This window comes from Liolophura sinensis, chromosome 7, assembly GCF_032854445.1.
Source record: "Liolophura sinensis isolate JHLJ2023 chromosome 7, CUHK_Ljap_v2, whole genome shotgun sequence".
Taxonomy (NCBI): domain Eukaryota; kingdom Metazoa; phylum Mollusca; class Polyplacophora; order Chitonida; family Chitonidae; genus Liolophura; species Liolophura sinensis.
The window spans coordinates 13,463,856-13,692,398 of NC_088301.1; the positions used below are offsets into that span (position 1 = coordinate 13,463,856).

At 40.3% G+C, this 228,543-nt stretch overlaps 5 protein-coding genes across 7 annotated transcripts; 1 reads left to right on the top strand and 4 right to left on the bottom strand.

The window, feature by feature from the left end:
- Positions 1–14,866: 14,866 nt before the first annotated feature.
- Positions 14,867–24,847, bottom strand: LOC135470425 (uncharacterized). 3 transcript variants are annotated; one of them, XM_064749361.1, is made up of 6 exons: positions 24,696–24,836; positions 24,047–24,164; positions 20,124–20,228; positions 18,764–18,826; positions 17,664–17,735; positions 14,867–15,200 (listed from the first exon to the last, which is right to left on the bottom strand). In XM_064749361.1, the coding sequence occupies exons 2-6, from the start codon at positions 24,065–24,067 to the stop codon at positions 15,144–15,146; spliced, it is 318 nt and encodes a 105-aa protein (XP_064605431.1). In that variant the 5' UTR covers positions 24,068–24,164; positions 24,696–24,836; the 3' UTR covers positions 14,867–15,143. The 3 variants fall into 3 exon arrangements, with proteins under 3 accessions (XP_064605431.1, XP_064605430.1, XP_064605428.1); XM_064749360.1 differs by lacking the exon at positions 24,047–24,164 and having other exon boundaries at positions 24,696–24,847; XM_064749358.1 differs by lacking the exons at positions 24,047–24,164; positions 24,696–24,836 and adding an exon at positions 23,215–23,363.
- Positions 24,848–30,199: 5,352 nt separating this feature from the next.
- Positions 30,200–43,683, bottom strand: LOC135470080 (transmembrane protein 8B-like). Its single transcript, XM_064748822.1, has 9 exons — positions 43,482–43,683; positions 42,084–42,211; positions 40,189–40,475; positions 38,844–39,097; positions 37,764–37,996; positions 36,863–37,005; positions 35,093–35,271; positions 33,544–33,807; positions 30,200–32,705 (listed from the first exon to the last, which is right to left on the bottom strand). The coding sequence occupies exons 1-9, from the start codon at positions 43,557–43,559 to the stop codon at positions 32,349–32,351; spliced, it is 1,923 nt and encodes a 640-aa protein (XP_064604892.1). The 5' UTR covers positions 43,560–43,683; the 3' UTR covers positions 30,200–32,348.
- A 9,730-nt stretch (positions 43,684–53,413) lies between these two features.
- LOC135471212 (inositol monophosphatase 3-like) lies at positions 53,414–62,997 on the bottom strand. The gene is made up of 5 exons (XM_064750334.1): positions 62,674–62,997; positions 59,671–59,836; positions 57,935–58,030; positions 57,227–57,403; positions 53,414–55,499 (listed from the first exon to the last, which is right to left on the bottom strand). The coding sequence occupies exons 1-5, from the start codon at positions 62,995–62,997 to the stop codon at positions 55,213–55,215; spliced, it is 1,050 nt and encodes a 349-aa protein (XP_064606404.1). The 3' UTR covers positions 53,414–55,212.
- A 226-nt stretch (positions 62,998–63,223) lies between these two features.
- On the top strand, positions 63,224–74,322 carry LOC135470244 (ubiquitin-conjugating enzyme E2 W-like). The gene is made up of 6 exons (XM_064749063.1): positions 63,224–63,239; positions 64,205–64,296; positions 64,842–64,944; positions 65,906–66,061; positions 68,467–68,542; positions 71,570–74,322. The coding sequence occupies exons 1-6, from the start codon at positions 63,225–63,227 to the stop codon at positions 71,581–71,583; spliced, it is 456 nt and encodes a 151-aa protein (XP_064605133.1). The 5' UTR covers position 63,224; the 3' UTR covers positions 71,584–74,322.
- Positions 74,323–81,875: 7,553 nt separating this feature from the next.
- Positions 81,876–208,537, bottom strand: LOC135469782 (uncharacterized). The gene is made up of 7 exons (XM_064748377.1): positions 208,164–208,537; positions 152,952–152,996; positions 136,466–137,342; positions 108,394–109,482; positions 106,292–107,075; positions 97,773–98,637; positions 81,876–87,056 (listed from the first exon to the last, which is right to left on the bottom strand). The coding sequence occupies exons 1-6, from the start codon at positions 208,274–208,276 to the stop codon at positions 97,802–97,804; spliced, it is 3,744 nt and encodes a 1,247-aa protein (XP_064604447.1). The 5' UTR covers positions 208,277–208,537; the 3' UTR covers positions 81,876–87,056; positions 97,773–97,801.
- Between the last annotated feature and the right edge of the window lie 20,006 nt (positions 208,538–228,543).

Sequence of the window (228,543 nt, forward strand, 5' to 3'; positions counted from 1 at the left end):
CTCTTGTATATGGCAATGTAGTAGAAACCAATGACACTTTTACAAGACTAAAGTCCGTCAAGTTTTTCAATAATGAGGTTAGATATCGTATGAAGTAAAATCGTCTATCAAGAGTGAGAAAACGCACACACAAGTTTAAACAAGTTTATTGTTTGCTAATTAGCACCTGCTCTAATGCAGCGTGCACTCAGTATCGTCTGCATATGTGTGGGAGGGTAGACTGATCGGACCATAACTTCATCAAAATGCTCTAGTGGGTAGACTGATCGGAGCGTACCTTCACGAACATAGTCTAGTGGGAAGACTGACCGGAACGTACCTTCACGAACATGGTCTAGTGGGTAGACTGACCGGAGCGTACTTTCACGAACATGGTCCAGTGGGTAGACTGATCACAACGTACCCTCCTCATCATGTTCTAGTGGGTTTGACTGATCGGACCGTGCCCTCCTCATCATGTTCTAGTGGGTTTGACTGATCGGATCGTACCTTCATCATCATGCTCTGAAATATTCTTGAGTACGGCGTAAAACACCAATCAAATAAATAAATAACATCATGCTCTAGTGGGTAGACAAACCCGACCGTACCCTCCTCATCATGTTCTACTGGGTAGACTGATCGTAACGTACCTTCAGAATCATGCTTTGGTCGGTAGACAGATGGGAACGTACCTTCATGATCATGCTATGGTCGGTAGAGAGATGGGAACGTACCTTCATGATCATGCTCTGGTCGGTAGACAGATCGGAACGTATACCTTCGTGATCATGCTTTAGTCGGTAGACAGATGGGAACGTACCCTCCTCATCATGCTCTAGTGGGTTTGATTGATCGGACCGTGCCCTCCTCATCATGTTCTGCTGGGTAGACTGATCGGAACGTACCCTCCTCATCATGCTCTAGTGGGTTTGACTGATCGGACCGTACCTTTCTGATCATGCTCTGGTCGGTAGATAGATCGTAACGTACCTTCATAATCATGCTCTGATCGGTAGACAGATGGGAACGTATCTTCATGATCATGCTCTGGTCGGTAGACAGAACGGAACGTACCTTCATGATCACGCGCTGGTCGGTAGACAGATCGGAACGTACCTTCATGATCATGCTCTTGTCGGTAGACAGATCGAAACGTACCTTTATCAACAAAGGTATACCGAAAGGTATACTGTGATTCTTTGTGGAGTAATCACAAGTAAACGGATTTCCCTAATGTGTGATGGGAAAGTTTTCTGACAATGGCGTGTAGGGTGTCCCCTGTTGCACATAAGCGGCAGGGTTCTAACAACTGACATGTTTACTCCATTATACTCTAAATGCCATGCTTAATGCGCTACCACGGTAATCCCTATGAAGACTACTTTTTAACGCGATATTATTTGTTTAGAACTATCACATTCTGCTTCATGCAATTATCACAAAAATCTATTCATTGCATCGGTCAGTCTCATTAGGCTACCGCTATGTTCTGTAAATGCCAATGTGAATAAAATACACAATTCATCAGTCGATATACGTTGTCCCAAATATTGTCATTTGAAGCCTAATTTTTTCTCTGGCTTTCACGAGGGTAGAAGGAATATTGTCGGGTGAAAATTATATTCAAGGTGGAAACAATATTCCTAGCTGAATGGGTGGAAACAGTATTCCTAGCTGGGTTGACACAGTATTTCTAGCTGAGTGGACACAGTATTTCTAACTGGGTGGAAACAATATTCATATCCGGTGGAAACAGTGTTCCTAACTGAATGGACACAGTATTTCTAGCTGGGAGTACACTGGCCCCGATGACTCAGTTGGTAGAACGTCCGCTTCGGGAGCAGTAGATTAAGGGTCAATCCTGGGTCGGTTCAGTATTGAGGGGATAGTGCAACTGGTTGACCCGTATCAGTATAATGGCGTGGGTGGGGCGGCTTAATTGTCTTCGATAAGTCGTCTCAGTGGAGCAGTACTAGATGAAAAAAGGTGCGGAAATCCGTCCTGCAATAAGGAGACACATTACACGTACCTACACTCTAAAGACTCCTTCGACGTCAAATGACTGAAAAACTGTTAAGTACGACGTAAAATTCTAATTGCTCACTTACTCACTCTGTCTGGTCGCACACAGTATTCCTACGAACAATATCCTTAGCTGTATGGGTGGAAACAGTATTAATAGCTGGGTGGAAACAGTATTAATAGCCGAGAGGACATAGTATCCCTACCTGGGTGGAAACAGTATTAATAGTCGAGAGGACATAGTATTCCTAGCTGGGTGGAAACAGTATTAATAGCCGACAGGACATAGTATCCCTAACTGGGTGGAAACAGTATTAATAGCCGAGAGGACATAGTATTCCTGGCTGGTTTGAAACAGTATTAATAGCGGAGAGGACATAGTATCCCTAGTTGGATGGAAACAGTATTAATAGCCGAGAGGACATAGTATCCCTAGCTGGGTAGAAAAAGTATTAATAGCCGAGAGGACATAGTATCCCTATCTGGGTGGAAACAGTATTAATAGCCAACAGGACATAGTATCCCTAGCTGTGTGGAAACAGTATTAATAGCCGACAGGACATAGTATCCCTACCTGGGTGGAAACAGTATTAATAGCCGAGAGGACATAGTATTCCTAGCTGGGTGGAAACAGTATTAATAGCCGAGAGGACATAGTATCCCTAGCTGTGTGGAAACAGTATTAATAGCCGACAGGACATAGTATCCCTAGCTGTGTGGAAACAGTATTAATAGCCGAGAGGACATAGTATTCCTAGCTGTGTGGAAACAGTATTAATAGCCGAGAGGACATAGTATTCCTAGCTGGGTGGAAACAGTATTAATAGCCGAGAGGACATAGTATTCCTACCTGGGTGGAAACAGTATTAATAGCCGACAGGACATAGTATTCCTAGCTGGGTGGAAACAGTATTAATAGCCGAGAGGACATAGTATCCCTAGCTGGGTGGAAACAGTATTAATAGTCGAGAGGACATAGTATTCCTAGCTGGGTGGAAACAGTATTAATAGCCGAGAGGACATAGTATCCCTAACTGGGTGGAAACAGTATTAATAGCCGACAGGACATAGTATCCCTAGCTGTGTGGAAACAGTATTAATAGCCGACAGGACATAGTATCCCTAGCTGTGTGTAAACAGTATTAATAGCCGAGAGGACATAGTATCCCTAGCTGGGTGGAAACAGTATGAATAGGAAACAGTATTAATAGCCGACAGGACATAGTATTCCTAGCTGGGTGGAAACAGTATTAATAGCCGAGAGGACATAGTATCCCTACCTGGGTGGAAACACTATTAATAGCCGAGAGGACATAGTATCCCTAGCTGTGTGTAAACAGTATTAATAGCCGAGAGGACATAGTATCCCTAGCTGTGTGGAAACAGTATTAATAGCCGAGAGGACATAGTATCCCTACCTGGGTGGAAACAGTATTAATAGCCGAGAGGACATAGTATCCCTAGCTGGGTGGAAACAGTATTAATAGCCGAGAGGACATAGTATCCCTAGCTGGGTGGAAACAGTATTAATATCTCCGTATTAATAGCCGAGAGGGCATAGTATCCCTGGCTGGGTGGAAACAGAGAGGACATAGTATTCCTAGCTGGTTTGAAACAGTATTAATAGCCGACAGGACATAGTATTCCTAGCTGTGTGTAAACAGTATTAATAGCCGAGAGGACATAGTATTCCTAGCTGGGTGGAAACAGTATGAATAGGAAACAGTATTAATAGCCGACAGGACATAGTATTCCTAGCTGGGTGGAAACAGTATTAATAGCCAACAGGACATAGTATCCCTACCTGGGTGGAAACAGTATTAATAGCCGAGAGGACATAGTATTCCTAGCTGGGTGGAAACAGTATTAATAGCGGAGAGGGCATAGTATCCCTGGCTGGGTGGAAACAGTATTAATAGCCGAGAGGACATAGTATTCCTAGCTGTGTGTAAACAGTATTAACAGCCGAGAGGGCATAGTATTCCTAGCTGGGTGGAAACAGTATTAATAGCCGAGAGGACATAGTATTCCTAGCTGGGTGGAAACAGTATTAATAGCCGAGAGGGCATAGTATTCCTAGCTGGTTTGAAACAGTATTAATAGTCGAGAGGACATAGTATCCCTAGTTGGATGGAAACAGTATTAATAGCCGAGAGGGCATAGTATCCCTAGCTGGGTAGAAAAAGTATTAATAGCGGAGAGGGCATAGTATCCCTAGCTGTGTGGAAGCAGTATTAATAGCCGAGAGGACATAGTATTCCTGGCTGGTTTGAAACAGTATTAATAGCGGAGAGGACAAAGTATCCCTAACTGGGTGGAAACCGTATTTCTTGCAGGGAAAACACAATGTTCCTGGGTTTGGAACAATATTCCTAGCTGCATGGGCGGAAAATGTATTTATAGCTTGGTGGGCACAGTATAACTGGGTGGAAACAATATTATTTTAAGTGGGTGAACATATAATATTTTAATATTTCAAGTGGATGAAAATATTTCCAGTCAGGTGGAAACTCCTGTGATACAAGAAGCCTTGTTCTTATATGTGAACCTACTGACTGAAGATGACAGAAACCGGCATTGTGAGCAAAATTATTATTATATTACGAGCGTTCCACGGCCCGAGTATGAAAATATGTATGTTGTAACAACATTTACCCGATCAGCTTTTTTCTATCCTCTTTGGACCCTTTCAGACCAGAACATGACAGCTGGCATCACGTGAGTACTCACCTGGGTGATAATCATTCCAGCCATGAGTAAATCTTTTTCAACAAGGTGAGAACTGTTTCCAGCCAGGTGAGGAATATATCAGCCCATGTGGAAACAAAGGAAAAGTTACAAAACATAAATAGCTAAATCTCGCTTGTAAGAATTTTACAATAGGTTTTCACAAAGACCCGCGTGGAAAGCCCTTTAATCAGGGTACGCTCCACCCTTGCTTCATGCACGAGCTAGTCACTAATCACGGATTTGACGCTTTAAATAGGTCCTCTTGTTGTACACGTGACGTCACGTGATAATTGTTTTCTACTAGGTGACAACTGTTTTCTCTGAGGTGACAATTGTTTGTTCACATGCAGGCGATCCCAAGTATTCCCACTCATGCAGGTGAAAATGTTTTCTTCTAGGGTGAGAACTCCCAACCAGGAAACAAAAACCTTACGTGCCTCATGACAGTTAACGACAAATGAAACGTCCTGAGTACAAAAAACAATCTCATCTGAACAACGCAGGGACTACGTGCATTTCATCATTGCAGGGCAAACCGTGCAAAAGCTAGGCTGCCGTTGCCATGGATATGCAATATTGGGAATGCAAAGAGGGACATTTATCAGATCCTGTATTGCATCTGTAAGAAATATATGTACTGCTGTGATTTGGCGTAAACCATAATCTTTCATCCATGTACGACTTTCTTAATAAATAACAAGGTCAACTGTAACTATAGAGATACCTGTATGTGTATAATAGCGGTTTCATATTTGGTCTTGAGGCTTCATAAAATGTAACCCTATATATTCGCTGGTACAGGGATCTGGCATTACACAGAAAGCTCGATGGAAACCTGTAACCCTCATCGTACATATTTACCGTTATAGAAGGATCTAGCATTACACAGAGAGCAGGATGGAAACTTGTAACCACCGTCGTATCTATTTACCGGTAGAGGGATCTGGCACTACACAGAGAGCAGGATGGAAACTTGTAACCACCGTCGTATCTATTTACGGGTAGAAGGATCTAGCATTACACAGAAAGCCAAATGGAAACCTGTAAACACCACTGTTTATATTCAATGGAAGAGGGATCCAGCATTACACAGAAAGCCCGATGGAAACTTGTAACCACTGTCGTACATATTCACCGGTAGAGGGATCTAGCATTACACAGCAAACCCGATGGAAACCTGTAATCACCACCGTATATATTCACTGTTGGAGGAATCTAGGATTATACATGTACAGAAAGCCCAGTCAAAACCTATAACCACACCTCCCCCTCCTTTCATCTCCCTCCTCTCAACCCCTTGACGATACTTCGCCACTGATGAATATCTACCTTTAACGGACATCAATCGTTAGAGGTAAATGTATACGTAGATACCCACGTTACATATGTAGGCCTGCGTGCATAAGATCAATAGTCGTGTGGTAACACTGATATCCCTCAATATAGCTACACATATACACTGAATATAATCTCAAACTAATATAAGGTGGATCAGCTTGTGCTTTTCATGGAAAGTCTGTCATGTTTGCCATTAATGTTGCCGACATTCCTTTAATATACCGGCGAATTCCATTCATACGATTCTCTGTACGAAATTCGATACAGAATACACAGACAAGCGCTGTATACACTTTCTATATTTTGAAAACTCGCAGGCCTATATGTATTTCAAGGAGAAACCTGACTGCAATAAAGCAGAGAGTATGACCAGGAAGGAATTGTGTACAATTTTATTGAAGTATCCCTTTGGCCTTCACCAGAATATTTTTCTTCATTAACTTGGAGAAGTCATCACCTGCGTCAGACAGTTTCAGATGGGTCGGTCTTTACACCTATGTTAATTCTTTGATGTTGGTTGAAGGCACATGTGCCATCATGCAGCGCAGCCATGACAGTTATCTGAACTAGACATACTGATTTGCTTGGGCCGAGGCCGCAGTTTGTTTAAAGGTTTAGTTTTGTATCTTTGAAAAATACATTTCATTTTATTTATTTATTTATTTCACTCTGTATTTATTTATTTATTTATTTAGCCTCTTTATATAGCCTTATACTCTTTAAATTGATCCATCCAATGTATTCACTTTAACCCTATGATTAATTACCATTGTGAAGCTTTTAATTTATTTGATGGGTGATTTACGTCAAATATTTCACTTTGACGTCGACGTCGACCATCATTATGGTGGGAGGAAGCCGGACAGAACCCAGGAGAAACCCACGATCATCCGCAGGTTGCTGACAGATCTTCCCACGTACGACCGGAGAGGAAGCCATCATAATCTCACATTGGTGAGAGGCTCCTGGAACGCTAACCAACTCGGTCCCTTGAAGTTTTAGAACAATTTCACAAATTAAAGGGCATATATAACGTAAGATACCAGTATATCAGTTTGTCTACACAATACAAGCACTGCTGTAGTGGTTATAGGGTGTTTTAAAGTTATAAGTCAGGATTAAATCTTAACCTAATACCAGTCTGGACCTAATAATACAACCTGGTCCAAATCAAAGCTAATGCCGACGTCTCATTGATTACTGCTTCGGTCCCTCCTGAAAAATGTGATCCTTGTCGTCACACACTGTATAGTGACCCACGCGTTGTACACTGACCCACACGTTGTATAGCGCCTCACTCGTTGTACAGTGACCCATACGCTGCACTGCGCCTCACACGTTGTACATTGACCCACACGCTGCACAGCGCCTCACACAATGTACAGTGACCCACACGTTGTACACTGACCCACACGCGTAGTGACCCATTCGTTGTACAGTGACCCACATGTTGTACAGTGACTCACACGCTGTACAATGACCCACGCGTTGTACAGCGCCTCACACTTTGTACAGTGACTCACACTTTGTACAGTGATCCACACGTTGTACAGTGACCCACACGTTGTACAGCGCCTCACACTATATACAGTGACTCACACGTTGTACAGTGACCCACACGTTGTACAGCGCCTCTCACTATATACAGTGACCCACACGTTGTACAGCGCCTCACACTATATACAGTGACTCACACGTTGTATAGCGCCCTACGCTTTGTACCGTGACACACGAGTTGTACGCACTGTGCACAGCGTCTCACCCGTTGTACAGCGCCTCACACTTTGTACAATGATCCACACGTTGTACAGTGCCTCACACTATATACAGTGATCAACGCGTTGTACAGCGCCTGACATTTTGTACAGTGATCCATGTGTTGTATAATCGTTGTACAGTGACACACACTTTGTACAGCGCCTCACACGTTGTACACTGACCCAGGCGTTGTACAGTGACCCACACGTTGTACAGCGCCTCACACTTGTACAGTGACCCACGCGTTGTACAGCGTTTCACATGTTGGACAGCCACTCACAGGTTGCACAGCCACTCACACTTTGTAAAGCGCCTCACACTTTGTAATGGTGACCCACACGTAATATTGGCTCACACATTACTTTAATTGTGTGCTCTTGGTAAAATACGCCCCTAACGTTTAAAAGAGGCCGTATCGGATATTTTTCGCCGAAAATGGATTGGGGCAAATTTGTAAAGCATCATGACTTTTATAAATTTTAGAATCATTTTACCACTATAAATAACACAGATAGGAGTAGCGGTAAATACAGAAAATTTCATTTGATTACAGCAAGTATGTATTGTGTTTGCACAAAAGTCTCCAGTATTGTCTCTTAAACGATGAGATAAATGGTCATTAACACTTAACTGGAAAAAAGCTTCTTTGCAGGTGATTATGTTGTAGTTGTTTTCATTTTATTTCAACAATTTTATTATCGGGAATATATGACGTCATAATTCTGGTCACAATACCAGACATTTCGTGCATGTTTGACATTTGAAAAAGCGAAACTTCAAATTAAAAGCCGAGAGCGCGTGTCACTAACTAAAGACAACTTCGATGGTGACTATGACTGAATTTACATATAGCTGAATATAGGCGAGAAACAGGCTATAGCTGTCCGTTTCACACTCGCCCTTTTTGGTCCTTTTGAGCTTTAACAATGTGCACGAGTTCAATATCCCAGGAGCTCGTATGGTCAAACACACTCAGAATCCATTTTGTCTTTGTAGCTATACACTTAATATTGAGTTCAAATCGAAAATACCGAGCAGGACAAAGCACACGTATTCGATATCGCTCATCGAAAATGATGTAATCTACAATAGTCACGTGACATGCTATGCCTCATTTATCACTCTACCGACTGCTGTTTACATTCACTTGGTGTTCTAGAATGCATTCATTCCATTAAACGATGTTTTTGTATGTATATACATACATGCACATATGAGTAAACTACGGTGGCCCCTTAGTGCCATTCGAAATTTTAGTATTGATTTACAATAATTCAGAGGGCTTTGTAATGACACTTATCATTATGAACAAAGAATCTGAAGCATATGCAAAAGGAAATCAACGCAGAAACAAAAACTTTTCACACAAAATTCATAAATTCCACAGTGAAAACATTTTCCTCGTGATGAAAACATTCACCGGAGAGAAAACCTTTGCACCGCGGAGGAAACCTTTTCACCGAGGAGAAAACGTTTTTCACTGTTTTTCGAAGTTTACAGCTGAATTTGTCAATTTTGTCCACAATACTTTTGTGCTGGCGTTAATTCCCTCTTCTATGTACTTTAAATTCTTTGATCTTGTAATAATAACCTTTCATTAGAAAAAACTTGAAGCACGGTGAATCATTAGAAAATGGTAACAATCACAAATGGCACTAACGGGCCACCGTAGTAAACCGACTGACGACGGGCAGGAGACACAACACAGCGACGATACATTGGGAGTTATGGTGATGGGATAAATTATTCATATTTGATTTTAGTTTTGTAAGCTAATTTCCAAAGGTCGGTGGTTTTCCACAGACACTTCGGTTTTCTCCATATATATATTACTGTATGTTACTGCCATCGTACACACCTATAAGTGAAAACTTCTTGAGTATGTCACTGGCGTTAAAACCACACTGGACTAAATGTGTATGTATCAATACAGCGTTCCACATAAAGTTTAGAAAATATATACATGTTTACTGGGTGACTTTGCGCAACCGAGATGTGGCAGTTAAAGGTTAACAAAACTTTGCACATCGAGAAAATCGAAAGCGCCGCCAACCGGGCGTGAATCACACAAAAGCGTTTTTTGCCTCTTAACCATATGTGCGAGCATGGGGTAACGCTGACGCGACATCACCTTTCCGGTTGCTCAAACGTAGCGCATTGTATTCTTTGGCTTTGTAAGAATTTTAGATTACAAGTTACCAAGCACGTGAGAAGACATGCATGCTGTGGCAGTTTTGGTCTGTTTCCACCTATGTTTGGCTGTTATTTATTGTGTTTTCTATTAAGCATTGATGAAATAAACACAATGGTTGAGAATATCTTCTTACCGTACTTGTCACATTACACATGGATTGTAGAATTCTTGTAGCACCATGCAAGGTTCAGTGGAATTAAATAAATAATACCAGTAACGGAATACTAGCTGCATAATTTCGTCTGCGTGTGGACACAGTTTAACAGAGATAGGCTCACGCCACTGGTAAACATTAGACACTCAACGAAAATGCTATGAACTATTTTTTCAACCATTATTAGCATGTATTTGACATACAGGACTGGTTTGACCAATCCACTCCCTTGGCCGATAATCAACAAGCGTATACCCTATACCATACTCCAGAGATACAAGGCCTTTGGGGTCAAGTGAAAATGAAAAGCATGGTAACAGCAATATTTGAATGAAACTATATGGAATCTTTAATTTCCTCTTCAATGATTGCTAGCAATTGATGTATAATTCTTGGGCTGGACCTTCCTTGTATGGACAAAAGTAAAATGTTGGCGGGACAAGTTGGTCGATATACTGAGGACAGGGTCACTCGGATATCAGGTGATAATGTTTACACAGGACGGCTGCCCACAGGACACTTCACGTGACTTTGTAGTCAAGGTGGCGGGAGCCTTTCTATAGTTATGGTGACCACCGGTTGTGTTCACGTCCTGGATGATACAGAAAGAATAGGTCCCGTGGTTTGACCTTTGTGTTTAGTCCTATCTTTTTACTTATTTATTTGATTGGCGCTTTAAGCCGAGTTAAAGAAATTTCACTTATACGATGGTGGCCAGCTTTATGGAAGGAGGAAACCGAGGAGTCCGGGAAAATCCCTACAACCATCCGCAGGCTGCTGGAAGACCTTCCAATATACAGCCGGGGAAGAAGCCAGCATGAACTCGAAGTAACCGCATTGGTGAGAGGCTCCTGGGTCATCACGCTAGTCCCCTTGGCCACGGGTTCCCCTAGTCCTTTCTACACCCAGTCATTAATGAAAGCATGTATATACTGTCAATCCCACGCACAGACCTGTTGTCGAAACTAATTTTGTCATATGAAGGGCATGTCAACGTTATAAGCAATTTGTGTAATGTACTGAATTTACAATACAGGTATGACGCTTTTTTTTAAATATTCTTTTATTTTAAAGTTTATTTTCTTGTTCAGAAAAAATCCAGCAAACTACCATCTGTTTCTTGTAACTGATTTTGTCATAAATACATGTATTCAGGATGTGACAGTGTCTGAAACTTCCATTTCATAAGCCAGATACAAATAAGTTAACAAAATGTGTACATATGTGTGCTCTCAGTGGATACTAATTTTTACTGCAAGTTCACTTTAGCGAAATAGCACTACAAGGCCACTCGGTAAAATTTTTCAAACATCCATATTGTAAATTCATTATCTTTTTGTATGTGTATTCTTTTTATCGGTTAGAAATACTCAAGCTTCATTTGTACAGACCTATCTGAGTAGATGCCCTATATGACAAGTAGACATCTGTGATACTGTCGCTTACAACAGCAACGTGGTATTTCGAAAGGAAGGGCCTGTATAGGCATCATTTCGGGAATAACTCGTAAATTTTAATCGTAAGTCCAAAGTTTTACCAGTCAGTACACAATAAGACAGGTAGTATTGTCTTGTGAAGCCATCGTATGTTGTAAACTTGTAACCAAGGATCTGAATTTTTACCTTTAATGAAATTGGATTTCAAGTCACACTGGATTTCAAGACGACAAAAAAGGAATGCAAATTGTGAACCAAGGACATGTGGAACATCTGGGTTAAAAGATATAGCCAAAAAATGGTAGACCGTGTAAAACCTCACGTGAATTAAATGGGCATGATATTCAAGTGATATAGCATTATGAATATATTTATTTTAATTATTTATTTGATTGCTGTTAGACGCGATACTCAAGAATTTTCATTTATAAGCTGGGTTATATGGGTTCGGGAAACCAGAGTGCTCGGGGGAAAACCAACGACCTTAGGCAAATTTCTGAAAACTTTCCCATGTGACCGACAGAATATGTACACTAATGTTAGACAGCGTCTCCTAACCAGCTGACTGTCAGCTAAGCCGCACTTGCGTAGTGAGAGTGACGGAATCTAAAATTTCCTTGTCTCAGGCCGGTTCCACTATAAAATAATATGGCTCTGATACCAGCCTGCTATACAAGCAAACCATGTAATATAACAATAATTATGGGAATGGTCTATGATTTCCAGCGTCTGTCTTCTTAGTACAATGGCTGTGTAACTCATAGCATGATCATGCATTTTGCGCCCAGTATATATAGCAATTTGCGCTAGAACTATCCGCTTTTATGATTCAGCCAAAGCCATATGTAGCTCTGGAGCCAGTCCAACGCTACCACGCAATTAAGCACCTTCATGAACAAGGTCACAAAATACTAGAATGTAGCACCTTTGTCCTGGCTGTACGTTGCGGGGCAAGTGTGACTAGGTGATGAGTAATCACTGACGATGCTCTTTGCATGGTTTAATCTACCTCTTCTTTTCCTTTGTTTTTCTTTCTTTTTTTTTTTTTTTTATATCTCGTCTACATCATACCCTGCCACTACCCTAATTACTTCCGATAAGATTACATTCGCTCATTAGCTTAGCGTAACTCTCTCAGTTTTTCAGTTGAGTGGTTCTTGATATGAAGGACAGATTGTGCAACATGATGACCGAAATGGACGCCCAGAATTCGCTGTCAAGCCTTATTTCATGCATGAAGTAGATAAGACAGTTTCGAAAGCCAAGTTTATTGGCACATACGTTATACGTGCACCACGGTACCAAAGACTAACGAGTAAGGCGGGCGATTGACCGGCATGGTTACAAATAACAGTATCGATTACGATTTTAGACTTTCTCTTTCTGGTAGTCGGCAGTCGCTTCATGCACTAAGGCAGCAAAGGACATTTCTGATAACTGTGCGTAGCTTCCCAATGTCAGATGGAGATATTTGCTTGGCCTCTTCTGTTTATGCTGCTATACTGATCAGATGTTCCTCAAATCATTGGCCCCCGGGCTGTGCCCGGTTTCCACCCACCATAATGCTGGCCGCCGTCGTATAAGTGAAATATTCTTGAGCACGGCGTAAAACACCAATCAAACAAACAAACAAACAAATCAAATCATTGGATTGCCAAGAAAATTGCCGATGTGGCGTTAAGCCATAATGATTCATTAATTCATTCGAATTCATAACTTGAGAGGCGTTTTATCCTATACATAAAATCATGTGGGAATGTTGCATAAATGCTATATGCAAATGTTGCAAGCTTTGTAAACTTGCATGCGCGCTTTAAACACGTAAAGGAACCTCTCATTGGCTAAGGTTGTTAAGAGGCTGGGTAGTTGCGACTAGAACAGACCCTTGCAATGCTATTCAGGTCGTATGTTCAACTCCAGCACTCGCTGTTTCGGCTGCCGCTTCAAGTCAACAGACGACGTTAAAGCCCAAGCACTTACTCTCACTCAGGCCAAGAGGTTTGCCGAGCAACGCCTCTGTCAATTCTATTCTATTTTGGACAGAATCTGAACAAGGTGACAAGCAGTCAAAACGTTGAACGGTGCCATGCAATTTTTACAAGACAGTCATTCAGCCATGGATATATACTGATATATGAAGCCGTTTGAATATGGCTGTAACAGGGCACCTGTATTATAACCCGTTAACTTCCTTTCAGACGCGCCTCTTACCCAGTGTCCTGATATTAAAGAAGAAAATTTAAATATCAATCAAATACCATTGAAAAGAGTATGCATTTCCTCGTAGGTGCATGCCATAAAAAATTTGAATATGTACCTAAATTAAAGTCCGCGTCAACATCCGCTGTGGGCGACTCATTTTGTCTAAGAACTAGTCCTAAAGTCTTCTGTGTTAGGAGGAGAATTGCCGTGGGAAACCACTGAAGTGCAGTTCGTACATTTCCGGTAGAACTCTTCTTCCCAGAAGTAAGCGAACAGTACACTTGTTTTCCGCTTGGAGATCGGGAAACCGGAATGTTGGACGTAGGTTCCGAGTTCACACAAGCCGGCAGTTTTAACGACTCTCATTGGCCCCCAGCATAAATTACAGGGTGTTTAAGATGGATGGACTCAGTATGGCGAGGGAAAATCGCAAAATTATGCAGCAGGCACCACCAGACAGAAAAAAATGTGCTCTTTTCACCCTATAGGGTCATGTTTTTAAGTTTTCTTCTGTAAAGTAAACGTCTATGCGCCAAGGGAGATTACTACATACCTGCCATCCACGAAGCCTTAAAACGCGTTAATATGAATGGCCTTTGACCATTCTTTTACTTCAAATTTGCCTGTGGTCAATTCTAAACCGAGGCATCCGTGGCCAAGTGGTTAGCAAGTGGGAGCAGCAAATGACCCATGGGCCTCTGACCAGCTGTGTAGCTGTGAGTTCAAGCCCAGCTCATGCTGGCTTCCTCTTAGGCCGTACGTTAATGTTAAGTTTCATAAGCTTTATTTTAACATCAAAACTCTTGTGATGTCAGAATTATTCAAAAGCAATAATATGAACTTTCAACATACCCAAGTGTAGATTTTGTTTTTGCGGTTCACTGATTACAGGCAATTTTGCTAGGGGTATGACTGATTCTACATAAAACTAAATATAGGCAGCTGGTTAGAAGAAACAGGCTATAATATTAACTCCGCAACCTGAATTTAGCAGGAAGACATCTACAGAAAGTGGCAGTTAAAACGTAAAAACGAGGTGTGATACTGATATCACGATGAGTATAAAAAAATTTCAATTTTTATTCTGATGTTCTTCCATTAAATCCCATTCAACACATTCGACATAAAAAGACGACAAAGACATGATCAGCAGATGAGTGTTACTCATGACGATAATCTAGTTATATCATATATATCTTCGGATACTAAATAGTTTAAAACATTTTTCTTATTTCCAAATACTTCATTACAGCTTGAGTAAGATACATTTCTGATTTCAACACCATTATTTGGAGTCATCATGGGATAACAATTTGGAACTTTTAATTCATTTGTTTTTATTTATGGCTTCTCTCAATTTAGCTTCACTTGCTCCAACTACCGTCTGAAACAAAACAGAATAAAGCGACATCAATTTGAGGAAGTCATGCTTTACATGTTTCCTGACACAGATGATTATTGTAACTTGTTTGCTTACTGGACTGCTTACTCTACCCACCACCGAGTACGAAGCACGCTTCCACGTTAACACTGGTTTGAGGCCAATATAATTTTGACTGGCCCAGAAGACTTAAGCAGGCACTGGTCTTCCCGGTTTGTGATTTAGGCTGGGTTCACAAGGTGTAATTTGTTGCATACACTTATCACATTTAACTGATCGAACTAAAACAACTTTATAAGATAAGTTTGTACAATGCAAACACCCATCCAAATAATACATCTTTTACCAGAAGCTATACTTTTAAAGGAAAGTAATCCCCAGAACAGTCTGGTCATGTTTTCCCCTATTTCACGGAAGCTCTGACTAATATCGAAAACGACACGTAGATCACTCGTCCTATGGAGCTGTGACATTTTGTATTTAGTTTCGTCGCCAGATTCATAAGACTATCACGTTTAGGAGAGGAGGCAAAGTTGACACTTCCACACCTTGCTAAGTACCAGCCACTTCTGTGGTCATCCAACATCAGTTTTTTTCTATTTATGCCCATGCTACATCCTAATGGACTTTGACAAAATCCCAGGACTCGACGCAGTTCCAGGTTTTTGTATTTTGAAATCTTCAACTTGTAACTATGCTTAAAAGTCCATGTAAAGTCTGCAATATTACAAAGCATAATATGTAAAAAAAAAAAAAAAAAAAAAAATACTATTAAGTGTTTGTGTAACTGCTGAGACAATGCTTTAGTGTAACCGTAGGGGATTGGTAAGCAACCAACAAACAAAAATTGGGGTTATGCGCATTAAACACAGCCATCTCGCTTATCACTTATGGTAAATTTTATCCCACCCAACATTTTGTTTAAGAATTGCATTTCCCGTCAAAAGAATGCTGGGTGGGATAAAATTTTCATGGCCCATCACTCTACCCGAAGTTGAATTCCAAACATAGATGTTGGTTTGAGTTTTCCTATTCGAAAGTTTAAATGGCTGGATTACTGTTGAAAGATACCTTACCAATGCTGGTTTTGACATATTATGCTCCCGGTGTTGCAGAGAATCAGAGAACAGTAAATATTAGGTAGGGTTCGAACAGTTTTTCGTGAAATAGAGCGCATGGAGATCAATATGTGCAAAGCTGAGCGCTATGATAGGAACATCAAGCTTAGCTTTGGGCTATGGTTGTGGTATCACAATCTCAAGTATACACACTCCTGGAACAAAGTCTAGGTGTGGTATCACACTCACAAGCCAACACATTTCTGAAACAAAACCTAGTGAGTTAATAACACCTGCCTGACACAATCCAGAGTGTGGGAAGTACAAATTTAGGTGAACAAACAAAACTTAGCGTCTCCCTCCAGCAAAGGTTGTGATAATCACACACCTTGTCCATCTTTATTTCGCAACATGTTCCAACAAACATGGGTACAAATAAGCTGTTCTGCCTTTATCTTGGGGGCTTAATAAGCTCACAACCTGACTGTTATAGAAGGTCACTGATGCAAATTTTGAATCCTGTCAAAAATAACTATGATGTGATGGACAGTTGATGGGGGAATATGATTAAGTCTTTACTTGTTCCTTTTGGAGTCAATTTTGTGAAATCCTTAAGTGAGTACTTCAGTGAAATATGCATAAATGAGTATTGTAATTACAAGAATGTATATACGTTCCTGGAAATGAAATAATAATGGTGTTCAATCTTTCAAATAATCAGTCACTACACCATAGCCACTAATGTATCAGTTCACTAGCCACTGCAGGAGATCAGTGGTGGCAATTCTTCCAACAAATGTAATGGCTGGGTATTTGATGGTCTACATGTACATGTGCGTAAGTTTATTATTATAGCTACTGAATGAAACTTCTGGCCCCCAGATCACAAAGCTCTTACAGACTTTTGTCAGACTCCGTCTAAACTTCAAAACAGTTTACTCTGTTGAAATTGTGACTTATCTTAGGAGTTTTTATCTTAATATGAAGGGTTCTCTCAGACTTTCATAACAATCTAAATTCAAACAAAAGTTCTGGATAATGCCACAAGTGAAGTCTGATTTTAATAATTCAGAGATCCTAGGCCATGGATCACTGGGACATCACACACTGGAACATCCCACCATGTCCCACAGTGGCAGTCAGGCCAAGAAAAAGAACAAATCCCCTGGTTTTTTTTTATTTTTTTGGTACACAGGAATTGTCTGTTATCTGCAACAATTACTGTGTATAACCGATTTGGCTAAAAGGAATCCACCAGATGGCATGTGACTTGGGAATCAGAATTCAGGACATTTATTCTCTGTGAACATCGAAGTTTACTAAGACTGAGCCATAATGTCAAGTTAGAAAAAATAAACAAGAGTACAAATTCATGAGCTCAGCTCATGACCGATGGTACATGCTTTACCTCAACTTTCTCCTTGTTTTTGAAGAGGATAAATGTTGGCATGGCATTCACCCCATATTCTGCTGCTAGATCCTGTAACCAAAAAGTGACAAAACAATGTAACAAGATGCATTTACTGTGCCGAAACAATGTTTTATTTACCTAACAATAACTTGCGCAACTAAGTTCTTGGTACAGTAATGCCTAAATTAAGGCAACAGACAGATCAGTCAAGAGTTTCTGTAAAACTGGATATTTGGATAAAACACTGAGCTAAATATTCAACAACAATTAACTTCTTCAGATTGTGACATGTACATGACAGGTATTTGGATAAAAAAGGACAACCCAACAAACACCCATCCCTTTTAATACCACCACTCCGGGGCCCCCACTTGCCCATCAACTGCCTGACCCCTCCATAACTACTTGACAATGTGTGGCTGTCATGTAAAGTACCTGAAAACTCAAAGGAGCTGGATAATTCAAACATATCACCAACCGAAAAGAAAAGCAAAACCGTTTCTGATTTAGGTCAAAATTGAAATATGATGTTAAAGATTATTATTCAGTTTTAGAAATTAATATTGTGTCCACCTGATCAATGTTATCTGAAGACAAATGTGTTCAAATTTCAACTTCCAGTACCAAAATCTACGCATTTTAAAGAGGCTTAAAATTTTGACTAAAGTCAGAAATAGTTTTCTTGGAATCAGTCCTAGGAGTAAACTGATTACTCTAGTATTCTATGCCATACTCAATGAGTATTTCGCTGGGAATATGAACCGCAACGAGAGTCATTGGGGGAGAAAACTTAAGAATATCTGGTGCACATCATCAGCTTTTAGCTATGTAAATAATTTGTCCACATGTGACAGATACTCTTTCTCTTGCACACTGAAGTGAGTGTGCACATCACTAATTGGCAATGGCAGAAAATCTCCAACTTTATGTTTAGTTGCGTTGACAAGAAACTCAGAAGACATGATTACAACGAGACCTATGGATGCACTGACATGCTTATCGGTACATCCCCCTTATATTACATCCTGAAGGGAGGGGGACAGGAGGGGCAGGGTGTGGGTGTTTATCATGACAAAAGAAGAAAGGAGTGTACTTACATCTAACTCATCCACATCAACCTTCAGGAAGACTAGATCACTGAATTCCCCTTCTGACCATTCCTGTGTAACAGACAGAATGATACACAGCTGGATGGATGAGTCCAAATATAATACTGTTAAACCTGCCAGGTGTAAAATAGATTGAGGGGGGGGGGGAATGTCACAAAATCTGGGAAAACAAGGCACCCTCCTTGTGACTCTTAGCCACTGTACAGCGGCAATGTTGCCAATGTGTGTTCAGCCTTAATTGTTATGTATACATGTATGCTTGGGGTTTAATGTCATACTTAACAATTTTTCAGTCAAACAACGGCCAAAGTACTTTATTAATCACTCATTCCCAGTGATTATCACATAGATGGTTGTGAAAACTTCAAATTCATGTAAAAAAAAAACAAAAAAACACAAAATGATTATATACAGACCTATGGATGCACTTGCATGTACATGCTGATGGGAACATCACATGGGCTCTTTACTCATGATCATGGAGGAAAATTACACACTCTGAGAAATCAAGATATTCTGACCTGAGGAACTTCCACACTTTGGGAACTACATGGTGCACTGTGGGAACTACATGGTGCGCTGTGGGAACTACATGATGCGGCATGGAAACTACATGATGTGCTGTGGAAACTACATGATGTGCTGTGGAAACTACATGATGTGCTGTGGAAACTACATGATGCAATGTGGGAACCACATGATGCAGCATGGAAACTACAGGATGCGCTGTGGGAACTACATGATGCAAAGTGGGAACTACATGATGCAATGTGGGAACTACATGATGCACTGTGGAAACTACATGATGCAATGTGGGAACTACATGATGCGCTGTGGGAACTACATGATGCGCTGTGGGAACTACATGATGCGCTGTGGAAACTACAGGATGCGCTGTGGAAACTACAGGATGCAGCATGGAAACTACAGGATGCACTGTTTGAACTATATGATGTGCTGAGAGAACTACATGATGCGCTGTGGGAACTACATCATGCAATGTGGGAACTACATGATGCAGCATGGAAACTACATGATGCAGCATTGAAACTACATGATGCAGCATGGAAACTACATGATGTATTGTGGGAACTACATGATGCATTGTGGGAACTACATGATGCGGCATGAAAACTACAGGATGCCCTTTGGGTACTACATGATGGATTGTGGGAACTACATGATGCATTGCGGGAACAACATGATGCAGTGCGGGAACTGCATGACGCAGTGTGGGAACTATATGATGCAGTGTGGGAACTATATGATGCGCTGTGGGAACTAAATGATGCGCTGAGTGAGCTACATGATGCACTGCCTAACTACAGGTAAGCCATGTTTACCTTACCTTTAGTTTAGGGGCAATGGCTTTACACGGCCCACACCATGTTGCAAAGAAATCCACAACAACCAGCTTGCCTCCAGCCTCCTTCAAAGCGGCATCAAAATCTCCCTGTAACATATTGTGAAACAATAAGAAAATCTGCTCTAAATTTTATCCGGAAATGTTAGTAGTTTTTTTGTCTGCAGTACATACACACTGTATGGTAATTTTAACACTGCTCTTGCATTATTTGTTTGACTCTATATTCAAGAATTTTATATTTCACCACAATAGGGTGGTGGGCAGTTTTGTGGCTGGAGAAAACCAGAAATTCTTGCGACACAGTTAGGCTTAGATTAGGTAAAGAACATATAAAAGTTTCCAGATCAGGTCACTGTGTCAATTCTGGCTTTTCGGTTACATTCCGCTGCTGTATCATTAGTAAAGTTAATCGAAGTTGATGTGCATATTGGAAAACGGCACACCTTTTCCTGTGGGCTTCAGAAATACACAGAAGTTGGTATACCCTGAGAGAATGTAGTTTGGTGACTGTTAGGTGGACATTGTAATTCTTTGTCTTGACTCCTAAGCCTTGACGGAAGACTGTGTCATTTTGCCGAGAAACTGGAGCATATTTCAATCAATCATTAGGTTGACGACTTTGTTTGCAAGTTCCTTCAGTATTACAGCGCCAGGAGTAAAAATCCCCATTTTACCAGTCCAGTGACAGAGAATATCTGTGAAGCTTTACCTGCAGAGCTTTCTGGAGATTCGGTATACGTCATATTTAAGCATTGGGTATTTGATATCTCTTAAAACTGAGGGCCAATTCAAAAATAGATGGCAAACACTGGACACAAGCAGTGTGTTTTGATCGCTGTTGGTAATTTCCTTCAAAGATGATTTTCAGAGAGAATTTTAACTTTTTACTGAAAGTATGATCAGTTATGATAATAATCAAGAAACAAAGTTCATCCATTGCTTTTTTGTCACTGTTTAGTGTTTTTTCGCTAAGTGTTTCACAGCCGTCCATAACTGTATAGTTCCTTTTGAAAGTCTGGTGAGGGGAGACAGTTTCAAGTGCCTGTGGGGCAGTACATGTTCCTACATAGCCCCACTGGAAAATTTACAACTTGTTTATGTCCTAATGTTTGATATGCACTGAAGTCAACAGATTTTTAATGACGATAAAAGCCTCTTATAACAACAATCCATTTGTTGATACTTTTCAATCGAGACATCAAATCATGATTCAGACTTCGAACCTCAGGCAAGACACATACACCAGAAAACAGCTGTCAGCATTAAACAGATGGCATTAGGCAATAATGTGAACAGCTCCTCCACTGTGAAGAGTACATTGTATGTGAGCCAGATACCCCCTCTTATTCAAAACGTTTAGATCATAAGACTTTCATATTTCCCTCACTTCTTTAAATGGATATTAGACACCTTTTTCATTTTTTTAAAGTATTTTGTTTATTGTGTGTCACATCAGCAATGTGGGAAAATATGATCAGGAGACTGAATAGGGCCTGTCCCAGTATTTATGCTTCATGTGGAGTGCAGGTGTAGTGACGCCAGGCCTAATCTGAAAGATGCCTGGATGAACTTTCAGCTTTCGACTGGGTAGCATGTGTGACGATACAGATAGTACCTACACGAGTTCAGTAACTGTCGCTTCTGTTTACTCCAGGATGAGTATGTTTGTCATGGCTGGGTCGGGAACCAGGATAACCACCAGGGCTCGAAATTAGCACTGGTCCGGTGGCTCGAGGCCAGTGGATTTTCTGTCGGATCAGTTGAATTTACAAAGCACTGGCCCAATGGGCTAGTAAAATATACTAACACTTTCAGTGATAAGCCTTCCTCTTATTAAGAAATAGGGACGTGAGATTTTTTTTTTTCGTACATTGGCAGCATAAATGTCACTGACACAATGGTGGGGTTCTGTTCCACACTGATCGCAGTTTGGTTCACAGAAACACCCAAGCAGTGTACAAACAGTTCTAGTTGACATTATGAAAAGGAAGTCTGAAGTGCCGAAACCTCCGAGCAATGTATCGGGCGCGTCAGAAAGGTGATCTGACTGGAAGGCAAGTACAGTCGATAAGAAAACAGCCTCTTCATCGTATGTGTATCGTATCACGTACACACGTCCAGTACAAACTATTAATTTGTATGTCTCTAACAATGTCACAGCAATAAATCAACAACAACAACGTCGTCGCAATGTGGCGATACTTTGACGGAGCTAAGCCTCCTGAAAAGGAAGCAAAATTAACTGACCATCAATTAAGTAGACTAGTGTAGCACAAATGTTGTGTGTAGTGACTGTGCATATTTAGTGTGAAAATAAAGGCATCCATTAAGTGACACTTAGTGACTGACCAGTCACCGTATGGTTATCCAATTAAACCTGAATGACCAGTAGCTCACTGTCTGCTGTCACAACTGAAGTATTGTGCTTACAGTTACTGCTAATACATTAGAGCTTGCTATGGATTTCTCATTGTTTTAATTAACCATAGTAAAACAATTGCTTTGCTGACAAGGAAAAATCAACAACATGTATTACCGGATTTTTCAAGCATTTTTCAAGTGACACATTTTGCCTGGTCAGTCATCCAGGACTGTTGCTAAGTATGGTACTAGATAAACCTAGTTGCAATATATGCAACTCATCTAGCTACCCAGTGTTTCTGAATACTTTATATATACTCTGTGGACTCTCAGTACAACTTTGGCTCATTTTTTGAAGGTATTTACCCATAAATGTCCGCAATGAGGACGACGACGTTTTAAGAAGGCTTTTGAATTGCCACTCCCTAGATTGAGGAGTTACAGATACTGCTACTACTAGCTAAGCATAACTTTTCGCTCGAAGTCCATAAAAGCGTGGGGCTATTAATATTAATGTCATACTAGTACATAAGTATATCACAAAATCCATATAAACAGAATTATTCAGCCACTAAAATACATAGTTTAACAATCTACACGTACGCATAATGAACAGTACATAAAGTTTTCTGGTGTTGTGACGTCAAACTCAAAGGTAAAGCACGTGCGTGACAACCATGTCAGTAAGACGTTCACTGTTGACAGAACTCACCTTCGCTGCAATTTGTTTGACCATGGTGAATAAATCTGAGATAAAGATATGCTTCAAAGGGGAACGTTCAATGCAACTTTCGATGTGCAGCTGGCAACGATCTGTAAGTACTAAAATCTAACAGTCACGACAATGACACACATGCAAGTTCGAAGTTCCAACCGGATATGCAAAGTGGTTACTAGCGCCCTCTGATGTCACGAAAACAGCTTAGTCATTGACATGACTGTGAACTGTCAACGCATGTGGCTCAACCGGTTTGCTTGATTTAAAGTAGAACGTGTGAAAAGAAAGTCAACTATATTCGGGAAAATACCCAGATGTTTAGAGTGAAAATGACTCACCATTGTTGGGAATGAAGCGCACCTTTAAAATGGATGTTTAATTCATTTAAAATATGAGAGTTGTCATTATTTTGGGCCGTTTAAGTGTGCGCCCATCCAGGCACTTTTCTTGCTTGCGACAGCAGTGGACTTGGCTTTGTGAAGCAGAGTTTACAGTTCAACTGCCATGTTATTTAGGCAATACATATAGTTCCCCACTCCCAGGGAAAGCCTGTAGATCATCTGGAACTTTCGCTTTCATTTACATAACTAGCTGGCACCACTAAATCTTGCAAATTTTACAGAGAGGTCACTGGGGGTAATGGTGATACAGAGAGGTCACTGGGGGTAAAGGTGATACTGGAACTTGCAAGTGAAAACAAACCAAATTTAACCCACCCAAGATAGACCTTGAATAAAATTTAAGCATGAATAAAAAAAATTATAGCTTTTACTCGAAGGTTTAGGTAAGAAATTTTTTCTGGAAATGTATTCAGAATGTGCCTAACCTTCAAATATGATAGTTTCATTGTCCTGTAGTACTTTTAACTTCAGAAATCAGCATTTCGCCCATTAAGCTCCTTGTTATTTATCACCTGTCCTTGCAAGGTACCCAAATGCTCAAAGCTATGAATATAAAAAAAAGCGAACATAGTCAGTCACCCAGAGCTAAGAGCTGTTGCTAAGTATGGTACTAGATAAACCTAGTTGCAATATATGCAACTCATCTAGCTACCCAGTGTTTCTGAATACTTCATATATACTCTGTGGACTGTCAGTACAACTTTGGCTCATTTTTTGAAGGTATTTACCCATAAATGTCCGCAATGAGGACGACGACGTTTTAGGAAGGCTTTTGAACTGCCACTCCCTAGATTGAGGAGTTACAGATACTGCTACTACTAGCTAAGCATAACTTTTTGCTCGAAGTCCATAAAAGCGTGGGGCTATTAATATTAATGTCATACTAGTACATAAGTATATCACAAAATCCATATAAACAGAATTATTCAGCCACTAAAATACATAGTTTAACAATCTACACGTACGCATAATGAACAGTACATAAAGTTTTCTGGCGTTGTGACGTCAAACTCAAAGGTAAAGCACGTGCGTGACAACCATGTCAGTAAGACGTTCACTGTTGACAGAACTCACCTTCGCTGCAATTTGTTTGACCATGGTGAATAAATCTGAGATAAAGCTACGCTTCAACGGGCAACGTTCAATGCAACTTTCGATGTGCAGCTGGCAACGATCTGTAAGTAATAAAAGCTAACAGTCACGACAATAACAAACATGCGAGTTCGAAGTTCCAACCGGATATGCAAAGTGGTTACTAGCGCCCTCTGGTGTCAGGAAAACAGCTTAGTCATTGACATGACTGTGCATGGTCAACGCATGTGGCTCACCCGGTTTGCTTGATTTAAAGTAAAACGTGTGAAAAGAAAGTCAACTACATTCAGGAAAATACCCAGACGTTTAGAGTGAAAATGACTCACCATTGTTGGGAAAGGAGCGCACCTTTAAAATGGATGTTTAATTCACTTTAAATATGAGAGTTGTCATTATTTTGGGCCGTTTAAGTGTGCGCCCATCCAGTCACTTTTCTTGCTTGCGACAGCAGTGGACTTGGCTTTGTGAAGCAGAGTTTACAGTTTAACTGCCATGTTATTTAGGCAATACATATAGTTCCCCACTCCCAGGGAAAGGCTGTAGATCATTTCTAACTTTCGCTTTCATTTACATAACTAGCTGGCACCACTAAACCTCGCAAATTTTACAGAGAGGTCACTGGGGGTAATGGTGATGAGACAGGCAGTGATATCAGAAAATGCAAGAACTCAGTCCCAACCTTTGCTTTTACAAAATACTTTATACACGTGCATTCTCCTCTAGGTCCATGCCATGGTTAAAACTGAGCCTCAAAAGAAAAATACATACCGGTAGGCCTATCTACGCCACTCCTTTGTTTCATGTCTTGGCAAAAGTGCTGATACCGGTACTCTTAATGCATACCATATATAACATTGTAGATCTACATTTAGGCAGCACTCAATGTGGCCACAGTAGGCCTACACTGATTCATCATAGAACTGTGTGGGGCCGAAGTGGTTATTATAGTGTGCAAGCATCACGGTGGCACAATTACGCAATGTTGTCGCTGTGATTTGAAGTCCACTTCATGCAGGCTTCCTCTCGATCTATTTGTCGGTTGCAAAGTTTGTCAGCAACCTGCAAATGGTGATGGGTTTCTGTCGCGCTCTGGTTTCCTCCCACCACAATGGTGGCTGCCATCGTATATGTGAAATATTGTTGAGTACGTTGTCAAAAAACCAATCAAATAAATACATAAAACTGGGTGTTCCTTTTTATACAAGAAATCAAAAACCAGTGGCGCAATCCAACACTTAATTGGCGGCAGATATCAAACAGCTATTGATGACTGCATGCATCCATGGCAACCAACACATACAGCACTGCCAATTTTTTTTTGGTTATATTTCTACTGTTACCATTTCAAATACACAAAGCGTGCTCCATCTGAAAAAGTGACCACATGTCTCCTTTTGTATTCAGCACTGACGTAATTCTACGGCAATATCACATTGCAACAACTCCTGTGGCAGCAGATAGGGCTATAAAAAGCACTGAGTACACCACTTAAAAATGGCAGGCTGCATGCTTGCAGCATTTTAAATGACTGCGGGTTAATCTCTCAGCTTCTTTCTGAATGTTTTCAAGAAGATTCAGTTCTCACTCAACATACCAGTAAAATTTATTCTCACAGAAATTATACAGGGTAGATAAGATATTGAATGGTGTACTGATTATCTATTAAAGGGATTTAATTCCATTATGCCAGCACATTCGTGTATATGAAGAAAAACACTTTGAGCCACATATACTTATAAAATAATCTGGCCCATTATATTCATACTGAAACACCTGACAACACACATGTAAGAGGTATGTATATCTCCACTTTAAATACTATGCCATCCTCATTAAAAAAGCTCTTTGTTTATTGAACATACAGTGATAATCACCACTTCAGTAAAAAGGCACTTAACAGCTACATCAATCTCCAATTAGGTGAAATTGTTATTAGCAGTGAATATTTTGACAGTCATTCCTTGAGCTGGACCCTATATCATCACAACCTGAGTATAAACCAATCCTGTGTCACTGTACACCCTTCCAAATGCGTCAGCGTGACAACAGCCAAATGGGGCTGTGTGCTACAATTAGGCCTTATGCCTAATCACTGTGATATCAGCCTAATATGTCACTGTGACACCAGCCCTGTGAGTCAATGTGACACCAGACCTGTGTTACTGTGATACAAGCCCAGTGTGTCACTGTGCTACCTGTCACTGTGATACACGTACCAGCCGACAGTGTGTCAGTGTGCTAGCAGCCCAATGTGTCAGTGTGCTAGCAGCCCAATGTGGCACTGTACTACCAGCTCAATTTGGGACAGTGATGCAAACCCGATTTGTGACTGTGATAGCAGCCCAATGTGTCAATTAAAGAAGAAAAAAGCTTGAACACAATTGCTGAATTAAGCGCTGAATTTTGAGATCTCAAGAAGTTATAAAAGCACATAACTGGGGTACTGTGGATGATTTCCGTAATAGGCTTTTGTAAATTGACTTCAATAATAAACATATACGAAGACATTACATACATGTACACATCTTTGGTAAATCCGTTTAACAATCATCGGCGAAAATGAAAGATAAATACAGTCTATTACATAGATATCTTTGGGAAACCCCAATTTACAATCACAAGTAAAAGAAGAAAAAAAACAGATAAAAATTAAACCTTTTACAGACATATCTTGGATGGATCCAATTAGAGATCAAAGGTAAATGTGGAGGCCTAGTTACAAGAAACAATCATGGTGCAAATAGAGGTCCATAGTACTACAACGTGCTGTCCAAACAGTGCAGCGTAAATACCACTACAGTATGCAGTATAATTTACAATATGTTCACATGAAACCAGTTCACATAGCTATAAGCAAGAAATATGATCAGTGCTTAGCCTGGGTATTTTCTAAGTCCCAACAGCTGCCGATAAGCACAGACATTACTGAATCACGCAAAATCAGTGGTAGAATGCTACTTTTTTCCACTCATCACAGGATGACTTGTACGTGTACATGTATAGTGAGTCTTAAAGGTTTGGGTTTTGTGGGTGTACATGTATGGTGAGTCTTGATGAAGTGAGGTTTGTGGATGTACATGTATAGTGAGCCTTCATGATGTGGGGTTTGTGGATGTACATGTACAATTAGCTTTGATGAAGTAGGGTTTGTGTATGTACATGTAGAGTGGGCCTTGATGATGTGGGATTTGTGGGTGTACATGTATAGTGAGTCTTGATGAAGTAGGGTTTGTGGATGTACATGTACATGTACAGTGAGCTCTGATGAAGTGGGGTTTGTGGATGTACATGTACACTTAGCTTTGATGAAGTAGGGTTTGTGGATGTACATGTACAGTGAGCCTGGGTGAAGTGGGGTTTGTGGATGTACGTGTATAGTGAGCTTTGATGAAGTGGGGTTTGTGGATGTACATGTACAGTGAACTTTGATGAAGTGGGGTTTGTGGATGTACATGTACAGTGAGCTTTGATGAAGTGGGGTTTGTGGATGTACATATACAGTGAGCCTGGATGAAGTGGGGTTTGTGAATGTACATGTATAGTGAGCCTTCATGATGTGGGGTTTGTGGGTGTACATGTATGGTGGACCTTGATGTGGGGTTTGTGAATGTACATGTATAGTGAGCCTTCATGATGTGGGGTTTGTGGATGTACATGTATAGTGGGCCTTGATGATGTGGGGTTTGTGGGTGTACATGTAGAGTGGGCCTTGATGATGTGGGATTTGTGGGTGTACATGTATAGTGAGTCTTGATGAAGTAGGGTTTGTGGATGTACATGTACATGTACAGTGAGCTCTGATGAAGTGGGGTTTGTGGATGTACATGTACACTTAGCTTTGATGAAGTAGGGTTTGTGGATGTACATGTACAGTGAGCCTGGGTGAAGTGGGGTTTGTGGATGTACGTGTATAGTGAGCTTTGATGAAGTGGGGTTTGTGGATGTACATGTACAGTGAACTTTGATGAAGTGGGGTTTGTGGATGTACATGTACAGTGAGCTTTGGTGAAGTAGGGCTTGTGGATGTATATGTACAGTGAGCCTGGATGAAGTGGGGTTTGTGAATGTACATGTATAGTGAGCCTTCATGATGTGGGGTTTGTGGGTGTACATGTATGGTGGACCTTGATGTGGGGTTTGTGAATGTACATGTATAGTGAGCCTTCATGATGTGGGGTTTGTGAGTGTACATGTACAGTGAGCTATGATGAAGTAGGGTTTGTGGATGTACATGCATAGTGAACTTTGATGAAGTGGGGTTTGTGGATGTACATGTACAGTGAACTTTGATGAAGTGGGGTTTGTGGATGTACATGTACAGTGAGCTTTGATGAAGTGGGGTTTGTGGATGTACATGTACAGTGAACTTTGATGAAGTGGGGTTTGTGGATGTACATGCATAGTGAACTTTGATGAAGTGGGGTTTGTGGATGTACATGTACAGTGAACTTTGATGAAGTGGGGTTTGTGGATGTACATGTACAGTGAGCTTTGATGAAGTAGGGTTTGTGGATGTAGATGCATAGTGAACTTTGATGAAGTGGGGTTTGTGGATGTACATGTACAGTGAACTTTGATGAAGTGGGGTTTGTGGATGTACATGCATAGTGAACTTTGATGAAGTGGGGTTTGTGGATGTACATGTACAGTGAACTTTGATGAAGTGGGGTTTGTGGATGTACATGTACAGTGAACTTTGATGAAGTGGGGTTTGTGGATGTACATGTACAGTGAACTTTGATGAAGTGGGGTTTGTGGATGTACATGTAAAGTGAGCCTTGATGAATGGCTGGGTGGCAACGAAAACAATTATCAGTAAAGCTAATAACCACATACATGTACATTATATGCCCTGAAAATCTGAACCAAAAATGCAATAAAATGAGGCAAATAAAGACCTTGAAATACAGGTATAAATTTTCTGATGCTGAAACGATTTCTCCATCAGATATCATCCTACTGTACTTCTCAAGCAAACCCCAAAACACCTTTACAACAGCTGTCAGTTAAAATGATTAACTTAGTCATGGCTAAAATTTTGGGTCTTTTCACTATACTTGACTTGAAGCATACTAAATACAATATTAATTTTTCTTTCCTTTATCCAGTTATTTGTTGTTTTTTTTTTCATTTTTTGCTTCACTAAATAAACACAGATTAGTAGTAATACAAGGTAACAATGCATAACAATGGGAGCAATACTATGATACCAGTATCAATGTGTAAAACAATAAAACAGACAAATAAGCACTAAGAAATAATCACCAGCTTTCAACAAATCATACATATTACATATTTAAATAATGGCAATCGATATCTTGCACATTAAAAGCTCTCCAGCACAAAAACAGCTGTTTCGTAAACTTCAGCAGGAGAGTTTTAAGTTTGAACTCTTTCATGCTACTAAAAGTGAAAAAGCTCTTACCGTATCATGTGGCCTATAAAAATTTTTAGGGAACTATTTTTAAATTACATCTACTATGACAGGGGTGTCTGCCAAGTTTTACAAAAAGTCATTTACAGTATACAAACGATGGAGAAAACTGGTACATGGTGAGACATGTGATTGGTAAATTGATGTCAACAAAGTTGCCTAAGATTTTTGACATGTCGAATGATACAGTATTATATTCATTAACTTTAGCGACAAGAGTTCAAACTTGAAACTCTCCTGTTCTGATCACACTTATCTGATGCAGGCAGCTGTTATTACTGCATTCCTATTCACCATAAGAGATATACATCCATGTAACAGCCATTATGAATGACTGGCAGAAATGGCTACAGGGCTAAAATTTAACTAAAAGTTCTGTTCATTATATGACATGTATGGACATGTGTCAAACTGGTACATTTACACACAGGTAACATTAAATCACTCTAATGCCAGTCATCCGTTGCTAACAATGTGTACATAAGCAGTTCATCTAGTGCCAAAATCAGGTGTAAAATGAAAAGATTTTAAAAAAAGATTGAATGATTCACAAAACTATAAATAAAACAAAATTTAACATACAACAAAAACCAGAGGACATTTTAAATCATTCACATTTCCAAATCGCACTGTTACTTTGTGTGAATTTTTTTTAACAATGTATGTATATATATATATCCCCTTTTTCATGAAATAACCATACACTGCATGTTTATTTATGAATACAAGTCTTCAAATCCACTTTTTAAAATAACAATTAATATAAAATACATTAGGATATGCCAGCCTAATAACAAATGTTAACATATAAAAGAGCTAAAGACAAGCACTATTAGACAAACTGTGCCAGAAAAATTTCAGCACATTTTCCTAAAACGTAAAAAGCCTGGGTGAACCGGGATTTAATTGAGCATATGATAAGAATACTTTTAAAAATTAAATAATGATGATGTGGATTAATTTGGTTGACCATGGTTTTTATCACATACAGGGACAAATATTACCCAAAGTACAAACCTGCTGTAATTGATGAGCAATTCTTATTTCACATAAATGATGATACAGATGTCCCAGGGTCATTTTGGTTCATATAAATAGAAAAATATTAGGTAAATTACAAGCCTGTTGCATTTTAAATTAAATAAAAATACTTCTTATCAAATAGAAAATACATTATGCTAATCACAATTGTTGTATTTGATTATAAAATTGCCTTTGGTTTGAGACAGTCTGAAGTGGTGTTAGCCAGTATTACTTGTACACACTCTTCTCTACATATTCAGTCTTTTTGTAACACATACGTTACTTCCCATTTCAAGGAATTACATCCCTTGACAGTAAGTATCAGTCTTTTATTTCAGTACTAAAAGCATATATGACTAAATATTGTTGTTTACTCTATCAGTTTCCCAATGCATAGAAGTATATTGCAATGACATAAAAGTAGCTAGCCTTACAAGAAATTTCACAGGTAGATTAGTCACATAACCACTGTGGTTGCTTAACTTTCATCACACTGGTACTTCTAAATGCTACCAGCATTGGATAATTGAACGGATACCTACAATCAAGGGAGGTAAATCCTTGAAAAAGGAAGTAACCCATGTATTATGAAAACAGTCCAATTGTAGTCCTGTAAGCAGTATGTAAACTGATTGAGCCATAATTGCTTGTATTTAATTATACCGGTACTTACTTATTTCACTCTCTTAACTGCCACACTCAACAATTTTTTCTCTACATGATAATGGTGAAGACAATGGGCAAAGGAAACTGGAGCACTCAGAGTAAACCACCGCTCCTCGCCAGGTACCGGACAGTGCCCTGAGAGTTTTTTTCTTTTTAATCATGACGGGTGACATGTATGTATGTGCTTAAAACACTTGGAATGACAATTATTATCCCATAGATATGTAGGATTCTGAAGTTAGTACATTTACAACACGGTAAAAAATATTTTACTTTGGTCATTGGTGTTTCACATTGTACTCAACTGATATGTAGGATTCCGAAGTTAGTACACGTACAACAAGTTTTATTTTTGTCACCTGTGTTTGACACGGTGCTGAAAAGAAATTTCAGCTTTATGACAGCCGTCATTATTACTGGTGGGTAGAAATCTGGACAAATCCCTTGAATGATGATGAGACCTGAACAGGCAGGTGCTTGATTTGAACCCACGACCAACAGGTTGGTCAGGGCTATTCCGATACTTCAGTCATTGAGACATTTACAATGCCGCCTCTCCACTCCTGCTGGTCATCGGGACAGCTGATCACCTGGATGGCATCATCAGATGCGGTTGATGTACATGTAGGCCATTTCTTCGATGTTTTTCCTGTCTTCATCCTCCAGGCAGGCCTTGGAGGAAGCACAAATACAATGGACATCGCCATGGTAACATGCCACACACTATGTACATACTTGTAATTCTTCTCTGTTTCTACAAAAGCGAAGAGACTGATACCAATCCCGGCACAGACAACACCTGGCAGCAGGAAAAACACATACCTTCTCCAGGATGGGTACCAGCCTCGCCTCTTAAAGCACCGTAGACCCTGCAACCAAACAAAGAAAATAATAAGAAAAAAATAATAACAAGAGGTGGTTAGCAAAAAAACACAATAACCCAGGAGCCTCTCACCAATGCAGTCACTGTGAGTTGAAGTTCAGCTCATGCTGGCTTCCTCTCCAGCCATAAGTGGGAAGGTCTTGCAGCAACCTGCAGTCATTTGACGATCTCAATATTTCCTCTTTAATGAGCAGGAGAGGTTGTGCCTGTCCTTCATCACCCCGTATATCAGATCACAGAGCAGGAGAGAGGTTGTGCCTGTCCTCCATCACCCCGTATATCAGATCACAGAGCAGGAGAGAGGTTGTGCCTGTCCTCCATCACCCCGTATATTAGATCACAGAGCAGGAGAGAGGTTGTGCCTGTCCTCCATCACCCCGTATATCAGATCACAGAGCAGGAGAGAGGTTGTGCCTGTCCTCCATCACCCCGTATATCAGATCACAGAGCAGGAGAGAGGTTGTGCCTGTCCTCCATCACCCCGTATATCAGATCACAGAGCAGGAGAGAGGTTGTGCCAGTCCTCCATCACCCCGTATATCAGATCACAGAGCAGGAGAGAGGTTGTGCCTGTCCTCCATCACCCCGTATATCAGATCACAGAGCAGGAGAGAGGTTGTGCCTGTCCTCCATCACCCCGTTTATCAGATCACAGAGCAGGAGAGAGGTTGTGCCTGTCCTCCATCACCCCGTATATCAGATCACAGAGCAGGAGAGAGGTTGTGCCTGTCCTCCATCACCCCGTATATCAGATCACAGAGCAGGAGAGAGGTTGTGCCTGTCCTCCATCACCCCGTATATCAGATCACAGACATAGAACTTACCCAGAATATGATGAGCAGGGTCACCCCTGATATGGCCGGGGCCACAAACAGCCAGAGACTGTGCTTGTCCTCCATCACCCCGTATATCAGACCAATGGCTCCAGCCATCATTAGCGTGGGCAGGTAAGGCTCCTTCAGTTGCAGCATGGCTGTCAATGTCACCCAGAAAGACAGGACTGAACCAAAGAAATCACAGGCACTTAACGTGTCGAAACTGGTGATGCAATAGGACAGTACCCTGTTTCCATCACAAGCATGGTAAAACTGTGAGGTAAAAAACAGAAAGCGTCATCAAGTTATTTCCCATCCACACGGTGAACACATTTCGCGTTGATAATGTAGTTTTCCCCCTATTTATGACTGATATTGTTTTACCTTGACGAGCTCAATCAAATCATGATTTGCATTCTACATGTACCTGGCAAAGTTTAGTAGCGATTACTAGGCATCTTTGCATATATACTTGCAAAACTTAAATATTTATTTATTTGGTTGGTGTTTCATGCTGTATATTTCACCTTTATGCCCATGGTTAGCATTATGGTGGCAGGAAATTGAGGCAGCACCTGGGGAAACCTTTTTTTTAGTACTCAATATATACGTGTAAATGTACACCTATTACAACTATGATCAATTCTTTGATTTATGGTATAATATCAGAAGTAAACTTTACAATGCTTCCAAGTGAGAGTCATGGCACTGAGTGCCTGGGTAAACCCTTCAATTCACTTGATTTTCAAAACCAGGTTTCGGAGTGGTAAGCAATCGTGCCATGGACATACAGCCAGTTTTGATTTATTTATTTATGTGATTGGTGTTATATGCCATATTCAAGAATATTTCACTTATATGATGATGGCCAGCATTATGGTGAGAGGAAAACGGGCTGAGCCCGGGAATAACCCATGACCATCCGCAGGTTCCTGCCAGACCTTCATACGTACAGCCAGAGAAAAACCCATCATGAGCTAGACCCTTTGGCCACAAAGGCCCACCAGCCAGTTTTGAATATTAAAATACTGCAAAGCTGAGCTGGTCCAGCGCGGCATAATGACTCAGAGGCCTCTCACCAATGCAAAAGCTGTGTATTCAAGTCTAGCTCATGCTGGTTTCCTCTCTGATCGTATGTGGGAAGGTCTGTCATCATCCTGCAGATCGTTATGGGTTTCTCCCAGGCTTTACCCGTTTTCCTCCCACCATAATGCTGACAGCAATCTTTTAAATGAAATATTCTTGAGTGTGTTGTAAAACTCCAGTCTTTTTTTCATTATGTTATTTTGTTGTTTTTGCTGTTCTTTCTTTAAATATATTTTCCAACTAAGCACAAACCAGCAATAAATGTCGGCTTAGATCCAATTACAAATACATGGACATTACATGGTAACAACCACCCACTGCTGAAGTTACAACCAAGTTTAAATCTTATGACACTCCTGAAAAAATGAACCCTGAGGTATTAAGAAACTCTCCATTCCTCATAAATGAATGAAAAGCAGAAATAAATTAAAAAAAAGAAGCTTTTGAAAACAAAAATCTATAACATACTTACTGATGAGAAAAACATTGTACAAAAGTAGACGAGGGCTTCAGCGTAGAATCTGCGATAAAGGGCAAGGATAATGGCAGGAAAGAAGAACAGGTTACTGAGGGTCAAGAGGAGGGCCTCCTCTAGCTGAGCCTCGGTAGACGCAGCCTCTGTACCGTCACTGCAACCATAACCACGCCAACCTGCAACCATCATCCACAAGAAACATTATGTTAACCATCAGTTTTGTAATTTACGACAATTATTGTCCACACAGGGTATCAATGATGGAACATTTTATTTGTGTTGTTGTGCATTAGTTTACATGTATGCCAAACCTGACCTCAATATTTTCTGGACTTCTTGAGATACAACCTTTTGCCTTACGTGGGAAAATCCGTCAGCAACCTGCGGATGGTCGTGGGTTTATTCTTGAGTACGGCGTAAAACACCCGAGTACAAAACCCGAGCTCAATACAGACTGAACTTTTCTGAGATACCACCTTTAATATTACCATTTATTCTAATACATAAGAAACATAAGTCATGAATTGTGAGTGAGTGAGTGAGTGACTGAATGAGTGCTTGGGGTTTAACGTCGTACTCAACAATTTTTCAGTCATATGACGACGAAGGAATCATTAGGGTGCATGTAAGTGTAATGTGCCTCCTTGTTGCAGGACGGATTTCCACCGCTCTTTTATTTAGTGCTGCTTCACTGAGACGACTTACCGAAGGCAAGTAAGCCGCCCCGCCCGAGCCATTACACTGATATGGGTCAACCAGTCGTTGCACTATCCCCTTCACGCTGAACATGAATTGTGTAATATATGGTAATTACAGGAATCCATGATGGAACCCCTTTTGATAATGTGCCTTAAACTGGCGCTCAATGCATGCAGAATGTTTTTAAATACAACACTTACATTTACCATTACATTACTTCGATCGATACTGGACACCAACACAGAGTGTGTGACATTAGGTCCTGCTGTACTTTTGTACATGCAGGCCAGCTAAAATATCGTGACAAGGAATTTGCGAAGTTTTAACATGGTGTGACAAGCAAATTATTCAAAAAAGTCAAACTGCTCTGCAATAATTCATGTAAAAGTTATCATTATTTATTCTTCTAAAAAGATGAAATATTTAAAAAAAGGCGATATTTCACATATGTATACACAAAACTCATTTTTGTCATTACGTCGCTCGAGACGCTGGCACGATCTGTTTCCTACTTCAAATCTTTCAGGCAAAACTGGCACTATAAATCTGATATTTGAATACCTTAAATAGCCAACATTTATGCACTGTGCAAGGTTCTCTGTGACTTCATGTGTAATTATTATACCTCATAGAGTGGTTCTTGGTTTCTGCTGGTCACTACACGGTCGCCTGATATTCCACAAAACATGGTGTGCACGGCCACGTTCAAGGAGGTATTACCCCATGTTCATGGGGCAATTGTGCAATTGTGCAAGTCCCTTTGTGTGCTCTCTGGCGTCTGCTTGTTTGTAAACAACAGGATGGTGGCTAGCTCCGTTATTGATATAGCGATTAAAAGTACCAACTGAGTAAGCATACTGTTATGTTGGTATAATATTATAAAAACCTATAATGTATCCGGAGGAACGTGATATCAGGAATTGTCTGCTCTTGTAAAGTGATATTCAACTTGCATTTTGCACTCGTTGAACATCTCTTCTCTCGAGCTGACAATTCCTGATTTCCCATCCCTCAGCATGCACTATTTGTCAAATAACACTAAATGCCTGATCATTTGTGAGGATTTACCTGAGAGACAGTTACAGGCAGAGAAGCGGCTGGCACCTCTCACATAGGTCAGGCACTGGCCACTGTTGTCACAGCCTCCGTCCACACATGCAGAAGTGCTGATGTCCATCTCCACCAGGGCAGTCATGTTATGACATGCTTCTCTGCAAACATCAACGACAACAACTAGTGAGTTTCCACAATGGCTGTGATCAGTGTGATGGCACAGCACAGTGACCCATGAGCCTCTCACCACGTTCGATATGAGTTCAAATCCAGCTCATGCTGGCTTCCTCTCCAGTCGTATGTGGTAAAATGTACTAGCAACCTGCGGAAGACTGTGGGTTCCTCCCACCATAATGCTGGCCGCTTTCGTACAGGCGAAATATTCTTGACTGACTGGAATAAAAAAAACCCCTAACAGTGTTTTAAAGAACAATTATCATTTTTCACATTCCTGTGCAGATAAAGTTTTTCCTTAATTATTATTTTCTGAATCATCTGATGGAAACTTAATAAGTAATACCCTAATTCTTCTACCTTTTCAACTGTCTCTGCCACCAATATTTTGAAACATTCAGAGAGAACTATGGGGTGTAGAGAAAAAATTTGGACAGTTTTATGAAGCTTATATCTTTAGCCACCCCACCCCCAACCCACCTTTTAATGTCATTTTCAAAATAATTGTACGCATAAATTCCGCTGAAAAGTTCTTTAGTGGTTGAAACGGTTGAAGATTTACAGGAATAATACATTTGTATTCAAGTAATTTGTTTTTTAATTTGTTAAATGTAGAGGTCAGGATCCATTTTCATTCCATACTATTACAGTAATCTCAAGGAACTTGATTTCATGAAGCGTCATTCATTAGATGTTCAAATTTCACATCACATTCCACATTTCTAATCCAATGTTGGCTAACCTTTGGTTGTATTGACCTTCCGTATAACAATGCATGGTCAGAGACAAGAACCACTTTGCTGGTTCGGGGTAAGGCACGTACAGCACCCCTGTCTGTTCCTGAGGCTCGCTGGCATTGAGGTAAATCTGTCTGGAGGGGTAGGCCTCACAGGGTGGGCTGCCACCCCCGTTAAATCCAATGCTGCCCTTCTGTAAGCAGCCCGTCACTACTAGGTACTTACCTGGCACTCCGTCCTACAATCAACCAAAGATCAATGAGTTAGTCAGCCGATTTTGTGTTTCTTGTCATTTGTCCTCTTAGGATCAGAGGGTTGTTTTTCTACCACATAATGTTTTTACACACACAATTTTGAGACAAACTCAGTGAATACATGTACTCAGAAAATACACACAACAGAAAAACAGGCTGACCACACGTAATAACAGCTATTTATTCCTGGTATTATTCTCTGTGTGCACACACTCTGTCAGACAGGTTAACATAATATTTAAACCTAGAACCCCAATGTCCATCCTCCAATATTTCCAAAAATAAAAGAAAGAAAAGGAAGACAACCTTAAAAAGATCACAGGATGTCATGTTACTTAGTTATGTGAGGTGCACTACTGGTACATCAAGTTTGACTGGAGAAATGTAGCAATCAGAAGAGAATACAGAGTACATGAAAATTAATGCATTAATGCACTAAGTACTTGAGTGGGAGTATATATGAAAATAATTACCCGATTGTAAATAAACTTCAGCATGAGGAGATGCATGAACAAAATCATGTCTACAGACATAGAGACAAACAGGGTGATCCCAGTATACCCCCCCACCCACCACCAAACTCCAAACGAAGATGAGTGGGGTATAAAACACTAGGTGATATTCTAATCTATGTCTACTCTGGATAATATCACCAATTTCATTGAAATATGATATTGTGTTTGGCCTAAATTTTCGTCCATGAAAAAGTGACTTATTTGCCCAAATATACCCCTTTTGGGCTGAAATGTTAGGACGACAAATACAGCAGCATAACTGTACAACACAACAATGTCTTAAGAGAAACCCATGGCAAAAGCCGATATATCTCACCAGCACGATTACGGTCAGCCTGGTCTTGAGAGTTCCACCTATGTCTAACCTGGGCTCCAGCGTGAATGGGATGACGGTGGTCAGTCCATCATACAGGATCACCTGGGGCGTGATGACCGTGGAGAAGGCCAGCACCCCCAGGACAGACCTGAAGTCCCCATACCCCCGATACCTGTCTAGCTCAGGTAACACACTACAGTCCTTTGTACTATTGTCCCACTCAGAGGTCACCAGGTATATCTCACCAGAGCACACTGTCATTATTACCACAGAAAAAAAAAAGAACATCTCAATTACTCACTCAGTGACTGATTTTATTGGTTGACTGATTGATTGATTGCTTGTTTTTGCAGTACCCTAATTCCTCAATCTTTATACAGTGCAATTTATGCCCACTCTTGATTTTGGAGACAAGACAAACATTGGTTGGATCGGCCAAGTTGAGGGCTTCCCAAAAAGTGTAACTTTATCCGTCTACACAGTAAAATGCTTTCTGAATGTCCTGGAACAAAAGCAACGCAAACATGCGAAAAGGTTGAGAATTACAGTAGTCAATAATGTTCTACTTGCAACATGACAAGTCAGTGTCATGGGTTGAAGAAACCAGAGTGTCTGAAGTGAATCAGCAAACTTTGGCAAAGTTGCCAATGAACTTTTTAGCTCCCACATGTGATGCACAGATTTAACAATGCGACGGAGATGAACGCATCTACAAGCGTAGGAATACATAGGAGATGGTATTAAAGTGCTACTTCAGTTCCAGGAAAAACCACTGTGGAAACATTAAAAATGATACCGACGATCCCGTATGGAACAATGTTAACGTCACAGTTCAAAAAGATTTAAGGTAAATAACTCTATTTAACCCCTATAAATGAAAAATCCTCGAACACAAAATCTTCGGGAGTTACCATAAAATTTTCCTGTTGTCACGTGATAATATTCCTTACGTAACGATGAATCAGGCAGATATGATGTCAAGTAAGGCCGTGATACTGGAATGACGTCATGCATGTTTGAAAGTGTTCCTGAATGACGTCACACAAGGCAAAACTGGAATCGGCAGAAAACTTTTGTTTCCGTATTATTCTCCGAAACTACCCACAGTGGTTTTAAAACATCCGATTTTTTGAAGACACAGTAAATCATCTTAAACCATCTTGATTCTTACAATTTAATGCTGCTTTTAAGACATAAAGGCCTTGACACTGAAGTAACTCTTTAACTACTAACAACAAGCACAGCTATCACAGTATTATATTTTATGTATTTACTGATTTTATCCCGACCCATCAAAATCATCAAGACCAAATAAGTACTGCTATTCAGAGAGAGTGCTACAAACCTGTGCTTTCCAAGGTAAACTGTACACTAATATCCTCATTCCCATGGTTAGTAAAAGACAGATACTGCCAAGCATCTACATCAGGGGAGGCTACTCTTAGAATACATTCATCATTTGCGGCAGGAGTACAGGTTATCTCCCCTTGTCTGCGCTCAGCACTTGGCAGAGCAGAGCTCCTGGACATTACAGTTATGTCACAGAGGTAGTTAGAGATTGAAGCCGCAGTCTTAATACCACAGCCTATGATGTGAATCTTAAACTCCCATGCAGGCTCATCCAAGAAGAACCTACACAAAACAAAACATAACAACCAGTCATGCTCAACACTGCATATATTCATATTCAATTACTTGAATATGGGAGCCTTCCAGCTCCGACATTGACATGTTTGTCCAAATGCGCTCTGCATCTTCGCTTTACAAGAAACAAAACTCATCACTTAGTAATACTATCCATAACCAATGACTTAACTTCCTGAACTATTTATTTCATTGGATTTCTGGAAACTGAAGTCACTTTTTGAAGGTGTTTTTCACTCATGTAAATAACTGGCTATGTCAAAATGTGTCTTTGCCCCATAAAACGATGATGTCATGGCACAAAGGGACGTCAACATGATGTTGAAACTTGAAAGTCCAGTACTTAGTGGTGTTCTGTGTCAAACTCAAGCTCTACGAGTGCAGGAAACTGTGTACAGGCTGTGAAGATAAACTTATAGATAATCAGCTGGCAGGGTGAAATCTTTAGACGGGACCACGCATTCAGTAAAACTTTGTGGATCTATTTTTAGAAAGAGGAGCCTCTGTAGCCAAGGGAGTTATCTCGCCAGCGCAGAGCAATGACCCAGGAGCCTCTCGCCAATGCGGTCACTCTGAGGTCAAGTCCAGCTGATGCTGGCTTCCTCTCCAGTCATACATGGAAAGGTCTGGCACCAACCTGCGGATGGTCGAGGGTTATCCCCCGGGGAAGAGGGCCTACTTTCCTCCCATTATAATGCTGGCCACCGTTGTGTAAGTGAAATATTCCTGAGTACGGGGTAAAACACCAATCAAATAAATACGTTTAGGAAGTTTTATCATACACGTTATTCTCATTATCAGTTAACCGGGGGCCTCCGTGGCTCAGTCGGTTAAAGCGCTAGCGCAGCATAATGACCCAGGAGCCTCTTACCAATGCGGTCGATGTGAGTTCAAGTCCAACTCATGCTGGCTTCCTCTCCGGCCGTACGTGAGAAGGTCTGCCAGCAACCTGCGGATGGTCGTGGGTTTCCCCCCAGGCTCTGCCCGGTTTCCACCCACCATAATGCTGGCCGCCGTCGTATAAGTGAAATATTCTTGAGTACGCCGTAAAACACCAATCAAAAAAAAAAAAAAAAAAAAAATCAGTTAACCGAGTAATGGAGTTTTATGGAAGTTGACCCAGGATGACAACTACAGCTACCATGACATCAAATCTTCAGCACATTTTTGCCAGTGGATTTTGTCCATATTATTATCATCATCAAAATGACACTAAAATGATCTGTTTGTGTCACTAAAAGATGCAAGCCTCATAAAACTGTGGTTATTTATTTCTCTACACTCTATAGTTTTCTCAGAATCTTTCAAATATTGGTTGCAAAGGCAGTTGAAAATGTGGAAGAGCTAGGGTAGATTTGAAGTAAATTCAACCCAAACACAGCTACGTGTGTGTCCTGGCAAAATATTAGGATCAGTATGGTTAGCTGGAGTAATTGTCAAGAAAGGTCTCACTGGTGTCATCCCCCTTGATAGTTTGCCTGATCAGTTTGTTATGAATAAAACTGTACTCAAAAGACCATTATACACATTGCAAGAGAAATGCTTTCAGAGTTACGCCGCCCCCACCCCCCCCAACCCTCCCCTTAGATGGTTTACCTGATAAGTTTGTTATCATTAGGCTTGATGTGTACTGAACCATGCCTCTTGTCCAGTGTTTCTACCCGTTTGTGAATATCTATAGAGATAGCCGGCTCCAGGAAATATCGACATTTAGGACCAAGTCCCTGTATGAAACACAGACAAAAAAACAAACAAACAAATCAGTACATACATGTATCTAACCAGTACTTTCAAAAAGTTATGGTAGTCACGGGATATGATATTTTTTTCCCTAGTGTAAGTTTATGAATTGTCCCAGACTTTTGCATTTAATGCTGGTAACTGGTTATCATTCAAGATAAAAAGGTTAAAAAAAGATTGCATTATGTGACCTTTCAAAACTATTTGGCAAGAATTTTTAGTCACATTTAGTGAAAAAAGTTCCTCAAGAAATAATTCAGAGTAGAAGAAAAATGGAAAAAATGAAGCAGCTGAATTCTTATGAATATGAGAAATCTCACTGCTGAAAGAGATATCACTTATGCAGCTGGAAAACAGGTAATCAAGGGATTGCTGAAATAATGTCAACAAAGGATGCATAATATTTTCCACAAGTCACATGATACAGTAGGACTGTTTCTTAACGCCAAGAGAGTTCAAACTCAAAATTAACAAACCTGGAAATCTATCAAAGAAAAAACAAAACAAAAAACAACAACAACAAATTCTGTGACAGTTCTTGCCGTAAGTGGTGCGTGATTACTTGCTCTCATCTTGTTCTCCAGTGAAGAAAAATTTGGGTAAATGACCCGATACTTGCCACAAAATTCTTATGCCAACATGTTAATTTTAATATACTTCATTCACCAGCCTTTCTCTCAGCTAAAACGGCAAGATGGAAAGTGGCAAACTGTTCACCAGCTATTTCCTAACTGCCGGGCCGCTGTGATTTTTCTGGATTATTTTGGACACTGAATCAGCTTTTCGTCTTTGTTTTAGAGCAGGTGTGTAATTATCACACCCCTTGTGAAAAGACCAGCAGCATGATTAGCACCCCTAAATTCATTCTTCCCAGACGTCTGATTTTGTCACGTGTCACCACAAATTGGATTTATTTATTTATTTATCCATCTGATTGGTGTTTTACGCCCTACTAAAGTATATCTCACTTATATGACGATGGCAAATATTATGGTGGGAGGAAATCGAGCAGAGCGCTGAGGGAAACCCACAACCATCCGCAGGTTGCTGAAAGACCTTTCCATGTATGGCTGGAGAGATAGTCAGCGTGAGTTGGACTTGAACTTACAGCTACCGCATTGGTGAGAGGCCCCTGGGTCATTGCGCCAAGCTTGTGTGCTAACCACCTCGGCCACAGAGGCATCTCGCTCCCCCATCTCAAATTGGAAGGCCTGTTAATAAAATAATGGGCTTAACAGGAACGTGTAGTTCTACCTTTTGTACTATCTTGTCGTGAGTTTGTGAGGTAAAGGCAGCCAAGTACCACTCTCCTGGCTGGGGTTGGTACACCATGTGAAGAACAGACTCATTCCCACTGGTTACAGTCAGCTGGTGTTCATGTGTTCTTCCCACGTGGAAGTGGTCAGGGAAACTCTCGTTAAACGGGGATACCAGAGGGTAACTACCCACCTGTAAATGACTATGCACAAACAACATATTACATTGTTAATCAAAAGTCATTCAACTTTCAAAAAAATAAAAGGAAGTCAATCCTGGACATTTTATATGGGTATCTGTAATTCTTCAACCTTTTCGCATGTTTGAAAGGTGTTTATTCAAGAATGCTCAGGATGCATTATTCTGTGTAGAAATGTAAAACTTTTTGTCAACCCATGAAATTGGCCAATCCAGCAAATGTTGTTTTGTCTCAAAAATGAACTGAAAAATGTGTATAAATTGCACTGAAAGTTACTTTTTCACATATGCGAAAAGCTTGAGGAAATAGGGTACCATACTTTCGGACGAATTACCACAAGCTTTAAAGAGCTACATGAACACAACTGGGTCAAATATGATCTATTTAAACCCCGTACAAGTAAAACACACCATCCAGGGAAATTAACTGCACAGCCATTTACATATAAGTAACTACAGCATCGAGAGTAAAACCAAAGCAGGGATGATAGTTATCCAAGGGATAGTTCACAATCACTCACATGTGACGAGTGAAACCTGGCCTATTGTCAGCCTACACCATGTAGCGTTTGGTTCCAGCTCTTCATGTTTTAACTTAACTTCATACTTAACTTTCCCCCGACCCCTCAGCCCCCCTCGGCACCATGGCTTAAGCAGAATTAGGTGATAAAAAAAAAATCGTATGCAACGATGTTACTAAAAATTTTCAACCTTTTCAACTTTTTTCAGTGCACTTTATGTGTACAGTGATAATGAAAATGACACTAGAAATCATCTGTTTGTGTCATTAAAGATGCAAGCTTTATAAAACTGTCCAAATTACTTCTCTATACCTCACAGTTCTCTCAGAATGTTTCAAAATATTGCTTGATCAGGCAACTGAAAAGGTTGAAGAATTAGGGTCATCACAATACATAAGATATCTAGAATTACTCACGTCAACTCAAACTTACATAGAAATGATTTTTTCCACACAATCTGCTGAGGAGGCGAAGGCTCTGAACCTCCACACAGCCCTGTTAGCTTCCTCTGGAATGAAGAACCTCACTATCTGGACATTGCTGAAGCTTTTGTAATCCACCACCTCAACAGCACCCAAAAGTGTGGCTTCTCTGCGCACCGCAGAAGATCCTAGACCTACCAAAAGAACATACTCAGGGCTTCATTTTATTTGTTTATTTCCTAGGTGTTATACGCCATACTCAAGAATACATGTATTTCATTTATACAACAGTGGCCAGCATTATGGTGGGAGGAAACAGGGCAGTCAGGACTTCAGAATCATAACCTCCAACCCCAATTGCACCTCTTACTGTATGTACAATTCTTTAAGCTTTAAGACTTTGTTTACAATGTGCTTATTCTTGCATATTCTGGGGACATTATTCTGTGCAGATTGACAAAATTTTAAAACCTTACTTAACTATGTCCAATTCCTGAAACTGGCTCATAGACATGAAATCAGACAACTTCTTGTGTAACCAAGTTACTTGAAATCTGCAGTTTAAATACTTGAATAATTGGCATATCCTGATTGGGTATGTCCCTGTTATGTTTGACCAACATGAACTTTACCCCAATCAACATTCTCCTTACAGCACAAACACTTTTTAAAGAGAATGTTGGCTAGGTTAAACTTTCCGTGGTTATCTTACCTTTATTGCACATTTTTTCCCAAACTATGGCACCCATCACAATAAAATGAATATATTTGGAAATTAGAATATTTTCTCTTTCGGAAAATATATAGGTTTATACCATAAACTTGTGTCTTTAAAAACTTTAGTGTTCAAACATGTATGTCCTGAAAGCAAGGTTATATGAAAAGGATCGCAATAGAAGGAAATGCTTTCTTAAACTGTAACAAAAAGATGCATTGTATTAAAGCCGCTGCTTTTAGTTCAGGCGGATAATACAGAAACAAAAGTTTTCTGTTGATTCCCATTCCAATTATTTCGACCCCTTCTGTATTTCATTATTTCTCAGTTAGTTCATGCTAAGGAATCTGCTTGCAATGTAGGATAAAACCAACAGTTAGGTGATTCATTTCAAAATCAGTTCACAGTTTATTTTGATCTCTGTTCGTCAGTAAAGCAACAAATGACGTCGTACCGGTACTTTCAAAGTACATGACGTCATTCCAGCATAACTGCCTTAGTCGCCAAAGACTTTATGTTTGAGGATTGACTCTTCACTTATGGCGGTGGTAAAGAGAGTTATTCATTGTAAATGTTTGAACTGTGGTGCTCCATGGAGTATCTTTCATATGAGTTCAATATTTCCGCCTGGCTTCTCTTGGGACTGAAGTAGCACGTTAATTTGGTTTGGGGATCTCGCGATGCTACTACACTGCTTGAACCGAAATTTATTCAAGCAATCACAAATATCTTATTAGTTTAAAAACAATACAGAAAAGTAAAACGATTCGGCTTTTGTACAAAATATATAAGCTACCAAATGATTTACCTGTAAAAAAAAAAGGCGTGGACGTCGCAGATTACACAATATCAGTTGTTACGGGGAAGAATTAAGGAAGGAATATGTTGTTGTTGTAAAATACACGCACATATGTATACTTACAAAACTGAGACAAAGCAAAAAGTAGGTACACCACAAGCTTAATCTTCAGACAAATGGCACATATTTCTCCCATCATATAGCAATTTCCTAAGATGTCACCCCTATTTTCTGTAATACAGCCAAGCGCGTCCAACCTCAGCAACCGACGCCCTTGGTTAATTTTTATGTCATCACGTGACAGCTATAGCGCTGTCATCTTGGGCGAAAGTGAGGCTGGAGGGATTTCCTCCAATAAAGCCCGGATTTCCCCTGTCTACTGTTTGGCGCACGTGTTGTATAAATATATAACAGCGTTGTATGGATGTTATTATGTGAAAAAAATACAACATCCTTATGCATACCCGTTACACAATGGCCTAATAAGGTTATGCCAGTTCCGTTATTGTGAAATAAATACTTGTAGGCCCTTGATAACCTCTTATCCACTTTTTCTACCCATCCCTGTTTTTCATCAGGCCGATATGCCCCGCCTTAGGGTCTTGAGTCAAACAGTCAAATAAATAAATAAATGTTGGCTGTTTAAAACACACGATGAGCTGGTCTCCATGAGTGTATAGCAGCTGTCAAACTGTTTACATTTTATTTACTGTGTACTGGTACTGTTGGTCTACTTTAGTTATAGGCCTACATTTGTAAAGAAGCAGTAGAGTATTGAAATCCAGAAAAAGGAAACCACATTTTCTTTCATCCAAAGAGGAATATACCTTTCCATAGTGTTCATGGAAAGATATTTCTGTAGATTTACTTTAATACGACAGTCACTGACTATAATATTTTAGCTGACAGACAACAATTTACGAAAATGCCGGTGTGTATAAATTTGGCATTGAACTAGCATATACTAGAATGCATGTAAACGTGTAAAGATTTCCATGAGGCATACCAAGTTGCTTCTATTATGCAACAGACAATTTGAATGAAAATGATATAAATTACATACATGTACATAAAAAGAACAAGTACAAGTTGCACATAGATGCAACATTCTGCAATGTGTCAAAGTCCTCTTACATGCAGGACCCTCGATAGCTGAGTGTCCCAGGATAACAGGACGTTACAAACTGACCAAGCGATTCACAGAGCTGTTTGTCACAGCGAAAAACGGACAACAAACTACATATACAATACAAGGGACCAAGCGATTCACAGAGCTGTTTGTCACAGCGAAAAACCGACAACAAACTACATATATAACTGAAACAATTTGACATTGCTTTTGATTAGCAAGTCATACTTTACATACTGTGTTTCACCTGAAGTTTTGTATGTGAAAATGCACTTTCAGAACCACGTCAAGGCCTTAAAATGCTACTTTGGCTGCTAACACTTACGTTTTTCTGATCAGATTTATTTACTTGAATGGTGTTTTACGCTGTACTCAAGAATATTTTACTCATACGACGGCAGCCATTAATGTGGGAGGAAACCCGACAAAACCCGGGGGGAAACCGACGACCATCCGCAGTTTACTTTCCCACGTAATGCCGAAGACTAAGACAGTGTAATGCTCTCGCTCATTACGCATTTAGTTTATGATAATGTCACTGATCTCTGTTACGGCTGGTAACCAAGAAATAAATACAGAGACACGCACCGTTCCACCAGGCACGTCAATACAGGCACCATTATAACAAATGAAACTGCATTGTCACACTTTCCTCACTTATAAGTTGGATGTATCACTATAAGTTTTACCTTACGGTTCGACTATCACTGTTAAGTTTAACATCAGTCTGGTTAACAAAACTGTTTCATGCAACATAATTCGCAAACAAAAAGTCCAATTTGGATATAAATTACCATCAAATTATATTAGACCAATATGTGTTATAGAATGTAACTGGAATTTAAAAGTCAACAAAATTGTCCATTCCTGTCACCATCTGGTCATCGGTTACTGGCTATCTGCTTATACTGTATGTATCTTAAATTTTTCTGCGTAACAGTCTCTGCCTAACAACAGTTTTCCTTTTTATTTCCCTTTTTATTTTTTTTTCCATTTTATTTTATTTCCTTTTTCTTTTATTTTCCTTTTTATTTTATTTATCCTTTTATTTGAATAGATAGTTATTCTACCATACTGGACGGGATACACTATGTCCAGGACAAAAGTTGTATCTCACAACCGGGTCTCCATCACTATCACAGCCTCACGAATGCACAGAACCATCATCTGATGAACCCTAGCCCTCTCCGGGAAAGTCAGGCAAAGATGTACTGACCACATTTCCTTGTGACTCCCGGGAAATGTCACAAAAAAACATCTGTACGTGCCAAATTTCTATGAAAGTAAGGTACTTCAGTTTCCTCACTCTCTGTGTCATACTCGGTGAACTTGCGTGGCATGGCATTCTTCGAAGTTTGTTTCAGTTTTCTCCGAACCTCTTTTACTGCTGCTCCAGAAGAATGCGACATCTTCATGTCGAAGTGAACAGCTTTAGTGGCCCGCCTCCTGGGACAACATGGTAATTAACTTCACTTAGTCTTTCTAAGAATTTATAAGGTCCTTTCCACTAGCTGGGTCGCCTGGTTTCACATGTTTGTCTCGGAGCCAGATCGCATCACTGGGTCTGCAAGTACCATCTTTAGAGTTCCTGTCGTAGTATTGTCTTTGCCTCTTCTGGGATGTCGCAAGTTGTGTCCTTGCCAGTCTGTATGCCGTTTCCGACCTAATTGGAGGCGACTGGCCAACTCGGTCTGGCTGATATTCTCGGTGTTATCTGGTCTACCCAACATAATGTCTTGAGGTAACCTCATTTCCCGACCGAACGCGAGCGCAAACCGAGTTTCCCCGAGTCGGAAGGTGAACGGTGAAGCGATATGCCATCAGACCTGCGGGCAAGTGCTCGTCCCAGTCTATACCGTTTCCACTAACCAAAGCTGTCACCATGGACTTGATGGACTTAATGGGCTAGTTGCCTGTCTTCTGCCTGTCCACTGCACTGTGGATGGTAGGCTGTTGTTCTTGTTTTTTTCAGTGTCCAGATTGCTCATTTCCTTGAAAATGGTTGACTCAAAGTTCGACCCTCTTTCATAATGAGGAGTCTCTGGTGTACAACATCTTGTAACCTACTCATTAACGAGGATCCGTGCACATGTCTGCCTTCTGATTACGAAGGCACCACGCTCCTAGCCACTTAATAAAGGCGTCTTGGGCGACCAGGATGTAGATATTACCTTTCTTTGAACATGGGAAGGGACCAACTATGTCGATGTGGACTCTCTGGTTTGGACGTCCTGTAGGAATTGATTGAAGATATGCCTTGTTTTGCTTTGAGGGTGATTTGCACTTCTGACATTTGACGCGATCTGCAAAACCTCGTGACTGTGGCTTTAAAATGGCCTCCAAAATCGGCGACGGACATTTTCGTGTGTTCCGTATTCCTAGATGAGCACCTGCATACCCGGCACGAAGTTTCTCAAGCATTGGCTCTATCATGAACACTGGCAAGACGAGTCGATGTTTGTCCTCCCCCGATGTGTCACTGGATCTTTGGAGTAGATATCTGTCGCGAATGGCCAGAAGCTCGGAACCTGTCCAAATGGAGCGCGTCAATTAACTGCAACGCTTTAAGTCTTCCGTCGTTGGTTTTCCTTGAGCTGTGCGAATGGCTTCCAACACGGGTGCTATGTCAGGGTCGTCCTGTTGAGCTTTAAGAATGTCTGGCGTCTTTAGACTGAGTACATCTACTGGTAGGTTTCAGTTTGGTACACAAGACACAGTTTTCCCTTTTGACTGCTTTCGGTCCGTCTGACCACATGATGACACTCGCCATGCTGCTTCAATCAATGAGGTTTTCTGGATAACGCATCAGCGTTCTCGTGGTTTCTCGCGTGGAGGGAGTTCAGAAGTGTAGAAGCCATTTCAGTGCCATGTGATCTGTGCGCACAGTGAACATTTTCCCCAGAAGGTAATATTGGAAGTGTTCAATGAATGTCACTAAAGCCCATATTTGACGTCTAGTAGCGCAGTAGTCGAGTTCTCCAGGCTGTAGCGCATGGCTACCGTAGGCTATCACACGCTCTGAACCATCTTTCTGTCGCTGTGACAAAACTCCTTCAATTGCAGCATCAGTTGCGTCAGTATCCAATACAAACACACCGGCGCTACCTCCCAAGACTGGATATGCCAATATGGTTGGTTTTGTCAAACTGGACTTAAGTTGGTCAAATGTTGTTTGCTGACTTGAGGTCCACTGAAAGACTGTCCTCTTACGGGTCAGAATGTACAGAGGTTCTGCAATTTGTGCAAAGTCCGGTACAAAACGTTTATAGTACGTGGCGAGTCCCAGAAAACTTCTGGGAGTTCGCTAATGTTCGTTGGAAATCACGTTCGCCAATCACGTACTTACTCAGTCTTTCCTGGATCCGTCTAGATGCAATTGTGGCAGACACGATTTTGAAAAGTTTACACTTTTCGGCTTTCAACTTCAGATTTGCTTTTCTTACGTGTTGAAACACCGAGAAAAGCCTGTCCAAATGTTCGTCAAAGTTGAATGCAAACACAAACAAAGACGAGGCAATATCTCCATCTGATAACTTGCCATTCAAACTGTCCTCGATGTGTAACAAATGCGGTTTTACGGCAGTCTAATGGCTTCATGCTGGTTTGCCAGTAACCGCTAGCCAAATCACGACAACAAAACCACTTGGATCAACTCAGTGCCTCGAGTGTATCGTTGATTCTGGGCTACTCCATGAACTAGTTGAGGGTTTGATGAAAACGTGCTTTAGAAATTCATCAGTTATTTTCACCAGTGCTTCCTTTTTGTGCGGATGTACACGTCGGGGTGGTTGTTTAATTGGTTCTGCTGTGCCTGTGTCGACTGAGTGTTCAACAAGTGATCTTCGACCGATGTCCTACTGATCTTGTGAAAAGACATCTGTATACTCAGAATATAAGCCCAATCAGTCGATCTCTGTCTTTATCTGGTATATTTATCTTAATTTTACAATTTTGAGCTTTTCTACAAGACTGTCCATTTTCTCAACATTGCTTTTACGTTTATTTACAACACATGTCACATTCAGGTTAACAGTGTTTATAGACTCCAGCGGATAAGACTAGCCTGTCACTTGTCTTGGTTTCAGTTGTGCAGGCTGGTTTGAAAACTTTGAAGTTCTAACAGGTATAGAGTTATTGTCTGGAGTCACAATAGAGTGAGTCAGGCGAACCGGAGAACACACGCCACTTTTCTCTTGAAGGATCCCTGGTGTGTGTCCATTTCATCCCGTCACATCTTGTACCTTTCCCGTCAGTAATACTTCCTTTCCCACTCTGAATAGAAACTTTATCCTCAGCGACAGATTTGTGGCTGTTTCTGATGCCGTCTCAAGGGTATCTGGGCGTCCCCGATTGTTAGCATGCACGTATCAAACGATATCTTGCATCCTTAAAAACTGAAAAAATCACTACCTAGCAAGCAATCTTTATTAAACTCCACTGTAACCATCTGTGATAAATGTTGACACCACCTAAGCGTAGTTGGATGTCGGCTGAGCTTGATACACGTAAACACTCTCCGGATGCTGTGTGAAATGTAGTGGGCAAATGTCCACAGGTCCGTTCCCATGGACAGTGGGTGGACAAGATGACCTCACGGTCAAAATTTTAGTACCCATATTTATCTTATAGTGTCCCACAGTTTTACACCTTGAGAATTTAGGTGTAAACAGAAACTTTACCATATGTGGTAACTTCCCTGTGTATACTCAGACTCTGTGGAAACATGTAGATCTCAAGAAAACTCGCCACTAGGAGTTGCTAAAAGTCCAACGGTTTTTCAACCTGTCTGTGTACCTGCCATTATTTGTCAGTAAGGTTGATAGGTTATTCGTGTGTAGATTGTAGATGTAGAAAGTAACCCACTACGTTTAGAAAATAGTTCATAAGGATTGCGTCGTGTTGTGTGTTTTATTTTATCAGTAATACCTAAGACATGGACAGTGTTATAACCAAGAACTACGCAACATCAATCACAAGCTTAAGGCGTGGGAAGATTGTTGCCATTATACGAAGGGATCCCGTAACCTTCTCTGGGACCATCCACTTTTGCGCTATGCCTGTCACATATAAGCTGGAGTCATGTAACTCCTCCTGTCCACTGTATTCCACTGACATATTGCTGTTTGGTTCACTCTGTGAAATCCTTGAGGCATTTGCTGGTTCCCGGGAAACGACACGCCCCTGGTGTCTCCAAGTTTCATTTCCCGATAGTTGTGGGAAGTCACGCTTAAAGTCACCTGGCTGATTGCAACAGACATGATTATTATTATTATTAGACTCAACAACTTGACTCTCCAACTGTGTCATCCAAACCTTCATGCCATTCATTATTTCCACAAACTGTTGAATTTCACCACCAGTGTTCGGTAGGTTGGGTGGATTGGATCTAGAGCTGTCAAGTTTAACTTTGGAGGTCGCGACATTTTCTTGATCAACGCTTTCCACGCTGTTGACTGGTTTTGATTTCACTCGACAGTTTCTCTGTTGGCTGAGCTTTCTTGCAGTCTCAAGCTGGCGCACCTTGCTTAACCATTGGACAGTTTAGCTGGAGCTGCCAAATTAAGCTGTTGGCTGCTTAGATCAGTAGTGTTCACTTCAATTAAAAATTGATCAGGTGCCAGCTCATCCTAGAGAACTGATGACTAACGTCCAGGTAGGCATTTCGGGTAATTTCTCCTGAATCATCTTTGTTTCTGTTCTCTCGATTTCCGTTGAAGTTTGAAATCTTTCTTACTTGTCCCTTTGTTAAATCGCAACAGCAGGTGTAGGGTAAACTGTACGTAAGGCTATGACTCAGTTGCATATCGCTGATGGTCTAGTCTCATCAATAAATGTTGTTTTCGCTCGCGTAGTGGGATATCCGTAAGATTGGCGCAAGTGTTGAACCTTTTCATCCAGATATGAAAATTATGCCCCATGCCATAATTCTTGGGTGCTTGAATCGTTGGTAACCGTCTGGTAGAGAGCTGGTTGCTTGTGTTAATAAGGTGGATGAATAAATGAGAATAAAGCAAAATATGTCACTTGAAAAATGCCAAATTTTACGTCAAAAAGGGTAAGTTTGATTATTTATGATGTAAGCGCCATCCGTTACTATACACAGCCAATGAAGGGCACAAAAAACAGGCAAGAGAATGTTGTACTGAATGTTTATTTTATTTATTAAGTTGTGTACCTGTATTAATTACAAACAAACAATTACAAAGACCCTCTCAGCATGAATATCTTTATGTATAATGGACATTCAAATATGAAAACCCTCTCATACTTCAAACCCTTGCATTTAGAACAAACATGTTTTTCACCACAATATTTCTTTTTACAGAGAAGAATCCCCTAAATCTTTTGCAATGAGTGAAACTCACTTAACTTTATATAACACCTACTTGAAAAATAACTGATTTCAACATATTTATTTGATTGGTGTCCAATGGGAGACATGGATTTTAAATATGCCCGTGGCCAGTTTTATTCATAGCTGTAGGATATGTCCCCACTTTCCCAGGAAAAAATTGATATAAGTAATCAATCACAAAATTGTATATCCTATACCAGAAATGTTTAAGTGGAAACTACATACCTTAATATGAATGAATGAATGAATATGACAGCCACTTTGGCAATACTGCAGTCATATATACATTTATATACTGTAAGTAAATAATCTATTGTAATGCTAGAGCCCACGTTGCCAATTCTAATAAAGATTGTATACCGGGTATAAACAAATATTATAGAATAGCAATATTACATTCCTTTATGCACTTTGCAAATATAAATACTGAGTATACAATATAAGATAAGCCAGTCATGTACATAAAACTTGAATAGCTCCCACACGTTACCAACAGAGGAATTTTTAGATTGAACTTCTTTGTCGCTAAACATTAAAAAAGTTCCACTGTATCACAGGACTTCTTGAAAATAAGGTAAGAGGTAAAGTCAAAAAGAAATAGGCATGCTTTCTCAAACCTTTCTCTGATATATAATGCATTATTCTATTTTAACTAAAATATTCAACATATAACCACAATATTTGAAACATTGTAACCCTGTTTCTATTGGCTATATTACGCCAGTTGTTTCTCGAGTGCCTAATGAAGTGGAAAGGCCAATCCAGTCCATGTCAAGTGGATGCAGAGATATGAACAGTGTAGAGAGCAGAGCTGTGAGGAGTTTGACTGGTATCATCCTCAGACCATGCAGCTCCACTGTTCCATACAAAAATTTTACAATTGACCTACATTTGTTGTAATTAAAAAAATAATCAGTTTAAATAGTAATATTTTACATGAGATAATGGCATGAAAATTATACACACAAAAATTAATCCAAGACCGCTTAAATATTTAACTTTCCACAAACGACAATGAAGTGCACATACACCTATGTCTCACTGAACTATGTAACTATCCCACTGCTCTTCGCCCAAAATACATATTCAAAACCCGAAAAATATGTATAACAATACGTAACAAAAAATAAATTAAATACAACTGATTCATATATACATATATATATATTTGTATATTTATACACAGACATAATGTAAGTTAAAAAGATATTTACAAGCTACAGATTTCCCAAGGTATACATACATATTGATGTCCTATATAAATCATCTTGCTACAGGCAGCTTTATGTCAATATGCTGTAATTTTCCATCCTTTCCACATGTTTGCAAAGGAGTTTATCCAAGCATATTCCGATGATATAATTCTGAGAGACTGATAAAATTATACTTTTTGTGAAGCCTGAAAATTGGCCAATCCAACTCAAGCAGTTTTGGAAAAAACAATTGTTCATAAATTGCACTGAAAGTTGCTCTTTCATATACGAAAAGGTTGAAGAATTAGGGTAACATCTGAAAAACACACACACACATTGTGATATATACGCTCCCCCACTCACCCCTAATAATAATTAATATTAATACTGAGCTGGTTATCTGTTCATGCTGTCTGACCTCTTCTCTTTTTTCTTTGTATTATCCATTATGCCCTCCAGCTTCCTCACATAAGTGTCATGGTTGTACAATGTGGCTAACAGCCCATGTTCATTTTTCGCATTTCCAGATGCAGAGTAATCAATGGTGTTCCCCTTGAGGTCGGTCATCCGGCTGTCCAACGCGCTAAGGATTGCATTGCCGGCGCAAATGTCCCACTTCTTTATCAGCGTCACATGGACGTATGCATCGACTTCTCCTTTCACCAAAGCCAATGTCTTGTAACCTGAAATGTGCATGTACATGTTGGTCAAATCCTGTCCACATACGTAGTACTAACACTAAATGAGCGATGCACAGAATTTAAGGTGATTTACAGTGTCTGTGATGTTAGTGATGACCGCAATGTGAAGTACAGTGTTTGTAGTTGGGGTTTCATAATGTCTAAATAATTAGTGATCACAGTAACGTGAAATACAGCGTATGTAATTGGTGCTTCATAATGTCCAACTAATTAATGATGACGTTAATGTAAAGTAGAGTGTCTGTAGTTGGTGTTTCATAATGTCAAACTAATTAGTCAAGAGAGTAATGTTAAGTACAATGTTTGTAGTTGGAGTTTGATAATGTCAAACTAATTAGTGATGACAGTAATGTAAAGTACAGCATATGTAATTGGTGTTTCATAATGTCCAACTAATTAGTCAAGAGAGTAATGTTAAGTACAGTGTTTGTAGTTGGAGTTTCATAATGACAAACTAATTAGTGATGACAGTAATGTAAAGTACAGCATATGTAATTGGTGTTTCATAATGTCCAACTAATTAGTCAAGAGAGTAATGTTAAGTACAGTGTTTGTAGTTGGAGTTTCATAATGACAAACTAATTAGTGATGACAGCAATGTAAAGTACAGCGTATGTAATTGGCGTTTGATAATGTCAAACTAATTAGTGATGGTGTAATGTAAAGTACAGTGTATTTAGTTGGTGTTTCATAATGTCCAACTAATTAGTGATGGCAGTAATGTGTAGTGCAGTGTAGGTAACTGGAGTTTCATAATGTCAAACTAATTAGTGATGACGTAAAGACGTAAAGTACAGTGTATGTAATTGGAGTTTCATAATGTCAAACTAATTAGTGATGGTAGTAATGTAAAGTACAGTGTATGTAGTTGGTGTTTCATAATGTCAAACTAATTAGTGATGGCAGTTATGTGAAGTACAGCGTAGGTAACTGGAGTTTCATAATGTCAAATTAATTAAAGATTTCAGTAATGTAAAGTACAGCGTATGTAATTGGAGTTTGATAATGTCAAACTAATTAGTGATGGCAGTAATGTAAAGTACAGTGTATGTAGTTGGAGTTTCATAATGTCAAACTAATTAGTGATGACAATAACGTAAAGTACAGTGTATGTAGTTGTTGTTTGATAATGTCAAACTAATTAGTGATGGTGTAATGTAAAGTACAGTGTATTTAGTTGGTGTTTCATAATGTCAAACTAATTAGTGATGGCAGTTATGTGAAGTACAGCGTAGGTAACTGGAGTTTCATAATGTCAAACTAATTAAAGACGGCAGTAATGTAAAGTACAGCGTATGTAATTGGAGTTTGATAATGTCAAACTAATTAGTGATGGCAGTAATGTAAAGTACAGCGTATGTAGTTGGAGTTTGATAATGTCAAACTAATTAGTGATGGTGTAATGTAAAGTACAGTGTATTTAGTTGGTGTTTCACAATGTCAAACTAATTAGTGATGGCAGTAATGTAAAGTACAGTGTCTGTGGTTGGTGTTTCATAATGTCAGACTCATCTATTGATGGTAGTAATGTAAAGCCAGCTAAAAATAAAATGGCTCAAGCGCTGTGAGCAGTGCAGCCCAGCTTGTGGCAGTTAGATTTGAACACATATCTTTAGTGGTCAAAAACTTAATTTGTGGCCTAATCAGAGGGGGCTCCTCACAATTTGTGTTTCTTCAATTTTACTTCTGAAAATTCTGCCATAACATACCAGCACCACCAGCAGGAACGACAATGGTTTTCTCTCCAAACGCTTTCTTCGCGACCTCCTCCACTTCCCCTTTATGTGACCTTGACACTATGATCTTAGTCTGGTCATTCTCATCAATTTTCTTCTCCTTAGATTTCTTCAGATTTTCTGAGTGACCATATCCAGCCCATGCCCAAACTGGTAAAAAAAAAACAGAATTAGGCAATCAGTTAGTAATACAAAGGATGCATACACTGCAGTCTAATGAATGAATGCTTGGTGTTTAATGTCATACTTAACAATTTTTCAGTCATATGATGATGAGAATTCCTTAGGCGTATGCACATAAACTGCGATTTCTTGTGGCAGGGCGAGTCCATGCCGCCAAAGTGCTCATGCCACAGCATCATGCCGAAGACATCAAACATGACACTCCACTCAGTCACATTATCCTGACACCAGGCCAACAAGTCTTGTCTCCTTGCTATAATCTCTTAGTGCTGAGTGCCAAGCCAGGCAACAGCATGTGACACTTTTAAAGTCTTTGGTATGACTCAACCTGGGTTTGATCCCGCGGTCTCCCCACTCCAAGATGGGTGCTCAAATCATTAAGCCACAGGAGTTGTACCACCACAGATATATACACAAAATATACATCAAAATCAAATCAGCACCCAAATTCCATCAGAATGCATGATAGTCATCCATTAGCGCCATAATGACTGTTACCTGTTTCTTTCTCAAATGGACGATGTATGACCCCAATGGTCGGTTCCCCCTTTATCGCCACACATACCATTGTTGTCACATATTGGGTCAGGTTTTCTGATAACACACAAAGTATCAAAGGTTTAAGAAGTTCATTTATTATCATACTTCTCACATGATGGTCCACCTGAAAAATGTACCTGGTTAACCACAACCTACAATGTGGTGCAAAATGGCAAAATTGCCAAAGCCTATGTTTAATACTTTATTTTGCATAATTATTTTATATTTAATTTCCTTTTCAAAATCAAAAAATTTTGAAAACCATTGGCATACTGCTTCTCATGAACATACATATATGAATATTGATTCATCTGACTGTTCTTTAAAGGCAAAGAGTGAGTGATTGATTGAGTGAGTGAGTACTTGGAGTTTAACTTCGAACTTAACAATTTTTCAATCATATGACGGCATAATGACGCCGAAGGAGTCCTTAGAGTGTACGTAATGTAGCTCCTTGTTGCAGGACGGATTTGCTCGATTGCTCTTTTATCTAGTGCTGCCTCACTGAGACCACTTACTGAAGGGAGCCCTACCCAAGCAATTAGTGCTACGGGTCAACCAGTTGTTGCACTATCCCCTTAATGCTGAACACCAAGAAGTTTCAACTTCCTCTTTTAAAGTCTTAGGTGTGACCTTACCCAGGAGTGATCCTGGATCTACCGCTCCCGAAACGGATGCTCTACCAACTTAGCTATGGGTCCAGTAATAAAGGCAATGAAAACATTAAAATTAATTAGATGAAAGACCATTAAAAACTCCACCAGGAAACAGTTGGATTTATTTTTTCACAGTTTGCATCTGAATATTTTATTCTGTGATGGCCTTTTCTGACCACAGTGGGACCAGTGACATCACATAAAGTTTTTATAATTTAACACACATTAAACTGCTACATATCATCATTCAAAATTCACATGCATATATCTCTATGGATGCCTTCGCTGATTTGACCTTGAAACGAATTATTTCAGGCAAAAAGTATAGATGTGACGTCACTGATACCTTCTGGATCACAACAGATCACCACAGAATCTGATCTTTTAACACAATTTTACTCTGTTAGACAAATTCTAAAAAAAATAAATCCAACAATTTTCTTGAACAGTTTGTAATGGTCTTTCATCTGATATATACTTTATTTGAGAGAGGTCTTTGCCTTTAACATGTTACTCAAGAATTTTTGTATATCATGGGGGTCAGTCCTGTGGGTGAAGGAAACCACAGCGGATAGGGGAAACCACAGTGGCTATGGTAATCCACAGACCTTTATCAAGTTACTAACAAAATTCCCCCATGATGATGACGCCTGCCATTCTGGTAGAAGTATTGGTACATGGGCAATTAGGGTGTGTTTTTCAAGAAAGGCCAAAGCGGGGACTGAACCCCTATGTTGTTTGCGATGTCTAATGGTTGTAATTGTGAACCTTACCACGGACCTACCCTCCAGGCTACAGAAACATGCTGATTGGTTAACAGCGCAGATTTCTTGGGTTAAACCATACCATTTTGTCACCCTTTACCTAAAATTCACCACAGCTTAGACATAGCCTGGACTGGACTTGTTTCTCATACCAGCCAATCAGAAACGATTCTGTATCCCCTTTAATATTAAGAACCAATGTGTAATGTTACATAGACTACACCCCCCCCCCCCCCCAGCACTTCCCTAACACACAGAGAACCCGTTCCCCCACCTGTGTACTCCTGTGTGGCATCCAGAGGGTCAATCCAGACAGCAATGTCACTCACGGGGATCTGTTGATCACTCTGTATCAACCTTTCCACCTCAGCCAGCTTTCTTGTCACGTCCTTCACCCTCTCCAGGCTGATTGGAGCTGTCTCATGCTCCTCAGATATCACCTGTAAATAGCATGGCATTTCTTTGGTAAATTCAGCCATTATCTGTGGAATTGTTTTGTTTTCCCCTTTGGAGATAAACTAATGGAAAACAACAAATGGAGTGTCAGTGGGTTGAGTGCACCTGGACTACATGAAAACTTTTTTTTTCTTTTTGGACTATAAAATGTAGTCAAATGCTTGAATTGTAAGGCGAGCCATATACTACTTTAGGACTAAATGATGTCAGAATTTTTTTTTTCCTTACACTCAAACACAATATTTAATTATGTTAGTACAGCTGATTGATGTGTATGGAAGGACACTAGACTAGTATAAAACTTCACAAGGATTCTTCTAAAAGTGAAAACAACACATCACTGGCATTTGACACTCTCAATACCATCCAGAATGCTATTTTCTTGTTTTTGACAAGAGAATAGTACAATGTTGTGTGCATCCAGTATAACATTACACCACGTGTACACTGCTGCAGGGTATTCATGACAATATTGATTTATTTATTTGATTGGTGTTTTATGCCGTACTCAACAATATTTCACTTATATGATGGCGGTCAGCAATATGGTGGGTGGATACCGGGCTCGGAAACCCACGACCATCCACAGGTTGCTGCCAGACCTTTCCACATACTTTATGGCTGTAAAAAAAAGTTGTTCCATGAAATATGCAAGAAGACATTTGTATACATGTACACGTGTTACAAGCCTTTAATGAGGCCACTTGTTTGGATCGAGCTTGTCAAGAGGATTCTCAAGAGCAGACTGGTTTCCTTCCACCAATAATTACATTATCTCACTAAAACATTCTTGAGACGAGCTTAAAACACAATCAACATAAATTTCAAATCAGATGTAGTTGAAGAATTGTCTGACAAGTATGAATGCTACACATGTATGTTTCTTTCAGCTTTAGCGGCCTACACAGTATAACAGCTTTTTAATTATTGATCCCTGAACACCTGACTCCTTTCCCTTCTGTTACAGTGAACAGTGGGACCCTAAAACTTCTCAGTTACATCGTCATGGTGTCTTCTAGATCTTCTCTTTTAAACAAATTTCAGATACATGCATATGTGTCTAATTATCCGTTCGCTTGGAGATTTAATGCTGCTCTAAAAAATTATCTGATGGGGTTTGAAATTAAGGCTGCCTGGATGCAGATATGTACCCAGATAAAAGCCAATGCCCGCACAAAAGTTTACCTGTGCAAACTTTTTGTGGATATGGGTGCATCAGTATACCCACAGGTAAATTCTGTCGCAATTTACAAATGCTCAGACAGTTACCACAACAACACCACCTGTTTTTTTAAATGGAGTCTCTGATTTTAGTTTGGGGCCATCCTCCGCCAAACCAAATTTTAGCCTAACCTAATGTCAGAGCATCCCCGGACTACTTCCGTTCATGGTGCTTTGCACAATCATGACACTGGCAAAAGCAACAAGGTTTGCGTCTAAAACACAAAATCTGACCATAGTTGGATTTTGAAGGTGACACCACTGTGGCCGGTGAGAGAGTGGTGATATTTTGTTCCTATCAACCATAGCAGCGATGTAGGGAAAATTTAATGGGGAAACATGCTTCATTAGTGTTAATGCTTGACCGTGCATGCAACTGTGTTGATACCTGGGCTAAACTGAAATGTGGAGAGGTAAAATTTCACCACTGAGCTGGGTAGTTTTTGCGACGATGGCACATAGGTTAGTTCAGTACCCACTGTGGCTGGTCCAGGTACATAATTATGAATTACATTGGTACAAGTTGCCCAGTGCTCCTAGTTCATTAGCCTACTTGTATATAAAGCTAAAAGAGGTACACAAGTAACACATGCAGTATTGCAGTACAGTACTGCAGCACAATAATCTGCTGCCCTCCTGATTTGATGTATTTATTTTTTTACTTGATTGGTGTTTTATGCCATACTCAAGAATATTTCAATGATTCAAGACCGTGGACATCTGGGCATTTGCCGTTTTACTTGTGACAACACGCATACTTGCTCAAATACGGAAGTGAGTGAGTGAGTGTTTGGGGTTTAACGTCGTACTTAACAATTTTTCACTCAAATGACGATGAAGGAGTCCTTAATGTGCATGTACATGTAATGTGCCTACTTGTTGCAGGACGTATTTCCACCACTCTTTTATCTACTGTTGCCTCACTGAGACGGCTTACCAAAGGTAAGTAAGCTGACCCACCCGAGCCATTATACTGATATGGGTCAGCTACAACTACCTCTTTTAGAGTCTTAAGTGTGACCCGACCCAGGATTGACCCTGGATCTACCGCTCCCAAAGCGGACGCTCTACCAACCATGCCATGGGGGCCGGTCATACGGCTGTGAAAACATTGTCTAAATAACATGGGAGTTAATACAAAACTTTGTTGATATTCACAATTTATATGTGCTGTGCACATTGTTCTGCTGCCTTGCATACAATAATTTCTCATTATTTTCAGCCATACTTCCCTAAATATCGTGTTGTTCACTTCCCTATACCTTCTTTCTGTCCGCTTGCCGCTGACTCGTACCAGCGAAGTGTCCCAATGTCCGCAGTCTCAAATACAACAGCCAGTATCATGGTGGGAGGTAACCGGGCAGAGCCCAGAGGAAACCCCAGACCATCTGCAGGTTGCTGACCAACCTTCTTACGGAGAGGAAGCCATCATGAGCTTGAGCTGGAGCTGGACTTGAACTCACAGCTACCACACTGGTGAGCGGCTCCTAAGTCGTTGCATCGTGCTGGCGTGCTAACCACCTCGGTCCTCTCCTGATATAAAGATTTAAGCTAAACCTTAATGATTATGTTCACATCTAAGCAAGACAAGCATACTAACCCTTAATCCAGGGAATGCTTTTAACATCCCGTACATTATTGCACGATGCGATTCCATATCCCCTTGTGTCAGCATTTCCTTGGCTCCTTCGGCAGTTTTTCCTTTCACCTTTTGGCCCAGAGATCCCCCTGTTCGAATGGCATACACGCTGTCACCTCCACGTTTAGCAAGTTCTATACTGACTGTTAAAAGTTCTTTCATGCTAACTCTTTGCTCTTCTCTACTAGACAACGGCAAACCAAATAAATACCACCAAAGACAAATCATGACAAAAATAGCACCGATAACCCCAAAGGGGTTCATCCTGACGTTTACCGCTGCCATGCTGGAACTTTGATGCCGATATGCTTCTACTAGCCGCGAAGCGTATTTGATTTAAGTTTTGATCAATATTTTTAAAACACTGCAAAATTATTTGAAAAACGGGCCTGTTTACATATTTAAAGTCAAATAGGAATATTTACTGTCTCCTTCTAACACAAACAGAAGTAGACTAATAAAGAATAAAAATACGAAACGCTCGCAAGAAATCAAACGCTGGAGAAACAAATATGGCTTCCATGGAGGTTCGTTACACTTGTTCAATGATGTGAATTACTTCTGTTTGTCTAGTTTATTCTTTGAGATCAACTGAATTATACTTGTACTGATACTGATGCCGGTTTTTCAACAAGTATTCTCACCACTGATGTTTCACATTTATCATTGAAACATTTTAAACAATTGAGATTACCTAACTGTCAAAGTGAAACGCTAACACGAACAAAACAAAGAGGGTCACAGCTGATTGCGTTTGAGTTGGGATCCTGTAACTTTAATCTGTCAGGTCATTTTCTTTAAGAAATAATTTAGTGGAGCCGAAGTATCGTGGAAAACATAATAGATTCCGCCATCATTTCTTCTTCCTTTTTGTGAATTAATTACAAGTTTGTGAGACTGGTTTTATAGCCAGACTGGTACAGCCTTGACAGCTGTCGTAAATGGATTTAAAGACATTCTACTTTCACCTTGTTTGGACTCCCATCATGACTAAGTTTATTATTTGATGGGTGTTATTTCACATATACGACCGTTTTGGTGTGGGAGAAAACAGGTCAGAACCCAAGGGAAACCCACGGAAAACCCACGACCGTCCCCAGGCTGCTAAAACACCTACCCAAGTATGACCGGAGAGGAAGCCAGCATGAGCTGGACTTGAACTTACAATGACTGCATTGAGACATTCCTGGTTCATTGAACTGGCAGGCTATCCACCTCTGTCACAATTCCACTCTCTTAGAAGTTAAATAACTGTACATGGACAAAATTTTTTCATGTGACTGACTTCCTGATATCTCTTTAACAAAAAGTGAATAGAAATTTTGTATGACTGTTGAGATTGATTCTTTAAAGCACATTTCATTAATCAAGAAAGACTGTGTTTCTTCTGTTCCTTGGGTGCTTATTAATGTTAAATGGTCTAGTCTCCTTTGACCAAGGTTTGGATTATCATGATGTGTACATGTATTTGAATACTGTCAAATATTTGCAGAAAAGACTTCACAAAGAATTACAAGCCTTGACCAAAGATCCACCAGCTGGCGTACAACTGGATGTAGACACAATAAGCAGAAATTTATCTCTGTAAGTATGGATCTATACAGATGTAGATGCTGTAGCATTCTGCTTTGTGGCATGTAGACTTCTTATTTCAAATGCATCAGTGTGAACCTGTTGTTCATGACCAGGATTTATGATGTCATATATGGTATCATAACTGCTGACAACATGTATAACACTGACTAATAATGTATTCTTTATCATTGTGTAAGTGAAATATTCTTGAGCACAATGGAAAACACCAATCAAAATAATGTATCCTATTAATTGATGCAATTCATTAAGCTTCAACATCAAGTTTGTGGGTTTTTTATTAACATTTTTTCAAGAAAGCTTTATACGTCCTGGACTCCTATCACAAGGTGAATGAAGTGTGCTAAGAAAAGAAAAGGAATTTGAAATCTAATCTTGGAAATCTCAGCATAGCTATAGTATTATAGTCCATACAGTGGTATTATGTATTAGGCCATAGTATATGTGGTCACCAGAGGTTGAAGAAGACAAAGTAGCGTCATTTCCATATCTAAACCTTGCTACATTTACATGTACCTTGAAAATTTTAACTTCAGATGGCTTGTAGACTTGGAAGGTGCTCCAGGGACGTTATATGAAGGGGAAAAATTTCAGTTGCAGTTTAAATTTGGACCTAGGTATCCATTTGAATCACCTCAGGTAAAAAATGTGTTAAATACTGTATTTAAAATCACCTGGAATTGCTTGGATTTTTTCACTAACTAATAATCCAGTAGTAGTACAGTTCTTGCAGCAGGGCAATTAGTTTGTGAAAAATTCCATGCAATTATAAATGATTTACTGTGCATGTTTACAAAATAAATTTCATTTCCATCAATGTGTTTTAATAGGGGAGTTTCGAGATCAAACTCTTCACATATGTTAGCCAAATATTATTGATCACATTTAGTATAACATGGGCATGGGCACCTGAAGAAAGTTTGACAAAAAGTAGTTTAGAGTACAGACGAACAATAGAGATAATGAAACACCTGAACATTTGTGAACTTAAGAAGTTTCTGTTTGTACTCTAGAACTTTTCCCTTAAATAAATGATGGTATATGATCAGTATTATGGAAGGAGGAAATGGGAGTTCCTTGGGTAAATCCTTGGCTTTTAGCAAGTTATTGGTGATCTAATGATATATTCGTGTTCAGTATTTGTCATTGAACCACAGTCTGATAAGTAAACATAAGTGGGCTGTAAAAAGGTATTAATTATAAAGGCTTATAGCCAAATACCAGCTTCATCCTAATACGGAGCACTTTTGACTGAGATAAAATATTTCTCTGCACTATGTAGTTGAAATCTTCCACATTTTGAACAACTGGAGCTGATTCCACAAGCTATTTCTGATTTTAGTCAAAATTTAAAACCACTTCACAAATGCTTAGTGTTTAGTACTGCAAAATTTTGACACATTTGTGTTCTTGTCACATTTATTAGGTGGTCAAAATCTGAAGTTATAGAATCTCAAAATGCTCTAAAATCAGAATTCAGCTTTTGACTTGAGTCAGAAATGGCTTACTGCTCTGTGGAATCAGCCCCTTTGTCCTGAATGCTCTTACAGATTTGCTCTGTCTCTATGGTAATTTTATTGTATGTTATCGTGTGTTGTAGGTTGTATTTATAGGCACCAACATCCCAGTTCACCCTCATGTGTATAGTAATGGCCATATATGTTTGTCCATCCTGACTGAGGACTGGTCTCCGGCCCTCTCCGTCCAGTCCGTCTGTCTCAGTATTGTTAGCATGCTGTCCAGTTGTAAAGAAAAAGTAAGCCAATTTCTTATTCAGCTTTCATAAACTGAAAATACCCCTTAGAACACCAGTGTAGACAGCTTACCCTAATTCTTCTAATTTTTGGGACAGATATTATTAGGCTTGAAAGTAGAATATTACATTTCTTTACAAGCCTTTTAGGAAAGTAGTGATATGAGTATGTTGGTGATTAGATGGTCTAACCATGTGAGGAAAAAGAAACTCAGTATTCCTGCTACCATTACATATATATTGGCTAAAATGAGCAAGTGTCCCAAAAATGAGAAGAAATAGGGTGGTGGTTAGAGAGTGTCTTCCTTGAAGTTGGAAGACCTGGGATCAAATCCATGTAGGGTTGTACGAGGGACTTCAAAAACATATATGCTGAGTGCCACCAGATGATTCCTTGTCTTCATATGACTGGCAAAATTGTGTATAAGTACGACCTAAAACCCCAGGCATACATACTTATATAGTACACCAGCGATTATACTGAGCGCATACTTCTTCAAGATGGCCACTAGTGACATGGAACCTGGTAGTGCTGTGGGAGTAGCTACTGATACATAAGTTTTACACTGACCACTGGAATTTAACGTGTACAGCAATGAAGTATTTGTTGGGGCCTCTGTGGCTCAGTTGGTTAGCGCGCTAGTGCAGCATATTGACCCAGGAGTCTCATACCAATGTGGTCGCTGTGAGTTCAAGCCCAGCTCAGGCTGGCTTCCTCTCCGGTTGTATGTGGGAAGGTCTGACAGCAACCTGCTGACGGTCGTGGGTTTCCCCCGGGCTCTGCTCGGTTTCCACCCACCATAATGCTGGCCGCCGTCATATAAGTGAAATATTCTTGAGTACGTCGTAAAACACCAATCAGATAAATAAATAAATAAATGAAGTTTTTGTTAGAATGAATGAACGAACAATTGGGGTTAATCGGCCTGTTTGAATGGTATATTTAGGTGTATGGTCATAATTCAACTTGGCATGAAAATAAGTTCAGTTTTAGCACAGTGCAAATTAAATTACACTTCTACATGTGTAAATTTGCTGATTTTGATAATATTCGTAATTTCTGTTCGCAAAAATGTTAGTGCCTACTTAAAAGGATACCAGATTGACACTGACACTGATTGGGTGAAAGAGAATAGCTAAGTTCGTTCTTCGTGTATGATTTTGTTTATATGACATAATAACAGTTTCCGCAGAAAAAACCATTCACAAGGCCTAAAATATTTTCATCTTGTGCTCATAAGTTGCTTATATTACAAATTTTTCAGGCATTTATATAGCGTTCTCTTTTCACAATGATCCCAAAATTTGAGGTAGTTTACATTCAGTAAGCCAATCAGCTTTGATTCTGTCTCCCTGTAAAGTGTTTGATGGCAATATGATAAACAGTATCAGTGGTGATGTCCTGATAACCATCACAATCATTTGTAAGGTATGCGTGATGACAACAGGTGGCGCTGTTATAAGTATGTCTGTGGTGTATTTATGACCTTCACAATGAATGGACACAGCTGCTACCCATATACCAGGTGTCAGGTGTTTTTTTTTTTACTCTCTTTATTATTGATTTTTGTGGGATTGGTAGCCATACATGTAGTATGTAGTTCATTTTAACCATTCATAAACAGTTGTTAAAATATCATAGTGTTGGAAAGCAGGTCAAGTTTTTTTATTTGCTGGACAATGAGCATTAAAACACATAAGCTTTAGTAACTAATCCCAATTGTCCCACAATGCTGCCAGGGTCAGCTTTGTGTAGTTCTGTACATATCATTAATAGTGTCATCTTTGTAACCAATGAATATCAGAACATCAGTAAAAACATACTATTTGTTGGGTGTAACCTGGCACTTTGTGTACTTCTAAAGTTTTTCTTGAGATTTTGGTGGGTTTTTGGTTTATTTTTCTGTCCATGTTAATTTAAAAATCCCTCTGTTTTTCATTAACCAGAATAAATAAGAAAAGATCTCCCGACCGATCAGTCCTGTGTTTGTGATAAGGCCGGGCTATGCCTAATAAAGAGTTTTCCAGGATGGCCTCAGTATTGAAAAGTAAAGGCCATGTTATTAAAATCAGTGTATATTTATAATGACATCAATACTAAGTACATATCAGGCACTAAATTTTTGTACAGGTAATCAAAGCATATTGTTGTAGGGCAACCAGGGAACAGTGTTTGACTTTTGGGAGTACAGCCTCATTTGTCGCTGTTCATAAACAATAGGTGGCGCTCTGTGTTATCGCATGACATCAAAAGGGAAATTATACATTATAACATTCTGAGTCATAATTATTTATTCTGTAACTTTGTTTACGTGTTGTATAAGCCGTAAGACGGTCATGTGCGGTTATAATCTTGTCAGAAGCACGCCTATGTACCTGTACAGTTACACATGATTTGTTTGTTTCAGAAAAGACCACCAGACAATGCTTTTTATGTGAAAACATGCAGCAAGAATCCCAAGAAAACAAGATGGTGGTATCATGGTGAGAGCGTTCATTAATTTAAAACGGGTTTAACTTTCCAATTAAAATGTATTGTAGTGGCCTCATTGACCCAGGAGCCCCTCACCAAAGCGGTTGCTGTGAATTCAAGTCCAGTTCATGCTGGCTTCCTCCCCAGCCGTATGTAGGAAGGTCTGTCAGCAAGCTGCGGGTGGTTGTGGGTTCCCTCGCGCCCTGCCAGGTTTCTTCCCATCATAATGCTGGCTGCTGTCGTATTATTCTTGAGCACAGCATAAAACACCAATGAAATGAATAAATAAATAAATAAATAAAATGTATTTTGATCACCATTTCTATTGATCTTCATTTCTATAAAGTAACATAGTTACAAATTAACCCATCAGCTGTGGAGAAGGGATGATTGTTAGGGGGAAAACACCTTCATTTGCCACCGGCGCCAATAGCACAGTTGGTGGAGCATCCGCTTCGGGAGCGATAGATTCAGTCCTGGTTTGAGTGACACCTAAGACTTTAAAAGAGGAAGTTGTATCTTCCTCACTTTACGTTCAGCATACTGGCTTGGGCAGTCACAGGGCAGCTTGCTTGCCACCGGTAAGTCGTCTCAGTGAATCATCAATAGATAAAAGAGCAACAGAAATCCCTGTAATAAGGAGGCACATTATATACACTCTTAGGACTTCTTCGTCATCATATGATTGCAAAATTGTACAATGTTAAACCCTGCGCACTGACTCACTCACTCAATGATGCCAGTCTCACACAAATAGTCACATTTGTTCTATGCCTGGTTAGTCCAGTATAAGTTGTCTCCCTTTGGTTTGATGTCGCTAATTCCAATGGCTAGTATTAATATACATGAATTTATTTTGACTGGCAATGTGATCAGCTCTAAGTTACCATTCAAATGGAAAGTAGAATGTCACAATGACTATCACAATGACTATCGCAATGTACCATTAAATACAGAGTACTAATTGTTTACTTTGGTTATATGAATTCATTTGGTATTAATGGTTACGTAGTACTAATTGACACAATAACAAAAATCAGGGGCACTTGATACATTTATAATGTAATATATAATGACAGTTTTACTGTCTCTTAACACACAGTTTTGGTGACAATTAGATTTGCATTTTTGTATTAAGTGGTATGTTATTTTTAACGTGATTCAAGGAAATTTTCTTGTATTACATTTTTTCCTATGGACAATTCACCCAGTGGTCACTTTCCCCATTGGACAATTCACCCTAATTATATGACCAGAAAATGAACACATATTTTTTGTTGTAATGTGAGATAATCCATTGCATTTTATTACTCTATCCCACACATGACCTTGCTGTATGGGATAATAGTTGAAACAGGTGAAATTTTCCTGTTTTAGCTTGGCTGTACATTGGCATTATGTGCTGTATTGATGGGTTATAAATTGTGTAAAAATATGTGCATCTGTATTATTTTGCTTTTATGGATTTGAGATGGAAAATTTTTGTATTTGTTTATGTACATTATTTATTACTTGATTGTTCTTTCAAGCCATTTTCAAACATTTTTCACTTTTAAGTTGATGGTCAGTTTTATGTTTGTGTCTGTGTGTCTAGCATAAATCACCAACCATTGGCAAGTTACTGACAAACTTTTCCCCACATGTGATATACATGCCATATGGTTTCAAAACTCCAACTCTCTGGCTGTAAGTGGGAAGGCCTGCAGCAACGTGCAAATGGTCATGGGTTTCCCCTGGGCCTTTCCTGGTTTCCTTCCACCATAATGCTGGCTGCCACAATATAAGTGAAATATTCTTGAGTACGGCGCAGAACACCAGTCAAATAAATAAATAAATTCATACGACTTATTCTGCTAACTTATATCAGAAATAACAATACATTTTTTTTTTTTTTTTCATTTTTTTTGGTGTTTTTTGTCTTTTTCTGTCTTTCTTGTAAGATATAAAGATTTATTTTCAGATTTATAATTCAATTGGTGGTGATGCTAAATTGATAAAGATTTGACCTCCCTTAGATCCAGGCTAATGTCGACAATTGCATGCACCAGATCACTGATATTTGATAACATCTACGTAACCTGATACCATTATTGGTTTTGAGAATCCTCTGGGAACTAATATTCTCACAGATTGTTCAATAACAACAGCACATATGTTGGGGACCAGACTGGGCCCATGTACATTTCATTCGGTTCAAAGAGCCCCCTCCATGCCCCCACCCTTCCCCTATGCCTTCCCACAGTGGAAAATCAATACACTGCAGTTTGCCCTGGGAACCCGCCAGCCAGCCAGCCAGCCAAACTACCATTGATCAAGGATTGGCTTGAACTGGAACACATCAGACTTACACCACCATACACTGTATCATCAAAATGAAAACACAGTAGCTAAATATAGGTTATGCATTCAGGAAATTCAATCTTTCAGCCTCAGAAGGCTTTATGTTAACATTTACTTTGTAATTAGTCCTCTTTGCAGAAAAGTGTCCTGGCTTATGCTAAGGTTCTTGAAATAGCTTAGTCGACAGTTCATCTGTTGAACATCGACAGTGGCAAATGTGACATATGGCAGACAGAGTCATTCTGATTTGTCTGCTCTTAAATGAAACGAACAACAAAATCATTACCTGTAGGACACCTTCATGGTGTTCATGGGGGCCATGTTGAGGCATTCTACTTTCAATTAGAATGGTACTAGGTAACAAAGATGATTGTAATTCTCTGACCTAGTAGTTGTCGTAGTTGTGTGCTATAAGTGTGTTGGAAGTTCTAAGAGTGGCTATAGTCCAGAGTTTGGTTGTAATCATAGATGTGGTTATAATCATAAGAGTGGTTATAATCATAAGTGTGGTTGTAGTCCAGAGTGTGGTGTAGTCCAGAGTGTGGTTGCAGCCCAAGTGATTGCTGTCATTATTGTGGCTGTGTTAATGGGGCGTGATTGGGCAGAAGCATGTTGCTAAATGCATTAAGGCCATTCCTAATGTTAAACATAGATCTTTATTTTGTCCCCACTCAGTCCTCTCTTATGTTTTGTTGCAGATGATTCTGTGTGACAGAGAAGGGGAATAAAGAAACTTGTTTCCTGATGACCAAATAAGCTGTGATGTCATTCTTTAACTCTGTGTGTGTGTGTGTGTTGTGGTATTTTGTGTGTGATTGAGTGGATAGTGTGAAAGTTCAGGTGACAATACAAGAATACAATGGATTCTCAAGATCCAGTGGAATAATTGGTGCAGATTTTAGTTACTGGTATGTTACATTTTTAGATAGGTGTGAGACTTTTTTTTTCTTTTTTTTTCTGTCTTTTTTTTTTCCCATTGTTTTAAAAATATACAAATCTACACTGAAAGTGATAATTTTTCCTTTGTTGCTTGTTATGTTTTTCATTTGCCCTAGATTTCCTGAATGCTAATCCGTGTGATGAGCCATTGTACTTCAGCTAGTTCCTTGTTTTACAAGGAATTAACTGACCATTTTCCTTGTTTTACAAGGAAATAACTGACCATTTTATAATTTGCTGGGGGGTGGCAGAGTTCTACAGATGTGAATAAAATCTGAGAACTTAGTTTTCTCCATATACTGATGGCACATCTCAAACATGACACATCTGTGCAGTATAAATACAAAAAATATTTCATGTTGTTACTAGACACAGACAATTTTTATCTACCAATTTTGCTGACATCATTACTTCCTGCCACCTGTGTTACTTAAATTTTTTTTACAGATGTTTCCCCACATACATATACCTGTGTAATGATGTACTTATATTCATCAGTGTTGGTGTTATTTATAAAGCAATATGTTACATAACAAAAAAGGTAAGCATTTTGACTGTGCCATCCATTAATATGTAAACTATTTTGAAAACACTTGGTGATATGCTGCTAAGGTGCATTGCAAATGGACAGTTTTTTTTTTTCCTTTTTAGTATGCATATAAAAGGTTCACTTCTATAACAAAAACGTAGTTGGGGGCTTTAAATATGAAGCTCTGTGTCGATAAATTCTGAAAATTTCACACATTCCTTGCCACTCAGATGAGGACTTGATGTCGGGGGGCAGCGTTGCATTTATAGATGGGCCTCACCCCAGAATGAAAAGGTCAGATGGATTAACGGTGCTTACAAGTAACAGTGCTATGGTATGTCACCATATTTTAAAAGGGCTAGTTCTTTGTTTTTCATTTCCCTCGCAAAAGAAGTTTATTCACACAGTCATAACTTTATGTTCATTTGTCACTAGTATGTCTGCCCTCCTGGGGGGAGTAGTAGTGTGTTGAACTGGGTTTATACGCTTTGTCAGTGGTACCTATTTTGGTCTACCCTAATTCCTCAACCATTTTGCATTTGAAAGAGCAACTTTCAGTGCTATTTAATATGCACATTTTTAGTATACATAACTACATTGGTAGGGTTGGCCAATTTCAGGGCTTTACCAAAGTATAATTTTATCAGTCTAATGCCTCCAAAATATGCTTGAATAAACACCTTGCAAACATGCAAAACGGTTGACCGATTACAGTAGTCTAAGCAACTTTTCAATTCCACGTGTTCCCTGGAATTGGCTGTAATTGATTGTTTTCGGTTGATACATTTTAACCAACTAGTGTTTCACTAACATACCAAGACTGCGGAGATATATACATTTCTCAGTTTTATTTGTGAACATTCCAGACCTCGGCAATAGTGAGACCTTGTTATACTTTAACACTAGTCAGAGAGGAAAGATAATGTCAGAGATTTTAGAAATAATATTGCTTGACATTCGTTAAGGGTGTTTTATACATTGGTTTTTGCTCTTCGAAAATATTCCGTTTGAAGCGCACAGAAAATGTAGAAATATGATATTGGTAGTAACAGTGCAAGAAAGATTAGATTTGTCACCTTGCTTTATTGCAGTAAAACATTTGTGATAACAAATTTAGTTTATGTTTGATAAGGGTGGTTTGCTGAGTGAAAGATGCTGCTTCGGCACATAATGCATGTTTATTTGAGAGGGGTTTATTTGTTCATGCTCAAGTCTGTATATATTGACAGATGCTGGAAAAAATGTCATGACAAGCTCTGGGCGTCCAGAGCAAGTTTTTCTCACTTTTAGAGTGTTATACTGTTACTTGTATATGCAATTTCTTGATTTACATTATTGCGCCTTGTTGACATTGTTAATGGTGGATAACACATATTATAGGGACCTCACTCTTAGCGTAAAGAAACCCACAGGATATCACATGAGCATACAGTACTGGCCTTAGGTTTAGACAAACCGCTTTTCCCTTATTAATTTTTCCCCTTTCATGAAAGTCTATATCTTACTTAAATCATTATTAAGGCATTGTTGCACTTCACTCTGTTCACCCCACATGGAGTATAGGCTTACTCTCTGTGGTGAATTTGCTTTCTCTTGACATTCATTCAGTACATCATTACTTATAAAGCATGTTTAAAATTTCCTTATTGCTGAAGTTTCCAGTCTGATACATGTATGTACTTGCGGCCTGTCAACATTTACTGAATAAAATTGCCAACCTTTGTGTTGAGTATCGGCCTGTATTATTTATTGGAAACTTCTAGGACAGAACTGGTTTTATCAACTGGTGGAAGTTATAAACTCATCTTGGTGCTCTTAGTTGAAAAGGTACTAAACATGTAAAGAGAAAGTGTGCTATATCAAGATCTGTGAAATGTTTAATGTCCACATAAATTGAAGTGGCTATATTGTCCATGCATTGTCCTCATTTGTATATAGAGTGGACAAGTGTAATTTATTGTAAATAAACATTGATTCTCCTTTTCCTGGACTCTTGTGTATTTTGTCCATGTTGTCTGGTGTACATGTGCAATGCCCAAGCTGTCTGGATTCGCCAGTAACAGAAGGCCTACAGTAGAGCGCCAACCTGTCATCTGAAGGGTGGCAGAATTCTGTGCTTATGATGAGCCTTCGTGCAGCAGTCCATAAATGTAAAATGACAAATTACACAGCAGTCCTGCACGTGTGACGGCCGTAAGATGGGCGAATTACACGTCAGTCCTTCATGTATGACGCCCGATGACCAAATTACACAGCAGTCATACATGCAAGATAGCCGATGGAGGCACGAATGACGCGGTATTACATGTGGTATGACCAAATGACTGCCATACACTCTAGTTAGTGTGCGAGGGCCCAAGGATGACCAACTGAGTAAGCCGTTGTCCGTGTATGCAGGGAATTTGAAGGTACTAAACTAACGTCATTGGCCGTTTTTTGAGGCCTTGCCGAACTTTGCGAACCACAAATATTGGATGCAATTATTTTAGCGTCGTGTTTGCTCTGATGAAGGTGGAAGGGTATTCCGGTTATGATGTAACAAACATACTTTCATTACCTTTCACACCCTGAAGCCTCGGGTGAAACCTCGAACACTTGTTCTGTATTAGCTACCCGTATTGATTGCACAAAGACGCACACCAATTTGTTTTTGATGATAACACTGACCAGTGCTATGAATTCATTCTGGGAATGAGGTTTGGACTGGTGGTTCAGATTGTTCACGGAACCAAAACTTGCTATTGTAGATGCCATGTTTTTAACTCGCGAATATAACACGCGACAAATATTACCCTGTTCATATTAACTGTTTGAATGAAGTTTTGGAAATAAAACTACATTATTTTTACGGTATCCACATCAGAATGTCCATATGCGCTAGATCACACCTGAGAAAGTTCGTCCGGTCGTTTACCTCGGGCGCTCTAGTTTCTTTCACCCACGAAATGGCACAGTGTTTGTACTCGGTAAACAACAATAACATAACAATACTATGTGCATATATGTAAGTCACATGGAGAAAGTTTGTCACATATCTTGCCAAAGGTCAGTGGTTTATCCCGGGCACTCCGGTTTCCCTCATCTTTAAAACTGATCTGGTCAGGTTCCCCTTGTGCGATAATACGTCAAATTAAAACCACTGAGCCAGTGAGGTTACCCGTTTCGAATCCATGAAGCTCTTGCTGTTTTGACCGCAGCTTTAAGTCAAGAAATTTGTCAGTGTCTTACTCCGGACACTTCAGTTTCCTCCACGATTAAACCTGACCACCGTCATATAAATGGAAAAATTGTCAGCACAATGTTATAAACAGCAATCAGTGAACCGGGTCGGGTCACACCAAAGACACTGCGAGGTTAGAACAAGGAAACATGACTGGTTGGCCCAGTATCAGTATAATGTGACTGGGTGGTGTGTCATGTTTGAAGTCTGCGCCATGGTACTTAAATGGCGGCGGCACTTTGACGGCATGGACTCGCCCTGGTACAAGAAGACACAGTATAAGCACAACACAAGCATATATACGAATCAGTCAGTCATTGTACTACGTTTACGTGTGCACACGTGTTTCATGGTAATGCTCGTCAGAGCACTCCGTTATATATACGTTGTGTTTGGTCCCGAACACAAATGCATGTTTTAAGGTAAACTCGAGTCTGGCTGACCATATGCTATGCTCTGGGAAGATTAAACTTTGAACACAAACTCTTTACTGCGGAACAATATGTAGGCTTACCAACCACAATTTGCGTTCTTTCCTGTTTTGTATTTGAATTTTATGACTTAGATCTTAAGTTACTTAATAAATGCGAGACGCAGTGCCAAACGCTGCCCGCCCACTCCCCAACCCCTCCGCCCAGTCTCGATATGTCTGTTGGCTCGACACCAACCGTGTCCAGCGAACTGACAAACACCATATATAGAGCCCCCTTGGGAACACAGCCTCAAACAATGGTTGTAGAGTAGAACAGACCAGCACATCGATCTCCAGCGCAGTCTGTTTTATCTAAGCCCAACTTTTTGGACAATGTTGACATAACTGGTGAGCGCCGCTGTCAGACCTTTTTTTGAGGGGAACTTCCATGACATGGGCGAGACAGCTGGGATTCCGAATCCCTGGCCAGATCATGCGTTTAGATCCGTTTGAGACTGATCCCAGACACCTGGGTTTGGATTACTCTTGGGGAAACTCATGGGCGATTCCGGCTTTTAGCATATGTCAATATTTGGGCACCATGAGATAATACGGTATAATACTGTGTTCTATAATATTTGCCATCGAATGCGTATAGTCTGAGAGCTAGGCTGTACATGAAGGACGTTACATTTACAATTCAGTCCCTTCAAAGGATATAGTGCCGTTCCTCAATTTTTCTGAGCTTTGTTTACCGTTGTCTCAAAAATGAACAACATAAAAAAAACAGTATTTAAAATTTAAATAATTGAATCTTAAATGACAGGAAGGACTGTGCTATGTTAGAAGGCGCTTATAATTTGTAGCAACTTGAACGACATGTGCACATAAAATATGTGATGCAATATTAATTGCATCGCCATTGAGGCCGGTTCGGTGTTCAAATCCAGCATCCGCAAGCCCGACCGTGAACTGCTTGTGGGTGATTTTCTAGTAACGTACACAGCTGCGGGGGTTCACAGTTTGACACAAACGAAATCAGATAATCTCAGAGGAGCTTGCTATGGATGAAGGTAAAGGAAACTTCCAGACAGTAAGATTTAAAAAGCGGTATACTGCTTTAATTAATTAAATAAGAAGCACAAAGAACATCTCTTCTTTTTTTTTTCGATTTTCTTAAGCATGACATATAGAACTGAAGGCCGATATCATGAATTCATGCCTTTACAATTAAGTGACGGCCATTAAATCTTGACAAAATTCCTGAGTGCAAACTGAGATGGACAGAATACAAGCATACAGTGTTCAAACGCTTCAAAGTAAAGTGAAGAAAAGGTTGATCTGTATTCTAGACTCGAAGAAAAAAAAGAACAATTCTTTGTAAATTGATATTGGCTGCACAACATATTGGAAAATGCATAAGAAGATTCATGTAGTGACGGCATGAGATCATCATTTTGGCTGTAATGCCCGCCTAATGTATATCAATATTTTTGTATTCTGATGTACACGAGCTTTGCAAATAAAGTTATGGTCTGAAAGCAATAATTTTGAGAGTACATTTTTCAGAAAGTTGCAGCAGATTTCCATTCTGGAGTTCTTCTGTAAAGAATAGGAACATTGGGTAACAGTCTACCGCTTAAGACCACAGTTTTCATGTAATTTTTTTTTTCAACTCCGACTGTCCACCTTGTTTAAGTAAATACTCATTCTTCACCCTAGAGCCGGAAATGTTTGGTCGGTGATTCATCCCTTGCGCGCGGCCATCTTGGATTGGACCGCCAATCACCATCTGCCAAACTCCCCCTATGGGGATAAGCCGGCTCTCACGCCATCTGCGGCTCGCGGGTGCGTCTGTCATTGCAGAGAAAGAACACAGCCTCCGCCTAAGTCAACTGGGTGTAACAGAAATTAATCAAGCGCACCTTTGCGAAAATGAAATAAGCCTGTTTGAAAGCCTGACTGGTAATTAGACAACTACACCAACAGTGTGGAGAGAACTTTTAAGTTAACAAGTTTTTACATCGTTAACACCCTAAAATTATGTATATGTAGGCTGTGGGCGGTCGTCAAGTGTTAGGCGGTTGTCTGTCAATCGCAATGACATGAAGCACGGGTTCAATACCGATCTTGGACAGGGAATCTGTATATTACCCCGCAGTAATAATTGTTCGTGGGGTCCCATTGACAACAAGCGATTGAGGACACACACATATAGCCGTTTACTTAGTCTAAACTTCGCTTTATGATGTGCATATCTGTACATGTACGTCACACAAGTGCATGGGAAAATATGTATGCATCAGAATGAAGACGACATACAGTGGCAGAGACGGGTCGTTGGAATTCAGGGCAAGCAAACCGGTTACTCAACAAACGCCATGAGGACTAGTTTAGGAGTTCTTCACTAGACGGATTTGAACTCATACCCCATTGCTCGTTCAGCGCGGAGACATATACACCGACATATCTATGTTATAATGCCATCTACCAATGGCATATATTTTCGCCTAGACCTAAGTTGTTACCTGACGCAGCTTTACCTTGCATTGTACACCTCCATTAAAGAAACTATACCGGACATTTTTGGCAAAAAATCGATCACCGCAAATCCAGTCGAATTTTTGCTCTATATAAATAGTTTTATTTCAGCTTTGACACGTCAGAGCACGCGTTACCGCTTAAAATCGGCAATAAAGTTAGTAAAAACTTGAACTCACAGCTACAGGCTCCTGTGTCATTGACCGGCGCCGATGGTCCAGATGGTAGAGCGTCCGCTTCTGGGGCGGTAGATCCAGGGTCAGTCCTCGGTCGGGTAAGGCCTAAGACCTAAAAGAGGAAGTTGTAGCTTCCTCACTAGGCTTTCAGCGTTTAGAGGGTAGTGCAGAGATTGGGTATCCTAGGCCGTGAGTTCAACTCTCACTGGGGCGATATTCCCACTGGTGTTGGAGTAGTTCAATTTCTGTGTCTCAGATTTAATACTGATTTTACATTTTTTTCCCTCTTTCAGATTTAATTATGGCTATCAAACTAATAGTTCAAGAAAGAGTTGAAAAGGTTTTTATGTTTGGAAGAGATGGGGCAACACGCCGCTCTGGATGGTGCGCGACTTCTGGGACACCCTGTATATTGAAAGGACGAAGAACTGGGTCGTGATAAAGCTTACTACTGCTACGATAGGTGCTTTATACCATTTGTACTGGATTCAGAACATTTATTTACTTTAACGCTAAACTCAACAAAGTTTCACTTATATACACTCAGAAAATTAATCTGTTTATTTTAATACAAAGTATGTTGTCTGAGTGATGCTAAGAATGTATTCTGTTATTATAACAGACTTATACTGTGTTTATTTATTTATTTATTTGATTGATGTTTTACGCCGTACTCAAGAATATTTCACTTATACGACGGCGGCCAACATTATGGTGGGAGGAAATTGGGCATTGCCCAGGGAAAACCCACGACCATCCGCAGGTTGCTGCAGACCTTCCCACTTACGACCAGAGAGGAAGCCAGCATGAGCTGGGCTTGAACTCACAGTGACGGCATTGGTGAGAGGCTTCTGGGTCATTACGCTCCGCTAGCGCGCTAACCAACTGAGCCACGGAGGCCCCACTTACACTGTGTTATATGCAACATAATACCCGTTAGTTAAATGGAACTTTTGTGAATTAATAGAATATATGTGTTATATTTAACAGAATAATCTGTTGCAGTAGCAGAATACATTGTAACATGAGTCAGGCTGCAGATTTTCTGTTAAAATTAAGAGATTAATTTTTTGAGTGTATACGATGGCGAATAGGTTCACGAGAGCACGCGGTATAAACCACGAACTTCTCGGAAGTAAAATATGCACAGCATATATTGGTGGAAGACAAGTATCTTGAACAACCGTTAGATTGTACCTGGGATTACGATAGACGTCCGTCTTGTCCCAGATTACATCGCGTTTTGCCATCAAGGCCGTCAGAGCGGAGGAATCTATACATTCCAGGTCCGAACCCGGGATTGAACCCACGCCCCGTGTGTCCTGGCAATTGAAAGATATCCAGAACAATTGACTGGTAGGACAGATGGTATAAAATCATGCAGCAGGTTAACTTCTAAAATTGCTTCTAATGCTGCCCTTCTCTGCTTAGAAAGTGAATAAAAGTATGTAGTGCATAGAGTGAGACGACATTTTTTTTAAATTCCATTTTAAGTCTGCGTCATCCACCTACTTAAATGCAAAGAAAACACTAAAATGAATTATGTATCAGCTGAAAGATCATTAAAAACCATCCAGGAAAATACTTGGATTTTTATTCATTTATTTATTATTTTTTTGACAATTTGTTTAATCTAATAAAATGCATTTGAATATTTTATTCTGTGGCGGCCTTTTCTGATCACAAAGGTACCAATGACGTCAGACTTAAGGCACATTAGAATGCTAAATTTCATCATTTAACATGCATAGACATATAGATCTATGAATGCATTCGCCGATTTGACCTTGAAACTATTTATTTCAGGCCAAAAATATAGATGTGACGTCATTGACATCTTTCCTGCATCAGAACAGACCACCGTAGAATCTGATCTTCTAGCACAATTTTACTCCGTTAGAAAAATTCCCCACACAATAAATCCAACTATTTTCCTGGACGGTTTTTAATGGTCTTTCATTTGATATATACTTCATTTTAGAGTGGCGCCTTTAAGCCCACCGTACGTCATCGGTTTGCGCATCATGCCTACGTGTGCATAGACCTGTGTGTACAAAGGGCCCAGATTGCAGTCCCAAAGAATACTAACATCAACCGTTACGGTTAAATTATATTTGCTCTGAACTTGTGAATCACACCATAGTTATAAATTGAAAGCCTTGATATGGAGTCCGAGGGTCAATGGTCTTGGCTCAAGGTTGCACAGTCCTTCTGTTAACAGCTCTGTGCAGAACCTCACTCTAGATGATGACAGGAATGCTGCTAACAGGGTAGAAGGGCGGAGGGGTCGGGGTGGGGTGTTGGTGGCGAGGGGGGTCATTTTACCTTATAACGCGCTCACACTAGTGGATTGAAAATAGGACAGGCGCCATTTCTTTTCGACTTTCTGTACACGACTTTTAAAATAGACTTGTTATGTTTCCACTTAATATCGAGTTTGACAACTCGAGTTTGACAACTCGATACCACAAATCGCATCGTGTGAACGCGACTTACGAGACAGACTTGCTCTGTTTCCAATCTGCTCTATATCGAGTACGACAATTCCGTACGACAAATCGCGTCACATGAACACGACTTATAAAATAGACTGCCTCTGTTTCCAGCCTGCTTAGTATCGAGTTCAACATGTCGACACGACAAATCGCATCGTGTGAACGCGACTTATGAAATAGATTTGTTTTTTTTCCAGTCTGCTTAGTATCGACTCTGCCCTGTTTCCTCCCACCATAATGCTGGACGCCGTCGTATAAGAGAAATATTCTTGAGTACGGAGTAAAACACCAATTAACTAAATAAATAAATATCTGGAACGCCGGTTTCTTCCGTCCATAAACCCGACCACTATCTAAAATGACCTAAAAATTCGACCACAAAAGAACAGTTTTGGAGGAAAATAAATGTCATGAGATATTAATTCTGTTACTAAAATTTACATTTTCCCAGTAGGATATCATCCTATCTTCAAAACTCCTCTCAAACACCTTTGTACAATCAATAGAACCCCCAGAATCTAGAAAAATGAGCGACTTAGTCATGGACGAAATTTTAGGCCATTTAGGGTATGTGAGAAATTCTTGATCACGGCTTGATCACGAACATAATTATGACTATCCATACACCCACATGGCTTTGTCGAGGACCGACCGAAACCGAGAATTGAAAGAAACACACTTCATATTTCAAGTTTTTGATTTTGAAGGCTTTAATGAATTAATAGTTGGAAGGAATAAATATTAACTCTGGAATCTGATTTCGTAACCTGTACAACCATTGGCTATGTACAACGCAACACACGCCAATCCGCACGTGCGTTAGAAGTGCAGTCGGTTAACAATCCACGCACATACATTCATCCTAACAGAGCAACCTATATATAAATAATACTCAACAAACAGTGATGTGGAAACACCCTATACATGTTCACAGTTCTCCGCTAACATATTTGTACAAGACTTAACAAAAAAAAATAGTAGTTTGTATAACACTTTGCAGCCAGGCATTATAATTGAGTTACACCTTGACGTACAAAATAAAATGATATACTTTTTTTGCAAGAGTTAAAACAGTTAACACAATGAACATACCATACAGTCAAACTGGGCATTAACATCCGCAGTGAGTGTGAAATACAGACCAGAGGGGCAAGCAAAAGACAGCAAATGTTTTATATTTCATTCAATATTAAAATGGCAACCATCAAACACTTCGACATAAAATGATTGCAAGATTCTGGCCAATCTTTACAACGCGACATAATGGGATAAGGTTATAGCATTGTGCGTAAAGTAATATAGGTTTGACACCAGCCATGTGTCAATACGTTCGGTGGACATCCGTTGTATTGTACATGCATATACACTGTGATAATAGGTAGAACACGTCGTCATTGTACATTGCTAGATGTTTGGTGGAAAAACTCCCCACGTTTACATAACTGCTAAGGATAAGTAAGCTTTTAAGCCTGTGTTTTAACTTCAGTATTTAGTCTATATATAGTCGCGACATCAACTAAGGCATAAACAAAAATAAGCCATTTTAAAGTTTCATTATAATGGTTAAGTTTTGCCGAATGGAATAAAACAATCGATGGACTTGTCTTCACATAGCAGTTTTGGCTCTCCACAGTTTAAAACCCCTGTTTACACAAATAACCCTCAAAGTATTGAAAGTAAGACAAAAGGCTTTTATGAAAACGTTCTCTGATAAAGTCAGGATTCTGGAGCAATCATTTTTTGAAGCATATAGGATAAGGTAAATTGTTGACTATATTTAGTACCGGTATAGTAAAGCTAACAGCTTGGAACACTCTGAGTAATGAGATTAAATCTACGTTGACGTAAATTCCCTCATAAATTGCAGGTGCCAACTAAGTAAGTCAAATAAACTCGTCAACAAATGGTAGCACAGTTTAAGTATGCATGGAAGACAAATCTGACCACTGGGCTTCACGAGCCACGTCCCTTTCCTAAACACAAGGCTCTTCAGATAACTAGAAGCAAAACACGAGATCAGCACCAAACTCGCAAGACATTGCCAAATCGATTAGCGTTAAACTCGCGTTCTCAAGTTCACGAGACGGAGCACGTCAAGCATCACGTGGTGAGAGATTCCTAAAACTCAAACTTATTAAAAATCCATAAGAAACCAGCGGTTTTTCTTGAGTTCCACGAAGTCCGACGCGAGAGCGTAATTTGCAGTATCCAATTTCCACACAATAACATAATGGTCGCCAGAAAAGGCCAGTTTTCATTACCACAGCGTTTTAATTCAGTAAAAAGAAACAAACAAAAGGATTCAGCTCAAAAACGTAAAGCTGACGTGACCAGCTCTCTACAAAAGGAAGCAAATCTTGTAATCTATGGGTCCGCACTGCCCTCTGTCGGGTTGAATCACAATGCCGGCTTTAATTATTCCTGGTCACTTGCGTTGTTATTAACGTAGGTACACGGCACTACTGTTCAAGATGAGGTACAAGATTTGCTTCTCTTTGTAGAGGGCTGGGTAGCCACCTGGGGCTAGGCCTACCCCATTGTTGCTACAGTTTCAGGCAAGCTATGTCGCAACAGCTATAAGGAGACTTTAAACTTCCGGCTATTTGGCCGCCAAAGTCTATTCTTTTAAATTTTACTGGTACAGTTCAACGCAAATTTTCTTAGAAAAGATGTCTGACACGTGAACACAAGTCTATCTGCTACCGCTTGAACGCGTGGTTTCCTCTTACATGCATTAACCACTTATAACATTTACGAAGGCCTAACGTTTCTGATCAATCAGAAGAACCTGCATGCTATATGATGCGCTAATGTTAACCAGATATACGCGTGGTGTCGTATGGTGTGAGTCGTACCACAGTGTATACTATGCTTCTTCACTCACAAACAATGGCAGTTATTCACCGGGTGTAAAAATTATGTCAGAAGAGGAAATTATAGATTGTTACAGCTATTTACACTACGCTGCCTTGTCGTTAAAGATGAAACATCTGCAACAGTACAAACGATCGAGAAACGATAACCCAAGGAAAATGTTCGTGTTAAAATGTATACTTTGCGGACTTAGAAAGAGTAAGTCGCGTTCAATGTACAAACGACTACTGTAGTGATCCAGTTCATGGATGTAGAGAGATAAGTCGCTGTATATAGTAAGGTATGTGATCCGTGTCATATCGGATCACCACAGTGATCACGGTGTACAATAGTGAGGTGTGGTACGGTATATAACGAGATTTGTGATCCCTGTAAAACTGAACTGGAGTCGGCTGTAATACAAAGAAGCACCAGACTGATGAACCAGATCACGGCATACAGGAAGATCATCCCATTTCCGAGTCATGCATATTGGGGTGAAGTCGGTCTGAAATACTGAAACCACCACGGTAATGAACCTAATCACGGTATAAAGTGAGATGTGCCACGGTATATAACGATATATCCGATCCGAGTCATACTGGGCTGGAATCACACTCAAATCCAAAACCACCATAGTGTTGAACCAGATCACGGTATATGCAGTGAAAAATGCCGCCTTATACAGTGAGCCATATGACCTGTGTCATAATGAGCTGGGACATTAAAGAAGCAGCGAAATTTACCCTGATTAACCTATAAAATGTTCAATTCATTTTTACAGTACGCTACAGGAGCAATATATGTGATTGTATATATGAACGTCATATTTAAATCACCACTGCGTACATGGAATATTAGAGTTTTGAGAGAGAAACAATAACACTCTAAATACTCTTATACATAATAGAGGAAGTGATCATTATTATTCGCGTTGACGATTTTCATGACAAAGCCTAAGAAATTCATCAAACTTGAATGTTTGTACACTTAAGTATTTCAACTTTAAAGACCTTCAAAATGGCGGATCAAAGGTTTCCGGTTCTATATTGTACATATAACCATCATTCAACAGTTTTCAACTTTATAACAAAAAACAAAAAACGTTTCCAATGATTACCACATACTTTGCTGTCTTCAAGAGGTTTATACTTTGCCTGTTTCACACACATGGGTTGTTTTTTTTTACGAAGTACATTCAGTGTTGCCAATGCATTTCAGTGCGTTGTAAATCTGTTCACATATACATGTCTGAAGTATTTATATTTACTGATATTAGACTAGAGAATTGTGTCCATTTTCAGTATCAACACGGGGATAAAAATAGCGATACCGAGTCCAATTGTACAGATTTTCACATAAGCATCCAACAATGAAGTGATAAGGAACAGAACAGAAGAAAGCTTCCATATCATAAACAGCGGAGTAAATCATATAAAAAAGGGTTAAGAAGTCGGTGCCAGTCGTTAATGTAAAAACGTTACACGCAAAAGCGATGTATAAAGACTAGCCCGTGTTGACTCAGGTTTTGTTTTATATGCAACACGAAAACAAATATTTTGTAGCATTCTCAACACGGATATACGGATGTGCCTCAGTACTTTGAGCAGTTGTGAAGGAGCATACCATCACCTGTGCCAGGAAGTGCCAATTTGCTTGCTTTCTGTTCTCAGTTATCTCGCACAGCTCTTATTTTAGGACACATGCCCAGTGACAGAAGAGTATCATTCATGTAAGACGACACGAAACTGAACGTAAATTATGGGGTTCCCCGTGCATCCCTGAAGAAGTCAAGCCACTTCGAAACGACGACTATAGCTCGTGGAACTAATTTACGTTTGCACAGCACTAAAATCAAACCAATAATCCAAGCGGATTCACGATTTACACAAAACAATTAGCTTAACGGTTTTGGTATACAAATAACAACTTGCATATATTAATTATTAACTTTAAACTCCTCAGATGGTAACATTATCGGTGAACACGGTATGAACGTATGTGGAACCAGTGAGGCCGTTCATCGTGAATAACTAGACCAGCTCGTTAACGAGAATCTTCGAGATACACTACATCCTTACACCACAAGAATGATCACGTTATAATACTTAAAGTTTTGTCCATAGTCACTATTAAGTGGGCTCTGCCGTGATGATGATATATGTAGGATTCATCCTCCCAAATGGTAGCCTACAAATGGTCAACACGTTAATCCTGCATGCCAGTATGAAGGATTATCCCTGCTCCTATACCCAGGTGACACGTTTTTATTCAAGCCTCTGTGACAATACAGGTCTCCAATATCAATCCTACTCTAGCATATGAATCTGAAGGATTCCTCTTGTATCATACACAGGATAGTTCACCCGTGTCGTTGTGTACAGTACGTGCTCCATCACGGTCTACTCCTCATGTGAAGACACTGCCTGTAAACCGATACCATATATGCCCATGCTTACGATATAATTATACTTTGACATCTCAGTGACGAATAAAGATTAAGTTTTCGGAAACACACTGTTGTAGTGTGAAATCTCATTTAAGCATCCGTGCTCCATGGTTAAAAGTTGAAGTTGAAAATTGATAAATTTGACCACCATAAAATGCTCTTTCACAGCAATTCCATTAGAGCCCAGATATTGTTGAATACAATAAATACAGAGTTTAATCCCAGAATAATCGTTCCCGCGAGTAAAGGGTGACGAATCGTGTTTATCACAGACCGAACACTTTCACCATGACGTCAAAACACACTTGTTAATAATCCATGGGTGGGGGCCTAGAGAATGATTGTCATTGGTCATTTCTTGATTCTGTTGGGGTCGTATATGCCAGCAGCAGCAGTTCCAACACTTTGCACTCAGCGTTGCTTTTGCTTATCAGGAACGATGGGAGAGATTCAGTTCATTTGAATAAACAGCTTTCAGTCACGTCACGGTTCTCTGTGAGAGGCGCATAAACTAACGGAAGCCCACTGATGTCTAAGAATAACGTGCCTGATGAAAGACGACTGTGGAAATCTGGAGAGAGAAGAAAAAAGCACAACGGTAAAACATTTTTAGATTTCATTTCGTTAAACTGAGAACGAAGCAAAGACTTTCGAATCAATATACACTCTATCAAATACCTTTTTTTCTTTTTGAAATAAATTTGAATAAGATGGCTCAATTAATTCTAAAGCGGAGGGAGCGGTTATACAACCAGGTGCTGAGGTATCTGCTGTTCATACCATATACATTACATCATCTATGTAATCAAATTTATGCGGATCCACGAAGCTCAGTCAAGTTTAACAATCCATTAAAAAAAACATTCACAGTGATTTGCAGTGTCCTGAGTGGGAAGAACTTTTCGACTCTGAAGTTTAAGTGACACACAAACAAGGTTATTGATTTTAGTGACAATCCTTCTATAACAGCCAGGAATGAAGGACATTCAGCTGTTTCCAAGCGATCCAAGCTAACGTTGAAGCAAAGCAATTAGCAGACAATTTTCGTGAGTTTCTTCCAAGACTGAAAGGTCAGGCAAGCTTGTCAAAACGATTGTGAAACTGCCAGTGGAAATTGCACACAGAAAGGGGCTGTTTGAAATTAGATCCCAGTGTTCTAATGAAGCCTATTCCACACTAAGACGGCGCGGCGTTATTTAGATAGAGGTCCAATCATCAAGACTAGGCAACCCTAGTATTTGGTAAAGGCAGTCTAAACAAAAATTGTCTCTAAGAATAATTAGATAACAAGAGACATGCTTAATTATAAGAGCTTGCTTCGCTAAGCCATTCCCCAAGGTGTTGCAGAGGTTTCTGGTGATTTAGTTGTATGATAGAGTATTAGGCAGTGCAAAATGTAAACATTTGGGTCTGGAATGCCACATCATATGATCATAAAATCATATCAAACCTTAAAGTGCTGAAACGTAAGCATGACAAGTCTTACAAGTTGCCCTAAAGAATGAGAGGCACGACATCAACAAATACAACCTTGAAGTTTTTAAAAAATATCGAACACACACATTAATAGATATTAGCCAAGAATTACCTTGCAAAATCATCAGTGGAAGAAAAACGTCCAAACCAAAAACTTGATCACCTTCAAACAATATACGTGAACGCGAGAGGAATCTTTAAACTGATTACCACATGGAAAATAAACCCAAAATTATATACTAGTAGTTGATTGCTGTTTTAATATTTTTTCAGATGTTTCAGATAGGCGATGTCGGTCAGTGTTTTTGCTGGAGGAAATCTGAGTGCCCTAGGCAAACCATTGAGCTTTGGCACGTACAAACATGCACATAATGCGGGTGTAAAACAAATGATGTTGAAATAACGTTAGACTGCGCTGACGGTTACATGAACGTCGTCGATCAGTTATGGGTGGATTTAAGATCCAACACATTCGATGTCCCTTCTCGTGACAGGGCTACTTTTCATCCCATTCCCGGTGAAAGCAAGTGTGACCTCATAATGTCACGCGAAGACTGAACATTTTCAACCAATGCCTGGGGCATCCGGTTGAACTATTTGCAACAATATTGCTTATGATTGGTCAGTTGCGTGTTCTTGATTGACAGTTAGGAAAGGTCCATTGTTAGGAAGGCCTCACATGCAGTAACGGCGGGGGAATGAGCAAATTCCCCGTCTAAAGGCACCAGGAGTGTCCCAACGATTGAAAGATAAGCGGTTCCATAACCACAAGACCACGGCCAGCTCCCTGAAATAAAAAATAAAAGACCTTGACCCTAATCTCGTTTGGATGAACGGAAGCGAGTTGGACACACTAAAATACGTCACGCTGTGCTGGTATCAGATATGTTTCCATCTGTGACCACTCCGCCTATAGCTTCCGCAGGGCAAGCTAAATCATGGTCGGTAAAACTAAACTCGTGTTGATTAGTCAGCCATCTTGATTTTACACCCAGTGTTGGTGTTAAGAATGTTCTGGTCAAGTGTAGGTGTACAAGTAGATTGGGTCGGATAAGTGAAATATTCTTGACTACGGCGTACAACACCAGTCAAATATATAAATAAAACAAATAAGATCTGTAATACGGACTAATTTATGAACTCTTAGAGTTAACACGGTGTAGAATCACACTGTCGTTGCTCTGGTTTCACTCTCAGTGCTGTGGCTAATTTTCTAAAAAAGCTATTTCCTTGGATTCGAACTTATGACTGTATGGCTTTTCTGACGTCTTCCTCAAAGAGGATTGTTTCTTTTGAGAAACAGTAATTTACCTATATATCCATGCATGTAAAATGTTTGAGCTGACGTCTCGATGTCAGAGCAATCAGTACCATCCTATTTTATTGAATATGATCTTTGTATTCTGATAAAGGTTTGTCTCGTTACACTCAACCTTGTAAATTATATCGAGATAATGAAACTGAAACTCACAATCACATAAAATTACTGATCACTTCCCAATAAAAAGTAGTAAAGCAGCTCAGAAGTAAATAAGTGCTAATAGTTATTTTCTCGTGTTCTCGGGGGGAAAAACCCGGGTGGGCGATTGTCCTTCCCTCTTTTGACGTCATTAGCATTCCGTGAAGAGCTCATCTGATTTATTAATAAAATTCTACAATTTTTCGTACCGTTCGACTTTTTAAACGAAGCTAAGCTTTTGTAAGTCAGGGCAAAACCTGTAGAAATGTATTTGGAAGATTAGATACTACACAGCCACACAGGGACTATTATATGCAGGTCTATACTTTCCTGCTATACTCACAACGTCGATCTGTTTACGCACGGTCTCACTAAATCTATATAGTTTATGTATCTGAAGGGCCCAATAGTTGATAATGCACATGGCCATTGATCCCGCACTTAAACTTCCTGCAGCCTGTCACAGACTGATCAAAGTCAGCCACGGCGCTTACCGCCTCTCTCATCCCCAGCACCAAGTATATACGGTTGCCATGGAGATCATGTTAGCGCGAGCTTCAGGGGCTCCTCGATCTTGCGATCGAAGGAAAATAGGTCAAGTTATTCGGACCGAGAAAAGAACTGATGCAGCGGGTCGCACAATAGTGTGGTCGCGTTCGCGATAAACAAGGTGTTCTGGAGACTGCTGTATGTGGATGTGTAATGACCGCTCAATCACTAACTTCAACGTATGAAGGGATAAGAGTAACCAATGCCTACCGGTTTAACAAACATGAGGAAACTTCGACCAACCATGATCACAGAAACATGAAAGGTTGTCGTTAGCAACATGGGAAAATGTTACTTATCTGTCTTTTCTGGATACAAAGAAACTACAGCAAGCAGAGTAAATGAAGAGCAGTGACGACACTGTGGACGTTGGCTAGTGCCTTATGATAATACGTAACCAATGAAAAACGGCTTCTTGTCAGTTTAGCTCAGTTACCATTTTATTCCAACTGTTCATGATAATGCTTTAAAAAGCAGCAACTTACACATCCTCTAGCAGCAGAATTAGGCTTTAAAAAGGTATTTTTGTTAATAGAAATTTATTCACTTGTCTTGAATTATGCTTGCGCCAAATGTTGTGTTGTCATCACATTTACTACGTATGATATAATCGAAGATTGCAAAACAGTCTGTCGAACTACTACTGCTCTATTGAGGAGGGAGACTGTAGGTAGTGTCATGTCTGGTGTCTTTGGTATCATGTCATAGTTAGCCAGCATTGAAAACATGACGTCACCACAGCCCTTCTCCTCGGAGACACCGTGGTGACGTCATTAAAATAATGCTGAAAACATGTATAGCTATTTATGCGTGCAATATATTTAATATTTAATTTAGTAAGCTTAATAACAGAAAACGTTTGTGATTTTAATAAGGAAATCCAAACCGATTATTCAGAGTAAACTATTCCCATGGGAAACTGCCATATCGTGGTATTACACACTTCTCCATATTTTCAAGGGTCTTAGATGACGATAACTCTTGAGCCAGTTTAGAGCTGTCTTTACTCTCTAGGCGCTACAGTGTAGAAAAAATGTGGCACAAATGCTCATTCACATAAGTACCAACACACCCACAGTGACATGTGTATGGGTGGTTACAAAGTTTGTGTAGCACTGACATGCATGTCACTGCGCATCGGTAAATTTACACACAGTCGTTTTTAGAGGGTATATAAAGGATCCTCATTTCATCATTTAGATCCATGTGTTCTAAAGGAAAAAGGCGTTGCTAATCATTTTTCTTGTTATTCATCGATTTGATATGTACACAAATGTTTTCAATGTTTCATATTTTGTTTTAGCAACACGAGGTGATGCGTTTAAGGCCCATTTTGTCTAGAGCCCAGGACTACGAAGAGTAAGACCACTTGTCGCTGCTGATTTCTATGTGACGAGCGCTGAACGATGAGAAAGCTTCTGTCCGCTGATCGATTCGCCCAGATAAAATGGACACCGTCAACGAGGCGTTGTTCGGGTCAGATATGCGCTTAATTAACGTCTTTGGTAGATCTCCCAGTGACAACTAAACAATTCTCCCCAAACCCATCTAAGCTTTGGCCACTGTAAATGCCTCTTAACCCTGAGCTTCAAATGCCCAGTCGATGTGATGGATGGATACTCCCTTGTCTCTTCCCGATGGTCCAACATTTCTTATCAGACAGACACCGTCTGACCCTAAATTTCCTCCCCTAATGTCGTCCATGAAATAACCTGTCCCTCGTAGCTATGTGGAAGCCTGCTCAGGAATTCGTCCAAAACCCACCTAAAGATTCCACATTTTCTTTTCTTGTGAGATGGCACATAATAAAACTCATTTGAGTCGACAAGGTCATAGTGCATATATATACTACGAAAAATTCATTACAAAATATCGTCATTGCGGCTTCTCGTCATATTGATTCTTAAAACGTGGAACTTAATACTTCGCTCGCAACAGGTGTGCCTTTTGGGTAGGGCGACGTTGTCAATAAATAGAGATCTAGCAGCCGCTCTTTATAATGGCTTGTGGGGCCTGCGTGGCTTTGTTGGTTAGCGCTAGTGAAGCGTAATGACCCAGGAGCTTCTCAACAATGCGGTCGCTGTGAGTTCAAGTCCAGCTCATGCTTGCTTCCTCTCCGGCCTTACGTGGGAAGGTCTTGCAGCAACCTGCAGATGGTCGTGGATTTCCCCCGGGCTCTGCCCGGTTTCCTCCCACCACAATGCTGGCCGCCGTCGTATAAGTGAAATATTCTTGGGTACCACGTAAAACACCAATCACATAAATAAATAAACAAATTATACTGGCTTGTCGTTAACTATAGACCTGAAGGAAAACTCTACCTCGAGGCACTCACTTAACGATTCCTTTTTTGTATAGCAGTCATAGACGTTCATTCATTATACAAGTGATTCTTAGAGCCGACATCACTTTTAAAATACCGAAACAAGAATTCGATTTGCAACTATAGGTATTTCTTCAGAAATGTCGGCCACAAGCCATGCCGTATAGAAAATGGCTACTAATTTTGACCTAAATCAGGCTGGGCCAAGACTATAGAGGAAATCAGAGTAAATGTAACAAAGCCATCACAGCAGACAGTAAAAATCAATTCCTTTGCGGATGATTTGCGTTTGCAAAGTAATTTGATGCATAAACATAAATTCTAAGATATTATGAAACAGTCGTGCATCGCAATCATACATCTACCAAAGCATAGCATAAATTCATTTAAGTACAGTCTGACACGATGCCAAGTACACGATGCCAAGCATCTGATGATGAAAAGCAGACTCCTCAAAAAATGTCAAACTATGATTCTTTAAGAAGTTGTTATACAACCTTGACCTTGACCCTGAATTTTCTGATTCGATTGGCACAATAAATCTTTGAAAATACTGAAGCAGTTACTGAGGGTAAATCTTGGGAAACGAATCAATAGAAATCATCGTAACGATGCCAAAAAAACTTCATACTTGAAATCCAGCCCAAGCCAAGGTTTAAACAGGGCCCAAAATGAGCATATGTTAATTCGAGATCACTCAATACAGAGATCACGAGGACAAAAGGGTAGATTAGCGTGAATCCGCGAAGTCTTAACTTCCTGTCTGACGAGTGTCAGAAAACCCTCTGCCATCAATGAACGACATCACTGGTTCCGTTGGACGCCAACGCTCTCCGGATACAGCGCCAATGGGCTTGAATTTGGGACAATACGCCACCAATTTACATTCTTGACCATTCTTGAAGATCGCAAAATGGACATTCTTGTTTCCATATTTAGGTGGCGACGAGAGTTCTACTTCCCATCAATGTACATGAAGAAGAATAAAGTGAAGACTTGGCTTCACGGTCTCGGCAACCATCATCTTGCCTTCTCAGATAAATCTATTCCATTTCATTATCCTAAGCTACAGCAACGGGGCTTGAGAGAGAGTGATGTATTCTGTGCCAAGAAACCTTCGACTAGAACATTTGCAAAATCACCGGAAGATTTTTAGAAATATCCGCATTAGTGAAATCCGCAAATACTCGTGTTTTGTTGGAAGAAACTGGGTCAGATATTGATGGTCTGGCTCATTCATAGAAGCCATTCCTTGCCAACCATCGACGACATCACAGGAATAATTCAATTTTGAAATGGCGTACATGACAAGCTATCTCGCCTTCCTGTCAAACACCTTCACGTCTCCAGTACAGCCATCCCATTACTTTGTAAACTGTATATACGAGATTGAGTTACGCATTTCGGACACAGACAGATAGATGGACGCATATAATTGTGCATGGCAAAGTTTCAAGAAAACGTCCAATCTTAAAGCCTTCGCTACAATCTACCCCCATGTGTCAGCAAGGCAATTTCGCACAAACTACAGGTTCCTTCAACGTGGACTACAGGTTCCTTCTTGGCACTGAATGACGATCCATAATGTGAAGGCAATAATTAACGTTGAAAGGAGCTCTATAAATGAAAGCGCACACCAAGGGAATAAAAGCACATCGTATAGACATGTATGGAAACGTACGTTAGTTCGTTTTGCCTAGAAGATGGGCAGATTTTATATGTTTCCGAAGATGTAAAACGAACGAAATCATTAGGGTATGTCAAATATAGTCACCACTATACATGGAAAAATAAATAGAGGGGACATCACTTTAAGCCCTATACAATTCCTTTATATCATTAAACATATATTTGTCAGAATCTTTCGTATGCGGGGAAAATTCCACAATAAAGACAGACATTCAGATAACTGAATCAACAAGTACGGGTGCAATCAGCTTATAGTTTATAAACTACAAGGGCTTTTTTCAAACATGTCCTGACCATCATCCTCTGTTTTTACATCAACGGGCTCGATTTTTGGAGTTATTGAGATGTTTAGTGAATTCTGTGGAAAGTCAGCGTCCATTACAGGCGAGTCATACCATCAGCTTCATCCCAGTATTGATATCGCGAACTCAGCATTATAATTATTTTAGGCCAAATCACAGCTGTAATGCAGCCTCTATATTGGTTCCAGCCCGGTTTTACAAAACTGTCTTTATTAATACCGACAAACCATGTTGTTACTCTGCTCTAGATATATTGATTTTGAGGCCAAAGCAGTGAATTCAAGTTAAAATCAATAGGGTGATCTGCTTTCAATCATTTTATGATTATGGTTTCTGGAATATTGAATAATGCTTTGCATTATTATGTACGATAATATTCTACTAACGTTGTCCAACTGAAGAAAAAAACATACGAACTTGATGAGACGACCGTACCTGTACCACTGTACTGGTAGGAAATATACCCACTCTTCGTTGCAAACCACAACCATACCGAGCTTTACATTAGAGCGAGGCCATCAACAGGTGAATGGTGTGTGACGTGCCTGGAGAAGGTCAGCGGCTTACTCCGGGCACTCTGGGTGTTCTTTACGCCGCGTATAAATCTGACCGCCATAACATAAGAGGAAATTTGTTAACGAAATCAATCAATTAATCAATCAATCAATTTACAAAATGTATGAGCGATTTTAACCTGTGCGTGGGATAACTGGCATCTTTCCAGACACGGTCTTGCATACAGCTTAAAAGCCGACCATCTGGCGCGTTTAGAGGAACAGTTTGTGACCGCCATTACAGAGACGAACAGGTAAACCAGGCGTCAGTTATGTAGCATCACGAAATCTCTTACGGCGGCCTAATTAAAATCAGCCACCAACATCGACAGCTGTCACCAGAAACGGCTCATGTGTAGCAAACAGATTAAAGAGATCAAACTAACAGCCACGCTAGGTGGACGCCACTAATTTGTCGGGAGATCGGGGGCACGGTTTAGTATACTGAAAGAATTAAACCTATCGCAGTGGTTTTTCTACCTACATAGAGGAGTCCACAAAAACTAAGGGGAGGGGCAAGTGCAACAGGCCTAAACGTCAAACGCGACTGCTGTATACCTTTGGGTAACCATAACAAAATTGGCACGTTCAGTTCCGCCATCGTTAATTATTAACATTAATACCTATCACGGAAAATATAATTTAAAAAAAAAACATACCAGCCATTAAGATGGAGGCCTATCTTAATCCCAGATGTAACTTGTCACTTTCAGGAATTTTCTCTAATTAGTTCTGAAGATATGAGCAAATTACCAACAACTCGACCTGCATACATGCATGACCCTGACCTTATCAAAAATGGGGCATAACAAGCTAATTTTATAGATATTATATCCCCCGCTAAATATACATAACTTTCGTATCGATTAAACGGGTTTTAGACTTTAATCTGAGTGCCTGTAAACTGAAAAATTCGTTTAAATGCAAAAACCTGGATTCGACTGATTTTCCTACTTGACTTAATGGTATATAAAATAAACTTGAACGCGCAAGTTTACCAAAAGCGGGCAATATTGGGAGCAGTAGTACAATGGATAGCAACGACCAATCAGAACGAAGGAAAAAATTAAATCGAAAAAAAAATATATAACTGGTTTATAACTTGACCTAAGATCTCGCATACACAAGCATACATGAGATTCATGATTCTCCTCCAAGAAGTTTTCCACATATGAACAACTGTGGATTCACAGGAAAAGCGACACCTTTATACCCCTGCTATTTTAGAGTGTGGCATAAAAAAACATGTATTGCACAAAAAATAAGCACTCAGATATAAGTAGCATAAAACATATAAAGATATCTTTCAAAAATATTATTATATCTTATTGTATCAAATAGCACAGATGTTTCTATATATAAGCGTATATTAGGAAGAACCACATGCCATATTTCGTATGTACAGAAGGAAAATACGATAACAATTTTGATTTATTTTGACGTGAAACACTTTAAGTCAAATTTATGTAAAAAAAATGATGTAAAAGCCAAAACATTACTATTTTTTAAATGAACATCACGTTTGCAATAAAACTGACCACTTTTAGAATAAAAATTAACAAGTTGTTATAATCCCACTGACTACCTTTGGAATAATCCCTACTTTCGAAATAAAATATTACCATTAATGAAATAAACCAAAAAATTTCAAAAAGTTACCAGTTGTGAAAGAAAGTGCTTTCTTTATTTCAAAATTGGTAAATTTGTATTTCAAAAAGTAATTAACATATTTATGTCAAAAGCGGCACACATATATATCAAAAGTAAAACATATTTACAAAAGTCAATTCTTATTTCAAAAGTTATTCAAACCTGGAACGTATTTCAAAATTGACTTCTACAGAATCTTCTAGTCATTCAGGCTGGCTGTGTGGTCTTGGTTGCAGAGGTGCGGAGGTGAAAGATCGACAACAAAATCTTGGAGGCTATTTTTGTACATCACTGCTTCTTGTACGCTGACAATCACCTTTAATGACGACCAGTTCCTACTTATTTCCTGATTTTTAAACAGCCAGACAATTTCACGATAGAATAAGCTTACATTTAGCTCAATACATCGACATCTCGATATTTCAAACAACGCTTGTGAACTCGTCTACGGGGAACCTCAAAAAGATCGATCTTTTTTTTTCTTCAAAAAATCCCTTTAAATCTACGCAACAGTATAGCACAGCAATGATTTAGCGGGAGAGGTTTGCGTTGACCCTCGAAAAGACTCGTAATGGTAGTTCCGTAATTGAAGGAGATGCTTTGGGGGGAGTTGATAAATGAAGACAACTGTGAGATAGGCCAAACCCATTCGTAATTCCCAAAGTCCCTACACAACGTCAAGAGGACGGCTGCATATCGCAGTAACTCAGCTTGGATTTCCTGCTTCACACCATTAGTGCTTGGGTTGGGAAGAGCGAGGTATGATTGGGGTGTCAGGGGGAGGAAATCCAGATCGACAGATTGGACTATACTGAACAACTCCGGCTCATGGATTGACAAACTCTCCTAAATTCAGATAAATGTAAGACCAGGATTCAGTGTCTTGGAATTTTTAAATTCAGATAATTTGAGGTAAGTAAGGGAGGCTTACAAAAATACATTGCCAGATCGAATAAGTTTGCTTTACTTGTTTATTTGCTTTTGGCGAATCAAACAAAACAAAGTGACACTCGAAGGGAGAATCAAATTGTTGAGTTCTTAATCTAGTTAAAAAGATCAGCGACCAGTTTCACATAGCGACACTTTTTTATCGTACAAGTAAGACAATTTTTTATCATACGTTTGTCGTACGCTATTTTGTACGTCACTATGATCGTACCATTGCCCTATATATGCGATTATCGGATTTGTACGACATCTTTGTGAAACTGGCCCCTGGTGTTTAGCCAGATTCATCCCTTCATTCATTTATAAGGCAAAAAGGTAGAGACAGTAAGAAACTCACCTGGATATGACTGGAGATGAAACTGACTACTACTGGTACGTGATGCTGTCAATGTTGGTGTCGTGACCCTCTTTTACGTCGTCCGAGTTCGACGGCTTGTCCAGATTATTCATTATATTGTCCAAAGAGAGATCTTTTTGCACCGGGGCTGACATTATATTGTTTACATCCTCCTTTTCGATGATGTAGTACTCAGGAGACGACTTATCATCACAGTTTTCGGTATCTTGATCCGTGTGATAACTGTCGTCTGCTAGATCCATTTCCGAGTCACGTGACAGGGACGCCGGTTCGTCTGGTGTACTGGCCTTCGTCAGACTCTCCAGATCATTATCTGAAGGACTCGAGTCAGATTGCCACAGTTCCTTCTGCTCTAAGTTATCGAGTTCTTTGATCGTTTTAATGGTGTCCGGACTGGCCATGCTATCGCTGAACGCAAGTTCTTCGAACATGTCGTTTGGTGGAGGCTCGTTCTGCGCCGAGGAACTGTCAAATCGTATCGGTGGAGTCGTTGTCTTTCGTGGAAACTTCGTGGCCGTTGTCTTGACGGGGAGATGGGTGGGTTTTGACGGTGATCGAGTTATCTCTCCGCAATACACGTCGCCATCTTGGCCCCAAAACTGGTCAAATGGTTTGCTGAGCAAAGCGTCGTGTTTGGAATCGTCCTGGTCATCGGACAATTCCTTTGGGGCGTCGTTCACCAGCAAATTCTCTATCTCCTCCCTGTCGATTGCATCCTTTTTTAAAATTGATTTTTTCTTTGGTGGCGGCGGGTCTAGGATCGACGGACTGGATTTTCGGAGGATTGGTACCAGCAATTCGGAGCTCTGGCTCGTGTTCAATGAGCGTGTACTCCAGGTGTTTCCTGAAACAAGGAGACAAGTTTTTACACACAAAGGGCCATGACAACCAATTGGACTCTCCCGGTGATATATGAATCCAAAACAGTCCCAATTATTAAAAACACAACGTCCCGTTATTTAAATGGACTTTCACTCTGACTAGAACAACTTTGCTCTTTAAGCTTTGGTGTACTCTTAAGTTTCTGAAATATCTGAACAAAAGACTGAAATACAGTGCAAACGTATTACACTGAAGTACGACCGTCATACTCATTTTGTGATGAAAAAATCTACAAGGTGTAACTAAGTTCCATTCCGCTCCACACACCATACTCGTCACACTCAAAAGTGAAAGTTTTAAATTTCACACAAATTGTTGTCAAGACTATAAATCTTAATAATTGTCCACTATAACGTTTTGAGGAACATGTATACGGCATGACCTGTCCTTGTTTCGTGATGGCGTCGTGACGTCATTGGTGGTTTCCTGACAGTCCTTGCTTGTTTTTTTAACATCCTTGTGCAGGCTCCAGGATCACGATTCTGTCTTTGATTTCAGTCAAATGTAGCCTTAAGTAGCGTTTAAGTTCAATTCTAAGTTCAGGAATAATACAAGTTAAGACTAAGATGGCCTCATGATTCTTGGGTCAGATGAATGATTGACAGCTACTATGACGTCACGACCTTCCCAAATCGAAGGGTAACACGCCATGGCGTTTTGAGCAAATTGCAGATTTTCCAGATTTGTGCAGTTTATTTCTCGCCGAATTGCCAGGCTAACAATTGCATTCACGTATACAACATAACAGAAAAAATTTAAAAAGTCATCATTATTTGCTTATACTGATAACTTTCAGTTTTTAGCCACAAAACTTTGCAGTTCACCTATAATGCTCTTAATTTCACTGTCGGCACACATTTTTCACCAGTATTACGTGTCTAATTCTATAAATTTAAGAAACAGCCCCAGTTCTCTTTCTCTTTCTAATACAGTGGCACATTTGCCATACTTGTACTAAAATATTTATACGACGTCACATTTATGGTGCGAGGGTTAAAACAGATATTTTGGCTAGTAGCAGACGAACTTTTCCACTTGTCACGCACAGATGTTCATCTTCTGAGCGAGCGAAATGTGTGCGCCATATTGACGGGAAGCCAATCTACAAGATTTCCTGCAAGACGACTTAAATGAACCTGCGACGGATTATTGCCGACAAGACTTCCAGAGAACGGTGGGTCTCCTAAAATCAGTCTTATCGCTGCCGTTTCAGTCAAATATACTTGAATCCAGTACAAGTGAAAAAATACACTCGGCAATTGTTCCTATATGATTTCACAACAGCGCCATACAATAACGATTCTCTTTCATAGAAAGAAAAGAAAGTGTAGTACATGTAGAGGCAAATTTTGTGAAAGACTACCAAAAACAGTGTTCTAATGTATCACCAAAATACAAATAAAAAAAATGCAAAAGAAAAGAGAAAACAAAGCGTGGCTGATATGGGGATTTACTGGCAATGAACCTCCCAAAACATTCACAGCATTCTAAGATGCTTAATTAAATCATTAACGATTCTTACAATAGCATACACGGATATGTTTACTGAACTTATTTATTACTTATAATTTCTGCTCTGCCTGTATTGTGATATTCTGATAGTCGCTTTCAAAGTATAAATACGAAGGATAAACCATGGGATTAGCACTGGGCTTGCTACTAAATAGGTGCCCAGATGTATACGCGACATGGTTACACGGGCTCATATCGTCAAAGGTCACGATACACCGGAAAGAGATTCCCCTGATCAGACTGTCTCCCCTACTGCAATGAATTATTCACAAAAGTCACCTACCAAAATAATCTGGCAGCTTTCCAAGCCTTGCCAGACGTATTTCTTCTCTAACCGTTTATCCAAATGCACCATACATAAAACGTCGATTGACTATTGGTGCTTTACTTCAGCATTACCTCCAAATTGTACTTCCGGTCATAGTACATCCTCTTGAATATATTTTTGTCATTGAAAACATACTGCTTTTTCGATTTAACCACCAAAATGACTGGACTACATACAAAAGTATATAATGAAATAATAGTAATATTGATGAAAAATGGCACCCTGAAAACAAATGGTGTACCAAAGGTAAAAACAAGTATCAGTGAACCATCAGAATAAAGAAATGACAAAACTGTATTTTGGAGTCATTTCCTTACCACATGGCTTTGCTTACATTTCGATTGGAATGGTCTGAAGAATAGCTCAAAAGCCAGATCCTGTGCACCAAGAATGCACATTCCACACTAGCGTCCCCTTTGTCTGGAAGGACCAAGTCTGCTTAGCAGACCATTTGTCCTGTTTCCGGGGAGACTGGTACATGTTTAGCTCTGGTATTTTGTGATGGTTTGATTAACGGCTCTGGCTTTTGACCTCTTCCAATAATGATCTGAACATAAATTCTAAACGTCGATGACATTGGCCATTTCGTCTTCGGCCAGTTCCTCTTTACGTTCCTCCTTTGTTCTTGTGATTGGTTACATGTATATTACCTTGTTAGAAACCCATGATAAAATACGATTGGCTAACTGTACGTGTTCAAGCGAGATTATTGCTGATTGGCTGTTTGGCGTGACAAATGTGAAAGGATCGTGAATCAGTGAGTGAGTGAGTGAGAGACTTAAGCGTAGGGGTGCCTTTGTGCATGGGAGGTATATAACGGAGGGTGATCTGAGGGGAGAACGTCATCTAAATACCTGCTTTATTGCGGCACAAAATATAGGCAAGGGAGAGAGTGATAGGGTTGAAGCACTACTACATAGGGCAATGAGCGAGGTCACAGTGCCAGGGTGGTGTGGTAGTCGACACTAGTTGACTGACTGACTGACTGACTGACAGCTTACAAAAGGCAGATGGAAACAAGGCCCAAGAAAACATCCAATATTACGTCCACAAATGACATCCACAACGCACGAGTAAGGAGCCCATGTCAGGTGTTAGTCCGGTGTTCTGTGACAAATTCATAAAGGATTTTATGGGTTCGTCTTTCACCACAGCGACAAACCCACAAGATAAAAGCGGCTTCTCATCACCATCACCGGTAGATGCATGGTTAGCAACATGACGGGGGCGGCATGCAGAAGACAAGCCCATGTAGATCTTCCACAAGTAATTGATTTTTTTTTTTATGTTTCTCCACAGATGACTGTCCAGTGAAACAACGCGTGGACGATTAACAATATTTACTTTTTTTTCCTTTTAAGACCACACATTGCTCCAAAGTGCACTTCGTGTAATTACTGCGGATGTCAATCTATTGCAGCTACTGGCGACGAATCGAAACTAGCCACACCAAATTGCCCTTGGCTGACGGTACATGCTAAGCTCAACCCCTGTGTAGTGATTCAACTCACCTCAAATCAGCAGTGGACTTTCATCTGGAAGAAAATAGGTCGTAGAATAATTAGAACAGTAGTCATGCCTAAACCGAAGTGCTTCCAACTTAATTCGCATATCTGGAATCCAAGTTAAATTACCAAACCAATGGCAACGTTGTCTGCATGATTGCATTGCTAATGGTTATACGTGAATGACTCAATCGTGATTTTTTATCAGGTTTTTAATTTCTTCTAAAAGGCTGTATTGGACAATTGAACGCAGTTGGATGACTAATTAAAATTTGAGATTAAGTTGAGAATGTTAAAGAGAGGGTGATATTTAGATACACTTAGTTATTACAGTATATCTGCCTAATGCATCTTACACCTAATTTCTGTGAGTCGGAAATTTAACAAGGTTACAATTCAGAAAACTCTTGTGTAACTTACGCATTATCGCTCTTCAATAAAACAAAAAGTTATGTGAGCGTACAAAATACTTTTCTGTCATTATACTAAAGTGACTTTCACATAAATTTGCTCCCTGTAACCCTTGAATTCATTCTGTGTGCGAAGAGAAGAGACTAGCTTTTATCTGAATGCCGGAACGTCACAAAAATATATTTATCGCAACCAATCAAAATTAAGATATCTGGGGCACAAACTGTTAGGCGTATACTTGTATTTGCATCATACCGCACTGTATTTGAATCTCTTTCAGAAATGCTCTCAGAACTTAAACAAACTCTCTGATATCTTTGTTAAGATAGACAGAAATCCCAAAGTTGTGGTAGGCATCTCATGCGGCATGAGGCCTTTCCGGCCTGCATCCGTTCCGCATGCCTGAAGCCAGCCCGATGTAGTCACCGCACAACCTTCGGGCTACCAATGCAAAATGGCGGCGGCAAGACTCAATCAAATTATCGGCTTATTTGCGGGCCGTGTAGACTCGCGCACTCGTCTATCGGTCTGATATTTTATCTAGCTACAACTAATCCAGTCCGTTCTCGATTAATTCCTGTATGAATGAAATGCCTTATGAACCAGTCCATATACGACCAGAAAATGAGGTTATTTCATTTATGTGAACATATAATTGAGAACGACAACTTATTCTACGAAGACTAAGTGCATCTGACCACGGCAAAGTGGATACTGACACACGGGGGCGTTGGAACCATTACATAAATAATACATGACAGTTTTATACGGCAATTTACGGTTTTCCGGAAACAGAATCCTCCCCAAAGAATGAAGGGCTATGTACAGGGTTTTTGGTTTCGCCAGTCTCGGTATCATAAATGATATACGTCCGTTACACAAGATCGAACCATTAACATGGTGGCTCCCTACAATTGTAAAGATTTGATCCTTTGTCGGTAGAGGATCAAATTAAAGCAAATTCCGGACTAAACCCAACATGAATTCTAACTGCTATGTAAGCCAACATACAACTGATCGACGACAATTATTTATCTATTTATTTATTTATTCAACCGGTTGGTGTGTTATGCCGCAATGAAGAAAATACCTACGATAATAGAACGGTTCCAAAGTTAGTTTCCATATACCGGGCATGCTTACTCCAGACTTATGTATTAAAAATACTTCTCTATCGAACTAGTGTACTTTTTTTAGAAAACTTTCTGCTTGCTCTTGAAGATCGGATACAAACAGTACACATTTTACTCGTAATTGTTTCAGTCGGTTGTGGCGGTCGTGAATTTCTCCATAAACTTAAACTTCGTCGGTTTAGATTTGAAAAAATACAAATACAGTATGATTTACACAAATTGATGGCGATAGGGGGGTTACATTTGAAACACTGTTTAAAATCACTAGCGGTTATAGAACTCAGGCAAAAGAATTTACATGTGAATCATAAATATATTTCCTAAATGTATAGAGTACAACTATAAAAAGCCGGACGTGTAATCCACCCATTTCCGATCTTCCACAAGTGATTGAAAATATAAGCTTATAGGAAAATTGGATACATATACCGTGCTGTTCGCATTAATGTAGGTCGAGTAACTGCCACAACAAGGGCGGAGATATGATAGCCTGTTATTATTTCAGCTATGCCCAGTGGGAAAACTCTTAATTGCGTTTTGATAACATCTATAATGGGGCGCCGTTGCAAACCATCGAGATGTAAACCCGGTACTCCCACTATGCAGCCTGAGAGGCTGTTTAAATGCAGACACAGAGCCAGCTTTTTATGCAATATTGCAAAGCAATCGGCATCTGCTCAGGAATCGATGAGGAGCCAGTGAGCGCGATACCGCCGGAGAGCAGGTCGCTGATGACACAAAAAGCGCGCAATGATTATATCACATGTAAACATGGCAGAGAGGAGGAAACAAGAGCAAAATTGGAATATGAAATATTGTGATGACAGGTGTACAGGGTTTACCTGTGAGTGCGTGACGACAATCACGCGAGTATAGGCATGCAGACAAGCGGGTTGCTGTGGCGCACCTCTAAAGTTTGTCTAAGGGCTAACTTAGACTTTAGAATACGACTGTGGAAGATTAGATTGAAGTTAGAGTAAAAAAACACATGTAAGTCAGTCAAAGGCCTATCCATTATCTATTAGTTACAGGGAAACTGTTATTCAAGCTTCACGGCTTGGCTGTAGTGATGGTTTTATATCTTGTTTGATTGGCGTTTTATGCCGTACTCAAGAATATTTCGCTTATATACAACGACAGCCAGCATTATGGCAGGAGGAAACCGGACAGATCCCTGGGAAAGCCCCGATCACCCGCAGGTTGCTGGAAGACCAAACCTTCTTTGTTTAGAATCTTGTAATCGTGCCAGGCACAGGGCTCATGATTCATATTCGGTGCAGAATATGCATATCTGGTTAGGTAATCCGACGGAAATACACCCGATCAGCAAGTCATCTCCATAATCCATGCAGTCTAGACTACACGCATTCGTGGAAGAATGACGTCGTTTGTTCGCATCTATGTCTTGCTGACTTGCTTGTGGTTTACAGCCAGAAAGGATTGTCTATAGACTATACATGTTAAATTTGATCATACTGTCCTGCGTTGGGTATGTACTTCGTGCTAAACGACATGATTATAATGAATCCTTAAACATGCAGCCCTTTCCCTATCATTTTTATTTACTAATTATGTTTTGAATGTGTCATAATTTCATTTTGTACGCGCATACGCAAATCCATGAAAAGCTGCTACCTCACCAATGGAATATAACATGACATAGTATTTTCGGTTCGTCAGCATATACTTCTCTACCAATATTATGGTCCTATAAATTGGCCATAGCAACGCGCGTTACGCAACGCATTTACTCTGGTGACAGATGCCTTCATTATTCGTATATGCATCTGTACAGGCTCTCATCGAAGGTGATGCAGACGCGTAAAGGGCATCATGCCAATATTCGATCGTACTGCACACCTGATCTTTGTCGGTGTCAGACAACAGAACAGCAGTGACCTTGATGCCGGGTCCACAATTCAATATTCGTGCCAGAACCCTCAGCTACATGTCAACATTGTGCATTAACACAGCCACAAGGCACAAATTCCGTTCCACGGCCAGTAGCCGATAAAGTCATAGAAGACACAAGAGTCGGCGAAGTAATTACGCTAAAATTGATAGTTTCTACACCTAAACGTTATTTCTATTATAGTTGTTTTTGTAAATCAGTCAGCTGACGAGGCTGTTGTCAACTGACAAGTCATGAATATACCATAAATACATTGTGAAAATACATGGTCTAGCAAGTTTTTAATTCAAGAACATTTTTGGACGTTAGCAGGATATCGGATGAAGTGTACGATGCTTAAACCTGTACGTACTAAGTATCAGTGGCTTACACAGAGGCTGTAACTTACGGGAAATGTAACTGTCATAAAGAGACATGCTGCGTTGCATCCAGTTCGTAGAACATGCCTCTGGTTACTTGCTATTAAATATACTCCTTCCAAAAAAATTAAACTAGCTAGAGAAGTGAGTCTATCTAAACGCTACTTTACCAGCAAAATGTTCAATTCCACATTAGTAACAAGTCTTGATTTCCACATAATAAACGAAGCTCTTTGATCAAAACTTACTAATAAAACCCTCTAACCCCAAATTACCAGTAAACCCTTCCACCTCCATCCTCCAATACCACTCGAATACAACGTATCACTAGACACGCATATCTATACTCCCCTAAACACTGACACAATCTCCACAAAGAAACGACATAAACAGCATAATTATTGGCACTGCAATAGTTCACTCAAACATGCTTACATAATGTAACTGAGCACCTACCTGACTTTGGATTTGCTACAAGATGGTAGTGGGCCAGTCTCCTCCCAGTGGCTGGGCTACTGTGAAGACGACTAGCCAATGACGTGGCTTTGCGGAACTTAGACTTAACTTTAGCGGTGGCCTGTGATGCTGGCGAATGAAGGTTGTCTGTTGAACGGAAAGTCCATTCTATGTCCCCGTCCACGAATCGGGGATGTTTGACGTGAGACATGGATTTGTGGCGCTTCAGTGAAGACTTTTGCTTTTGTCTATCCCGATCCCCGCTGTGAAAAATCGGGGCCGAACTGTAACCACTACTAGTTTTTGCACAATCTGAGTTGCCATATTTCCCTCTGGGTGACCGAGGGCATTTGCCCGCAGCTGAGGTAGAGGTTGCACGTTGCCATGTAGCAGTAAACCCTTCGTCCAAACGTTGCACAATTTGTTCGGAAGGTCTCTTCACGGCGCCCCCTGTCGCCGATCTACATGGGCGAGTTATCTGCCTTGGCGAGGAGGTCGGACTGTCTCTCTGTTTTTCCGCTGGACTATCAAGATCATTAATAACATCATCATAGGTGGGTAATTCACGCACAGGCTCGTCTAGTGGATTTACGTACAAATTTTGTTTCGAATTTTCTGCTCCGTGTGAAGGAATAGATGGGCTGTTCTGAGGATGAGTTAAACAACTAGTGTAAGTGTCACTACTAGCGGTGCTGCTTTGCCGACCTAATGGCTTCATTTCTATGCTGGACTTGCGTTTCTCCAACAAATCATTCTCGGCTATCTCCATGAACGGTCCCAGCTCCTGCCAGAACAAAACAAGCACCAGACACGACCAAATCAAATGTGGAAATGGGTCATCAGAAACAGCATCAGTATTAGCAGTCTCAACATTAATCGTAATAATAAAGACAATGCCTATTTATGTATAAAAAGTTAACACCTACATGTATTTATCCATCTTGGAATCCTGTTTTAACGACGAACGGAAGAAAATGCGTAAGCATGAGTGCAGAAAACCGTGCACAGCCCACTGGTAAACATAGTAATTAGCAAGGCACCTGATCAACCACCTGATCAACCTCCTAACTTTAGGGTTAAACCGAGCGAGCCACAGTTGGATTCGAAAACGCGGCATCTTCAGTCGAGGGCTATAGTAGACATGACCCAGGCGTTCTAGACTGCCCAGCCATCAAGAAGCCAAGTAAAGTTGATACAAAATATATTTAGTAAAATGGAAAAGAACTAAATTTTTTAGCACACTGCACATATTAATGTATTTCTTTGTCGTAACACCCACGTCAGCTAAAACAGTTAAAGTGCTCGCTGGCATGACCAATGAGGCTGGCCGTGTTTGAATCGACTTGACGTTGCACCTTTGTCAGGAAGTTCAGCAGTTGCGATGTTTTACTTTGGATACTCCCGTTTCCTCAACCTTCAAACCTGATTAGCTTCATATAAATGAAAAACAATCGCAAATTAAATATATGTATGTATGAATTAACAACGAAGAAGACTGCACAGAAAAAAGTGTTTCATACTTACTTACCTGTCATCAGAAGCTAGAGAACGTATGAATGCAATTAATAATCACACAGTATCGGGTTAACTTATAAATATGTTAACAGTTATTAAAAATTGGCACTCAGTGAAAAGAAACGTGTCGTTCAACATGACAAACGACACCACATTATTCAGTTGTGCACAACAATGCGGTTCCATTTCACGCGCAATGGTAACTCGGGTCCAAGCTGGATTGATGAAATGCTCTTTTGCAAGGCATGGGTAATACGTTACTGGTTTGTCCACAAAACGTCATCGCAAAAGTTTGGAAGAACAGTAGTCTACACTACACAAAAGTTCCCCATTCTCAAATATGACAATGCAATTACCAAGATTATGTAATAAATGTGATTTGTCTCGTAGGTCAATAATGGGTTGAAGTATTAAATAATACGTCGATTGTGGGCGTAACTAGGAGAATAGAATCGTGCAAGTCATAAGCTAAGGCCTGTTGATCAGTTAGTCAGTCAATGTAGCAACGTAGGTTGTTTCCAAAGCGTTGCTTTCCAGAAACATGCAAAGGTCAAAGGTCGTCGTTTGCCTTGGCATGTTGAACCTACCTGTATGTTACTGTTCAACATGGCTGGCTGCATGGCAGTCATTCGCTGCAGGGATTCCTCGTCTACGTCCAGTAGGTTAGTAGTGCTGGGGTTAAGTGGAGAGTCGTGCAGGCCACAAACCTTACCCTCTGAGCAATCCGACCCCTGGACAGGTCGCTGAGGCGCCACGTTCATCTTCACCACACATGGCGCCGGGCTGGTACACTTACTGTCGTTGCTCTGACAGTCGTAGTTGTCTCCCCTTGGAGCATCCGAGTTGACGTCCATCAGGTCAATGCTGCGGGCGAAGGCGTCTCTCAAGTTCACTGAGTGGAAGGAAACTATACTGCCGTTCCGCTTAGCTCTGTCCAAAGCTTCACGTCGCTTCAGCGCTTTCTCTCTACGCATCTGATCCTTATAGAACTCAGCAAAATTGTTCACTATGATTGGAATCGGCAGAGCAATAACTAGCACGCCACATATACAACACACACTACCGACAATTTTCCCCAGTACCGTCTTAGGGTAGATGTCCCCATATCCCACGGTAGTCATGGTAATAGCTGCCCACCAAAAGGTCTCTGGGATACTGGAGAAAAGAGTTTCATGTTCGTCTTTTTCAGCAAAATAACACAAACTCGAGAACAACAAAATCCCGATCGCTAAAAACATCATGAGAAGTCCAAGCTCCTTGTAACTTCTTTGCAATGTGTACCCAAGGGACTGCAATCCCGTGGAATGACGAGCAAGTTTTAAAATTCTGAGAATCCTCATAATACGGAAAATCTGAACGACTCTGCGAACATTTTGAAACTGTGAAGTCGTGCTCTTGTTCGTCTCAGTTAGTCCTAGTGATATGAAGTAAGGTAAAATGGCAAGAAGATCTATGATATTCAGAGGTCCTTTAAAAAATTTCCATTTGTTAGGCGAGGCCCAGAATCGGAGCAAGTATTCCAAGCTAAACCAACCTATGCATACGGCTTCAATAATAGCCAAGTGAGGGTTATCGGTAGATTCGTTATTGTCTTGGCGTTGAATGTCCGGAATTGTATTAAGTGTCAGAGCTACTGTGGATAGGACGATGAACAGGACCGATACGATTGCCAACACCTACAAAGCGTGAATAGAAAAGTAGAAATAACAGCAAAAAAATATAATAGTAATAATAATACTTCGAATAAAACATGTATCATATTAGAATATTTTAGGGTAGATATCAAGAGATGGGAAAGTTTCAGAACTTGCTTGCTGAAATATGACTGTCGTGGTGTGCAATGGTGTCTTAAAAGGGTTTAGGCGCGTGGAATTTGGACCAGGTTTGAAGCCCAAGGAATGTGCCACAGAGGGATTGTGGGAAGGGACTGTCAGTTCAATCGACATACTAAAGGCGGATACAGCGGCACATCCAGGTGGCGCTTTAGAACAAATCAGGGGAGGTAATACACGATGACCCAGAGGAGAGTTGAGACGAGAGAAGGGGAGGGGGAGGGGGATAACACATGGGAATTCGATAATCTCGGCCAAGACAGAGAGAAAAAGCATCAGTAGTGTGTTGTTGTATACATCTGTAACTTGGGGGTTACACTAAGCATGCTAATTGTTGCGCAGCAGGTCCCGAAGTATAGAGTAAACAACATATGCGACACACAGTTTGCATAGGTTATCACAGAGTGACGAGGAAAAGCCCGGTGTGTAAATAACAAAACATTGTAGCACGCTGAAAGAGAGAACATTCACCAACAGCAGACATGGGAGAAGAGAGAACACGGTTAGTACAAAAACAAGAACACAAACGAGAAACGAAACTCATCATTTGCAAAGGTTAAGAATCACTTTTGGGTGTTTACGAACAAAAATAGGGTGGGGATTCCGTACCGTATAAAAACTAATTTATTTTGTTCTTTATCTACAGATATATATAGCAAATTCTTTTGTTTTATTTTCAGCAAGGCTAAATTTTTCACTTGGTTAACTTTCGAATCTTTTGAAATTCTTGGCGTTGTAGAAAGTTGTTTATATTGAATCATGCGGAATGTCGTGTACGTGATACACAACATGGGAATACCACATAACGCACAACGTCATCCACATTCACATGCTACATTTAAACAAGCAACAAACAAGAATAATGACAAGATGCTGTTAGTGAATAAAATATTAGAAAGGTCTGATTTTCTTTTAAAAAAAATGAAAAATAAAATAAAAAAATACTAGCATATTTTTCCCCTAAGTGTTTAGATATTACGGGTTGTAAAAATGTTGAAAACTACGATGGCAAGGAATGTTCAATAAAACTACTAAATCTGCTTAAACTGATATCTGTTTATTTTTTTATATTATAGGATAATGCGTTTATCCTATACAGCAATTTATCATTTGCTACGTGTTCACGGTGAAGCAAAGAATTACTGGCTTGTTAATAAGTAATGCAAGTAACTGGACGTGATATGAATTGTAAGAATTAATAACAATTATGTAACGAGAAGAAAACAATCCATAATTACTGGAATGGCGATACCACAGATGTGCTTTCCAGTTACAAGAATAATGAATTGTTTCCAAATCTATAAATATTTATCCTCCTGAAAATGGTGCCATAAGTAAATCAATGATCTCAATTAGCGTGGAACAGACACGTTGAATATGTATGTACGATCGGAGATTCCGGCCCTAGGCGATTTCAATATTTCTTACAAAGGGGCCAAACTCTGCTCACGCCATGGGAATTGGACTACCGAATGAATGTGCATGTCCCAATTAATTCTAGTTATGCTGCCGATCCACTGGGAACTCATAGAGCAAATGGCGGCAATCAGATGCAGATTCATACAAAAGCAGCAACTGTAAATAACCACATCAGAGGGTGATCACTTACGGCGTCATGGCATTTGGATGCAAAACATAAGAAAAACATTTAACTTCCGCCCATCAACTCTTCTTGTTATAAAATAACAACTTTTTTTCTGAAATTCCGCATTTTTTGTGAAAGCAATTTTCTGTTCATATTATTCCAATTAAATATTTACATAAGGCTTTTTCTTCAAACAAAAATGAAGTGGAAGACTAATTCTAGTCTTCTCAGAAACTTAAATCGACAAGATTGCAATATGCATGCCTTGAGAATTGCAAATTCCACGCAGCCAATTAGAGTTCAAACACATTACATTAAGCTTTAGACACTGTTCCGGTCCAGCCTCTATTGGTTGACTTATTAACATGATGGTTCATAAAATTACTCACAAACCGTATCATAAATCTGTTAAATTTTTTTGATGTTGTTTTGTTTTTTGAAGTTGTATGAAAGCGTAATACAGTAATGAACCCTTTGTTACTGTTTCGCCGAAAACCAAGCCATCTACAAGAACAGATGTCAAATGGAAAGTCAATTTTCTTGCCCGGGTTTCCTTTGACAGAGTTACGTGTATATTTCCATAAAACTGGGTGATTCAGGCCAGTCTAACGGCAACTTGACATTGGATAGCACATTTGTATAAGATAAGAATGATGCAGTCTGGAATAATGAATACCACTGCGATGTAGTTAAATTTCATATTTAATTAAAACTGCTATATATAGGCTGTAAATCTTGTTAAAGTGCTGATTATTTATAACCAACAAAATTATCTCCAGTAAACATATACCTGTCGCACAATGCTCATGTGGTACTGCAGTATCGAGTAAAGTAACAACATATGAGAAGCACATGGATTTTTTTTGGGGGGGGGGGGGGGGGGTAAGAATTACTTTCCAAGCAGGTTATTCTTGTTATCATGAACCAAAAAACAATGTCATCTGAAAAGGCACGGAAAAACAGCTTCGTCCATCAAAAATAGGTTACATCTCATTAGCATCCAGAAGACTATTGTCTTTATGAAAACATGTATCATATACCTATCTGTCTACGGCATTCGATACAAGCCAGGTTTTGAACAAACAAGAGGTTTTGTAGCAGACGATGACGTCAGCACTCTTTCTGGGGATGTGATAGCGAATGACAAGGTGGTATTGTTCAAAACTGATTATTTTTTTTGAACAGTTATCATGGAGTAGGATGTTTCGGATTATTTTCAAATAACAATATCTGCTTTGATATCTGACTTCACTTTTCGTTGCATAATTTCATATTTATTGCGATCTATACTTGTTACAGGTTTACAAATTATCGTGATCAGACATTTCAGTGCTATGGTTGAACTTGCAAGTTTGTCATTTCATTCTCGTTCATGTTCTTCAATAAAAGAGGTGAATGATAAATAAATCACAACGACTCTGCGTGCTCTGCAAAGTTGTTTGTCTGAGGTCTGTCTCTAGCATCAGCTGATACGACAGCCCGACCCCAGACAACTCGATGTAGATACCTCATCGCGGGTCACCCACTGACATGGTAATCTCTATATATCAACGATATCCTTAATATTCCTCATTCTACATGGATGCCACCAGATTCCATGAACACTAAATAAAGGAAGTCTTGTTTGGTTACCGTCGGGATCAGTGTCTCCCAACGTACTTTTTACGCTTCAAAGTAACTTGATTGTATGCCAATCTCATTTTGTTGGCATTGAGCTATATTCTTTCCGACACAAGATTTATGTGAGCACGTAACGAATAGATAGACAAGATTCCTTGATGTTAATCATGACATACTCCAAAGCACCATGGAGCAGTCGTCCTTTTGTCATCTCATAATTCAACTGAAATATAACTGGTTCTCCAGAATTCTTTACAGCTGGAATGACATCAGTCCTAAGTAAACATGGCAAGACATTATTGAATGTCTATCAGATTTTATGCTTGACCTTTGCATGGGGCCTTTGTTCGTTTGTGCTTAAGATTGTTAACGGTGATTATTGCCATTCTAGAAGGATCTCCTGACCATCGATGGCGGGTCAGGCGTTTGTGTGTTTTGGCTGACGAGGTCTACGGACCAAGAGGGATTAGCCCGCCGGTGAAGCGGTCTTACGAGAATGTCTTTCCCACGTGCTAACACTACGCCACTGGGATTTCCAGGGGAAAGTATTTTACTAAAGCAATGTAAAAATATTGACACTTCATTTGAAGGGCAAGGTTAGAGTTTCCATCCTGATCAAATAAAAACCAAGGTGACGGTGGCTGTTGATCGATGTCCGTTCATCTTGATACGAACATGAAAAGCCAACAGGCCGCCTGATCAAAATCGATCAAACAATAATAACACCCGTGATCACAAGTCAGGACTCGGGGCTGCCTCTACTGACGGAAAAGAACAAAGGGTAGAGGTGTGAGGAAATAAACTACAAAGTGAACTGATTGCAATACCAAGTCAACATCTAAATTATACTTGTAATTAGGGTCAAATGAAACATATATGTAATGTTGAAATGAAAAGCACATAAATTTGAAACCAAACCGATCTCACCCCTCCCCTTCCCCATAGATAGTTATGTCAGAAAAGCAACACTTTGAGGCGAAGCACTCTCCAATGCGTCATTTATGTGGAATTATCACCAAGATTAGTCTTCACAGACGGCCATGGTTTGCTCCAGTAAAAACACAAGAATGAAATCTTTTTAGCTGAATTTACATTCCTGAGTGAGGCAGCAGTTTATGTATTCTGCTCAGCGGGTATCTCAGCCTGGAGAGAGACGCAGGCTGAGCGAGGAAGGTGGCTCGGATCAATACTTCAGGCTGATTATCTCGAGCAGAACGGTTTTTTTTTTTTACACAAGCAGGTCTATAATAAAACTTGACACTTATGTTAAACTCAGTTGCAATCCCGGATTAGCACACCAGGAGGACTGAGAATAAAAAAACGAAATGTGGACTGGCGGCTCTATTAAATGGTGGAACGTTGTTGGACCTTGGTTTTGATCTGAATGGAAAGTTCCCGCAGTGTCCAAATTTGACACCTAATCAGTTCATTGATAGTCCAATGGGATAACCGTCCTCTACAACCGCATCCCTAACAAGGTTAACGTAATGGACGACATCGAGTCGTCGGCCTGGAGAACAATTTTTTCAACTAGACATTGATTCACTGACAGACAAATGGAGAAATGGATCACTAAAAAGACTTATTGACTGATTGAATGATTCACCAAAAGCGGAACTGGCTGGTAGACCAAGCCGCACGTAAGGCTGACTGGCGGTAAGAAACCCGTGGACCTCAACCGCTGCTATAGTTTACCACAAGGCCAGTTACGTCTGTTCATAGCATTTGCTGCTAACAAAACCTGGTTTACTACCGGTTTCCAAGATGTTCATTACCGTGGCCTGATTACAAACAAAACTTGTTTCGTATTTTATTCCCAAAAGTAATCATGTTGCACATGGTAGTTGTTTGGCTTCCGCGTGGATAGTTAGTGCGATTGTTACCCACCATGCCCCAGTTATAAAATCGTCTGAGTCTTTGTTTGCTTTCCTTAGTTTGTATATTTCAACGGGGAATTGCCACTGGTTCATCTTCAAAGCCACCAAGGCGATATCCAAGGGGCTGTTTCCCCAATCTAATATCCGTGTATCGATTTAAAGCGGGCATGTGGTTTATAGCAAGCTTCAAGACACACGTCTTATATTAGGTGGAATATACCCAATCAACACTTCTAGGCTCGCATAATCGGCCATAACGTTATGTTATTGTTATCATGTTTTCGTGGTCTTGCCGCTATATATCCATCCATGAGAGCTATCATTATCCAGTCGTTAATTAAAAACATAGTGCATATTTCATGGCGCATGCGGCTGGAAGGCATTGAATAAACGTCAAAAAGCATGGCGTTTCGTCATTATACATGCATAATTAACGACAACTAGCCGCTGAAATGTGTACGTCTGCACATCAGATTACACACTGAGTAGCTTGATATTCCACATGTTCATAATGCATACCTTTCCCAACGGGAAATGCATGTTTGAAATCGGTAACCGAACCTCCATAAACAAAAGTCGAAACCACTAACATATACCTATTACCTCATCTCACCGACAGATATGTTCACTCATACGGCATTTTTTCTAACGTCTCTAACCAAGCTTAAAATGAATAAATTGACTGGATAACAGATTTGAAAACAGCCTTTAGTGAATTTTTCCACAGTAGTTGTACAATACGTATCTCTTGATGATACGTAGTCATTCGAAATACGAGTGAACAAAAAAATATAAAAAAATATAAAAAAATATAAAAAATATTTAAAAAAATAGACCGATACATATGAATTTCATACAGAACAACCTTGAAAAACACTGCCTTTCAGGAAAAGAGTCTGAATAATCATATCCACAAGATTACAGACATTTACACCCGGTTTAAGCCCCAGACAGAGTGAGTGAGTGCTTGGGGTTTAACGTCGTACTCAACAATTTTTCAGCCATACGACGACAAAGGAATCCTTATGGTGTATGTAATGTGCCTCCTTGTCGCAGGACGGATTTCCACGGCTCTTTTATCTAGTTTATCTAGACGTTTATACTGATACGGGTCAACCAGTCCTTGCACTATCCCCTTAATGCTGAACGCCAAGAAGTTACAACTTCCTCTTTTAAAGTCTTAGGTGTGATCCTGGATCTACGGCTCCGGAAGCGGGCGCTCTACCCACTGTGCTATCCGCGCCGGTCAGCTCCAGACAGACCCTATATTATATCCTGCTTCCTATATTTAGATGCTCAAATTACATCACACACTTTGGTAAGTTCCATCGCTAGGTGCCGTTTTTTAATACAGTACAGAACAAGCTTTTTTATACTAATCACATTCCTGAAAGTGGACGCAGACTATTGTTACTATTTAGTCTATTTTTGTCATCATCAAATCACCTAAGTACAGCATTAGACGGTGGATGTGACTTAACGCATGGTGCGTTATGTTAGTTTAGGCTGGTTCACACAATGGCGCCACCGAATGGAGCCATGCACATCTACCGGATTCTCAGAATAAAATGGCAGTATTTGTTCACTCTCCCTTGTCTATTCCCTGCGTTGCGCAAAGTTACCCAACGGCAAATCTTGTCTGAAATTTTTGGCAAGCAGAGCAAAACAAATTCACCATGGGACTCGAGAGGAACATGATTTACGTCAAACATAAAACATTGTAGACATCATAGTCTAGCGACAACGTGCTAAGCAATAGGGCGACAGGAACATCTGATTTGGTTTGAACAACTCTTGGGAGGGTGCTTTATGCTCTAAACCAGAGCAAACATCAGACCGTCAGAAAAACTATTCCCTGAAATACAAATACCTTGGGTGCTGTACTCCCTTCTCCGTTGTCTAAAATAAAAAAAAACAATGAGTAGAACGCAACTTAGGTAAGATTAGAATTTTGACATACAATAAAACCCTGTCTGCAAATATTTAACTTATATGAGGGACAATTTAGTTCGCAGAATAATGTGGGTTTCCATTCGTCAATACTCCGTTTGCAATTTTGGAAAAGGTGTACATCAGAGTGAACATCCACTCCATGGCGTGTATTTCAGTCAAAATTCTTAATTTCAAGAATCCGGGTTCTTCAAGAGGAGTAGGTGGTCTTAGTTAACTTGGAGTTCATTAGACGAAGTGCTGATTTTTGCCGATTCCTAAAGTTGAAATTTTTACAGGATACTGCAACTATCATATCTGAAAGCTAGACACATTCTCATTACTACTGCATAAAGAATTTCTAACACGAAGGCTATCTTTGTAATTTTTTATGCTAAAATCTTCTTTGAGGGTTTTTCTCACATGGGTTAAATTCACGCTTGTTTCACCTATAAAAAATCCATGGTGTGCTGATGATTGGCAGACTATTAATCGTGCCCAGAATGTTCCAACAACCCTTTACCCAAATCCGTAAAATAATTATATACAAAATGCTATCATACGTTACTAATGCATGTCAAAACAGCCAGAAAAGGATGTTGTGGAGAACAATAGTGTTGGCCATGCTTCTCCAATAGAGGAGTTTCGAGTTCGAACTCTTTCATCGCTAAAGATAAACAAGTCCTATTGTATTATGTGGCCTGTCAAAAATGTTAGGCAACTATTGTTGACCGTATTTACTATAAAATGGGTGTCTGAAAAAATTTTCATAATAAGTTACTTAAAGTAGAGGAACTATGGTAAACACTGAGCAGTTGAATATTTGTGAACTTGAGAAGCTTCTACAGGAAAAAGGTGTTATTTGTGCCTTTGTAACACGGTCAACAATGGTTGCCCAACATTTTCCACAAGTTAGGATGAAACAGTAGGACTGTTTCTACCTTTAACAACAAAAGAGTTCGAACTGGAAACTCCCTTATTACTTGTGACTAGGCGTCACGATTCACCTCCTCTCCACTGCTGCCACTGTCTTTTGTTTCATTTAGACATACGATATTCTTATACCAGGGAAAATGCTCTTAACAGACAAGCATGAATCCAGCAGTAGTGCTCCACAACAAATTCGTGATTTTTGCCTTCTGTCCTACATGATATCATCTTCATTTACTATTTACATTTTTATTTCTTACATATTTTTTTAGGAACAGGTGTTGTGTGTCGCTTCGAAAATGTAACTTGTAGTCTTTTATATTGTGATTATCGACATGGAACGCCCTGGCTTACATTTAGATTTACAAACACGTCAGGGACAAAACCCCACCACCATATTATCTTTTAACTGAAGCATATACATTTCGTCCGCAGTAACCTATTCCTGCCCTACCTTGGATTATCGTATTTGTCTAACGATGAAGTGCCACAGGTACACTCCCCTACCCCCTCCCCCAACCCCTACCCATCTGCCCCGCTCCCACCTCCTCCGGGAGTTGAGACCGATTACCTGTCATTCTCATCCTCAGTATCCTGTCCCTAGGCTGACGGGGGAAACAAGCCAAGAAATCTAATTAAACTTGGCTGAATCTGACAGAGGCCGCTGCACAAACTTGATTCTAGGCGTGAAGTCCACGGGGAATCCACTCCCAGGGCTATGGTTTGGACAAGTGGTGAACACAAGACGTGTGGAATGATATGCCTACACCGCTGCCAAATTTCAACCGTGGAACAAGTCTTCATCAACCAACGGTTGGTTCAATACCATTAGGGGGAAAAGGAAGTAAGACCACCCGTATCTCTATTACAGCAGCTAGGCCAAAATCTAAAGAAAGAAGCAGATCAATCTGTCACCTGCCAATGGAATCGTATAAACCAAAAAAATGAAAATTTCATTTTATTTCATTTTGCCTTGAAATTCCAGTGATGAACTACAACTACTAGTATTCTAGGCGAGCATGGCGTCAGATTCCAGAAGCGCCATTCACATGACACTTGACGTATAGCTGTCCACGGCTATTTTTTAGTGGTGTACACAAGGTCAGCAATAGCGGACAGAAGACGTGGGGGCCCTGCAGAATATCTTCAATCAATACCTCGATGTGACATTCTTGATAAATGAGAATATTTTTATATACCTGCAGACAGCAAGCCTTTCCCTCTCTCCCACAAACTAACCCCCCCTCCTCCTCCTTCCCTCCACCGACTCCACTATCCGGAACCCATTTATACCCTGCATGTGTCAATCCTTCCACAATTTTTCGTCTGGTTTACGTGCTTGGAAAATGGCGGCTCCTGAATAGGTTACCATGAATAGGAAGGTGTGAGCTAACCGTCCATTGCTAGGCTTCTTCTTCCCAGGGCTTGACTGGCCTGGATCTGTGTGAATTCACAGTCATGGGCCGTGTTATATATAATTCATGGGCGAGAAGATCGTTCAGGTTATCTATTCGCACTTGTTTAAGTCGACCCTGCTGAAGCACCAATCCTGATGCAGGTATTTTTTATCAGTTTGGATGCTGAACTACAAGCGTTACCAACACACTCCATTTTAGCATTTTGAAAAAAATAGCAACATTTTCGTCCACAATGTTTATAAATTCCCCCATTTACGAAATTAACCCACATCGCAGAAGAGTAGGTGCGTGTTATTTGGCCCTAAAGTGAGTAAACCTGAATGTGGTTGAGTTTTTATGGCTTTCTCTTTAAGGTGCCTCCAACAGAGTCCAGATATAAAATTTCCTCCACACCTTACACACCCGAGTATACTGCTGCCTAGCAAAGAAAAAGATCGGATTTTAGTGCGTTTAAAATGGCAGTCAGGTTTCTCACCAAGACCATGTTCACATCGAGAATTAACTTTTACGTGTAATTTACAGTCGTGGAGACTGTGCTCGGGCTAACTGGTCAGTCTCATTTTGTGGTTGGTAGGAATGGTGGATGGAATGACCCTGATTGAGAGACGAGCCCTGGAACTTCTCAACGCAGGAGCTAATCCCCTCGGTACCAAGGGGACTAGCAAAGGTTTACGACCCAGCACATCTCGGCAGCTAGGTGACATTGCCGGGACCAATATCTAAATATGGGCTGCTGGTCGGAGTCAGAGTCTCGGCTCATTATCCCTCAAGCTTCAAAGATACACATTAGTGCTAAGTAACGGGACTCTCCCTTTCTAACTCCTTCCTGGGTGGCAATAAGTAATTTAAGGGTCAGCTGGGACCCGTGGAATCTTATTGCCTGCTTGAAACTGAAGCCCTCCAAGAGATGAAATATTAACGATGTTGTTATGGCGGGGTATCACGATAGTCATGTAGTCTGGAGAATGTCCGCAAAGCGCCTAGGCCATTTCCACACGATAGCTCAACAAAGGTCTGCCTTTCAGGGCGAGTCTATACCATATGTACAAGACCAGTTAAGTAATATGTCTCAGGCGAACAGAATCAATCAACAGTTGTGACTTTTCAAAAAGGGAAAGACGAAGAGATTGGAAACACAGTTTTAGCGGAACGCGTGGTCGAAGTTTGTCCACGAAATGGTTTTCTTTTGAACGCCACACGCCACGACTGAGGTAATGGGCTAAACAGTTATATCATGATTCGATGAGTGAATGTCGAAACAATTCCCGAGACGAAGTCAGGTACAGGCTTTTACAGCGTCGCTCAACTTCTTAAATCGATTACTATCCCGGAAACAAAAAATTACTTAGTTACAAAAAATTACTTAGCAACAAAACTTCATAGGCAGAGGGCATGTATAACTTCGTAGTACCTATAAAGTCAACCTTCAAGATATTTAATGCAGATGGTTCTATAACGCAATCATAAAGAGGGGCCTCCGTGGCTCAGTTGATTAGCGCGCTAGAGCAGCGTGATGACCCAGCAGCCTCTCACCAATATGGTCGCTGTGAGTTCAAGTCCAGTTCAAGCTGGCCTCCTCTCCGGCCGTACGTGGGAAGGTTTGTCAACAACCTGCGGATGGCCGTGGGTTTCCCCCGGGCTCTGCCCGGTTTCTTCCCACCATAATGCTGGCCGCCGTCGTATAAATGAAATATTCTTGAAATATTCTCAAATAAATAAATAAATAAACAATCATAGAGAATCCACTATATGTAATACCGTACATTATGCTCGGTCCCAAAATAACAACCAAATAAAAAGAGACAAGTTTCTTTTTGCTCTGAACGGTGTTCGAAATTTGTCATTAGTCTACCCATCCACCTCACGTCCATCATACACTAACCCAATCCCCAAAAAACAAAATGATAAAATACCTCCACCCCAGAACAAAAAGGCGAAAAAAGCCTTGTCTAGCTGAATGACCGTTTACGTTACGACCTTGATATACCGCGGCTGTAAATAGGTGCACAAATCTGACCCTGATTCATAAAAAGTCATATATTCCTACGCGTTTTCCCACAGCAGATGTACATTTACCATTATTGTGCATTCTCGGGAGTGGGCAGAAAGGCGAGTAATATAATCCCAGTCAGCAGTTCTCTATCGTCGACCACAGCTGTGAACGTAGGTCATTAAAACAGTATGGGACAATTCACCTACATGGCATATCAAGCACGTGTTTGACCTAAATGTGTATGAATCACATGTGTGCAATGTGGATACACGGTATAAATATCAACCATTTCGTTCAACTCATGTGCAACATATACAATACGACATCATCCATGAATAGCAGGTACCACCAGAAAAGCAGATGAGTAAGATGGCTGTGGATATTTTAATAAATTATCATTATTATCAAAACGCCACAGTTGGTGTTCTTTCAATAGTAAATCATAAGTCTTCTCAATTATAAGAGCCTTTGGACTCTGGATATTAAACTTTGCAGGATTTCACGTTTAGAAAAAATATGTTTTTACAGCATAAATATATCTATTTCGTAAATCAGGTACCAACATTAAAGTCAATCAAAACTACGAAAAGGTTGTTTTCACATATTGTGCCATATTGCAAAATAAAAATCAATTATACTGGATATGCAGAGATATTTTGAACAGTACATTTTTCCCAACATTTCATCAGTTTTTAATGTATACAGATATCATCTTTATTAAAGCTTCGCTCGGGGATGTGATATGAGCTGATACGAGCCAATTGGACACATACCAAGTCAAATAAATGACTTTTGCTGCGGCATATGTACTGACTGAATGAAGGTTCACCTCATTACCAAGACCCCCCAATAAACACATTCCCTACCTTTGTACTTCATGGTTTATCACTCAGTATAAAGGGATATAGGTTAATGGGGACAGAGTCTGGTAGGTCGGTGTAAGATGAAGATCATGGGGATGGGGAGAGGCATTAATTGTCCAAATAATGTCGACCATAAAGCGTAATGAAACAAACGAAACCCAAGAAGCATTAGCTTAACTATGCCATAGTATATTTATTTATTTATCTGACTGGTGTTTCACGCGGTACTCAAGGATATTTCAATTAAATGAGCAGTATTATGGTGGATGCAGCCCGGGAGAAACCCACGACCAGACCTGGCAGACCTTCTTATGTAAGGCCGGAGAGGAAGCCAGCATGAGCTGGACTTGAACCGACAGCGACCGCATTGGTGAGAGGCTCCCGGGTCACTGGGCAGCGCTGGCACGCTAACCATCTCGGCCACGAAGGTCCTTCCACCATACAGTATAAGACTGCTCGCAGCTTGTGTGATTGTTTATAAGACATGCATCGGCTTTCCTCTGCACACACCTTATTTCCCAGAGATACACAGCAGATGTAACCAATACAAATCCGGATAATTACAAAACTGGCTAACGAGGGGCATGTTATTTACACCACTGCGGAGAAGTAGATTAGTGTTGTTAGCTATGGCGGGTAGATTGTGCCAACAGTTTAGGCGGTGATCACAAAAATACGTTTTTACAAAACGTAGCCAAGTGTTTTAGATTAGCCGTATAGTACAACAAACTTTGGGTTTGTTCAAGCGTCTAAGTCTTTGGAGGAAGAAAGATCACAATCAAAAAGATTTTTAGAGAATTTTTTCTGCAGACAGTCCAAAAGAAATCACATAACAAATTATGTTGTCGTAACATGATGGTTACAAAGGTATAAAATACAACAACAACATCTGAAGCTAACAAGAGACGGGCTAAAATGCCACAAAGCTGAAAGGCTGTTGTCCAGCAGGGCCTACTTACCTGTTATCTTAATCAATGTTTTGCAAAGCAAAGGAAAGGGATTTTTATGATTTTAGGTGTTAACACGGTGTTAACGGGTTACTGTTGTTAGATCTTTAGATTATTTTGGGAGCATTTGCTATGGTTAGGTTGAATATTTTACTAAATTTCTATCTCACTGTTCCATAAAATGGACAGCATTTTTCTAGTATTTTACTGTTATATCTGTATACATAATATTTATCTCATGGGTTTCTTGAATTATAAGTAAGCTTATAACTTGTCCTGTGGTTATGAAGCAATTCACTCACTAAAGTTTTATAGGTATTAATTTAGCTCCCCCCCCCCCCCAACCCGTGATAACTACTAAACGTGATCTATATGTGGATATGTTCAGCTTTGTTCCTTTAAAACAATTTGCGACAAACTATGAGACTGTTAAGACAAAATAATATGTTGTATATAATGAAAGAATATCATTAAATATTATGACAGACACACGTCGCAATTTGGGCGCAACAATTCAAAAGAGTCTTACTGCAGAAGATAAAAGTAACAGGCAAATCTGATGTCATTCTTCTTGCTTCCTACAGTGCTAATGACCAAGAACAAAATACACTTAAAATGTACGGGCAATATAATAAATGAAAGCTGAGTAAAAATATCTTGGCTGTCTCCCGTACCCATAAAAGCCTTCGCTGTGTCCAGATTTACATGCAACCTGAGCCCATTGATGATCTTGTCAAAACCAATAATGTCTCTTTCACACACGATTCCATGGAAATGGACAAGAAGACGTGAGTAGAGTAAGGAAGCCCTAGTGACTGCTTTATACAAGTCTCCATGGCATCTTAAATTGTTTCACAAATCCCCGATGGTAAACGTTTCTCAACTCGTGTAATATTCACCGCCCGACCAACCGACAGACAGCCAGAGAGAAGACCAGTCCTCCAGAGAACGCGGCCACAGGAAATTGGTCACGTATTCGAATTGCAATCATGCTTGTCCAATGAGAGCCCAACAGAGGGATGATGCCGACATCAAACCACCACAACATATCGTCCGGGATAGATGGTATACTTCCGGGCAGATACAAGCTCCACCTTTACAAAATGTCATATTCTGATTTTCTGTGATCATGAAAAGTGTCCACTATACTTTCTATCAGAATTCTGAATCTGAGATTTTCCGCTATTTCCACACAATTAAACTTTGGGTTATACCCATCCCCTTTACCGGTATATCTCTATCTTATTGCCCACCCTTTTCATATCACACAGCACTTTCACGTTTTTTTCTGGAAACTAAGATAGTTTTTTGGCACAGTTTCCATTTAGATATACAGTACCAACTAGGTTAACGTTTGTCACTAACTTGCAACTACTGCTCGGCACTACCACACCTGAATCCAACTCAAAGAAAATCGTTCCCCTGGTCTTGTACAGTTAGCGCAGTGGTTTGTGGATATAACATACAGTACCAGGTAGATTAAAGTTTGTCACTAGATAGTAACTATAGTTCGCCACTACCACACCTATATCAAGCCTCAAGCATGTCGTTCACCTATCTTACGGTGTACTGTTGTAGTGCTGTAGACTGCTGATACAACTAACACCCAGGCAAAGAAAAATAAGCATAAAAATGAAAAAAAAACTTTTTCCCAGACAGTTAAACATCCAGTATAATCATTCAAAACGATTCACGCTTGGCTTATATTCACAATGTTCCATTATCTCTTGCCAACTTTTTCTTCTTTTATGTTTTCTAATGAACAAAATTTTAGCATATAATCAAAGATATGAAGACGAATTATCCTAGAATACAACAATCTGATTAGACTCAAATAAAATGCCTTTGGTGCTTCACTTTACAGTTTGAATATTATGTAATGAATGATTACGGTTGACGCCACATCGGTAATATTTCACCCATACCGTGGCGAGAATATTACAGTGTATTCAATTCTGTGAGAGAGAGAAAAAAAACCACACTTTCAAACACAATAAAGATTTTTGATTACTGTACCTTGGAATGAAAAATATTTTGTAAGTACAATCCCATATAGCCGGACAGAATTTCTGATACAAAAGGAACCAACTGTGAAAAATATTCCTGTATGTTAATATATAGCTTATACATCAAGCTTATTTTAACTTCTTCTTGTCGCCTAGTGTGCATCCTTTCATTCTAGCATATAACTGTTTAAAGTTCATGGGAAACAATACGTTCTCTTTTCGTTGGAATCAGCCCGTGTGAAGGAAGTAACATGTATAACATTAAAGCACGAACAGTATGATAAGTATAACACGTATGACCTACATCCCTACGCAGATGCCGTTGTTGGCAGTAATACAACATGCTAATGTTGTATAATACATGTTCCTGTAGAAGAATACATGTTCCTGTAGTATATAATATATGTTCCTCCTTTACAATACATGTTCCTCCTTTACAATACACATTCTTGCTCAAAACCCTGTGTCCCCGTAGGGTCTTCCAGCTCAAAAGTATATCGTGAAAGTCTATAAACCTAGCTATCCTAATGTATTCATTACAACGCATGCGCCGGTTTCTACCCTCGCTTTACACCACTGTCACTAATATGCGCTGAACACAATCCATATCGTTTAAAACGTAATCATGTCCTTGATGGTTGCTATACTCACAAATTGTATTCCGTATGAATGTTGTCTCCCTATGTCAGTTCTTTCAGAGCGTTGCTGTGTTCAAATATTTACAAGGTATCATAAACATGTACGGATATGGTATGAGTTCTATATATTTTTCTTAATTTTAACTAAGTTTTGTTTAGTTAAGTTGGTTTTTCAAGCGTGTCATTAGGCTATTATTTGCCCTGATTTTGGATGTTGTCATTCTCGTACGGAAAGACTGTTTTTCTGATTTTAACCTCGACATGGTTGAAATACTGCCAATGTGGCGTTAAACCCTGATCATTTCTTCATACAAGCCGCGGGCTTTTGCTCTCTTTGGCGCTGATAACTGTTTGCTCGCTATACACAAGCGCATCTGTTTGTTTACACGTCGACGCGAGAACTAGCCACGTGACCTGGGCGTCTGGAACGACAACTAAACCATATGTATTTCTGAATTCCATAAACTGCTGTATGAGCGCTCTGTGGTATTTAGTGCTGATTTCTACCTGAGCACCGTGAGAGGGAACTGATTCAAGCTTTTCGGCATTTATGTTTTGTCGGGATAACAGCCTTTCCCAACATGCATGCACTCACACTAACATAAACTGATACAGATTTATCCCAACGTGATGTACCGTACACTTTTCAGATTGGAGAGACGCAATGTTCTGTAGCGGCCAGGCTGTATCCGATGTATGGGGAAGGGTATACAGTAGCATCTATAAAGGCCTGTTTAGTACAGAATGCTGATATTTACGATACGGTGGCCTCTGATCTACCTAAAATAGCGATGACAGCATCGGCATTGTGGATGGTTTGTCGGCCGTTCATCTCTCCCGTATACAGCCACAAGCAAGTGTGGTGAATAAGTAATATAAATATGATGCTTTGTGTATGCTTGGGGCTTTACGTCGTACAAATATGATGCTGCGCAGCACTGGTAATAGGCAGAAGACATACAGTCGTAGCCAGAAAGGGCAATGCATCATTAGCGTCTCTGGGGTTACTCTGTGGCTAAAGGATATCATAGACCTAGGAGGTTTCTGGCCTGTTTACGTATATATGAGCTAAGACAATACAATGAGCAACTGGTGCATTTGTCTGATTACTATCCATGAACTATGCAATGCCACGTGTCTGAACAGGCGTTGATTTCAAACCACACGTTTCAAGAGATTTGAAGTAAACAGCATTTACAACATTTTTCTTGTGATATAAAAATATGATTTTTATACATCCAAACAAGCTTAAATCGCAAGCGAGATAAAGGCAATCAAATAACTGGAGTTGAACGATAATGGAAACGACCATTATGCGAGCGGGTTACCGCCAACAGCTGGGAAATCCCGAATGTACTAAAAAAATGGCTTTTGTCCACATACCCAAAACGGGAAACAGACGACGTAAGCAATCGTCCGGAAGACTAAAAATTGGAGCAATATGATTGGCTAAAAACCAGAGGTCAAGTGAAATATTTCTGAGGCTTTCCTATCACCATGGCATTGTTATTTAAAAAAAATAGTTTTGACTTCATTATTTGTTGTTTAAAATCCCTTTATCGAAGGAGCAAACAAACCATTTTCCATTAATTCATATGTGGAATTATGGGTTGTCATTTTCTTTTAAGATGATGTGTCTGATTTATTTCTATCAGCTACAATACAACACTTCTAACAACAAAAAACTTTTTAACAGCCACATTTTAACAGTTGCACAGCTGTAAGCTGAATATATACGATAAAGACAAAACTACAGATTAATGAATTTAAAGGGATATGTTTTGAAAAGTATTCGATCAATGGTTTGAATATTATAAATTTGCACAGATGGTGCGCTTCTATAGAGCACCGTGTCACTTCAATGGAGCACATAACAAGGCACGCTACGAAGGTAACAAAATGAATCGAAATTATTCACATCTTCAGGCCAGATAAAACACTGTGCATGTCCCAGGGCAGATGTCTGACAAACCCTTTATAAGGCAGTACATCTAGCGTCATATACATAGGTAACTGCAACACTTACTAATTCATTAATAATGAATCCTAAAACAGTATCACGCGATACAAAAGAAGTATGCCTTAATTAACAAAGCCAATTATTGAATTTAATTACTTAACCTGACAAAGATCGATACTGCTGATTGAATTTCCTCAAATATCACTATCAACTTGGCTTCTCTACTTAAGCTCGCTAATTGTCCATGAAAGAGATGGATCCAAAGAAGATTCCGATGAGTCATGAAAATTCTTCAAAACTTCAACCCTTTTAGACCGGTGATAAGAAAAAAAAACTCTACGTAATGCGCACCGAGAAAGGTATATAAGACTGCCGTCCAAAACATGTCAAAATAAACACTAAGGCATTGACATGTGCCAGCACTGATGTGTTGAACAATTTATACATGAATGTTGCAGACCTGTATATATCAGCCTTGAAACACAAGGATGGGAAGACCAGGTTCTCTGGCAGTTGAAGATACAGTATCAGCTTAAAGCTGTTGTGCCAAATTTCTTTATACAAGGTTAACACGTTTGATCTCGCGCCAATACAACGTGAAAGCAGACTACAGGTTGCACAGAGAACACAACGGTGCACGCATATACTGTATTTCGCTTTAGTGTACTTGCCATAGAATGCCAGCACTTGGCAAATTTAAGCATACCCCTTTGTAATCACAATGGCAAAACCTGCCATAAAAGAGCATGGCAGTATACAGCGCTTCACTCTATTCATTAAAAGAAAAGACTGCAGATATTATACTTAGCAGACTGAAGCAGACGTAAACGTCAACAACCATTTTCTGACGCTCTTAGTAACTTTTATAAAATCAACTTGTAATCTTTTAGAAGCCATGAGATACGTCATTTTATAAATATTGGAAACACGATGTCGCGTCACTCCTACCCCACGCACACAGGACTAAGGGGTAAAATAGGGTTAGCATGATGTTATTGGAAACAGCAGCGTTCCTGGGATGTAGAAACAACTCGAGCCTCATTGATTAAAACGATTTTCACAGTGTATGCGACACTGCTCACTTTCAACTGAGATACCACGCTTATGCAGCATCAAAGGTCATATGTTTTATAAACTTTATGTAGGACACTTTATCGATATATATACTTTTAGCTTAATGTTACCTTCTTTTTTTAATCCTAAACATTCCCGGAAACTCCGTAAAACCTTACCCGTAGCTCATTCTCAACAGGCCCACTCTGTAATGAAAACAGACGCTCTCAAGAGCACTTTGTAACACGTTTCCGTTACCCTACCCCCTGCAGCTGACACCCTCAGCATTCAGGTATTTACTCGTGTGGCTTTTGTGAAAGGCTGTTTACTCACTAATGGCAGTATCTTCGTGTTTAGGTATCGAAGTACATGTATGTACACTTGGAGAAACAAGCCACTGGGTATAACCACCAGCAGACAGCCAAGTGAGTATCCAAAATGATATAGCCACCAATCCAAATGAAGTGTTGTCACATGAACACTATGGTGATAGATAGCCTTTTCGTGATTTTCTTTCGTTTAACAACTCCTGCTAAGTGCATCAAGGAGAAACTAATTTCCTTCTGATAGGAAGAACTAGGGTCCAGCCGTGAAGTCAGGCATTCGTGAGCCAATCGTGTATCACTCGTAGACAATGAAGGAGAAAGTGTTTCCTTAAAAACAAGAAACCACGACAAGATTACTGAGATACCTTTCTCCGCGCGATGGCGTTTCGGGTCTACGGGGAATTGCCCATAGCTCCATAAGTAAGTAATACGTCATCGTAAGGCAGACACGATTACATAGTTTTAAGCCTCACTTATCTCACCACCACTGGCGTAAAGCCATCTATATGTATTTATTTCTTAGATTCAAACTGGATCAATGTGCAATTAAGTTTACGTCTGCTTTGCGAAATAGCTCCCTACGGTGCGACAGTTTCGATACAGACTTCCCTTTATTGTCTGCATGACTTAAGACTTATCTTGAGTTCCTCACATCAACAACAAATGTATGTTATGATGGTCCTGGGAAATAGCTCTAAGAACGTTTAAATTGGAAGTTTTTGTATTGAGTTAAAAGCATAGTAACTATATCCGTGATTTCGGTAAGAAGACAAAGCGTGTCAGCTGTACAGCTAAGGCTTCCTTGTCTGAAAATAGCTTGGCAGATCCACTCCACAGAGCCCTGCACCAGGTACATCATGACTGCAACCTTCTTTCCAGCCAGCGCCGTCGTCAAATAATTAAAAAGGGAATGCCCTTGAATCCAGGGTGGGAAACGATCGCAGTGAAGGGCAAAGTATAATTCTTACTTCCTGGTCTTAATTGAGTCAGGGAGTAATCAACACGCGAAATCCATGATTGGTTTCACAAAATGGGCATTAATTAAGCATTAAGAGACATCAGAATGTGTACCACTGAAGCACTGCGTAATAGCTGCACAGTTTTAATGTCACGAGCACAGAATCATACATAACAAACCATCTGTAAAAGTTATGCTTCGTTATTCAGCTAAAGCAGAAACAAAGTCTTCGATATATTTGCAAGAACATGAAATCCCGGCTGAAGGCTTTTAGCGAGAGATGATTGCTGTCCTGTTGAGGGAAGCACACCCAGTCAATATGAGCAATGCGGCGACAAGCAATTAAACGAATATTTTCGTGACCCGGCGCAATTATCGGGGGACGAGAGGAAAGCGAAAAACGCGCGCTGTGATTCCGAACAGGTAGAGGTATCTCCGGGCAAATATGTGAGCGACCTTGGTAGCCAGATTATTGGAAAGGTCATCCACGTTGACCCGTCGAGCCCGAGGCCGCGTTTTGTCTCCAGAGACAGACAGTAAAATGTTGGCAATAGCAGAGCTAGCCCGCTGGAACAGCTACCCTGGGAGTGGCATTACATCCAAGAACAGGGCATAACCAAGCCTCGCACGATTCGTTTGGGTCAATGGACGCGAAATCCACAGTCTCCGAAGACGCTTTTGACCCAAGCTTACAGCCTTCTCCCCCGAAGCGAGAAAACTCTGGTTCAATTCCAAGTCAGATCCTACGTCCAACGTCAAAATTGACAATCTGGGTTCGCCTTCGTGTCACGAGGGCTAACTGTCCCAGTCTCGTTTGCTGAGTGCATGAAGGTAGAATTCTACCTCCATACTGAGTGCAAAGGAAGAAGTACCAAGATATCAAACTTCAAGATTTCAATCTTAAGCACGACCCAAAATAAGACTGAACCCAAATCTACCTTATACACATTTCTTAAATGTATTTATTTATTTATTTATTTATTTGATTTTTGTTTTCCGCCGTACTCAAGCACATTTCATTCATAGGACGGCGGCCAGCATTATAGTGGGAGGGAACCGGGCTGAGCCCGGGGGAAACCCACAGCCATCCGCAGGTTGCTGGAAGATCTTTCCACGTACATCCGGAGCATTTCTTAAAAGTTGAGTGGGGCGTTTGACGTTTTGTTTTCCAGTTCACGTTTTCGAACCATCTAAAAATGTTGCGTCATATATAAGATTAGTATAAGCCCTTGTAACGTAGAATATGCCGCTGTATGTTTGATATATCCACTGCAGCAATGTCCGCAGGAAAGGACAGATTTGCAGTGAACTCTTGCAATGGAGGTCACAAGTACAGGTCAATTGTTTTTGCTTTGTCAGTGACATTAGAATATCTGTCCTCGACAATAACATAAAATACCACATCATTTGTGTTTGCACATTATACAATCTTTGACAGTTAAAACCAGATGGTTCAAAAGGGCTGATACCTTCGTGGGATGTGATTAAAAATCGATCGTTGGTTAGCTGTTATATCATTAATTATGTAGACTCCAGTTTCGAGCGGTGGCTTGGGAGAGGGTCTGACCAGATAGCATGATGGCAGACAATTACTGTCGCGCGAGTTAAAAACTTAGCCACACAAACGTAGTGAAGGAATCATTAAAATGGCGTGCATTTACACAAAAAGAGAGGAGACTGGATTTCACAGATCGGTGTCAAATAAAGGTTAGGGAAAGTATGAAACCACCATAATGGTAAATGGCTACATTCAAAAATACATTCAAAAAACGTCACCCAGACAACAGGCTTTCTGATAAAATTAACAGATTACCCCTATGAGTGTATCGTCTACAATGAACCGATCTAATCCCCCGTTCATTTTAGTTACATTTTCTGTTGCCGTTTGGGACTGCCCTGTTCTGTGTTGTCTTCTTATTGGGTGGTATCATTTTGTAGGACAGACTTCAAAGATTCATTCTGGGTATAAGCTTATAAAATTGTGTTTTTCAGGAAAATAACTCGGGTGCACACCCATGCAAATGACGTGATAAATCAGGATTCATTGACCTTTTTAACCCTTTCAGCTGTTTGTCAATTTTGCGATAATTTCAGCGGTCATCCCCAGTCAGGAATTTGGGTGGAGTTGTCTCAGGGGATTGGGATTATCAGGCCTGGAGCTCACAAACTTAGGTATTGTAATGTGAGGCTAAACGCTAACATGTAAGTAAATGGAAAGTTAATTCTGGACGGTAATCAGATTGGGAACAAGATGGCCGCCAATCAGTACCGCCATTTCACTCGGCCTCACCCCGCACTATCTCGGTTACTGTTATGTAAGAGATGAACAACCCCTGATTAATGACAGCTGACCGAGATCTGGCCCCTGATATATGCAGCAAATCATCAGTAATCAGTCACATCGTTCTCCCACGACCACGATGAATGCACAGAGGAGGGCTATATCTAAGCCACATGTGAAATGTCACTGCGTCATCAAAAACGACATATATCACTCTACGAGGAAGGCCCACCAAGCATACGCATTAAGTCTGACGTCGTTGATTCATAAATGAATCCCCGCAAGCGCCCATCGATGATAGCATCACTTTTGTGAATAAGTAATAGTACAGAATTATATAAAATCCAGTGAATGGGTGTTTTGATCTGACTGATTGCCACCATAATGGAAAACTGTCGAATACCGCAGTAAAGGAATACATATAGAAAATCTGAAATCGGAAAAAATTTTAATCTATTAAAAAGGTGTAAAGCTGTCAGAAATATGAAACATAATTCATGAGATTGAGATATGACATCTCTGTACACGATGTTATAAGAAGAAATTTACAAAAAGGCTCGTTCAGCCATAATAATTACATGTCATCATCATCATTAATATCTGCATACAATATGCCATCAATGAAAGACAAAATGCTTACAGTTTACAACTGTAATATTTAAGTCTTTCTCAAGAACCATGGAGATTCCGTTTTTACTCTGTTGTTCTTTAACACGTTGCTGTCTATCAATCATGACTTAAGTTCCAACTCGTCTTTGCTATTGGTGTCTACATCTAAATAAGCCGGTGTTTCGCAGGGTGAATGGCATCACGGGGTGTTACAGCCCTTTGCTGTTTATTGGGTAGTATAAAGCATAAAGACTTGGGAAGTCGGTTAGGAACGCACTTTCACCTGAATTACAAATATACCCATTAAATCAAGGGTTCGTCCTTCACATATATTTAACATCTGTATTTTGTATCAGAAATTTTAGTATCAGAATCTGAGCAGGCCTACTGTTCATCAATCTGTGTCGCTTGAACAAGCCTATTAGGAAAGTGGAGTTATCTTCTCTTACTTCGGAACTCTTTTACTTTGTAAAATGACTAGTAAGATGACTACCTAGAACGTGGGATTATTTTGATAGTTCAGTTACCTTCTCTTGGTTCAGAACTCTTCTTTCAATTTGCTTCTTGTGATCTAAGCTCAACATCTACCAGGTAGGTCTGCTCGGTAAGTGCTGTTGCTTTATAGGGAACGAGTTCTGCATGAGAGGGGCTGCACAGATTGGACCGGAAGGAATTTAGGCGGGAAATGTTCCAACAGTAAATGATTCGAATTATACAGTGACTAAGGCTTTCTACCGCTCTATAAAAAGACGACTCTTCGGTACATGAAGATGCCGTGAATATTTAATCTATGCTGACGCACGTGACCATGGCTACCTAGATGGCGTTGTCGATGAATGTATTTCCCATCAGCCACCGCGTGTGCGACATCATGGTCTTGTCAAAGCACAGCTCTCTGGCCAGTATGGAGTGCGATTCTGAAGTACGCCATCGACTGCTAAGAATTTACCCTTCGATCACCCTCCGATAGATTCAGGATATAATTCTGCGAGGTTACCATGGTGACAGGAATTACTTGGGGACTCATCCCTACACATGAGCCGATAAGTACGCTAATCGCACTTGTCACGCATTATGGAGGAAGATAAACATAAACACGTAGGCTACATCCAGCGTATTGGCTTAGCGCGCCAATATCAGAATATCCTGAAGCAATAACACTTCAACTACAGATATTCGCCACAGAATATTTGCCCGCATAGCCTCTACACAGAGATGCAATGCAGGACATCCAGCAATAAGCAGAGAAAGTCTTTTCTCTATACACGTATAGGTCAATACCAATATACAAACGTATAATGTATATACTACAGCGTGTATGGCATATCGTATTTCGCCATGACAACTCTGCATAGCAACCGATGCCACGTATCCTTCACTGCACAAACCAAACTGTTGTCGGCATATCTAGTAACCCAAACCAAGTATCTAGTCACCATTGCACTAACCAACTGCAAATGGCGAATTATTTACTAGTCTTAAAGAAGCACTTCGTCATGTCAACACTACACAGATTGCAAAATACCAAGCAAAAAAGTTGCTACTGCACTGATCCCTACATGTCGAAGTATCCAGTAATGCAAACCAAGTATTTTCGCCCTCACAACATCGCACCGGTCTACATGTGACGAAGTATCAAGTAGTCAAAGCCTCAGAGGTCGGCATATGATAAAATATCTTGAGGTACCTAGCAATCCGAACAACTTACTTCGCGACCGAACTTCACTATACCGATCAATAATATTTTGCCATCGCAACACATCGTACAGATCACATTATATATCTAGTATCTAGCAATCCAAACCATGTATCTTATTATTTATATATTTATTTGATTTGATTTGTGCTTTACGCTGTACTCAAGCATATTTCAATTATATGATGGAGGCATTATGGTGGGAAGAAACCGGGCAAAACCCCAGGGAAACCCACGACCATCAGCGGGTTACAGTATCTCATTATGTCAATAATGAACACTGCACATGCATATAAGCATATGACAAAGTATCTAGAAATCTAAACAAAAATATGTCACCCATAAACCATGTCACCACTGCACATATCAACAACATACGGCGAAGTATCAAGACAACAGTACACATATGAACAATATGCGGGGAATTATCTAATAATCGAAACCAAATATTTAATGAATACAATACCAACCATATCAACATATGCCGAAGTACCTAGTAATCCAAAAGAAATATCTAATCAAGACAACACTACACATATGAACAATATGAGGCGAATTATCTGGTAAACCAAACCAAATATCTCATGACAACACTACAGATATGAACAATATGAGGCGAATTATCTGGTAAACCAAACCAAATATCTCATGACAACACTACACATATGAACAATATGAGGCGAATTATCTGGTAAACCAAACCAAATATCTCATGACAACACTACACATATGAACAATATGAGGCGAATTATCTGGTAAACCAAACCAAATATCTCATGACAACACTACACATATGAACAATATGTGGCGAATTATCTGGTAAACCAAACCAAATATCTCATGACACCACTACACATGTGAACAATATGTGGCGAATTATCTACTGACCCAAACCATATGTCTAATCAAGACAACACTACACCTATGAGCAATATGTGGCCAATAATCTGACATAACAGCCAGACTTAACAGCCGGACTTAACAGCACTCTAAATAAAAATATGTTCCATCAGAACATGGATATAACAATAAGACAAACATCAAATTACGCGTACTCATATAGGCATGCATCAGGTTAGTGACAAAATACGCAAACGCGTTTACCAGCCACAGTTTGTCCCCAGGTTTACCAGCCACAGGTTTAGGTTACCTACATGAATTTAAGTCTTCAGTCAATTTACAACAACAGAAAATTTACAGAAATATTAAACGGACCCGTGGGTGTGAAGAGAATAAAACTGTCCTACAACGCCTACTATCAGTCTCATTCAGTGTAAAACGGCGGAAACACAGTGTTAGTATGAATCTAAAATTGTGAAAGGCGATGCGATTTGTTTTTGTTGAGGTTATTTAACGGGTTTTTGATGAGATCTAATTTATCGACAAACAGACAAAAGTGGTAAGAGATGAACAGGCAAGCATACTAGAAGTACAGTTACATGCAGAGGTGTGGGACTGACGTAAGTAATAAGACAGGAAACAGAACAGAGAGTAAATAAGAGACGTGATATGTCCGAGGTAAGTTTTCACATATATGTATACCTGTGCGTATATTTTTTGTAGCTGTTGATGATAAAGAGGTGTGTTGTTAGCGTTTTACAATAGAAAAAGGGTTTTCTGCAAACATACAACTGTATGACAATACTGGGTAAAGATCCGATAAGATTTATTTACAAACAACACGTAAATCTGTATAGGTGGTCTGCGTTGCCATGGCGCATGCGATGGCATGAGGTGCAATGAGTGCAGTCGACTGTACATCAGGTGAAAAGCATGCTAGGAAGTACGCTAGCTCAACAGGCAGTTGTTTTGAACTAGAACTAGTGCCGAATCGATCCACATGTACTGCCCAAGGCATAAAGAGCATAATGAAAAAAGAGAATGTCACAAGCGAATTTCACCCGAATCTCTATAAAAAAATTTTAAGTCAGAACATTCACTTATAATTTCATCTACAATGATAAAAGACAAAAAAATAAAAGGAACTGTATTGAAACAGAAACTATAAAAGAGAAATAAAAAAAATCAAAACAAAACCGAGCTACCATAAGACTATATATATATATATATATATATATATATATATATATATATATATATATATATATATATATACGAAAACTTAAATGTTTACTTACCCTTGCCGACATGGACGTTTGCGGCTTTTCGAGTAAGTCCCACACTTTCTGTCGCCATTTAGAGCAATAACCCGTCCCAAAGTTCTCTTCGTCTCGCATGCGCAAACTCTCCGCCTCTTTCCGTATTTCCTCGTAAACATGTTCTTTCTTTTGGTGATATTTATGCTGGCAGCAAGATTCCAGGTAGAGTTCATCCACTCCCCAATATTCTAGATCTTCACTGAACGACAGGACGCACATCTCCTCTACGAGATGTAACTTTCCGGTACGGTAGAAGTTGAGAATGGATGAGAAAGACCGCGGATGTCTGTCGAAGAAGTATTCGTTATCCACTAGACTGTAATCGTCACACAATTCCATGATAGACTCATGCGTATTACACTCCCGTAGCTTGCCCAGTCTCGTGTGGGGCATCCTATCCAGGGTGCGCCACAGCACTTCGTGTTTCACCCCGCCCACGTTCACAAGAACCCTCTTGCTGATCTTCTTGCTGTGCATGATTGCGTATGGATCAGGGGGACAGTCACTGGCGGAGGAGACATAGAACGGCCGCAGAAGAGTGGTCGACTCCCCTTGGTTCTCCATGTTTACAACAACGGACTGTTGTCCTCCCGCTGGCGCTGCTGCAAGTTCGCCTGCAGTTGCTGAAGACGGGAGTGCGCTGGCTGTAACGGGATACGCTGCTATTTTTACCTCGGGTTTGGAAGCCTCGCGCTGTCTGCGCACGGTCGTGTCCCGAGAAGATGCGTTAACCACGGCAGGATCACAAGATACCGAGGATTCTGTCCTTCTGCGGGCCCCCACGGGCCGACCGGCGCTACCCCGGGCCATGCTCGACACAGCCGCCCCAGACTCCCCATCTCTGCCCGTACCGGAACTGTGATAAAACATGGCAACACGGAAGTTAGTGGATCTTAGTAGCAACTACGCCTATACCACATAGACAAAGGCTACACAGCACATCCTGAGCCATCGTGACAGAGTCGGGCTTGAGAGGACATTACACTGTACTGTCACAGCCAGGTCTTTAATACGACACGCACCATGACACAGGGCAGTACAACAAATTGAGGGTCAGGAACAAAACTGCCCCCAAATTACAACAGCAAAAGCGTCTAGATAGATTGGAGTCGCAAAGAATGCTATATGTTTTGCGGTCAGCGCCATCTGTCATCGGCGACAGCAGAGAAGCAACTACAGAACCGTAGACAAAAATACGGATAGAGAGGGTGGCCACGTCATACTTACATATACAGAGGTTTGAGATAGTCTACAGTTACAACAACAATGCTGGATAAAGCAGAAACATCCAAACAAAATCGGTTAGTGCACAGAGAATACAGGACAGGTTCTAACTAGAGTGTCACCAGTGATATTCCTAGGTGTGGTAGCCGGCCAAATGACGTCAGTGGGCTAAGGACGGGCGTCCCTGGTGAGACTCAGGTGGACTGAGGGTGGTCATATATGAATCAGGAGAGGAGATAGGGGAGAGAGAGATCACCAAGAGACGTCACAGCCAGGTAAGCGAAGACAGGACGTCATAACCTGGCGTCTAAGGTACACAGCAACGAGGGGGAAAGCAGTGTTCACACCGAGAACAATGTAGACATCAAGAATAGAATGTTGACATCGAGAGTAATGTTGATAAGGAGAGCAATGTTGACACCCAGAACAATCTTGACATCCAGAACTGGACATTACCTGCTTATAAATAGACCGAGAGTGCAAACAATTATGCCATATGTACGCATCAAAATATATATTTGGACGTCTATCGATTCAATGGCATGGCTAGTAGTGGTACATGCCTCTCGCCTTCGCTCCCATATTTCACGCATGTAATGGCTCTGGCCTCGGCCATTATAAAGCATTGGAGCGAAGTTGACAGGCATGCATGACTAAATGGAGCTGTGTGAAAGAAATACCTCTACTACAGTAATGCTAGTTTAAATACGTCTAAAATTTTAATAATGGAATACTTGCATGTAAGCGTTCGATCGACAGCCTGCCATTGAAAATAAAAGGAATGTATACCTATGATTTCCACTCACCTCAGACATTTTCTGAGAAACATTGACTTGTATGAGTTCCTCGATAGAGCAACTTGCCTTGTTCATGTATGAATTATTATCACTTTAGTACACAGGCAATTAATGTAATTATGCTTCACACATTGGCCTTGTCGACTGACGGTTAAACGGTCGCCCTCAGAGGGACAGCACCTGCGTCATATAGATTAGCCTACACAGACTGACCGTGTCGGGGCCTGCCCAATCTGTTACCGCTGTCCTGTGGACCAAGCACAGCCACAGTTGGTATGGTTTGTGGTACACCTATTTATTTTATCGCGGGGGTTGGGGGGGGGGGGGCAAGAAACGCGCGGCTAATCGGACCGTCTGCGCGCTGAAAGGCTTTTCCTGCCACCTCCGCGTGGACAGTTCTAATCATGTCGCTGTAATACAATGACTATTTATGCCAGCTGTAACTGACGAACAGAAAAATTAATCCCGCAGAGTTGGGTCTGAAAACTGATCTTCAAAGTTGGTTAAAATACTGGTACCGGCGATGTGTAGCTAACCGAAAAAGCAACCAGTGTGTGTCGATTTAAGCAACACGTGGAGATCCATCCCGAGGTCAGGTTTTTAGTGGGCCTGTAGGTAATAGATGACCTGTGGATTTCACCACACTTGGGGACCAATAATATCCCTGAAGCTGTCATCTAAACTGTGCGGAGGTAGGCCGGTGCCATCTTTCACTTGATCCAATCGTTTGTTCAATCATTGTTTATTCCCATCTAAATAATCATTGGGCTAACCCTATCCTGTGCTAATTACACCTCAGCCCTGGTCATCACGCACTGGTCAAGCGTTCGCTCGGTCAAAATCAATATACACTGATCAGGGCTTCGGTGATTTCTCGCTCGGCAATGCCTCTATTCAAAGGCACCGGATAGATTCCGCTGTTCAAATTCACGCCCAGGCTGGATCAATTCAACAACTGGACGCAGACTTCGCACCGGTATTTCACTATAAATCTTCTTTCCAGGCGACCGTATCTTTTTTCTTGCCTTGATATTTTCCCAGGTCTAAATTAATGTGCTATCCTACAATATAGCCGTCTAGTTGTTATACCATCTCCTATCCTATAAATACATTCAGCTCCCTAAAAATTATGCATCAGGTTTCAGTGATAATGTACTTTACGTTCGTATATATTCTCATAATCTCCTCATAATAGACCCTAGCAACACGCCTATAACTGCCAACGGCGGTGCAAACGTATGAACTGAACTTTCAAAGCTGCAGTTTTCCACATATTTTTAGGAAATTATAACAGATATTCTTAACCTGTGATATATTGATCCCCACACAACGTGAGCCATAAAGCCGCATTCCGCCGCGCTGGAGCTCTCTCTAGAGTTTTGGCACAACTGCAATCTCTTCACACGCAGCGGAAAATCGAACGAAGGAGAAAAAACGGCGGTATAAGGAATACCTCGAAGGAAAATGGCTGTTTTTGAATACTGAAACTTGCCAAGTGGCAAAGAGCCAAGTTATCATATTTGTCATTTGGTCATTATTGGGAACGACTGGGTACTTAGGTCTGTAATTGTCACTGTCAGTTAAAAAAAAAATTAACATTTTACATGAAAAAAAAACGTTTCGACGTGATGTTAATGTGCAGTGATAATCGATCCGACATGACGCGGTTTAAAAATTGAACAGAACAGCATCCATTTCAAAGTGTGCATTCTGGCTGTTCTCCCAATGTGCTGATATAGCTTCTCGCCACCATCGCCAGAGAGGCCGCCATGAAAGTATTGATTATTTCAGTTTTAACCGTACATATTTATACGCAATGTAGAGAATCTGTTCTGGCCTTAATGTCTCGAGTTTTTCACGGGACAGCGTTAATCGTCTTACCATAACGGCACTGGCTTTTATAAATTATACGGTCGGCCAAATATGGCTTCCACTCCGCTATTCCCTAGAATTGGGTGTGTGAACCACCTGTTCGGGTGTTTACATTTCGCATTTCTATTGGTGCTAGTGGGTTTGGCTTTTTTTAATCTTAATGGTAAAGGTGTATTCAGCACATCAGTGAGAACAACCATAGTGTCCGATAAACATTGGACGACGGCGCATAGCGACGACTTGTAGCCTGTTTTAAGGGGCCTCCTTTTTGTGAATGAGCTTTACAAGTGCGCATATATAACAATGAACTATTATCATACGGATCTAGACAAGGTGGATCCTGTCCATGTGGATCCTGTCAATGTGGATCCTCATGTCAATTAATCAAACCAGTCTTCGTTCAAGTTACATTTTACACCAGCATTTATCCATGTACTAAAAAGCCTCAAAGGTTCAGTAGACAGGTCATGTCGTCCACGACATTTATCACCGTCTATCCAGTAAACAGACACGCCATATATATATATATATATATATATATATATATATATATATATATATATATATATATACCCAAAGCCCTTAATTCTCAATGACCTAAACTCCTTCTATCTATATTACTTTACGTGGCACGATTTTCGCTTGTTTAAATTATATGTGCCATTGAATTGTTACCCATGCAGGAATTGCCTTCAAACATAAACTCTTAACTACCTAGGGTCAGTGTTAAAAACATACCCTGCCGGTGTTTGGCCATTCCTTGCCCTATGCTCCTCAGTGTTTAGCAGTGGTTCTGTAGAGTCGGTCGTTAGATGGGTCATGATGGGCCTTGGGACGCATTTCTTCAAGTCCAGACAAGGATTAGTGGTCAATAGTTCGTGGTCGCACATTCATACAACGCGGAGACAGTTTTCACATACGTTGTCCAGTTAAGAGTTTCAAATCCAAAGAGGCAATTCCAGTTTGTTCACGTCTCATTTAAATTGGTTTATCTGCTTTTTTGTATTCGACAACATGCCATTACCACCCAAGCACAAAGCACTGTCACACAAGATTACGTACAGGTCAATTCCGTTGTAAAAAAAAAAAAGGGGGGGCCAGAATATTACTTCTGGCCATGAAGTCGTTGGTGAAGTCGTACTCGAGGATAGTGTCGTCTTTTCTCAGCTGTATTCCATTGGGATGGATACCGTCGAGGAACATGGCGGTTCACGGGCAGCTAGGCTGACGAGGACTGCCGTCTGACAAGGACAGCGCGTTACTGGGACTAAGTCAAAGCAGCTTCGGCCATACCCGGGCTTATATCGACCACTGTCCCAAAATGTCCAAGCTGTCAGAGTTTACACACCATGGTCATACTAATACTGGTTAAATTTCAGAGAAAGATATCAAGATATTCTGAAGGTGTTGGCTTATATTTCTACTCAGAAATCGATAGAAAAAACGGGAGAGTCCCGAGCTTAGCTGCAGCAGGAAGAACGACTGGCTTTGGTTACCCAAAGGAGAGTTAGACTTACTTGTCAGAAGCCGCGCATGTGCTCCTCTAAATCATTTAAAATGCTTCCCAGAAATCCAAGAGCAAACGTAGCAACACCACGACAAAGCCGCTCGGTTGTTTGGAAAATGTTCGGAGAGTGAAGGCGATTTCTTCACCGCATTCAGCGCCGTGAACGATGTCTTTGACTTGTGACTGTGACTGAGATTCCATTTATAAAATCGAAGTTCAAATCATATATATATACTTATATTCTCCGTCATGAAGATTGTTTTACTGAAGGCTGTCTTACTGTTCTGTTTTGTAAAGTGCAAATTGCCCTCCTTGTCGACTGTAGACGTTCTTATCTATAGAGTACCAGAACATGAGAGGAGAGTTACAAAATCTCGTGTCATTTAGTGGATCGGTAGACCGTTTGGTGTATAGGACGGTCAGTATAAAGGCAATGACCAGTCTTGGCAAGCTCATCAGCACACTTCGTCCACAAATCCATCACAAGTTGTCCACAGTCCTCCTAGTCAGCGGACGTTAAGCCTGATGTAGAGAAGACACCGTCTCCACATCTTCTAGCGTTCGATGTCTTCCAATACAGGTATCTGCTTAAACACATAGCATTAGAACATCCTCTCTCCTGACCAGCGGACTCCAGCCCGGTAAAGATACAATGACCTCTATCTGATTCACTGTCAACACACCCGATACAGAGAGACATAAAAAACGATGGTGGGTAATACCCTGTGGGAGTAGGCTCGTTTATATCCTATTCCTACAGTGTATAGAATACACATCAGGCGGGGGTCATGAGATCAGCGGCACCTCGATGCCAGCACAGCGCGCGCTTGATACACACGAACAGGGAGGATGCTAGTAGGAATGGTGCCGTCTGTCATCCGGTAGCTTGGCTAATCCTGCGTACTCTGCTGTTGTCTTCCACCCACAGGGCTACGGACCAGGGCGGAGGGGACCCAGGGGAGAGCTATGGACCAGTATATCGCATCAACGATCCTCCCCAGCTTCCAGCTATGACGGCATATTAGTTCTCATTATTTGCTATGTCTGACTGTATTTCCCTATATCGATCGAAGCGGTGACGTCACTGAATGTCCATGTTCATAATGTAACGGGGTCACGTGACTCGGTGCACAGACAGATGGGCGCTTTACCGTCCAGTTTTTACCTATACTGACTCTCGGTCGGTCGATATGGAAATGCCAACCTACACCGCATCAAAAATGGATGGCATGTATGGTGATACACACAGCAAAACCAAACGACTACAACCCTACAGAACATTGGTCTTCGTTAAATACAGTTCATTGATTTCCTCCACTGGCTTTCAGGGAACCTCCTGCTGTCCACGGCACCTCGTGCCGGCGTGAGCATCGCCATCTGGCGACAGGCATCTCTTGGTTTGTCGGTGCTATGCGAACAGTCGCAGTACATATATAGTCGGCTGCAGCAACAGATGTCGACAAAATCACAGTGCAATTCTCACTCTCAACATGCAGCCATTCAAGCCAGACATCCAAGATGCTATGGTCAAATCCGTGCTTTGAAGATAGTGTAGATTTACCCGGCTTGTAATTTATTACCTACTCTGTCCTAGCCTCTGCCTTAGCCTCTATCTAAATTTATCTGGAGTTCTGTTAGCCTCTGTCAACCTTTGTCTTAGCATCTGTCCTAGTCGTAGTCTGTGTCTTAGCCTGTGCCTCAGTCTCCGTCTTAATTTACCTCTACCTAAGTCTTAGTTTTAGCACCTCTCTTAGCCTGTGACCTAGGCTCTGTCTTAGCCTCTACCGTAATTTGTCCATCTTAACCTCTGTCTTAGCCTCTGACTTAGCATTTATCTTAGCCTCGGCTTTAATGTACCCATGTCTTAGCCTCAGCCCTAGCCTCAGCCTTAGCCTCGGTCTTAATTTGCCCACATCTTAGCTTCTGTCTTAAACTCTGTTTTATCATTTATCTTAGCCTCGGCCTTAATGTACCCATGTCTTAGCTTCTGTCTTAGCCTCAGCTCTAGCCTCAGCCTTAGCCTCGGTCTTAATCTGCCCATATCTTAGTCTGTGACATAGCCTCTAACATCTCTCTTGACTTCTGTCTTAATTTGCCCCTATCTTAGCCTGTGTTTTTGCCTGAGGTCTCAGCCTTAATTTCTTTCGTAGCCTCTGACTTAATCCCTTTATAGTTAGTTCTTAGTGTCTGTGCTTATAGCTAGCCTCTCTCAGTGCCTAAGACATATCCGTTGGTATATTAACACATAGTAACACTCTTACACCTGTGCATATGCAAAGTACATCATTTCAAAACCTAGGCGATAACCCAACCGAGTGCTTTGACCACTTAGCGGTATGTCTCGGTAAAACGCATGAAGTTATTGTTAAACAATGCTAGAGCAGGATGTATAGGTAAGTAATCGGGTGATGGAAAGGTTCATGAGGATTTGAACCCTTGGTGAGAATCTTTAAGTATCACTTCTAGGGCTGAAATACCCATATGTTATTCTCAGCATGCTAATAATGATTTTGTCCGTATAATATTTATGAAACAGAAAACCACACTTGTGTGTGTACAAAGCTGAGGTAAAAATAGCCATGTCCACTGTATGTAGTGTTTATGTAAATATATAGTGGGGTGACGTCACTAGATGCGACATGGAATGCAGCGTCACGAAAAAAATTACGTCAGCCGAACTTTTCATGCTTATTTCTTTGCAGTAATTCTGCTGTGCAGGGCATACGTTAGCTAAACCCTTGGCCCCGGGATCACGAAGCGATTCTGGATAAGTTAGTGTTCAACAAATTTCAGCTTAACTAACGGAAAGGAAGATACCAAATTTTATCAATGGAGTTTTGACTTAAGCCTAAGATCACATCATAATCCCGGAAACTGATGTGATTTATATACTCCGAGGTGGAGTAGTATATTTTGATATTTTAAACCGTCTAATAAGCAAATGGCAAGCGAGAATCACGAGTAATACAGAGATGATACATATATATTGGACCAAGGCCCAGTTGTTCAAAGGTGTATTAGCAGTTAAGACCGGTACTGACTTAAGACCGTACTAAACTGCCAATAGTTTTGTATTAGGCAAAGACTGGTATAAAGATTTAAGTCTGGATTATGTTTTAATACATTTTTGAACAACCAGCCCCAAGAGACATCGTAAAATGAACTATAATATGATTCACACAGATTGTTTCTTTTTATTCGAATTAATTAATGGTTGGATCATTTTGTGTGTAAGTGTTTTATTGTCATAGTTTAACCATGCCTGGTAACAAGGAGATGGGCCTTCCAGGTGAGCCTGTTTATCAAGCAGTAATACATCACTGTCAGACATCCAATCGCTGTCCACTGAGCCATGGTCTGCTGTTTAAACCAGCATAGTCATGTGAGAGACAGAGCAAACCAAAGCACATGCGCAAACTGATTGGCGATCCGTGCTGACCACTCAGCGCTGCAATGTGCGGATTTACCGCTCCGCCAGTTTTGGCCACATCCAGATTTCCTGCCCGGCTTATATATGGCAGGTTCCCTGTTATTTCCACACCACTGACGTAATGCCGCTTGCGCAAAGCACCAATTTCTGTTTTAAATTCTAAACTAGGAATATGTACATAACCGCCAACGGTAATTTTCCTGCGCTAATTTGCGCTCAATTTCGTTCAGATCATTTAATACATATGAGTCCAGAGTGTATTACAAAACAAGAGGCACGTAGGGACCGGTGAAATGGGAAAAAGCTGTTGATCGTATTCCAAATGAAATCATATCAATGCACAAGCTGGCATCCCATAAGCCTCATACAACATTGAACGTTATCAGGAAGAACTTGTAGGCGGGAATTGTTCGTATTTGATGTAATTGGCTGTTAGGTTACTTCCTTCACTGAGCTTGATGGGTTTAACCTTAAGTTTCAATCCTATAAACCAAATTTCACATATCCCTGCGTGAAGAGATTATGGATTATCATTTTCTAACTCTGCGTGGGTAGCATCCTTTCAAGGTTCCGTGAGAGCTGCTAGGGTTTCAACCTTCACCTTCTTACAACGTTTCTTTAAAAAATCAAATGTTATGATCCTTAAGCGTTAAATCGAAAAGCGGTTCCTAAATTACGTCATTTCATCTCATATTACCCTGTGTATAATCGTCTGTGTTCCTTGTGGATAAAATGATAGGTTTCTGAAGAAAAATCAATAGTATCACTGAGAATACTGGCCACAGATCTGACAAGCTTTGTTAACGCCATGACCCAGTGACATATAGCGAACCCGGAACTAGCAGAACTGCCAATGCGAATGGCCATTTTCATCCACAATTTGACCTAATTTCGGCCATAATTTCGGTCTTGTATAAGTGAGACGACTGTGACGACAACGCAAGCAAAAACACAATTGTCATGGCAACAAACTTCCAACTTCTCATACTTCTACTCTTCTTCTCGCTCAGCTGAGATACACGTTTCTCCATTTGTATGATAATAGGCCTCCTCTGAATTACCTCCCTTGTCACACGACATTGGCTATGCCCTAACGCCAAAGTAGTTTTTGAGGCGAGAAACTACGAGAAGTGAAACCTCGCCTATATAATGAAGTAGGCCTATACAGTGTATACATGTCACGTCAACCACTTTCTAGGCAGAATGAAGAAAAACATATGATATCAGCCATTGACAGTCTCACAAATATCGGGATATCTCAAATGGAGTCCATGGTTTTTCAGCTTAGGTAGAATGTACACTTTTGGCGGTGTATAGCGAAGCTGTCTGTTGTAACTGTAAGTTCTGTAATTTTTATCCATTTTAAGCACACACAGATACAATCACTTTTAGGGAGGCACCAAAATAACAGGCGCTGTTTTCTCTTTGTCAAAATGGCACAGCTCTCTGTTTTGTGACTTTAAACAATTAATAAACTTCATATTGGGTGAGTAACATTGGTTCATGGCACAAGTTTGGAAATCTAGAAAATTTGGAATGGAATATCATAAAACCTGGTGCTTTCATGCCAGAAGTACATGTATTCTATACTGCCTGCTTTTACAGGGACAATGACGCTGTTCAGCCATAAAATATAATCCTGTTATAACGCTATTAGTTTTGTGCAGCAGCTGTATGCATTGGTAAATGGGTTTGGGTTTTATGTCGTACTAAACAATTTTTCATTTATATCACGACGAGGAGTCATTAGGTGTGTATACATACACTGAGCCTTCTTGTGGTAGGGCGAGTCCATGCCGCCAAAGTCCCAAAGACACCAGACATGACACTAGACATGACACCTTTCCCAGTTATATTATACCGACACCGGGTCAACCAGTCACGTTCCCTTACTCTAACCTCTGTGCTGAGCGCCAAGCTGAGCAGCTGCAAGTACCATTTTTAAAGTCTTTGATATGCCCCGACCCTGGTTTGATCCTAGACCTCATATGTTGGTATGGAGAAGGCAGTCATTCATGTCAGTATTGTGATGGAGGCAGCTACAGATTGGCATTGTTACATATTTGCTATTCCTAGACTGGTCACCATTATATAACGACGCTGATTTATTTTGGTGTTTTTACCCCAAACAACTTTGAAGTAAGAACCAAGTTCACTCCTTCATTTAAGCTGTCTTGACACTGCTCACTGTTTCACCAGATATTTTCATGGTCATAGCTTTAATATGAACGCGCTATGATGACGCCAGCACACAACAAGTTTTTATCTGAAATGATTACACTCCGCAGGGGTAACCCGCGGATCTCACTGAAGGCCGCTGTGGGAATTCGCGGAGCTATACGTGCAGGTGGAAGTGTTAACCTTCAGAATTCCCCACAGCCCGCAGTGGTAACTTTCAGAACTCACTATAGTTCAAAAAGGTAACCTGCAGAAGTCTCCATAAGCCGCAGTGATAACCTTCAGAATTCACTACAGCCCACAGTGATAAACTTCAGAACTCAATACAGCTCGCAGTGGTAACCTGCAGAACCCTCCATAAGCCTTCAGTGATAACCTTCAGAACTATTCCCTATAGTCCAAAAAGGTAGCCTGCAGAACTCTGCGTAAGCCACAGTGGTAGCCTTCAGAACTCACTACAGCCCGCAGTGGTAACCAACAGAACTCACTACAGCCCGCAGTGGGTAACCTACAGAACTCACTACGGTCAACAGTTGTAACCTTCACAATTCACTACAGCCCGCAGTGGTAACCTTCAGAACTAACTACAGCCCGCAGTGGATAGCCTTCAGAACAGACTGCAGACAGCTGTGGTAACCTTCAGAACTGACTACCGCCGGCAGAGGTAACATGGAGAATTCTCTACAGTCCAGGGGCCTCCGTGGCTCAGTCGGTTAGCGCGCTAGCGCAGCGTAGTGACCCAGAAGCCTCTCACCAATGCGGTCGCTGTGAGTTCAAGACCAGCTCATGCTGGCTTCCTCTCCGGCCGTACGTCGGAAGGTCTGCCAGCAACCTGCGGATGGTCGTGGGTTTCCGCCGGGCTCTGCCCGGTTTCCACCCACCATAATGCTGGCCGCCGTCGTATAAGTGAAATATTCTTGAGTACGGCGTAAAACACCAATCAAAAAAAATAAAAAAATATAATCTCTACAGTCCACAGTAGTAACCTTCAGAACTAACAGTGGTAACTTTTGAACTAACCACAGCCCGCAGTTATAATGTTCAGAACTCAATACAGCTCGTAGAGATAACCTTTAGAATTGACTACAGCCCGCAGTGGAAACCTTCAGAACTCACTATAGCCCTTAGAGATAACCTTCCGCACTGACTACGGCCCGCAATGGTAACCTGCAGAACTAAAAAACTGTCCGCAATGGTGAACATCAGAGCTCATTTTGCAGTAGTAACCTTCAGAACTCACTACTGCACGTAGAGATAACCCTCAGAACTTACTACACCCCGCAGTGACACCCTTCAGGACTGACTGCAGATCGCAGTGGTAACGTGCAGAAGTAAAATACAGTCTGCAGTAGTAACATTCAGAGCTCTCTACAACCCACGGTGATAACCTTCCGAACTGACTACGGTCCGCAGTGGTAAACGTCAGAACTCACTACAGCTTGCAGAGGTAACCTTGAGAACTCACTACAACCCCGCAGTGGTAACCTGTCCGCAGTGGTAAAAACTGTCCGCAGTGGTAAAGTTCAGAATTCACTTCAGCCCGCGGTGGTAACCTTCAGAACTCAATACAGCTCGCAGTGGTAAACCTCAGAATTCACTACACCCCGCAGTGGTAACCTTCAGAACTCAATACAGCCCGCAGTGGTAACCTTCAGAACTAAAATACTATCCGCAGTGATAACCTTCAGAACTCACTACAGCCCGCAGTGGTAACCTTCAGAACTAAAATACTATCCGCAATGATAACCTTCACAACTCACTACAGCCCGCAGTGGTAACCTTCAGAACTAAAATACTATCCGCAAAGGTAACCTTCAGAGTTCACTACAGCCCGCAGTGGGTACATTCAGAACTAAAATACTATCCGCAATGATAACCTTCAGAACTCACTACAGCTCGCAGTGGTAAACTGCAGAACTGAAATACTGTCTGCAGTAGTAACCTTCAGAACTCACTACCACCCGCAGAGATAACCTTCAGAACTCACAGTCGTGTAGTATATGACTCTTGTAGTATATGATCTCACGGCAGTATGGTATTAGAGTTGGATGTTAGGAAATTCTGTTAGGAAAAAACAATGAAGTCTGTTTGCTGATACAGTAGAGTAGGTCGTTTTACTACGTAAAGTTTGTTTTAACCGCACGTTGGTGCAGCTATTGTAAAACAATCTACACTCCACGCCCAATGCCACTGAATAATTATGACGTCCGAGGCAACGAGTTCTTGGTGCTGAAACCAGGCTTATGGAGTTTAACATTATGAGTTGGCAAAATAATTCTAACTGCATTTTCCTTGTACTAATAAACACGTAAAACATATCAATATGTAGAGTTTGTTGTGTTATAATTTTGGTAGCGAGTATGATTTTACAGACATCAGAATATAGGCGACTTGCTACAAGAAGCAGATTACAGCATCTGAAAACTTGTGCTTTGTTGTGATATTTAGTTAAGCGTTGGCTACTTTGTATACCGCATGGTTGTAAATAAATGCATGACCTTGAATTCGGTTTTTCACAAATACCTACTGTTTACTCCATGTAAACTTTTTCTTCGGTTACGTCATTGTGGGCCCATCCTTAATCCATAAACCTGACTCGTACAAAATCGAACTAGAAATCTCCTAACATTTCCTAACCGTTTTTGACTTCAACGTTCAAACCGCAAATCTTTCCAAGTCGTCCTATATTCATTACGCCCTACTTTAGTCAGGACTGGTCCCGACAGCACAGTTGGTAGAGCGTCCGCTTCGAGAGCGGTAGATCTAGGATCAATCCTGACCTTAAAAGAGGCAATTGTAACTTCCTCGCTTGGCGTTCAGCATTAATGAGATTGTGATTGGTTGACCCATATCAGCATATTGGCTCGGGCGGGGCGCCTTATTTACCTTCGGTAAGGCCTCTCAGTGAAGCAGCACTACATAAAAGAGCGGTGGAAACCCGTCCTGCAACAAGGATGTATATTACATGCACTCTAAGGATTCCTTCGTCATCATATGATTGAAAACTTATGTACGACGTTAAACCCCATGCACTCTCTCGCTTACTTCAGTTAAGCCAATGGTACATCAATAAAACTAATCGATGCATGGGACATAACTTTACGCGACGCTGAGCTGACGGAGTTATTGGCCTTTGTTCGCTTTACGGGTGGTCGAGTTACAATAATTCAGGAAATAAATATATTATTAACCACAGTTGTATGTTCTAGGTCAGATAAGTACGATATAAAAGCTTTCACCACATCCCTTAATGGACAAAAGTCTACTGATTAATACCACTGCGATACAATGTTCGATTGCAAGTCCAACAGACCAGTACTCCAGGAAATAAACATGTGGAGGGGTGGACAGAAAATTTCAAAAGATTTAGTCATCATATTTAGCATCTTATTTACCTCATACAAAGTTATTCTGAGGCTGTTATTAACAAACAGTAATTAAACGAGAGATAGCAAACACAGTCAGAGGGTCGCCTACCACAGGTGTTAACCTAGACATAAAACAAAGTCTAGCATAAAAAAAAAGATTGAGGCGATGAAGGTGACACCGTCAACAATTTATTAGTTCATTTATTTATTTATTTATGTTTGTTTGTTTGTTTATTTATTTATTTATTTATTTATTTATTTATTCTGCTTAATTGATGTTTTGATCAATGGGCAGACATTGCCATTAGGCCGTCTACTATATATACCTGGTAAATTCAACGTAAGAGAGTCTTGCCAAAAAAATATATGGGTTGGGTAAAGACAGGCATTGCCAATACATTAGGTCGGCTAACATATGTACCTGGTAAATACAACAGAAAAGGAAGCCTAGCAAAAACAAACGTATGAATTTGTAGAGGGCGTACCTAATATATACAACGTAACCGACACTTTGACCGTATAAACATATGTTGGGGAAAATGGACATTGTCAATTAGCCGGCTACCGTATAGAAAACTTAACAGACAGAATAAAATATACATGTTGCATGCTCTTGATAAAGGATACAGCAATCACATATTTAGAGCAAGCCAGTGACAGAAATTGAACCCAGAATTCGTTTTGTAATGCTATTTTCCTCCACATATTGACCCTCTCAACGTGTAATCTTCCCACATAACAATCCTCCAATATGAGAGTCTTCCTATATATGATAACCAGAAAACGGCAATCACCCTATATGGTAAGCCGATAAGGGCAACCATCATATATGATAACCCCAAAACGGCAATCATTCTATTTGGTTACCCCCAAAACGGCAATCAACCTATATGGTTATTCGCCAAAACGGCAGTCATCCTATATGGTAATTCTCCAAAACGGCAATCATCCTATACGGTAACCCCCCAAACGGCAACCATCCGGTATGGTAATTCTCTAAAAAGGCAATCATCCTTTTATGTAACCCCCAACGGCAATCATCCTATGTGGCAATTCTCCAAAACGGTAATCATCCTATACGGTACCTATACGGTACTATATGGTAATTCTCCAAAACGGCAATCATCCTACATAAATGGTAATCCCAAAAACGGCAATCATCCTATATGGCAACCCCCAACGGCAATCATCCGATATGGTAATTCTCCAAAACGGTCATCATCTTATGTAAATGGCAATCCCCAAAACGGCAATCATACTATATGGTAATTCTCCAAGACGGCTCCTATACACATGGTAATCCCCAAAATGGTAATCATCCTATATAAATGGTAATCCCAAAAATGGTAATCTTCCTATTTGGTTATTTTCCAAAATGGCAATCCTCTTATGTAGATGACAATCCTCCAACACGTCGAATCCTTTCTTATGTGTAGTTAATCCAACATGAAACTCTCAGCTGAATAATACCACACGCTCAATATTTTACACGTTAATATCTTAGCGAAAAGACTTTGGCTTTGGTGTACATAATTTTCATCGGGAAGGTCTGACAGCAATCAGCGGATAGTCCCCGAGCTCTCCTCGGTTTTCTCCCACCATAATACTGGTATAAGAAATTGAAAGATTTCATTTGTGAATTTTAAGCTTTAAAATACACGGTATGGTTCCTAACATCGCCTCGTACGTAGATTCTGAGCGGATCTTTAACATTGCTGCCCTATATTCTACTCATATCATGACCGAATACTACCGATATCCTATACACATGATATAGGGCTATACAAACTGGTGACCAGTAAATATTTTCGTGGCACAGAATAAAATATACAAGACAAAAATACAAAAATAATTGGCCAACACTCTGCCAAAACTCCACAGGCTTAATGTCCTGTCAAACTCAATGTGCAAGGCTACAGAATACATGCTAGGGGAGAACCTGAATAAAACAATACAAACTCAAGTGCATGTAGGCCTACATCGTACATACGCTATTATAAGGTCCGGCTATATAGGACGAGTGAGTCTCTGTATAAATTCAACTAGAGTTCTTGCACAGTTATCACTTTGTATATAGAATCATACTCACAATGTGCTGGCACCAGACCATGTGGGGACCGCTACCGACGCCCGCCTGTTAAACGAAAGGAAAGTGAAAGTAGAACATGTTATATTTATTAATTTGATTGGTGTTTTACGTTGTACTCAATAATGTTTCACTTACACGATGGCGGCCAGTTTTATGGTCGGAAGAAACCGGGCAGAGCCCTGTGAAAACTCACGACCATCCGCAGTTTGCTGTCAGGCTTTCCCATCATATGACGGGTGATAAACACGTCTTTGCAACGGGTAACAAACGTGCTTAATGTTTAACTGTAACATACCTGAACCAAAAGCAGATGATCCGTTTTATAATGTTGGTCATATACATTAAAAATTTTAGATCTCTCCATTCAAGCAATAAAACCATCCAATTTATAACATACATGATTGCATTTATACAATTAACATACGTATTTACAAATTTCATGTGTTTTACAAAATAAATCCATGTATTGATAAAACAAACACGTGTATTTAAAAAATACACGGACATGGTAATATGTTGGACATGTCAGATGATACCAGTTACTAGAGCATATAGCAGATGCATGCAAAGAAATATATATACCACCTATTAATGACCCAAAATACTCGGGTAATGCACCTAGGTGCATTTTAGAAATAATAGAAATAAGTAACTTATATGTATATCTTCATGTCCTGCATACCAGATGCCAATCCAGAGTTCGTCATTCTCTCTTTGGTAAAGAGAACACCGTATAGCAACTTGAAGTCCAAACCTGTGGAATCTGGGCTCCTCTGTCTTATTGTAACTTGCTTTTAACACTTGTCTATCGGCAACATCGGCACCCAGTACACACTCCACCCAAACTGGAGAGCGCACAATCTTTTCCTCAAGTGGGCCTAGGGGCCTCCGTGGCTCAGTTGGCTAGCGCAGCGTAATGACCCAAGAGCCTCTCACCAAAGCGATCGCTGTGAGTTCAAGTCCCGTTCATGCTGGCTTCCTCTCTGGCCGCACGTTGAGAAGGTCGGGAGGGTAGTAGCCTAATGACCCAAGAGCCTCTCACCAATTCGGTCGCTGTGTGCCCAGCTAAGGCTGGCTTCCTCCCCCGGCCGTACGTGGAGAAGGTCTTGCAGCAACCTGCGGATGATCGTGGGTTTTCCCACCATAATGATGGCCGCTATCAGTCAAATATTCTTGAGTACGGCGTAAAACACCAATCAAATAAATAAAATAAATCAAATGGGCCTATAAAACATTACAGCATGTAGGGAGAATAAAACCAGAGCAGTGACATATAGTGTAATTGTTGACAAGTGGTTTCAGGTAACCGTTGAATCTGGTATATTGTCTACTTACCATGGTTAGGGTTTCATTTTACCTGTTCATGTAAATCCCTATATAGTAACAGCTTATATATCCCCTAGCACCATGGTATATGTATAGAATTAGGTGAGAGAAAAAAGAGAAAGACGCAGTACGCGCATTAAAACAGCTAAATATACTCGAAGCTCACCACAGTACGTATTTACAATTTTTTGTTTTTTTATCACTAGCCAATTATTCGTTTGGTACACAAGATTTTATCAGCTTATGCAAAAGCTTGATCTCCGTCTAATCTCCATCAGTCCTAGTAATCAGAGGTAATTACGATTTCGACTAGCGATATTTCCGGTCTCCTCCAAAAATGCAAAAAACTTTTGGAGAAAAGACTTTTACAAACTGATAAACCATAGCAATTAGCGTTCAGGACTGCATAAACCGTTTGTGCAAGTGAGCGTCCAATGACCTGTGGTCAAGCATTAATGTCAGAGCAATGGGGCAGCGAAAGGTTACACATGCGCAATCCACATGTAATCGGAGACTATTATAACATCTGTTGTATTAGTCCCAGTTGCAACTGCGTACAAGATTTGCCTCCGAACTGAAGAGTATATGGGCACCGTTTGGATAACACCGCAACACATACAGTATAGATTGTTCATACACTATGAAGTTCTGCACTGTTATTTTGCACCTAGTTAAAATATATAAGAATTTTGTTTGGTTTGGGTAGAACTGGGAACTTTTTGTTCGTTGATACTACACATCTCCTGGGAGCTACCGAGGTGAAAAAGTGCTGTGATTTCATTTCCTGCAACAAAGACTCAAAAAATGATAGTTATGCTAGGTTGATTCTTTTGTATAGAAAAGTGTTAGCTGCATGGGGAGGTATCGAATGGCATAGCACGAAAGTTAAGGCATATATATTTTTGGAGCTGAATTTACTACATAAATAGTAAGGAAAATTCACGCATGTTCCGTCCTGTCGCGCTCCCGTATTTACCGGAAGTTGCGGGACCGGCATAGCAGTTTACACATGGTAAAATGCGTCGTGTGGTTTAAATAAACTATTGACTCCTTTGCCTGTCGAAATAAAAAGCTTCACAAGATTTAAACGAAAATAAATAATTCCTAAATGGAGATAGCATTTACATTTACAGTGTACGGCGTAAAACACCAGTCAAATAAATAAACAAATAAATAAATAAATAAGATTAATGAATCAGAAATATTAGCAGTAAAATCTGACGAATAAATGAGCAGTACTGCCTCTCCTAACTGCACATGTACGTGAACAGCATAGGACTATATTACAAAGTACTAGTAAATACAGGTGCTGTTTCAGATCTAGTTCCATCCAAAAATACACAAAATCACCCTATAAGGCCATATTTATAGCTGGATTCACAAGATCCACGACCAAGCTCTTCCACAGGAAGTTAAAACATTTTGGGAAAGATACTGTTTAGCTAACAGAAAATACGCCGATGTACAATGCATGAGGATACTAAACAACTAAAAAAAATAAAAGACATTTTAAAAAAGTCCAATGCATTATAAACATGTTTAAACCTTTCAAATCTATGTTTTGGGTCAATGTCTTACATTGTTTAGTACCCATGTGTGATTTCTCGACTCTACACTACAATCCCTCATCACATTTCATAAATGTCAGAGTTCACAAAGGACAATGGCCGACAGAGTCAAACTAGAGCAACGACGACAGTGTGATTGTTGGAAAATGGTCAAAAGTACATATGAAATATGGCCTGTTGCCAGTTTTGCCCGTATGTCAATCCATAAAACCCCCTAGCACTATGGCCTAAGCATAGTTAGGTAAAACAAAGTGCCATGAAATTAACTACAATTTATTATGGACGCAAAAAATTGGTCTATATTTACTCAAAATGCTGTGGGGCAAGACCTCGGCCATTTTTAGTTCGAAGCTCTATTCAGATTATCACTCTTGGCATGTTAGAAGATTTACAGGTCTGCTCAAATTTCTGATCAATGACCTCTACGTAAAATTTGTCAAGGCGATTAATCAAACCATACTCATGTAGGTTCGATAATTTATTTATTTGATTGGTGTTTTACGAAATACTCAAAAATGTTTCATTTATACCACGGTGGCCACATGTAGTTATCCTAATGGGTATTAACTACCCTCCCCTATTAGCAGGCCTTTACACATTCACATATGAATACGACTACATGCAGAATATGTTGAAAATGTTGAAAAAATGAAAAAGACCTCTCTTTTACATTCACCAGGCGTTATACAGCGAAAAAATGTATCCCAGTTCACTGGAATAAAAGGAGACTACTGCTTACCCAGATAGCACATCTTACTTGGATTTGTATATTTATAAAAACGATATAAAATTTATAAAAAGAGTTTCCCCTCGCGTCGATTATTTGACAAGAGAGATTATTTTAATTTCGATATTATTAGCTATACATGTATGGATGGCAATATCCTTGAAACTTCAGCATATACATATCTCCCCTCATTACACACGTTAGAGAACGATTTAATTAATTTAATTTAAATAAATTAATAAGCACAACGTAAAACCTCAAGCATACATACATACACACATACATGCAAAGGGGCCACCGTGAGCTAGTGGGTGAGCAGGCCAGCACGGCGCAATGACCCAGGAGCATCCCACCAATGTGGTCGCTGTGAGTTCAAGTCCAGCTCAAACTGGTTTCCTGTTCGGCCATACGTGGGAAGCTGCAGATGGTCGTGGGTTTCCTCCGGGATCTACCCGGTTTCCTCCCTCCATAATACTGGCCTCCGTCAGATAAGAGAAATATTCTTGACTAAAGCGTAAAACAACAATTAAACCAATAAATAATTAAATTACATACATATGCTAGAGCGTTTACTAACACTCAATCTGCGTCATAAAACATTGCTCTTGAAACTTCTAAGCCAAGGATTAATTATCAATCGCCTTCATTAAAAGTCAAAAGTTTCCATTACATACCAGCCATTAATTACTACATAGCCTATAATCATAGTGCGGAAGATCTACAGCGCTAAGTATTGTGAGTATGTATCTAATTCCGCCTACCCCGGGGCTATAGGGGCTGTATAAGCACGGCGCAGTCTAGTATGACCGCTGTGTTTATATGAACAGTTGTAATAACAGCTTAACTTGCTTCTTTTCATAATATTTTGTATAATACCAAGATGAACATTTAATGTTTAATTTATTTATTTGTTTGGTGTTTTACGCCGTACTTAAGAATATTTCACTTATACGATGCCGACCTGCATTATTGTGGGAGAAAACCGGCCAAAGCCCCACAGGAAACCCACGACCATTCGCAGGTTGCTCACAGACTTTTCCACATACCGTTCAATGTTAAACGTGAAGTGTTCTGGACTACGTACTGTATTTGACGCATCAGCATTTACACAGGTATGTCTTTCCGACATCATTGGAAACTGCTGGCTGCTTCTGCTTTCAGGTAACTAAATTCCGTTACAATTAGGCCTATATATTTTTAACAGATTGTGACGCTAATTTATTTAATGAAGCTGGTCTTTAGGAATTTGACTGGATATTGTCATACCGGTTGACAACCTGAAATGTGTTTTGGATACTTCGGCTACTCTTTAAAGCGTTTTCAGAGAGCAGGCATAAAATGTTAATTTTGGAACCAGTCTCTTCAAGGAACCGAAACGTTTCTACACCGTTCATGTATCTAAGGAACTCCCAAATGACGTGTCCAAAGCTCTATACCTTGTCTACATGGATAAATTCTCCTAAATCAGAATTGCTTCGCTTGTTACCATGACACTACCAGGACATGGGGGAACCGGTGAAATATTGCCCGGCTGTTAACAACACATCGCTATCCCGCTAAGAGAATTCTGTGTAGTAGATATCATATCTTGAATATAATCCGTACACGCGTTTAGGTCCAGCCGTTTACCTATCAGATCTAATGTAGCCACAACTTCCTGACGCTGTCCGCTGAAGCCATCGCATCGATTAGCAATATACCTAAATCTGTTATATGGTACATATACTCCGTGTAGTGTAGGATTACTTACGTCCTGTGTATTTTATGATGCACGGTGTCAACTGGTGTACATATCACAGGTTCCAAACCAAACATATCACGGGTAGTAAGTTTCTCATATTTTATAATGGGTATACGGTATAACAATGAATACTGTATAGCAGTGAGTTCGCGGCATGACAGTGAATATCCGCATAACAGCGAGGACAACATGGCACTGAGTCTGGTTTAACATTGAATACGGTATAGTGAGTACTGCATAACAGTGAGTATATACGGTGAGTATATACGGTAGGGCGGTGAGTTTGCGGTCTATGACAGTGAGTTCGCGGTATATGACAGAGAATTCACGGTATAGCAATTAATATGGGAGGCTAGTGAGTATGGTACAATATAAAAAGACTTGTCCCGTAGATTGTGCAAATAGAACAGCGACGACAATGTGATAGTTGGCAAATGCTCACACGTAACCGGTGAAGTTTGCCTCTTATCAGCTTACCTCAGTTAGGGTTATATGCTATAACTGTTCATCTATATGCATACATAGTTACACCCCCTTAACACAATGGCTTAAAGGATACATGAATGGGTACATAAAATAGAGGGATTATTAAGAAATATAAAATCAATTTTTTGCATTATCTTTCTTCATTTTCCTTAAACCCGTACTCTTCGTTTTTTTTTACATCAGTGGTTAGAAATATTCGGAAATGACGTCATCGATGAACATACGGGGAACGCCTGACCAGCTTAGTACCTCCAGTTCAGGCTCAACGGCCTAGAATCCCGCAAGATGCTGTTTCCTCGTCATATTTAAAACACAAACACATTAAAACAAGACAAAGGAATGAATACGAAAGAACAGTAAGTACGGTATGACTGTGAGAATGGAACATCAGTGAGCATATACGCGGAATAAATGAGAGCACAATATAACGGCGAATACAATAGAACAGTGGATACGGTATACACTTTAGAAGTTTTAACACTAACTTGCGCCAAAATAGGACTTGATCTGTGGCATGCATTTTGCGGCTTGTTAATGATATTGGATGACTTCGTCACGCACTGTGCTTTGAAAGTTTCTCTCAATCTAATCCATAAATCGCATCAAATATACATATTCCGTATAATTAATCAAAACCGTGTCTACATCATCTCACTGTAATACACAATTGTGTCAATTAGTCTTTTACACAAAATTCCATTCCATTCTGAAATAAACTTTAAAATCTAGTCACAATGCTTTTTTTGTACTGGAAGCTGAAATTTGATCCTAACTGTATGAAGATAACATTGATGACGTGGTAAAAATTTTATTTCCATAAGGTCCAAAAATAACCTCTAAAATCTTAATAAAATGTTTGCCTTTAGTCGGAAATGTGTTTGTAGAATTGGCCCTTCAACTCGAACGCTAGAAGTACGACGTTGAGCCACCCGTAGGCTGGTCACAAAAGCTTTCAGTGTACATTCTCTTGCATTTAATTAGACGGACTGATAACAATTAAACAGTAATTAACACGACCAGGTTAGCTGATGGCGGTCACTGCATGCTTTATGTGTGACGTGTAGTGTTACCACTTCATTAGCCAGATTCTTTAATCGTCAACACATGGTTACGTGTTACTTGTTGATATTAATTACGGTCCTGGTGAATTTCAATTCATTAGTTTGGTATGGGCAAGTAAGAGGAGAATCTTGAAGTAGCTTAGCTACAGTCTGAATTCTGTGACCATCGCACTTTTGTTACACATCAAACCAGTAGTGCCAAAGAACGCTCAAAGACCACACAATCCGATCAATGTTGGTATACGTAAATTTTAGGAGAGGGTTAAAAAAAATCCTTTCGGACAGTACTTTTTTTTCAAGAAAAATACAAATCACAGCTGTTTAAAATTTGGCAGCGAAATTCTCGCGGATGTTTTCTAGTACGGTTTTGAAGGTCTTCTAGATCACTTAGTTTGGCGGCCATATTGGATTTCGACTTTAAAAACCTTCTTTTCAAGAACCAATGGACGGATCCTGCTAAAATTTGATGTGCATGTAGAGCAATACTAGTTACACACAGCTAACCATTGGTCGAATTTATGACGTCAAATTTTTTTTAATTTAATACAAGTTTGATCTATTCCAGTGTAATTCCGGCCATTAATTCCGGATCTGCTCTGTTTTTTTGTCTATGTTGGTAACTTTTTGATACATAGTAAACAGAAAAAATAATTTTATATTTAGATTGAAATTAAATCATACTACTACAGCCATCATCAGAAAATGTTGTATGATGTTATGACGGGTTTTAAATTGTAAACGAAATTGTTTATTACTATCCGTCCAAGCCTCAATTGAGTAATACTTGAATTAATAATGGAAATGCTGAAAAATTCTGTTGAATATAATGGGAACATGATATCAGTGTACTGGACAGAATTTATTATAAGTAGTAGTCAGGAAATGCCTGATAATCAATAATGACAAGGGTATACATGAAGCGTGCTTATACTGATATGACTGCAAGTGTTGTCTTCCATACATCTCTCACTATAGACTTCGTCCGTGGAATAACATGAGAGTGCATAGGCCTATACTATAGCAAGGCGTGACGTGGAGGCTATACACACCTACCATAAATCAGCTAATGGTTTTAGCTATGTTGATACGTATCTCACTATAACATGTTGTCCATTTAATGCATAGTAAAGGCTATGCAGGACATCATCTTCCGCGTAGTGTGATTGTGAAGTTGTGAAGAGATTTTTTTATAGTGGGTATAAGGTATCTGTTTTAGAGACTGTTTATTGCTATACTGATGAACACTGCACGGCATCACTTTTTACAGATTTACAAACCAAGGTTAGTGTTTAGCAGGGTTGAAATGAATTAGGTTACAGTATGTTATAGCATAGGGTGGGAAAAGCGACACTGTAGATGTCGGCATATAATGATCAGACATTTAGCGTATATATAATGGCGCTCAGTTGGTTGGCGCTCTAGAACAGTCTAGTGACCAGGAGCCTCTCACCAATACAATCGCTGTGTTTGAAGGTCTTCCAGCAACCTGCGGATGATCGTGGGTTTTCACCGGGCTCTGCCCGGTTTCCTCCCAGCATAATCCTGGTCGCCGTCGTATAAGTGAAATATTCTTGAGTACGGCGTAAAAAACCCATCAAATAAATCAAATATATACTCGTTTAAGTTATAGCACCAGATTTGAACATATCTACAAGAGATATACGCTTGATACGGTCAACGGGTCCGTTTAGTATCCAACCACGAGCTTTCTTATTTATTATAAACCTGAATGGGTATGACTCATTTACTTATTTTATTTATTTGTTTGATTGGTGTAATACGCGATACTCAAGAATATTTCCCTTATACGACGGCAGCCAGCATTATGGTGTGGGGAAACTGAGCAGAGTTCGAGGAAACCAACGACCATCCGCAGGTTGTTCACATATCTTCCCACATACGGCCGAAGAGGAAGGCAGCATGGCATGGACTTCAACTCACCGCGATCGCATTAGTGAGAGTCATGGACGGATATGACATATGATTGGTGAACACTGAAAGTTCCAAAGTGCTGACAATTCTGTTGGCCTTTAGAGTACCATGTGGACAAGAAGAGTGCAATCTTTCAAACGAAACACATGCGGCGGTATTAAACTTAGTCCATAGTGGAAAGGACGCACGCACACTTTCGGCCTGTTTGATTTATTTATTTATTTATTTCATTGGAGTTTTACGCCGTACTCAAGAATATTTCACTTATACGATGGCGGCCAGCAATATGGTGGGAGTACACCTGGCAGAGCCCGGGGGAAACCCACGAGCATACGCAGGTTGCTGCAAAACTTTCCCACGTACGGCCGGAGAGGCAGCCAGCATGAGTTGGACTTGAACCCACAGCGACCGAAGTGGTCAGAGGCTCCTGAGTCATTACGCTGCGCTAGCGCGCTAAGCAAATGAGCCACGGAGGCCCCTCGGCCTGTTTGATGTTCAGGTGATAATTAAACACGGATAAGATACAAGCGTTTGTTGAAGGAAGTCAGATTAGAATTGTTTGCCAACAGGCCAACTTTTAATACACAGATACAGCCTTCGTTGTATAAAGCAATGATGGTATCTAGTAAACCATGTATTGCAATAAATCACCGTCCATGCATGGTTGATAAGTTGTACGTACATGTAGAACACTAGATTTGACAATCCTAGCTGAGGTAAAATGACGACAAGCCGGATTTTATGGGTGACATGTGTGACCATTTGCCAAATGTCACTCTGTCGTCCTTGCACTGGTTTCACTCTTTGTGTTACAGTCTTTCATACACTGCACAGCCTTTAGCTTACTAAAAGGAGCATGAAAAGGCCTTTAGTTTTAACAGTGAACATATAGAAAGCAAATCTGCCCGGTATGTGATTTCCGTGATGTACTGGATGTGTCTGCTAATGGTAGAACAGACGTCCCCAGTCAACTACCACTAAATGTAGCACAGGCGAGTTAATGGGGATGGTCTAGCTGGCGGACAGGATGTTCGCACCATCATACAACCACGACCGGCCTTACTCTTTACATCCCCATGAGATACACAATACCTTCATGATCATAATCATAGAAAGGCGCTATACAATGGCTCAGTGGTTCAGACACATAAGACAGCATCTTCCCACCCGCGCAAAGCTGGTGAACTACTGTATATGCTCTATACAACTTAATCGTTCCTTTGTAGTGTATTGATAACGATAAAGTACGTTATTGTCAATGTCTTCCCATAAGAAAAACCCAACGTGGGGTCAAACTTAATCCCAAACCTGGACTGAAGACTAAAACAAAATGCTATCCTGTATATTTAAGACTATGTAGGTTCAGAAGCGCGCCATAAGCGAGCAAATTTGGACAAATGGAAAGGATAGGGAAAAATAGGACAGGATCCTGGCGGACAGTATATTATAGGATAGGAGAGAAGAGGATATGGTAGGATGGATAGAGACTTGGATAGTATATGTTGGAAGAATAGGACAATAGGTCAATATGTGGCAGTAGAATAGGATAGTGTAGAAAAGAATATAAAAGAGGATATGACAGGACACGGTGTACAGGATAGGCTCACCTTCGTGCGGCCGCCAGTTCTGTCATCGGGGCGAGGAAGGAATGGGACACGGAGCTTTGAAGCATCCTGTCAGGATGGTATAAGTCACGCACACAACGGTAAAGCCTGTGACACACGCACAACAGTAAAGCCTGCGACACGCACACAACGGTAAAGCCTTTGACACGCAATAAATGGTAAATCCTATGGCACGCACACTAGTGGTAAAAATCTAGCCTACGGGATGCGCTCGAAGAATAAAGCCTACAGCCTTAGACTAAAACTAACAGCGAAGACGAAAAGTCCCTGTCGAAGGACAGCGCTGACTGTGCTCTTCTGTGTCAGGATCGCCTTTGTCATGAGACCGCGAGGACGTGGTAAGTATATGTAAACGCACTTGACGTGCAGCGAGTTCCACCCATTGTCTATCTGTCAGCACCAATGCTACCTCAGACCCAGGCATGGATTAATTTTAACTCTCAGTCTGTACTTCGCCTGATCGTTTTTCCATACAATCGGATAACAACATCAAACCAGATATGGAATTAGGTCAAACGTTTCCGTGCTTAACTCGTTTGTTGTTGTGTATTGGCTTTCAGCTAAAGTGATGAGATTTATTCAAATGAGCTGCGCACGAGGTGACAGTCTGGAGGAGGGTTATGCTGGTACCAAGGCAGTGGCCGTGTTGTTGCTCGCTGCATACAAATGCCATGTCACTGTCATCGATATTTGAGCTCAGCTTGACAGATTCTCGAGACCTTATTTCCGTTCTGCTATGGAATCTCTTCGCAAGCCTGTTCAATGGAAGCAAACTCCGGAGGGATCAGATGGCTTATCGCATCAACAACGCCATCTGATGGCCGCTTTCACTAACAGCAAATGTACATGCGGTATCAGCGATGGCACGCCACCGGGACGCCACAGTCTCCCCACATGAAATGAAGAGGCCATTCTTAACCTCACTACGCACGGTGGTCACGGTAACCAACAGTCCTCTCCGACACAGTCCTGACATATTAAATTAATTCTGCTCGAAATGTGTGAATTCTGCAGATTACAACACCACCATCGACTATCTGTCATCGTTGGGCACGTTCCGAATAATTAGTTCTCCCAGAGACATCCGATAAGCCACATTTACCAGAAGTGAACACCAAACGTACACGCCTCGATCAAAAACGGCGATTGGTGCATGCCCACATGCCATGATCGACACCCAGTAGTGCTGGAAAGAAAACATTTCTCAAATACACAACAAGATGGGCGGTGTTGTACGGTTCCAAGAAAATCGAGCAATAAACAGTGGGCATGGCAATTTTGGGTCTCAATACCATGCCCCATTCGCTCATTACCGTGCGGCAGCTGCTCAGTACCGTGCGGCAGTTGCTCAATACACTGCTACAGCAGCTCAGTACGGTGTCACACTCGCTCATTACCGTACGACAGCTGCTCAGTAAGCCGTACCACAGCTGCTCAGTATTCCGTGCGGCAGTCGCTCAATACCGTGCAACAGCTGCTCAGTACCATCCGGCAGCAGCTGCTCAGTATACCGTGCGGCAGCCGCTCAATACACTGCTACAGTAGACGGGTAATGAGCAGCTGACGCACGACAAGGATCAGCCGCCGCACAGCATCGGTACTGCACGATGGCCTCACAATACTGTTTGTCCACTGTGCAATACCACACACTCTAAAACTGTATGGTACTGTGGTGTTCCATTTTTGTTCAGTACATCGCACTAAGCTAATACAATGTGGGAAAGGTTATGGGGTGTCTCTTCAGCTATAATTAGGCATTACAAATTCACACCACACATCGTTGAAAGTCAGAAAGAAAGCATGTGACACTTCCGGCCAATCCCAAACTGAAAGTCGGGAAACTTTATCCGTGGAGAAAGATACAGAATTTTTTTTTGCTTTCGTCTTTTACAGTAATAAGTAGGGGGCCTCCGTGGCGGAGGGTTTAGCACGCCAGCGCGCTGCAGTGACCCAAAAGCCTCTCAACAATTGCGGTCGTTGTGAGTTCAAGTCCAGCTCATGCTGGCTGCCTCTCCGCCCGTACGTGGGAAGATCTGTCATAAACCTGCTGGTGATCGTGGGCTTCGCCCGGTTTCCTAGCATCATAATGCTGGCCGCCGTCGTATAAATGAAAAATTCTTGAGTACGGCATAAAACACCAATGAAATAAATAAGTGCAGTAATAAGTGTATGTTAAAACAGAATGAAATTGGACATGGAGAAGAGCTGTCTTACCTTATCTTGTCTTCTACGCCCCTTGATTTAGAGATATGAACGAGAGTATACCAGAATCAAAGATCGCAAACCATTCTAGGGGTCATATATTCTTACAGATATTTGTCTTTATTTTATGGGTATAAATGTAATGGGGATTGCTGTATTTTAAGTTGAAATATGTAAAGTCCCTCGATTGATTTTTGATTCTGCCATTGATTTTGATTATGCCTCCTTGTTCTTGACACAAATCAGTAAACAGGTGTCGCTCCTTCAGAATTTGGCTCACATCTAAACTCTTTCCTTAACTCTTTTGTTCTTATAGGTACAAACAGTCCTCCTGTATCATCTGACTGCTGAAAAAAGTTAGGCAACCTTTGCTGACATTTATTTAGTTATCATCCGTCTGACCTTAATCCAAAGGTTCACATTTTACAGTAAATTTAATCACTAACAGATGACTGACCTTAATCCAAAGGTTTACATTTTATAGTAAATTTGATCAATCATAGATCACTGACCTTAATCCAAAGGTTCACATTTTATAGTAAATTTGATCAAAAATAGATGACTGACCTTAATCCAAAGGTTCACATTTTATAGTAAATTCGATCAATAATAGATGACAGATACTGTTGACAGGATACAGTACCCATGATAAGAGTAGGACGTTTTTTACTTTTCGCGATTGAAACTTTAAACTCCCCAATTGTATACTAAACAACGACCAGTAAGCTAAGAGGTTATCATGAATTATCGCCCCTAGACTGTACGATAGTTGCCACTCGTCGAAGCTGAAGCCTGCAACTTGGCATTAGGGAATTGATACTTTGCAATGTCACAAAGAATTGCTTTCGAATACAGATAAATCAGTGTTATGCCTGAAATCTCTGAAAGCGGTTACCATGGTTTCGAGAATTGAGAGTATGTTCTCAAGCACGGACATCTTGAATGAGAGTACACGTTCATGCGTCGAAGCTGGCATTTGTATACCAGCCGTCAACCAATAAGGAATGTTGCAAGCCAATAATCGCAGAACGGAGTATAACACAAACTACCAAAGAACTAAGAAAGTATACAAAGTACGAAAATAGGACAGAATCATGAAAAGGGAAGCAGTCAACAGTTTTCAATGATGGAAAGACGCAAGGTGTGTTCTAGGCGACTGAGTGAAATCAGTATTCAAATCATGTACCATGCTAGAATATCAGTCGATAAAAAATATCTGAAAATATATATAGTGGTTTTTGTGGTTTGTGGTCAGTTTTGTGGTTGAGGGGAAAACGTGATTGGAATAAACCACCGAATTTTGGCTAAGTACTGACGAACTTTTCTATGACGTACAACCTGAACGCCATGCTGATGGGAGACAACATCGCCTATTTCCACTGAAACGCTTCTAGATACATTATTGGACTAATGAAAGAAGGAATGGAGGAATGCATAAATAAAAGAATTAATGAATGAATCGATGACACTGTGCATCTTGTAACTAAATTAATGTATAAATAGATCATATTAATAAATCAAAGCCAAAATGTCTTTGATCTGTTCCAAATAACAGCATTTGTCGGACAATCATCGACATAGGAAATAGGACTATATGTATCTGCACTTCTACTTCTTCATGTATTCCTTACCTTATTTAGGCAGTAACTAACCACGACCCTAGCCAGAACTTGATTAGCTGCAAAATGTCCAAACCATACCGGAGCCGGATACAACCCAGCAATTTGTAGCTCGTTTGGAACACTTGAAACAGACCCACAGTCCGTTAACTGGTGGCACGTGACCCAATCGCTGGTGATTTATGATGGTAATTGAGCAGAAATACCTTCTGGGCTGGTTTCCGACGGTCAGTATTGGTTGTCTCCCTTCCGCCACTCTTTGACGAAGGTTGGCCGGTCAGTCGCTGGGAAGGGTACACGTGTGAACATCCAGCACATTGCTATATGCACACTTAATTAGGTCCGCCTTAGAGCTCTAATGGACGCCTGTCTGTCTTCTCTAGGCAGGTACAAGACAATAACGCCAAAGTCAAGGAATGTTCGGAAAGAGCAAGAGCGTTACGACAAAACGACTCGCTTCCTTAGCTGGAAAAGTACTTTTGCTAACATGTAACTCTGACGTAACTTAGCATTTTCTAATACGCGTCGTCTCAGTTGGTTAGCGCGCCAGCGCAACGTAATGACGCAGGATCCTCTCACCAATGCGGTCGTGGTGAGTTCAGGTTCAGCTCATGCTGGCTTCCTCTCTGGCCATACGTGGAAAGGTATGCCAGCTACCTGCGGATGGTCGTGGGTTTCCACCGGGCTCTGACCGGTTTCCTCCTACTATAATGCTGGCCGCCATCGTATAAGTGAAATATTCTTGAGTACGGCGTAAAACACCAATCAAATAAAAAAATAAATAAATATATACGTATATTAATATATTCGATATTAATCGTGCTATTTCTTTAAATAAATGCCACGCCTGCATCCAATGTCACATCTACCGGTAGTTTTACATTGTATTGGAGCACTTTACAGCTAAGAGTAATCGGTACCGATACGGTAGCATTTTCACGTTTTTTCATCTCCTTTTTCTGAAAACTGTCACGGTGGAAAATACGTTTATCTTAGACAAGATAACAAACAACCCATCTGTGCTTTGGGGGATACCATGCCAGCGCGGCGCAATGACCCAGAAGCCTCTCACCAATGAGGTTGCTGTGCGTTCCTATCCGACCATACGTGGGAGGGCCTATCAGCAGCCCTCGAGAAAATTACAAGTCTCACAAATGTTCTCGGCGATTCACGGTGGCAGGATCCGATAAGTAGAGAACAGAGTTACAAGAGAAGAGCACAGAGAACAGAAAAAGACAAGAGAACAGTAGAAGTGAGCAACATGGCTAGAGAAGAGATACTTTATATAGCACATGTAGAAGAGAGATACATGAGTACAATACATACAATACATATCATGAGTTTCCTGAGCAGAGGTACACGAGGAGACTTACACGAACAGAGGTACACGAGCAGACGTACACGAGCATATACATAGGAGTAGAACAGAGATACAGGAGCAAGCTACAGGGGTAGAGAACCAGGAGTAGAGATACAGGGAGCATACCATCAGGAGCTGAGATACAGGGCTAAAGAAACACGAGCAGAACATTAGGAGTAGAGATACAGAAGTATAAATACAGCGGCAGAGCTACAGGAGCAGAGGTACAGGAGAAAAACAGGAGAAAAAGATTCGGGGATCAGGCAAAGCTACGAGGGTAACTTTAGGACTATAGGAGTAGAACACATGTGAATAACAACATATTGAAAAAATTATTCAGGATCAATGAAAACCAACAGATGAAGAAGTGGTACAAGTTTGAGGTAAATTTCTTTCAAAACATATCCTGTTCACAAACCTGCCACACAATGTCATTTCAATACCCCCAAATATCCTTGAAAAAAATGAGCAAGGTCAAAAAAGGAGTAGGGCACTTCCCATTGTTTACGTGTACACGTGTCGTAAGAGTGTTACGCCTGGATACAAGCGTTCAGCACATCTAGGGCGTGTTTCCAAAGAAATCGACAGACGGATGGACGCAAAAATGTCACGACAATATACCTATTGGTCAATTTTGACCAACAACTGGCTACAGCAAAATTGGTTGGTATTACAAACCAGTAAATCGGTTATATGTATATGTGCCTTTTTGTGAAAGATGATAAACATACTGAATAGTGACAAAATCTGTGTAGGAATATTTATGGAAACAACGGTTAATGTGATTTTCCGATGGTCTGTTAAAGGAGAAGAAAATTTAAATATCAATCAAATACCATTGAAAGGAGTATGCATTTCCTCGCAGGTGCATGCCACGAAACGAATTCTAATATGTACCTCAAGTTGATCAATTATACATAATGTCTGCGCCAAAATCTGCTGTGGGCGACTCCATTTTGCCTAAGAACTAGCACTGAAGTTCGTACATTTCCGGTAGAACTCTTCTTCCCAGAAGGCAGCGAACAGTACAGTTCGTTTTCCGCTTGACGATGGGAAAACCGGAATGTTGGACGAAGGTTCCGAGTTTACACGAGCAAGCCGGCAGTTTTAACGACTCTCATTGTCTGAGAGGCAACACACCCCCGGCATAAATTACATGGTGTTAAAGATGGAGGACGTCATGGACTCAGCAATTTATGACAGCTTTGCCGTTTTCAGGCTTTACGTGTACGGCGAGGAAAAATCGCAAAATTATGCAGCAGGCACAACCAGATAGAAAAAATGTGCTCTTTTCAACCCATATGGTCATGTTTTTAAGTTTTCTTCTCCTTTAATGTATCATTTGTTATCTGCTCCTCAAGATAGGAGAAGCACTTGTCGTACACGATAAACCCCCAGTATTAATGTTAACGGACAAGTCCGGTCAAATGGTTCTGGTTCTGTTGCGGCCCTAAGTCAAGGTTTGTCTGATACCTGAGGAATTGCGGTGGTTCACTTGCGGAATTCCGGCGTCGGCTTACTTCCGGAATTCCAGCAGTGACTTACTTGCAGTGTACCGGTTTATTCTACACACTATAATAACAGATAACGTTTAACATGTTCAAGGTATGTTTATTTTTTAAATACACTGATCTATTTTATAAATACATGGATCTATTTTATAAATACATGCATTACTTTATAAATACTGACCTTTATGTTATAAATGCAGTCATTTAATCAATAAATTGGATGGGTTTATTGCTTAAATGGAGTGATTTAAAGTTTTGAATGTATTTGCTCAACATTATAAAGCGGTCTTATCAGTTGTTGGACAACCATGTTTAAGTATGTTACAATTAAACATGAAGCACGTTCATTATCTGTTTCAAAGAGATGGAATGAAGGGTAACGGTATTAAACACCAAACCAATAAACAAATACATTTAATTGGGTCATATGGTCCTGTTCTCTCATTGTGTCCAGTTCCTACGGAAGAAAATTATTGATTGAATTAATTGAATAATTATTCGACTGAATGGAACTTCAATGACAAATTTAATATCCTTGGGTATACGTCGTACAAACACCAATCTAACAAATAAATAAATTAACAAATTTATAAATATCGCATTCACATGGTTTTTCTTTTACACGCGATTGATCTATTTATTAACCAGCCTGTATATGTTTGATTGATCAAACTGGTTGATTAATTTGCAATTTGAAAACAGCTGATCACACTGATTGCTTGGTTACTTGGCCCACTATACATGAGCACAGAGCTGTTGCTAAGCGCAGGTTAAACACGAATAAAACCAGTTAAGGAGAAGTCCTGCTGCTGTGATAGATTACAATGGGAATTATTTGGGGATTAACTGAAAACAGATCAGTAGGCCGAGGTCGATCGCCCCAAGTCTGCTTCAGTGCGCATGACCGGACATTCCTGTACAAATCAGATCCCCCCGCACTTTCCCCTACAAGGCACGACCGGAAGTCGATTGTGGGGTACATTACTGAGATCAAGCACTATGTTTTATGAGAGCAATAACCTTGCTGATTTATTGGTAACGTGGCGTTATTGCCAGAGTACAAAGATGCCATGCGTAATGGAAGTGAGTCGTCTATAGGAAAGATCCCACTACCAATGATACAGTCTTCGCTGATTCGATCTGTGACACTGTAGGAATGAGAAACTGACGGCGGTTTGGCAGAGGAGAACAAAAGAGTATTAGAGTACAGGTGCTGTTTTTTTTTATATTTCTTCACTTAATTCCCTTGCGTTCCATTTCCACGGCAACGATCAGGTTTATGAGTAAAATACACGAGAATGCGCAGGAAACCAGGTTTATGGGTAAGAGAAACCAGACAGAGTGCAGAGCAAACTAAGGTAAGGTATAAAAGAAACCAGAGAAAGCGCGGGGAAACCAAATTTATGGGTAAGAGAAAATAGACAGATAGCAGAGGAAACCAGATTTACTGGGAAGAGAAATAAGACATAGCGCAGACAGAAGCAGAAGACCCCATTCTCTTTCATAATCTGCTGATGTTTCAAAAAGTCATTTAAGTTCTCAGTTAATGGCCCACGAGAAAGGCCATCATGTTAAAAGCTGTGTCATCGGACAATGCACGCGATGTACAGGTGTTCGACAAATCAGGTGACGTAAAACCGCAGACTACCTTTCATCAAATTTCATTTAAAAAAAAACAAGGAAAAAGAAATACAACACTGAAAAGTGAAATGGCAACTGGCAACATCTATCAGGTTATACAGGCCTATGACGTTAACACATTCAGATAAAATAAGAAATAGCAAGGTTTAGATGGCCGAATAGTTTTAGAAGTTTTGCCAATGTCATCTTATGCCAAGTCTATACACACGGGGCTTTTAATAGCAATGGAGACGTCAGGGCTTTCCATGAATCATTATCAGCCGCTAGATATCATATTACTTCATAATAGGTCGAGTAAAACATCTATAAGCCCGATGTGGAGAGACTTTTTATATATGTATTGCTGCGTTCCTTTAAAAGATGTGGAGGAACACCTGTGCCTTGAGGCCTGGACACCATTCATCCAGCTCAACAATGCCCATTTCCATTTGAACTGTGCCGATTCTCCTGAAAGTCTCACGAAACTAGAACACAAATGATTATTCGTGACAAGTGATTATTATCATTGATTATTAACGTTGGAACATGTAATTATGTAGCCAGGGACAGGTTTCATGAAACGCACTTTAGGTTAAGTAGCCCTTGGCTAAGTGTCCTTCACATCTCTACAACATATGTTGTCTTGGCAGTTAAGGGCTTACTTAGCTAAGTGCACTTTTATGGAACCGGCCCCAGGTATAGTAAATTTTATTATCGCTTTGAAACTCCAGTTAAAACTGATCCTAACTATTCAGCGTCCATATTCTTGTAGTATTGTTGCTCGATATACCCTGATGTTGTGGTCTTACATTTCGTCTAAACCGGAATGAGGCTTCGGATAAATCTGTCTTTAGCTGCGACGTACAGTTCGACAAGTCGCTTTGTATGTTCGTCAGTCGGTAGGTCCATCAGTCGGTAGGTTCGCTAGTCGATAGGCCCGACAGTTGGTAGGCCGGGCAGTCGGTAGACCTGGCAGTCGATAGGTCCTGCAGTAGGTAGGTCCGGCAGTCGATGTGCCCGGCAGTCGGTATGTCCGGCAGTCGGCATAGGCCCGGTAGTCGGTATATCCGGCAGTCGGTAGGCCCGGCAGTCGGTATAGATCCGACAGTCAATCTTTTGACAGTGTGTGTTTTAGTATAGGCCATTCGCTTAACGAGGGGCAAATTCAAAACAACGTCGATGTTTTGAGCAAATTCTCAACTAATGTGAATATGCGTGTGTTAAAGACAAAATAACTTTATAAACAACATGTTAACTATGTAGCCCATGTTGTATTACTACGTTTAATATAATTCTTCTTAATTAGTTAGTGTCATCTATTTTCGTCTAATGAGACGACGCTACTGAAGAACGTTTATGGCTTCTCTTATTGACTTAAAACAAGGCACTTTTCAGCTAGTCGTAAACAGGTGCCATATGACAATACCAGTATTTCTTAACTGGCATGTCGTGAACTGCTCATGAACTAAATGTAGTATTACTTATTAATATAAGACTGGATCGTCGTCATATGACTGAACAAATCCTAAGTACGACGTGAAACCCGAAGGATACATACATATGATTGGAGGCGAAAACAGAAAGACGATCGTATGATATTTTTAGGAAGTATTTAATTCTGTCAGGTTTGTTTTCCAATAGGTATCGCTAATTTATATGGTATAAAAAAAACTTCAGTGTACATTTTTAAAGTTCTCGACGGTCGCAGTGCGCAGTAATAAGGTCGTTAATCAAATTCGATATGGCTGCCCGCAATGCTGACAATGATCGATCGCCTACTTCCGTTATTTTGCCTCATAGATTTTTTCCCTTGCCATATTATCTGGAAAAGAGAATTCTTCAATACTTGAGGCAGAAATGTCATACTATCTCATATCCATCATCCGGACAACTGGTCAGCTGTAAAAATAGCTGTTGATATAAGACGTAAGTTGACTGAAGAAATCTTGTAACAGATGGGTGCGCAATCTTGAATTAGGCAATACTAAATCTAGATAATAATCGACAACTCTATTTGTGCTTATTTGTGCTTATATAGCAAGCGCAACTTCAAAGTGTATTCGCTGATCAGGATTAATTCCAAAATAACTCGTGACACAAATTATATGTTAACATAATTAAACGTGAACCCTCAATTAATTCAGTATGTAATTAAGCCAATACAATATAGAAAATGAATCGACACCCAGAAGGGCTAGGTAATATATATTCATAGTGTCGAATAAGATTGTAACCTTGGATACATGAATGGTCGCAATCAAAGCCCAACTAGGGTTCATATTTTGATTAACGGTACCTTATAAACTAAGATGCAACACGATTTGGATACTGATTTAATTTATTCACCTAGAACGTGCCTAGAAAACTGTTGACTGTTTTTTCTTTGTAAGAATCCGTCCTGATGTCCTACTTTATACGTTTCCTATAGTTCTTTAGTGGTCTGTGTTGAATGCTGTGTAGGAAAGCATTCTTACGACTATCTACCCGTTGCGTCATTTTGGTTGACGGCTGGTATATGAATGTCTGTTTCAACGCCCAGATTCATTTAAGATGACCAGAAAGCTGTAAAAGAGCTACCTTTTGGTGTCGAGGGTTTATTGCTATGATGACGTGGAGAACACTACAGTCAACATTCGAGATAGATTCTCGAGAATCCAGAGACGCCAAGATTTCTGCAGATGAGATGTGTCGTGCAAAAAGAATTACTCTGGTGACTGTTCTACTGTACTATTTTAAATATGCTGCTGGACGAAGAGCGATAGAATGAAAGCTAGCAAAACTGGATGGATAACTTTGTTGTTTAGCCACAGATCCTTGATGATACATTACAGAAAGAAAATGAGCACCCATCGCTCAATAGAAACGCCTGTTTTCCATAAATTTATGTCTTGCTACTGCTAATATTTATGTTCCATTGCCTCGCCCTCTCCCCCACCCCCTCTTCAATTGAAACCCGCCGTATTGCCATATAGCCCCGTTTCACTCTGTAGCTCTCCTTCCATCAGCATACAAAAACCAGGCTCGGGATCACGAGACGATCTTTGACTGAAGTCAAAATATAAGTCATTAAGCTTGGTATGTTCCATTCCGTTATTTTACTGTTAATTAGGAAATAATAATTTTAAAGTGATTCGAAATTTTGACTTAAGTCCTATCTATCACACAATCTGTCATGTTCATAGGTATTTATATACACTATGATCTCACTCTGTAGAGCTATGATTACATATACTATCACAGCGCTGTCTTATTCCATAGGCTTATCTTGAGCACCTCTGTACTTCCTCATTTGTCTGTCCGTAGTTACAGTCGTCTCAGCTATTAATTCCAGGTAGGTGTTCCCCTATGTCATATCTAGTAAATCAACACAAGCACGAAACTATAGTGTAAACTGTACAAATTACAACTCCAACCGCCATGTTTGAATGCATGCACCTCACAATGAGGGGAATGATGTGTACAATTATCACTGCCACTATAAAACAAGTTAGACCGTTTGACACGCATTCTGGACAATTGCTCAGGATCAGTTTCACCAGTAATGACCTAGAGGGAGCCCATGATCAACACTGATCAATAAAAAAATTCTCAAACAATTAAAGAAAAGTTGTTCAAAGACTTTCAAAATATGTTAATTGCTAGTAATGTTAGTAGTTATCTCCCTTGTATGGGCTGTGAGGAGTAGGTAACATTCTGAACAGTGTTGCGAGAACTTACTAGTGAAAAACAACTGTGCATTGTTGCAGATATAAACCTTATATATCTTGCACAAATTTAGTATGAGCCTCGTCCGAAATTACTCGTTTGATTTTGCCAAATTTTTTTCGGCCAAGGGTGATCCCAAGCCAACAGTCAGAGTGCACCCGTTTTCAGAAACCTGATGCAGTTGCCTGCCCTTGTCAGATATGTTGAGGCTGTTAGTACAACCATTCGTTTTGAGCTTCACGAAGGAATCTCGGGCCCCACCAAGGAATCTCGGGCCCAAGCAGCATTGGAAATAACTGATCGACGTGCTTGCGATAAATCGACAGATGAAAAGATAAGGAACTTAAGTGTCTGTAAACTTCAAGTCGTGGAGACGTTTTTGATGCCTTTGGGTAATGTTTGTCCCAAATGCCGTGACAAACTGCCGCGGCAACTGCATCAGGTTTTTAAACGCTCTGTACGCTCTGACGCTGGTCTGGGGCCATCCTTGGCCGAATAATAGTTTTTCCAAACCTAACGTCAGAGCAATCTCGGACTACAACGAACTAAAACGTTGTCGAGATATTTAAGTTAAATATCTCGATATTGTTACGTTTCGTTGCAAACTTAAAGAGGCTTCCGACAGAAGAAGCTTGATGGGAATTTTCAACAACCTTGATGAAATACCTTTAAAAAATGTTCGTCGTTGTCTCTTACAGGATTGGATGGTAGACCAGATCATAATGGATACATGCCTCATATTCAAAGCCCTGTAACATCTTACACAAAACGCCCCAAGCAAAGAGTCGACATTTAAGTACGAAAGCGCGGTGAACACTTCACTTTTTACACGAAGTTATCGGGAAGCCGACTGAACGTTTCTCACAAAGCCACTTTGCACATGAGATTTGTCGGCGAATCGTTCTTTTTGACAGGTTCTAATTGGCAATTTGCACAGTTTGGTGTGATTTTCGACAAAAAAAAACGCTGAAACAGTAATTAATTCCTCATTTGGGAAATCCCGTACTGCGTGATGTGAACGTGAGCTATGGCATGGATTTGACCTTGGGTGCCCGCTTAAGGTCGGATAAAAGTGACTGACAGTTCCCTTAATGAAAGCCGAGGTAGCGATCACTGGTTGGGTAATTAAGAAGTTCTCAGAGTTGAAATAATCAACCATCGATTACTCCAATTCATTCATCAAACAACACATCGCCAATAGATCAACGCTCTGTGAATATAAATACAGTAGAAATCAACTTCAGGTGATAAGAAAACTAACAGGGATTTGCCCAAATGCAAACACACAGTCGAGATGATTCGCGTGCCTCTTTATATATGTGTAGAATGGGTGGAAGGTGTTACAATAGTCCCTGGATCGTTGTTTTCCTAAAAGCCGTAATTCCGATATGCGTAGAGCAACAGCAGTTTCAGAACAGGGCGTACTTAGATCCATGGTAAGACGACCCATATCAAAAACACGTGTAAAACACTTTTAGGAAACACCCACTTGAAAACTAAGACTCGTTACATACATTTAACAAAAAATCACGTATATTACAAGGAATTTTACATCTGCGGATAATCAAGACTGTGAATCATATGAAATAGCTTTGTAGTATTACATCTTGAGTTATCAGATACTTCACGATATTAGTGAAAGACAAATGTAAAGAATCTCTCGAAACACTAGTAGACCTACTTAGGACATGTATAAATTATGACGTTAAAGATGCTATACAGGAGATTTTAGTCCAAATATCGATCAACGAGAATCCAATCGAATCTTGCTTTCATTTTAGAATAGCCCACACAATAACCTTTCATGAAATATCAGCCTCGTCTATGCACGTATTATAGTTCCAAATGGGTAATAAAGTTCTTAAAATTTACAAGGCAGGTCGCATTATTTCAAACTTTAGAATCATTTTATTTAAGACTATAAATAGTACACGTACGAGCCTGATATTTACTGAAAGGCAACAATTTGAGTTATACATAGTAAATACAAAAAGTTGGATTTGATTCGCGAATATGAATTTTTAGCCAAGACACCTCCTTTATAGCCTATTTAAACTCGACGCTATCTTTTGTTATTAAGGTTGCTACGGCTTGGTTTTTGCCAGTCATAAACCTGACTGGCGACGATGAAAACACCATTTCTGCCCTTTTTTTCTTTACAAATTTATGCAAAGTATAAATTGTTCAGTATTTCAGAATTATTATAAGGCCGATCAAGTAAAGTCGATAATGATATATACGTAGATGTGGTGCTAAAGCTGTGAGCTAACGACATCAGTCCTGATTACTGTTTTGTCTGAAATACTACTTAATTAAGTCAGTACTACGCTCTCTCCTTCAGTTAAATATCAGTTGTCGCTCCAGTGATGAGAAAGAGTTTTAAAACACGTATTGTTTTCTCGCTGGAAACAACAAAGCCTTTCCCCCCAGAAACTGTTCCGTTCATTTCCACATCACGCTAAATTTGTCACACTGAAGACCACATTGAGGAACTTCCAAGTAATTGCTAGTCTAAATTCGGAACGCCATGGCTGAAAATAGCGCAGAACGCCAGCGGCAATGTTAGTTTCATTAAGTGACTTTACCGTAAATGTGGACTAGAACGTTTTCCCACCCAGCTATTCCCTCTCGCCTCATTTACTCCATCTGTGTAAAGTACACTATGCAATTCTCCCTGCTTTCATTGTCTTTCTGTAAATCTCGAAAGCGTCTATTTATATTCAGCTCCACAAAGATATGTTATTTCCGTAGTTTTGTTTACCATCCTTCGAGAAGAATGCAGAAGGCGGAAATAATTTCATTGCGTACTCCTTTGAGGCATACTGATGAATTCGTAGAGTTACGGGAGGCCGTGATTTCCAAGAAGATTGTTTGATCCACTCTTTATTTCTCGTTTTCATCATTTTTTTTTCAGTCAGAGAACAGGGCTTACATTATTTTTGAATTACTTGTACAACTGCTTCTAGCATTCACAGTGTGAACGACGGACCAGTTGATCGCCTACTTCATCAATAAAATAAATAGATTTCATAATTCTGAAAATGAGCAATCACTCTTTGAATCAATCATTCAAACAATAATTCATAGAGCTATGGATGTTCTGGTAAGTTTTTATGCTACTCTAATTTTCTGTGACAAGCGAAACAACTATATCTTGTGCTCAGGGCCATCCAACCCACTGTGATACATGTCTGGCCATCAAACCCACCGCGATACATGTCTGGCCAATATATACACACCTCAACAGATGACAATTGCATGTATGACCGCGATAGATGACCGCTTTACATGTATGACCATCAAACCCAACGTGATACATACCTGGCCATCAAAGCCACTGCGATACATAACTGGCCATCAAACACGCCACGACAGATGTCTGACCATCAAACACACCGCGATACATATACGGCCATCAAACACGCCGCGACAGATGTCTGACCATCAAACACATGGCGATACATGTATAACAATCAAACTCAACTCTGGCCATCAAACCCATTATGAAATATGTACAAATCCATGTCAATCATAGAATTACCATGACATGAACAATACGCACGTGAACAATATGTGTTTGTTCCCAGAACGACACAACACGTACGAATGTACTGATCAGTCGATTGACTGCGTTTGAACAGTTGTTTACCTGTTAATAGTGTCTAAATATGGTACGAATTCATCCGTATGCCTCATTATTAAGCCCGTCAGGTGGCAGGGCACATATGTGTGCGGAGTCGTGAAGAACGACAGGCAGCTGAGGTCTGCCATGACTCAATATACAGGTTTTTATACAGATACACGAAACTCCACACATAACCTGAAGAGGCACTTCAGTTGTGGACTATAGCTATGAATAACCTTCATCAGATGAAGTTTCGCGACTTGAGCCTAGGTCATCAACCTTGGTCAACAACTGGGGCCCGCTACCACGGTACACGAATTCAACACTGATTTCCCTTATTCGCCTAGAACAGATCTTGCGTCTTATTGAAAACTTCTGACCGCTTCTCTTTGCATGATTCCGGACAAAATTCATACTTTATATACTTTCTTAGCTCTTTGGTAGTTTGTGTTATACGTCGTTTTGGGAAATGGGCTTGTGATTATTGTCCTGGGAAGTCCTTATCCGTTGTCGGCCGTTATACGAATGTCTGTTTCGACACATGACTCACAGGGTCACTTCGGGCTTTGGTCCAAAAGTGCAAGTTAAATTAAACTCATAAATATATTCATCAAATTTTAATCGCTGATTCTGTGATTCGATAGGACAATTTCAGCCAATTTGATTTATTTATTTGATTGGTGTTTTAGGCCGTACTCAAGAATATTTCACTTATACGACGGCGGCCAGCATTATGGTGGGTGAAAACGGGGCACTGCCCGGGGGAAACCCACGACCATCCGCAGGTTGCTGTCAGACCTTCCCACGTACGGCCGGAGAGGAAGCCAGCATGAGCTGGACTTGAACTCACAGCGACCGCATTGCAGCCAATTTGAGCATGTAGCTTCAGATATATTGTTTCCTTAAAAAAAGATTAAAGTTTGGAACATAAGCACAAAATGATTTGGTAAAACAGGCCGCTGATGAAATATGCTCTCATTACAAGCACCAGTGCGGTTTTTGTGAGAATAAGTGTATTTCTTTAGGGAAAAGCGGCGTTATTTGTGGTATTTCTTTAGGAATAGATGATAATGATTTTATTTATTTGATTGGTGTTTAATGCTGTACTCGAGAATATTTCATTTATTTGACGGCAAATAAATTATGGTGGGAGGAAACCGGTCAGAGCCCGTGGAAAACCCACGACCCATGACCAAGTTAGTGGAAGACTTTCTAACGTATGACTGGAGAGGAAGCGCATTGTTGAAATGATTATATAAGTGGAACCGTCGCTTGTTAAGCGGATGACTGTCGGAGTTTTTAAGAGGCTATTCAGGAGATTTCGTAAATCAAATCAAATTTTCCGTATTTACCAAAAACAGCTCAAATTAATGCCTTTCAGAAAATATCAGATTCGCTTCTGTACTATTTACAACCATAAAATGATTGTAAAATTTGTTATAAAGTCACCCGCGTTATAAATTTTACGAGCTTTTGAATCGTGAGACGAATCAGTGAAGATGTAGATATTTTGCAAAAGGTAATTATTTGAGCTATTCTAATATAATAGCAAAAATTCGATTGCATTTACGCTGATCGAGTTTTTCCCAAAAGTCTCTTTAAGCACTAGCCCTTTCTGACGGTCGAATCCATACCTCGATATGTCTGCTGCGGCTCAGGTGGTTTCTTGCCAGCTCCCGTCACCCCCCATCCCCCAACCAACTCACACATTAAAAAAACACCGCAAAAATCCAGATGAAATTAATACTGTCCTTTACTGAAGTCTGCTGGCATTTCAGCAGGCGCATGCAGAAAAAGTCACTCTGTAGCCGAAGACAACTTGCATTTGATTGATGATTTGAGACCAGGCGTCTTACCCAGGGAAGTTTGCCAGGCACCTGGTGAAGCCGCTGTTTTCTAGGTTAACCGCTTTCGACTACAGTGTTAAGCACAAATCACACATTAAAATTTAAATGATGTATGGGTGGAGTAACCTGAAATGATCGGATTATTAAAACACCAAGGTAGTATGTGTGGATTTTTGTGATTTTATGTGAAATTTCTTTTTAGGGATTAGACCAAGACAAACATATAACTGATATTCGGATATATGTATGATTGCGTCCTATTTCGTACTGTAAATATACTTTCTTAGTTCTGTGGTGGTTTGTCTTATAAGTCGTTTTGGGGAATTGGCCTTTAGATTATTGACCTGGAACGTCCTTATCGATTGGCGGCTGATATACGAATGTCTGTTTGATAGAAAGATTCAGTATAATGTGACTGGGTGGGGTATCATGTCGGGTGTCTCGGTATGATACAGTGGTGGCAGCACTTTGCCGGCATGGATACTCCCTGTCAGGCGAAGACACAATATATGTACCACACCAATGGACTTTCGTCGTCATATGACTGAAAACTTGTTAAGTACGATGTTAAAACCCATGCATGCATTCATACATAAACTTACTTAAATAGGCACTGGTAAGAACCTTGAGCCTAGGCATGCGGACAGTTTGATAGCTAATGGTACCTGGGCTCATTTAATCTGTGAATTTGACCTTAATTAATGTTTTCTTTTTATTAAAGAAAGACGACAACATTTGGTCCAATCTGTAAGGCAAAGTTGGGTGAAATAAAACAACATAAACTCAAACACAATGTCAGTCTTAGTCAATATTCGCATCACGCAGAGAAGAAATTTATTTGTAAAGAAATGAATGTTTTTGTGGGGGTTTTTTTGTGGGTTTTTTCTGATAGCATGATTGTCAGTGGCGAATTGCCAACCTTATATTTGTGGGGGTATGATACCATCTGGCAGGGGAATAACATTGAATGTCAGCAGGACTGTTGACTGCCGGGTAAGCACTCCGGGGGTACAAGGCTGATCAGAGCATTACGTAAATGAGGTGGCCAGACTGCTTCATTACAGTGTTAACTCAACTGTGGGAGAGGGCTGCCTCCGGGGAAAGAGCGTAATGGTGTTAGAATGACTTTATACGTGCTGGCGGCTGCTCGTTTTACACTCCTCTATGAGAACAACCTACTTCGGCCGGCCGACAGGTGGCCATCCGGGACAGCTGTCAATCAAAGTTCCCATGGTATCCAATTGGACGCCAATCGATTTTATTTACTTTCCAATATTTAGTCCCCCGTGCTGAGAGATTGCGGTAAAACATGTCTCGTGTCGTATTCTGTGTCAGCCCCGACCGCCGTGGGAATAACTCTTGGCGCTGTGCTGTCACATCACAACCCGTACTATAGCTGCTCTTGCCTGGTGGTGATGTGGAAAAGTTTGGTATAGGACTATATACAATGGCGCAAGACGAATGCGAACTTCGTATGACTGTAACATTACAAATGAACCTCTCTTATTTATTTGGTTCTTGTTAAACGCCATCCTCAAGAATTTTTCTGGTGGCCAGTCTAAGCACATATGGCTACTGGTCGAATACTCGTAGGATGTTGCATGCACCGAACGGCATGATAATTCCTCACCAAAACAATCGTTAACGGAATTCCAAATCTTTCCCAATTCAGTTTATTGATCGATCATTAACAGTAAGCAGAGCCATTAAAGTGGCCAGCGGATTACCGGCCACTACAGTTCAGACGCCGATAAGAGCCTTAATCAAACAATGTGGCCTGCACGCTTAACATTCGCAATACGGACGGAGCGAGAGAACCCCGCAACTTGTTGCTGCAACAAGCCAAAATTTAGCCGGCCAAATAACACAACCAATGTTTTGTGGAATCCGTTTTAGAAAACAGCCGCAACTTTTAGTCAAATACATTCATCACGGTCACATACACGATTGTAAACTATTACAATTAGTACAGTTCTTGAAAGTAAATATGAACAATGCACAGAATCTCAGCTGGTACTCTGCTTCATGATTCCGCTATGAGCTATCTACTGTTATATTCACTGTGTTTAATAAGATAGCAACGTTGGGTATATGGACAGTTGCATAAAGTCAACTGAGACATATATTTTGATTATACACAAGCATGGTACATGATTTGGATCCTATTTCAATTCATTCCCCTAGCACATTCCTTGCGTCTTTCCGCTATTATTGAAAACTTCTGATTGTTACTGTTCGCATGAGCCGTCCTAATTATTTACTTAACATTTTTTTCTTAGATTTTGGGTGGTTTTTAATGGATTGGAAGGCGTTTTGGAAATTGGTTTTGCGATTATTGACCAGGGACGTACATTTCTGTTGACCCCTTGTATGACTGCTGTAGCACCTGCAGGCACACGTTAAAGACTACTTCGTATAATGGGTCATGTATAAATGCATTATATGTATAGTTCTTTTGCGCCTATATATATATATATATATATATATATATATATATATATATATATATATATATATATATATATTCTGTTCTGTATACATGTATGCAATTTGAAGTCCAATATTTAACGAGAAATAAACCACACAAATCGTGACAATCTCGAATTTGCTCAAAAGGCCATGGCTTGTCCCGACTGTTTTTCCCAGTTGGCCTTAAAAGATAACGGAAGCTATGACGCCTTTGATTAGATGATAGGTTTGGCGGCCTAGATGTCTGGAAAACCTGTGATGAAGACATCTGACAGTCTTTTTCTTGCTCTTCTCATTCTTTGTTTTTTGTTTTACAACACAAACGTTTCCACAACATGTACGGCAGAAACTATTTGCCAAATTTGATGAGATTTGCAATTGCAATGTCGTGTTTGATAAATCCCGTTTATTTTTTTATATTTATTTATTTACATATCTGAAAGGTTTTTAACGCTGTGCTCCAGAGTTTTTAGCTTATTTGGCAGGGTCGTGTTTACGGGTGCATGAAGGAAACCTGAGTGCCCTGATTAAACAGCCGACTTTTGGCAAACAACTAACAAACCTCTTAACTTAAAGCCCCCAACCAAACCAACGAGAGCTGGATTCGAACACGTAACCTAACGGCCATCAGTCTGACATCTGCAGCGAGCCAGCACTGTGACCATCTGAACAAGCGAGGTCGCCTGATTAGTTTCTGCTACAAATGTTATAGATCTCAATGAAAATACATTTCAGGCTGTAACCTTTGACAGTTTTTCTCTGGAGTTACTACTGAAGGAATTCTCTCCCCAGATGGCGGTGTTCATAAATAAACATATGCTCCAGCACATATGCTATTCACCAAGATTCTCCGGAAACTCTTCCCATAACATAACATTAGGTCCTGGTTAAGGCGAGGACATTTAATGTATGAGTACATTTTTGTAATCGTTGATTTTATTATAATTAATATGACCCAAATATTTAGCTTTCACAAAATATCGGCACTTTACCGTTTAGACTCAGTAATAAAGTTCCTAAAATTTATAAAGCTGGCAACATTATAGTTTTTTTTTCAATTGTTAGAATAATTTTAACAGTATAAATAGTACATTATGATTCTGATATTTAGTGAAAGACAATAGTTTGAGCTATTCTTTGATCTGATTCACAGAGAATATGGAGAAAAACATATAAACACATTTATAAACCAGATTATTATACAACAGGAGCATAGAGCAGAGTCATGTTTAAGGACTACCGGATATTTAAGGCGACCGGATGTTTGACCGACAAGTCTGTTTCCGGTGTATTGATTCCGTAGACCTGTCAGGCATGATCGTAAACTTAGGGAGGACAAAGTCTGAAAAGCAGTCGTCAGTTTGCGAGAAGAAATGTATACGCGAAATAAAGCATAAATTACGTGATACGCGCGTGTATCTGGCTCCTCCATGCATCCTCGGTCTACTAAAATCATTCCTTGATATATAACATGACATGCCGAAAAAATAATGTTAGCTCCAGAAAAATATGGATAGCTTTCCTCGCTCACTGGGTTCGTAGTTTTGTAAATCCGGATTATATATATATATATATATATATATATAGCTTTCTGTAGTGAGGTGACCTTTGTTTCTGCTACATATCATCTAATATATACTACTTCTGCTGTGATGTGGAAATATTAACAGTGAAGCACACGTGATGGTCATTGTCAGAGATTCCCAATTATGGCGTTCTCATCGAAAGGTTGAACTGACCATAGCTCCTGAAAACACGATTTATCCGCAAATTGGTACTCTTTTCGGGTTTCCCTTTTCCATTTTGAGGTCAAATCTTTACACCCAATTAGCCATAGGCGTCGGAACACACATTCGTATGTCATTCGTTAACCAAACACGTCGTTCCAGTCATCGCAAGGCCAGTTCTCAAAACAACTTTCAATACAAACCACAAAAGAACCCAAATCTCTAAGAAGTCAATTCAACAACAACTACCAAGGAATCTAACAAGATAAATAAAGTATGAAATTTAGAAGGTTCATGCAAGAGAAACAGTCAAACAGTTTTTCAGTGATGTTGGAAAGACATAAGGAATGTTCTGCGTGAATAGATAAAGTCACTTTCAGGGGAATCATTAGAACAGAACCCGACGCCAGTAGTTGTGCTGCTGTCAAGGTGTAACCTACAAATTACAAAACAAAGTCAATTATCGTATGTTTTCGACACATCTATTTCCGAAATCTAAGAAATGGTCCGCGTGGACAAAACCTCTCGGTCAGCACCTTTCTGACAATGAGGCGTAAAAATGTCATCAACACAACATTGGTCCGTCTCGGCTGGAATGCTTGGGGTAAGTGTTTTCTGGACCGTATTATTTACCAGGCTGATCTATCAGTTAGCGCATTGTCGATTTCAGGTCATTTAACGTGGCGGCCCTAAGGTCGACGTTCCATTAGCCTTGTCCACTTCATAGAGCTCAGTTGAGCGGAAATCAAAGTCTCCTCATTTTTCACCACCGGTCACATTTTAAACGCGCCAAACGTTCCTATGGTAACGTTGATAGGAGCTGATTTAAAGGGTCCTCGAAAATGTCCCAACAGAAACCGGTCTTCGTGGCTCGGGTTACGTGCTGTAGGGAGCATGAAAACTGTACAGACCAAAATTCAACAGGTTATGACGCCGGATAAAACACTCTTGACTAAATCAGTGTGAAAATGAAATGTGGAGCCTTGAGTCTGCATTGGAACATTGGAACATTGGAACAATTTGGTTAAATCACCGTTGTAACAGGAGTAACATGTATGCAACGGAACATTTTTAAAATGTCCAACATAATTCTGTTTGTTTGCTTGCTTGGTGTTTAAAGTGACATTCAACATTATTTGGGTTTTAGTGATAATACTAATTCTGATTATTATTATAATGCTTTCATTTAGACAAAAAGGTTCATATGAAGGATTTGCAATATAAGTAAGAGAAACGACAAAAAAGGGTCACGAGCACACAAGTTCCGAGTGAGTGAGTGAGTAAATGCTTGGGGTTTAACGTCGTACTTAATAATTTTTCAGTCATATGACGACGAAGTTCTTAGAATGCATGTAATGTGCCTCCTTGTTGCAGGACGGATTTCCACCGCTCTTTATCTAGTGCTGCTTCACTGAGACGACTTACCGAAGGCAAGTAAGCCACCCCACCCGAGCCATTATACTGATACGTGTCAACCAGTCGTTGTACGGCAAGCGAGGAAGTTATAACTTCCTCTTTTAAGGTCTTAGGTGTGACCCGACCCAGGATTGATCCTGCATCTATCACCTCCCGAGACATACTGTTGAAATTGTAAACTTTATCTTTATTTGATGCAGGCAAACTTTTGATACAACTATATATTTATATAAGTCTTAGGTGTGACCCAACCCAGGATTGACCCTGGATCTGCCCCCGCCCCCCCCCCCAAAAAAAAGCGGAAAACCAGCTTTTCTTAGGAACCAGGAAAACCATCAGTTATATCTAACCCAAATAATTTAGCAATAATTTATTATTGTATGCGTCTCTTTGTGTAATATCCAAATATCTGTAATGCTACCTCACTAAAATGCCTTATCGAGGACGCCAAGCTTGACACCCTACACAATCACAATAGACAACAAGCAAGCACTTCCTTGGGATGATTAACCTAGATCCTGGGATGTAGCCAGCAGTCAATCAAAACGCTGTCTTGGCGTATGGCACAAGGCACACTGCACATTCAGGCTGCAGTAGAAGGACCCGTTTCAAACATGACACCACGGTTTGTGTCCAGTACACACAATTACTTATGAACGTAAAGACGAATTGACGAGTAAGAATGTTAACATATGGTGAACGATTATAATACATCCTTACGTAAATACATGTAAGTAATAGAAAAACACTCCAAATCAGTTTTCACTACATACATGAACGTGCCAAAAAGATGAGTGGTGTCAGTTTGTTAAAAAGAAACTATATCTGATAAAAATGAGCAAAAGCAGTGTGACACGAGCGCAGTGTAGAAATCCAACAGGTGTGCTCTACAACAAGAACCTGAGTGCTTATTAGGAAGATAAGGTCGAGCATATATTATATCGTCGCCCTATCGCTGCCTACGATCGCAATATCCGATGTCAACAAGAACTGCTTCCGTGTATAATGACACGGTCTTGTTGTGATGACAATCGCACCGCCTCCGGCAATCTTTTTCCATATTGATCACGTGATTATGTCTAAACCTTAAGCAATCTCTTTGGCTTGACTATTTGTAGGGAACCCTCTTGACATTTCTGCCAGAAAAGGTAGAGGAGGAGGGGAAGGAGAAGGGGGGACGGGAGAAGGGGAATGGGTGATGTGTTGCTTCCATGCTGACATCTTATCGGACCAACGGAACAAGGATGTCAAATGACAGCACAAAACATTACCGGTATAGTGCTCTCCTGATCAGATCAAAATCCAACGGACACTATGTCACCGAGGATCGATGTAGCCGCTCTTTCGGCAAAACACGTCTCCTGTTTTCATGAAGCTGCCGACCACGCGTGGTTTTCCAAATTAATCGTGGCGTCATGAAAAATAGACCTGTTTGGAATTACCTTTCGGTTAAGGAGGGTGGGGGATGGGGGGCACCGAATCCCCTGGCACCGAAGATTAATTCAGCATTCCGCCGACACCACGGCCTAATGGCGGATCGCCGTTAGCGCCCCCTGGAGGCGTTCTTATACACACATAGCCGATCTAAAACATGAATACAAACTGGCAATATTAAGGCGGACGCGCGGACCAGCTGGATGTAGACCACCTACCCCCACCACCCACCTACCAAGTTCTCTGATATTAACCTGCCCTGTAGATCAGAATAATCACTGCCATCCACCCACCAGATCCCCTGGATCATAGGGTTAATGTCTGCCCCTGGGACTAGAGGTGGAATAGAGTGGTTTGTCAGAGGGAATATACCCAGCCTCGTACAAGATAACCGTAACACACACACACATAACTGATAACAGTACGGTATGCAGCGCCGAAATGTGAAGTAGATCATGCAGTCCGAAATAAGGATATGCCATCCACCTTGAAATAGTGTACTTACACCTTAGATTGACTGATAGATCTACAGTTTACAGTTTTACAGTTCTCATTAGTGTTTAACCCCATACTGAATAGGTTTTCACTGATATGACGGACCTATGAGCAAAGTCTGTAATGCACCGCACTTTGCGGGGAACCAGTTCACTGTACTCATGACCTAAAGCGTCAGCCGACGAAACGACAGCTGAATTCGATATCACGACCTCCTTGGCCGAAGGCTGATTGTTCGTAATGAGCCAGCAATATGACACAAACCAAATAGCACATTTATCACAACCATGACCAAAAAATAAAATAAAAATAGGCATAAGCCTTTTCTACAGCTCATCATATGCAAAATCAGGAGAATTCATAGAAGAATAATGCTTTGCTTGTATGCACGTTTTACCCTGCAGGCAAGAGTGTTTGGCTTAAACGAGGATTGCAGGTATTATAGAAGCTGAAAACAAGAAACTTTACCAACTGCAAGAATGATTTCCCTGGCCTACAGCCGCTTTAGAGCCAGCTAGAGCTGGATTCGACCATATAAGGCCTAATTCAACCAGATTTAATGCTTTCTATCGCTTAACAACACCACTCGAGCTTTCACGTCTCCCGTATATCTATGCTGAAGGTCAAGAGTTCCTGATACTGCGCATTAGTTGACGAGATCATATGATTTTGTCTGTTTTATTTGAAATCGCAACGCAAATTACTGGCTGTAGTAGGATAAATTAGCACTTTATGTCTTTCATTGATCAAGCTATTGAGTTGTGTTAGGCCTATACTGAATGACAAAGTGAAGTATTCATTACTCAGTATTTAGAGATCAGTGTTGGGTAGGTATGGATGGGGTATTCATAAAGAGAGATGAGACTTGTATCTAGTACATTATGATTGGTTGACTGACTGCCTAAATCGTTGTCACCTAATACACTGTGCAGCTGATTGGCAGACAGCATGAAAGGTCAAAGTGTTTGAAGACCATAACAAATAATGGCACGACTACATTACGGAGGATATTCAAAGAAATTTACTGGGAAGGGGAAAGCTGATAAATTTGGCTACCTTCGTCTAAGGCGGTCATAAATCTCGTAATCCCACGCGAGAAAATGAAGTATCTGATCAAAGATGGCCGTTCAGTTTCGCTATAGTTCAATCGCTTGAGTATTCGATGGCATCCAGTGAATGGCGTGAGCGATGCTGCAATCTCATTGACGTGCATGGCATCATGGTAATAAACGTCACGGCATGCCGAAGGTTAGAGGAACCGGAAACAAACGAGCGAATGCAAGCAGCAAAGATACTGAAAACCATCTGGGAATCAATAATCAACAGAAAGAAAGCCAAGGATATGAAATCAACACCTGTACTACAGAAACTGATCTTCAGTATCTGGAGTGTAAAAAGACTTAACGCACAGGGGATACCCGTAAAACTCCCTTAACCAAAGCGGTCTATATCCTGCCCTACTAAAATGTATTATCCAGTGTGACGTGTGAAAAGAGCTCATTAAACGCCATCCAACATGAAAGAAAGCGCTCCAGAGCTATTTACTGTTTCCTTCTTTCCCGTTGTACATCACACTTTTCGGTGTTCCGAAATGGAGATCGAGAAGAAGCATATCTAAAACGTGGAAGGGTAATGCACCTCTTTGAGAACGACATAAATCCTACCTCTTTGTTAAAGACGGAAGAAGTCAACCTCTTTGGAAGAAAGAGAAAAGATAAATGGCTTTGGAAATGATGGAATAAAGTTTAACGTGTTAAAAAACGGAGGAAGAAAAAGTCCACCTTTTCAAAAAAAATAGGTGAAAAAAAACAGACCCACCTCTTTGAAAATGGAGAAAGAAAAGATCCAAATCTCTAGTAAAAAAGAAAAAGGAATCATAAAAATATTGTTTTCTTTGTGATAAAATAACGACAAAATCCCTTCTTGATTCTAATTCTCCAGCTCTGCCACGTCTAAAGAAAACCGATTACGTACATCAACTCATGTATGCTAGGAATTTTACGTCGCAGTTAACAATTTTTCAGTGATATGACGACGAAGAGTCAATAAGTGTGTGTATATATATACAGTGTCTCCTTTCGACAAGGCGAGCCCATGTCAAGTATGTATATACATCGCAATTTATTTCGCGTGTACAGTCAAATAAGAAACCAAACCGGAAATACATGTTTGTAACAATATGTTAATGACACCACAGCTTCAGTACACTGAATGAACTGTATGCTCAAATGTGTGTATCAAAGGTAAGAGACGATGACGCAGTAAAACGCTTCACACCAGGGTGTGAACAAGTAAGCAGCTGCACAAATGCTTAACAATAATTAACAACGAGAGTACGCTGACTAAAGGCTAGATAGGAACAATGTTTGGAGTAAACACGAAACATTCTCCGTGATGGCTTGTCCATGATCTCATTTTCACGTCATGACCATTGGTTAAAACCTTCCATACGTGCACAGTGAAAGAAACAGATCGCTTCACCGATTTGGGGTGATCCAAATTATTACACTCTAAAACCTAATCTGTTACATTGATGGAAACCTGTGTGTTTCTTAATTTTTTTTTATCACTACAAAGAATTATGTTATATATGTTATACATTCAAACAGAATACTTTTGTCGGTGTAACAGGGTATCTGCCAATAACACAACCGTATGTTGCAGTAACATAATCTATTCTAGCATCAGTCAAAAAACATAATATCAGGCAAAACTAACATCTTTCAACATGGCGTAAAATGGTCCTTATATGCTTCATACGACATAGTAAAACGTTATCAAGTGTCCTCAGAAAACGGTGGTGTAACTTTACCACATATCTTTTCCAGAAAGCAATTTTGACTGATAAACAAACAATTAAATAATCTGGTCAAGTCATAAAGCTGACCACTGAAATGTAACATTAAACGCGGTTGTCAATCCCAATCATGCTAATTAAGTAAATAAGTCAAAACCTGGCCGGTAAATTCGATCTCTGGATTATACCGTAATATGAATAACTCGTCCTCAAATGAAATGACGTAACCACAGATGTCCGTTGTTTGAAATAGAAGAGGTATGGCGCTGGCACCGTGGTCGGTGACGAACCTGCGTGGCAAACGGCAGTTATACCAAGACCAGGGGGCTGTTTCTCAAAGGCTCGTAATGTTACGTTGTCCTAATCACCATGACGTCGCATACTGACGTTATATGCCGCTTTGGTATTTACGACCGGCACAACGTTACGACCCCTTTGAGAAACAGCCCCCAGAAGTGGACAAATCCTGCTCGCTGGAAACCTCTCACGTGATAAGGACCACAAGACAGGCCACAGACCACCATTTTCGGTTGCTAGGCGCTCCTGAGAAATTTCAGGAAACGGCTTTTGGAAATAGCCGCGAGTGCCATAGGCCTACGTCTTCAAACCGATGACGATCTCCTGTATGAGAACATTGATGGATAGCATCGATAAGAGATAAAACATACATGCACTCCAGCCGTGCTATTCATACATGTACGTAGTAGAGAGCTGAGTGTCTGCAGTTGTCTCTTGTCTACTCTATGACTATCAGAAGACCAGCTAACGAGCCCCAGGAAACAGCGTGAGGATGCTGTGTATCAACAGGAAACGTCAGCCAATGATACATGGCATAATGCGAGGGAATACAATATTGACTACAGGTGGTGGCTATAAGACAGCTCAAAAGCCTTGCACTGGTACGTGTGCAGAGCGTTCAAACCAAGTCCTGGGCAGACATCTGTGCTTTCATGCATGAAATCAAAGTATGTGTATAATGTAACAAAATTATCTTACAAACTTAGACGTACATGCAATCGGAAAAATAAATAATAAACTGTAAATCAATTGTTATAGGCAGTTTAAGCTAAATAAAGTAAAAAGTATAAGGGGTAATCGTGAGCAAACGCTAGTTCTCGGCGGTTATGCGTTCTGATACTGGTTTATTATCGTAGAGACTTTAATATATGAACAGGTCAGTTCTGAACACATACACACGCAAACATGTTACGCATACAGAATGTAACCTAATTGAATTCGCGTCGGACAGATAATAGATGATCATAAAAGCGACATAAGATATAGAAAATGACCGTTTTTCTTTAGGCTCAAAACTTGATGCTTTACTTTTCAAGAAAGTAAGATAAATTTTAGATAAACTCGAGCAATGATGTATTCCGGTCCCTTCTTAAATGACCAAAGATTGCGCACAAAAATGTTATCGCAAAGGCAGGAATAAACAACAGACTGCATAGGTTCCTCATTATATTAGAGCTTTATTATTCGTAGTGTGATGATCTTAACAATGAAGAATGTTCTGTTTAGTAAAAAATAATTTAATGAATTGTTTCAAAATGAATGTTTTTTATAATCTCTCCAGTGTGTGTGAAACCAGCCCATGACGTTTAAAACATTGGCTATTAACTATATACTTGGTCTGTCCTTGAAAGCAAGAAAGATTTCAGTACATCTAACACATGTACTTATACACTGTGTAAAAATGAACCTAAGGACACGTGAATGAAGCATGCCTTGAAATTGTAAACCATTTTCGAGTCCCAGACAATTTGTGTTGGAGGGTCGACATATCCCGAGACTTCGCAAGAATTGACGATAGAACACGTTGCCATGCGACCCACATGTGTGTCACAGCCTACATCTGCTTCAGGCTATCTGTATACATTTTTCGTACCATATATATAGCTGATGCTGCAGACAAGACGGAATCACATTTACTAACAAAAAAGTGTATATAAACAGACGTCAACATCTGCAATATGAAAGAGTTATATAGCCTTACAATGAGATTAATAGGAGCAAAAACATCTGCTTGTAAAACACATGATTCCAAACTGTGTCACAAATGATTAACTAGTTTTAAGGAGTGTATACGTCTGTGACAGAATGTAGAATAGATTATAGGCAGCACATTAGAACAAACAAATTTGTTTGTTTTTTAGATCAATGGCTCCCAAAATGATATAAAAAATAGCAAATATTAGAAACTCCATACAGATGTAGTGTAAATTTTTTTATAAAAAAAACATCGATTGACGGTATTCATCATTACATAGCCTATTTATTACTCTATGATTGTTCAGTTTCATGTTAATTGAAGGTAACTAATTTTATCCAGATAAATTGTATATACCCCTCAAAATGTGGCTCATTATCGGTAAATCTAACTCGTGGCTCAGTTAGACCAGATGGAGTTGTGGAGGAGGGTGTAATAAACGCATCCGCCCAAAGTAATCCCACAAAGTCTCGTCCTGTCCCGTTGTTGATTATTCTATATTTTTTCTATTTATTTTACTCTGATTGGCTCCTGCCGCATGAACGCCTTCCTGTTTTTTTTATGTTATACATGACGTAGAGAAAAATGGCATGGTAGAGGAATGGTTGTGTGTGCAAGTCATACGGAAAAAGCCAGTTACAGCTCACTAATGTCCAATTATGTTGTTGTTGTATTCGCAAGTGTCTGTTCCCGCAACCAGTTTTCCTGTAGTCAACGTCATGTCGGTGACGCAAGACAGACGAGAAATAACCAGACCAAACCAACACGATGTTTTCGTACGTTTTCCACCACCTGCTATAAAGCTATAAAGCTGTCGCAACACTGTATCAAGTGCATTTACCATGGTGAAGTATCCTCACTGTATGTTGTCATGGAAATTGCACCAGGCGCAGTTTGCGACTGAGAGAGCTTATAATGGACGACTTACTCGAAACCTATATGATAACCATTATAAACTACGTCCCTTAGATCACGACTGGGACTATTATCATAGATATCATATCTTAGTGAAAACACCAGGGTGGCACATTAGCAGTCCAGTCCGAAAATTGACAATAGCTAAACCTCTGCACATACGAAGTTAACTTTCGCAGAGGTATCATTGCGCAGGTGTAGGATAAACACGTAAAGACGTTATCTAGAGTAAATCTCCCAGTGACTTGGAAAGTCAATGCCTGCTGTCTCTTTACCCATGCGCAGAACCTCTTTATCGATTCCAGCAGTGCTCCCTCCATGTGCAGCAGATGCAGAACAGCAGGGTATCAATCAGACCTTCTCACGTTTCGAAACACTTCCTGACTCTGGCTCTCACTGAGGTTATACGTACAGACACAGCGTGTCACTGTGTGCCTAGCATTCTTTTGAATAAAAATATTTACAGACAGGCAAATGAAAAAGAATTGTTCTGTTGATTACCAAAGCCAGCCTCTGGATATATGTACAAACTAGACAGCTTTATTACCCAAGAGGTATTTATGGCGCAGCTGCCTGCCAATGAAAATCAACTGATCCTTATCGATTCTGGGCCATTTGTAAGCTTCCTCATTGTACATGTGTCGCAATTTATACTTGTGTTTATATTTACTGCTGTACCGTAAGAAAATGCGGTTAATTTGAAGTGTTCCCCCGGGCTCTGTCCGGTTTCCTCCCACCGTAATGCTGGCCACCGTGAAATATTCTTCAGTACAGAGTAAATCAGAATAAATCAAATTAAATACATACTTTGAAGTGATGGACTCAAAACAGATATGCCCCGATTCATCTTTTTTTTTCCACTCGTATAACTTATACCACATTTTGGTATATGGAAAAGTTCTTTAGAGAGCCGTTAAAAAACAATGAAATAAACCAATCAATAAAACATAAGCTATAATATGCTACATAAGCGTCATTAGGAATATTACTTTTTTCCTTGGCAATATGACATCATCACATTGCATCCTTATCAGGCGCATTCTGTAATTGAACGCCCGGAACCATGTCCTATTTACATGAATTGTGTGGTTCATTATGGTCATGCAGAGTGTTTTACGAATAAAATGTCACCGAAATTATCGCAAGTATATATTTCCAAGTAAGAATTGCATATTTCTGTAAATATATGATGTGTATAGGGGGAAGTTTGTTTGCCCCAGATTTTCAAACTAGCACTTGCCATGTTAACAACTGCAATGTGGGTATAACGCCATTAATGTGGATATATATTTGATAAAAATATATGCTGCGTGAACAGTACATACGTTTTGATCATTATTTATATAAGGAATAAGCGTCTCTTAAAGAATGGAACAAGGGTGAACTAACATCAGTTGCATTACGTTCCAGATGCATTCATTAATTCACTTGATAGATGCTTCACGCCATTGCTATTTTAGATACTTATTTGGCTAGTGCTTTACACCGTAGGTATGGATAGCCGAGTCTTCTTTTAAACAACGATGGGTTGTTTCACCATGAAGAAAACCGGATTTCCCGGAGTAAACCACCTGCAATTGGCGAGTACTTGACGGACTTAACATATATGGCAAACAGATCCAAGTAAGAATACGTAAATAGGTCACATGGGTCCAGCAAACACTGAAGACTATAGAGGGAGGACTGTCGAGGAATCCCTGTCCTTGTGCCAGTTTTAAGCTCAGTACTTCGTCACTAATAAATTAAGCTTGATGAAATATAACCCTTTATAGCAGGAACATTTTAAACTACTCCGCCAGTGAGGATCGCTACTTCAGAAGAAGGTTCGTCGGACTAAATAGCATAAACACCCCTCCTAAACCATGTCATTGACCGCATGCCATTTCACAAGGGAGGAAAAACTATATATGATGGCATTTGAAAGAGAATGAAATTTGGAGGTCTACCATAACATACATCAGTTAGTTACAACAGAAGCAAAACAGAATCAAGAACGATAAGTAAAGGAGAAGGTAAAATTCGTACGCAGAATGTACTTCAATAGTAAAAATGCTTAATGTCTTTGGTGTAGTGTTGGATTTAAATGTTTGGATCTAATATTGGGTGGAAATGAGCAAAACTGTCTAACTATATGTACAAAGGTGGAATCTCGAATGTACGAATGTATATCTATTCTTCGATTTTTCTCTATGTATTGCTGAGAGCCGAAGGAAGAGCACTGTGGAGTATCGCAAGAAACTAACTTTCTTCACGTCTTCACTTCCTCACGTGTGGCAGATAAACGTTATTTTCAACAGGTATCCTGTTGCATTTTAAATAGAAGAAATAGTTTGGATTCTGCGTGGTATTTAAAAAACAATGGAAATGTTCATAAAGCTGTATCTGATCATATATTATATACAAGTAAAATATACAGATGTTTAGCAGTTGAGCTTTATCTCATGGATTTTAGTAAATGTAACTTTAGTATACGTCACTGATAATTCTACACCTATTATATTTACTTTACGGGGCCCCCCTTGGCCGAGGTGGTTAGCGTGCCAGCGCGGCACAATGGCCCAGGAGTCCCTCACCAATGCGGTCGCTGTGAGTTCAAGTCCAGTTCATGCTGGCTTCCTTTCCGGCCGTACATGGGAAGACCTGACAGCAACCTGGGGATGGCCGTGGGTTTCCCCGGGGCTGTGCCAGCCTTCTTCCTACCATAATGCTGGCCGCCGTCATATAGGTGAAATATTCTTGAGTACGGCCTAAAATACCAATCAAATATCAATAAAATAAATATTTCCTTTACTGGGTTGAGCACATGTATATTGATTTATTAAGTGAGTAAGCAAGATAAACACGATAAACGTGAGGTCGATTCTTCTATTTTGTGTGTATTTACTTGACTGCGATGTGCATATGTATAGCGATTTATTGATTGGTGAATATATAAACAAACAAATATCATAAACTTAGAAAACAATAACTTATGTTTGTCCAAATGATTGTCATCTCGATAAAAAGAAACTGGGAAGCATGTACATACTCAGTTAAATATCACAGCCAACATTTACGTAGAAAAGACCAGGCCAAAAGAACGTCTAGATACCGTGGGAAATTTAGTTAAAGTGTCGGTGAGTGAGCTGGTTAGTGAATGACGATCTGACAAGCACTTGGAAGTTGTTGGCAACCGACAACCAGGAGAACAAAACAAAGGTGTTTGCTGTTGGTTACATTATATATCACTGAGGCAATCTCCGGGTAATTTACACCGTTTATATTAGATATACACAGAGGTCTCCATAAAGTTATAAATGTATATCCCTGAGACTGGGATAGATAAACAGGGAAGCTTAGCTTGGCTGAGCAACGGCCTATGCTTCATATCACAGGAAGGAAATGTATACCAAACCCCAGTACGCATGTACTTTTCCCGATCTGGCAATGGCCATTCGGATGCGCTGCGTTGAGTCGAAAATTCTACAGAACGACAAAAAGGAATTGTTGATAAATAATACCCCCAAAAGTAAAGGTCCATGGCCCGGAAGTCGATTCCAGAAGCCAGTTTTGAGAGTCATACATTTAAAATCCATTATAGTGGTTGTAACAGGGTTGTCTTTGTATAGGTGTGTTCCCAATATTTAATCCAGTGTTCCAAGAATAAGTGTTTATGTCAAATTTTGATTGATTTATTGATTTATTTGATTGGTGTTTTACGCCGAACTCAAGAATATTTCACTTACACGACGGCGGCCAGCATTATGGTGTGTGGAAACCTGGTAGAGCCCGGGGGAAACCCACAACCATCCGCAGGTTGTTGCAAGACCTTCCCAAGTACGTCCGAAGAGGAAGCCAGCATGAGCTGGACTTGAACTCACAGCGACCTCATTGGTGAGAGACTACTGGGTCATTACGCTGCGCTAGCACGCTAACCAACTGAGCCACGGAGGCCCCGTCAAGTTTTGAATTACGGTTAAACTACATGGTTTTGTTAAATCGGTTCCAGTTCCGCAAAGCGATTGTAGGGTGTGTCGAATGTAACTTACATATGTCTGTTAGCATAATGGTTCTGTCAACCTAGCCTATACACGAAATGGGCCCAAGGAAGTGCCCCACCATCGTAAAAATTTCATTTACAGATACACAGAACGCTTTATATTTTATATGTTGCTTAAACGTATACACCAGTGTGAGGAGGGCGAGGTGACCGAGTTATTCAGTGTGCCAGCGCTGGCAATGAGGGGCAATGACCCAGGAGCATCTCACCAATGTAGTCACCGTGACTTCAAGATCAGTTCATGCTGGCGTCCTCTTCGCTCGTGCGTGGGAAAGTCTGACAGCAATCTGCGTATGGTCACGGGTATCCCCCGAAGTCTGCCGAGTTTCCTCACATCATAATGCTGGGCGCCGTTGTATAAGAGAAATATTCTTGCGTACTGAGTACTGACCTTATGTCACATGATAAAACCATCTCCTAAAAGCCAAAGAAAGCTAAAAAAACAATAACGTAAGATTCATCAGTCAGAGAACTGAAAGCTATGCGTTAAAGTACTCTCATTCTATTTCTTTGTTGTTGTTGTTTTTTGTTTTTTTTTTTTTAGATTTTTTAAATGACAGTTAAATGTATTCATTTAGTAACATCTTTTAGAAAATATAAAAAAGTGGAAGCTTTTTTAAGCATAGTTGTCAAGCTGCCTCGGTGGCTTAATGGTTATAGCCGGGATCAAAAGCATAATGTGATAGGGTGGTTGTCATATGTGGTGTCTTCGGCATGATACTTCAGTGGCGGTAGCACTTTGGAGGAGCAGAAACAGACAAGACACGCACATCTACGCACATCTACGGACTCTTCCTATGACTGAAAAATTGTACGACGTAAAAACCCAAGCATATATACAGACAGACAGACTGACAGACAGAAGAAAGCACAGACCAACCGACAGCAACTGGTACCGCAATATTTGAGACGACCGGAGAATGCTCTCTGTGTGATTCCATGCCTGGTTTCCTGTTTTCTATTATACATTTCATTTCTACTTCTCCTGTATATCAATTATTATAACCTGTAAAAGGAGAATATAACGGATATGCACAAAGCGGGCACCTGTGAGAAATATGATCAATAGTCCGTTACCGCCGATCCCTTCCTGCAAGTGAGCCACCCTGGGGATTGAGGTAGAGCTTATTACTAATGGCCTTCCCCGGGAAACATGACCATTACCACACTTCCCACACCCAGGGGGCGCTCAGATAGACTGTCTGAACTAACTTGGGGAGAAGAGGGGGGGGGGGAGAGCGGAGGGCAGGGGGGCGAGGTAGAGAAAAGATCTAGAAAAAGCACTTGTTTTTTCTCGCCTTACTAGATCTAATCTACCGGATGCATGACTTCCATAAATCACGTTGTATCGTCAAGGTAATATGCGACTAAAATGCCGAGTAAAGTAAATTCGCCAGTTTCCAAAATTGTTGGCTGTTTTACATGTAAAAGTCGATGGCCGATTGTCATGTTTCATCAAAATAATGTGGTTTTGGACATAAAAAAAATAATTTGTGCGCGTTTGCCATTTTTCTCAGGGCATGCACGTCGCGTTATCAGGGATGCTCTTACAAACAGATTGCATGAAGAAAGGGTCGCCTAACTGGAAGCCTTTCCTTTTGTTTTTTGATGATGAGACCGTGTAACGCATTCATAATTAGTCCTCAAACATTAATATAAATGCATGTATCTCATCGAACTCTAAGTAGAAATGGAGAGTCAATGTCAGGGACACGAATACATATGTATATTTCAAGCGTGCTTCAATGCCATTTTATCGTGCCGCCAAAAGACTGATTCAAGTGAAGCCTCGCACTCGTCCCAATCGCTCGGCTGCAGCCTCGAATTCTGCATCCGCTTATTCAGCTGAGGCTTTTAGACAGGAAATTTGCCGATAACTGATGAAGGGTGGTGGCTTTACAGCGAAATCTGTCCTCCATTCATAAATCTACCCCCCACCCCACCCCTCACACACACACACACTCCTCCGCAGTCATGTATGTGACATACTCTTGACCACGGCGTCAAAAAGAAATAAAAACAAGATTACGTTAAAAAAAAGTTCGTGATAAGAAAAGGAAAAGTATAGCGATAAGCAAAAATCAAGCGAATGGCCTCGTAGTTCCGACGAAGGTCTACTGCGCAATGCTGGTTACATTGTGCTTGTACGGTTGAATAAATATGGATGCTCAGGCATGGTGCCCATATAGTTCCAATGCCAATCAGCATTTATTACAAACATGCAGTATATGGGCATTCTTTTTCAGAATTCTTGTTTTCCATGTTCAGTATTTTTCCGTTTCCACAGCACATTGAAATCCCAGACGCTATATCCCCGTGTGACACCACAGAAAAAGATAATAGTTTAGGCTTCCAATACTCCATATCCCAAACTAAAAAAAATCCAAAATTCGATGCCTGATGATTGAAATATTAATGCGAATACACAGTACAAATGTATTAGAGTAGATGTATATCAGCATATATATAGGCTACAGTTTTATGTGCACCAAACAGTGTTGTCATATACATTTTGTAATGGTAAGTCTTGCCTTGTTTCCACATTTTTTCTTATGTTCCTATTTGATATGCACAAGCTCTCCTTTCCACTTAAAGGTAAAATATTTATTTATTTATTTGCTTGGTGTTTTACGCCGTACTCAAGAATATTTCACTTATACTACGGCGGCCAGATTTATGGTGGGAGGAAACCGGACAGAGCCCGGAAGAAAACCCACGACCATGCGCAGGTTGCTGCAGACCTTCCAACTTACGACTGGAGAGGAAGCCAGCATGAACTGGACTTGAACTCACGGCACTGGTGAGAGACTCCTGGGTCATTACGCTGCGCTAGCGCTAATCAACTGAGCCACGGAGACAAAATAGAGCCGTTCTCTGACAGGATCCTGGGCAGTTTCTGAATTCTGTCTGGAACCCATTGAGCTTTCCCTGCAGTGCGAATCACATGTTTGATTTCAGATAACGTCATACTACATAGCTGTTCAGCGCCACAGCTTAGGGCAATATCCAGTGTGATAGACATGCAGTAAAACTCATTAGGTTGTACCAATGTAACGAAACAAACCTGTCTTGTCACACAACAGATCTAGTATGTAAATAATTTGACTATTCTAATCACATTTACACAAGTCAGTGCATATGTCAACAGCTTTGGAAAACATTTAAGTGCAGCTTATAATACCAAAATTGAGCAAGCTACTTAAACTGTGATCACAAACAGAGACTGTGTAATTAATTGTAACTATATATACGGAGTGTGTCAGGAACTTTGATTATACATAAATATTGCATTTCAATTATACATGTATAAATTCTGACAATACACATGTAATGTATCGTTTGTCGTGGTAGGATATAATGTACATGATATGATGTATAGAAAATATAAATGTAGATACAGACAATAATTAGCTATAGATATAAATGGAGTCATCTATTGTAATTAAAGATTGGATGATTGATTTTGATCATACACATAGAATGTTTACTAGTCTTTATAAACAGCGTTATTACTTACGATCACAGTTATAACATGTGTCATTAATTTTGGTAAACTTTACAGATATTTCATAGCTTTTGATCATAAATATGACTCCCCAACTAATCCTCATCGTATATATGGATTGTGTCGTCAGAAATTTCATCATAGATCTAGACCGTACCATTAATTGTCACCATAGATCGGCTGTACCATTGTCACAACAGATCTAGGCTCTACCATTAATTGCCAACATAGATCTAGGCTGTACCATTAATTGTTAACATAGATCTAGGCTGTATCATTAATTGTCACCACACATCTAGATTGTGACATTACTGTGATCATATATATACAGATTGTGTCACTGACTGTCATCGCAATCACGTTTATAGACCGTGCCTTATTGTGATACCTTTGTCTTGCTCGCGTTGCCATGGAAACAAGCTTCGCTGATAATGGTCAGTATTGTATAGCTCGTTACGTTAGTCGAACGTTCGATCCCTCGTCTTGCAGTGCTTCTCCAGAGAAGAAAATTCGATTTAAAACTATCACTTAGACAGTTATACGTGGGTTGATGGCTTCGTCATCAAGCTTATCCAGCAGGATGACACCGCTCTATTTAATTGCACTGTATCATGTAGAAGCCTTGTCTTTCTCAATATGCCCATGATTATTTACTCCATGTCCTGGGGGTTTTCGATTTTCCAAGACAACAAAACCCGATGATGTGACTGAAATGCAACTCCAGCCATCATCTTCCGAATGCGCCAGGGTACAGATGTCGAAAGTAATCCCCAATCACATGCATGAACACAAACGATAAATGCTACTTGGATATTCATATCATATCTTTCGGCTATAGTCCTTTATTCTAATTCAAACAATAATCTGTGTTCTATTTTCTATCTGGTCTATCAAAACATCGCAGCGCATTCTGTGCGATCGGCGTATAGAAGCTGAACATGTGCCCGTCGCAAAACAAATGTTTTCTCCATCACCGCGTGTATATATATAACTATTTGATGTCGTTACATGATGGAATTCCAGATATTCAGCAACAAGCCTTATATCACTACGATGCTAAAGTCACCAATATTAAACGGTGAACAGGAAATATATCTGCATCCAAATGTAGTATTTTGCTTCAGGCATTTTCTTTTGATGTAAGCGACCAGGCAATTACAATGTACTAAAGCCAAATCCTGCCTAACATTCCTTTGCCTTTGACACCTGAGCAGTAATTATGGTGACTATAGACAGAATAATAAGTATGCATTAATATCATACTCCCTATAGGCTGACATGGTGGTAGCCTCAATAAACAGCTTATTAAGTTTTATCCTGTGTTTAGCAGTAGCCTTCAGGTATCCATTGGGGCCATCAGGTGATTGTCAATAGTCCACCGTCGACTTCCGGAAATTGACACAATCCATCACGCGGACATGGATTTCCATATTTCTTTGAGCTGCTTACACCTGTGGGGCAGAATGTAAAGCTAGCGGAACACGAGCTGTATGTCGGCCCTCAGACTATTACCACTGCCTATAATACCATTCCGAGCTGAACAACATGGTCTTATAATTCCTCAGAATTAACTAAACACCAGTCAGGACTGGGAGAGTTTTGATTAGGCTTGGTGGGGAGCCGGAGAAAAAGAAGTCAACGTCTGTGAAAATTAGTCAGTCCAATTATAGATCGGGCGCAGACAAAAAGAGCAAGCTGATGGCGAAAAAAAAAAGAGAAACTATGTAGGTCGAGTTTGCCTCCTGTGAAGTTTAAACCATATACTTGAAGTCATATCTATGTTGAACCATTTTCAAAATAGCGACAAATTCTACTACTGTGATAACGGGCATACTAGCCCCTTACGTTTGTGTATGTATGCTTGGGGTTTAATGTCGTATGTAACAATTTTTCATATGACGACTACCTCAGGTTTTTTATCCAACACTTTTTATTGCCACCCACTACTTATTTATTTACTTGATTGATGATTAATGCCGTGCTCAAGACTTTTTTATGATGGCTGTCAGGTTTACCGATGGTGGCAATCGGAGTGCCCGGAGTAAACTTCACCGACCTTGGCCAGGTACCTGAAAACCAAAAGCCGAAAAAGCGACCGCCACCAGTTCATAGCAGTTATGCACGAGATTGATGTGACAAAAATACCGTACAAACGGCTGACCTCTGGCAAATTACGGACGAACTTCTTGCTTAAATGCCTCCAGATTTCACTAAATTTTTTTTACTTTGTGTTTCATCTGCCCATTAATGGAAAACTTAACTTAAAAATTACTTACAAATATATAGTTGTATCAAAAGTTTGCCTGTATCAAATAGAGATAAATTTTGCAATTTCAACAATATGTCTTGGGAGGTGGTAGATCCAGGATCAATCCTGGGTCGGGTCACACCTAATACATTAACAATAAGTTGTAACTTCAGCATTAAGGGGATAGTGTAACCACTGGCTGACCCGTATCAGCATAGTGGCTCGGGCGGTGTGGCTTACTTGCCTTCGGTAAATCTTCCCAGTGAAGCATCACTAGATAAAAGAGGGGTGGAAATCCGTCCTGTAACAAGGCGACAAATTACACGTACATGCACTATAAGGACTTCTTCGTCGTCATATGGCTGAAAAATTGTTCAGTATTCCAAGCACTCACTCACTCACTCACTCACTCACTCACTCAACAATATGTCTGTTACGAGAGGAATAAGGGTAAAGTAACACAAAGTGTTCGAAACTCATGTTGGCAGACATTTTGCCAATTAATTATGGAATTATAGTTGGTGGGTCGGATATCTCTTTATTGCCTCAGGATACTCAGTTCGGCTAACATATTCAAAAAAACAGAACATACCTAAACTAAACTGGCTTTGGGAAGGATTGAAACTGACGCAATAAGACTGATACAAAATACCATCTGTTCATCTGCTCATCTACACTGGGCTATAGCTTTATATAAACTGTTTACTTTTAAGACATTGATTTTATTATTCACCGTACTTGTCAATGACGATCTGGTTAATGGTACAGAAGACTTCGAAAGTGTTGTTTTAATGCTGCATAATATCGGAACTCTTTTTCTTCAAGTGCACAGTGTGTCAGATTTGGCACATATAGGTCTGCACCGCATGTTCCTTAATGCAAGCACTTTACAAATGTTATCAATGTATAGTTCCTCAGGTGTCTGTTTTCCCCAGATCATTACACGGTCCGTGGGTGAACAACCGTACAGAGGTGTCTAAAACTATCAGATTGGTACATGGGTGTCATTTAGGTGAGGAATCTCTAAAATCACAGTAATCTGGGTATTTGAGAAAGTTGGAACGAGGTTTCAGTGTTATAAGTTGGCTCAGACCGATCTGGATACAAAACAGAAGAGAAGTATGTATATGGCATATATATAGAACTATGTCATATTTATACAACCCATGTTAACACAACTGTCGTGTCACAGGTTCTCTTGTCGTCCCACACGCGTATATATTCTAATGAAAAACACTCCTCAGAATTGTACTGTGTGCAAACGAACTATAAAAACAAACATTGCAAATGACAACTTAAATGGTATCAGTGTGTTGAAGAAAAAAACACTACAAGAACGGTTTTCATACATGATATACATGTAGGTATTCCGAACAAAAGTATACAAAATGTGACAAAAAAGTGAAACAGGCGCCTCTGTGGCCTAGTAGTTAGCGTGCTAGCGCAGCACAATAACCCAGAAGCTCTCACCAATACGATCGTACTGAGTTCAAGTTTATCTCATACTTGGCTACCTCTCCGGTCTTATGTGGGAACGTCTGACAGCAGCCTGTGGATGGTTGTGGGTTTCCCCATAATGCTGACCGCCGTCGTATAAGTGAAATATTCTTGAGCAAAACTCCAATCAAATGGTTAAATATAAATAAACCAAAATCAAGGAAAAACAAATTTCATGACTGATGCTGGACTACTTAAGTGTTCTAATATCTATAGCAATAGTGAAGTACAGAACTATAGACAAAGGAAAACAAGAAAACAAGACACCTGCGATCACAAGTAGCGACACATACCCACTTCCAAAATGCATGACCAAGAACACGGACTACAATTCTCACCGCAGCTAAAACATTAATAGCTTTCAGAAGAGAGGGCAAGGCTGTATTACACGTTGGATACACATTGATATGCCTCGCTTGGCTCTCAGCAAAAGAAAGATGGACCAGATACTGGTTGGCCCGGTGTCAGTTGTAGTGTCATGTTTGGTGTCTTCGATATGGCATTAAAGTGACGTGGCATAATAAATAGGTCGGCCTTGGTCCAGGCCTGCTATAAAAAGGCCGTCGTGATGTGAACGAAATGATTTATTTATCTAATTGTTGGTACGCAGGAATCTTTCATTTATACAATGGCGGTCAATCGGACCTGAGGTAAAGCACAGGCGATGGGAAAAATACTGACGAACCTTGATGTACAGATATGCACACCATATTGGTGGAAAACTGCAGGTCTTCTGCAATGAAAGTTAGACTGTAAAATAACCGCACGAGCGTAGTCGATCGCTTATTGTCATCATGGCCCCACAAGCAAGGAGAGAGAGCGGGGGAAACCACAAATTCCCTGTCTAAGGCTGGATTTGAACCCTCACTCCGTGTGTTGGAACAACAGAAACACAAGCTCCCCACAATTGCTAGTATATTCAACTCTCCGAGGAGGGATTTGCGCACGCCTGCATCAGCTTAATTACTGACGTGATAACTTCACGGCGAGATTTGCTTGAAATTCGTTCAGGTATACTTGAGGTGTGCTAATTAATGATTATTCGTCACTGCCTGGGGGGACCCTAATACGGTACCTGATGGTGACGGTACTTAGTAAACACACGCTGGCCATTAATGGCCTTGTGAGGGCTCACTTCAATATGGGTGGGTCGAATTAGCACCTGGTCGAACAGTTAAGTGCCACCCGAGTTTTGAATGTGTCATTAATAATGTAAAGCTCATTTGCCATCACCTTCTTCCCGACTGCTATTGATATTAACGCCGTGTGATTGAAATGGACTGAAAGCGTGGTCAAAGGTTATAGATCAATGGAGGAAAATATGAGATAACGTTTAGCAGTAAAACCTGTTAAGTTTTTCACCTCCGCTCTCTGTCAACATTCTGGTATTTGGTTCAACAACATAACTGTATGCCATCAGATAACGGATAACACAGTATTGAGTAACGCATACATACATCAAAGAAATCCCTATGTAAAGGACACTGTATGAATACATTGTATTAGATAAACTAAATCTGAAGCAGTATTAAAGAGAGAACGACTTTCAAAGACAGAATAACTTGATTTCACTGATAAAGTTCCTATCTCGATTCTGATGCCTTTAACATGTCTTTGAACGCCTTTAACACGTCTCCCGATGCTTTTACACGTCTTTGGATGCCTTTAACACGGCTTCAAGTCCAACAAACCTGCAGAAATACGTTTCGGTTTCCTCAGAAGAGTTCATGAGATATCGATAGCTTCTTTGCACGAGTGATTTGTTAAAAAAATAATCTTTTGTTACTATAACGCGCCACAGCACCCTGCGGATGGTCATGGGTTTCACCCTTGCTATGCCCGTTTTCCTCCCACCATAATGTTCTCCGCCTTCCCATAAGTGAAATATTCTTGAATACACACTAATCAAATAAAGTATAATCTGATATGTCCCAAATAAAGTAGCATGCACGACAGCTACGGAAGAATATTCTCACGTGCCCTTCTGGCAAAGTTTAGATGATAACTGTAACGTGAAATGAGTGGTAACTATATTGAGAAAATGGGTGATGTTTGCATAGCTTATTTAACATCGAAGAATAACTGGCTCTTGGATAACTGGAAAAATCTGCAAAAAATTGAATACGACCAAATTGTCTCCCACAAAGTTAGGCCCAAAAGAAACGGCACAGCGTGTCTGCTATAACCTGCATTATACAAGATACAGTTTAAGCGAACAACACCAGGGTTGGAAGTCGGAATGGAAACTGGCAAATGATTTCATTTTATAAGACTTCGCTGTTTGTTGTATTTATTTATCAATAATCGAACGAAGGGCGTTGTTAATTCGCCTGATTCGAGGTCTACGTTCAGTTGACGTTCTTTTCTGAAGAATCTTGTATCCAAGATGTAGATTGTTATAAATTATATACCTGCATATCTGATCAAAAAAATACTCTACTTGTGATATACTTCCACTATTGTATACGCTAAAATGATTAATTTTCCTAAATCAGTAATAGACATGACAGTCCCTGTTACCTGTTTGATACCTGTTTTAGAGTTACTTATATATGCGGAATTTTCACGTTTTAGTTTTATTAAATAACATGTATTGGACGTGTCTAAACGTAACTGGATGGCGATATAGAGGTACATAACGTGCAGGTAGTCATATAGTATTTTTTCAAAATCACATATAAGAAAAAGAAAACAATATTGTTGTGACATTGAGCTGGCTTACCTGTAATTCTCAGCCACACACCTATGGTAATCCGCCAATGACCGCCGTCTATGCTCCGAAATAATCCTGAGATTCTCCAGTAGCATAACGTGCTGTTTATCAATGTGTCTCATGTTGATTTCACGACAGTTCTGATGCCTGCTCGCATAGTCAACTCGCCAGGCTCACAGTGCAGGCTTCACCCATCCACATCTCATAAACACTCGTCACACCGTCGAACACCGACACAAGGCTTCCCTCACGCGCAAGTCAGCCCACCCCGTCACACCTCTACCCCTCAGTCTCATTAGATCCATTTGCACCTGTTTATATTACCTGCACTGATTGGATTTGAGCCCACCCGGAAAACAAGAGAGCTAACTGAGGTACACCGTATCCAGGAGACAGGACTTCGGATTACTTCATGCCAGCACGCAGACCGTGCCGGTCTCCAACGATCGCCCGCCGTGGACTGACTGACTTTCAGCGAGGCGGTTGTTACGATCTGTTATAAAAGCCCGTGCAACACTGATGACTCCGTTGTACACCCGCTACGTAAAAGCGGCCTCCACATCCCTATGCGTTGCATGTAAAGCCATTATCTCTATAAAGGCCTATAACTTTTCTCCGGCTGTATACCAAAGGTAAACGAACCCAGTATAACGCAGCTTTATATCACTGCAGTACGGTTATTTCTTAACCTTGCTTTTAACCCCACGGTCTGCATACCAGAGAGGAGATGTAAAGAGCGCGTAAAAGCGAGTCGAGAAGAGATCACCATCCAGTTATTGTAGAGGGCTATGCCATGCGAGGAATCTACTGATAGGCAGACATAAACATGGGTATCACATGGCTCACTTATATGCACATATGTAATATCTATTTGCTCTTCTTCTCCGCCCATAAAAACGCGCTTAACACTCCTTGCCAACGCGAACGCTTTGCATTTAGAGGAGAAAACATGAGGAAAAATCAATGTTATCGGCGAACTACAAACTTTCCCAATTAAACTTCATAAGCGACGGTGCCCCCGGAAACTCTCGATAAGTGGCATTATAGCGATCGCACGGGGCAACACGGTGCTCAATTAGCACCGGCATTTTCAGGCTGCCTATCGAGATGGTCATCACACACAGCGGTCACTGACACGAAGAGTCCTCTGGACCGAACTCGCAGAATGTCACCAGATGAACTAAAGCCAGTATCCCTTGGACTACCCGACAACTTGCCTCCATCATTCAGCACAAAACGTCAACGATGCTTTCAGCTACTCTGACATTTTCCTGAGATGGTTGTCAAAATGGCTCGTGGCTAATTTGGCCATTTTCTCCCCATATAAACGCATCTGGCACATCTTCCGCCTGGCAAACTCACGCGCAGGGGGTAGTTCTCTCCACGCGTGACACTATAGCAGCACCAGAACTCAAGAGCAAAGATACCGGTATGTAAAGCGTCGTGAAAGCTCAATATACGGCAGTGTGGAATTACCAGGTCTCTTGAAAAGGTTAAATGTGAAGTTGGAGAAACAGTAAATCCTGCCTCCGAGCTGTTGTTTATCAGAACGGTCTGGTATTCCCAGTTAACACTCAAACGACTCCACAAATGAGGATAAAAAACCTGTCGGGTTGCAGGTGACGACGTCGCTCTCTGACAGCGCTTTTCTGAAAATGACTAAAGCAGACGACAACCGCGTTGGGCCAATCGGACTGCTCCAAATCTAGCTTGAGGTTCTTGAGTGTATGCCTTTGGTTTATATTCGCCTTGTTTCCGAATCGGCATCCGAAGACCGAGGACGTCGATGAAATAACCCGACTTCCAGTCCGATGGTCGAAATAATGACCGGACGTGTGGAATGTGGCACACCGGGCCACCAACCGAGCACTGGTCAAATTAATTCTTCTTTAAAGCTGACCTGTACAATAGCTGTGGTCTGTTGGTGATAGACCACTCCTGGAAACTCGTTTTGCGTTCACCGCTTCTAAACGTCCCCTACAGAACACACTTTACTCTGAATATTCCTCCATGAGTGCTTTGTTTCCCAGACATGTTAACACAATAGCTGTTTCGTTATGTTTGCAGGCCAAGCTTTCCTAACGCCAACTCTACAACTGGCCATGCGTGTGTAGCCTGACGATGTGCAATAAAGAAATTAAATGTGAAAAGCTCATATACTTAAGTGGAAAGAAGATCGCTGGCTATTCTAAGAACTTGGCTAGATACCCGAAACCTTCTGTCTGGCTGCAATATGACGTAAATAACTGTAGCCACCAATAATCTGTTCTAATGCCCACATCTCGATTCCGCTGGATATCAATGCGTTCTTCAGCTTAACGTCGCTTCCCGGCGTAATTACACAATTCACGTACCGTGACTACATCTATAACGCCATCACATTTTGATTCACAAAGTTATATCATACACGCACGATTGACAATTTCGGGCAAACTTAAGATGGATTGTTATGGATTGGTGATTGTAGTAGATCTACGTGCTCAGTAGCAAATAATACTGCCACAAATAAATAAGTAGCAAATAAATACTGCATTGAATTCAAACGCCAACTATAGAACAAGACGCAGCTTTTATGGGGTCGAATAACTTTATTCACCTTTGATGGCTGTACTGAAAGGCTTACACGTCAAGAATCTCTCAAACACATCCGCTTTTATGATGGTGATGTCAGCCAGTGGAATGTATGTGTGTAGATATAACTATGGGATTTATTGCATGGCTTTATGCACTACGACGCAATGCAATTGGAAAACGATTAGAGGCGCTGGGTTTGCACTACATTGCCATGGGTCTGGATAACTACACTGCAGGCGTTAGGAGGAGTACGCTGCAATTTGTTCAGTTTGACCGTGGCAATTTCATACCCTGCTGGCATCCGCTTGAGAGGAAGTGATTCAATTTATCCGGACGGAAGCAAGCTTTTTTTGGAGTACAGATGGATGTAAACGTGAAAGGCTACACTTGTTTATGGATCCCATTGTGTAAGAGATGACCCAAGATGTTTTCATCATTAATTTACTACTTATGAAGCCATGTTTTCACATCCAACTAATGTATATAAACCGTGTCAACACCCAAAACAAAAACAAAAAACAAGCTTCACGTCCAGGTAATAACAAGACGACACTAATGACCTATCGGTTTTTTTATTTATTTATTTCGTAGTTTATATCTCTCTACAAATAAAAAGGTGGTCATGTTTTAGGACGAAGGAAACCAGGTAAAGGACTTGAGCACCCACTGGAAAAGACCATGACTAGGTACCGGAGCCTTCATCGAACAAGCCAAGGCTGGATTCGAACCCGCGGTTTCTTTGGTCAAAGTAGGCCTGGTGGCTATACGTCAACAATTCGCATCAAAAATCCATCAAAAGTCCAAGTACTGTGAAGAGTATAAAGGTAGTTCGTTTACTTTGTTGGATGTATTGTGTGTGTTGGCGTTCATGGGACATATTTGATATAGTCTTAGATTCGTTCCCTAACAACTTCTTTCAATATGGCGAACAAATGTTTACGTCACGTTCTGGAAAGTTTGTCAGTGATTTGTCAAAGCTCAGTTATCTCCTCGGACACGCCAGTTTGTTTCACTCATAAAACTGACCGTAATCGAATAAGTGAAATATTGTACAGTATATAGTTGTAAAGATAAAATTAAATAAATTTAAACACAAGCATTTTCTATGTAGTTCCGAGGGATTTATTCTAAATTTTGCAGTTCACATTGTAAAGGTATCAGATAGAATAACTTTAAAGAAATGGCTTCTTTAACTCCCAGACAGCGATAACCCTCACACAAAGAAGCAAGAGCCCATTTAGATTAATCCAATACATATAACTGAATAGTCTAATCTAAATAGTATAACATAGATACAGCATGCAAAATAATGTAAATAACAGCAAAATATAGATATCTACGGTGATCAACACAAATCAGGTTGATGTCTCGATCGCAAGTCTCAGTCAATATAAATAGGCAAATCCCACACTTCCTCGTAAATTCCTCGCATGAAAGCTAACACTGGCATCCAAGTGACAATCGGTCACAAATGGTATATATCACACCTCTCTGCGAATTAGCGGATTATCGGTAAAGTCCATGTCGGGCGCTAAGAATCCAGTCCTCGAGTCTTGACATAAAGTCACCTCAAGAGCAACGCCACCTCCTGTAGAATTTGGACAAAAGTACATCATAGCACAAAGAGACGATGAGCAATATAGGCTCAGAACACACGAATAGTGGGCGAAGAAACGCTCACTCGATGTGTGATCGTACAGTAAAAACATAGCTGTCAAAATGACTTCGTCAAACAGTACGAATAGCTAATAGCCCTCAAATCAAAATCCCTCTCCTTATAAGCAAGCACCCTGACGTTGTAGGTTGTTCCCTATAAAGACTGCCATCTAACCCTTGCGAGATGGGCTATATACACGCTCGAATGGCGTACATAGAATCCTCTAGCTTCGATGGAAAGATATGACCCGGTTAGCAGCAAGCATTCACCGAGCATAACAATGAAATAAACCAAATGTATTACATACAAGGTCACAAGAATATACGGAAACTGGCACAATGTCTCGAAACGATGTATGGCAACTTTCGGTTGATTACATTTGTGGGGCTGATTGTGCGTCGTGGATTCTTTGCAGAACACATGAGCACAGCTGATCACAACTGTTTTAAGATTTAATACCAGATTCAGCCTTATGCTAACTGTTCAGTTTTATATTTTACCCCCCCCCCCCAAAAAAAAAAAATAATAATTGAAGAAAAGTATATAAAATTTGAACTAATTCAGCTATTGTTATAATTCGCGTTTGGACAACTGCATTGACTGCTGAGTTTGGCTACAAAATATTTCTTGGTAGTATTAACCAATAGACTTTCGACCAACTTAACCCTAAGTGTTTCATCCATACGGCGTGCATATCTGTACGTAGCACGTGAACAAGTATGTCTGTAACTTGCCAAAGGCCGGTGTCTTACAACAGATATACTTCAGTTTCCTTCAGCCCTGAATGTTTTACGAGTGCATTGATTTTCCCTACCATTTCTGCAGTAAATTTGATAACTTCAACTTTAAAAACATGTATTCTCTCACTTTAGCGGGGTACCATGCCATGTCACCACATGCTGCTTGCACTTTTTCTGGAGCATATAAAAAAAAATCAACCTAGTATGACCACCACTTAGCTTTGCTTGCTGGAAGTGAAATCATAGCATTTTATTACCTTGATAACCTCAGGGGGTGGGAAGTAACATTGGGGGAAAAGGTTTCAGTTCTATCCAAAACAGATAAAATCCTGATATATTTTAACAATGTGCAAAGTAACAGTGTAAGATATTTATAGCGTATCAACAACCTAAACTCTATATGTGGCAGTATTACCCAATCAGTGCTCCTTCACTCCTCAGTTCGGAGATAAATCTTGGATCCAACTGCCTGAACTGCGCATGTGTAACCTATGACTGACCGCTATGGTCAGTGAGTAAGGCGTTAAAAAAATCAGCCGAATAAATAGATAAATTAACAAACAGATATAGCGCATTCCGAATTCACTCTTGCTTCTATGATTCAGGTATGGCTAAGTTTAATGATTTTCATTTTCTCAGAACGGAAGTTGTCTTAAATGGAAGTTTAGTCCAAGCAGGCAGCTTCCTTAATGGTTCTTACCTACTTCCTTATGGAAAGATGTTTGTAATAATCCGGTGTCCGTATAATGTGACTGGGTGGGGTGTCATGTCTGGTGTCTTCGGCATGATACTTCAGTGGCGGCACAACTTTGACGGCATGGGCTCGCCCTGACTTTAAAACGTATATTTTAATAAATGTGTTATTTTGAGCTCGTGGCTTCGTTTCCAAAGCAAATCGCTACAGAAATGAAACTTCCAGAGAAATAGGCTCGCTTTAGCCATTTGTGCCATGTATAGTTTACCTGTAACAGATCATTGAGACGCGGTGTGGGGGACCAATCGAGAATCGCTGTATTCTGAGTGGGTGGCACTTCATCACCGATACTAATTATATACATCGTGACATAAATGGACTGACAAAGATCAATTACGTATTACATTGAGCGATTTTTAGCTAAGGCGCAGATGTGAGGAACGGGATCATGAAATTAACTCCCGGATATGTATACATTTATACATCCAAAGATAGTACATCTAAACATAGAAATTTAAAATTATCATTGAATCAGAAGAAAAAAACACGCAGCTGGCTAGACCATTGTGAACCAAAAGAATTGCCATATACATAACTGACAATTTCGGTCAAGGGCTTGAAAAAACTGTTCAGGAAATATTTATATACATGAAATTGCTCTCGATTAAATCTGGTATAAATTCTTTTTTTTTTATCGCATAAATGATTAGTCTTTTGTAAATACCATATAAGCCTGTGTTCGTTTTTTTGAAATGGGCAATAAAATATCATTATTTACTCAAACAAAGGAACTATAAGCAACTACTATGAAAAAAGATCATGTTAATTTTGCGTAAGCAGAGTGACTTTATGGTCTTTATCATTCCTACATACTGAGGTGGCAAGAATTCCAAATTACTTTAAAGTCAAAAGATATCTGTACAACTTTGACACTTGGAAGATAGCTCAAGATAAAGGTTCAGGTTAGAGAACGTAACGATTCAGAGTGGCCAATGTGGGTACTGAGCTGGGAATGTGGCCAACCGATCTCGGGACTAGACACCAGGTAATACGGGACACAACGAGGTTTTGCGGGATTATACGGCCACATCGGTGTGGTAAAATTCATATCTGGTTGATGCATGCCTACTTGGACTTGGAGGTATCAGTATTGCTTGAGGGATTTACAGAGGCCAAACTATAAGCTAAGAAGTATAGTTAAGTCTCGACAACCATCGTGTATTTCGGTGTTTCTGAAGGACATGTCACAGTGGAAGATGAATACCATTTTGTGACACATTGTCCTTTGTACAATGCTTATAATAGGAAGAAACTATTTCTTTAAACACCACCTGCCGTCTATGTATAATTCTCGCTCTATATTTGAAAGTCTTATGACGTGTTATTCTTGTAAAAAAAATATAATATAAAACAACTTGAATTTGTATAAATGCATATTCTTATTCTTATGAATACGAAATCATTTATGCTTCGCCCTTGTTTATCTTGCATGGTCTAGAAGTGACTAAGCCACGGTTAAGGCCTATAGTCATATCATTTACTGACTCATGCAACTCCACCTTGCTAATTAAATCTATTTTATCCCAGGCGTCGACCACACAGTAACCTGTAACACTATATTATGTGCAGCTAATGGCAGGCCAACAGGTTCATACCAACATTACACATTACACAGCACGAAGCCACAGTGGTGTTTGTTTCATATAGAGACAAAGTGTGCAATATAACGACTTCCCTAGCAACAGACGGCGTAATGGACTGTAAATACTAAAGACATATTCACATAAATCCGCACCAGCCAAGGGTGTGCCAGACCTGGCTAATGGTAACGCGATGGTTTTAGTCTCGCGAAAATTTCTGGCGATTTCTGAATAATATCCTCAGAGTGTGGGGTAACAGTTTTTCTTCTGAGAGGCCAAGCAGCCAGTTCAGCTGTACATGGGTTTCTCTACGGAGGCGTCACTTGTACTCCGTTCACACGACAAATATTTAAACCGGATCAAATGTGAACTGGTTTAAATCGAAGCCAGTTGTAAAAATGCGTGCGTTCACACGACCATATGACCAAGCCGGTTTTAAGCCAGTTCAGGGATTTGCTCGTTCACATGGTCACATTTAAGCCGGTTTTAGTAATTACTTCATCCTGATCTCCACGTACCCGGGGCATTTAATCCAGTTACCGTTCACACGGCACAGATAAACCTGCTCAATCCCTGAAACTGGCTTAAAGCTACGTCACTAGTTTGGGCAAATAAACCCCACTTTACATTCACATGGGCGACGTCAAAAGTGGCTCAAAGCCACTTTCGCAAGTTAAACCAGCCTAACTTTGCCCGTTGTTATGTATGACTATTTAACGTTTTCATGTACTGTTAGTCTGCGGACCTTTGTGAAAGCATAACAGGCCCTGTTATATGTGCACAGCGCGGACCGGATCGAAAGCACCTTGTTCAATGCTTCGTTTATTTCATTGGCTGTTAATTCTGTGTTTAAGAATAGTTGAATCCGCCTGGAACGTATATAAGCCGTGTTTTCTGTGCAGAGAGGAGGTATTTTTTTGCTGCATCCACTGGGAGCCAGGAGAGAGATTATACAGTGTTGACTGTGTAATTTGTTTAACACGCTGACCTCACCTGACCGACAAGGTCGTCACGGACTCTAAACTGAAGTTTTCAGTTTTGCAAAGGACGTTCGTTCTGCCACAAGGTGACATTACTCTACGTCTCTGAACGGCTCGTTTGTGAGTTTCTGCGGGAGCTGTGACTGTTCTAAAGTGGATTATACCTCCATGCCTGGATTTACCCTGTGTTGTGCTCTGCGGGTGTGATGTCATTCAAAAATGATCTTAGCAGTGATTTCAAAAACAGCTGTTGAAATGATGTAGGCCGTAGAATTGCATTCGTGTGTAGACTTCCAAGTGTCTAGTCTGCCAAGTGTTTAGGATGTCAAGTGTCGAGACTACCAAGTGTCTTATCTGCCAAGTGTCAAGTGTAGAGGCTGATAAGTCTCTAAACTGTCAAATATCTAGCATGCCAAGTGTCTAGAGTGTCAAGTGTCCAGTCTGCCAACTGTCGAGGGTGTCAAGTGTCTAGGATGTCAAATGTCGAGACTGCTAAGTGTCTAGTCTATCAAATATCTAGACTGTCAAGTGTTTAGGGTGTCAATTGTCGAGACTGCCAAGTGTCTAATCTGCCAAGTGTCAAGTGTAGAGGCTGATAAGTCTCTAAACTGTCAAGTATCTAGCATGCCAAGTGTCTAGACTGTCAAGTGTCCAGTCTGCCAAATGTCGAGACTGCTAAGTGTCTAGTCTATCAAATATCTAGACTGTCAAGTGTTTAGGGTGTCAATTGTCTAGACTGCCAAGTGTCTAGATTGCCAAATGCCTGGACTACTAAGTATCTAAACTGTCGAGTGTCTGGACTACCAAGTGTCAGGACTACCAAGTGTCAGGACTACAAAGTGTCTACACTGTCAAGTGTCTAGACTACCAACTGTCTAGACTTCTAAGTGTCTAAACTGCTCGGTGTCTAGACTGTCAAGTGTCTAGACTGTCAAGTGTCTAACTGCCAAGTGACAAAACTGTCAAGTGTCTAAACTGCAAAGTGTCTAAACTGCCAAGTGACAAAACTGTCAAGTGTCTAAACTGCCAAGTATCTAGACTGTCAAGTGACAAAACCGTCAAGTGTTTAGCCTGTCAAGTGTCTAAAAGTGACAAAACTGCCAAGTGACGGAACTGTCACGTGCCTGAACTGCCAAGTCACAAAACTGCCATGTGTCTGAGCTGCCAAGTCACAAAACTGTCAAGTGTCTAAACTGCCAAATGACAAAACTGTCAAGTGTCTAGACTGTCAAGTGTCTAGACTGTCAAGTGTCTAAACTGCCAAGTGACAAGACTGTCAAGTGTTTAGCCTGTCAAGCGTCTAAAAGTGACAGAGCTGTCACGTGCCTGAACTGCCAAGTCACAAAACTGCCAAGTCACAAAACTGCCAAGTGTCTAGACTGTCAAGTGTCTAAACTGCCAAGTGACAAAACTGTCAGGTGTCTAGACTGTCCAGTGTCTAAACTGCCAAGTATCTAAACTGTCAAGAGTGTAAACTGTCAAGTGACAAAACAGTCAAGTGTCTGACCTGCCAACTATTTAAAGTGTCAAGAGTGTAAACCGTCAAGTGTCTAAACTGCAAGTTTCTAAACTGCCAAGAGTGAAAACTGTCAAGGGTCTAGACTGCCAAGTGTTTAAACTGTGAAATGTCTAACTTGCCAAATGTCTAAACTGTCCAATGTCTGGACTGTCCAGTGTTTAACCTGCCAAATGTCAACTAAGTGATACGTTGTCATAATAGCTGCGCCTGTTTCAAAGCTAAGCACACTTTATAGAACAGACCGAAGGAATCTGAGAACTTTTATATGAATTGTATTCAACTGTAAACATCATTAATATTTATGCCAGAAGAATTTTAATACAGCCGTAGTTGACACTATCTTACTGCCCTTTCATTTAACAACAGCAGAGTAGTTATGGAATCAACATCAAAAGTTTACTGTTTAAACAGTTAAGGCTGAAGTGTGACCAACGCATTATCGCACATCATATGCTTCAGTGATATATTCCAGTGAGACATTACTATATCAGTGAGACATTACTATTGTCAGAATTATAAGCAGATCCAAGAAAACTTCGAATACGAATTAACTTTTGTAACTGTGCAACAACCAACATCACAAAAATTGTGAAATTTGATGCTTTCTTAAAACAGCACTTGTAGATTCAACATAGTGGTAAAAAAGTATTCTTTTTTTTCAGTGACGGGCTTTTCATTAGAAATCAGTCCAAGGGAGCGAAAATTGGGTCCTTGATCCCAAGCCACAAAGTCCTCAAAAAGATTGAGTACAGTGTGAGCCAATGGACCAAGACAGAAAGCGGACAAATGTAGAAGCACAATCCGGGCCGGTAAACTTAAGGAACAAACAGATCAGATGTTAAAGCTTTTGACCACGAAGTTCACCGCTGAACCAAGGCAAAGAGCGGTTGGATAAATGCGAGAGCACAATATGGACCGGAGACACTTATGGCGCAAATAGAACAGATAAGCGTGGAACCGCTGAACCATGCAATCTATGCGTCGAAGCAGACATTCGTATACCAACCATGAACCAATTAGGTTTCAGGTCATTAATTTCAAGGCCAATTCCCAGAAATGATGTATAGCACAAGCCACCAAAGAACTGAGAAAGTGTAAAGTACGAAAATGGGATGGAATCATTCAAAGAGAAGCAGTCAACAGTTTTCAATGATGTTGGAAAGACGCAAGTTATGTACTTGGCGACTGAGTGAAATCAGTATTCCAATTGTGTACCATGCTGGAATATGAGTTGTCAACAACAAAATATTATGTCAGTTCCTCTTTGATTGCGACTGTTCATATATTCAGCGTAGCGATCTTAGGCACAAAACTCGTTGGCCATTGAGTCAAAGGCACAAAGCGGACAGACAAGTGTAGGCGCATATGATGGATCGCTGAGTCAAAGGCACAAAGCGGACAGACTAGTGTAGGCGCATATGATGGATCGTTGAGTCAAAGGCACAAAGTGGACAGGAAACAGTAGGATCACAATATTCGCCGGTGAGCCTAAGGCACAAATAGAACAGATAAGCATAGGAGCACAGCTTGAACTGTTTAACCTAAGGAGAAAAGTTGACCGTAGGAGCCTAAGTTACGGTATGGACAGAGAAGTGTAACAGCCAAAAAGTGGACCACTGAGAACAAATAAGCGTACGATCACAAAGTAGGTAACTGAACATAAGAGTAAAACGGAGATCTAAGCGTACGATGGAGCACAAAGTGAATCGCTGAGCCTAAGGTAAAACTAAGTGGCCAGATAATCTACCAGGCACAAATGGGCCGCTGAGTTTAAGCAAGAAGTAGTGAGAGAAATGAATAGAGAAATAGACACAGAAACAAATTGTTCACTTACATGACAGAATAACATGAATGGCGCTGAGAATTCTCTATTGAAAGACTAATATATATGCCTTAAGTGGATAGATAAGCTGAAAAATGAATAAACAAGCACAGTCAAGGGCAGACTATTCTTTTAAAAACAACACGAAATACGGCTGCAAGAATTCCTTATTGCGTGTCAATGTCTTTCTCAAACTCCTTACAGCGCATGCACCGCCCCCTACGTTCCCTTTACATCAATGTCATCAATACCAAACTTCGTACAGGGATCTTGAACAACGGCAAGGTCACTGGGGTCAAGATGATGAAGTGATGTCAGAAAACACTGCAACGTTGTCTCAATCTTTCTTTGCCGTAATGCTTTATACATTTGGGTTTTTTCTTTGTCTAAGGTATGCACAACATGATTCTAAAGAACACCGGAAACAATTTTATTGATAAATGCTGTTTAACAACACTGTATCCAAAGGTCAAAGTCGTCTAGTGGTGGCAGTGATGACATAATGGTCGGAAAATAGCAGCACATGTGGCTGTGATGCTGATCACCTAGTTGTCTTTTCTTTGAAGCCAGTTAGTAAGATGAATCAATTTTGATGTAACGGGAAACCACTGCACCATCATGGCATCTGCTAATTTGAAGTTATCGATATCTCCTACAGATTTTCTGACGTCTTCAGAGATCAGCAATGATTGTTTTGTATACGAGTATATTTTTAAAAAATAAATATTTGTGCATTTGGGCATTATGGAGTGAGTGCGAGTGAGTGAGTGAGTGCTTGGGGTTTAACGTCGTACTCAACAATTTTTCAGTCATATGACGACGAAGGAATCATTAGGGTGCATGCACGTGTAATGTGCCTCCTTGTTGCAGGACGGATTTCCACCGCTCTTTTATTTAGTGCTGCTTCACTGAGACGACTTACCGAAGGCAAGTAAGCCGCTCCGCCCGAGCCATTATACTGATACGGGTCAACCAGTCGTTGCACTATCCCCTTCATGCTGAACGCCAAGCGAGGAAGTTACAACTTCCTCTTTTAAAGTCTTAGGTGTGACTCGACCAAGGACTGATCCTGGATCTACCGGTCCCGAAGCGGCATTATGGACAAAGCAGTATATATCTCTCAGGGAAGTTAATGCAAAAATCAAACCTTTATCACTATTCTGATTCAACTCAGATTCAGCAAAATTATTATTATAATTTGTGATCATATTTAATGAATTGCTTTTCAAAAGGACCCAGTTGGCTTCTCTACACACATCAGTTAAGCCTGGATGATGCATCTAATTCTCTTCCCAGGTTTAGCATACCTAACCAGTCCGGCCTGTGTGAATGATTCTTATGTAAAGACAACAGAGGAGGAAAGCTCTAAATTAATTAATGAGAATATTTATTAAAATATCCGAACTGCACTATTCCAATAAACGTGATCATCTTGTCCAATTAGTATCGAAATCATTTTGAGAACTCCCTGGGAGCTGTTTATATTTTGACGGTATGACCGTGATCTATTGTCCAACTTGCCTAGACCAGCACAAGCGCATGTCCTGCCATGGTGCCAATATGCATAAACTGATATGTTAGGCGATGTTTGTCCGTCCTATGATTTCCAGGCTAAAGAATGAACATGTGTGTTATAATAAGTTTAATTCAAATGTAACAAGATTATCCCTGGTATACTTTAGCAGAATGCCTGTTGCTCATTGGTTGTAAATTTACAGTATCATTTAGACGTAAATACCATGTTATTTCCTTTTTATTTATTTATTTATTTATTTATTTGTCTGATATTTTATGCCATACTAAAAACTATTTCAATTATACATCGTCGGCCAGGATTATGGAAACCCACGACCATCCGCAAGATGCTGCCAGACTTTCCCACATTACCGGCGGAGAGGAAGCCAGGATGAGCTGAACTTGAACTCACAACGACCGCACTGGTGAGAGGTTGACTCATTGCTCAGCACTGGCGAGCTAATCGCCTCTGCCAAGGACACCCGTTTTCCTCTTTAAAATCGTCGTATAAGTGAAATATTCCTTAATACGGCATAAAAAAGTCAAATAAATAAATACTAATCGTTCCTGACGTGTTAACGTGGAATTTCTTTTTTGTTTGACATTTCGCAATGTATTTCTGGAAATAAATTATTAAACTTCCATTTTTATATAAGACCGGTTTTTCGCAGATATACATGTATTATAACTGCTGTCTACCACTCTACACAACATCGTCGTCATATGCCTGAAAAATAGTTAAGTACGACATAAAACCCCAAGCATTCACTCTACACGAGCAGGCGTCTATACGTGGCGAGCGAAATCACGGCATAGCCTCTGGCCATCATTAGTTGAGGGCAATCTCGTCGTGCTTACATGAAATGCCCTCAGCGGAATAGCAAAGGGCGTCGTCGGCGCCCTACGTCGTTATATAACTGTGTAGAATACTTCTGCACACACCGACACAAGACAGCCACGTGGATTATCGATTGCTATTAAAGCCATTCGTATTAAACGGGTCGACAGTTGTAATTCATATGATCTTATTGACTCCTCAAAACAGGTCAACCTATAAACATGTCGCCTTTAAAACTAGTTGTAAATGTGGACGATTTTTTTTTAAAGAGGAAAAAGACATTAGGAAATGTATCGTGGGTGCACTGTCGGAGTGCCGCCGTATTAGCAGATTTATCCAATGCGGCACGAGTTATTTCTATAACGCGCGGGCGCGTCTATTTCCCTGGTTTACTCATTAACCATTTGTGCGTGGGGAATGAGTGACGTGTGTTTCAGATTGCTCCAGCATGGCGTACCTCGTGGCCTCGTAAGAATTCCTTGTTACCATGTATATCAGCAAAAATGTCTGTGACCGCTTGAGTCTGTTTTTATCGCCTCTTTTTAAAAAAAAAAACCATGTTATATTATTTGTTGTCTTTTCTTTAAACCTCTTCTTTGAACTGAAACATGATGTTTGTTTTCCGTAAATGGGATAATGAGCCGCCAATCATGCCTGTTAATACTAAAAGTATTAGCCTTGGCCTGTATAATTTTCAAAATAATGTGAAAAGAGGAGAGTACTTACACTGTTTATCTAATGATGAACCACTCTTTTGTGTTGATAGTGTTAAATTATTGTACCATGCCAAAGTTATACTGTTGTGTTTAAACAGTATACCGAATGAGTGGTTACAGCGCGCTTCCAGAGAATATTGAGTGGATCCAACATGCTTCCGGAAAGTATTGAGAGGATACAGCGTGCTTCCAGAGAGTATTGAGTGGATACAGCGTGCTTCCAGAGAGTACTGAGTGGATACAGCGTGCTTTCAGAGAGTATTGGGTGGATACAACAAGCTTCTAGAGAGTATCGGGTGGATACAATATGCTTCCAGAGAGCACTGAGTGGTAACAGCGTGCTTCCAGAGAGTATTGAGTGGATACAGCGTGCTTCCAGAGAGTATTGAGTGGATACAATACGCTTCTAGAGAGTATTGAGTGGATACAGCGTGCTTCCAGACAGTACTGTGTGGATACGACATGTTTCTGGAGAGTAGCAATTTGTTACAGCTCCCACAGAATACAGCATCCTTTCAGAGAGCACTGACCTCGCCATAACACTAGTTTAGCTGACTGCATATTCCAGAGTAGCTTGAGAAAAATCCTTGGTGACTGGCTGTTGAGGCATGATACGCAGGAATGAACGAAGCGTATTTATCACATAAGTGACGGTTAATTAAGTGTCATCTTCCCTCCACACACTGTTAAAGTTAATGAACCTATTAAAGGAGCGGTCAAGGAGGCCAGTAATTACGAGATGCATCGAAGGCTGATAGTGTGATGTTCGAAAGAAACGGTGTTGCAACATTTCTTGAAATAAATTACCCATAGTAAGAATAATGCTTAGTGAAAGAATTATTTCTGCACGCCTTGACAATCACACCCGTATTGAAATATAAAGTATTTCATGTCACTAAGACACATTTATAGGCCATATTGACGATTAGTGAAATACTTTTAGAATGCTTCTGTGAAAAAATATGACTATATTAAATCATTCCCAGATTGCATAGAAAACAGTTTAACAACGGAAATGACTGATTCATCAAGTGTTCTGGTATGTATAATTTTTACTTGATTTTACCTTCCCTGTGGTTTTCTGAATCCATAGGTTTTGTGTTTACCATGCTTTGTGTTTGTGGGATAGTGCGTTAATAAAAAAAAAGTTGTGTGAGTGGCGGAGCGTGTAGAAAGATGTCGAGTTTATAAGGTCATATGTTTATTATAGGTCATAAGACAACAGGTTTCCAGATCATTTTTGCCTCACAACATATCGTGTGTTTCAGAGCCCGTGTCATTAATAGCGTACGCTTGCAAAGGTGATATGTTCGTGTGTTTCAGAGCCCGTGTCATAAACAGCGTGCGCTTGCAAAGGTGATATGTTCTTGTGTGTCCCTGCTTGTAAGAAAGTACATATACAAATTTGTTATACTCATTTCAGGGTCGGTGTTAATAATAGAGGCCGCATACAAAGGTGCTTGGGTCGTCTTTATCAGGACCTTCTTAGTAAGAGACCACTCTGACACAAAAAAGGTTTCTTTTCTTTTTCATCAGTGTTTTGCTAGTAAGTGAGTACGCTGACAAGGGTGCGTCTTTCGTGTTTCATTTATTTATCTGATTGGTGTTTCACGCAGTACACAATAATATTTTCACTTATATTTCGACCACCCGCAGGCTGATGGCAGACCATGTAGATAAACCCTGACGTAACTGAAGACAGGTGAGTCAAATTGAGAAGCCCTACCAAGGCTTTACATCTTTCATAATCTTACAAAAACGCTTTAGTCTCCCATTTTAATGAGATTACCATTTACATATACATGTCATTTTCATGTGTCTGTGTATGAATAAACAAGGTAAAGAATAGTAGATAGAACAAGGACGCTTTTTGCTCGTAAACGTAGGAATGCACGTCTCAACTTCATAATGATGCCCATGGATAACGATGAAGGGAAGAATGTAATAAAACTTTCACCTGATTATTCATACTCTGCTCGGACACCTGTCAACCCCAGGGGTGCATTAATAATCATGCCTACCATAGACTTGGCAAGGATGTGATCCATCGATCGATCGTGGGAGACCAAGCAATGCCTGCAGGAAATCCCCTCATTTACGTCACGGCGCTGGCAAAGTTGCTGGTTAAGATGGCTAAGCGACCACAACAAAGGTCTTGTCATGGTCATTACAGGCGAAACCGATTTTGTCTAGTCATTTTCTCAGATTATTTTGATCAGTGTGGAAGTGGACCATGGTCTGGTGCTTATAAATGCGTGTTTGCCAAGCATTGGGGCAAACGAGGAACGAGTTCAAAAACGGCCCTGGACCGGGAATATGTGGATTCCCTCGATCTAACACCTTGTAGTGCCTTTGTGACAATAAATAGTCGACGATGCCTGTGTGGCTGTTTGCACGATTCCTGAGGACCGCTTGTCTTCCACCGATTAGACACCGCAACTTCAGTGTTTTACCAACAGCATTCCGTTTTCTGCGACCCATGAAAAGCCATCCTGTTGTTTAAAAAAATCTTGAGTATTGGGTTCAATTATCAAAGAAATAAATAAATAACTTTGACCTGTGTGTTTTCCTGTGTGTGTGTGTTTTTTTTTCTCAGACATTTGTTTGGGGAGTTTTTCCTTGAGCCCTTTGTGAAGAGTGTTTTGTTTGTAACCTATTTGTGCAAGAGTTTTGTCTTTCGCCCATTTGTGCCGGGTTTTTTTACTTCAACCCATGTTTATAGGGGTTTCCGTCCTTAACCCATTTGAGCAGGGGGCTTTGTAAATAACCCTTGTGCAAGGTTTTTTTTCCATTTGTGTGGGATTTTTGTCCTTGACCAATTTGTGCAGGGGTTTTGTCTTTGACATTTTTGTGCAGGGGTTTTGTCTTTGACCCATTAGTGCAAGGATTTTTGTCTTTTACCCATCTATACAGGGGTTTCCGTCCTTGATCCATTTGAGCAACGATTTTTGTATTTAATCCTTTGTACATGCAGGGTTTTTTCTTTGACCCATTTGTGCAATAGTTTTGTCTTTTGACTTATTTGTGCCCGAGAATGCTTTGTTCAAAAGGAATGTTTTTCCTTTGAACCATTTCTCCAAGTTATTTGGCTCATTTGTCAAGAAAGGTTGTGTTCTTGAACAATTTGTCGTGTGAATTTTAGTTCAGTCATTTGTTTAAATGTTATTTTGCTAGAAATGTTTGTTTCCGAACCATGAGATAATACGAATTAAGCCAACCTCGGGGTGTGTAGATTTCTTTTTGACATCTTAACTACAAAAAAATCACCTGGTCACCAAAGGAAAAAATATCGAACAATTAAATGCAATTTACGGCTTTACTGCGAACATTTCAGAATTACTGGTCATTCTTTTCATTTGCTGAAAAGAATGAGCGTTATGCTTTTTAAACATGTTAAACATCAAGGTTTTAAGAGATTTCTGGCCGCCGTCATGAAAGCTGAATATTCTTGAGTACGGCGTAAAACACCAATCAAATAAAGAAATAAATCGGAGGAAACGAGTGGACTGTGTAAGGTTATACGCTGGGAGTTCTAACAGCACAGAAGGTGGCGACCACCTGAGCTATTCCACACCGTGAACATGAAAGCTAAAGATGAGGGTGATTAATTATTAATATTACAACATAAGACGTACAAAAATAACACGAGGAGGTAAGCTTAAGTCGTCTTAATGCCCTGGGCGGAGAAGCTTACATCCTAGGCTCACCGGACATGGTATAAGTCCGCTAGAACTCAGCAGATCCCCCTGGACGCAATAATGGAATTGGAAATGGACCGAGATAGTAACAAAACTAGGTACCTTGCTACGAAAGCTTCTGGGCTTACATATCACTGATGCTCCGAAATAAACTACCATACGGCATCACTGACACTATAAGAAGTATCATACGATATCACTGATACTGTACGAAGTACCAAGCAATATCACTGACCCTACTGGAAGTACCTTGCGATATCACTGACGCTACGGGAAGCATTATGCGATATCATTGCAGGTTCGGAAACCATGCTTTACCACTCTTCGACGATGGAACGAAGCGATAGCAAAATACTGCCAAGCGGTGTGACGATAATAGCATCGTCTAATTGTTTTACAGTATCGTTCCAGTCCTTCGTTTCATTGTCCAATGGCTTCATTCCATCGCCTTCTCACGAATCCTCACGTGACGTAAACAGTACATTGTTGTCCCTACTTTCTCTTTACGGAGCTGATAATAATCAATGACAACCACAACTGCATTGTCCATTGAGTCCGTCGTCCCCATTATTGAAAACAACTTAATACTGACTAAACATGAGTATTTTAGTTTAATAAATTAATTTCGACGATACTTCCTAAGTATTTATTTATTTATTTGATTGGTGTTTTATGTCGTACTCAAGAATATTTCACTTATACAACGGCAGCCAGCATTATGGTGAGAGGCTCTTGAGTCATCGCACCGCGCTGGTACTCTGTAATACGAAGAACTGTATTTAGTATTTCTAGCAATTTTTTTCTTTGCAATAATCAGAAACTGTCTAGAAAAGCTTCAAAAAGAGTTGTCATCTGTATAATAGTATGTACTTTTAGCAGTACACAGAATTCAGCTGGATATTACTTTCTCTGCAGTATTTCTTCAGATAATACCGTATTCAGTAAATCTCATTTTCCTTTCAGTCTCTCACTAAATCAACATCTTCTATTCCAAAATGGAAACTTTTGGCAGCATTCTTTGATTACGCCATGGGATAAGACTTAGGTACGAGCTAACTTTTGTATATCTTTAAACTCTGTTGAAACAACTAAATTACTTAAAGTGAACAAACAATTACGAAGTAAATCCAAGTGATATTTGAAACTGTCTCCATAACTGTTATCATTCATGTTTTAAAAATAAAAGGTGTTTGCTAAATCATTTGTCGTTATGATTATGCAGCGATGAAACCAAGCAATGACACGAAGTGATGACACGAAGCGACGACACGATACGGTGTAATGTGACAGAACGATGGAACGAAACTATAACACGATACTGCATCGACCCATCGCTTCACAGGATCGTGCCATCGATTCTTCATCGATTCAAGCTCTCAGTGTTTTCGTGATATTGGCGACGATAAGCGATGGGTGAAGTTTTTGTGGACGTTTCAGCGGTCAGACGTTCGTTGATGAAGATCAATTCTGGTCTTCGAGTATGGTGTGCACATCTCTACGTCACATATGGGAAGAATAACTTTTCAAATTAAATACGCTAAATCAGACTACAGTCTTTGAATTTATGTAATTCTTATTTAACCTAACCTAGTCTAATTTTTAAATAATATATCACCCAGGCTTCATCTATGTTTTGTGTGAAGGTCATACCTGTTTCTTCCGCGTGCAGATTCCTCGAGGTGCGACTATGTATAAGTCCGCATTAGGCCTAATAAATTTAATTTTATATTTGACTGGAATTTATCTATTTGTTTCCTTATTTGTTTTGTTTATTTATTTACTTGATTGATGTTTAATACAGTTCTCATGAATTACTCATTTATAAGTACAGACCTCCACAAACATGTGCGGCACCTGAATAATATCCACATTCTCCAAGCTGGTCAAATGCACATCGTAACATTCCCCTTCCCATCGCAGTGACATTTCCCCTTCCCATCACAGTGACATTTCCCCTTCCCATCACAGTAACATTTCCCCTTCCCATCACAGTAAC

Bases quoted from the DNA above. Each gene is read 5' to 3' on its own strand.
- LOC135470425 (XM_064749360.1), bottom strand. From the start codon at position 24,719: ATGGTCAAACAAATTGCAGCGAAG. The intron at 18,827-20,123 runs GTAAGGTAAACA...TCTGTTACACAG, and splicing joins CCATTGCCCCTAAACTAAAG to GAATGGTCAGAAGGGGAATT. The intron at 17,736-18,763 runs GTAAGTACACTC...TTTTGGTTACAG, and splicing joins TTGATGTGGATGAGTTAGAT to GATCTAGCAGCAGAATATGG.
- LOC135470080 (XM_064748822.1), bottom strand. From the start codon at position 43,559: ATGGTGTACCAACCCCAGCCAGGAGAGTGGTACTTGGCTGCCTTTACC. The intron at 37,997-38,843 runs GTGAGATATATC...GGTTGATTGTAG, and splicing joins GGCTGACCGTAATCGTGCTG to GACGGAGTGCCAGGTAAGTA. The intron at 33,808-35,092 runs GTAAGTATGTTA...TTTACCTCACAG, and splicing joins GTACAATGTTTTTCTCATCA to TTTTACCATGCTTGTGATGG.
- LOC135471212 (XM_064750334.1), bottom strand. From the start codon at position 62,997: ATGGCAGCGGTAAACGTCAGGATGAACCCCTTTGGGGTTATCGGTGCT. The intron at 59,837-62,673 runs GTTAGTATGCTT...TGCTATTTACAG, and splicing joins AAGCATTCCCTGGATTAAGG to GTGATATCTGAGGAGCATGA. The intron at 57,404-57,934 runs GTAACAGTCATT...TTTTTTTACCAG, and splicing joins TCCATTTGAGAAAGAAACAG to TTTGGGCATGGGCTGGATAT.
- LOC135470244 (XM_064749063.1), top strand. The intron at 64,297-64,841 runs GTAAGTATGGAT...TTTTAACTTCAG, and splicing joins ATAAGCAGAAATTTATCTCT to ATGGCTTGTAGACTTGGAAG. The intron at 64,945-65,905 runs GTAAAAAATGTG...CGTGTGTTGTAG, and splicing joins ATCCATTTGAATCACCTCAG to GTTGTATTTATAGGCACCAA.
- LOC135469782 (XM_064748377.1), bottom strand. From the start codon at position 208,276: ATGAGACACATTGATAAACAGCACGTTATGCTACTGGAGAATCTCAGG. The intron at 152,997-208,163 runs GTAAGCCAGCTC...TTCGTTTAACAG, and splicing joins TGTGTGGCTGAGAATTACAG to GCGGGCGTCGGTAGCGGTCC. The intron at 107,076-108,393 runs GTAGGTTCAACA...TTGTTCTGGCAG, and splicing joins TGTTGAACAGTAACATACAG to GAGCTGGGACCGTTCATGGA.